The sequence below is a fragment of the Equus caballus genome, chromosome 25 (genome assembly GCF_041296265.1).
Source record: "Equus caballus isolate H_3958 breed thoroughbred chromosome 25, TB-T2T, whole genome shotgun sequence".
NCBI lineage: Eukaryota > Metazoa > Chordata > Mammalia > Perissodactyla > Equidae > Equus > Equus caballus.
Window position 1 is genome coordinate 13,784,929 of NC_091708.1, and position 242,934 is coordinate 14,027,862.

General features: G+C 50.9%; 2 protein-coding genes and 4 long non-coding RNA genes across 9 annotated transcripts; 3 read left to right on the plus strand and 3 right to left on the minus strand.

The window, feature by feature from the left end:
• The first annotated feature begins 403 nt into the window (after nt 1-403).
• On the plus strand, nt 404-36,927 carry GALNT12 (polypeptide N-acetylgalactosaminyltransferase 12). The gene is made up of 10 exons (XM_023629737.2): nt 404-828; nt 11,979-12,148; nt 17,080-17,269; nt 20,284-20,469; nt 24,937-25,054; nt 26,250-26,426; nt 27,422-27,553; nt 31,203-31,316; nt 33,401-33,547; nt 35,412-36,927. Exons 1-10 carry the CDS (start codon nt 461-463, stop codon nt 35,550-35,552), a joined length of 1,743 nt encoding a protein of 580 aa, XP_023485505.1. The 5' UTR covers nt 404-460; the 3' UTR covers nt 35,553-36,927.
• An 8,660-nt stretch (nt 36,928-45,587) lies between these two features.
• LOC138920722 (uncharacterized) lies at nt 45,588-56,178 on the minus strand. Its single transcript, XR_011432421.1, has 3 exons — nt 55,950-56,178; nt 46,415-49,915; nt 45,588-45,909 (listed from the first exon to the last, which is right to left on the minus strand). It is a non-coding gene; the product is annotated as an uncharacterized lncRNA (long non-coding RNA).
• LOC138920723 (uncharacterized) lies at nt 51,709-65,863 on the plus strand. Its single transcript, XR_011432422.1, has 2 exons — nt 51,709-53,869; nt 59,502-65,863. It is a non-coding gene; the product is annotated as an uncharacterized lncRNA (long non-coding RNA).
• A 13,933-nt stretch (nt 65,864-79,796) lies between these two features.
• LOC138920724 (uncharacterized) lies at nt 79,797-91,748 on the minus strand. Of its 2 annotated transcripts, none has more exons than XR_011432423.1 (4): nt 91,219-91,748; nt 90,004-90,320; nt 89,048-89,197; nt 79,797-84,299 (listed from the first exon to the last, which is right to left on the minus strand). It is a non-coding gene; the product is annotated as an uncharacterized lncRNA (long non-coding RNA). The 2 variants fall into 2 exon arrangements; XR_011432424.1 differs by lacking the exon at nt 79,797-84,299 and adding an exon at nt 87,233-88,102 and having other exon boundaries at nt 91,219-91,721.
• A 17,173-nt stretch (nt 91,749-108,921) lies between these two features.
• On the plus strand, nt 108,922-211,128 carry COL15A1 (collagen type XV alpha 1 chain). Of its 3 annotated transcripts, XM_070250832.1 has the most exons (42): nt 108,959-109,120; nt 109,201-109,286; nt 132,677-132,801; nt 143,541-144,088; nt 145,231-145,305; nt 146,845-146,925; nt 151,353-151,542; nt 154,609-154,718; nt 157,157-157,312; nt 158,635-158,787; nt 161,352-161,501; nt 161,988-162,131; nt 167,589-167,648; nt 168,816-168,914; nt 170,089-170,214; nt 170,758-170,820; nt 176,581-176,616; nt 177,012-177,152; nt 177,346-177,414; nt 178,235-178,270; nt 178,376-178,459; nt 179,702-179,767; nt 181,779-181,814; nt 184,007-184,069; nt 186,459-186,527; nt 186,637-186,672; nt 189,283-189,336; nt 189,438-189,497; nt 190,973-191,041; nt 191,154-191,195; nt 193,727-193,772; nt 196,056-196,136; nt 196,571-196,620; nt 196,722-196,823; nt 197,724-197,868; nt 201,250-201,314; nt 202,631-202,759; nt 202,905-202,964; nt 203,698-203,757; nt 207,429-207,614; nt 208,921-209,036; nt 210,037-211,128. In XM_070250832.1, the coding sequence occupies exons 3-42, from the start codon at nt 132,729-132,731 to the stop codon at nt 210,248-210,250; spliced, it is 4,143 nt and encodes a 1,380-aa protein (XP_070106933.1). In that variant the 5' UTR covers nt 108,959-109,120; nt 109,201-109,286; nt 132,677-132,728; the 3' UTR covers nt 210,251-211,128. The 3 variants fall into 3 exon arrangements, with proteins under 3 accessions (XP_023485507.1, XP_070106933.1, XP_005605710.2); XM_023629739.2 differs by lacking the exon at nt 132,677-132,801 and having other exon boundaries at nt 108,922-109,120; XM_005605653.4 differs by lacking the exons at nt 108,959-109,120; nt 109,201-109,286 and adding an exon at nt 131,635-131,751.
• Nucleotides 211,129-218,545: 7,417 nt separating this feature from the next.
• LOC111770690 (uncharacterized) lies at nt 218,546-225,220 on the minus strand. The gene is made up of 5 exons (XR_011432425.1): nt 225,052-225,220; nt 222,949-223,102; nt 220,729-222,547; nt 220,440-220,510; nt 218,546-220,037 (listed from the first exon to the last, which is right to left on the minus strand). It is a non-coding gene; the product is annotated as an uncharacterized lncRNA (long non-coding RNA).
• Between the last annotated feature and the right edge of the window lie 17,714 nt (nt 225,221-242,934).

A 242,934-nucleotide genomic window follows, 5' to 3' on the forward strand; every position in this document is an offset into this window, starting at 1 on the left:
TCTCAGGGGGGCCCGCAGACAGCCTGGCGTCGATTAACCCCCTTGCGCCCCAGTCTCCTTATCTGTGAAGTGGAGTTGACAATCCTAGGACGGCTCCTCCTGGACTGTGTAAGGGTCAGATGAGATAATGCAGGGTGAACTCAGCCAGCGTTTACTGAGCCCTTACGATGTGCCAGGCGCCGAGCTAAGGCTTTTACAGCCGTGACCTGTTTAAGAATGCACACAGCCCGCAGAGAAGGTGCCAGTGGCAGCGACCCCACGTGGGGCCCGGTAAAGATCAGCCGCCCTCGGGGCGTGAGAGCCTTGCTCCTGCAGGCGCTCGGGCCGGCCGGGCGGGCGGGGGGCGGTGCGCAGGGGGGCGGGCCGGGGGCTGGGCGGGGCGGCGCGCGGTTCCGGGATCCGGGTCCCGGGCTGCGCCGCCGCCTCCTGGCGCGCGAGCGCTGGCCACAGCGGCGGGCGCATGTGGGGGCGCGCAGCGCGGCGGCGGTGCCCGCGGGGGCTGCGGCGCGGCCGGGAGGCGCTGCTGGCGTTGCTCGCGCTGCTCGCGCTAGCCGGGCTGGGCTCGGTGCTGCGGGCGCGGCGCGGGGTCGGGGCCGGGGCCGAGCCGGGCACCCCGCGCACCCCGCGCTCCGGGCGGCGCGAGCCGGTCCTGCCGCGGCCGCCGGTGTCCGAGGCGGCTCTGGGCGCGCGGGGCGAGGCGGTGCGGCTGCAGCTGCAGGACAGTGAGCTGCGGCTGCAGGAGGAGAGCGTGCGGCTGCACCAGATCAACATCTACCTCAGCGACCGCATCTCGCTGCACCGCCGCCTGCCCGAGCGCTGGAACCCGCTGTGAGTCCGCGGCTGGCGGGAGGAGCACTGCCCGCCGAGTCCCCGGGCCTCGGTTTCTGCATCTGTGAAGTGGCGGGACGCAACTGGGGTTTCGAAATACCTGGGGATCGCGCGTCGTATTGAGTCTTTCTCGGAAGTGGGCAGTGGAAGTGTTCCTAGGGGGAAGGCGCAAGAAAGTTTTAGAAAACGAAAATAGAAAACTTTCAGCAATTGACGATTCTGTCACTACGTGGTCTCTTGGCTCCCTCTCCCTAGAGAAGGTCTGTCATTCGGCCTTGAAAAGTGTGGGGGTGGGGGCTAAGCAGACAGGTTTAAGTTGAGACCCTCTTTGAGTGCCCCTCCTGGGGCCGCAGCACCCCCGGTCCAGCTCCGCCGCTGCCCCGCTGCCTTGGGGAAGCGAAGGGCTCCGAGGCTTGGAGCCAGGCTCCATTCACCTGCCGGTATGCGCCAGGGCGGCGAAGGAAGTGGAGGGGAGGGCACGCCGCAGGTAAAGTGAAGGGTGGCTGGAAGGCCAAGTCAGAGGCCACAAGCCTCCTTCCCTGTCACTGGGAGTTGGATTCCCAAGCTTTAGGAGGAGGAAGCCAGGAAGGAGCAGCTGGTGGGAAACACTCCTTCTGGCTGTAGTCCAGCTCAACTCACTCCCGTGGATGGTGCGGCCGAGCCTGGGTGGTCAGACGCCTGACCCCTGTTGGAGCAGCTGGCTGGGCGGTTGCCCCGCTGCTTGGGTGAGAGGGGAACAAGGTGGTAGCAAGAGGACACCCTCCTGGCCTCTCCCTCCTTTCCTCCCTTGCTGGGGATCTTCCAGGTCCCCGTTTGAGCCCCCTCCTTTAAGACTGAGGAAAAGAGGGCTCAGAGAGGGGGTCCAGGGAGGAGGCAGGGGGCAGCCTGCCGTGTGCCCTAGGCACCTGCCACCCCACCCACTGTGTGTCATTCCTGCTTTACAGGTGTGGAAATAGGCTCAGAGAGGACAGGTGGCTCGCCAAGGCCCCAAGGCAGGAAGTGGCCTTGGGGGACTGTGACGCTGCTGGCCCCCTTGGCACTGTGCTGATTTTAGGGACCTGCTCAGTGGATCCTTGGCCAGAGAGAGCCTGGGTGCCTGCACGAGAGGCCTCCTCTGCCCCGTCGGCAGTCTGGATGGACTTGCGCTTTGCTGTCCTCTCTGTCTTCCGGATCTGCCCTTGCCTAGCCTCGTGCTTCTGCCTGAGGCATTTTCACTGCTCATCTTTTTGAGTAGAAATTTGTCTGTTGGGGTTGGTGCTCCCTGAGGCAAGGGCTGGGGAAGCTCTCAGGTTAGACCCAGGGTTCAAACCCAGACCAGGGGAGAGAAAACCTGGCTCTTTTGCTCCTGAGCTCTGTGATCTTGGGCAAGCTATCTAGCCTCTCTGAGTCTCAGTTTCCCTAACTGCAAAATAGGGAATGAGCAGAAATAACAGAACCTAGGAGTTAATAAAACACCTAATACCTGGGAACGTACTGTGTACTCAGATCTTATTAGTTTTTCCTCCCTTCTCTGTTGCCAACAATGTACCCAGGAGGTGGCTTTTCAGAGTCATCTGGGGATGGGTCATAAAGTTTTTCTTTTCCGGGTTCCAGCTTCCTTTATTGTCCCAGGTTGTGAAATCTCTTTGAAACACTGTGGATGACCTGTGGGGCTTATGGTGTCCCGTCTCCATGGTGACGCAGCTGCCCTGTGTCCTATCAGGATTTGCGTATAGATCCTGCTGTTGCATTGACCCTGGGAAATTAATCCAAACCCAGCGTGATAAGGAGTGTGAATGCCTCCTGCCTTTCATTCCTGCAGCAATGCCTGTTGGGTTATTCTTGCCCTCTGGAGAGAAAGGTGAGCTTGATCTGTGTCAGTCTCAGCAGGGCCAGGCCTTGAGCCATCACTTCAGTGTGGCCAGTCGGTCAGGGCCTTTCATGGAGGCTCACTCTTATTATGGTTCATACAGGGATGAGGACCTAATCAGGGTCTCGAGGTTTAGCCTGAGAAACCAGAATGGCAATTATGAGTTCACAGTCGGCGTGGGAGGACCCTAACTAATAAGCAGAGGGTGGTTAAGGTCCTTGAATGTCGCAGGAGGCAAGGCCCCAAGGGAGCATCCAGACTACCCAGAGAGGAAAAGCTGTGCCCCCAAGGAGCAGAGGTCATCTAGAGCTCCCGTCTTTTATTCCTTTGCAATATTCCTCCTCCCCTTTGTGATGGAGACAGTTATTTATCTGTTTATTTTACTTATAAAAGCAATACATGTTCACTCTAGAAATTTTAGCATATACAGAGAAGCGAAAAAGTGAAAAACAAAAATCGCCCATAAACTTACCACCCCTGGGAGAATTGCTGTTAACATTTTGCTGTGCTTGTTAACATTTCTAGACTTTTCCAGGTATAGAAATAGATTTTGAAAAATATCCATATGGGTACGTGGGCGAGAACATATTCAGACATGAGTACGTATGTGCATAGGCCCACACAGGTTTTTAACCCGTCTTTACAGTCCCGTGGATAAACCTGTTACCATAGGCAGGGAGTTGGGCACTGCCGAGGGACTGTTGGGCTTGGCTCTTCCTGGGGTCTGCAAGTCTGGCTACTGAGTCTGCCCTTCTGTGAATCTAATAATTCACAGGCCAGTGGATTGGAGCACGACTTGATTTCTTTTAGTTACAGCACTGAATCCAGGAGGAGGAGGATGACAAGGAATCCTTGCATGGCACTATAGTAAGTATAGGGTTTGCGAAACTCACAAATGTCATCTCACTGGAGCCTGGCAAGAAGAGGGGAACTTTCACTCTGAGATGGCCGCAGGCCGTAGTGGGGATCCAGAGAGCTGGGTTTGTGGCCATGGGGAACTTTGAAAACTATCGATGCCGAGGACCTTCCCCAGAACAATTAAATAGCATTTCTGTGGGTAGGGCCCAGGCTGAGGCCGGTGTGCCACTGGGGTTGAAAGCTGCTGGCTTAGAGCCTGTGGCTTTCTCACTCAGAAGATTAAGGGTGTGTGCTTTTGAGGGTGTGGAAGAATACCAGAATTAGACAAAGTAGAAGTTAATAACAGCTCCAGTGCAGTTGAAACTAATGGTGACATCACAGTCAGTTGGAAGATGTGTCACAAGTAAATGGTTGCTGATAATGTTGTACCAGTATTTGCAAAAAGTTGTAGTTTTCATAGGTCAGAGAAGCTTTGAGATAGTCACTATAATGTCATTCTCATTTGCATTCTGACAAAGTCAGTGGCAGAGAAAGGTGGAGTGACGATGCCCTCGGGCTGTGCGTTTCCACCGGCACATGTATGGGGATGCCATGCATGTGGACTTACGCTCTTCTGTGCTGTAGTGGGGCAGTTGTGAACCACTGGTCAGCAAAGTGTGTAAATAATACAGGTGTTTGCATTTCTTGAACACTTGCTCCAGTTTACCCTTACTAGTGCTATAATTGTGGATATGGATCTGAGTTCAGGAATAAGAACTTGGGTGCTGCCGTGGCAGAGTCGCAAAATACTTCTACATAGGAAATTCAGCGAAAGAAAGTGTTTGTGTCCTGCTGCAGCTGGCAGGAGGGAGTTGGTTGGGGTTTCTCTTTTTGCAGAGAGGTGGCCTGCTCGTCTCTTCTCTGATCAGCGTTATCTTTGGAAAAACGTCGCACATGGTGTGGAGATTACACTGATTTTTTTTCTTCCCCAACTAGGTTGTAAACTGTAGGATATTTTATTATTTCTTGTTAGACCCATCTTGCAGTTGTCCGAGTGGCACCCTTTCTTTGAATCAGTCCTCTAAATTTAGTCTACAGAACAGGTTCGGTTTGGGTTAGTATTTTCCTGGTACTTACTTCATTCTTTTCTTTTCCCTCATTCTGTGTGTTTATGTTTTAGGCGTGTCTCTAAATAGCGTGTTGCTCAATTTTGTGTTGTCATTAAAAAAAATCAAGACGGACAGTCTTTGACTTTCACTAGATAATCTTGTCCATTTATATTTGTTGTGCTTCCTGAAACTTTAGGATTTGATTGTGCCCTCTTATTTTATGCTTTCTATTGGTTATGCTTTTTCTGTGTATTTTTTTCGTGCTGCCTTTTGAGTTGAGGAGGTGTCCCCCTTCTCATTCCATTTTTCTGTCTCTGCTAATTTGGCAGTCACAGTCTTTTTTTCTAATCTTTAGTGGTAAATTTGAAAGTACACATCTAACTCTGCAGGGCTAAAGTAACTGTGGACCTTAGAATGCTTTAACCTTGACCGCCTTCCTGCCCAATTTATATGCCATTTTACTCCAGTGTTTGAATTTGGTCTCGCTCTTTAAACCAACACATTAGACACTTTAAAAATGCCCAGTTTGTTTGTTTGCATTTCTCCTCCAGTTTACAATTTTCTCTGCCCGTCATTCTTTCCTGAATGGTGGTCTTTGGATGTCCGAGACCTTTCTGGGTTTCTTTTCCTTCTTCCTGAAACGCATCATGTTTTAATGACTGTAGAAAAGGTTATTGTTGTAAACACTCAGTTTTATTTCTCTGACAGTGTTTTTATTTCGCTCTTGTTCTTTGAAGACAGTTTGGTTGGCTATATAATTCGAGGTTGATAGTTTGGTATTTGAAGGCAGCGTTCGTTGTCCCCCGGCTGGCACCGTTGCTGTGAGATGTCTTTGTTGTGCTGGATTTGGCTGTCATTCTTGTTTCTTTGTCACTCGTTTGAGGTCCTCTCATTTAAGTGTATTAAGCACACTTATTTTATGTTCTGTGTCTGACAACTCTAACATCTGGGTTTGTATTTTCTTGTTGCTCCTGAACTCTGAGGAATTCTTTTAACTTTTTCTGTAAGCTGAGCTGTGCATTTAAAAGATTTTTCTTTTAAGTATTTTATTGAGAAGGTTTTGGGTGTCCTATACCCAAAAACGTCCCTAGACGTTTTTGTCTTCCATATGGCCAGAAGTGGAAGTCCTGTATTCACTTAAAAAAATAAAATGCTTGTTTTCTCCATTAGTCAGAAGTCTTTGGGCTGTGATAGAAGACGCAATGTAAACTGACTTAGATATACTAGAGAATATATTGACATCTGTCACAGAAGAGTCAGGATTAGAACTGGGTTCAGGTTTCCTGGACTCTGGGTTCAGGGACTCAACTGGTGTCCTCAGGAAAGTGTTGATCAGTCTGGCCTGGGGGATGGGACCTTCCCGGCGGGGCATGTGTACGTGTGTGTGCACATGTGCATATATGTGTGTGGGGGGGTGAGTGTGTTTAGCCCTGCAGGAAGCACACAGACTGAGAATTGAGGCAATCCGGTTCTTGAAAGAGAAATCAAAGTGCCCTCAGGTGAAGAGAGGAGATAAGGATCGTGAGGCAGGTGAAGCAGACCGATGCACGTGATGGCCTCCCTGGCCTGTTCTGCAAAGGAGGTGAGTCTTCATTCTTTTACAGACATTTATGTGATAACCTAGATATAAAGGTACAAGAAGCTCAGGAGGCGTTTACTGCACCCAGTCATTCCCGTACGTCTAATACGTAGACCTGCCTGGTGCTCGTGGAGGTGATGGTGGCCCCACCTGCTGTAGGTTAAGTCATGTGTGTAACCTGCTCGGCACACTGCCTGCCCATCAGTAGTGAGCGCTCAGCAAAGGTCCCTGCTGTGACCAGGTGCAGTGTGGGCGTGCCGAAATACAGACAAGCACAAGCAGCCCCCGGCCTCACGAAGCACCTGGGTTATGCCAGAAGCTTAAGGAAAGGACGGCTTACTGTGGCGCAGCAGTGAAGGTAGCTGGGAGCCCCCTGTTGTCCCCCAGGCAAAGGTGGACTGCTGAAGCGGTGCCCTGCGGTCCTTGTCTGCTTGAGGGATGCACAGCCTTTTCTCAGTCAGGAGAAGGGTCAAGTATTTTTCCTGGAAGCAAACTGAGAGACATTCCAGAAGGATGCACTGAACTTCATGAAAGAGGATGCCTTTAAGGGAAGTTTAAAAGAAAGAGAGAGAAACTACGCTAGGCCGAGAAAAAAAGGAGAGGGTAGACTATTAAATTATTGCTCCATGAAGGCTTTTGCTACAGGGAGCAAAGAAGTTTGACCCAGCTTTTAAAAAATAATCTTTCTTTGTGATTATAAAAATGATGCATGTTCATCGTAGAACAATTTTAGAATGCAGAAAAATATGAAGAGCTAAATAACAATCAGTGCTCTCTCCTTGCTCAGAAACAGCCGTTGTTAACATTTTTGGCATATTTCTTTCTATTCTTTATTGTTTATGTGTGAGTGTGTGCGCACACTCGTTTCTGGAATTGGCATAATACTGTCCATAGATTTGTCACGTACTGTCACTTCTGCTGCTTTTTGATTTAACATTAGAGTGTGACCATTCTCCATCATCATTAAAGAGCCTCTGAAAATGTGGTTTCGGATGGCCGTGTAGCATTTCCTTGTGCGGCTGTGCTGCACTTCAGCTGTTTCTTCTTGGACATTGAGATTGTTTGCAGGGGTTTTTTTGCTGTGATAAATAGTGTTACAAGGAAAAATTTTTATAGCAAGCCTCCTTCAGGGTATCTGGTTATTTTCTTAGGTGAGAAATTCTGAGATACATAGATGTGAGATCAAAGAGAGGAGGAAGTTTTTGACACTCCGAGTATGTATTGCCAAACCGGTACCCGGTGTTCTTGTGATTTAAGGCGACACAAACGGCTCACCTAGATGTTCTAGAATGTGGCCTCGGGCTTTTGGTTCTCACAGAGCAGTGAAAACACAAACAAAACACCGAGGAGGGACTGACTGATGATCCTGATGCTACTCGGGCGAGCAGAACTTTCCCCACCCTGCTGCTTATTCTCATCTTGAGAAGAGATAAATTTTAATCCAAAACAGTAGGGGTGTCATTTCAGACGAAAAGACAGTTCTTTAAATTGACTAAACTTCATTTTTGAAAACCTCACTTCACTGTCCTTATTTCCACTCATTTCTCTTTGTACCTGTGAACGTTCAAAACTAAACTTGAGCTTTACGTTTTTTTTAAAGATAAAATCTTTATCTTTAGCCTTCACAAAAACACTTTTTTTCATGTCGTATGAGCAATGAATTCTTTCTGATGCCTCCGTTGGACTGCAATAGCTTTTCTATGCATGCCGTCTAGTGCTCAGAGGCTTGTATTTTCACACGTGTGTATGTGTTTTCCACTCGCTATAACCTGTGTTTAGAGGAGGCAGCTGCTTTGGTGGAAGTGGGAAAGAATGAGGTCGGAGGGGCCTTTGTTGGGGCCACGGAGATCGAGACGCACGTTTACAGGTCAGGATCAGCGTGGTGTGTGAGGGCACCCTTTGCATCATCAACATTTTTTTCTTCTTTTTGTATTAAACTTTTAATTTTGAAAAATTCAAACCTAGGGAATATTTACAAGAAAGCGTAACCAGCTCCTATATATCCATCATCTAGATCAACTCATTATTTTGCCCCATGTACTTAATATTTCTCTTTCTGTGTGCACGCTATAGTATTATACACATTTGACAGTAAGTTACAGATAGTAATCCTTTATCCTGTGTCACTTCAGCGTCTGTTTTCTGAGAATAAGGACGTTCTCTCAGGTACCATGATGTAGTTAGCAAATTCACGAGACTTGTGCAGTGTTGGATTTTCCCACTGTCCCGGCTTTTAGAGCCCTTTTTCCTTCCTGAGCGGGCGTCTGATGGAGAATCAATCTGACTGCCATTGTCCTGCCTCTTCTGTCTCCCTCAGTCTGAGAGGCCCCTCAGCCTTTCGCTGTCTCAGGACGTCGATGTTTTCGAGAGCGCAGCCCTAGTGGATTATAGACCATCTCGCGGTTTGGGCCTGTCTGAGAGTTTCCTTGTGATTTATTTCAGCACATCTATGACTACAAAACTTAGTGACCTAAAACCACAGTCCGCGTTTGTGACCTCCCATGATGGCTGTGGGTGAGGAGTTCGGGAGTGGCTCGCTGGGTGGTTCCGGCTTGGGATCTCTCCTGAGATCTCAGTCAAAGTGCGCCCAGGGCTTTCCTCATCTCACGGCTTGGGGCTGGGGGATCTGCTCTCAAGATGGCTGTCCCCTGCTGGGAAGTTTGTGCGGCTGGCTGGCGAGCCCTCAGTCCCTCCTGACGTAGACTGTGGGATACCTGTGTGTTCTCGCCACGTGGCGTCTGGTTTTCCCAGAATGGACAGTCCACGGGAGGGAACAAAGAGGAACCCTCTCTGTCTCATGACCTGGTCTTGGAAGTCACATACTGTCACGTACCTTTCGCTGTCTCAGGACGTTGATGTTTTCGAGAGTGCAGGCCTAGTGGATTATAGACCGTCTCGCGGTTTGGGCCTGTCTAAGAGTTTCTTCTGTTGCTTTCTGACCTGTGTGTGGTTTAAAAATATACCTGCAAGTTCTTTGATCTCCTTCCCTTCCAAAGATGGAGCCCAATTCTCCTCCCTTGAGTGTGGGCCGAGCACGGTGGTGAGTGTCGAGCACAGTGCTAAGTGACTCCTTCCGCGAATTGGAAGCCCATGGTGTCCAAGGATTCAGGTGCCGTTGGCTGCGGCGGGTGGGTGCCCTGTCGCTTCAGGACGCCAGAGCTGCCATGCTTCCAGCCTCGGCTGACTTTTGCTCCAGTGCTCAGAGCTGGGCCTTCAGACACAGCAGGGGTGAGAATGTAACAGTGGCTGAGGAGAGCCAGCCCCTGTCTGAGAGTCTCAGATAAGCCTGTTCCTGTGGACAAGCCACCCCGGTGACCGCAGAGGCTGGGCCACTGCCAGAGAGCCTCAGAGCTCCCTGCAGAACCTGACCTGGCATTTGGGAAGAAGGCCCTGGAGCTCGCTGGAAGACCCTGAGAGGGAGGAGGGGAGAAATCACCCACGTCATGGTGGAGGGAGGAGCTGGGGAGGTGTGACGTTACCCCAGGCCTCTGAGCCTTGTCTTTCAGATGAGAACAGTAAATAGTAACATGGGAGGTGGTTTTGAGAGTTAAAGGACTACATTTAATCGATTCTAAGGCATGTGTTTTGTTTTACACTTTAAACATTTCTGAAATTAGGATGTGTCGTAAAATGAGTCCATCCTATAGTTATGGCAGTTGTCTTTCTTATTGATTCATGAAAGAATGGTGTGTCTTCTAACCATTGGCTTCTTAACTTTCATGAAATATTGTAGACTGGAGAGATGGTGGCAGTAAGGAATTGCTAATTTTTTAAGGTGTTACAGTGACACTGTGTTTATTATAAAAAAGAATCCTTATCTCTTAGAGAAACATATAAAAATATTTATGGATGCAGCAATATGCTGGATTTTGCTTAAAAATGATGTGGGGTTGGATGGTAACTAGACTTTGGAAGTGATCACTTTGTCGTGTATACAGTTGAAACTTATATACACCTGAAACTTATATAATGTTATATGCCAATTTTCTGTCAATAATATATAAATAAAATAAAGACTTTTATATAAAAGGAAAAAAAATCTGCGATGAGGGGAGTGGGCGAGCACCTAGATGAATCAGGATTGACTGTGCATTGAGAATTTTGAAGTCAGGCAAAAGGTACATAGGAGTTTCTTATGGTATTCTCCCTACTTTTCGTATGTTTGAAACTTTTCATAATAAAATAAAAGGAAAAAAAACACAAAGAAATAAGTTGCGTACACAAAGGGCTCTTCCTTGGCTTTTTGTGGGACTGGGTGCCTCATTATTCAGGTCTCATCCTAAATATCACCTCCTCCGAGAGGCCCTCCCTGATTACCTGTGGTTGTTCCCCTTCCTACTGCCCTCACTAGTTGCTATTTCATGCCCTCCTTTTCTCCATGGCACCCTCACTTTCTGAAATTATTGCTGTGTTTACTTACTTGATCGTTGTCCCCTGAATGTAAGCTCTGTGGGAGCAGAGGCTTTGCCTGTCTGGCACATGGTAGGTGATCAGGAAACGTTTGGTGACTGACTGATGCAGGGCCCGCTGGTACGGTGCCGGGCGCGTGGCAGACAGTCAGCAGACGTTAGTCCCCCTCCTCCTGCCTGTCTCTCACTCTTTGGGCTGCCCTCGACTGTCCGTAAGGCCACCTGGCAGCCCGGCAGCCCTCCAGCATTTGTCCCCTTGTCGCGTTGCCAGCCTGGCATTCAAGCCCTGGTCCTTCTGTGTTACTCTTGGGTTTCTGTTCCTCACCTACCCTGCTGTCAGCTGTTTCCTGCTGATGACGTCCAGGCACTGCCCAGTCCCTGGGATGACACTGGGAGTTTGTCACCCATCACTCTGAGGAGAGGATTTTCTGTCAGCCAGGGAACCCTCCCTGCAAAGTAACAGAAAACCCCCGTAAACAAAGGGGGAGCCTGTTGGTTCCTGTCACTGCCAGTCAAGGCCCAAAGACAGGTGGGCTCAGCCCCGCCCCACGAGGCTGCCACAGAATGGAGCGGGTGGCGTGGTACTGGGAGGCAGCCGGCATCCCCTGCAGAAGACCTGTTCGTACTCCTTCCCGGAACATTCGTGTGTCCTAGCCACGGTCCTAGTCCAGCGTTCAGCCCACCGCCTTTGTGGAGTGTAGGTGCTGCTGGGGTGAAGCGTCGGGAAGATGCTGGGGGAGGGCAGGCGAGACTCGAGTGGCGCGTGAGGAGCGAGTGCTGTGAGGGGCTCGGGCTGCAGTGGAGGCGTGGGCGCGGTGCCAGAGCAGCGTGGGGGGCGAGCAGCTGCCCCGGACGGGGGTCCCAGGGCCTTCCGGCGGGGGGGACGGGCTTGAGTTGTTCTTGAAAGAGAGTCTGCCAAGTAGAGCGGGGAGAAAAGGGCCTTCTGGGAAAGGGCAAGGACACGTCTTTCCTTCTGGGCAAGGGCAAGTCTGAGCAAAGGGCTGGCGGGGGAGAGGCGGGAGTGCACAGGTGGGAGAGCCCTTGGGAGGGAGAAGGCCAGTCTCTCTCTCGTTCTGCTCAGCTTGTCTGTTGCTCAAATCTGGAAATTGCTTTAAAGCTTAAAAACAGTTTCCCACCATTCAGGCTTCTTGGGTGTCGTGGTCAGAACCTTTCTTAGAATCTGCTGGGGCTCCTGGTGGAGCACCGGGGCTCTGGAAGATCGAGGCAGATTATTTCCCATTCCCCAGGGGAGGCCTCGAGACTGTGACCCGTGTCCCCGTCGTCACTCCATCGCCAGCACCAACCTTCGCCTGGTACGCACGGTCAACCGTGGGGTCGCAATTCCTGAACTTGTGTTGTATTTGCAGGTGCAAAAAGAAGACATACGATTATGAACGTTTGCCCACGACGTCTGTCGTCATAGCGTTTTACAATGAAGCCTGGTCAACCCTCCTTCGGACAGTTTACAGCGTCCTCGAGACGTCCCCAGACATCCTGCTAGAAGAAGTTATCCTTGTAGATGACTACAGCGATAGAGGTAAGGCCCCTGGGCACTCTTGGAGGAGCTGACTTCCGTGGCAGCCCCTGGGAGGTGAGACTGAGACATGAGGGATGCAGAATAGGCCCGGTAAGGACAGGCCTCCTGTGCCCCTGAGCCCGGCCCCTGCCCTCGGGGAGCTCAGAGCCTGGACAGGGACACGGGTGTGATGACAGAGGGCTCCACCCATGGTGCTACGGGAGACAGAAGAGAGGGACCCGCTCTGCTGGGGGGCTCAGGGGTGGTGGTTGACCTGAGTCTTGGAGGCTGGTTCGTTTGCAGGCAGCAGAGGTGGAGGGAGGGCCTTTCAAGTGCAGGGCACAGAGTGCGGAAAGGCCTGGGGGGCAGTGCTGTGTGGGGTGTGTAGGATGTGCAAGAGGTTCAGGAAGGATGGAGGGCCAGCTGCTTCCGGGATACAGGAGAGGGGAGGAGAGGCAGGGGACGTGGAGGCTGAGGGCTGGGACCCTGTCCCAAGGGCAGGGAGAGGCAGGGCAGCGTTTTAAGCAGGAGAGCAGTTTTGCCCTTTGGAGGGGGGCGTCCCTTGGCTAGAATGTGGAGAATGGTGTGCCGGGGAGCTGGGTGGGGAGGCCAGGGGGCTTTTGAGGTGGCCCAGGTGAGAGATGGAGGCTTGGAGTTAGGCGGGGCTGAGGGGAGGGGAGGAGTGGTGGGAGGAGCGATGTTCGAGGGGCGGGTCCATGGGACACACTGGCTGAGGCTGGGTAGGACTCGCGGGTTTCTGGCTTGGGTCTGTGGTGGATGGTGGTGCCCATTCCCCAAGCTGGAAAAGCTGCCCAGGGCAGGAGGGACAGGTCTGGGAGAGGAAGGGGGGCATTCACCTTTCACATGTTGACTTGAGATCACAGAGGGGCAGCCCAGGGGCCAGCCCCGTGGCACAGTGGTTGAGTTTCGCATGCTCCACTTTGGCTGTCTGGGTTCGCGGGTTCAGATCCTGGGTGGGGACCTATAGCACTCATCAGCTATGCTGTGGCAGCGACCCACATATAAAGTGGAGGAAGTTGGCACAGATGTTAGCTCAGGGCTAATCTTCCTTGGCAAAAAGAAAAAAAAGGACAGCCCAGATGGGAGAAGAACTGCAGCCAGGAAGTGGTGTTCCACTGAGAGGGTGGTCAGCATCCCTAGAGGCTGACAGTGACCTGGGATCCAGCAATTCATGTGCCCCCCCCAGGCCTGGCCCTTCATGAGTCAGTGAACATTTCTCGAGTTTCTGCTGTGTGTTCCAGGCACTGTTTAGGCACTGAGGGTTCCCTGTGAAACACTGCAGGACAAGCCGTCTCATAAAACTCGTGTTCCAGTGAGGTGGCTGGAGACGGTCAGCAAACAAGCAAAGAATGTGACGTGACGTCACGTAATACAACGCAAGGCAATATAACAGAGCGAAGCATCGTATAATACAGCAAAGGTGGAAAGTGCTATGAAAGGAAATTGGGAGCAGGAGGACGCGTGGACCTTGGGGACAGGGCCTGCTCTAGCTGGTGGGGGTCGGGAAGGCCTCTGAGGAAGTGGCCTTCAGGCTGAAAGCTAGAACGTGGAGGAGGCAGTAGGTGCAGAAGCTGGAAGGAGCGGCGGCTCCCAGGGCAGACCGCGGCGGTGGGAAGGTGAGCTGGAGATGTGGGCCGGAGGGCGGAGGGGCCGGATCAGGCCGCCAGGAGCCACCATGAGGATTTAAGCTTAACTGTGGCCACCCAGAGCCCTCTGGGGGCTGTCAGGGCAGCAGAACATCTGCTGGGTGTTGGGAGCTCTCTGCGCCGCGTGTGGAGCGTGGCTGGTGGCGGGGAGGCAGGGCAAGTGTGGAAGTGGGGTGCAGGGGCACAGGGGACTTGGCTGGCTGAGGGTGGCAGAGTGGCTGGGGTAGAAGTCAGTCAGTAAACCTTAGACAGCTAGCTGAAGCTAGGGCGGCTCCGCTTAACTGAGGGCAAAGGTCAAGGCCGTCCATCACAACGGGTATTGCTGCGGGCTCAGTGGCTAGAGCCTGTTTCAACCCAAATTACCATCCCTGGGCCACCCAGGAGGGGAGCAGCTGCTGCTTAGCAGGCGTCTGCTGCTTCAGGCTCCCAGCCTGATCTGTCTGACTTCAAATCCTGGTGCTCTTGTCCTAATTGGTGGGTATGTTTGGCTGTTCTCACAGATCAGAATAACAGTGATTCCCTCAGGATAGAAATGGCCTTCTCTCACGTCACAGATGTGGTGGGCTGGTCTCGGGCAGGCACGGCGCCAGCTCCTTGGCCTGTCTACACCGCCTCCAGGGTGTCATGCCCCAGGCTGCTGCTTCGCCTCCTGCTCGCTCCTGTCAGCAGAGGAGTGTCCAGGGGCTGGGGAGCCACCCTTGGAAGTTGCCTTCACGTCCCATTGAGCAGAACAGGGTCATCTGGCCACACCTACCTGCAAGGGGGCTGGGAAATGTAGTCCGTGTCGTAGGTGGCCATGTGCTCAGCTGAAAATCCCGGGAGAGTGAGTTTGAGGGGACAGTTAACATTCTCCGTGACAGCGGGCGAGCCAGGCTGGGGTTTGAGGCCGAGTGTAGCCAGCTAGGCCCTGAGTTCTGGGGTGAGGGCACCTGGGTCTGAGGTGAGCTTTACGGTGAACCCTTCATGGCACCCTGGGTGGATCTCTCGTCTCCTCTGAGCCTCCGTGTCTCCCCTGTGAGCGGGTTTGTCCACCGTCTCAGAGTTGTGAGGAATAAATGAGATCTCATACAGGACGGAGCCTCACGTGGCCGCAGCGCGTCCTAGACTCTCATCTCCGTTCCCTTTTGTCCTCCCCTCCCAGGGCACTGTAAGTCTGTGTAGACGCTGGACCCCTGTCACACTGCGGGCTCGAATCCCAGCTCCAACACCTGGAAGCTACACAGCCTTGGGCAGAGCTTGGCCGGTTTCGACCTTGGCTTCAGCCCTGGTCAGATGGGATAGTGATGGTTCCCACCTCATAGGGTCGTTGGGAGGATTAAGTGAGATCGAGGCCACGAAAGCTCGGCAGTGCCTCGTGTTTGTTGAATGACAACTTCCATCTTTATGAAATATCTAAACTGTAAAGTGCGGGAACATTTCAGAAATGTATTTATTCAGAAGCAAGTATCAGATCAGTTCTTTTCTCCTTGTGGGGTTCAGTGGCTCCTCGGCAGGCAGGAATACAGTAGGATCCCTTCCAGCCCGGCTCAATTCTCGAGAATGAGATGCGTGGTGGGGCCAGGCCTCCCCGCATCGTGGTGACTGGTAAAGCGGGCGGGTCCCCATCCCCCTGTGGTGGAGGTGAGTCCTGCGCTGCCCCCTCCTCCCACCCTCTCTGCCGTGTCCCTGAGCTCGTGAAGGGGTCAGCCCCTCCCAGGGGGCGGGAAGAGTCCAGGCAGATGGAAAATTAACACCCAGCAGATCCGGACAAGTGCAGGGGGGGCTCCGTGCTCCCTGGGCGCTGCTGCTGATGAGCTTTGCTTGGGAAGTCGCCTCCTTTAGTCCTGCCATCAGCTTATTTGCAATTATATTTAGGATTGGAAAAAAATCAACCGAGTTTTTTGTGTGTGTGTGTTGAGGATATTTAGGGAAACATTTTCACAAACTGAAGCAACCTAGAACATTTTACAAAATTTCCCCTTTCACTGAAGATGGAGGAATTCGAGACAAAGCCCACATTGATGTGGGGACTCTCTCGTTCTTTATTTTGCCTGAGGGGTTCCCACCCCCCTCCACCTGACCCCTGGAGGCCTCCAGTCCCGGAGCCTATGTGTGGAGTCAGGAGTCCTGGGCCAGCCCTAGCTGTGGGCACGGCCTTTCAACTCTTACGGCCTCATTTCCTCTTCTGCAAAATGGGATAAGCGCGTCCTCCTGGTGGGTTTTGGATTTGTTTAACGAGGATAAGAAGTTGCACAAGCGAGCTCTGGGAGGCAGTGGTAAGCCTGCAGACTCAGCCCGAGTGCCTGGTTCACGTCATGGCCCTCAGCTCCCTTGCTCTGGGACCTTGACCTTGCCAGGTGACTTCGCCTCTCTGGCCTCAGTGTTCTCATCTGTAACGTGGACACATTGGTGGTACCTGCCTCACAGGATTGTTAGGACTCACGTGAGTTGAGTATAAATCACTTGGACAGTAGTGAGCACATTCCCTCTACTGTTAGCTACTGTTATTATTACTACTCTCACTATGTAACTGAAAGGTGCTCCCGAGAGAAGTTACATGAACATAATTATAAATAAAATTTATATTAACATAATTCCATATGAATGGAACATTTATAATCAAGTTTTACATAATTAACATAAATTAAAGAAATTTATATTAACACAATTTTTCCTAAAAAGTGTGATTGAACGGTTCTTGTGCTTTTTATTTTTAAATGTTCACAAGTCAAGGCATAAAGTATGTTTTTGGTAACAGCTTTATTGAGATATATAAAGATGAGGGGCCGGTCCTGTGGCCGAGTGGTTAAGTTTGCGTGCTCCCCTTCAGCGGCCCAGGGTTTCACTGGTTCAGATCCCGGGCGCGGACCTGTTGCTTCTCATCAGGCCATGCTGAGGCGGCGTCCCACATGGCAGAGCTAGAAGGGCCTATGACTAGGATATACAGCTGTGTACTGGCAGGCTTTGGGGAGAAGAAAAAAGAAAAAGAAGATTGGCAACAGGTGTTAGCTCAGATGCCAGTCTTTAAAAAAGAAAGATGAATAGATCTTCACTGAACTTTTGTATATATGCACATGCATACAGTTCACTGTGCGTGCGTTTGGATGGGGAGCATTTGGTGGTTCTGGACGGCCTCCGCCCTGGCCTCCCCCGGCCTTCGAGCAGCATCCAGCCTTGGTTCTGGGTGAGGTGAGGACATCCCGGGTGCAGAGCAAAGGAGGCTCGTGTCTGTTTGGTCTTCTCTTCGGGACAGGGAGGCCCTGGAAGGGATATGTGGCAGTGACCTGGTCCCCCTTGCCTCCCCAGAGCACCTGAAGGAGCGCCTGGCCAGTGAGCTGTCCCGGCTGCCCAAGGTGCGCCTGATCCGCGCCAACAAGAGGGAGGGCCTGGTGCGCGCCCGGCTGCTGGGGGCTTCCGCGGCGAAGGGCGACGTGCTGACCTTCCTGGACTGCCACTGCGAGTGCCACGAGGGGTGGCTGGAGCCGCTGCTGCAGAGGTGAGGGAGCCGAGGGTGTGGGCAGCGTCCCGACATTGCACAGAAGCAGAAGGAAACTGCTCACCCTGGTGTGAGAGGCGCGCGCCTGGGCTCAGCTGCTCCTCCGGCAAGTGCCCTGTCTCCCGCATGGTGACAGTCCCTGCCTCACTGTGGAGGCCGTTAGACGATTCAGGGCACGGACAGTGCGGAGAACACGCCAGCACCTAGGAGGCCCGAGATGAGTGCTTTTGTTATTACTTAGCACACGTTATAGAAAACTTAGAAAGGATGATCAACCAAGGAAGAAAGTGTCAGTCATATGGAATGCCACTCCTAGAGAGTATATGTTTGGTGTATTTCCTTCAAGCAGGGCTGACTCATCCATTCCACCAGCACCTACAACGCCTCGTGCCCATGAAACTTGAAGGGACTCATAAAATGTTATGTTAATTTCTCTTACAATCAGAAGGAAGAAAATGAACTTCATAATAGTAACTATTTAACAATGACTCTGGCCTGGATTGTGTTTGTCTTTGTGCCAGTATAATCAGAAGATATAGTTTCTAATATATATATTTTTTTGTGGAGTCATGAGAAGTCATAATGCAGCCCTCTCTTCGAGGCCACGTCCCCTGCTGTCCCACGGCCTCTCACACCAACCCTCCCAACCTGCCCCAACCACCGACTTCTGTCCTCTTCCCCTCCCTCTCTCTGCTGTTCTCCTGGTTCGGTGTCAAGCCGGCAAGCGCTGGGCTGGCCAGCCTGGAGCTTCTCCGGGTGGGAGGGGAAGGGCTTGCGGGGGGGACGGGTCTCTGTTTGGCTGGGAGATCAGGGTCTCTGCAGCTGGCAGACCACTTCCCCACACCCTCTCGCACTTTGGTTGCCGGGGTCTATCTGGAAGAGCTGGGGACGCACTCACCTCCCTTCCTGGGTGAGGCCAAGCTGTCCCAGGTCCTTGTCCCCTGTCAGTGCCATCGCTGCTTCTTTCTCCTCCTCAGCTCTAACGAGCTTCTCACCAGCAAGTACTCAGAGTTCTGCAGGCTTGTGATGGGGTCTGAGATTATTTAGAACGTGCTCACAGCCCAGTGCTCCCTCTGGAACCTGGACCAGTGGGTTTGCCCTTCATTCCTTCCCCCACTGGGCATGCACATGGCCACCTCTAGGCTAATGCCACCTAGAATTCCACTCCAGCCCACCCTTTGGGGAGAGCAAGGTAGCCCTCCCCTCCCATAGACAAGTCTTTGCTCCATAGACAAGTCCTTGCTCCATGCCTGTAGACAGATGGAGTCTCTGCCCTGGTTGCCCCCAAACATCTGGGGAACTTTTAAACGTACTGACCCCTGGTCCCACAGAAGATCATTTGGATCTGAATCTCTGGGGGTGGGGCCTGGGCTCCTGGAGTTTCAAAAGCTCCCAAGGGACTTAGGTGTGCCCCAGAGTTGGGACACCCTGGAGTCCAGACTGTCCCTTAGGTGGTCCCAACCAGGAGCAGTAACCCCTCACCCCCAGGGCCTTGTGGAAATGGAAGATGCTCTTGATTGCCATGTCACACAGGTCGCACTCCTGGCGTTCTGTGAGCCGGGCCCCAGGGGTACCACAACTCCTGCAGCCAGCCGTTCGGCCCTGCACAGCAAAGAGTGGGGCTGCCCCAGATGCCAGTAGCGCCCCCATGGGGCACGCTGATTCTGAGCCCTGTACTCCTGCGTGAGCTCCTCCCCATTTTCCCTTCCTTGTAAAAATTAGGCTACCCGCGGTTGCAGCCAGCTTGATTGCAAGTCACAAGTTCCTGGGGTCTCTGCCAGCGGCCGTGCAGCATCTGGAAGCTGCCCAGCAGGTGTGCTGTTGGCCCTCTCCACCCTTTTAGTAATGCCCTCAATTCATTGAAAGAATGGGGTGTGGGGGATACCCCGTCTGCAGCTTCCTCAGTTTAGTGACCTCGCAGGTTCAGTCTGTCCTGAGCGGTGCAGTCTCCCCTGGGATTGTCCTTTGACCTCAGCGTGGTGTTGATAATGCCCCTCTCACTTTCTTGTGTTGTTGTAAGGACAGTTGGAGCTCAAGTGTGGTTGACCTCTGTTTCTTCACACCATTATTCTGTGTGACTGTAAGGATTTTTTGGTCTAAAATCACAGATAAAAGCCCCCAAAATGTAACCCAGAGAAATCCATTGTTCATATGTGGTCCAGTTCATCCTTCTTTCCTGGCGTGCTGTCACATGCCAGAAAACATGCTCTGGAAGCGTGCTGAAGGACGATTGGCTTGCGGTCCTGTTTGTGGAGAAAGGAGCTGACGCACACGCACAGGCTGGTGCCTATAGCAGGAAGCAGGAGTGTTGGCACCGTGTGTGGTATTCACCAGAGTAAAGACTCAAAGGAAAGAATGGCAGTAGTTGCAGGTTCTCTGCAGCCGCCTTACAAACATTCCCTCGGGGAGTCCTCAACTTGATCCTGTGAGTAAATGATATTGTTCCAGCGTTACCCGTGAGGCAGCAGGCTCTGAGAGGTTAGGTCACTCAGCTGATGTCACACAGCGAACAAGGGCTGGATTAGAGTTTCTATTCTAACTCCAAAGCTGACCCTTTGGTGCGCGTGCATCTCTGTTCATAGGGAGATCATTACTTCTTGACTTGAAGATGTTTCATCGTGATTAAATGAAGAAACTTCTTGTAATCTTGAGAAAGTGAAAATCTGCTTTCTGTTTTAAAAGTTACCTTTGATTTTTACTTGTCTTGACTTCCATAGAGGGATTCAGGTTTAGCCAGAATATCTAAGGATAGATTCAGAATATTAAAGCTGTGAGACTTCTCATAAAGACCAGAATCCTTCCTCCGCTCTCCCGCCTGCCCCTGAGCATCCGCCATCATGGTCACCTGCCAGGACCTGACATGGCTGCAGACACCTGGAGTAAGAGATGCAGGCCTTTCTCACACGGGCGTCCCTCCTTCCTAGTGGAAAGGTGACGGGAGTTCATCCCCAAATTTCCTAACTGTCCTCTTGCTGCCCGTCCACATAGAGAGATGAGTGTCCTGGTGTTTGCAGGATCCACGAGGAGGAGTCAGCGGTGGTGTGCCCTGTCATCGATGTCATCGACTGGAACACCTTTGAGTACCTGGGGAACTCCGGGGAGCCCCAGATCGGGGGTTTCGACTGGAGGCTGGTGTTCACGTGGCACGTGGTTCCTGAGAGGGAGAGGCTGCGGATGCGGTCCCCCACCGACGTTATCAGGTCAGGGGTTGTTTCTTTGCGTGTGTCTCGTTGTGTCTGGTCAGCACGACAGGGAGGACCCTTGGGAGGGATGTCAGCTGTTGCCCCTCTCCCCCTTTCTTTTCCAGAGCGTTTCTTTATTTTTATTAAAAATCACTGCTACCCACATGGATTTTATGTTGGTGTATATATGTTTATTTACTTTAAAAATTGTGGTACAATATGCATAACATAAAATTTACCATTTTAACCATTTTTTTGTAGATTTTTTAATGAATTCATAATAGTTTACATCATTATGAAATTTCAGTTGTACATTATTTCTTGTCCGTTACCACATAAGTGCTCCCCTTCACCCCCTGTGCCCAGCCCCCACCCCCTTCCCCTGATAACCACTGAACTGTTTTCTCTTTCCATGTGTTTGTTCATATTTCACATATGAGTGAAATCATATGGTGTTGTCTTTCTCAGTCTGGCTTATTTTGCTTAGCATAATTCCCTCCAGGTCCATCCATGTTGTTGCAAATGGGATGATTTTGTCTTTTTTATGGCTGAGTAGTATTTCATTGTATATATAGACCACATCTTCTTTATCCACTCATCGGTCGACTGACACTTGGATTGCTTCCACGTCTTGGCTATTGTGAATAGTGCTGCAATGAACATAGGGGTGCGTAAGTCTCTTTGAATTGTTGATTTCAAGTTGTTTGGGTAGATACCCAGTAGTAGGATAGCTGGGTCATATGGTAGCTCTATTTTTAGTTTTTTGAGGAATCTTCATACTGTTTTCCATAGTGGCTGCACCAGTTTGCGTTCCCACTGGCAGTGTATGAGGGTTCCCTTCTCTCCAAACCCTCTCCAACATTTATTATTTTTTGTGTTGGTGATTATAGCCATGTTAATGGGTGTAAGATGGTATGTTAGTGTAGTTTTGATTTGCATTTCCCTGATGATTAGTGATGTTGATCCTCTTTTCATGTGCCTATTGGCTGTCTGTATATCTTCTTCAGAAAAACATCTGTTCATATCCTCTGCCCTATCCTTTTCTGATCAGGTTGTTCTTTTGTAGTTCAGCTATGTGAGTTCTTTATATATTTTGGAGATTAACCCTTTGTCAGATATATGATTTGCGAATATTTTCTCCCAATTGGTGGATTGTCTTTTTGTTTTGATCCTAGTTTCTTTTGTACTTTTAACCCTTTTTAAGTGTACAATTCAGCGGCATCAAGCGTGGTCACAATATTATGCAACCATCACCTCTACATATTTCCAGAACTTTTCCATGATCCTTTGCAGAAACTCAAACCCATTAAGCAATGACCCCCGCTTCCTCCCCTCCTCCAACTCCTGGCAGCTTCCATTCCACTTTCTGTCGCCATGAATTTCCCTGTTCTCGATACCTTGTGTAAGTGGAGTCACACAATATTTGTCCTTTTTTGTGTCTGGCTTCTTTCACTTAACATGTTTTCAAGGTTCCTCAAGAACCACATTCCTCTTTTGACTGAATAATATTCCATTGTATATACATTCCACATTTTATCTGTTCATCTGTTGATGGATGCTTGGGTTGTTTCCACCAGTTGGTTATTGTAGATAATGCTGCCGTGAATATTGGTGTTTATTATATATAATTATATATATATTATATAATATATTGGTTTATATTATCTGTTCGAGTCCCTGTTTTCAGTTCTTTGGGGTGTGTACCCAGGAATGGGATTGCTGAGGCCTGTGGTAATTCCATGTTTAACATTTTGAGGACCCACGGTCAGGCCCCTGGAACGAGGGAGTAAGTGGACCTGGGGGTGGAGGAGCCGGCTTTGGCCAGTGGGTCTGAGTCGAGTGATCCACAGGAGGTTCAGTAGCTCTCATTCATGAGGTGCTGAAGCAATAGTCTGGCTTCTTCCTCCCCTTCCAAGTTCAGGAGCAAATGGGAGACAGGTGTGGGAGTCAGGCAGGTGGAGGTCAGACTTCCGCTTTATTGCTGCTGTGTTGAAATGGTGTCTTAGATCTGCGCCCACGTTTGGCAGTTGGGTTTCTGAATCCTTCCACCGAGTTCTGACCTGGTGATGACCCACTGCTGGCTGGAGTGGGATGACTGTGGAGACAGTGTTGAGAGATGGGGCTGGAGACATGAGCAGGACCAAGTCATAGCCAGCCTAAAGGCCAACGAAAGGGTTCGGACTTTACCCCGAGAGGGGAGAAGCCACTGAAGGGGTTGAGCTGGAAGTGAGCTTTGCCTGTTGCATTCTTTAAAGAGTGTGCTGGGTGCCATGTGGGGAGGGGCGTGGGGGGGCAGGGCTGGAGGCCAGGGCATCTTAGGAGTCCTTCCAGTCCTCCAGGTCAGAATGATGCTGCAGGGGATGGAGAGAATGTTGCGATGGGAGAATTGGGAGAAATTGAATGGGAATAGGGAAAGGAGGAATTGAGGATGACGTGCAGGCTTCTCTAGGAGCCCTGAGGGAGCATCCTGCCCAACCCCTCACTGCACATGTTTGGAAACTGAGGCACAGAGTAGGAAGGATTTTATCCAGGGTCACATATGCGGCTTGTGATGCTGACATGAGCTCCCATTGCTCCCGCTCCCCAAACACATGCTCAGGGATGTTGTGGGAAGCTATCCTCCCATCCCATAATATCCCTGAGCCTCAGATTCCTCACCCTTGAAATCGGTACCCGCATATCCACCCTGCCTGTTTCCCAGACTTTTAGGATGAGCACAAGGGAGAGCGCTTTGGGGTCTGGAACTTTCTGTTCCACGAGAAATCGTTCTTTTTCTCAGCCGACCTCGAGTTTGCAGTGCAGGGAAAGCCAGCCCGTTGTCGAGGCCCAGAAGTGCTGCTGCAGGATCTTAAGATTTTAAACCGTTGGGCTCTTAATATTATAGATTTCTCATTCCTGAGTTTATTTTTTTGCGTCTGCCTCTCCGTGGTGTGTTGACCTCCCAGCTTTCTGCTGGGCTGGGACGAAAGCCTTGGGCCGTTTCTGAAGCCAGCGCTGGCCTCCAGAGGAACCTGGGAGGGAGGAAGCAGGGCAGGCTGAAGGAGCAGCCAGAGCTGGCCTTGCAGGTCCCAGAGGGAGGGCAGAGGGCCCTTGGGGAGCTTCAAGATGCCAGAGCTGCCATGTGCCGCCTTCTGCTTACCGGCCTCTAGAGGGCGTCTGTGAGTCCTTGTGCTGTGACCGCCTGAACAGGGCCCCACCGTCTGGCGCTCTCTACCCTCTTGGGGAACGGGGTTTCTCTTCTCATAGCTCCTTGTTGTCGATGCTTCTGAAACTACAAGAGTTTCTCTCACCCTAGGGCCTTGCTCATGCTGGTGTCTTCTCCGAGACCCATTCCACTCCTTTTCTGGGCTGACTCCCCCTTGTTCTGCAGACCTCACCTCCTCTGGGAAACTGAGCCCTGCCCCCTGCCCCACGCCCTGTGTGTTCCCCAGGGCCCTGTTTGACCTTGGGTAACACACTGATCACAGACAGAGTTCTGTGCTTGTGCGCTTCCCCAGGACGGGGAGTGTCTTTGCCCCTAGGTCCAGCTGAACTCAGGGGTCGCCTGGAGGTGTCCGGCTGGACCCCAGGGCTTGTGGTGGGAAAGGAGTTCAACTGACTGCGATGCTTCCTGCTGCTTACCTTGCCGTATGGATGTCACTTCCTTCTGATGAGGATTTTTAGGCTGCTTAATTTTAAAATGGTTTATGATGAGGATTTTTAGGCTGGTTACTTTTAAAACTGCAGATGAGAAGCAGGCTCCGAGGACTGGAATTTTGCTTGCCCTTTTGAAAGACATTTGCGTTTGTGAAGGAAGGGGGGATGACCTTGTAGGGACCTGAAATTGGCCACCCCAGGATATGTCTCTTTGGCATCGGGATTGTTTGGGGCTGATTGCTTTCGATAAACTGGGACAGGGAAGGAGGCTCTGGGGAATGGAACTTGCCCTTGTTGGGACACATTTACGTTTGTAAGGTAAATCTCTATCTGTAAAAGGTGCCTCCCTCTCTGTACCAGGAAGAAGAGGAGAGATGACCTTATGCCTAGAAACTCTTAATGGGGAAGGCAAGAACTTAAGTTGGCTGCTGTCTGGCAATCTCCTGTAACTGGTTTAGGGTGGTAACTTCTGACCTTTACTTAATTCGATTTGATTCTTGTCTAAAAGTCATGGGATCACCCAATGACCAGACCCCACCTGCACTGATACCATTTTAACTTTTTTTTCATGTTCTTTCCTTTGTCTTGTAAAGAGATGAATCATATACCTATGCCTTAAATTTAGCCCTAACCCTCAACTCGAGGCAGCAGCAGGAGCTCTGCCTGCCCGTGGGTCCTGTCCCCATGCCAGCGGGGGCAGCAGAAGCGGCAGCAGAAGATCTAACTGCCCATGGGTCCTGTCCCCATGCTACACTATTCTCTAAATAAAAGAGCACTACTGCCAGATCTTAAGAGTCTAAGAAATCTTTCTTTCGACTCCTCGGCTCACCGACCCCGCATCACTTCTAGGTCCCCAACCATGGCTGGCGGGCTGTTTGCCGTGAGTAAGAAATATTTTGAATATCTGGGGTCCTATGACACAGGAATGGAAGTTTGGGGCGGAGAAAACCTCGAATTCTCCTTTAGGGTAAGTGTTCCGCTGTTCTCTCTGGACTCGTTCTTGACCTGTTCTCTCTCTCTCTCTGGGAATGATGGGATCGGCTGTGAGAGCCTGGTGGACTCTCCCTCCTTATTGGCAGTTTATTGTGTGACCCTGAAAGATAATAATGGCATGCACGTTCTATAAACGTGAATTTTTAAAAATATACTTTTAATAGCTTTGGGTCAGGAAAGGGCCTTCAAGTGACCTGGTTCTTTCTCTCGCTACAGCGGCCTCTCACTGAGGCCCAGAGAGGGCAAACTGCCATATATAATAGTTGTTGGGGAAACTGATTAAAAAGGCAGCTTATAGTCACAGTCTCCAGAAAATCAGATTCAATAGATGTATGGCGGGGACCAGGAATTTGCTTTTTGTAACAAGCCCACCTATGGATTTGACTATACGTGACCCATGGATACCCCTTTGAGAATCCCCTAGCATTTCAGTGGATTTTCTGGTTGACTGAACCTTGCATTTTAAGTATCAAAACTTTATGTCAGTTTGTCCTTTTTAATAGAAAATTAAAAATTTTAATAATATTTTACATGGTTTCCTGCTTTGAAAGAATAAATAAACAAGCCTTAGGCCTTCCACCAAGGACTCCCACCCCCACATTATAAATACCAGATGGTATCCTTGGTCATACATCCCGGGGACTGTGGGGTGTTCATGGCTGTTGGCGCTGCAATGAAATGGCCCCGGGTGACTCGCCCGCTGAGTTTCAGGGTGGGCTTCTAATGGTCTTTCTGCCTCTTCCCTAGGTGTCAGGCTGCTCTGCCTGCCTCTAGAAGCTCTTCCTTTCCCCCTTCCAAACCTCTCTTCCTACTTGCTGCTTTCCTATCTTCTGTGGCTAGGAGACCAGGTAACAGCCTGTGTTTTACCTACAGAGTAACTGGGTTCCCAGCGAGGTCGTAACGGGCACTCCTGGGAGCAAGTGCATGAGCCTCAGTGCATGGACTTTGGGGTCTTGGTTCGATGGCTTATTTGTCTTTGGGGCTGCTTTCCTGCTCTTTGACTGCATTCTGTGCTCTGTGTGTGCGAGGGAGGCGGCCTCCTGCCCTGCACAGGGCCATGGCTTGGTGGCGCTCATCTTGACTGTGCCCCGACTCCTCGCTGCAGGCTGTGTAGATCAGCCACCCGTTCCCCGCTCACCCGCACTGGTCTCTCCCCGCTCTGTGTGCAGATTTGGCAATGCGGTGGCACCCTGGAGACGCACCCGTGCTCCCACGTTGGCCACGTCTTCCCCAAGCAAGCTCCCTACTCCCGCAGCAAGGCTCTGGCCAACAGTGTGCGGGCAGCTGAAGTGTGGATGGATGGATATAAAGAGCTCTACTACCATCGCAACCCCCACGCCCGCCTGGTGAGTTCCCCGGCCCACCCGCGCTCCATCCGGCCTCATCTCAACAAAAACAGCTCATTCGGCCTCCCCACCGTCGTAGATCTGCGTCCAAAAATAGAGAGTAAATTGGGTGCTCGTGATATAAGTATGGGGAGACTTCATTCCTTCAGTTATCACAATACTATACAGTGGATTTTTGTTATTCGCAGCAGTTCTGTGTAGTCGCTGCAAACACTGAATTAGAGAATGCTAAACCATTGCTCCCGGCAGAAATACAGGCCTAGGTTCCCGCGCGCCTCTGCGTGTCCCAGGACAGGGCGCCACTTGTCCTGCGTTAGCCTAACTAAGAGGGTCGCTTGGCAAGACAAGAAGGTCGGCTCCAAGACCTCTCTTCCACCAGCCGCCTGGTGAGAATCTCTTCTGAATCTGGAAGAATGAACTTTGGGAAAATGAACAGAAATCTGAAATTTTATTGAAACGTTTTTCGTTAACCTTACATTTTGTTAAATATTTAACTTGTCAGGTTTTCATAGTTCAACGTCACAGTGCAGGGACAGTAATACCTCGGCGCTCAGGATCGCTCTGTGGCTGCACGTTTGCCGTGCTAAATAGATGCTTGCTTTACTTAGACAGTCGGGAGGTCTTAATCATTGGCTTTGTCTGTCAAACTAAACTTCCACAAATATTGGTCACTGCCGCCTTTTGCTCTTACCATCGTAGGTGTGTATTTAGACTTTCGTATGGTGAGCACATAAAGTTTTCGTCCATGATGACATCCAGAATCCTTGCATGTGTTCGAAAGTGAGCGTCAGGTATCAGCAGTGAATCAGAATGTCAAGGCACACCGTCTGGCTGGTGTGTGATCAGGTGCTCATCAGTGGCGCGTGGGTCTGGGGTCCAGCGTGGCCCCAGGATTCGGCTGTCTGATGATGGAGTGAGTGAGCGCCGGTGGAGAGAGGGGCTTTGACAGGAAGAACCGGGACCTGCAGGGCCTCACCATTCCGTTGCTTTCTCAGGAGCCCTTTGGGGACGTGACGGAGAGGAAGCAGCTCCGTGAGAAGCTGCGGTGTAAGGACTTCCGGTGGTTCCTGGAGAACGTGTATCCGGAGCTGCACGTGCCTGAGGACAGGCCTGGCTGCTTCGGGATGGTGAGCGGCGCCCGCTGGGCAGGGGGCTCCTGGCCTCCGGGTCTGATCCACAAAACCCGGGCAAGAAAGGCCCCTTAGTGGGGACCGCCGGCCTCCCCCCTTTGCATCCACTGTCCCTCCTTCTCCTCAGGAGTGTCTGGGGCTCAGGTCCAGAATGTCAGCACTGGAAGACATCTCAAAGTTGGCGAGTCTGAGCCTCCCATTTTACAGACGAGGAAACCAAGGCTCACTCGGTGTTTCTGAGTCCTGTTTTTTACTAGCAGTTTATGACTTTGCTTCAGCTCTCAGTGGCCAGACCACTTAATAGTTCCCAACTCAGGGATCTGCAGAGGCGGTGGTGGGGATAGGAGAGGCCCTGCTGTTATGTCACAAAACCGAAAAGCAGTGTTTCTGGCACAAGGCCAGCTAGAATGTCCGGCGCCCTCGGCCTCTGTCAGGGGCTGCACCATCTTAGGGAGGTCTCCTCTGCTGTGTCAGGTTGATCGGAAGTGCTGGTGTTCCATTCTACAAGTCTCTGATAAAGACAAAGCAGGATATTAATGCATTAAAGTCAGTTTTTCATTATGAAAATGTTCGAACATACAGAAACGCAGAGAGAATGGTACAATGAACCCTGTCCCCGAGATTCTGGAATTACCAGGATTTTATCCCTCTTGCATCCCCTCTCCTCTGCTCCACCCTCCCATGTTTTTCTCTTTTCAAGCAAACCCTGGGCATCATGTCGTTCCACTCCTGTTCGCTTCAGCACGCATCTCAATCAAGTATGCACATCGTCCTTTACATCCAGAGACCTTATCACACCTAAGCAGGTGACAGGAACATCCAACCCTGATTCAGATTCCCCCAGCTTTTCAGATTTCTCTTGGGGTAGTTTAGTTGCTGGTTCCACTCGGGATCCGGACAAGGTCCACATGTTGCGTTTGGCTGCTGCATCTTCCCTCCTAAGTCTCTTTAATCTAAGGCAGTCCTCTGCCCATTTATGTTTCCCTTTGCCCTGTCTTTAACTTGTTGCAAAGACAGCATCAGTTGTCTGGCGAGTGCCTCACCCTTGGAGTTATCCTTGTTTCTCTGTGGTGTCTGTTAAACTGTGCCTCTCTCCCCCGTGTTTCTTTAAAATGGAAGTGAGGTCTGGAGGTTTCCCTGGGGTCGGGATCTACCTTTTTGCAAGAACGCTTCATGGGTGTGTGTTCACATGGCGTCGTGGCGGGAGCGCGTAACCTCTGGTCGTCCTGCTTCTAGTGATGAGATTGATCGTGGGCACCCGGACCCCCTGGACTGTCCATTCGCAGGTGCCCTTCAGCCTTCCAGCTAATGGTTTTCGGAGCCGCTGCTGATCATTGCCTAGGTCCTTTATTTCAAATGGTGTTGCCAAACGATGATTTTTCTAATTCTTTCACTTCTTCCACATTTATTAGCTGAGATTCTTCTGTAAAGAACATTCTCTTGTTAACTAGGACAATTTGGCATCCATGAAATCTAGTGTTCGTTCGAGACAGGCATAGCAAATTCCCAAGTCCTTCTCTTTGTCTATTTTCAGGCTAAGAGTTGGAACTTTCGTTTCCTCCACTTGTATCCAATGGGTTGGTTTTTTATTTATTGGCCCCTTTGCCTTTTGGCTTTTCTTTTCATAAGTATCATTGGAAATCAGTGGGTTTTTATATGGCCAATGTGCTTCAGTCAATTTATTCTGTTTTGTTTTTTACTGTTCAAACTGTCCCGTCTTTGACTAGTGGGGGTCTGTCTCTTTTAGCTTCCGTGCTCTTGACCCTGTTGGAGGGGCTGTGATAGCCTCCTTGGTTCTGGCCGTGCTCGTCTCACACTTCCTGCCATCTTCCCTGATCCTTTTTGTGGGGAGCAGACTGAGAGTCCGCAGTCTGGATGCCAGTGGTGGCCTTTGTTTCTAGACCACGCTGTCCAAGAGGAGAAAATGCTAGCCACTTATGTAATTTTAAATTTTTTAGAAGCCATATTAAAAAAAGAAACAAGTGAAGTTAATAATGTATTTTATTTAACCCAATATATCCCAGATATTATCATTTCCACAGGTAGTTGATATAAAAATTAATTTATTGAGATGTTTTACATTGTTTTTTTTTCATACTGAGTCTTGAAAGCTGGTGTGTATTTTACCCTTACGGCACATCTCAATTTGGACTCGTCACATTTCAGGGGCCCATTGGGACCACGTGGGACAGCGCAGCTCTATGCTCTTTCAGTAGACAGAGAAAGGAAGTCCGTATTTTTGAGAAACAAAACATGAGCTCATTTTGCTATCTCAAATTCAAATGTAATCTTACAGAATTTTTTTCTTCTTTGATATTATACTTATATTTCTTTTTTCTTACACTGAAAATCTTGGTTTCTAAAAATATTAACATAATTACTTATTTTCTTTATCTTAAAATATATTTATAATAGTTCCAAAATAATAATGCAGTCTTACCACGGACAGTGTGCTGCCGAACGAGGTGTACGATTCTTTGCAGCCCCGTGTATCTGTCTATACTTCTCTGAGTAAGTGCCGTCAAACACGCTCATTTAAAATCATTCTTTTCTCCATGTCTGTCACCAGCTTGATATAGTTAGCTAATTCATCTCAGTTTTCATCTTTAGGGGTTTCTCTTTTCTTTTTAGAGTTTCTTCAGTTTTTTGGGGGGACCTTTCTGAACATAGGGAGCTCATCTGGGGTTAAGGTCCCTTGGTGGTCAAGAGCGGGACCCACTTGGCTGGATGACAGTTGAGTCCTTCTGAATCTAAGATGCTCCGATTATTCTAAACATCTCCTGTTCCCAGGCTCCTTCATAAAGCACAGGGACCTCAAGAACCTGAGGTCTGTGCTTTATGAGCTGGGGCAGTGTGGAGTCCTTCTTTCTATATGGAACCAGGCTGGTCATGGGTGGACAAGGGCCAGGGTGGACCGGGCTTCAGGAGGAGGTACGGAGGGTTCTTTGAACTCTCCAGAAGGGATCTGGAAAGTGCTAGAGTCTTTCCCTGGAGGATTCTGGAAGGGAGGAGGGAGCAAGGACCCTCCCATGGTTTTTTGTTCTTAGAATGATTAAAAGGCTTTCGATCCAAAAGGTACCTTAGAGATGACATTAGATTAGAGAATGTTGAGTAATAGAAAGAACACAGGACTTGGAGCCTCAGGTCCTGGCTTCAAGACACAGGTGTCTGCATCCTTTTTGTATGAACTTGGACAAGTCGTTGGCTCTGTGTTATGCCATTCCTATAGTCTAGAATGGTGGACTTATGACCTGGGGAATGACAAGTCTCTTGATTGGGGTGTCCTTTCCAGATGCATAAGAGCAGAAGCTCCATGGTACATATGCAAAATGACAACCCATCTGTGTTTGGACTAGTGCAGCAATAAGGCTGCACTAATGAGAAATGAAGAGGTATGAGCTTTCAGGCCATAAAGAGTTAATCTCTCTGCTTCTCAGGTTTATCATCTTAAAATGGGGGTTGTGCTTCCTGCCTACAGTATAGAATGGAAAAGCAGTTTTAAAACTAGAAATATAAGGGGCTCTTACAATTCAGTCCATTTCTTGAAGCGGGCACTCCTCTCCATTTAACCTCCCTCAGAGCCTTGGCTGGAATCTGTTGTTGTGTATAAATCTGGACCAAAATGCCACCTTTATGTTTTGTTTAGCTCCAGAACAAAGGACTAAAAGATTACTGCTTTGACTATAACCCTCCCAACGAAAACCAGATCACGGGACACCAGGTCACTCTGTACCTCTGCCACGGGATGGGGCAGAACCAGGTGGGTGCTGCTTCTCTGCATCTCAATGTTCTCGCTGGGGGACGGCGGACGAGGAGAGGCCCAGTGCTCAAGGGGACGTTGGCCTGGGACTCTAAAGAGGGGACTGTGGAGAAATCTGTGTTTTTTTAAAAAATTAGGGGCCGGCCTGGTGGTGCAGGGGTTAAGTGTGCACATTCCACTTCAGCAGCCCACGGTTTGCCGGTTCGGATCCTGGGTGCGGACATGGCACCCCTTGACAAGCCATGCTGTGGTAGGCGTCCCACATATAAAGTGGAGGAAGATGGGCATGGATGTTAGCTCAGGGCCAGTCTTCCTCAGCAAAAAGACGAGGATTGGCAGCAGTTAGCTCAGGGCTAAGCTTCCTCAAACAAAAAAAATTTAAATATTTGATTTTTTTGTTATGAAGGCAATGTGTGCTCATCACAGAACAGTTGTAAATACAAAAAGTAGATGCAAGTAGTGAACGACTAGACCCGGAACGGCCGTTCTAATTAAGTCTTGTTTACTTCCCATCTCCTTTTACGCACAGCCTTTGGATTGTGTGTTTTAAATAGTTATCATAATATCTGTGCTTTATAGTCCGTTCTTTCCATTTACTTCACCATCCTTTTCTTGCGTTATTAGTTGTCCTTTGAGAGTTTTGTCTTAGTGGCCTCGATATTCCTCTGTGTGGCTATGTGACTGTTCAGTTAACTCATTTCCCTGCCTCTCTGTTGTTGCGATTATAAATAACCCTGCCGCTAGCATCTTTGGTCAGAAAAAAAGAAAGAAAAAAATGACAGGTCTGCGTTTCAACGACTTCCTTAGAATTAGCTCTTAAATGGAGTCGCGGGTTCTGATGCGCAGTGCCACCCTGCAAAGCGGGTTGAAGGCAGTTGCGTCAGCTGGCGGCCCCGGGTGGATCTGTCTGGGTTAGGAGCTGTGTTTCAGGCTTCACAGAGGAGCAGCTTCTGGAGGCTGTGAGGACGAGCGCAGGACCCCGGCCCAGAGAAGCAGGTGGACCCGCTGGGGTGGGGCCAGTGGAGGCCGCAGGAGATGAGTGAAACAGGGGTCTGAACCTCCAAAGCCTTGTGGTCCTGAGAGGTGTCAGACCCCTAGAAATGAACGGGTAGGCATTCAAGTTTTCTTCCAACCAGGAGACACCCCACTTCCATTTGAGTATTAAACCCCTTTATGGTCAACAGTAAACTTTCGTAATTCCGACCCCTAAAACCTTAAATTATTCAAGTGTTTCAATACTTTTTAGAACAGTGCTTCTCAAAGCTGTTCCCCGACTGCTGCTGTCAGCATCACCTGAGAGCTTTGAAATGCAAATTCTCAGACCCCCCATCCTTCCTGAGCCCCAGTCTCTTGTTTAACCAGCTTTCTGTGAGATTCATTTGAGAAGTGCTACTCCATGTATCTTAAGAACAGCCACCGGTGTCAGAATCTCCTGGAAGGGAGGTGACGGGTGGCTGAGTGTCTTTTTAAAAATGTAGAAAATGTAGCTTTCTAGGCCCCACCTCAGGTGGAAGGAATCCTTATTCTCTCTGTGGGAGTGCAGCCTGCAATGTTCCCTCTCTGGAAGTGTGGCCTGGAATGGGTGTGGCCTAGGCACACTGGAGTAAGAGAACCGTTGCTCTGGAAGAACCAGCCTTCCCACTGCAGTGTTGTCTGCTTGTGCACAGTGCTTTACAGTTTCCAAGGCGCTGATGTGTCCAGTATATTCGGGGGGAGGAGGAGGAAAGGACTAAGAAAAGAAGAGGAAGTGGCTGGTCAAGGTCACGGGGAGCCCCCAAGTGCTGGCCCATTTTCTTTCCCGCCATTCTGCACCAGCAGCTCGGGGTTAGACACAGCGGGCGCGGGGTGACTGGGCACCAGCCCCCCACCCTCACAGCTAACGAGCATGACCAGCACGAGAAAGGGCCCCTGCATTCGCACTTGCTAAGCACTGCACCAGAGGTGCCCCGAGTGCTGGGGGACAGATCAGACGGGCTGGGGTCACTGGCTGAGGCGAGCATGAGGGATGGTAGATCCTCATCTCGCCACTGCCCGGCTTTGCACCTCAGAGGGTAACAGACGCCCGCGGGCTGCTCCCTTTTTAGTTTTTCGAGTACACGTCCCGGAATGAAATCCGCTATAACACCCGCCAGCCGGAGGGGTGCGTGGCTGTGGACGCGGGAACGGATATCCTCACCATGCATCTCTGCAAGGAAGTGGCCCCGGAGAATCAGAAGTTCATCCTGCAGGATGTAAGTGCGCTGTCGCTGCCTGCCCAGCTGTCGTTTGCGGGCTGCAGGGGGCGGTGTGGTCCTGGCGCGTCCCAGGGGCACGGCCGCCTGCAGGAGACCAGGAGCCTCACGGTGCCCCCGGTGGGGCGGTCCGGTCGACTCCCTTTCAGTGTTCCCATCCCCCTGACCCCTTGAGCTTGCTCAGGCCGTAATAGGAAGAGGAGCTGTCTCAGACGCATTCGGAGATGAAATGGTGTTTAAACCAGTGGAACAGCCAGCGTGGAAGGACATGAGGTTAGGCGCAGGTCCAAGTCGCTCCACTTGTCTCTGCCTCATTTTTTCCAACTCTAAAATGGGGACTGCAGCAGCCTTGTCCATCTCCCGTGAGGATTAGATGTGTGGCCAGAAATATTCTTTGGAAACTGTCAGGCATCAAGAGATTAGTTGTTACCTGTGGTATAATAAGCAAGAAAACCTCTCTCTGATGGAGGCGGCTCCCATCAGAAGAGTCGTCCTGGGTTGGCCCTGGGTGTGACTTCAGCCTGAGGGGCCCCACCACGTTTGCAGTACGCCCATGGCGGGACTCATAAATCAGTCATATCCTTTGACTCACTAAAAGGCACTTGAGGGAATAAATCCAGAGAGAGTAATGCAAAAGAAAAAATTAGTTCTCTTTTCTCTCCGTGGGAAGCTGTCATCCCCAGCCTGGCCCCAGGGATGGAAAGATTCGTCTATACTGCCTATAAGTGGGTTAAGTCTAAGTCTGACTAGAAGCTGGAGTACGTCTTCCTGTAGAAAATGTTACGATTAGCAATGAAATTTGCGGCTCCCTGGAAAAGCCAGGCCCCCAGTGCTGTGCAACAGGAGGGGCATCCTGTGCGAAGCCTGGAGCCTGTGGTCCTCTGAAGGGCCCTCCCCTTCCCTCGTTCTCCAGCTGGAAGCTGTTGTAAGCCCTCAAGGAATGGGAATGCAAGATGGAAACCGTAAAATTGGTTTGAAATGTCATTAAAATTTTATCTTCAGTTTCAGTGACCATTTAAGGAAAAGTAAGAATCTTTAGAAGATGGGAGGAGGGGCACTTTGTTACCTTTCACTTACTCTAAAGGCAACTCCAGAGCACTTTCAATGTTTTCAGAGTTGGTATTAGTGAGATTCTTCGGCATCTTAAGTCTTTTTCCGAGGTTTCTCTTTTGCTGGAACAGGTACGTTCTGCCTGCGTGCTGCTCAGCCACGATTAAGCTCCTGGGGCGCCCGGCTCACAACCGAGAGAGGTGGAGGGAAAAGCAAACTCCAGGGCTGGGGCAGACTTGCTGAGTTAACTCAGCGACAGTGGGGATCGTCTGCTGGGGTTCGGCCGTTGGCGCGGTTCCTGGAACCCGCTTCCTCTCGGATGGCTTGCCCCCTCACCCAGCTGCTCTGGCTGAGCGGGGGCTAAAGCCAGGTTTCCTGACGCTCCGTGTAAATGTATAAGAGAAAGACATCGCCAGGCATGGAATTAGTTGACCTAAGAGAAGTGAAAGAGATTAATAAAAGACCTTTGATCCTGATTTCCCTGAAGGAAAGGAACAGAGGTAGAGAGGAGACGCAGGGTAACAGATCCCCAGAGCAGCCAGCAGGGGGCACCATCAGCCCTGGCGGTGGAGTAGGGGATTCCACAGAGAAGCCCCGGGAGAGGCAAGCACGACGGGTGTCTGTACACGCCCGGCCCTCTGTGCACGGACAGACCTGAGTTGCCTTCGCACATGCAGACACTTACCCCTCAGTAAATATTCCTGAGATGAGCAAAATAACCCTGAGCTCTTAGGGACACATTTTAAGGAAAAAGGTACCTTCTGAGGATTGCTTGTAATTCTCGTGCACGTCCTGTGTCTGCTGTCTTTCGTAGGATGGTTCTTTATTTCACATACAGTCCAAGAAGTGTGTGCAGGCCGAAAGGAAGGCCTCGGGCGACAGTTTTGTCCCCCTCTTGAGAGACTGCACTGACTCGGACCATCAGAGGTGGTTCTTCAAGGAACGCATGTCGTGAAGTGTCGCCACCCCAAGGAAGCCATGAGGGAGATTGGGGCCTGGGGACCCAGCCGAGTACGGTGACAGTCCCTCCAGAACCTGGCTGCTCTTCTTTGATAAGGAAATCGTTCTGCAGTTTGTGAAAGTGATGTTGGATTTAATGAGACTGTGAATAAGCTTTGTACTGATTTTGAAACTTTAAAATTGTTCCCAAACACCCTATTTTCAAAGGGCAATCATAAAATGTTAACTCTCGGTTTTCAAAGACTTAAAAACCTTTAAATATTTTTCTATCAAGGTGTATACTGTCGTGCCTTTTTATTCTCCCTAGCAAGAAGGTAAATATTTTATTTTGGTATTTGCAAGAATTCCCAGGTAGGAAGATGTGTGCACGTGTGGAAATCAGACTCATCTAAGGTCCTTTGCATAAACTGATCATACGTCAAACACTGGGTTAGAATCTTCTCAGTGTAGACAGATGGACACTAGGAACATTGTACTGATTCCTTTGAGCCGTTGAGATACTCTTGGTTCATTTAGTTAGGAATGCTTTTTGCTTATGTGTTGCTGCCATAGTCAAAACTCCAGTTCATGTTGATGTTAGCCAAAGAGGACTGACCGAAGCTGAAATCTCCAGAGAACAGCGTGACTTAGTGAGTTAAAACAACCTCCCCCACACGGGGCGTTTCCGCAACGCCCGGCTGTGGCGCGGCTCGCTGCCTGCAGCAATTACCAGAATGACTTTGAAACATGTTTGTATCATTTTTAATTTTTATCGCACATTAGTGTCAGGGAGAAATTTAATGTTCTGTAGGAAATCCAGCTTTCAAATTTGTTCATTAATAATATTTGGTCCTTTAAATCAATGTGACATGCTGTGCTGCGGCCGCTGGAGTCTCTCTCAAGTCACTCTGATTTGTGAGCAATCCCAGGTCCACTTCTGAGGTCTTGTCAACTTGGCGAAGTCGATAAGAACAATTTTGTAAAATGTGAGAACATTGCAGATCTTTGTTTTGCAATTATCAGATATGAGAGATGAAGACACACGTGCAATTAAAAAATATCAACTCAGGTTCTATTTGCACACATTCCCCTCTCTGAGGGATCCAGTTTAACAGTGACCCAGAAAACACTTGCCTGTGCCTGGCTTGGGCCAATCTGATGTATCTTAACCACTTTGAACTTCAGTTTCTTCATCTGTAAAATGGGAATAATGAAGCCAAGGTCACGGGGTCGTTGTTAGGATTAAATAACGTAGAGCAGGTGAGGGCTTAGCTTGGGCCCTGGCATATGTATGGGTTCATTAAATTGCTATTTTCATAAATGCACTTTATAAAATGTGAAACAATAAATATCAATGGGTGTTTATTCAAAAATAAATACTAAATAATTTAGCTCTTTTCTCCTTATGGGGTTCAGCGGCTCCTCTGCAGGCAGGAATACAGTAGGACCCCTTCCAGCCCGGCTCAGTTCTCGAGAATGAGACGCACAGTGGGGCCAGGCCTCCCCCCATCGTGGTGACTGGTAAAGCGGGCGGGTCCCCATCCCCCTGTGGTGGAGGTGAGTCCTGCGCTGCCCCCTCCTCCCACCCTCTCTGCCGTGTCGCTGAGCTTGTGAAGGGGTCAGCCCCTCCCAGGGGGCGGGAAGAGTCCAGGCAGACGGAAAATTAATGCCCAGCAGATCCAGACGAGTGCAGGGGGGCTGCGTGCTCCCTGGGCGCTGCCGCTGATGAGCTTTGCTTGGGAAGTCGCCTCCCTTAGTCCTGCCATCAGCTTACATGTGGTAATTTTTAGGGTGGGAAGACTAATGAAAGTAAAAATAATATTTTTCAGGGCGTCAAGGGAAATATTTTTACAGACTGGGAGGCAATTTACAGTATTTTGAAGACTGTTTCCCTTCCTGATGGGTGAGGAGTCAGCCTGGGCGAGTCCCCTGCAACTCGGTGGAAGGCGTGAGTGGCCTCGGGTCCTGGCAGGTGGGGTCAGGCGTCCTGGGGCTACCCGGCTGTGGCCCGGCTGCGGCAGGCCCTTCCACCTTCCGGGACTCATTTCCTCATCGGCATAAGGGGGATGAGACTGTCCTCTGTTGATCTCTTGCCTATACTTTTATAGAGTTGCCTTCGGGATTACAGTATGCTTCCTGAACAGAACATAGTCTTCTTCAGCTTAGCACTGAGTTAATTCCAGCAAAGTTTAGCAAATTGTCACCAGTATGGCTCCATTTCCCACCCCCTCCTCTGTGCTATTATGGACATAGATATTATATCTGTGTTATAAACTCAGCAATAGAATACTAGGATTATTGCTTCAAACAGAGAAGAAAAGGAAAAATATATATATATGTACATATACATAGATACCCATATGCATTCTCTTGCATTTATACACGTACGTACCATTTCCATGCTCTTCATTACCTCCAGTGACTCTGAGTAACCCTCTGGGGTCATTTTCAGTATAAGGACTTTCTTTAGTATTTTATCTAGAATAGGTCTGTTAGCAAGGAATTCTCTCAGTTTTTGTTTATTTAGGAATGTTTGTATTCTGCCTTCAATTGTCTGGAGGGTAGTTTAGCTGGATACAGAACCCTATTTGACAGGTTTCTTTTCTATCAATGCTGTGAATTGGGGGTCGCGCCACCTTCATGTCACCGCTGTTTTGAAGAGAGGTCACCCGTTAACCACATTGTCCCCTGTGTGTGAGGAGTCCTTTTTCTCTTGCTGCTTTTAGGATTCTCTCTGTCTCTGTCTTTCAGACGTGTCTGAATGTGGTCTGCATTTATCGTACTTGGGAGCTTTTTGGAATGTCATTTATGTTTTTAAAATCAATCTGGGAAGGTTTTAGCCATTATTTCTTTAAATATTTTTTCTACCCCTTTCTCTGTTCTTCAAATTGGATAAGTGCTTTAAGTTCACTGTTTTCTTCTGCCATCTCAAACCTGCTATTGAAATTATTTAGTCATTTTTATTTCGGTGACTGTACTTTTCAACTCTGAACATCCATTTGGTTCTCTTTTGTAGTGTGTCTCTCTCTTGAACTTCCCCATGTATTGACTCATTGTTAGCACGTTTTCCTTAGTTCTTTGAATATAACATCCTTGCATTCTTTGGATATATTTGTAATAGCTGCTTTGAAGCCTTTGTAACTTAGCAGCTTAAAACACTGAATATGCATCCTCCAGTTTCTGTAGGTCGGAAGCTCAGGCATGGCTTGGCTGAGTTCTCTGCTCGGGGTCTCCAAGGCTGCAATCAGGATGCCGCCACCGCTGTGGTCTCCTCTGAGATGCAGGGTCCTTGTCCAAGCTCACCAGTTGTTGGCTGAATTCAGTTCTTTGGGGCCGTAGAACCGAGGACCTCAGCTCTAAAAGGCCACTCGCTCCCCAGCCACGTGGCCCTCTCCAAACATGACAGTGATGCTGCTTCTTGAAGGCCAGTAGGAGAGCATCCATTGTTGATTCTTTCTGTTTTAAGGGCTCACTTGATTAGGTCAGCTCCACGCAGGATAATCTCCCTTCTGTTAGCTTGAAAGTCAACTGATGAGGGACCTTAATTACATCTGCAAAATTCCTGCACTGGATTGATAGCCCATCATACTCACCGGTCCCGGCCACTCTGGTCGGGGAGGGGTTACTCAGGGCACGAACACCAGGAGATAGGAATCTTGGGGGCATCTTAGAATTCTGTCTACCACAGCCTGCCCTCAGGCCTCCGGCAATTCGCATCCCTTCCACGTGCAAAATACATTCCCTCCCTCCCAAGACATGCATGAGTTCAAAGTCCAAAATTTCATCATCTAAATCTAAATCTCATCTGCTGAAAGTCCAGAATCTAAGTCAGGTCCAGGTATAGGTGAGGTTCCTCTCCATCTGTGGACTTGTGAAACCAAAGAGACCTGTGATCTGCCCGACACTCCCAACAACACACAGTGGTGGGCTGACAGAGGATAACGGTCAAAGACTCCAGCTCAAAAAGAGGAAAATGAAGAGCCTAAGGAATCACGGGTCCATAATGGCTTTGAAACCCAGCCGGGCAAATGTCTGGCTCTTCTTGATTTGGTTTCAGGACCTGGGGATAATCCTCAGGAACGCTTGGCTCTGTCTTCTGGGCACTTGGTCCCACCCTCCTGGCGTCCCTCCTTTTTTATGAAAGGCGACACGTTTCCAGCTGAGTAGTTTTATCAGCCTGCTTCCTGCCGGTAGAACTTTGGGTGTCCAACAGCCTCGTTTCATTTTGTACTTTTTCTGTCCCTTTTAGTCCAGGCCAGCCATGTTTGCTGAAGTGATTTTCTCGAGAACTTTGCGGGTCTCGCATGGACTCACAGCTGTTCACTCCACTAGAGAGAGACCACATCCACAGGTCTTTTCAAACCCGTCCCTTTGCTTGGTTGGCCTCCTGTGAAGATGGCTGAGGGATAATGACCTGAAGCTTCCTAGATGCCCCTGGTTCCATTGAGAAGATCTGTGAGGTGCACACACCCTTAGTCTCTTGAAAGGGACCTTTGTGTCACGGAGTGTTCCGACCTTTTGATATTTCTGAGGTTTTAACGAAAGGTTGTACAGTCACATGCTCAGCCTTTTCTTTGTGCTCAGGTTCAGCTGCTGTTTCTGAGTTTAGCACCTTTTGCCATCTGGAGAGGCTAAGAATTTTCTAAATAATTCAGTCCTACTTAACTTTCATGTAACAGTTTTCCCTCTATTTGTCTCTCTCCTCTTGAATTCCACCATAAGCAGCAAGGAGAAATAAGGCAGCGTCTTCAGCACTCCTTGGAGATCTTCGCTGTATAATTGAGTTCATCCGGTATAAACTGTCACTGCAGGGGACGATTTTGCTAAGCTTTCTGCCACTGTAACAAGGATCTCCTTTCCTCAGTTTCCAATAATGTGTTCCTCGCTTCCTTCTAAGCCTTCGCCAGCAGCATCCTCCACATCCGTATTTCTGCTGACAGTCTGTTCAAGGAAATTTGGGCTTCTCTGTCATGTTGGGCCTCATTCCTCCAACTTGCTCCCACTGCCCAATGCCACAGCTGCTCCCACATTTCAGATGTTTGTTACAGCAGCATCTCGCTTCCAGGTAACACAGGCTGTGTTAGTTTTCTATTGCTGTGTAACAAATTGCGACAAACAGTGCTCCTTTCTTATCCCACAGTTCCTGTAGGCCATAAGTCTGGGCATGGCTTAGCTGGGATCTCTGCTCTGGGTCTCACAGGCAGAAGTCAAGGTGTTGGCCAAGGCTGCTGTCTCATCTGTGGCTTAGGGTCTTCCAACCCCGCTGTTTGTTGGCAGAATTCGGATCCTAGTGGTTGAGATGTAGGATGAGATGCTCAACTCCTGGGGGTCACTTGGTGAGAGATTCTCCTGCTGGCTTTGAAGAAGTCAGCTGCTGTGTTGTAAAGGGGCCACGTGGCTGGGACCTGAGGGTGGGCTCTGGGAGCTCAGACTGGCCGAGTTCATGTTGAATTCTGGAAACAAAGACTCACCAGTGTCACTATAACATCAACAACAATGTAGACGGTGCAGGTGCCTTTGAAACTGAGGTTCAGAGATGTCCAGCCCTGTCATCAGATTCCTGCTTACCATCCGAGAAGGTGCCTTCTGAAAACTCATAAAAATTCCCAGGAAACTGAACCTTCATTGCATGGAGAACTCCTTAAATGTCACTTGGGAGGGATTTGTCTTATTTATATGGCTCAATTCTGGATTCCTCTCTGGGTCGAGTGTGTGTGAAGTTTCCTGCCCAAACAAGCTTCCTTTCCTCCCCCTGTCACTGCTGTGCTTTGCACACTTTCCCGTGTTTGGAATCCCCTGGCATCTTGTTGAAAGGCAGATTCTGCTTCAGCAGGTCTGGGATGGGGCCTCAGACTCTGCCTGTGTCAGAAGCTCCCGATGGTGCCTGACGCGGCCGGACTGTGGGCCACATTTTGAGTAGCAAGATGTTCAAGTAAGAATCAGAGGGAGAGAAGAAAGCTCCTGGGGGGCAGGTCACCAGCGTCTTAGTCTCACACACACACCAGATGGTGGTGTCAGCTCAGGAAACATGACAATGCTTTAGTTAAGCCCGAGTCTCTTGGTCTGAAAATTCCTTCAGATCGTGGGTCCACCAGATGCAACCTGGAAGGCACCCAGAGATCATCCTGTGCCCAGTGCAGCTGACGGAGGGACTGAGGTCAGAGAGGGAAAGGGTCTGCCCAAGATCACACAGTGAGCTGGAGCGGCATTTTCTTTGTCAGTACTTATCATTCCGTTTAGTAGTCAGTGTTCTAAGTTTGGCCTGGGTGTGTTGCTTTTCTTAAAGTGTTAAATTGGTACACTTTCTTGTTGTATCTTCAAAAATTGACTTGGCTCTATTATATTAAATTATAAAATAAAATAGTTACCTACCCGGATGCAAAGTTCTAAAGACTTTGCCATATGGTTTCTTGTATCATGGCCAGTGTTTGTTTAACAAGTTGGGGTGGAAATCCTGGCCCCTTACGGTCTCCTGGTGTTTGAGGTTTAATGCACTATGCACCGAGTTTCTCAAACTTATAAGCAACTGGAGAGTTCTGTTTTCAAGGGTTTTGTTTTGTTTGATCCTAAAAGGGCAGCTGGGTGAGGACCACTGTCTCCTGTTTGCAGCTGCTCCTAATGCGGATCCTGATCGTGCCATGAGGTGGGGCTGTCCTGAGCATCTCATATAAATAAGCTACTTTCAGTCTCAGGATACCCAGTGAGGTAGGTGTGAATTCTCCTCCCCCCACCTCCACTCCACCACCCCCTTAACAAGTGAGAATACTGAGGCTCAGAGAGGGTAGGGAACTTGGCTCAGGCCACACAGCTAATCAGTGGCAGCGCTGGAACTTGGACCCAGACAGTCTTACTCCACAGCTCAGCTGTACCTGCTCCATCCCTCTGCCTGCTGGAGGGGAGGGGCGGGGCGGCGACTCGCCCGGTCTCGTAGCTCTAGCTCGTAGCTCGTAGCTCGGCACACTGACCTCAACCCTCCCCTCACTCTTAGTTCAGTTACACCAGACTGCCAGTCATGGCGTGAGAGCTAACGCCAGTCTGTCCTGCTTGGAGAGCACAGGAGGTCACAGTGGAGTCGCCTCTCTGGGCAAGCGCATTTCCTCCAGAAGCGCCGAGTCAGGAAACAGAACCAGGGCCAGGGCTCCGAGGGCAGAGCCGCTTGGGGTCGGGCCTGCTCCTCCACATGCAGTTGTCCAGGTAGAGTTCCATTTTGCCCACACCCACACCCTGCCCTCTTTCTCTTTAAAAAGGGGCAAGAATGGGAGGCAGGATTCCGGAGGCGTTCCCTCAGTTTCCCCTTTGAGATTCTTGCTGCGAAGCCAGGGAGGCCCACAGTCCACGGCCAGATCAGCTGCCATTGCTCCGGCCATTGCTCCTCTGTCTGCAGAGAGCTTCAGACCGTGGGAAGGAGAGTCCTGTCCCATCTGCCGTGTCATGATTCCTCTTGAATCATCTCAAACCTTCTTTTAGAAAGCAAGGGTCAGTGGAACTGATTGCTCATCAGAACACTATTTCTGTATTGTAGAAAGAAGCTTCCAGATGGGTGTGTCTGTTGGGCAGCTCTGGTTACGAACTCAAGAGTGATTGCGAAGCACTGCTGGGCTCCAGTTGCCAACTGTTATAAAAGGAAGCAAATTACTGGGTTATAGGATTTGAAGGGACTTCAGAAGTCGTGTGTTCAACTCCTTCCTCATGAGGAGTCCCTTCTCACCCTCCAGCACGGTCAGCCGACCCCAGCCTGTCCGCTGCCAGTGGGGGCGCGCCTGCCTCTCCAGGACAGCCCGCTCTGGCCTTGGACGGCTCCATAGGAAGCTGGACTCTCACTGCAGCTTCCCTTCCTGCCCCGGACCCCCTCGGAGACCACCCAGGGTGTGTGCTCTCTGCCCCTCAGAGATTCGAGGACAGAGGGTGTGTGTCTGCGTCTTCTCTGCTCCAGGCTGGCCGGACCCCATTCACGCCCTCTGCCCTGGCTGTGGTTTTCAGTGGAGTTCGGGGAGGGTGAGGACAGGCGTTTGCTTGAAGCCTGCCCGTTCACCTCGTTCTCCATTCCTGCAGAGAGATATAGGCTGGCGTAGGTGCACCAGACCTCCGAGGGCAATGAGGCGACGGTGGGCTGTGCGGTGGGGAGGGCTGTGTGTGTGTGTGTGTGTGTGTGTGTGTGTGTGTGTGTGACAGCAAGAGCGAGGGAACTGGTGTAAGAGAACATTTCCCGCCGCAGGGAGTCAGTAGTCAGGGTCTAAAACTGAAAAGTCATGAGAAAGCACGGCTAATACGTAATGAAGTACAGAGGCAGATACTGGAAGAAATAGCTGGAAATGTTGAGTAGACGCTCTCTTGGGAGCCAGATCTGGGTGAGGGTGGGGTGAGGTTGGGTGGGGAGGGGTGGGACAGGCGGCTACTGATTTTATTATAGACCTTGAGTACTATTAGGTTTTTTAAGCTAAGTGCATGTACTTAAGCTAAGTACATTAGGTAAAAATTATCTTGAAATAGCCTCCGCAATGAAGTCTGAGTCCAAACTCTAGTCAGTAGGAGCACACTTAGGGCCTCGGGTTCGCCTCTGTTTGGCAGAATCGATTTAAAGGAGGTCAGGATTTGTAGAAGGACAGACCTGGGTATAAGTTCTGTTTGGTCACTTGCCAACTATGTGGCTGTGGGCAAGTTACCTCCCCGCTCGGAGCCACAGGTCCTCGTGTATGAGAGGCAGTGCTGGTACCTAACTCTGAGGCGGTGGTGACGGATAAATGGGATGCGGTGGGGCACAGAGCACCCCGCAGAATCGGTGTTCAGAGACTGTTTACCAACCAAAGGTTCGGAGTGGCTCCGTCCCAAGAGATCCTGGGACCGGAGCAGCCGTCAGAAGCGAGGAGTCTCTGGGTCGGGCGGAGCGGTGGCCGGTCACAGAAGTCCTGCATTCAGAGAAGTGCTGTTTGCTGCCCGGGGAAGAACAGACCGCAGAGAGGTGCCCGGAGCCTCCTCCGTCCTTCCCTCTCCGCCTGCGGGAGACGGACTTTTCAGCTCTCCCTCTGGGAGAACTTTGAACCCAAGAGCCGCAGGGGGCTTGGGGTCATCTTAGTCCAATCTTCTCACTGTAGGGTGGGAGCTGAGAGGGGCCGGGAAGGGCCCCGGGTGGAGTCGTCCTCTGTGCCTGCAGGCGGGGACAGGAGTACGGGGTGTGGACAGAACCCCAGCCGGCGGCAGGCAGGGAGGGCTCAGGGAGCTTGTCCCGAGGTGGACTGGGCTCAGCTCCTGCCTTTTGGAACCAGAAGCTGAAGGGAAATAAAGCTGCCTTTTCTGGGTAACGTTCTGGAGAGTTCTGGGAACTCATCTGCAGAACAAATTGATTTATGGGGATCCAGCTGTGAGGAACTGTTCAAAACAGGGATCCGGGGAGACACGCTCCAGATGTGGCTTCATTAAAGGCAGGGTGGGACAATGGGGCTCAAAGACTTCTGAGGGCCATCGGGCCACGGAGACTTCCAGAAAGTAGGGCCAAGGGCCTGTGGCTTCCAGATGCTGATTCTGAGCTGGAAAACAGCTTAGGACTCTTTCTGTCCAACCTCGGAAACTGCAGGCAGGGAACTCGAGGCCCAGAGACAGAAGGGGCTGACCTAGCATCACACAGCGAGGGGAGACGGGGCTGGACCAGAACCCTCACTCCTGCCTTTTAGATCTAACTTGAGCCTGTTTTCTTAGAAGTTGGGGGAAGTCTCGATCCTGCCCCACTCCGGCGCCAAGTTGCCCAGAGTCGGAGACCTGGCTGGCCCTGAGGCTGCGGGAAAACTCCCTTCCTACCTCCTGGACCTCTGGGACCCCTGGTGACACCTGCCCTGCTGTTGGAGCCGCTGGTCCCTGCGCTCCGGGAACCGGGCTCAGTGGTGCTCTGCCAGGTGCCCGTTCTCTGTCCTCCGAGGGGGAGGGCGGGTGGCCTCTCTGCTCCCACGTCGTCTCTGTGGGAACGAGCTCAGCTTTTTGAGGCTGGGGATGAGGCTTACATTTGATGGGTCTTCCATTTCTGCTGCAGCATTCCTGACACATCGTCTTGTTTTTCCTCTTTAACATTTTATTTTTTCTAGATTATTAAGAAATACATGATCATCTGAAAATTTAGAAACGACACCAGAATACAAATCCCTTAAGTTCTCAGTACCCAGAGGCAGCACCGTTCGGAAGCATTTCCTTCCAGTCTTTTTTCATTATCACAATTCCTTTTATTTGGCTGAAATTGGCTCAGTATTAGCTTTTGCCAAGTGAATGTGGTTCTGTCCTTTGGGGAAAAGCAGAATTATTCTCTTTCCTCCGCCCGTAATGGAGTTCCGATGCATGAAGACAATGTGCATTCCAATTCTTCCTGCCTCTGCCAGGAAACCTCAACTCTGTTTTAAATGCCAAGGTTTTAAACAGTTATGATCATTGCCACTTACTAAGGGTGCACTACCTACCAGGCACTGTGCTAAGTGATTTCCATACATTTCCTTGCTTAATCTGCACAACAACCTTAGGAAGGAAGTATTTTCAAGCTCTAATTTATAGGGGAAAAAACTGAGGCTCAGAGAGAATGAGTCCCTTTTGGGCTGATGGGAACTGAGTTCAGTGAGGTTATCACCTCCCTTAACCTAGCCTCTATCTTTATTAATGCAGCCAGAGGACACAGCTTCCCTGACAGCCTTCCTAAAACTGTCTCTCGAATGTCATACTTGCAAAGCAAGCCTTTACACTTGTTCCTGACAAATTCGTCGTATTCATTCTGGCCCACAAAGATTTTTTTCCCTCTTGTGATAATCTCCCTGAGGCAACAAGACTCATGTGAAATTCCTGGCAACATGATATTTTTAAAAACCCTCCTAGCACAGTGCCTGGCGCACAGGACCCACCCCGTACCTGGTTGCTGTTTTTATTATGTAAGGTGGGCGACACTGTCATGTGGTTCCCTGGGTTTCCGTCTGTTCCCCACAGAACACAGCAGCGTGACATGCTGCAAGCAGCCTGGTGCTGAGGAGGCCTCCACCGTGGCTGGTCTCCAGGCGGCTTCCAGGAGCATCCTTCCTCTGCAGCTGTTGGCAGAAGAGAAGCTGACAAGATGCTGCCCCGCCCCTGCCGGCCTGCCTGCCCCAGGGCCCCCTCGTCCCTGTACTTGCCGGTGTGGCAGGTCTGTCTGTCTGTCTGCGGAGACAACCTGGGCCCGACGGCCTCCACACCCTGACACACAGCCGCCTTGCTGCTGGTCATCACCCACGTGCTGCGAAGAGACATTCCTTTTAGCGGGGTGGAGCTGTCGAAGTGGATTTTAAAATATGGGTTATATTTTATTTTAATTTTTGGTTGTTTTCTAAATTTGGTCACCGTCACATCTTCTGGTTCTAAAACAAGAGAAAGGAAGCAACTGCCCTCTGGGAAGGTTCCAGAGAGGAGGGAAGAAAGCCTCTGCTGCTCTCCCTTGAAAGCCGGCTCTGTGGGAGGGGAACGGGACAGATGACCTGAAGATGTCCACATGGTCTCCCTGACCTGTGGGCTTTATGTAGGGTGTACTGTCACCAGCCCGTGACAACTCGCCAAGGCTACTGGCCCCAAACATGTGCTGGACAACGCAGACACGGTCCCCAGCCCAGCGAGTGGAACCCCCTCACGCAGACGCTGAGGACTTGCGGGCTCGGGGAGCGCGGTGGGGGGCCCAGAGCAGGACTCATCTCGGACAACTCTCTGCCGTCTGGAAAGGCACAACCGGCTGTGGAGAGGAATGAGAAGGTAGTCCAAGGGGAGGGCCGTGTGGCGGAATGGTGGGCAGGGAGGCTGGGGAGGTGGGCCAGGTCCTGCCGGGGTCCCCCTCCTGAGGTGTTTAGACATCCCAGAGGCCAGGAGGAGGAAGAGGCTTTGCATGGGGACAAGGCCGCAGCTGGCCGAGGAGCGGTCTCCACCCATTGCATCCTCCTTCCTTGAGTGTCCATCCCCAGGGGGAGCTGCAGAGGGCTGGGATTCTATCACTCTGTGTGGTTTGGCTTCTGTCCCCAGCCCTGCTGAGCCTCCCTGCCAAGGTCAAGGACCTCTCGCTGGCTCCGTTCCTTGCAAAGTTCTGTGTTTGGCCGGGTCTGTCCGGTCTCCTGTTGGCATTCTCTCCTCCCCTGGCTCCTGGCCACCACGTTTCTCACTTCTCGATCGTTTCTGCGGGCTCCCCCTCCGACAGTCCCGAGCCACATTCGCCAGGATCCTAGGGTTCCTTCGTGTTCTCCTGGGCGACCCCCAACCCAGGGTGGCTGCAGTGCCGGCAGTCACCTGCGTGTATCGCTAGGAACTCTATTCAGCTCCAAGTATCAGAAACCTGAAACGGCGGCTTCATCAAATTAGAGGCTTTATTTTTCTTACATAAGAGAACGTCCAGAGTTAGGCATTCGGGGGTTGACATGGTGGCTCTGTGGTGCCATCGGGGACAGAGGCTCAGTCCGTCTTTCCACACAGCTGTGCTTAGCACGTTCCCGTCACCCTGCGGTAGTAAGATGGCTGCCCCCTCACCACGCATCGAATTTGTCTTCATTCCAGGCGAAGGAGAAGGGTCAAGGGCAGAAGAACTGCCAGCTGAGTCTGTTCCCTGTCAAAGAGCTTTTCCAGAAGACCCTTCCCGCCTCTGTATTAGTCAGTTATTGCCACGGTAATGCTGCATAACAACCACCCGGAAACTCAGTGTCACAAGCTGACGGGGGCGGCTCAGCGGGCAGCCTGCAGCCTCGCCCAACTGGTCTTGGCCCTAGGTCAGCTCTGAGTGTGCGAGCTCTGGGACCGGGCTGACCAAGCAGCGATTACCCAGGGCAGGCTCTTCTCATGGCCGGTCATCAGAGCAAGAATCGAGCCAACCCGGGCAAGTGAGTGTGAGAGCCCCGCTGATGCCTTCTGCGAACGCTGCACCCTGCGCTGCCGCCGAGCCAGCGTCCGTCCACGCGCCATGGGAGAGGAGGGGATGTGTATTTGTTGAGTAATAATCCACGTTAACACAGTCTCACTGTCTAGTCCTGCGTCACGTTGACCCTTAGCTGGAGGATGCTGAAAGTGTGGTTTTTCTAGCTGGCACATTGCCACCCTAAACAAGCTCTAGGTTTCGATAGCAGGAAGGAGGGGAGAATGGATGTTGGACAGGCTCACTGTGGCAGGACTTTTTTCAACAGTCGTGACCCAGGAGCCATCAGATTAAAAATAATGAAGTTAGAGGCCACGCTGGCTTGCAGTGACACTGGAGAACCACCAGGACGCAGGAACAGGCCGTGCCATCAGACTTATGTGGCCACCGAGTCCCCTTCTCCCGTTGCAGCATTTCACGAACCCCCCTCCCCACATTTGGTGTCCTCCCAGTGCTGTCACAGGTCCCACTGCATGATGGCACTGGGGGACATTACCAGGGGAGGTGGGAGGGGTCATCAGCAGCATCCCCATTTGGAGTTGTGGGTCCTTCTGTCTCCTAGTGAGATGTTGACCTGTGCGGTTCCCAGCACACGCTTGTCAGCCCTGAAGGGCCCTGGCCCTGTCACACGGTGGCCTGGAGCAGAGGCCTGGCAGGGATCTCTCTCCTTGTGGCATCGATGGCTCAGATCGCTATCAAATATATTCAGGTCCTGGTATCAGCTCAGGGAGAGGAGGGTGCAGAGCAAAGTAAGCCAGGAAGAGAGAGGCGGTTCTGTGCGGTGGAGGCTGGGGCGTGCCCACGTCAGGATGGTGGAGCTGCTCCGATGCCTGGCCCCCAAAAGCCAAGGGAGGAAGACTCCGTAGGCTGTTCCTGAGGCGCGGGATCCAGAACGGCTCCCGAAGTCCCTGGCTTTATTTGTGCTTGTCAGCCTCTCTCTCACCAGTGACACATGGGCAGCAACTCCCAGGTCTTTGTCCAGCCTGGTCTCTCCCTACCCTGCTGCCCGCTGAATGTCTCCCTCCGGCTGTCCCGTCGGCCTTGCAAACACAGCACAGTCTGATCTTCACTCGTCTTTTCCTCCCCCGCCTGCTATCCTTCCTTCCATGTGTCCACAAAGCTGGGAAGATGTGCTTTGTCTCCTTGGCATCCGCTTCCCTTTACTCTGGCAAGAGCCGCAGGCTTTCTTTGGGATCCACCCTTCCCCTCTGAGTCTCTGTGGTCTATATGGCTCCATGAAAGCTCGTGGATCAGGTCTAAGTCAATTAGCACAACCACAGTGATTGGTTCAGGGGTGGGCTTGTGACCTAAGCTGGTACAATTGGAGAGAATCTCAGGACTTTCATGGAAATTCTAGGACACAGCTCTTGCTTATTTATATTGGATTTACACTGGAAGGATGTAGCTGAGAGAGATGCTGGCAGCCATCTTGTGACCCTGAGGCTGGTGGCCATCTTGTGACAATGCAGCCATCAAGACCAGATTCAGCAGAGTACCTGAGCCAAGAAATGGAGAGAGAATATACTGATGACGTGGTTTGAGCCCCTGACCCCAGATGTGCCTGGAGTGGGTGAGATCCACCCTCACACTGTCACAGGAACCAGTGCACTGCCCTTTCCCTTTTAGAGGTCAGTTTGCTCAGGTTTTCACCCAGTTGTAACCAAGGTGTTCTGCTACACCTGTCTCATTGAATGGCAGCCCCATTTATTCAGCCAATTAAGCTGGAAACCTGGGGCTCTCCTCTAGGCTCGCTCCCCACATCCAAGGAGTACCGAAAGGCTCTCAGTCCTACAGGGGACTGGCTGTTGCCCCAGGCCGAGCCCACGTCGTCTCCTGCCTGAGCCACAGAATAACCCATAAAGTTGCCTCCTCTCCAGACTTGCCGTCTCCATCTCTCCTTCTTCCCGCTGGGCAGCATGCTCTCTCTAAAAGCGAATCTGACCGTGGCACAGTGTTCAACCCATCTCCAAGCTCCGTTGGTTCACGTAAAGAATCCCTGGCCCCCCCACTGCTACCCATGGTCCAGGAAGAGTGGGGTGAAATCAAGGGGCTGGCAGAGCTTGTCTTTGGGGCTCTTTCCACTTCTTGGTGCTGTCTCCCTGCCCTGCTCCATCAGCTGAGCGAGGCCCGCAGAACCAGAGGGTCTTGCGGGTCTGGGAAAGCAGCCAAGAGGACAGGCCTCCCTCCGCCAGCATCGCAGAACCAGAGAGCCTGCGATGGTGGGAGCCTTGTGCAGCCCCCACGCCCTTCCCTCCCCTGGCACCCACCGCCGTGCTGTAACCAGATCTCTGGAGCCAGCCAAGCTCAGAGGGCAAGAGTGAGGCAGCAGATGCACTAGAAAGAGGACCGGCTGGGGGCTCAGGAGGCCTGAGGCTTCGGCTGAGCTGAGCTTCCGACTTGCTGTGGGACCGTCTCTGACTTGGTTAGGCAGCTTCAGGGGCACCTGTTCACTATAACCCACACTCAGAAGGACCCCACACCTGGTTTAACGCCCTACTGTTACCGTCTCGAAATCATTAATTTCAAGAACAACGGGTCTCTGGATTTTCATTTTGCACTGAGCACCACACAGTACAGGGCCAGTCTTGGTCTCAGTTGCCCCTTCTGCGTAAGAAGGTGCTGGACTAAGGATCAGAGGAGCTCGGAGGTCCCTCCTTCTGGGGCCTGCACATGGTTATTTCCCCTCAGAAGGTCACTACCGGCTGCCAGATGTTGCCACCCCCCATCTCTACCTCCAGCTGAAGCAGATGGGAAAGGAGCTAGACCTGCAACCTGTGCCCAGGACTCAGGGGGCACCAGACTTCCCCTCTTCACTCAGCCATCCAGCTTTACCACCTGTTGTCCCCTTGCTACTCAAAGTGTGGGCCATGGACAGCAGCCCAGGCATCTCCTGGGAACTCATTAGAAATGCACTCTCGGGGCCTCACCCAGATCTAGCGAGCCGTGTGCATTTTAACCAGCTCCCTGGGCGATTCTCAGGGACGTGGAAGCTGAGACGCTCTGATGGAGGCTCATGAGGGCTCCCCAGCTCTTTGCCTTGGCCTCAGGACTGCAGCAACAGGGAGGGGTAGACTGAGGCACGGAGCTGCAGGAATCGTGGCAGAGTCTTTGCTTGGGCCGCCATACAAAGTACCACAAAGGGAGTGCCTTAAACAACAGACATTCTTTCTCCGGGTTCTGGAGGCGACAGCGTGAGCTCGAGGGGTCGGCAGGGCTGGTTGCCTCTGAGACCTCTCTCCTTGGCTGGCAGAGGGCTGCCTTCTCTCTCTTCCCATGGTCGTCCCTCTCTGCTTCTCTGGGTCCTCATCTCTTCGAACAGGGACGCCAGTCACTGGGTTAGGAGCCACCTCAGTGAAAGCACTTAACCTTAGCTGCCTCCTAAATACCCTCTCTCCAAATACAGCCACATTCTGAGGTCTCAGGGCTGAGGACCTCCACATGTGGACTTGAGCGGGACAAAACTGAGCCCATAAGACGGGTGTGCACAGGAGTGACAGAGAACACAGGGACAGGGCACAGAGGGAGCACAGGAGGGACAGGGAGCCACACACGCTGTCGAGATCTTTCTACCTGTCAATGCTGGGCTAGGAATGTTCAACATCATCTCACTGGGTCCCACAGACACCTCTCCTCTCACTCACACACGTGGAAACTGAGGCCGAGGAAGGAGAGGGGACATGCTCATGATCGCTCAGGGCGTGGGTGACGGAGCCAGGACCAGGACTCAGGCGTCTGTTCTCCATTTTCTTCCCTCCTTCTGCCTCCCTGCCCTGCTCCTCGGGAACGACCACTTTACAAGTCACTTTACACTGAATCATATAAATGGGAGGGTTGCTCATTGTGGAAGACAGAAGACATTAAAGAAATCTGCCGGCTGGTGGAGTGTCCCCAAGAAAGGCCGGCACCCATTGCAGGCACCGGGTCTGGAGTGGGACGGATGTGGCATCCCTGGGCCCTTTGCAGTGGGGCGCTGGGACCCTGGGCCTCAGGAAAAGGAGGGGTTCCTGCTCCAGGGTCAGCCTGCCCAGTACACGTGGGGGTGCTCCCAGTGCCGGCTTCTGTCCCAGAGCCTCCACTTGCCTCTGCTGCTGGCTTTGTCCTCCTTGTGCCTCATCACCAGGACATCACTGCCCCTGCACTGGGACCATGGGATGGAGTGGACAGGGCCCCAGAGGTGCCCAGTGGACCAGCACACTGAATCTTGCTTGGGTCACAGACTCCTTCTAGAATCTCAAGGAAGCCATGAATCTTGTCCCTGGGAAAGCAGACAAGTGCCCATGTGTGGCTGCCCCACAGGCAGCCATACCTGACCTGACGGCCCAGGAGGCGGGAGCCTCGGGTAGACACTTCTGCCTGCGAAGAACGCTTTCTGCGGGGTCTCAGCCCTGGGGAGAACCTGGGGCGAGGCCTTGCCACCTGCCACGCCCCGTCAGTGGTCACTCCCGCTACCTCCACTGGCTCGGCCTGCCAGTGACTTCTTCCCACTGGTCCTTGTCCTCCTCAGAGCCACGCTCCTGAGTTCAGTTAGTCCTCGTAGTGACAGAGCTGAGAAGATAAGGAAGTCCATGTCCTAGATTTTTCCCTTCCCCGCTGTGCTGGGCTGTGGCTCTTTCCTCGCAGGACGGGGCGTCCAGGCCGTTCCCCTAGCCTGTCTTGGCCCCGGACAGTCTTCCGTTTCTCAGTGTTCCCATTACGGCCTTGCCCCCAGAACAGAGCATTCCAAGTGCAGCCTGACCAGCCCGGGAAAGCTGACCACTCGCCCACGTGCTCTGGACGTTAGCCTCAATCCGTGCAGCCCTGGGGGCAGACGTAACCGTAGATACTCGGAGCTAGGCTGCGACTCAGCCTTCTGGAGCTCCTCCCTCTGAGCAGCTGCCTGGTCACAGCGTCCCTTCCCTCTTTCTAGTATCTGAGAGGTTTAAACCGAATTGCCAGCTTAGACCCCATATTCAGGATTCTGAACCATTCCTCCACTGCCCATGCTGCCCTTGCCCGAGGGCATCTCCACCCCTGAGCCTCAGTTTCCTCACGGATTTATCGGGATGGTCAAATAGATCATGAAAATGCTGGGGCTTTGAAATATGTCCAAGAAAGTTTCTGTTAGTTTTTATTTTAGAAAAGATTTCAGATTGTTTCCAAAATCCGTTTCCCCTCTCTTACACAGAAATAGAACTTTCACTTTGGCACACAGATGCAAGACCGTAACTCCCAGCCTGCCTGGCTCCAGGTGTGGCCCTGGGAGGTGAGGGGAGCAATGCACTCAAAATCCAGTTGTGCCCTTAAAGGGAGGAGAGTGCCTTCCCTTGCCCTTTGCCCCTTCTGTAGCTGCTAACATGGTGGTGCGCCATCTTGGACCACCTGGATGAGTGCAACACCCTTGGGATGGCAGAGCAACGACATGGAAGGGGCCTGGGTCCTGATGACTTCAAAGAGCAGCCTCTCCACACTTGGTATGACTTACTTGGGTGAGAAATGGATTCCACCTGCTTTAAGCCACTGTTATTTGTGTTGCTCAGCTCAGCTCTATTCCAGCCTAATGGATGAATTTTCTTGAGGCATGTTAATTCTAAGAGGCAGGTGTTGACTCAAATCAATAGGGAAGAGGTAAGGAACTTGCAAATTCCCTGAAGACTAATATGTTTCCCACGTCTTTCCTTCGTTTCTTCCATTTCTCCCTCCCCATCCAATCCTCCAGCATGTATTGGGTTCTTCTGTGCCAGGCCCTCTGCTTGGCACTGTGGATGTGAGATGATTAGGTACAGTGTCTGCAGAAGGCTAGCAGGGGAGACAGAGATCTAACTCTTTGCCCTCCCAGTCCATGTACAAGATCACTGTGAAGGTGTTTACAGGGTGATGGGTGAACCCAGGAGAGAAGCCGCCACTGTGGCTTGGGAAGGTGAAAGGGAGAGAGTCTGAGTTGATCCATGAGGGCTGAGTAGAGGTCTCCAGAAAGAGAAGGTAAGGAAGGGCATTGCAAACAGAGGAACAGCCGTGCAAAGGCTCAGAAGTGTGCAAGAGCACCGATAGTGGGGAGCCCTGGCTCACTGGGCTGGGACCCCGGGGAGCGGGCTGCGGGTGGGGGTCGGGGTGGAAGATGGGGCTTGTCAAGGACTTGTTCTGCTGGCAATGCCCTGCCGGAGGTTAACATCCTTCTGACCATCTTAGCAAGGAAGGAATGCAAATACCTCGTGTATTTATTTCCTCCTTGTCCCCCCTAGATCTCATCTTCCCACTGAATGACATGCCTCCTGGTTTCACTTAATTTCCACAGGAAACTGGAAAGAGCAACATCTGTCTCAATTCCCCCTAACTCACTCCAGATTTCTGAGGTCGGAATGTGGACCTTGGGAGACACGGTCTCTGTGGGGTCAGAGGCGACAGCCCCAGAATTAGTGGACACACCCCAAGCCCCTTGTGACACCCAGGCCCTGGTGCCAGTTCCCTGCACAATACGGATGTTGGGAAGAATTTCACTGGGAGCGTAATCCGCTGCTGAGGTGGCCCCTGGAGAGGGGAGCGCGGGACTGTTCCCATGGGCTCCTGCCCAGTGCTCATTCCTGAGTTTTCTGCTCCTGGGAGAGCGGGCGGCAGCAAGTGCTCCAGCTCCCACCGGCTGCTCCAGCTTCCTCGCGTGGCCCGGGGCTGCTCCCGGCCAGGGGACACGGTTTTGTTCACAGCTGCATGGTAACAGCATTTGTCTAGGGGACACTGTCTCTTCTGCCACCCACAAAGAGGCAGCGTGGTGCAGGGGAAGGAGCAGAGATGGGCCCCTAGGGACAGGGGTTCCAGGCCTTGGGAAGGCTGCCCTCTCCCTGGGTCTCAGTTTCCTCATCTGCAAAACAAAGTGGGCGGTCCAGGTGGCGCCCCAGGCCGATGCGTGGACAAGGTGTGGACTTTGGAGACAGGTAGACGAGGTTTGAGTCCTACTGTGCCACCGGCTGGCCACGTGGGCCCGCCTGGGAGGCCCCTCAGCTCGCCAGCCTCGGTTTTCTCATCTGTCCACTGGGCAGGGAGGACCAGGTCCCCTCCGAGGGCCCCGCGGGCTTCGTGATGACAGGAGCGCCCACCCACCCTCCACAGGGAAGCCTCCCCTGTGCCGAAATATTTCTAGTCTATGTCTGTTGAAGACAGGCAGCGTCCACCCAAGGGAACTGGCCTCCACCAGTGACCCTCTGCCCCCCTGTCTCCATGGGTCAACGGACTATTTTTCCTAAAGCATGCACTGGATGACGCCTTGGGCTGTCCTCCGAGGCCTTGTAGGATCCAGCCCTGCCTGACGTTCCTCACTGCTCTGCTCGCTCACTCTCTCTGGCTCCTTCCAGGCCCTTAAATAGAACAGCTGTGGCCTTCCTTGGACCTGGCCCCAGTGGCGGTGCCAAGGGGCGGCTGGGGGTGGGGGGTAGCTCCTCCAGAGTCTTCGTCTGCTTTGCCAAAGCCACTCCAAAAACCTCAGTTTGGCTAAAACAAGGGTGCTTTTGGTTCATGACAACACCAAGTCCCCGGGTCTCCCTATCAAGATGCTGTCCTCACCAGGCCCTATAGGCGCTGTTTCCTCTGCCTGGGCCTCTCCTGCCCTCTCGATCGCGCCTGCCGGCTCCTTCCCCTTAGACCTTAGTGTCGACATCACTCTCTCCAAGTGGCATTTGCCAAGACCCGTGCGAGCCCCTCATCCTCATCTCTCACGGCACCTGGTGCTTTTCTTCAGAGAACTCAGCTTTGTAGTAATACATATGTCTCGTACTTGCCCATCTAACGCCGGACTCCTCCACTGAACTATGACCGCCCCGAGGGCAGGGTTGTGCTGGTCGTGCTGTGTTCCCATCGCCTGGTAGAGTTGACAGTTCGTTCTCCACAAGTAACTTATGAAGGAGTGCAGGAGCCAATCACCCAGAGAGTCCAGAATTGGGTGATAAAATAATTATAAGAGGAAGGCGAATTTTTGAAAATCACGACATGCGTGGTACCTACAGAATCGAGGCCCAGGCTTCGGCACCAACATTTTGGTTACAAACCCTGGTGTTGACACTTGGGGCTCTGGGAGGGCAAATTATCTTCCCCCTTGCCCCCAGCGGGGAGAGCGTCTCGAGGAAGAGAGGATGGTCGGTCGCCTGTGTTTCCAGAGGTCAAAGGAGAAAGCAGAGGACAGCGGCGTGTATGTTGACTGGGCCGTGGGAGGTCCTGGTGACCTTGACGAGAACAGTTCCAAAGGACAGGCGAGTCAGAAACTAGACAGCAGGGGAGTTAGCAGGAGTTGAGGAAGTGGAGGCTGTGAGTATAAATGGCTATTTCTAGACATTAGAACAGGAATGGGAGGAGAGATGACACTAGCTGTTTCTTACCATGTAGGATCACATCAAAATTAATTTGGAAAAGTTTCTGAGTAATATAAATGATTCATCTACTGGATGCCTAGAAAAATAAGATGCCTCGACTCCTCGTCTTACTCCACACAGAAAAGTAGGATGTCAGAGTTGAAGGGATCCCAAAGGCCAGAGGTTCCAACACAACCCTCTCATTTTGGTAGATGAGGTGCCCGAAGTCCAGAGAGGGGCAGGGACTTGCCCAAGGTCACACAGCAGATGAGGTACAGGGCCGGGTTTTGAAGCCAGGCTTCTGTATGCCCAGCCTGGGGTTCTTTTTTGTAGTCCAGGTCTTTCTTTCCAATGTCCTTTCCAAACAGTCTTTATTGGCTCCAGGAAAAGGGGAGGACGGTTATTTTTAGTTTTTCAAAATGGGTAATGGTTTTTTCCCCATATAGCAGCTCCAAAGTATGTCTTACGTAAGAGCTAACTGGGATGAGAAATGGCTCCACAGCAAGAACAAAGATTCCTTTGAATATTAAAAGCTCCAGAGTGAACCCTAAACGGGCCCAAATGGCTGGGACCAGCTCTGCTCGCCCAGCTGACGGGACAAGGCTGGGCAGGGCTGGGCGTGCGTGTGCATGTGTGTGAGTGCATGTGTGCGTTCATGTGCATGCGTGTGTGTGTGTGTGTAGCACAGGCTCCCTCTGCGGAGTGACTGCCTGAGTACCAGGAAAAGCACTCAAAGCTCCTCGACACCTCTTTATTATTATTATTATTTTTAAAATACTCTATTCTAGAGCAGTTTTAGGTTCACAGCAAAATCGAGCAGAAGGTACAGAGACCTCCCATGCACCCCCCGGCCCTGCACGTGCTCGGCCTCCCGGCAGCGAGAGCCAACACCACAGTGGTGCGTGTGCTGCTAGTGACGAACCTACACGGACACATCGTCACCCGAAGCCCACAGCTCACATTAGGCTTCACTCTCGGTGTTATGCATTCTATGGGTTTCGACAAATTTATAATGAGATGATCCTGAACCTCCTCGATACTTTATTATCATTATGGTAAAATCCACGTGAAATTGACCATCCTGACCCTTTTAAGCATACAGTTCGGTGGCATTAAGAGAGTTCATATTGTTGTGCAACCATCACCCCATCCGTCTCCAGAACTCTTCTCATCTTGCAAAAGGGAAACTCTGTCCCCATTAAGCACGAGCTCCCCACTGTCCCCACCCCCAGCCCTGGCAGCCACCGTTCTACTTTCTGTCTCGGACGTTGACTACTCTAGCTGTCACAGAAGTGGGGTCATATGGTATTCGTCCTTGGGTGACCGGCTTATTTCACTTTCAACACCTCTTTGAGGGTGCTTCCTGGGCCCCAGGTCACCATCGGGCACCCCACCTTTGTCAGAGGACAGGACCCTCTGCTGAGGAGGGGCGAGCACCTCTGGGAGGACAATGCTCTGGGCTGCATCGGCACTTTCTCTTTAAGGCCAATCCGTGTGCGTTTTGATGGGGTTGGGGGACCCTGGTTGAATGCCCTGGTTGAGTAAGAGTGCAGAGAGGGAGTGACATTAACGACAGAGAGAAAAACTTTTCCTGCCTGAAAAAAATGTTATTAGGATGATTACAAGCGAATCTGTGTAATTCGTTTTATAACATAGCCACCTCCTAAATTTATGGCCATGGGTCTGTTCTGTTGATCTCACGTCTTGCTCTGACTTGGTTCCTGGGGGTGTTATGGCTGAGGTGGCCTCTGGGGACTGCCAGTGATAAGCATGGTCATACTCTCATGTTTGGGTTGCATTCTACAATTTAGGATGCATTTTTATTTCTATTTTATTTGATCAAAAGGACAACAGTGTGAAGTACAACAGAACTTATCATCTCCATTTTGCAGATGGGGAAACTGAGGCTCAGTGGGGTGAAGGGACCTGCTCAGGGTTATGGAATCACTTGTCAGTAGAGCTGGATTGTGAACCCGTCTTTAGTTCAGGTCTCTCCCCATGCTCCCCTTTTATTAACTTAAAACACTAGAGGTAACATCTATTTGCAAATGCTAGGGCCTCTCCCCCCAACCTCACACTCGACCTCAGACCTGATCCTCCAAGAATGATGCGTCACCGTCCAGATGCTCAAATTAGAAACCTAACCGCCGTCCTCGACATTTCCCTCTCCCTTGATCCATATCCAATCTTCTATTAAGTCCTGTGGTTTTTAATTCCTAAATGTGTTTTCAGTACACCCACTTCTCTGCAGTTCCGGTGTCTCCCTCCCCACGCCCTTCCTGCCACACTGGCCCTCCAGCTTCCCTGACATGTGTAGGACACACCATCGGTGCCCCACCCGGATCCCCTTCGCCAGGCGCCTGCACCCATCTCCAGCAGTGTGGACCACTGACGCTGACAGCTGCCTCTTCTGGGGAGCCACCTACCAGGGAGGCCACGTCCCCCCACCCTCCAGAAGCATCTCATAACCCCTGTCTGACTTGGTGGGTGGGCTCACAAAAGGGCTCAAGGAGAGAAACTGTGCTGGGCAGTTTATGCTCCGGAGCTGGCTGTGAATCAGGCTCAGTTAGACTTTATGGGGAGAGTGCCTCCTTGTTCCCGTTCCGCTTCCCTCATGCCCTATAGGTTTTTCTGGAGGAGCACGCCCTGGATGCATCCCCTTGTCAGCCTCTGCTCTTCAGGACACTTCCCAAAGACACTTGCTGTGCCCTCAGCCACCAGAGGGGACCTCGCATGCCGTCCCTCACTCCTTTGCTTTGTTCTCTCATAGGGTAGACCCATCTTCCCCACGGGGCTGCCAGTTCTGCGGGATCACGTCTGTTTCTGTCCGCCACCCTAGGCCTGGTGGTAGGTTCTCAACGTTTGCCAGATAAAAAGGTAGAAAGCATCATAAATATCCAGAATGCAAATGAAAAACACTTGTAAAATACAGCAAGCAGCAAGTTAACATCTAGAACATATGAAAAGCTTTTGCACAGAAGAGGAAAACATCTTAAAACAAAAATATCACGAGCAGACAACTGACACACGCCAACGGAGGGGACTGCCACATCTGTGGGAAAGATGTCAACCAGAACGCAGCAAACGAAAACAATGGTTGAAAGAACATTTTTGACTCCTGGGTCACCCAAGGGTTGTTCTTAAAACATCGTCACACTGTGAGGAGGTGAGGAGCCAGGCTTTCTCACACACGGCTGTGGGCGGAGAGGGGCACCATCTCCAGAAGACAGCTCCCCAGGGCAGAAAGTGGGTCTCTTGCTCATCGCGGTGTCTCCAGTGCCCAGAGCCACGCCTGGCATTTGGGTGCGCCATTAATATTTGTTGAACAAATGGAAGGCAATTTGGCAATATAGATGGAGAACCTTAACTTTTTCATACCCTTTGGTTTGGTAATTCTACTTCCTAAAGAAACTCTTTAGACAATAGGACAGGGATAGTTATATAAGGACGTTTTGCACATTTCTTGATGAAATCAGAAGACTGGAGGTGACCCAACTGTCCCCAGGCTGGTGACGAGTTATGTTAATTATGGCACATCCATGCTGAGCAATCTGATATAACTGAGAAAAATGACATATTTGAAGACTATTGGGCATATAGGATTAAGCTACTGATAAATGCTGAATGAAAAAAGAATATTAAGATTCTATATACAGAGTGACCTTAATTTTTGTAAAAAAAAAACCTCACCAGATTTAGGGGGCAGCTTGGTGGTATAGTGGTTAATTTCATGGGCTGTGCTTTGGCAGCCGGGGGTTTTCCAGTTCAGATCCCAAGCATGGACCTACACACTTCTCATCAAGCCAGGCTGTGGTGGCATCCCACACACAAAATAGAGGAAGATGGGCACAGATGTTAGCTCAGGGCCACTCTTCCTCAAGCAAAAAGAGAAGAATTGTCAACAGATGTTGGCTCAGGGTCAATCGTCCTCACCAAAAAAAACAAACAAAAAAACCCCACCAAATTTGTTAATGGTGAGTTGTGGTGATTTTCATCTCTTTGTTTTTCTCTTTATTTTCCAGAATTTCAATAATGAATATGTATTGCTTTTATAGTCAGAAAAAGAAAAGCTTTGAAAAAGAAAGCATGGTTAATAACAAAATTGTGAGCAGCCAGGAAAAGTAGGAATAACTCGTAACAGTATTTTTCCCAACAATACTTCATAACAAATCATTTTATGGTGGGTTAAGGAACACAGCCTTCTAATTGAATTGGCCTGGTTTTATTTAGACAACAATGAGAAACAAATTTCGTGCTGTTGGAGACACTGGGTGTTGTTTTCATGTTCTTAGTGTATATTTTTCCATGACCTGAAGAATCTTAAAATATTGGCTCCACTTTTTAAAAAATTTCACAACTCCTTTGACTGGAATTGATTTCTCCTGTGGCTCCTGGGGTCTGTAAAAGGCATCAGGATGCGACATGGCATTGACCTTTATTCTTTGTCTTGCCCAGAGAATTTCCCTATGGCTGGCTCAAGGTTTCCAAGAGGAAGGCAATTAAATGACCTAGCACAATTGCCTGGATTCTCGGCCCTGGGCTTATCTTGATTAGGAGGAAGTGGATATCTAGTTGTTCCAAATTTAGAAAATAGAAAAGAGCCAGATGTTTGAGACAGTCACATGGAGAAAGCCTTAACCCATTAGGGCTTTTGTCCCAGTTGCCACTGCTTGGATATTTGGTCGTACCCACCTTGTCATGGAGCAAAGGAGTTTTGGTTCCATTTTCCCCCACCCAGGAAGTCTGTCCTGGCTTCGAAGTCCACGGTGAGATTCATTCCCTCACAAGTATTGAAAGGACCCAGGGCACGTTTGTTGGCTTCCGTTCAACCTTCCATCATCTCTAAGATCCAGTCCAAGAGCCTGAGCCTGGTGGCCAAGGCTCTTTACCACCTGACCCCTGCCTCCCTCTCCGCCCAGTCATCCCCACTACAGTGAGAGAGCAGCATTTAAGAGAGCAAACTCCAGGCACTAGAAACAGACTTGGCCCCTAAGGCGGTGGGGAGACAGATGTCAAGCAGCCACAGAGGATACATTCGTCTGGCAGAGATCTGGGTCTGAAGACCAGATAGGCTGTTACAGCTGTTTGATCTTGGACAAGTCATTTCAAGCCCCTGTGCCTTAGTCATCTCCTCTGTTAAAGGGGTCAGTAATAACATTAATAATGATAATATCGAGTTCATGAGGTTTGGTGAGCTTCACACGATTTGATGTACGTGAAGCACTCAGTGCAATGCCTGCCGTGTGGTTAGCGCCTCACACATGTGAGTTCTTCTTTTCACTTATTCGTTCACTTGGAAGAAGTCTGCTGAGTTCTGACTGGTTCTGGGGGCCGTGCCACGTGCTGGGATTCAGGAGTGGATGATGCTCAGGCCCTGGCTTGACCTCAAGATGCCCGTAATTTGGTGATGGAGACAGAGGGAGCAGGCCAGCAGGACACAGCTCCAGGCACCGTGCTCCGGAAGCCCTGGTCTCCTCCCCTTTCCTAAACACACCATGCACCGTCATACTTTGTCCCTTTGGACAAGTTGGGCTCACCTGTTCCTTCTGTCAGAAAAGCTTTCCCCTTCCTCTGCCATTTGAAGACCTTCCACATGCAACTTAAATGTCATCGAAATTGTGAAGGCTTCCCTGACCCCAAACCGGGGTCGTGACCTCACCTGTGTCTTCACGGTGCTCTGGGCAAGTTCTCTGACTCCTCCCTTCCCTTCCATCAGGGCTGCTCACGTCAGGGCGTCTCCAAGAGACTGGGAGCCCCTTGAAGGCGGGTTTATGACTTGACCCACATTTGTGTCCCAGCGTCCGGCCCAGGGCCAGGCGTGTTGTAAATGTTCAGGAAAGTGTTTGTTGGTTGAATGAAAGAAAGGGCATCTGACATCAGAGGAGAAACTGCTGCATTGACAGAGGAGGCGAGCAGGAAAGACGCTCCCTTTCTGCCACAGTATTTTATGAGACTGTAAAACGTGCTCTGCAGAGGGCTGGGTCCCTCCTCATTCCATCTGCAGCCATGAGCAAGGCTAATTTTACTTAGCAGTAGGAAACCTGGAGAAAGTGTCTGCCTGAGGGGCCTGTCCTGTGCATGGCTTTCAAATTGCTACCGTCATCAGGAGCATCCTGAAAGGGTTAAGACCCTTGTCCCGATGCTGGGCTTGTGCCATTCCGTTTGCTTTGCGCTGCATGGGAGGCTATTTTGTTGGAAGTGGAGTTACTAAGGCCACTATTGCAACAGAAATAATTGGCTATCCAGCCACATGTGCTTCGGGCACTGGGACGGAGAACTTTGATTTAGTTCTAGTTTCCTCATTTATTTGTTGGGTGATCTAAGGATGGCTGTTTCTCCCTCTGGACCTCGTCCATTGAACAGCAGTTGTAGGAGGCGGAGTCGGAGCAGCTGAACTGACTAGTCTCTAAGGTTCCTTCCGGCTCTGATAAGTCATGTCTGTGGCTCACACGATATCAGATTGACCGACAAGGAATTGCAGAAAAGTGACGTGGATGCAGTTCTGGGGGAAGAGCCCAGTCCTCGTGAGGTCAAGGCCACGATTTAGAAACCAAAAGCTCAGAAATGCTCTGAAACCACAGATGGCCAAATCCACCCACTGGAGGTTCAGCATATACTTGCTCAAATACGTAAACTAAAAGCAGGCTCTTTTGAGTTGTTTGGAGGATTCATGGCTACATATAACCTGGTAGTGCATGTACTGTGGGGCTCATCCAAATGGGAGAGGCCCTTCGGGGGCCTGCATCAGAGTGAGGAGGCACGTCCCTGGGTAGCTCACCCTGGCCACCGGGATGTGAAGACCCCTGGGGTAAGTCTTCCCCGGCACTGTGCCTTAATGACACCCAAGGGAGCTGTTTTAACTCATTATGTTATAGAAACAGCAACAGGGTCAGTGGAGAAGAACTGAACCCACTCTCAGTAGTGCATTGCAACATATGCTCAAAGAAAAGAGAGAGAGAGAATTCACACACCATAAAATTTGCCCTTTTAGATCTTTTTTTTCAGATTTTTTTTTTTTTCCTTTTTCTCCCCAAAGCCCCCCAGTACGTAGTTGTATATTCTTCGTTGTGGGTCCTTCTAGTTGTGGCATGTCGGACACTACCTCAGCGTGGTTTGATGAGCAGCGCCATGCCCATGCCCGGGATTTGAACCAACGAAACACTGGGCTGCCTGCAGCGGAGTGCTCGAACTTAACCACTTGGCCACAGGGCCAGCCCCAAAATTTGCCTTTTTAAAGTGTACAATTCAATAGTTTTTAGTATATTAACAAAGTTATTTAACCATCACCATTCTCTAATTCCAGAACATTTTCATCACCCCCAAAAGAAACCCTGGAAACATTAGCAGTCACTCCCCATCCCTCTCGCCCCTCAGTTCCCACCAACCACTAACCCACTTTCTGTCTCTATGGCTTTGCTTATTCTAGACTTTCCATTGAAAAGGACTCATATAACATGTGCCTGATCGGGTTTGACTTATTTCATTTAGCGTAGTGTTTTTAAGGTTCATCCATGTTGACCATGTTAAAAATTACATATGTGTGTCAACTTTCAGTTAGCATACAGACAGAACTATAGGGTGAGTGTTACAGAACCAGGTTCGTTTTTGCCTACCGCCTGGAAAGCCAAACACTGAGATGACAAGATTGCAGCAGAGAGAGGGTTTAATCACAAGGCAGCCACTCGGGGAAGTGAGAGCATGAGTCTCAAATTCGCTCCTTCGAAAATAGGGACTCAGGGGTATTTATGGGACGGGGGCAAGGTGGCCTGAAGCGTGGAGAGAGGTGATTGGAGGTGAGGAGAGGTGAGGTAATGATGATCTGCGCAGGCGCACTCAGACCCCACGCCTCTTCATAGGACGCATGCTCACAAGATGGCGGCATTAGCATGATCTGAGGGTGGAGTTTTCAGCCTCTTGATGTCAAAAGATCGCCTATCGGACATCTGTGTGGGCCCAGTTGATCAGTTGGTTTGTCTCAACCAGCCTGGAGTGGACAAGGGGTTCTAATTCCTGAAGAACAGCTCCCACACCCGTGTCCATGGTGACCCAGGCTCCAGGGAGATGTTCTCTGTAGGAGCCTAGTGGGAGTCAGAGAGCATATGGCCTAAACAGCACGGTTAGCAATGGGCGGGTTAAACAGCTAAAAGCTATAATCAGTAACTGCAAAAAGGAAGAAACATTAGTACCTAGCTATTTAATCATCAACGGTTGTTTGCCGGTTTCATGAGTTTGGTACGATCCCCCAACCCCTCTTAGCAGACCTGATGAAGGACGAGGCTAGTCTAGTTAGTTCTGTTCCAGATCCTTTTTACTACATTATTCCAGTTCAATTTTGGCCTTTTTAAAGAATTATACAGACCTTTAAAATTAACATTCAAGTTGATTGATATTTCCGTTTTTTGTCCCATCTCTGCTGGCAGGTTTAAGCCTTTTCCCTACCCAAGATTATTTAAATACATACACATATTTTCTTGTCATAGTTTGATGGTTTCATTTTATATTTATAGCTTTAATTCATCTGGAATTGTGAATGGTGTGAGGTAGTCATCTAATTTTGTTTTTTCCCATATGGTTAGCAAGTTGCGCCACCATACATCTTTTTCTCATTAATCTGGAAACAACAGCATTCGAATTTACTACTTTTTATATATAGTTGAGACTATTTCTGAACTTCCTTTTCTGCTGTGAAAGATGACATGAGTGGAGCCATATTAAAATAGAGCCAGAGCAGCCATTTCAGAGGAATTGCCTTGCACGTTTTGTTTTCTTTATCTTCCAAACTGGACCAAACCACCAACGTTCCAAGAAGTCAATAAGGACAAGAATATCCTGTTTGTAAGGACTGATGAAACTGGACTTTGCTGATGACCAGAGCATTAGCCAATCAATGAAGTTCAAGTCTAGCCTTTTGCCTGACGACAGACTCTCAAGCCGGTCTATCCTACAATCCTACCCTTACCTCATCCGGCACCGATGAACTCTTCTTTAATACGACTTACCTCATCTTCCTCTTTTTCCCATAAAAACCCTGAGCCTCTCTCCCGTAGTTGGGACACCATTTGGGTTTCTACCTGAAACTGTACTCCCTGAATTGCAGTTCTTTGATCCCAAATAAATGATTTGCCTCTCAAACTGGTTTCTGTTCTTGTAGGTTGACGCTGAATTGATCTTTTTTCCAGCTGCAAGCATACTGTTGAATTTCTAGCTCCTTTATGACACAATTTAATGTTTGTTAGGATAAGTTGATATCATTACTCATTAAAAAATCCCTAGTTATTACCACATGTTTATTATTCTAGTTTAGGTATTCTTGTTAAGGTAACGTGTTTGTTTTGTGTAACGTATATTGCTGTATTATTTAAAAATTTAAATTCCACCTTAGAGAACAAGAGAAGCAAGTGGCTGTGTGACATGCTGTAGATAAAGCTAACAGAGCATATGTGGGCTGAAGATAGATGGAAGGACCAAGGACACACTGACTACTCACGAGGTCTGAGACATCAAACATGTGCGACAGCTGGAGCAGAGCTGTAGCATGAGAGCCACCTCTGTGATGACTAAGCAGAGAACCAGAAAGGCCTGGGTCTCTGGAGTCTTAGAAGAGCTGCCATGCCGGCCTCGCCTGCTCCCTCCAACTTAGGCCAGAGTGGGAGACGCCTTTATCTTGTGTAAGCCATGATTACATGAAACTGAACATAACCCTCACTAATATCACCCTAATTTCATTTTTGTGTTTGGTTGTCTGGATTAGGATCTGCAGAACAGTGTCAATGACACCGATGGGAGGGGTCGTCCTTCTGGTTACTGATGTGAACGGCAGTGGCTCCAGTATTTCACCATTAAGCATCCTGCTGGACTTGATTTTACATAGAGTACGTTTGTCACTTTAAGAAAATATTCTTCTCTCTCTTAACGAAGATGATAATGACGGAATGTTGAATTTTCTCAAATGATTTTTGTCATCTACCAAAATAATTTTGTGGTATTTCTGCTTCGCTCTACTGATAGCATAAACTAGACTAAGAAGTTTTTCTAAAGCTGAAGCATACACGCAACTTCATTTTTTCCTCTAGCTCCTCTGTTCTCTTCTGTGTGTAGAAGCTCCTTTATAGCTCTCGGCTCTCTCTTCGACTTTTCGTTCACCGTTTGTTTCTCCTTAGCCATTTCCTTTGAGTTCGGAGAGAACGGCTCCCGTTTGTCTTCTGAGTTCTCGCTCCTCAAGGTGTGGTCCAGGGACCAGCAGGATCAGCGTCACTGAGAGTTTGTTAGAAATGTAAGTTCTTGGGCCCCAGCCCAGGCCCGCTGAGCCAGAATCTGCGTTTTACCCAGAGCCCCAGCTGATTTGTGTGCACATTAAAATTTGAGAAGTGCTGTAAAATTCTAGCCGAAGAAGAAACCCTTTCCAAGTTTCCAGCGGCAATGCAGACTTTCCCCGTTATTATACGAGTTTGATTATTCTAGTGTAAATGTGGGAGGAGAAGTTTAATGTGAGGCTTTTGCTCACCATCTGGGATCAGAACCCACAGGTTCTTTGTGGCAGGATACGGGGAAGGGCAGTCGGCTACCGTGTGTGGTGACATGAAACGAAAACGACAGCCCAAAGGTCATCAAAATCGCCACCAGGCATCATTAGACCAACAAGAAAGAATCCTTCTGTTGCATTTTGAAGGGCAGTGTGCGTTCCCCAGAGGGCTTTGCCCACACTCATTTCTTTGACAAACTTATGAATGCCAGCTGGTACTTACATGAAGGCCTGTTGTCCTGAGCTGATGGAAGGGTAATGAAGGGGTTCCGGCAGAGTGGTTTGATGTCAGGCACACGTTTCCCTCTATTCTTGCTAAGCAGAAGAAAGTTCTGCGCTCACTGAGGAAATAGATGTTCTGGGGGCCCCAGCACTGTGCCTGAGGGCCGCCTTCGCTGGGTGAGATATTCACAGAACTGAGTTATATGAGTGTTATTAGCATGTGGAAAGATAAATTCTTTTAAGGAAAAAAATCAGTTGAATAATACCCAGTTCTCACCAGTCATGGCAGGATTGGCAGGGCACAAAAAGCTATTGAAAAGATTCTAAAGAGAACAAGAATATTTAGGACAAATTGGCTCATTCTTCATTGCTACCAAACCCTTTATTCCCCGGAGACTGTTGAAACAATACCAGCGCATAACTCTGACTGTGGAATTGACAAACATCCTACCTTTCTTAATGGTTTCGTGAAGTTGTTGTCTCAACAGGAAATTCTGGTCATTGTCACACATTCTTCTTGTTTATTATTAGCAATAATATCCCTTTGCATCACAATCGGCTCTAAACCTTACAAGGGTTTTCCACACGAAGGAGCTCATTTGGTCTTTCCTGAGAACCCCGTGAGACAGCAGGGCCAGCAGACGGTAATGTGCCCCATTCGTGGAGGAAGGACCTGAAGGTAGAGGGTTTCAAGGACTTTCTCAAGGGCATGACTTGCTGGCAATGGCAGCCGCAGACTCGTGCTGTGACCGCAGGGGAGATCTCTGACGCACACTTGGCCAAGGGTCTTTGGTCCTCAAGCTTCCCAGCGCCCTCAGCGATTGTGCTTTTCTGCGGGGCCTGTGCAGGTACAACACAGCGAGAAGGCTCACCATCCCCTCGTGAAGACCCCTCTCCACAGTTTTATGCTAAAACACAGAGGGTAACCTCAGAGAGATCACGTCCTTCAGATTAGACGCACACGCTCGGGCTTCTCTGGTTCCCTGTACCTGTCTGTTTCGACTCCCCCACTATAACAGACCTTTGGGAAACTTCTGCCCCAAAGAAGGTGAGATTCATTACAAATCAGCAGGAACTCTTTATAAGTCATTTTTTATTTCCTCATTTTGATTCGTGTCGCTTGATGGAGAGAGCGAAGTCGCCGTATTTCTGCTGCTCTTTGCTTCTACGCCTCATCTTTCTACACCGAACTTCCCGAATTTCCCCTGATGATCTATTTAATTCTCTCTTGCAGAAGTTCTTTTGGCCTAGAATGCCCGTCCCTTCTTCACCTCGCCATCTTCTTCACCTGACAAATAGAAACGGCAAGCAATAGGATATGTTAGAGTATATGAGGAAGCCATTTGGTGTAAACCTAATTCGGCCTGACTTTGTTTTTTCCAAAAGGGCCTGACGTGGTCGTTGAGCACGCGTTGTACCTCCGCTTTAAAACATTTCCTGTGGCAAGAACAAATGGCCTTAAGATAAAGGTACAACTTCCCCCAACACTGGCATTTCCTTAAGGATAGGCATCTTTCCTTAGGCTAGGAACTGACTGCTGTGCTCACCTTTGACCACCCAGCTCACCTGTGACCACCCAGCTTGAGACAACAGACCTGCCACCCTGCTGTATTCACTGAGACAGCAGACCTACCTGCTGTTTCCATCAATCACTGTGCTGACAGAGCAGTCTCGCAACTATTGTAAAAGGGACATTTCAATCCTATGTGAAACATCCTCTCTGGGGGTATATAACCACCCTGTGCACCCCACTTCTTTGGTGCCCTTTCTTCCTTCGGGAAGAAAGGCCCTGGGCCATGGTCCTCAGATTTCAGCTCAGAATAAACTCTCCCAAATTTTCATTTATAGCTTGGTTATGGATTATTTTCGTCGACACACACTTCTTATCCTTAATGGGACCCAGCTCAAAAGCTACTCCTTTGTGAAGCCTTTCAGACCAAGTTGGAAATACCCATGCTCCTAAAAGCACTTTCAATGTATCTCTACGTACTACGGACCTGTCACCGTCTGAAATGTATTGCATTTAACTCCATTTATAGTGGGATTTCAACTAGATGGGGAGCTACTTTGGGGCAGGAATGACGTCCTTTTCCTCTTTATATCCTCTGAGCTTGGAACCTCACAACTAACAGGAATTCACGAGGGTTGATCTAATTTCCTCCACCTGATGGCTTTAGCGCATCAGGAACTGTTTTTGGCCGGACATTACTTTAGTTTCTGCAGCTTAGGTGATAGGAAAGTTTTAAAGAGGGTTACTCAAGCAGAGCAAGAGTGGAATCCCACAGCCAATCATTTTCAAGGGCAGGAGGTACACTAAACTCGTCTCATTGATCTGTCTTGGATTCCAGTCCTTTATGTCTTGCAGGCTACAGCCATTTTGGGGCAGAGCTCCAATCTTATCAACATCCTTCACAACTTTGTCCAGGACCAGTCCACTGTGAGGGCTTCTGCATTTCCTTTGGTAGCAGGGCATTTTTTTCCAGCTCCTTCACAATTAGGGCATTAATGGTCAATGGTTCCCACCTCGACTGTACATTGGAATCACTCAGAGAAGTTTAGAAAATACTGATGTGACGTTTTCGTGGAGTCCCCTTAAGTCTTTCCTGAGTAGGCAGCTATACATGCACAGAGTGAGACTCTGAGACACCTGGTGGGAAACAGCCACTGGAGAGCTGTGGACTCGCAGGGATTTTGGCAGTCTCCCAGTGCTGACAGATACTGGATTTCTGACCAGCCATGTTAGAGACATGTCACAGAATACCCTGGACATTCAGACGAGGCCCCAGAAAGGCTTTGCCTTTCTGTCTTAGAATAAAGCTAACTGTCTTCCAGAAAAAAACCCCAAAGAACTATGACTCTATTTAAAAAGAGATAACAGTCCAAACTCTCAACATAGTATTCACAATGCCCAGCAAACAAACAAAAGTTACTGGAAATATGAAGAAGCAGGGAAATGGGCACCAATCTAGAAGAAAGAATAGCTAGTAAAAACAGGTTCAGAGATGATAAGATAGTGGAATTAGTAGATAAGGACTTTAAAATGGCTATTATCATATGGTCATGGATTTAAAGGAAGAAATGGACATAATGAATGAGCAGATTGGGAAATCTCAACAGAGAAATGGAAACGACTAGAAAAGGAACCAAATAGAAACTCCATAACTAAAAAATATAATATCTTAAACTTAAAAAATTCACTAGTTGGATAATAGCAGATTGGACACTATGGAAGGAATGAAGAGCAGAGGAAAAGGTAAATAAGTATATGGGCAGATTGAAAGATGTTTTTCTCAGTATTTCATCCAGGTGATTGTGGTCATCATCATAGTTATAAGTCATGTTAATAGTATGTACCCTTGATATGATGTGATGTAACCCAAAATGCTTACATCCCTGCAGATTTTATGCTAAAACATGTGGGAAAATCACATAAGGGAAAACCCTGTGGTCTTCCTCCCCAAAATCCATAACCCAAGTCTAATCCTGAGAAAAACATCAGACAAATCCCAACCGAGGACATCCTAGAAAACACCTAGTTCTCAAAACTATCAAGGTCACCCAAAACAAAGAAAGTCTGAGAAACTGTCATAGCTGACAGGAGGCCAAGCAGTCATGATGACCAGATGTAGTGTGGCATCATGGGTGGAATCCTGCAACAGAAAAAGGACATTAGGTAAAAACAAAAGAAATTTGAATAAAGAATGGCCTTCAGTGATAATAATGTATCATTAATAGTTCTTTAATTGTAACAAAGGTACCATACTAATCTAAGTGCTAATAATAAGGGAAACAGAGTGCAGGGTATATAAGAACTCTCTGTACTACCTTTGCAATTATTCTGTAAATCTAAAACTATTCTAAAATAAAAGGTTTACTCAGAAAAAATAAACTAACAATAACAAATGCTGACAAGGATGTGGAGCAACTGGAACTCTCACCTACTGTGGGTAGAAAGGTAAAAATGGTGTAGTTTGAGAAGCAGTTTGGAAGTTTCTTATCATTGTAAACCTATACTTACAACCCAGCAATTTCACTCCTTGGTATTTAACCAAGAGAAACAAAAAAATATGTCCTCCCAAAGACTTATACGTGAATGCTTATAGAGGCTTTCTTCCGAATTACCACAAACTGGAAGTGACCAAAATCAACTGTTGAAAGGAGAAATAAATTGTATACATCCACACAGTGGAATACAATTAAGCAATGAAAAAGGAATGGACTAGTGACACATACACAAGATGGATGAATCTCAAAAGCATTACGCTAAGTCTAAGAAGCCATACGCCAAAGAGTGCATACTGAATCATTCTATTTATATGCAATTCTAGAACAAGCAAAACTCACGTAAGGTGGAAAAAATCAGAACAATGGCTGCTTCTTGAGCTCCGAGTTCTGACGATGGGACTGATTAGGAGGGGGACGATGGAACTTTCTGAGTGATGGAAATGTTCCACATCTTGATAGAAGTGCAGGCTACACTGGTATATGCATTTGTCAAACACATTAGGATGTATAGTTAAGATCTATAAAATCAGAGGTAAGTAAAGTAAATCTCTCTTTTCTTTTTTTTGGTGAGGAATTTTTTCCCTGAGCTAACATCCGTGCCAATCTTCTTCTATTTTTCAGTATGTGGGCTGCCAGCACAGCATGGCTGCTAACAGAGTGGTGTGGGTCTGTGCCCAGGAACTGGACCTGGGCTGCTGAAGTGGAGTGCACCAAACTTAACCACTAGGCCACTGGGGCTGGCCCCCAGTATATCTCGGTTTTGTTTTTTTTTTTAGAAGTAAAAATGCTGATGTCTGTGTCCCACCATCAGAGATTCTGATTTTAATGGTTTCAGATGTAGGCTTTGGGTTTTTAATAGCTCCCATGGCCAAGATTAAAAACCACTGTTTTAGGTATTTGTCTAGTGGTAGGATCTTGCCTCACTCCTGTTTGCCATGTAGATGCTTCTCTGGCTCTGATGTGTGGCTCCTGGAAGCTAGATGCATGGATTTGCATGACTACTCGATGGCTAGATCTCCCTGGGGGTGGCTAATTGGCAGGCACCAGGATGCTAAAAGGCTCAAGAAGAAGACGGGAGAAGGATGGAGCCTGCAAAGAATTCCTCCAGCTCTTCGTTTTCTGCCTCTGCTGAGAACGGCTCTGCTTATTCCGGGAGTGGATTGTTGTGGTGACGGGAGAAGGAAATTGGAGGGGACAGTGGAGGCATTGTTATGGCACAGGGGGGTTCTTATTCCATATGCAGTTTTGGAAAATTGTCTGTTCCTCTTCAGTCAGCTGGTATCGCACAGACAACAAGATCCCATTGGATTCCGCAAGCCTGCTGGTCTTTGTCTCGATTTTGTCCTCTCGGTGGCTTTGGGCAGGCTGTGAGAAGGGAGAGAGCAGGACACGGCCATGTGCTGAGCACATGCCACACACTCTGCTGAGACCTTCCTTCTTTTACTTCTAGGTTAACACTATAATGGCACAATTTTCTTATTAGCAATTTTTCTTCTTTTGAAGCTGACAGGCAAGCCATTAACATTTGTAGGGCGCAAAAGCTTTTCTTAAAACTTTATCCAACATTAATAAAACTCTACAATAAAAACTGCAGTGATAAATCATAGCAGTCTTTCCATGGATGCTCTTGGTCTGACAGTCATTTCAGAACACGTGGTCAGGATTTCTGAGAGGCCTCATTCGTAACCAGATCTTCTACCAGCCACTTCATCTGGGCTGCATCCTTAAGTAAGAGCATGAACGTAGACCCTCCCAGTTGAAAGGAATTTTGCAGGTCCTCTAGTCCGGCCCCCCCATCTAGGGCCTGAAGACCTGCTAAGTGGTACCCAGTCTGCGCTTGCACACCTCCCAAAACAGGGAGCCTTAGAAGGAACCAATACTTCAGTGAGGAGTGCCAGCAGAAAGTGTCTCCTGGTATGAAGCCACCTGCTTATCTTTAACTCTCAGCCACAGAGAACATCGGGTCCCTCTCCCTATTTGCTGCCCATGAGCATTTTCTACAAGTTTAACGTCTCTAATTGCTTACAACCTGCCTCCTGTGAATTGGATCCGTCTGCCTGCACCAGCTGGCGTTCTGTCTCTCTCAGGAGTCCTAGTGCGTTTCTATTCCAGTTCAACACATTCATTTGAATCCGTGTTACTTGAGCACCTTCTCAGTGCTGAGCACTGGGCTAAGTACTGTGGGGAAGACAGGAGCAGGTCAGCCTTGGCAAGTCAGCAAGAGAGAGAAGCCTTCTCCACAAAGGTCCTACAGGTGGGCTGTGATAGGGGACAGGACAGAGGGACAGTGTCCTATTTCCCCCCCAAATTCCCAGGCTCTTAGCTCACCGTGCAGCACATTGGCTGAACTATATGCCGTGCAAGCTCAGGGCGTGATTAGAGGAGGCTGCTCAGCGAATGTGTGATGAATGCACTTCAGTTGGCTAGGTCTCTGCATTGCAGACTCCGGAGAGAGAGTGTGACTGGCCCAGCTTGAGTCAGAGGTCCGCTTGGCTCCACCAGCTGTCTGCAGAAGGGACTGGGTCATCTGGTATAAAAGGCTGCACTTTCTAGACTAAGAGCAAGGAAATTTCTATGAAACATGAGTGGCTGGAGATGAAATGATAGGCATCTTAGAGATACATCATAGATATAATCTCTATAATTTATATAATATCCATAGGTATATATAAACACTACTATGCTAATAGACTAATGCTAATGACCATAAGCATTAATCCTGACAGATGGACACTTTCTCCATTTTGTAGCTGGGGAAACAGGTTCAGAAAGGTGAAGTGACCTTCCCAGGGCTACTACTTGTTAATGGCAAAGTCACGGTTTGAACTCAGGGCTGCCACGTTGCCTCTCTGCGTTTCCTCCACAGTTCTTCCTGGGACTCATTTAGTCATCCACTTAACTATTCATGTATTCATTCAACTAGAATGCCTCCAGCCCTGCCCTTGAATCGGCCATCATGTGAGGCCATGGGATACAGCAATTCGCCACACAGACATGCCGGGGAGGAACCCATCAAGAGCACGAGAGCGGGTTCCTGCCCTGCGCACACACAGTTTCACTGGAGAGATGAGGCACAGGGACACCATGAGTTCAGGCTTTGCTGCATGAAGTGACTCCGGGAGTGACTGATACTGCAAGGACTGCAGGGTGTCAGGGAAGAGGCATCTCTGTGGACTGGAGCAGTTGGGAAGCCTCCTGGAAAATGGGACTCTGATTAGGAGCAGGAGTGTGGAGAGAGGAGAAGGAAGAGATGGTAACGGGGAGAGTCACGCTGATCACACCTTCTGAGCATCGTTCATTTGTACCCACTTCTCTCCAGCCCCACCGAGCCCCCCGTGGTCTGGGTCACCAGTGCCCTACACCCAGACACTGTCGAAGTCTCCTCAGCAGGTCTGCTTCCCTCTTGGTTTGTTGTCCACCAATCTGTTTTAAAATTTAATTGCAAGATACCTCAAACATATCAAAAAGTATAGCAAACGACGTAAGAGCCACCAAGATACCCGCCATTTTGAATGAACGGGTGTTAACATTTCACCATGTTTGCTTCTGTTCTCTCTGTCTTTTACAGAAATCTAACACTATAATGTCAGCTAAATTCTTACCCTACCCCTTAATGCTCCCTCCACAGAGCGAACGTGATCCTAAAGTTGATGTGATTTATTCCCATGTGTTTTTCTGTCTTTTCTGCTGATGATCCACAAACCGTATGATATTTTGTGTATTTTAGTTGGTATCATACATATACACAGGTTCATATCCTTTTGCAAGTTGCCTTTTTTTCCTCACTGCTCATTATGTCTTTCAGATTTGTCTTTGATATATGGAGATCTTGTTAATTCATTTTCTATCACGTGGATGGATCACACTTTACAGAGCTGTTTCCTACAGGTGCCTTGTTACGTTGTTTCTACTTTTTCACTATTAAAATGGTACTGTGATGAATATCCTCACACGTGTCTCCTTGGGTAGAAACCAAGAAACAGAGTTGGGTCAAGAATACACAGTACTTCAACTTTACTAGGATCTTCAACTTTTCTAAGTATTGCCAAGTGGTTCTTTAAAACATGGTGCAGGTTACACATCCACTTCCCAGTGTGTCTGAGTATGGGAGTTCCAGTGGCTCCACATCCTCACCAGATCCTGGTATCATTAAACATTTTTAAATAATTGGATCCTCTCTTCCCATGGCAGACAGATGGATCTTTCTAAAATACACGCTTGACCACGTCCCTTCCCTGCTTGAAGCCCCTCTGATGGTCCCCGCTGCTCTGTGTGTACCACCTAGAGTCTTGCTCTGCATGAGCCTAAGCACACCCACCTCTCCAGGTTCACCTCCCTGTTCTCTCCTGCTCCAGCATGCGTGTGCACACACAGACATATGCGCACAAGCACATACACACCCATGCATGCATGCATGGATGCACACATGCTATAGTCCAGCCAAACCAAAGCATATCCATGTCCCCTAACCTGCCTGCCCCCTCTTGACTCTGGGCCTTGGCACAAGCTGTTCCTTCTGCCTGGAATACTCTTCTCCTGTTCTTCAGAGGGCTGATTGCTACCTCAGCTCTCAGCTTGATGCCCCCTCCTCTGGGAAGCCTTTGCAGCATCCAGAGCCTGAGTCAGATGCCTTTGCTCATGTTGCCCCAGCACCCTTGACTCCTGGTATCAGTTTTCAGGACGCCGTCTTGTAATTGCCTCACTAGCCTGTGGACTCCTTGCTGGCAGGGCCTGTGCAGAGCTTCTCACAGCAGTGTGCTCTGTGCCCAGCCTATGTAGTGAACGAATTTGTTAAACAACCCAAGGTCAGGAGACAGGTCTGGATGGAGCAGAGGTGGTGAGATGGGGAGCAGTTGGAAATCAGTCTGGAGAGAAAGTGCTGTCCATCACCTTCAGAACCCCAATTTCCAGGTAAGGAAACCGAGGCTTAGCCAGGCGATTGACCCTGTCTAGTGTCCCATGTTTGGTAAGTGGCGGAGTCGGGTGTGATTCCTGGTCTCCCGACCCCATGTCTGGGCTTCTCTGCTGCCCGTCAGCTGCAGCCAGTGAGAAGGATCCAGAAGAGAGGGGGAGATGGGACACCAGGGAGGGAAGGGTGTGTGGGAGAGGAGGCCTTGCGATCTAGGACGCAGATGGAGCGCTTGGCCCAGCAGACGTGACCCCGGATTCTTTGAGCCAGCGAGGAAGGAAGAACGTTTGGCCAAGTTTCTAGAACAGACACTTGTCCAGGCTGCCCTGGGAGACTCGGGTGAGCCAGCCCTTCTCTGAGGAGGGCCAGACTTGTGGAAAGTAACTCAGCTTCTCCCTCAGCACCCAGCCCACCCGTGTGGCCTCTTCCTGCTGCATCAGGAGAATGATTTCTCAAGTCCCCTCTGGTTGGAGGGAGATTGGAGCCAAGGGCAGCTGGGGAGAAATAGGGGCCCTGATGCAAACAGTGGGGAGCCGGCCAGGGCCTGGAGCCCTGGTTGAGAGGACATAGTCAGGCTTAGAAGCTCCCAGTCACCGGACGTGTAGAGGAGCCTTTCTGTGGACCAAGGGGACTTCAGTAAAACAAGGACAACAATGCCCATGCCTCATGTGATCATGGTAAGGATTACGCAAGATGAAATACGTGAAAGGGTTAGAATAGCACTTGGCACATAACACCACTCAGTCAACCGTAGTCGTTATTTTCTCACAGGGCTGTTGGAGGAGTGACAGGATGATACGATGGACAGACCCTATAAAACCGTGCCAGTGTTGGTGAGCAGTCTTTTGTTTGTTAGGAAGTCAATAAATGAGCGAGGACGATGATGGGAAATCCGGTGGATGGAGAGGAGGGTGTGGAATCCGGTGACCAGCCCCCCTTCCTTCCTCCTTGAGTTTCTTCACCTGACGTCTGCATCGGAGACTGGAAAGATGCTGAGAGATGGCACCTCCCAATCCTGCAGCTTCACACAGGGGGAAACCGAGGCCTGCAGGGTGAAGGTGACTCGTCCAGGGCCGCATACAAGGCATGGTCAGGGGCAAACTTCCGCGACCCAGATCCATTGCTCCTCCCCCTGTCCCCTCAGTTCAGCCCAGCTCAGGATGCAGCTCCTTCAGCTGGTTCACTGGTTGCCTCCTTGACTCTTCTTCCTGCGGGTGTCTGCTCCCACCCCCAAAGTCAACGGGGCACCCTCCAGCTCTGAGAGCGCCCTGCGTTGGATGCTCGCTTCCTGTTTTCCCATGGAAGGCAGTGAAAAAGCCATTGAAAGCCACTTCCAGCCCTGGTTTCCCCTCAAGACCTTCCTTCCCTGGGCCTCTCTTGGACGGATCGGGTCGGGAGGAGGTCGGCAGCGTGTGCCCCACCTGCTACCTCCCCCAAGCTTTCTTCACATTGGATAGGTGCAAGCGTTTCCTTTCTCCTCCAGCAGAGCGCCCTCCCTCCCTCCCTGCCTCCTTCCTTCCTTTTCTTCTATACCATCCCAACCGCACTCACCTTGCCATTGACTCACTCCTCTGGCTCACACAGAAGCTCGTTGAGTGCGCCTCCTTGTTGCAGGGATTATTCTGCTGAGAAACAGCCGTAGGAGAAAGCTGATATAAGGGCCAGGCCTGCTGAGAGCTCGTGCTTAAGGTACACGTTAACCAACGAACCCAGGAATTATAGGCAAAGCGGGGAAAAATGAAGATGCAGTTTTTTCTCGTAGCTACCCAATCGTTGGATCCGCCCAGGGGAGGGCTTGCTGCCGTGATACACTCTCGCCTGGGCAGGGGTCCCATCCACGGAGCAGGTTCATCTCACGATTTCATCTGAATCCCACAGCTGCCTGTGAGGTGCTGGGTGGAGTTCTTTCTCTGCTTTTCTGACGAGCAAACTGGAGCTCAGAGAGGTCAGCATTGGTTCTAAAGATCAGGAGATGCAAGGCTTCAACCAACCAAGGCCTCTGACCCCACATGCACGCATGCTCCCTTGCTAATTACACTGCTGCAGGAAATCCAGAGTTTTTAACCTAGGACAAGGTTCTGCCTAGCATCTTTAGTTCAGAGGCAAAACTAAGTGAATTGGAAGTGGACAGCCACAAAAGGGACAAATGATGGTAAAGATAGAAGGGACCATTGAATCAATGCAAAATGGACTATCCCACTCTGGTCTCCTCCTGTTCCACCTTTAAGCTCCTGGCTGGACAACCTTTCCTCCCCAAAGCCTTCCCCGACCCCCGCCCACACCTCGGGGAGAGCGGAGGCCTCTCTTCTGGGGCGGCTTTCCCTGCTCCATGCGTCTCTGCGGCAGTTCTCGCACTACCTTGTCGTGTGCTTGTTCATGTAGTTCTCCTGTCCTGTGTGCAGTGGGTCCCTCACAGGTGGGTCCCCGGGGCCACTGTCACCTGAGACAATGAGGCGCTGCTGCTGCAAGTGAACTGGTGTGGCCCAGTCCAGCTGCGCGGCAAAGGGTCCCGCCTGGGGCTGGGCTCAGAGCAAGGGCATCTGGAGGCTCAGGGAGGGGCCTGCAGCAGCTGGAGGGGCGACCAGGAGCTGAGGAGGGGGCAGCATGGGAGGTCCTAGGGCAGTGGGTGGCTTTGGAGGAAGTCTGGGAGCCGTAGGCCGGAGGTTTGGGGTGAAGATTCAAGTCTTTGGGGTTAGGACTTACATGCTCAGGAGGAAACGGGCTGTAAGGCCAGAACTGGTGTCAGGAAGGAGTCGAAAGCCCTTCCCTGGAGGCCCAGCTGCCAGGCCCGCTGGCCGGATCCTCCAGCCACCCTGGGGGAAGGGAGCACCAGGGGTCTGGGGTCACCTCCGCTGTGGGGAGAAGAGGAGGCAGCGAGTGGGGCGTCAGGCAAGGCATTTTAAGAATCTCCATTTCCCTCTCTTCCAAAAGGCAGAAGTAAGAAGTTCTGAGAAGTTAAAATACAAAGAATGAAAAATAATGCTCAGTTTAGAAATAGTCGTAATCCGGATTCTTCGCCGAGAGGGGCCTGACTCTCACACAGAGTTTTGCGTGATTCCTACAGCATGGGAGACGGTCTCTTTCTTCCTGCAGGGTGACCACCATTTCTGCTCCTGCCCCACTGCCCCAGTCTGTCCCTCTGACCCCAAGGACAAGCCGATGTCCAGAAGGCATATTGAGTAATTGAGCTCATAGCTTACCAAACCATCGGGATTTCACTTTCTGGGTAAAAAGTTATCCATCTGCGGCCACCTCAGTTACTTTGAAGACATGGGCCATTCTCATCACCTCTGGAAGGAAAGCCTCCAGCCCCTGCATGCTGTTCCCACAGCAAGGAATGCCAGCCCTCTCACCCGCCCTTCAAGCCAGGGGAGCTGAAAGGCCAGTATATCGTATGCTTGCAGAAATGAAAGAAGGAAACTAATATTTATTGAGAATCTGCTACGTACAGATGTGGTCTTAGACCTTTTACAGGTGTTATTATGTTTGTATGCAGTTGCATACAACGGCCCAGGATGTAAAGCTTTGCCATCCCCGACCCCCGGAGGGAGAGCAGGAGTTGAGCTGGCACAGCAAGAGTAACGGAGGTGGGCTCTGAAGCTCTAGCTGAGGCCTCTCTGAGATCTGTGCATCCTGCCTTTCTGCACAGTGGAGACACCCAGAAAAGGTTGGCGCTGCTTTTCAGAGCTGGGATGTCAACACCAAAGGCCACTGCAGCTGCTCTGGCCACCAGGGGCTTTCTGCTCTCCCAAATGCCCTTCCTTCACTCCAGGCTCCCCGGTTGACGTCAGCTGGAACATCTGGCGGGCTGGCCCAGGCGTCCAGAGGTGACAGCCCCGTCCCGGCCCAGGGACCACTTGTTGGTAGGAGAAGAGCGATGCTGCTAGTTCCCTGCGAGGGGGCTGTGAGCCCAGCAGAGAGGACGCGCTGGCTGCACAGGTTCGCCTGCTAAGGGAGCCAGTGCAGTTGGTTGTAGGGAATTTGATGAAAATAATCAGCTGCAAACTCCTAAAAAACAAACAGACTACGATCCAGAGGTTTGAATAACAACCCCCTCAGCCAGATGGCCACAGGAGCCTTGCCAGGGAGAAAAAATGATCTCCCGCCCTGAATTTCCTCTTTGTTCTGGACCCCGCTCTCTTTGGACGTCATCCGTCCCCCCACCCTTTTCATGCGCCAGCCACCCAGCGTCTTGTGTTCAGGGAGCTTAAGGCAGCTTTCCCCAGATTAGGATTTGGGGACAGGGAATCTAGGCAGAGAAGCGGCCTTCTTGTCCCAGCGTGAGTCACCCTGGGCTGGAGGAAGCACACAGCTGTCTACATCTGGGCCTGGAATGCTGCTTCCTCCTCGGAGGACACTCTCGAGACACCCGGGACCCTGAGGGTACAGAGCAGGAAGTCATAGGCAGGGCCGCCTGCGTGGGGCCAGCCCTCTGGACACCCCGGTTCCCACCAACAGACCTTCATGTCCCAGCTTCAGGGAACTGAATGTTAGCTCATTGCCACGTTAAATCGCAGCCATGCCTGGAACCAATGGTGGCCAGTGTGTCCTGCCAAACTCAGCCTCCCTCTGGCTCCACTAAGAGCATCGATGTAAGAGTGAGGCGAACATGGGTTTGAATCCTCGCTCTGCCACTGTGTGACCTTAGACAAGTTATTTGACCTCTCTGAGCCTCAGTTTCTGTTTCATTGAGTTTTAGTGAGAATAATAAAGAAAGAAATTGTCTCTTTGATGCCTGTAGCACAGTATCTGTCACAGAGCAGGCATTCGATAAACATTGGTTTCCTCCCAAGAGGGAATGGAGGCTTAGGTCCCACGGGCCCCTCTCCCACGGCCGCTCCTATCAGCCAGGGCATCGTGCTCAGTGGACGCCTGCCTTCCGCAGGGATCCCTCTGGTACACTACGCTCCAGGAGCTGGCCGCCAGGGAACGCCTGTTGGTTAGGCATCTGTTCGTGCAGTGAACTTTCCTGAAGAGCTCTCACGACCGCCCGGTGTCATGGCCCTGCCACACTTCCGTCTCAGGCGGGGAGATGCCCATTAGTCTTGGAGGCATGACTGTGAGATGCACGTTCACACGTGACTTGAACTATAAGTGTGTAAACTGTGTTCTGTCTGGGGTCCGTGTTTGTGTAAGCCTTTCTCGATTTGTAGGCTCATCAGACAAAATACAGGATAATTCGTCGTACATCTGAAGTCAAATTTAACTGGGAGCCTTATGTTTTTATTTGCTAAATCTGGCAACTACATCTATACGCATGTCCATCGGTGTAAACGGGTTTGCTTGTTTACATCTCAGGGGCCACCGGAGCCTGTGTGTCTGTGCCTGTGTGTCTCGGTGTGTGAATGGGGGTCTGTGTGCACGTGTACCCCGGCTGAGAAAGAGTCAGCAGGTCGTTGGAACAAATGGCTCCACCCCCCACAGCTCATCTCCTGCCAGGCCAACCCCGCTGGAGCAACAGAGGTCAGGAGCGGCCTTGAATGCCGGGCCAGGGAGCTTGGGCCTTCTCCTAAGGGCAATGAGGAGCCACGGAAGGCTCTAGGCTGAGGAGGGGGCAGATTTAGAGGGTTGCCTCGATGAGAGAGGGTGGGGATCTGGCTTAGCTACTGGCAGTGCAGACAGAGGGCAAGGGGCAAATTGTGGGACTTGTTTAATGTCCTGCAGGTGGGGAGGGAGGGAGGGGTTGAAGGTGGTGCTTAGGTTTCCAGCTTGGACACCTGAGGGTTTGTCGTGCTCCCTTCCCATCCTCAATGTCAGGCACGGTGCCTGGCACGTAACGGACACTCCTTGGGTGGTTATGGCATGAACGCGTGCACGCGGGAATGAGAGATGCGAGGGACACAGGCGGAGGAGGAGGAGGAGGAAGGAGAGGTCTGGGAAGGAAATTGACCTCCGTTATTTGGGGCGACCTTGAGTTTGAGGTGGCAGTGGGGCCACCCAGAGAGATGTCCAGCAGGCATTTGGCCTTACGGCCAGCTCAGGAGAGAGGTCCAGGCTGGAGAAGCAAATTCAGGGGGTGTGAGTGGGTAGTAAAGGGGTGAAACCACCAGCTGGGATGAGATCACTACACGGCACAGTGAGGAGCGAGGAGGCTGTGGCGGAGGAAGGAAGCTTGCGGGGCAGCGACTTTCAAGGAGCTGGTAGGAGGAGTCTGAGGGCGTCAATAGTTCCCCCCTCACAGGGCTGCTGGGATTCAAGTGAGATATCCACTGGCCTGGGAGCTCCAAGGGGCCAGGGAACGGATGACAAGCAGAACATTTAACAGGCACTGGCCAAGCGGGTCAGGCTGGGCCACGGATGGGAGCCAGGTCTTCTGGGCTCAGCTGTGCTGGAGTCAAGCGCTGAGTAGCTGGGTCATTGGGAAGTGGCGGAAGGTTGGGAAGAGGCCCGGGGCAGCTGGGGCAGGGAGGGGGCACTCAGGGGCTTGGGGCAGCTGCTCTGTACCAGCTGGAACAGAAACATACATATTTGAACAAGTGGGACAGTTGCATAGGGACATCCCAGCTGCGTGTCAGGCCTGGGGACTGACAGTGTCATCTACTTCATTCCTGATCATGCCTCATTTTAGAAAACACCAGTAGTGAGTAAATGACAGCTCACAGGAGGTCCCAGCACAGGGCCTGGTGTGTCACGGGCACTCAGTAGACATGCTTTCAAATCTTCTTTTCAGGGAGTAAAGACGCCTCCATAGTTTCAAGGAATTTCCTTTCCTGAGCACAGTTTTCCTGGTTTAGGGAGTCAAATTTCCTTTCGCTTGGGAAGACCTGTCTTTCCTGCTGTTGAGTTCCCGGGAATTTCAAAGGCCCTGGGCCTGCAAGCTCGCTGTGGATCAGGGTGAACAGCAGCCCTAACGCGAGGCACAGCTCCCGTCAGGGTCCCCCTCTCGTGGCCTCCCCTTCCTTCCCACGTAGCCTGTCATCTGTTGGGAGCGGGGGCTTCTCCCGGGCCTGGCACTCTCGGTGCTCTGTCAGTGTTTGCTGTGGTTATTTTTGTTATCACTGTCCCGGGCCTGTTGCTTCCTCAAATTGAATCATTTCTGTGACTCTAAAGTTTAGTTTATTCTACTTTATCCAAGCCTCGGACCAATTTTCGGATCCCCAAAGCAGGCATGTCTTACAAGGACTAATTCCAACACAGTCTCTTTCCGGTGATGTTTAAACACTCACACCGCAGAGGAAGGTAGGCTTCCTTCAAGAGCGCACTTAGTTTAGATAAATATTTGGCCTCGTGGATATACAAATAGTCCGAAACTGTACCCTTTTCTAGGTGTAGAGTCTCAGAAAGAGTTTTCAGGACTCCGTGCCTATTCACTCGGTCCTTGGTTTGTCCACCTAGTAGTTCCCACCAGAAGGTCAACAGTGGCAGAGCTTTTGGCCTGTCCACTGCTGTAAACCCAGAGTGCCCGCCACGTCGCAGGTGCTCAGTGCACAGTGGATGAACGGATGAGGGAGTGAGCACATCTCTGTGCCAACAGGCCTGGCCTTGGAAAGCCAGAATAGGACCCAATGGCTGCTGTCCACGAGCCTGTGGTCTTGTGAACTCCTCACTCCCCGGCAGTCCACCTGGAGTACCAAGCAGTCAGCACCACTGTCCATGAGATGTGGAGATGCCTGCAATGGTCGAGGGCTGCAGAAGCAATGCCGTTGCTGCCGGGAATACCCGAGGAGGTACCCCAGCAGGCGGCATTCAAGCTGGGTTTGACTTCAGCATGAGGAGTGGGCACAAGGGAAACGGAAGGAGCCAAGGTCCAGAGTGGGAAACCTTGGTTCCGTACAGGAAGGTCCGGGAAGGCCACCTGGGTGGTGTAGGTCGCTGGAGCATAGGTTCCAGGAGGGCAGGGGCTGTGTCTGTCCTGCCCGTCGTCATGTGACACAGCGCCTGGCATAGTTAGACTCTCGGTAAACTGCAGCCTAAGAGAAAGAATGGATGACATGAGAATGGAAAGAAAAGATGGGACCTAGAAATCTTTTTTGGAGGTCTTTTTGGCAACCATAATTGGTTTCTTTGTCTCCTTCCGTCCTGGAACTGTAGATGCTTGTGTCTGGAAGGAACCTTAAGTTCAACCCCCATCGCCTCCCAAGTGGTCATGATGTTCAGGCTGGGATGCCCCTCAGCGATGGGATGCTCACTGCCCCCCACGCAGCTGGTCCCTCTTCTGTCGAGATCTGACTGTTAGAATCGCCTTCCTCACACTGAACACACAGGAGCAGAGGGGCAGCAGGGAAAGGGCAGTGAGTCTGCAGTCAGAAGCCCCGACCTCGGCTCCTGGCCCCGCCAGTGACTCGTGTGGTCCCTGGGCAGGGCCGGCCTAGCCAGTGATTCCAAGTGTGGGCTCTGGTGTCCGACAGAACTGAAGTGACTTGCCGTCTCTGTGCTCTCACTTCCTTATCTGTAAAATGGGGAGAGTAATAATGGCACCCTCCCTGTAGGATTCTTGCGAGGATTAAGTGAAAAGATGCGTACAGATTAGTCAGTGCTCAACAACAGTCAGCGAGGAATTGCAGTGTCATCACCTCCCTTCTGGCTCTCAGTGATTTTCCCTCTGTTTGGTGGGAATAAGAATCCCTGTCCTGGATGTCAGGGTTGGTGCGAGGAGCCAGAGAGAGGATGGGGGACGGCATGCGCGGAGGGGAGAGTTGTGCGACATGCCCATCAGCTGTGGCACAAGCTCCAGGAGATCTCACCAGCACAGCTGACCCCCCAGATGGCTCCCACCGCACCCGGCCCCTGAGTTTTCTCTCTATTTTTGGTGGCTAGGTTTCTGCTCCTTGCCATGCTGTATCGTGACCTCTAAGAGATATATTTAGAACAGGCCTGCAAGGAGAGGAAGGGAAATGAAAGAAAGGAAACAGGTCTGGCTGTCTCCTTCAGCAGGTCCTTGGGGGACCCGAGGCTCAGGCTCTCTGACCCAGCCTTTGAAATAGCCACTTCCTTCTCTCCTGGCCTTTTTGGATCAGAGAGGGGGGAGGAGGTGTGCAGACTCAGTTCCCAGATGCGCTGAACAGGAGGCTGCAAGCTTCCCTCTGATGTGCCACACTTCTCCAGGCCGCTGGCCCTGGGGACAGGACTCTGGGCTGCGGCTGCTCCTCCGGGGGTCTGCCTTGGACTCACTGCAGGCCCAGCTGCCACTGACCACACGGATTTCTTTTAAGAGGTTTGGCCAACCTTCAGCATAGCTGAGGTGTTGTCAGAGCTGGAAGAAGCTTTGACTCCCTCAGCCAGTAGTTCCCAGGCTCGGGGCCCTGGGCGCTGGGGGTCCTCAGACGATTTCCAGTTCTTTCATAAACCTGAAAGGAACAGTAGACAGCCCCTGTGTGAGGGCGCACAGTCTCCCCACAGTGTCACAGATCTGCTTTTCCCTGAAGTCAACTCCGGTGGTCCCCCTGCAGCCTGGTGTTGCTGGAGACGGTGACAGCTTCTTACTGGGCTTGTCCTCTGCCGGGAGCTGGGCTCAGCCCTTCACACACATCACCTCCCTAACCTTCCACTCCGGCAGGTGGGTACGTTTATGACCCCTATTTTGCAGGTGGAGAAACTGAGAGTCAAAAGGGTTAAGCGAGTTGCCCAAGGCCACACAGCCAGCTGGGATTCCAATCCAGAGTCCCCCCCAGTCCCGACCCTCAACCATAGGAAGCAGTTTTCTGGACGCTCAGCTGTGGGCCTTTGAATCCGGCAAATGGGCAAACACATGCGTCATTACTCGGGGAAGGGTATCACAGGGTTTGCATGCAAGTACTAGAGCAGGAGGACTACAAAAAGGGTGGTGGAATAGACGAGAACCAGCTACCCTGCCTCATAGGGGGAACCAAGGCCTGGAGAAGTCTTGCTCAGTGAGACACAGGGCAGTGGCGGGTCTCTCCAAGCTGACGGCTCAGGCCTGTGACGGCGTGTGCCTGTGGCTCTGCCTGGCAGGGTCTCTGAGCTCCTCCTGCCTCGGCAGGCCGCTCCCCGACAAGGGTCAGACCACCCACCCTGACTAATTCTCCCCCGGTCCCACCTCCCTCCCGCCAGCTGCACAGCACTGTGGCCTTGCCAGACCTCAGGGCTATTGAGTGTTGGCGGGGGACCGGCGGTCTTTGTCTTCAAACTCATCCTTTACCCCGTCTGTGACTTCTAACTCCACACTTGTGCATGCACTTTACAGTTTGTAAAATGCTTGCACTTCTATCGTTTCCTTTGAGACTAAAGGCTGTTCTGGATGCTGGGCAGGGTAGGGGTAATACCCCATTTTACAGAAGAGGAAAAGGAAGTTCTACGACGCAAGGTGCCTTGTTCAAGGTCATGTGCTCAGCTAAGAACTGTTAGAGCCAGAAGTTGGAGCCGAGTCAGCCTGCGCCACCTCACTACTGCCCGCACCACCTCACCAAACGGCCTCTCCCCTTTCAGAAATGAGGACTCTCAGGGGGCAGTGCTGAGCATGGGGCTAAAGCTGCGTCCTGACAGAACTTTAGACGTAACTGACAGCATCACCATTAACCAGATCTTTCTCCCCGTAGTGGGCAAATACAGGCACCTAAGTTAGAACAGGTGAGCCTGTGTCGACTGAGATCACAGGCTTGTACTCCCTGAACTCGCGATGTGATGAAAGGGCGTCTAAGTCATAAATGGTTCGTGTCTGAGAACCTTGACTTTCTCACTGTGGCCCTGGAGAGACCGTTCACCATCTGGGCCTCGGTTTCTACATGTGGACGATGAAGATGATGATAATACGTACCTTGTTTCTTATAAAAATGAGTGGGGCCATCATACACAAATTTCTCTGAGAAATTTTAAGAAGTGTTATACAACTGTTGCACCTGACAATGAATTTTCATAAATGAGGAAGGCAAGGGAAACTCACATCTATAAACTCATGATTATTAAGTGCTTCTTGAGTAATTTACATGGATCGTTCCATTAATTTGAACAAGAGCCCTTAGGAGGCTGGTACCATTATCACCTCCATTGAGTAGATGAGGAGACTGAGGCCCAGAGATTTTAAGGAACAAGGAGCAAACGGCAGAAGCAGGATGTGAAATCTTGGCAATTCAGCACCAGCAGATAAGCACTTCAACTTCCCAGGGGCATCGGAATCCCCTGAAAGGAGAAAGTGGATGAAACAGGAGTTGCGGGGCCCCACCCAGAGTGTCTGGTTCGGTAGGTCTGGGGAGGGGCCTGAGAATTTGATTCCTAACAAGTCCCCAGGTGATGCCGATGCTGTTGGACCAGGGGCCACACTGTGAGAACTCTGTCCTGCACAGAGTTCTCCTGGTACCTCCCGCCCCACCAGTGGCCAAATGCAGGTCCTCTGAGGCCTGTTTGCACAGACTGGCTGGACACCTGTGCACAGTAGATACCTGCCTTATGTCATGTAGACGTATGTTATGCTAATGGATGAAGAGGCTAGGGCTGCTGGGGAGGCCCTTACTCCTTCAGAAACAAATGAGAGAAGTTGCCCGGTGCCTGATGCTTGATGGCCCTGCAGGTGCCTGAATCCTTGCAGCTATGGCCACTCAGCCCTTCCTCAGAGCCGGCCACGGGGAGGGAAAGCCATTTGCCTACGGAAGGTGCAATAGGTGCTGTTATCATTTTTATTTCACAGATGATGAAACAGAGGATCAGAGAGGTGATGCGACTTGCCCAAGTGATAACAGAACAGATTCACAGGCTGCCTCCTCGGCTCCCATCAATTTTTCCCTTCAAGTTGCTCTCACGTCCAGATTTCAGAAATAGTCTATGAATGGAGAGATACAGCACAGCCTGTGAAAAGAAAGACTGGACCCAGAAGATTTAAATTTAATTGAACTTAATTAAATTTAGAGTTTTGAAAAGAAATAAGAAAAATGACTTCTAGAAGAATAGAAGCCTTTCAGAAAACAGGGGTTGAGCCAAAGGCAGGAGTCATAGGCAGAAGAGAATGAAAATCCAGGGCATGTGAATATCCAATTGTTCCAGGATTCTATTTGCTGAAAAGACTATGCTTTCTCCACTAAACCACCTTTACGTCTTTGTCAAAAACCAGCTGTCCAAACCTAGAATAGCAAAACAATCTTGGAAAAGAAGAATGAAGTTGGAAGACTCACATGTCACAATTTCAAAGTTTACTGCAAATCTACAGCCATCAAGGCTGTGTGGTACCAGCATAAGAACAGACGTACATGCAACGGAAGAGAATTTGAGAGTCAGAAACTTTCACATTTATGATCAATTGATTTTCTGCAATGGTGCCAAAGACCATTCAATGGGGAAAAAGCAGGGTCTTCAACAAATTGTATCGAGATAACTGGATATCTGCATGAAAAAGAAGGAAGGTGGACCCCTGCCTCACACCATATACAAAAACGAACTCAAAATAAACCAAAGATCCGAATGTCAGAGCTAAAACTATGAGACTCTGAGAGGAAAACACAGGGGTAAATCTTTGTGACCTTGGATTAGGACGGGCTCTCTCTCCATTGATTGAGGTCTTGTTTAATTTCTCTCAGCAATGTTTTATAGTTTTCAGTACAGACCTTGCACATCTTTTACCAGATTTAGACCTAAGCAGTTCATATTTTTTATGCTATTGTAAATGGCTTCATTTTTCAATTTCCAATTCCAATTTTTTGTTGCTAGTGTATAGAAATAAAATTGGTTTTTATAGATTGATTTGGTATCCTGCAACCTCTGCCGAACTCACCTCTTAGTTCTAGTAGCTTTACTGTAGATTCCATCAGATCTTCTCCATTGACGATCGTGTCATCTGTGCACAAAGGCAGTTTCACTTCTTCTTTTCCAATCTGGATGCCTTTCATATCTTTTTCTTGCTTCAGTGAGCTAACTGGGACCTCTGGAACAATACAGAGCAGCCGGGAGAGTGAATAGCCTTATCCTGTCTCTGATCCCAGGGGCAGAGAGCCAGTCTGCCACCATGGAGTAATATGTTAGCAGTGGGTTTTGCGGGTGATCTTTGAGGAGAAAGTCCCCTGCTGTTGTTCTTCTCTTCCTAGTTTGCTGAGACTTTTAATCAGGAATGGATGTTGGATTTGTCATATGTTTTTTCGTTATCTACTGATACAGAAAATACAGTGATCACAGATGGGAGAGTCCCAGTTCAAGGGTGGCCTCTGCCTTCTGTCAGAAAGAAGGAGCCCTGCCTAGCGACGGGAGCCTGTCTTGGGGAGGCAGGCGCCCCGCTTCCGCTCTGTGCCTCTCTCCCTGAGTCAGGTGAGGAGGCATTCCCGGGGTTCAGATCCCGAGCTATGGACCCCAAAGCCAGTGCTCTGTCCTCTACACCAAACTGTCCAATTGACGCTGGAACTCTGCCTGGCCAAAGCCCCAAAGATGGATGAAACCTTGGATCCCTTGATAATACAAAATAGGAGCATCCACTTACTGAGCACTTCTGGATACCAAGAACCAGGGCCGGGACTAGAGCGAGGGGAGTGAACCATCCAGGGATGCAGAATTTAAGGAGGGACCTGCAAGACCATGAGCGCCTCACTCACTTTGCCCTCATCCCGGCCCCGCAGGAACAGTCTACACGCTACTCGCATTGGCTCCCTTAATCCTCAAACAGCCCCACAGTGGAGGTGCTATTATCATTTTTATTTTACAGATAAGGAGACAGAGGATCAGAGAGGTGAAGCGACTTACCCAAGCGATAGGTGGCAGAGCTGGCATTTGAAGCAAAGTCTGTTCACGTTCCATCTGAGCTCTTAATCGTGGCTCTTGACTCTAGCAGATGAGAATCTCCTGGAAGGTCAGTTAACACACCGCTGGCTGGGCCCCACCCCAGAATTTCGGATTCAGTCAGTCTGCTGCGTGAGCAAGGGGAGAATCTGCATTTCTAACGCGTTCCCAGGTGACGCTGATGCTGGTGGTCCAGGGACCAGACTTTGAGAACAATCACACAATGTCATACTTCCTTCTCTGTAACCCTCGCTCATCAGATCTCAGGGGGCACGAAGATTCTGAGAGTAAAAGAGAGAAGTCTGAGAAAGCAAGGCCAGACCCCTGCGGCTTGTGAAGGGGAAGAAAGCATCAGTTTCCCAGGACTGGACCCACAGTTTCCGTGTCATCCCCGCATGGCTGGAGCCCCAGTCCCAGTCCAGGACGCCTCACGCAGAATCAGTGAGCAGTTACGAGTCGAACTGGGGGTGAACTGACCAGTCATGATGGGGCCTCTGTGGGGACTTATTCATTTGAAAAGAATGCCCGACATTTATACTGAAAGGCGTCTTTCTATAGACCCTCAATCCTTCTGGTAAAAAAGAGGTGTTTTCTCCTAAATATATTTCGAATGTTTTCTAATTGATTCTTAGACACCTACATCAGAGGGACATAGTACATCAAACTTTTCAAGCTATTGCAAAACTACAGAGACGGGGAGAAAACCAACACAGAACTATTCACCCTGTCAAAGAAGCAAACTTAAACAGGCTTGGCAAAATCTCCAAGCTCTAAACATGTGACAACATTCCAGAGTTGACCCTAGTGTCCAAGGGGTTAAATTGCTCTTTAATCTCCCAAATCTTTGAACCCTGGAACCCCCATCCTGCTGCACTTGACCCTGAAGTGCAATAAGGAAAAAGCTGACCTTATGCGTTCACTTGATCTTTATCCAGAGGATCACAAGCCCCCGAGGCAGGAATTCTCAGCCCCGGATGCACACTCGAGTCACTTGGGGAGCTTCTAAAAATCTCCTTGCCTGTGGCCACACCCCAGACCAAGCACATCAGAATCTCCGGTGTGGGATCAGGTAGGAGCGTTTTTGAAAGCCCCAGATGATGCCAGTGGCAGCCAGGACTGAAAACCCTGCTCTAGAGAGAGAGAAATCTTGGTGAAACCTCACTGCCTTCCCCCACTTACTGATGCTTCTGAATCCAGAATCTCTCCCTCGGAGTGAGCCCCTTGCCTGGAACATGGAGACAGCTGCTGCCCAGCGCTCTGGTTGGAGGGAGATGAATGGGAGGGGAGCTCCTTTTGTTAAAGGTCTTCTCGATGCCAGCCTAGTTCCGTCCGTTTAATAAGACTATGAGACAGCCATGAGTGTCTCCACTCTGGAGAGCACACACTGCCGGTCAGAGAGGTGAAGTGACATGCCCAAGATGGCACAGCTGGAATTTAAAGCCAGCCTTGTCTCCTTCCTCTTGTTACAGCCACTGCTGCTCCTTCCAGTCTCAGGGGTCCCCTCCTTCTCACGGCAGCTCCTCTCTGTCCCCTCCACCTGGCCCCCTGTGCCCAGCCTTGTGCACAGGTCGTGACCGTCTCCAGCTCTGAGGCCCCTGGCCCCTTTAGCTAGAGGTCAGGGACAGGACTTGCCCTTGGGTGGTAGGTGACAAGGGCCCTGCTGGGCTTCTCCCCAGGACTCTGGCTTCTGATGTCCCCTCCCTTTCTGTGCCGTGTCCAGTAATCAGCCACTCTGTCACCAGCAGCTGAGATCACCATGTGTCAACTCACAGACCAGGACAGGCCAGGGCCCTGGGTGACCTGGCCAAGTGTGGGTGGAGCTTGTGCCCTATCGCTGCTCCTAACATATGCACAGCACCCAACGCCTTTCTGCCCAAACAGGCATGTGATACTGTGATTTATAACAAGAATGATCTATTTAGTCTGCATCCCCATTTCTGGCAGGAGCTCCTAAAACTCTTGGAATTTCCTGTGATGAGAGGGGCTAGATGTCTTTTGTTATGTTAATGAGGTGACTTTTGGACCAGTACCTCAGGATGGGGGCTGGTTGCCAGTGGAGCCAATCTCGTGATTACAGGGTTGGAAATTTCAGTCCCACCCACCACCTCTGGGGAGGGGAGAGGGGCTGGAGGTTGAATCAATCGCCAATAGCCAGTGATTGAATCAATCAAGCCTATATAATGAAGCCACCATAAAACCTAAAAGGACGGGGTTCAGAGAGCTTCCGGGTTGGTGAAGACGTAGGGATGGGGAGAGTGGTCTCCTGGAAAGAACATGGAAGCTCCGTGCCCTTTCCCCATATCTTGTCCTCTGTGTCTCTTCCATCTGGCTGTTCCTGAGTTATATCCTTTTACAGTAAACCAGCGATCTAGGAAGTAAAATGTTTCTGTGAGCCACTCTAGCAAATTAATCGAAACCAAGGAGGAGGTCGTTGGAACCGTCTATCTACAGCCATCGCCCAGAAGCACAGATGATACACTGGACTGGCGTCTGAAGTGGGTGAATGGGGGTCCCACTCTTGTAGGACTGAGCCCTTAACCTGTTGTATCTGACATTACCTACCTGGAGATAGTGTCAGAACTGAGTTAAGTTGTAGGACACCCAGCCAGTGTTGGAGAACTGCTAGGTGGTGTGGGCGACACCCACTATCCCCCAACAACCACACAATGCAAATTGGTACCAGAATCCTTAAGATGTCAAACAGCTTCATGGATGCTTCTCAGTGGAGACTTACAACATATGGAAGGTAAGATCATCACCTCTGGTTAATGGCTGAGGAAACAGAGTCTGAGAGGGCACAGGGCTCGAAGCAGCCCACCTGGAACCAGGTCTCCATAAGAACCTGCTCAAGCCTCTAAGACCCCGACTGCTCAGCCAGTTCAGGCCTTCCTCCTCCCTGGGCTCCTCATGGCACCCTTTCCACGCCACCCTCAGAGTCATGGCTCCAAGCTCTGCCTGGCTTGTCCCTTCATTCAACAACCTTAAAGGACATTGGGAAAAGAAAAAACCTTTTTATTATGGAAACTTATAAAATAAATACAGAAGAGAACAGTACGATACCACCACCCCCAACCACCATCTCCTTATCTCCTTTCACCTTTATCCCACCCACTGCTTCTACCCTTCCATAGTTTTTTGAAGCAAATCCCAGATATCATGTCATTTAATCTGTTAATATTTTTGTATTTTTTTTTAAATTAAAGATTGGCACCTGAGCTAACAACTGTTGCCAATCTCCTTTTTTTTCCCCTTCTTTTTCTCCCCAAAGCCCCCCAGGACATAGTTCTGTATTCTAGTTGTGAGTGCCTCTGCTTGTGCTATGTGGGATGCTGCCTCAGCATGGCCTAATGAGCGGTGCCATGTCCATGCCCAGGATCCAAACTGGTGAAATCCTGGGCCACTGAAGCGGAGCATGCAAACTTAACCACTAGGCCACAGGGCCGGCCCCCGTAATCAACATTCTTAATAGCCACTTGCTATTCCAGAGTGATGTTAAGCCTTAATTATTCTCCTATTGTTGAACTTTTAGGTTTTGTCTATTTTTGTTACTCGCACAGATGACGGTAAATCTTTCATGTCTCTGGTATAATCATTTATTTAGGATAGATAGATGCCTAGGAGAGAGATGGGGGGCCAGGGAGGAGCAGACAAAGTGGATGAAAGATTTTATGTATTCTGTGCTATTGACAAGATGATTTCTCAAAGTGTTGTACAATTCACACCATCACCAGCAATGTATGCATGTACTCCATCTCCAAGCCTTTGTCTGCACTGCTTCCTTCATGCAATTTCCCCCCCGCCCCATTTAACGTATGTAAAAAGATGCTGTGCTAGGCCACAGATGACCACAAATTCTTTGCTCTCTGTCCCATTGAGAGGCGAAGTCTAATTCCCCACCCTTGAACCTGGGCTGGCCTTAGTGATGGTTTGACCAATAGTACTATGTGGCAGAAGTGATGATCTGGGATTTCTGAGCTAGGTTGCAAGGAGCCTTCAGCTTTTGTCTAAGTCTCTCTGAACGCTTGCTCTGGCGGATGCTGGCTACCACCTAAGAGCTCCAGCCGTGCCGAGGACACTGCCCTGCTAGGGAGGCCGGTGTGGGAGGCGTGGTCCACAGATCCAGCCAGCCTCCCCAGGCGTGAGGCACCTGAGAGAATCCTTGGTTCGTCTAGACTCATTTGCCAGTTGAGTACCACAGCGTCCTCAGATGCCATGAAGAGCAAAAGCACTCCTCAGCTGAGCCCTGCCTGTATTCCTGACCCATCAAATGGGGAAATAGCATAAAATGGTACTTGTGTTAAGTTGCTAAGTTTTAGGACAGTTTCTTATGCAACAACAGATAACTGGAACGGGTGCCTTTATGTCCCCTTTCTTTTTTAAGTTGTGGTAGGAACTACGATCCTTTGGTTTACATTTCCAACTGCATTTTCCCAAGTATTTGGATCTAGATTTGCGGTTCTTTTCCTTCGTAAATTGGCCTTGTTTTGTGTCCTAGTAGGACTTTGACTCCGATTCACGCTGCTCACGTGGCTGGGACCCTGCACAACCAAGTGCCCATCCACATCGCGGGGACATGTGCTGCTGCCACAGAGATTTCTACCTGAATGGCCTTAATGGCCTTGAGATTCCTTCCAACTCTTCCACGAATCTACGTGTCCTGGATGGTGGAGGGAGAAAATGAGGTTTGTTTTCTAAATCCAACACCCATATCTAGCGGACTATGGCATATTAAGTGCCACAAATGAAACAAGGAATGTGGAGAGACTAAGCACCATTTCAACACTCCTCGACGAGAAGTCCCCTGTGAGTGGATCCATAGCACCTGAAAACACACAAATAAGAGAATCTTTAAACCCTGAATGATTTCTGCAGTAAGTTAATTTGGGTTTTTTGTGCCTTGAACAAAACTGCATTTTAAAATTTATATATGCTTTTTGCATATATTTTATATTTGTTTCATAAAACATGAAAGCATTCTGAAGACACAATAATTTGATGGACAGTTTCTCATTTTAACTTAACTTTACCTCAGCTAATGATATTTCTTCCTGGTTAGAGCATTAAAAGCATCTATTGCCATTTCTTTTTTAGGGATTGAACTTTTTTAAAAAGTAGAGAAATAGTAACATTAGAGAAATTTGAAAACAAGGTAAAGATCCATAAGCCTACCACTTTGATATAGTGACAACTATATTTTTATGCTCCCTTCTTGTTTTTATAAACCATCTATGTGCAAATATTTTTCCAAACTTTTTTCACCTAGTACTTTATCATGAGTATTTTCTGTGATCCTTCATAACCTCCATACCCATCATTTTTAATGGTTATAGAATATTTCTTCAAGGCTTATACCATAATTTATTTTACCATCCGCCCTCCCGCTTTTGAATATTTGGGCTGCTTCCAGTTTTTCACTGAGCGACTCTTTGATGAATATTTTTCTGCATATGGCTTTTTCCATATTTCAGGGTATTTTCTTAGGCTAGCTTCCCAGAAGGGGATTATTGAGTCAAAGTGTATGAACACTTTTATGGCTTCAAAGTATCTTTTGAAGAAAGTAGGTGTTCTATTTCATGAGGTTCACAAACATGAAAGGGGAAATTTGGCTTTAAAAAATGCCTTGTAACACATATATGTAAAAATGTGGGCAAAGAGCTGTTCTGATAATTTTCTAAGTCATTAAAGCTTGCCCTTTTAAATTAAAAAATATAAAAAGTAACTTCTGATTTTGATGAGAGTCTTTCCTGAGATGTTTTACACGTCTGAGCTTTTCTAAAAAGAACCCACAAAGCGCACTTGAACCTTTTCTTGATGGCTCACGTGACCAGCATGACCATCAGCTGCTTCCCTGGGCTTGATACCCGCTGGCCCTCAGGAATTTCTAGGGCGCAGAGGCTGCTCGCTCCTTCATAAGACAGCCCCAGACCGGGGCTCTTACGGGGGTGTCCCCTTCTCCAGGTTCGCAGCTCTGCATCCGCGTGGCTGGCGACTCTGGCCTGCTGCTGCCTTCTGGGACCCGGTCTTGTCTGGCTGAAGATGCCAACGCCAGCTCTGACCTTTCCTCTTTATTCACAGACCACAGGCAGCTATTGGAATTGGGGGTCTGGAGGGCCGGCCCCGACCTCACGGCAGGGCACCCATGTCAGTAATAGTCCCTCAGCCCGAGGTCTTGGCCAGTGTCATCTGTGAAGCTCAAATGTGGAGGTGGCAGAAAATGCGGCCGGGGTTTCCCTGGCCTCTCCCTGCTGTCAGAACCTTGCGTGTCCCACAGAATCCCAGAGGCTCCCGCGAAGGTGAAAAACCCGCAGGGGTCTTGTCATGCACCACCTGGACGGTGAAGTAGGTGACCGGCGTCCTGAACAAAGCCCGGCGCCTCCCGGAGGCGGTGGAGGGAAGTGGGCTGTGAGTGGAGAGAGAATGTGGGGGCGGAAGGCCCACGTTCAAGTTCCAGCTCTGCCCTCGGTTAACCTGCCCACCTTGGGAGAGTTAGCCGCTTACCCGCTCTGGGTTCCAGTATTCTCGTCTCTGAGGTGGGGACAGTAAGATGTGCCCAACATGTCCAGGGACGCCGTGATGATCACAGGAGGTGGGTGGTGATCTCCATAAAGGCCCCTACATACTGGTTCTTGGTTAGACCGTAAGGACACAGACCGCTCAGGCCAGTGCAAGCCAGTGTTTCATTTTGTCAGCTCTTTGGTTGGGGAACATGGGAACTCTCACGTGTCATCAGGAAGGGGAGCCCTGATGGGGCTGGCCTCCCGGGGGCCTGGAGTGCGGTGGGGAGGATTGGAGGGGGCTTCTGAGTCCTTGCTGGCCCTAGGGTCCTGCAGAAGGAGTGAGGCCCTTTATGCAAGGGCTCTGCATGTGAGAACGCCGAGTCACCAGATCCAGGGAGCAGGAACAGCATAGACCAAGACTGGGAGGGAGTGTCCGTGTAGAGGCAGGGGAGGGCCACAGTTTCTGAAAGTGGTGTCTGTTCAACCATTTAAAGTAATCTGTTGGTATGACGGTTGTCAAGAGTGTGGTAAAAATATTAGAGGAAGCAGTTGGAGGAAGGGATCAGATTACTGTTTGTGACAGACTTAGTGGTCAGGAGGTGGTCAAAACGTGGCTGGTTGTCCCACCAACTAGTGTCACAAGTGCCCCCCTCGAGTGTGGCCCTGTCCTCGGCCTCTTGAGCGGCATCTGTTCTCGCACTTCTTTTGCCATATTATGACCGGGTCTGCTTGCACACGGCCACAGGGAAGTTGGGGATGGGTTTGGAGAACCAGGCTGCGGTTCAGAGAAGGTGAGAAACAGTCTCTTAAGGACTTGAGCTCAATTCGAGGTCCTCAGCCCCACCCCCACCCCACTCCCACTGTGTCGACTTCCACTGTCCACTGTGGTGCAGGAGGCTTTGAATGGGTCGCATCCATCCGCCCGCGCTGTGCAGAAATGCGAAACACACGGCCGCCTGCCTCGGAGCAGGGCCCCGTGCAACCCTTGGGCCTCAGCGTTCAACAGCTGTTTGTCTCTCTTCGGGCATCTGGTTTCTGGAGACAGAAAGACGAGTTTAGCTAATCAGAAGTCACTGTGGCCCTGAGACGTTTAAGTCCAGCAGTGTGCGCGAGAGCAGACAAACGCTTCTTACCGTTTGTGAGAGTCACTCCATACTCCCACCCACTGGCGCTAATGAAGAGTTTTGAAATGATCACACCCTGATTTGGGGTGTGGCCCATTTGTAGATCATGAAATCTATTTAATAGGTTTGATCCTCTGTCTTTTTTTCCCCTTTTATTTAACCCAACGTAACAGAAGAGAATAGAGTAGAAAACACCTGAGTTTATTACACTCAGTAAGTAAGGGCAGGCTTTGCTACATGAAACTGTTTCAGAGTGTATGTTTATGGGATTGTGAGAATAAGGGTCTTGGTCGAAAAAGTTTGAAAACCACAATCCACTGATATTTCTTGGTGGGACACAACTGGAGCTTCGGTGGATGGTCCTGTTTTGGGCGGACCGTTTCTCGCACTGCAGAAGAGTACGTCACTGGCCCCCGCCTGCCAAACTCCAGGAGCATCCTCATTCATTGCGACAGGAGAAACGCCCCTCCCTGGACGTTCCCACACACCTCCGAGGGCTGCCACTGACCAGACCCTCGAAGCTACAGGGTCGAGAAAAGAGGGATCTGCCGCCTGTTGCTGATCCAGGCCACTCCTGCGGCTTTGCAGACAAGCCCAGCAGAGCCGGATGGGAGGCGTGCGGCCCAGGCGCAGGCAGAGAGAGACAGGCTGTACTTTTCCTAAGCTGTGCCACTGGTCACTCTCAAAGCAAGGTGTGGCCCTTCCATTTGGAGATGTCAGTCCTTCAGCAGTGGTAAAGCTCCTATCGCTTTGGACAGGTTTCACGTCGGCCCTCTCTGGTTTATCGCAAGGACACGTTTGTCAACTCTCATCCTCCAGACAAAAATAGCCGTTAAATGGAGTGCTTCCACTTTCCGCAGGCTCTTCTTCGCAGACACGGGGAAGTGGCAGCTATTACTGACAGGGTGGGGGTAGGACAGAGGCAGACACCGCACAGGTGTGGGGTTTGCCCACATCCTCGTGGACAGGCCCCCTTCTCTGGCCTGGTGCTATCCAGGGGACCCCAGTTGTCTTATTTCTTTAAATTTGCACGCAGACTCTGGTTGCACTGGGTTTGGGATCAGATGCGAGGGCCCGTCTAGTGCTGAGCTGCTTTCTCGCCCAAACCTTGGATCTTGAAGGCTTTCACTCAGGAGAACACAGGGTCTCCTGCTCTTTCAAGGGTGTGGTGAAATCCAGGAGAAGTCCTGGCAGTCTGTCTGAGCTAAAACTGCAAATGCGTCATGTGGGAGGTTACCCCCAAGCGGGAAAGCGTCCTGATGCTAGAAACGCCGAGCTAGAGCTCGGGAACTGGGCACCGTGGGAAACAGAGGCGTGGACCTTCAGGCCGATGGCAGTGAAACCTTGCTGCGTGTCAGATGGACCAGAGGAGCCTCTTAAAACTCCAAGAAGTCCAGGCTCTGCCCGCAGACGGTCCGATTTGGTGAGCGTGGCCTGGAGACTCAGAATCTGCACTTCGGACATCCTCCCCAAACACGAGTCTGATGCATGCAGTCACAGGGTGAAAACACCGCTCTGGACCGAGGCTGACCAACGCCGACTGGCAGTGAAACCCTTGAGGGCAGCACGTAGCAAAGTGCGCAGGGACCCTGGGACAGTGTCAGAATGAAGCATTCGTTCCCGACGATCTTTCTGGTTTGTGATGGTCTCGATTCTGGAGTGCGGGGGACTGGGCAGGAGCCGGAAAGGTGGAGAAAAGAGCGCTGACAGGTGGCAGGACACCGGGCTCCGGCTTCGCCCTGGATACCTGTGGTTCTGAGTAAGCCCCTGCTCTCTCCGGGCATGAGTGGAGGTTGGCTTGAAGATCTCTGAGCACAATTCTAGATCTGATATTCTACGACTATAAGTCTGGGGCTTTTATTTATATTAGACACACCAAAGCACTACATAATACAAGATAGAAGACTGCTCAGTGAATGCTATGCACTTGAGTCATTTAATTTGATGCATTCCACAACTCTGCATTATTATAACTGTTTCTCAACTCATGACACTAGAAGCACAGAGAGGTTAAGTAACTTTCCTAAGGTCACACAGCCAGTAAGGGGCAGTCCAAGAATTTAAACCTACAGTCTTATTTTGGACACTCTATACTGCTCGTATGTCAAACCTTGGATGGAGTCCTCTCTGTCCCTCGGAAATGACCTTTGCCTCCCGTCATTCTATGACTTTTGGAAACCCAAAGTCCCTCAATATGTAAGCAAATCTCAGAAAGCTCAAGTTCTCGTGCTTGCTTCTGATGATGAGCTCTTGTTTCTGTGAAGTTCTGGTTACAGCTCATCACAGCATCCCACGTGAGCAGACTTTGTTCTGTTCTGTTGACCAAGACATGGAAGTAATCTCTTGGTTGACAGCCGAAAACCCCATTTTCACAAAGCTTTTGTGTGTCTGGTAAACCTGATGGAAGGCTTCTGCTGTTTTGCTGGGGGACGGGACTTCCAGAGGGATGCCCACTGCTGGAACGCAAACAGCTCCACGCAGACCGTTAGATGTCTGACTTCTCAAACGTTCTGGGGCTACCCCCATGCGGGAGAGGTTTCCACAGCTGCTTCGTCATACAGAGCTTCTGCCATCTATCTTGATGGTGCCTATAAGTTCGTATTTCTCTGTCTCAGCCTGGGTCTCAGAAAGCAGAGCCTGAGGCAAAGACTTCTGGGCTAGTTTCTTAAGGAGCACAATCCCAGGAATGAGGGCGGGGGAACGAGGCGGGGAAGGAGGAAGAGCAAATACGAGGAATCACACGTAAATGATTTCTCGTCCTTGCGGGATTTTCTTTTGAGAAGCTGGTTTTCAGGGTGGTTCATCTGGGAGAGGAAGGGAGAAGTATCTATTCACTAGTTTCCATCTCCCGTGGTTCAAAAGTTTGCCACATAGTATTTCCTCTGCATTTCCAAGCTGCTTATGTGCGGGCGCTGAATGAACCCTGCAGCATCTCGTGTCTCAGGATGAATGGAGAAGTCTAGAAGCAGGAGGAGACAGCTCCACAGCACGGGTGTACGTTGAGGCACGCCAGGCTGTGCCCATGGTTGGCTGGAGTCTGTACTGAGTTGACCTCTGCAGCAGTGGCTGTGGCAGGAACAAACACCCGCCTGGAGGCAGGTAACGCTGAGAGGATTTGAAGCAGTGCATTAGACACTACACAGTCCACCCCTTGGACCGCTGTGGTTTGCTCATAATCTCCCCATAGATCCAGCTCCTATACTACGATAGAAGGCCTTCAATTTTGTGAGGACAACATGTTCTCACCTGTTTTCTAAGAAGGGAGGTGCGAGTCCAATCAATCCGAGCCCCTTTCAAGATCCCAGCCAACGGAAATCTCTGAAAGATTTTAGGCGAGAGAGTCCGTGAAACACGCTGCAGTCTCCCGGTGGTGGCCAGTCCCCTTTCCCGCCTCCACGGCCCATTCCAGGCTTCCTTTATTTTGGGCCCACACCTAGGATGGTCCGGGCTGCTCACCTAGTGAGGTGACCTGGACCTTTACCCTTTAAGGGTCTGATTGCTTAGTTGCTTTGATTGTTTCATTTGCCCATTTATCATCATTATGGAATATGGAGGCACCAAGAAACTGCCTGAGTGCCTCTCTACCCCCATAAGGTAGTTGCTGTTACACCTCTCGGAGTAATCAGGTCCCTAACCCCCACCAATACAGCCACTCTGCTCCTTGTCTGCTGGCTCACTGGCGTGAGCAGCTCAAAGTGACCAGGTGGTAGTCTCAACTTCAAGTTCCATGGCCTTGCTGGAAGAATCCTCCCCTGGAAATCAGCACCTCCGCCCCAGAAGAGCCTAGGGGTTCAGTGGATCACTGGGACAGAGGCTGCAATGGCTCAGTCCTACGACTGTCCCCCGGCTGCCAGACCCAAGTGTTCGAGCTCCTGGAGACACAGCACCATTCACTGACCACAGATCCCACTTCTAGAGGAGAGTGCCACACCCCTGCACTGTGTTGTCCCTAAGCTGGTGCCTTAGCTGAGCCTCTAACAGGCCCTTCCACCATCATGTTAAGCTAGCTGTTTCTGGGTGACCTGGTGTATGCTAAAACTATTGGGTTCCTGGGACATTTACCCATCATCATACCTCTTTTGCCGTAAAATGGGTCCTTTCATCTCAAGCAGTGTTGTATGGGACATCATACTGGCAAATCAAGCATTCTGCAAGTCTTTGGCTGGTGGTACTGGCAAAGGCACTTGGTCAGGGAAGGTAAACCTGTATCCAGATAGGTCTCGATGCTGCTGAGGAAGAAGTGCTCAGGAAGTAGTCTGAAGAAATCCGCTTGTCACCAAGTGAGTGACTCATCTCTTTGAGCTATGGTGCCATACTGAGGGGTCAGTGTCAGTTTCCACAGCTGGCAGGTTGGGCATGCCACAGTGTCAGCAGCCAGATCTGCTGTAGAGGGATGGGGCCCGTGCTCTTGGGCCTTTGATAGTATTTACCCCTGCCATCATTGTCGCTCGTTTAAGGCTCCACCATGTTAGCCCTGGGGTAGCCAAGGAGAGAGGCTGGCTGACATCCACAGGATGAGACATTCTGTTGCCTGGTTGTTGAACGTCCCCTCTGTGTGGATGTTGTCTGGTGAGCACTGTGAGTTACAAAGACCAGTACATTTTGTGCCCATTTCCCTAAGTCAATACACATAACACTTCCTTAGATCGCTTTGTCCCATCCGATCTTCTCTTTCAGGCCCCTGGCCAACATCCGAGACATTTGTCCACTGCTTAGGCATCTACATATGTCTGTGACTCAGACCACTGCTCCCTCCATCAAAGTGGCTGCCCAAGTCTACTGCTCATAGTTCTACCCACTGGAAGGAATTCTCTTCATGATTGTCCCTTGGGGCCATCCTTGAAATGGCTGCAGTGCAGCGACAGTCCCTTTCAACTAGCACCAGCACATCACGCTGACTCACCTGTCACACAGCCCAAGCTTTTTCCTTCTCTGTTTGTCCGTTGTAGGAAACCACCCATGAAGCCAGAAGTGTGAGCTGCAGAAGGGGTGTTGGTGCAAAGTGGGAGGTGACGCGGATGTCTGGGCCACCTGCTCACAAAATTTACTTGAGCCTTCTAGATCTATTTCGGGCTTTTCTCAAATATATTATTGGGACAGATAAAGTTAGCTTCTGGCAGAATACTTGACTTGTGGAGTCTGGGAGGGAAGGTCAAGTGGAAGTCCTTGAAACTACCTCCCTTTCTGTATCTCCAGGAGTAAATCAGAAGCCATGCCATCTCCCAGGAAGTATTGCAGAGATTAGAACCACTATTAAGACTTAAATGGTGCAGGGGTGGCGGGTTCCATTACTTCTCCACTAGTTCTCTGTTATGGCCCTTGCAAAAGCCACACGGCTTGTGGTGGATAACAGTGGATTGTCATAACCTTGGCCAGACGGCAGCCTCAACTGCAGCTGCCATGCCAGATATGGTATCTTCACTAGAATAGATCAACACAACCCTTGAACTTGGGCTGCCACATGATCTGGCAAATGCAGTCACAGTCTCTGTCACTGGGGAAAATTGAAAGCAATTTGCTTTCATATGGCAAGGAGAGTAATGCATATCCATGTTTTTGCCCCAGGGCTATGTTAACTCTCCTGTCTCTTTTATAATATAGTCCATGGGGACCTTGTCATCCTGACATGCCGCAGATCATACTGCTGGTCCCCCATATTGGTGTCATCATGCTAATTGGACATGGTAAAATGGAAGTGGCAAGGACCCTAGATACCCTGCTAAGATCCGTGAGTGGGAGAGTGTGAGAGATAACTCCAGCACCCCTCTCATTCTGGGTCGCTCAGTCCTAGGTGTCTCTATGGAAGTCCATCCTAGGGTGCAGAAGTGAAGAAAAGGAGAGTGAGGCTGGAAGGAGGGAGAGCCAAGAAGAGGCATCAAATAACTGATTACTCAGTCTTGTGAGCCCGTCTTCTGAGCTGCCTTATACATGACTTTCCCAGGACAGCACACCTGGGAGACGAAGGGAGAAAAACGTATTTGCAGGCTTCCATGGGCTAAAACCGCTTCACGGCGTGTCATTTCCGCTGCACTTCTAGGCTGCTCACGCTGAGTGGATCATGCAGCATGTGAGACCTCAGCATCACAGGGAGGCCCTGGGGCAGGAAGCGAGAGGTGCTCCATGTGACCACGGGGCAAGGGGCTGTGAGGGGGACACGGGTGCCCAGGGGTTCACGGGTGCCCAGGGGTTCACACCAACTGGGGAAGTAGCTCCTGTCAGTCAATGGTTGATTGCTGCTGTGAGGGCGGGGGGCTCAGTGTTAATTCCCCAGCACTTCCAATCCGCTGTGCTGTGGGCAGAGCAGGCTCCAGGAGCCAGAGACAGTGCTCAGGTGAAGGGAAGCAGGTGCTGGCATGAATGATAAAGGTGGAGGGGATGGGACAGGGCACTGACGGTGGCACCTAAGAGGTGACTGACACACTCTCCCTCCTTTTCTTCTTGTCCTCTTCCCACTAGGATGGCCAGATTTCCCAATTCATCTTTCTCTCTTATGTGGAAAAATGGGCTCTTGTCCGCCCGCGGTTCCCCTTTGCCTATGCAAACACATCAATGTGCTCATCAGACAAAACGGTCCTCGGAGAACGCAGCTGGGGGTCTATATTGTCATCATTTTCAGTTGATTACCCAAAAGGCAGCCCTCTTCTCTGATTGTTCGAGTAAATTCTTTCCTAGTCAGCTAGTGAAGTCTATTCTGCTTTTCCTGCTCGTGAAGTCCGATGAGGATGCCAGCTCTGAGTGCCTCCTGTGAACTTTCTCACCACGACCTCACGTCCGCATCCCAGAGAAGCAGGTTCAGAAAGACGTGCCTATGTGCTTGGTCACTTCTTCCCCAGACAAAATTTGGGATGCAGCTTACTGATCTTTGGGCCCCTTCCAGCTGCTCGAGACAGTTTGGAGAATGCTTTTGGAGGCTGAGTTTTCTGGGACACTTGGGCGGATTATAGGAAAATGGAACAGCCCATTAATTTAGCTGAGTTCTGGAAGAGCCAGGACATCAGATCCCCACGTCTCTACACGGCCCGATCTCTCAGACCGTGCAGAAGCCGTGGTAAACAATTTAGACCAGCTCGGGTATGACACGAAGCTTCCTCTTGGCTATTTCTACTACTTCACGTTGAATGGAAGGAAATCGCTTAAATCCTCAAAACACAGTCTGGCAGGAGGCGAAACGCCTTGCCTGGCATCCTGCCCCCACCCCTCCCACTCCTGCAGCTGGGGCCATTTGGTCCGCCTCCAGCTCCCAGGCCGGACACCCTCCCTGTCCTCCGTCAGTCTGGGCTCACAGCTCCCACCTCCAGGCCCACCTCCAAAATGAGAGCCTGTTGGCTGTGAACGTGGTCTGGCTTCCCAGGTGAAATCGAGACAAAATTAATAATATTAATGCATATCTATTTCCAGTCATTCGTAGGGGAAAAATGTGCTTTGGGGACTTTCATCTTTAGATTCCAGGAAATTGGACGTTATCAGATACTTATACAGAACCAACAACATATGATATGTGCACACAAGACTTCCCTGCCAGAGTGTAGAGGAAACTGCTGCCTTCCGCATACATATCTTAGACAGATAAACTGGACCACAATCAAGCCCACCAATCAAAATGCAGCTATTCCTTCATCCTTCAGGTATCACACATAACTGCGGGCATCAGGTTTGTTTCACAATGGCATCTTGGTTTTTATTTTTTTCAATGTAGATACACTTTATGCGTATGTTAAACACATAGAAACATGTTCTTTCACATCTTTCTTGAAACATGGCTCCCCTTTTCTCTCTCTATCTATATATCTCATTTTTTACCCATTTTTAACAGAGACATGAACATTCAATCTATTCCACTTTTCTTTCTTATAAGAAAAGGCAGAGTGCACGTGTGATGATAAATGGCCTTGGTGTTGGAGAACAATAGGGAGTGCTGGGGACTGTGGCAAGCTAGAGAACATTGCCTTAACTGAAGGCGGCAGCCCCTTCTCAGTGCCAGTCAGTCGTCGGCACAGGGAATGCAAGCGCCATGTTGCCAGGTTTTCCAAAGTTTTAAAAACAAGCCAGAAATCTGGATTTTAATATAAACTCACCAAATTATCAACGATTGCTAATTTAACTTGGAGATTGACACCAGGCAGACAGGCTGAATAAAACATATCTGTGGGCCAAACTGAGGTCATGGCCACCAGTTTATAGCCTCTGGTTTTAACTGTCAAACAGAACCAAAGAATTATTATATAATCACAGTTGATGCTGTTCTTTCTAAGCAATATAGAAATATAGTTCTAAGAAAGTCAGTTATATCCCTAGCTGATACAGTACTTTGTAAGCAATAGAGAAATATAGAACTAACAAGGCAAATTCCATGGGGCCGGCCCAGTGGCGCAGCGGTTAAGTTCGCACGTTCCGCTTTGGCGGTCTGGGGTTCGCTGGTTTGGATCCCGGGTGCAGACATGGCACTGCTTGGCAAGCCATGCTGTGGTAGGTGTCCTATATATAAAGTAGAGGAAGATGGGCATTATGTTAGCTCAGGGCCAGTCTTCCTCAGCAAAAAGAGGAGGATTGGCAGCAGTTAGCTCAGGGCTAATCTTCTGAAAAAAAAAAGCAAGCAAATTCCATACGGTTCATAATTCATAATAAAATAGGGTATGTCCAGCACAGAATGGCTGCAAGTGGGAGAGAATTCATATTCGCAGAGAACAGGAACAGAAACAGAATAAGAAAGGAGCCTGAAGCGGACAGTTTTCTTAGGATGTACTTTGTTATGTGTGTGCTAGTTCCATGTGGGCCATCCCAGCTCTGGAGCTGCTTTGGCTGCTGGTGCCTCAGCCCCTTGAGGATGGGGCTGGGGGTCTTGCCTCCCTCTTGCCAGAATACCACCACCAGCAATGACAGAGGCTGCCATCCAGGGAGCATTGTCCTGTACCAGACCCTCTGACCAATGCTTTCTATCTCAGTGACGCCTTGAATCTTCCCAACAACGTAGGAGGAAGGAACCTGTGTCATCTCCATCTTAGAGATCCGCCCACATTTCATATAGCTCGTAACAGAGCCAAGATTCACCCAGAGCCCAAGCTCATCTTCCTACCTTCTCTGCCACCTCTTGTTTGTTAATGGATCTGTCTCTCCAGTGACAGAGAATTCACCACCTGTGAGGATCTCCTGACCCGGTATGAACTCTGCAACATTCGAAGACCTCGCCCAATCCCTTCTTCTCTATCGTGTCTCTTCCTTGGCTCTGGGACTTGCCAGTCTGTCACTTACCAGACTGGTGGCTTGGTAAATTGTATGTCCTCTCTTGGCCTCAGTTTCTCCATCAATAAAATGGGGCTGGGAGGAGATGGCTGGACTGTGCTTCTCAGGGCTCTGTCCATTGCAAATGTTCTGGGATTCCAAAATACTCTGGGAATACCAATGATGTCCAAGGCCTTCAAGGCCACGTGTGCACCCATCCATCGGCCTGCCACTGAAGGTCGTCGCACTCCAGCACCTCCCTGCCCACTGGTTTCCTCTCCAGCCCAGGGTGGGCTGATCCATTTACTGCTTGGGTGTGCTTGCCTCTGAGTATTGCCTTCCCCTCCCTCCTATTTTCCCCCAAACCCTCCGCAGACCCCAGAGCCTGGGTTAACCTCACACCCATCAGGAAACCTCTCCTGGCTTCTCCAGGCCATGCTGATGTCTTCCTTTTCTGCAGACTGCATTACCCCCAGACCCAATCCCTCACATCTCTTCTAGCACCTTACAGGGGACAGAGCACCGTGGTGTGCAAGCCATCTCCTCGAGACCCACAGCCACCTGCCCATGTCAGAATCATTACGTTCATTATATAGACGAAGAAATAAAAAATCAGACAACGGCAGGATTTTCCCAGCTTCACTCTGCAGCCAGGGCCAGAACGGGACTGGAACCCAGGCTCCTGACCCCGAGGCCCAAGCTCCCCCCGGAGCCTTCCCCGCCAGCGCTGACATGAGCCCTTTCATGCCTGACTGCTCCCACTCTGCAGTTTTGCTCTTGGGGGTAGGGAGTGGGTCTAGACCTCTCGTTCACGGACAGGTAATATGACCGAGAGGTGCAGAGCACGGGGTGGCACCTGTCATGCAGCAGCTTGGGCGCATCTTAAACCTTGGCTTCCCCGGCTGTGAAACGAGCATGGCTGCAGCACTGCCTCTCCAGCGGTGGTGTGGGGATTAAACGAGGGGACACAGGTGAGGCATTTAGCACGGGGCCTGGGACATAATCAGCCCTCAACTAATGTTAGTTTTCACGTCCACCCCCATCCCATCTCTGAGGGTCTGACTCAGATCACCTTGTCACTTGGCAGGTGGGGACTTGCCCCCTGGAAATGAAAACCAGGAATGGCCAGAGCTACGGCCCGTGGTTCCTCAGGGCATCAGGAAGAGAGGCCCCTGGGGCCCGCCCTGCTTCAGAACTGTCTAGGTCTCAGTGGGTGACCAAAGATCTTACACTGGTGAGCTGGTGATCATCACCATCATAAAAAGACACCATTTGAGGGCTTAGCCAGTGCCAGGCTCTGTGCTAGGCTCTGTACAGGGGGGCAGTCTACCATGTTCCCCAGCTCCCACGGGTGTTTTTCCGACTGGTTCACCTCCCCCATGTCCCAGGGCCTGGAGTGGCGTCTCACCTAAGACTCCTTCATTCACCCAGTTTGTTGGCAAATTGGCAAATCCTATTACCAGGTACTATCTGAGGCAGAAAACAAAACAGATGTAAACTCTTGCCCTCCTGGGGCTTCCATTCCAGTGGGGGCGGGGGGTGCAAGCAAGGTATAGCGAGGCAAACCTTGGAATAGTGGGTATATTTAAAATTTTTATTAGGATTATCTTTGCTGCATTTATTTATATGTACTATCACTTATACCCCCCAGCCCGGGCCACTCCTTGGCCTTCCGTGGGTTCCCGGGCCAGGCGTGCAGGGCGGGGCACAGGGGTCAGGAGCTCAGTCCAGCTGTGTGACCTTGAGACACGCGCCCCATCTCTCTGAGCCTCAGTTTCCCCGTCTGTCATTAGGGAGGTCACCGGGATGCCAGCCTCCCTGGGCCGTTGAGAGGCTTCCATTGGCCGGTGAAAGGAGAGCGCTTGCTCCGCGGGGCAGCCCCGACGGGACAGAGGAGCGGGCGGGACGCGACGGCGGCCCGCTGCCCCAGGCGCGCGGACGCGGGGCTGTCTCGAGGGTTACATAAGGCCGCGCGGGGTGGACGCGGCAGCGGGAGCGCGCGCCCGTCGAGGGCGAGAGGGGCGTGGGGCGTGGGGCGGCCGCCGGCCGGGAGGGCGCGCGGGGAGCGCGGGGCGCGGCGGAGTCGGGTTTCAGCGCGGCTGAGTCAGGGCGCGGGCCGAGCCTCCCGCGGGCCGCCGCCGCCCGGCTCCGCCTTTGTTCCTGCAGCCCCGCGAGCGGCCACCAGCGCCCCTCCGCCTCCGCGCGCCCGGCGCCCCGGCAGACCCGCGGGATGGCGCCCAGGTAGGACCCTCTCCCCGCGCCCCGGCCCGCGCCGCGGCCGCCCGCCCGCCTCACCTCTCCCCCTCGGCCGCTTCTTGCAGGAGGAACGGGCCGTGCTGGCGCCCGCTGCTGCTGCTCGCGGTCTCCGCGCTCCTCCCCGCTGTCACCCGGACCCGCTCCGCGACAGGTAAGCGACCCGGCCTGAGGGTGGCACCGGCCGCCTCCGCACCCTGGGAGGTTGGTTTTGGCGGCGGGCGCGGCTGCGGTGCGCGCCTCATTCCTGGACATAAAAGGGAGTCCTCGCCGCCGGGCGCCCGGGTCCTGCGCGCTTCCCCGGCCGCGGCCGGAGCCCCGGGCACGGGCGGGCGCGGCGCTGTGTGGGCGCCCGCGAGGTCGCAGCCAGGCGCGGCCTCTCCGGCTTGGGCAGAGAGGGGTTTGGAAGCAGTGACGGCGCGAGCGGCTGCGGGGCAGTTACTTCCAGCCGCCCCGGCGCCCGCGCTCGGGTCGTGCGCGCCGCTGGCTCCCGGTGCGGGCAGGTCTGCTGCCCTCTCTGTGCACAGGTGCGGATGCACGACCGCCGGCAGAGACACCTGGCGCTTTCGCGGCGCAGGAAATAACGGGACTGAATTGCCCCAGGCCTGACTTAGCGCTGAGTTACCTGGGGAGTCACATCCATCGTGGGCGGTGGCGCCAAGGGTGATGGGAAGAGCTGAGGGCTGGTAGCCAGGGGATCTGGTCCCTTCTGTTGCCTGCGTCTCACTTTCCCCTCCAGGACCCAAAGGTGGTTGGATGAAAAGTGGGATCTGAGTTAAAACAGATTTTGCTTAAGGTGTGTCAGGCTGCCTGGGTTTGAATTGTCGCAGGGTTAGATGACGTTGACTAATGAATTTCACCCCTCTGAGTCTCAGTTTCCTAATCCGAAAAAGAGGAATAATTAGATCATCTTACCTCCTAGGGATACTATGAAGAATAAAAGAGAGATTAGAAGTAATATGCTTTCCACACCCTGGCACATGCTAGGCACTAAGTAAGTGATGGAAGCTAGGGTTTGGTGCTTGCAATAGCTGTGTTAGAAAACGGTGCAGGCGTTTGAACAGAACAGCACACTGAGGGTGAGAGAGGCTTAGGATGTGGGCAGTCCAAAAGGCAGGACTTGAACCCAGACTGTGGGCTCGGTCGGGTCCTTCCTCGCTCGGCCCATTTCTCATGCAGTTTTGCAGGAGAGCCACACTCTCCAAGTGGTCGCCTCTGACCCCTTCTGGATTAGGAGTTGGGTACACAGCCTCGGTGGAAGAAGTGTGTGGGGAGAAGGCGGAGGAAACTGTTTCCCCTGAAGGAAATGGGGGTTGAGTGGGTGGCCTCACTGTGTGCCTGAGGAAGCCTGGGACAGCCCAGACCATTGTCTCTTTGGGAGCAAGAGGCAAAGGCGATGACAGCTTTTCCTGCCAGAGCATACAGCCTGGCATTTCTTTCAGATCAAAGGGCAGCTGGAGCACAGTTTTGGCCCCTGCCAGAACATTGCAATTTTGCATGTGATATAGGGTACTGCCAACTCAGCCGCAGAGGGCCGCTGCAGATTCTGTGGTCTTCTGTGAACTTGGCTGCAACCCCCAGCCCCAAAAGAAAGAGGGGTCTGGGGAAAGGAACTTTTGTGTTTCTTCCCTTGCCGCGTTTTTAGGCTGGATTCCTTGATGTCAGGTCAGGGCTGTTGTTTCTAACACAGAGGAAGTCCTGTTCCCATACCTCGTGTTAAAAGGGAGTGGCAGGGAACGCTCAGGAGCTGAGCAGGGCCCGGGGATGGCCATGCCAACGGATGGGTACTCAGTGTCTCTTTGGGACTCTGAAGCCTCTCTTCTTAGATGCATGAACTGTCCTCCTGCAAACCGGGTTTTGCATGCGGTTTAATAAGGCCAACACTTGTAAACCACGTCGTATGTTCAGGCAGAGGTGTGAGCGAGTTCATATTTCATTCATCCAGTTCTCACCATCGCTCCGGGAGGAGGGGACTGGGGCTGTTATTATCTCTGTGCTCCAGACGAGGAAACTGAGGCCCAAGGTCCCAAGGCTTCTCATCTCCTGAGGGTTTCCTGGCCCACCCTGTTTAAAGAGACCTTGTCAATGGGGCCCTTGTCTCCCGCATCCACCCTTGTGCCCCTAATGGGTCAGGGCTGAACTCGTAAAGTTACAGTGTCATTGGAATACTTGCAATTTTAGAGGACAAGGAGGTTGTTTTAGGGGCAGGGGCAGTGGTATGCCAGTAACTTGTACCTGATAATAAAGTGCTGATATGTGCAAATTATTTACTTGTCTTTAAACTGTTTTATCGTGAAATACAACATCCATTCAGAGAAGTGCACGCAAAAAGTACAGTGCAATGATTTATCACGGAACAAACATCCACAAAGCCCAGGTCAAGAAATAGCATAGCCCCCCACCAGCTCCCTTGTGCCCCTTGGCTATGGTTATTCCCTCCCTCCCATAACCTTGACTTTTACAGTGATTGCTTCCTTTTTAAAAATAGCTTTACTACCTAAGCACGTATCCCCAAATCCTAACGTCCCACTTTACTTGATTTTGAACATTATGCATTCAGGATGTATTCTTTGGTGTCTGGCTTCTTTCACTAAATACTAAGTTTTGAGATTCATTTCTGCTGTTGCCTGTGGCTGTAGTTAATTTATCTCCATTGCTATATAATATTCCACTGTCTTAATGTGCCATACATTATTTACCCATTTTCTCCAACTACGTTTGGGTTCTTTCCACTTGGGGCTAATACAGTAGCGTGGCTCTGAACGTTCTTGTACATTTCTCTCGGTGCACACGTGCTCGCATTTCTCTTGATCCTATATCTAGGAGTAGAGTGCTGGGTGACAGGATGTTCAGATCCTCTAGCTGAACAGACAATGGCAGCATGCCTTCTGCTGTGTTTGTACCAAGGCATGCGGCCACCAAGCTGGTTGAAAGTCCCCATTTCTTTGCATCCTCACCAGCACTGGGTCTTATCGCTGGGCTTAATGTCAGCCTTTCATATGCATTAGAATCTCACTGTAGTTTCAATTTTTCCTGATTATTAAGTTGATTACCTTTTCATATGTTTACTGGACATTTGGATATGCTGATTGAATTTTTGTATTGAGGTGAAATTGACTTAACATAAAACCAGCCGTTTCCATGTGTACCATTCAGGGGCACTGAGTACATTCACCACACTGTGCAGCCATCATTTCTGTCTAGATCCAAAACATTTTCATCACTCCAAGGAAAACCTTATTTCCATTAAGCAGCACTCCTTTTTCCCCAAGCCGCAGCCTAGCAGCCCCTGGAAACTGCTTAACTGCTTTCTGTCTCTATAGATTTGCCTATTCTGAATATTTTATATAAATGGAATCATATAATATGTGACCTTGTGTGCCTGGCTTCTTTCACTGAGCATAAGGTTTTCAAGGTTCATCCATGTTGTAGCATGTGTCAGAACCTCATCCTTTTTATGCCTGAATAATATTCCATTGTATGGGTATACCACAATTTGTTTATCCATTCTTCCATTGATGTGTCCATGTGGATTGTTTCTTCCTTTTGGCCATTACGAATAGTGCTACTATGAACATTTGTGTACAAAGATTTGAGTACTTTTTTTCAATTATTTTGGGTATATACCCCGCAGTGGAATTGCTAGGTCATGTGGTAATTCCATACTTATGTCTTTGGGGAACTCCCAAATGATTTTCCATGGTGCTGCATCATTTTACGTTCCCACCAGCAGTGTGCGAGGGTTCTTATGTTTCAACATCCTTATCGACACTTGTAATTTTCCATTTTTTTATTATGGCCATCTCAGTGGGCATGAAGTGGTATCCCATTGTGGTTTTGATTTGCATTTCCCTAATGTCTAATGACCTCGAGCGTCTTTTCTTATGCTCATTGGCCATTTGTGGATCTTCTCTGGAGAACTTCTGGATCCTGATCAGAGCAGGTTCAGGTTTTCCCTCTGAGCATCTCACCCTTGCCCCCCGGCAGTCTGACGTGCTTTCCTGAGTGAGAGAGAACTGGGTAAACGTCCCACCTGAGATTTCGCATCACTAGTCACCTGCCTGACCTGTGCCCTGGCCTGCAGTGAGCTGCTCTTGCTCATACACCTTTAGAAGTTGTGATGAATAAAATGACTGTAGTGTTTTAATGACTGGCTAAATGTTTTGGTTTTGTTTAAAATTGGGATGCCTGTGATAGCATCCTGTCCCACTGGTGTGTTTTACAGCAAACTGATGGCACGCTGAACCGCTCACAGCTCCCCAAGGATGTTTGGGATTTTGCATCTCCTTGACTTGGCACGAGGTGTGAACTAATCTCCCCGTCTAGACTACACTCTCACTGTTTCTCTTTAAGGCCTAATCCTACCTTCCACCTTAAATGGCACCTCTTCCATGGTGCCTTCCCTGATTTCCCCAGCTGAACTTTCTCATCACTAAACCCCCACAGCCCTTCATCTGTCTTTCCAGGCACCAGCCACGGTCCCCTTCGTACTATCAATATGTTTATTCCTCTCTCTTTCCCATGGGAGCACCTTGGGGGTGTGGATCATGCCTCATTTGTCCAGAGCTGGTCACTTGGCCTTTGGCCATTTTGTCATTATGATAAACAGTGCTCCTGGGAGCATCGTCAGACAAGTGGCCTTTGTTTTCTTTTTGGATTATTTCCTTTGACTAGATTCCCCCAAACGGACTCGCCCATCAAAGAACAGAACTAGTTGGATATATATTCAGATGGATCTTTCTGAGGTACAAATTTAATCATGCCACTCCGTGGTTTAACTGCCTTCGCTGGGTTCGCATTGTACCTAGGATGGAGTCGTGCTCCTTCCCCCAGAGGGCCCTTCGTGGTCTGGCCCCTGTCTGCCTCTGGGTCTCTGCTCACACAGAGCCCCTCCTGACTTGGGCTCCCACCGAACCACCGGCAGGTTTCAGAACGAGCTGTGCAATGTCCCACCTCTGTGTCTTTGCACAGGCCAGTCCCTCTTTGCGAGTGCCTTTCCCCCCATCCACCTGCCACTGCCCCGTTCATCCTTTAAGATTCCTCCCTGGGAAGCCCTCCTGCTCTGCCAGGCATGTTGGGTGTCTCTCCTCTGGTCCAGCACTGTCTGTCCCCTGTCTGTCAGTCACAGGGCTTCTTAGACTGGTTTGATTACTCGTCTGCCTCCCCCACTACATGGGAAGCCTCGAGAGGCGGTGGCTGGGCCTTCTCCAGCCCTGAGTCCCAGAACCGGGCACAGGGCCTGGCACAGAGTGGGGGCCTGGCACAGAGTGGGGGCTCCGCAGACTGTTTGAATGAATCAAAGAGGGATGAAGGGGTGGGTCCAGCCTGTGGCCTAGCGAGAATGCGCCAACTGACCATGTCCTCTGCGGTGTGTAAGTCATCCCCATTCTCCCGTGGCTCTGCCAACTGTGGGTGGGGCTTTTAGTTTTCTTTCCTTTCATAACTAGTTAGGCTGGAATTTACACTAATGTTACTTTACTCTTCATCTTTTTTTTTAATTCCATCTAATCTTACAAATAATTCTTCTAGCTAATCCCCACGTGTCTTATTCCCGATAGCCTCCATTTTGTCAAAAGTTGTACATTTATGTTTTCTCTCCTAACTAAATAGATGAGCTGATTTCCCAGTTGTCTTTTAATGTCTACAGCTCAATCCATTTAAAACGGACCACAGATCAGGTGAATTGCACAGACTACATAGGCAGTAATCTGCAGTCAGTTCTTTTCCAAAGTGGTACCCAGGATTCTCCAAAACGCTAATTGAAATGAGAACTGTTCCCCTCTCATTTTGTTGCTTCTGGTTATCATATAAAGTTTTTTCTTTTATGAAGATTGGCTCCTGAGCTAACAACTGTTGCCAATCTTTTTTTCCCCCTGCTTTCTCTCCCCAAATCCCCCCAGCACATAGTTGTATATTTTAGTTGTGGGTCCTTCTAGTTGTGGCTAAAATTTTTTCTTTTAAAGATAGAAAATTTTTTCTAGAATCTCTATACTATTGGTCACTTTCTTGTGCATATGTGTTTTTTAAAAATTTCATGTGTGCTTGATGATCATTGCTTTGCAATTGTTTTATTTTCAGGTGTACCTCGTAATATATTTTGAATTCTGTGTAGATAACATCATATTCACCACCCAAAGACTAATTACAACCCATGCAGTTATGTTTTAAAATCTGGCCACTCCTGCCTTCTTCATTAAGCCATAAATTCTTTGGTATAGATTGATTTATCACATAATTTCCTTGTGCTCTGATTGGATGCTGGGAGTGTCGTCGCGGTGGTGGGCAGGTGAGGGTTATAAAAAGGGAGGCAGTCTTACAATAAGTGTCAGTTGAAGACATCAATGTGCGGTAAGGAGAACAGATGAGCAAAGGCTTCAAAGCCAGAGCAGCAGATCGTGGGGCCTGAACTACTGCTGTCCACTCAGAGTCCAGGGGAGCTGAGATGGGTCAGACGTGTTGGGAGGAGCCAGGTTTGCTGACCAACCACCTTCCTCTGCTCCACCCCAACTCAAGAGAGAAAAAGTCTAGGGTTAGAACAGAACCTGAGAGAAGGTCCCGATCCTTCCCAGGCAAGATCTAGCGAGGGAGACATGAAGTCTAGGCCACCTAATGCGTGCAACCCACCCCTTATCCCTCAACCCAACCCAACCCAACCCAACCCAGCCCAACCCAGTCCAACCCAACCCAGTCCAACCCAACCCAACCCAATCCAGTCCAGTCCAACCCAACCCAACTTGATCCAGTTCAGCCCATTTCACACTTGTTGCATGCCATGGATGACTTCAGGGACTGGACAGGGCAGAAAACTGTTTTGAGGACCCTAGTATCTCTCTCAAGTGAGCAGGGCCCCCTGACTTCAGGTGTTGGGGGAGACCTTTCCTGGGTTTGAGCAGCTTGACTAGAGTCTGGCTTGTAGAGAGCAGCCCTGCCTTAAGTCTCTCCAGGAGTCACCCTCCTATCGCTGAGGGACTCAAATGGGGCTAAGCTTAAAAGCTCTCCCCCCAACCCCCAGGAGGTCTTTTACAATTAGCCTCCTCCCAAAGTGAACATCTCTTGAAGTCGTCAAAGCTGTTTGCCCTGTTCTGGCTGCTGTTGTATTTCTCTGTCTTCCCCCCCATCTCCTGATTGCCTGCTCTCTTGAGGCCCTCGGGGTGCGTGGCAGGGTGACTGAAGAGCTGCATTGGCCCCGGGCCCATCCTGGAGGGACCCACAGTCCAGTGGGAGAGAGCAGTGTGCAGCAGCTGGCCCAAATGCTGGGGAGATCGTCCTGAGCGTCCTGCTGCAGGGGCAGGCAGGCCCTCACGCTGCCGACGAGGGAGGAGCATGCCACCAGGAGGCGGGAGAGGCGGAGGGAGTTGAGCACACTTTGCGGGAGGAAATTCGTTTTCCTCTTTCATTAACATGAAAAATAACATTACACTTTTTGTTAATAAAAATAATAGTAATCATAGGTGGGGAAAAAGGGAGGAGTTTACAAAGGTCATATATTATCTTGTGACTCGGAGATAAACCCTGCATGCATTTGGTGGGCCATCTTTCGAGTTTATTTTCCATGCATAAATACGCACTTATAGTACGAATGGATCGTTCTGTACGTTGTATTTTGTTGCTTGGCGTTTTTTTCCTTGATCATCTAGACACTTCCTCTGGAACACTAAATATTCTTCCTAACATCCTTTGTAATTGAAAATTGAAATAGTACTTCGTTCTCTGGCTGTCTCGTAATTAAGCTAGGCCCCTTTAGGCCTTTAGGTGGTTTCCAGTTGTTCACTATTATAAACACTATGGTGATGACTCTAGTCTTGTAGCTCTGTATTTGACCTTTTCTGCAATTATTTCCCAGCACAAACGCCTAAACAAATTGTTGGGTCCAGGGCCTGCCCGTTTTGAAGGCTTTCCTTGCGTTCGTTGGAAAGCGGTAGGAATTTACACTCCCTGCGACAGCATGTGAGAATACCCAGCTGGCTCCACCTCTGTCCGCTGCTGCTGGGTTATTTCTCTAATCCGAAAGGAGAGCTGACAACAGCTAAAGGGACAGCACCAGCATCACTGCTCCAAATTGTCCTTAGTTGAATGGGGTTGGGGAACCCTTCCCCTCTTCTCCCCCGCCCCCATTCCTTCATCCATTTTGCATGCGCCTTGTGGTAAGGGCTAGACGAGAAGAGGGTTCTTCGGGAAGTTGGAGTGAGAGAGCTCAGGTCCCAGGGACCTGCGTGGTTCTCAACCCTGACTGCCCCTTAGAGTCGCCTCAAGGATTCCGAAGGAGGCTGATGCCCAGTCCTTCCCGCCTTCCAGGATTCTTAATTCATGGGAACTGAAGGCCGGTCATTGGCAGGTTTTCAAAGCTCCCGGTGTGATTCTAAGGTGCAGCCAGGGTTGAGAATAACCAGTGCAGGCCAGTGGCCTCCACTCATGGTAGCGATCCTGAGTCCAGAGAGGAAGGTGCCTGTCTGTGTCGCAGCACAGGTGACTGTGTGGCAGAGCTGGCACAGGGCCCCAGAGGGAGCCTCGGGGAGTAGCTCGTGCCCCTGAGCTCTGAGACCCCAGGTCCTGGGTTCAGATCTCTGCTCTGCGGCCTCCTGTTGAGTGACCCGGGGCCAGTTGGCTCTCTTCCTTATCTGTAAAGTGGGACAGTTCCTGCTGCGAGGAGCAATGAGATAAGCACGGGCCTGTGATTGGTGACCCGTCCAGTACCGCCTTCCTTCCCTGCTGCCACATCGCCGTGGGTTCCTTGAGGGCTGGAACTCCTATTTGTCCAGCATCTGACACAGCACCACACGGACACAGTGAGCATTTGAATGCACTAATGAATGAATCTTTCAAAGCCTGCGTCTGTGGAGATCTTAGTGAAAACCCAGCATTATGAACCCTTGACCATAGCAACGTCTGTGTGGGCCTCCACCCCTGCTGGAAGACCACCCACAGCCATCTGCCATGGCAGATGGTGGAGGGGCTGGAGTGGGGGTGGGAGCAGAGCCCAGGTAGGACAGATACATAGGGGATAGAATATGTGTCGTGAAAGAGAAATGAAGGTATGCTTTTCAGGTGCTGGAAAGTTGTAACCCTTCCATCCTGTAGAACAGACGTGCAAAAGTGGATGACGCGCTGACCCTGAGTTCATGCAGTGTCAGCAATGTCACACAGAACTCCGACTGAAGTTGGGTCAGCTGCTTTGCCCCTTCCAGCCACGCAGTCTTAGCGACTGGCTAGTTCTGTCTTTATTTTCAGCATACAGGTCTGTCTCCTGGCCTCCATTCTCTCCACCCTGCAATCCATCCCCCATATTACAGCTATGGTTGTCTTCTAGCTTCTGGTCCCTCAGATGTGGTCCAGGGACCAGCAGCATCAGCATCGCCTGGGAACTTAGTAGAAATGCAGCGTCTCCAGTCCCACCCACAGACCCAGGTTTGAGCCGCACTGTAAAACCTGCTCTGATTATGTCACCCCTACCTTAACACCGCTTGTCGTCTTTCCATGCTAACCACCAGTGGTAGGCAGAGTAGTGGCCCTCCAAAGGTGTCTACCTCCTAATCCCCGCACCTGTGAATATGTTAGGTTATATGGCAAAGGGGAATTAGGGTGTCAGATGGAATTAATATTGATAATCAGCTGACCTTAAAAGAGGGTGAGGACCCTGCATTACCCAGGTGGGTCCAGTGTAATTGCAAGGGTCTTTAAAAGTAGGACAGGGAGGCAGGACGGGTCAGAGAGGTGCAATATGAGAAGGGCTTGATCAGCTCTCTTTGCGGCTGTTGCAAATGGAGGAAGGGGCCATGAGCGGAGGAATGTGGGTGGCCTCTAGAAGGTGGAAAAGGCAAGAAAATGGATTTTCCCTTAAAGCTTCCAGAAAGGAGCATATTCTGTTCATACCCTATTTTTTAATCTGAATAAGACCTGTGTTGGGCTTCTAACCTACAGAACAGTAAGATATAAATTTGTGTTGATGTATTTCACTAAATGTGTGGTCATTTGCCACAGCAGCCATGGAAACCGATTATAACTCCTTAGCGTGGCATTTGGCACCCTCTGAAGTCCCACGAGTGTGCTGTTCTGGCCTCGTCTCCCAGAGTAACCCTCCTCACAGCCTGACCTCAAACCATGCAGCCCCCAGAGTGGCTGGAAGGTGGGGAGGGCCACCCTGACGGTCCACACTAGGGTTATTCTCTCCTGTACCTCCAGCAGCTAGCACCATGCCTGTCCCTGGGCCAGTGCCCGGGCAATGCTTGTTGAATGAATGACCCAGTGGAAGCCAGCTACATCCGGGTCACTACCAGCCACCAAAGGGCCCCAGTATGCCAGAGCAAATGTGGCAACAGGGGGACATGGTGGAGACTTGTCCAGAGGCTCAGCTTTGATGTTCCCCTATTCCGTCTTTTGTCTTGGGCAAATCTCTATCTCCCTTTGGGCCTCACTTTCCTCATCTGGGAAATGAAGGGGTTGGACCACGTAGTCCCTAACGGCACCATTAGCATGAACCTTCCAGGATGCCTGAGCTCAGATTGGCCAAGCTTTGAGGCAGTTTGGGGCAGTGATTGAACTCAGCAGTGCTCGGCTCTGTTCACATCCCTCACTGCGTCCCGTTCCACCAGTCAGGATCCACAGCTGTGCCCAACAACTGTGTGTGTCACACGCAGACACCATGAGAAACCATGAGAAACCATGGCTGCTCTCTCCCCGTCTGGTTAAAATGCCGCATTACTCACTCTCCCGCAGAACGAAAAAGGGGGAAAAAGGAAACCATTCCTCACTGCAGTTTTTCCATGTGACACATTTTCTAATTTTATTTCAGGTTTCACTGTCTAGAGTAGATGGCTCCATTTCAGGGTCATATCCCTCCCCTCTTAGAATATGAGCTTCCAGTTTAAGAAATGAAGTGGTTTTTGCTTATTTAATATTTACAAGTGTGGGCTGATATCAAATTACTGCTGAATGTCTTCCTTTTTTCTGCTGGGATCGTCCTCTGAGCTGCAGGGCGTGGCTGTAGCAGTAGGATTCCTCGGAGCTGGGCTCAGCCATAAGAGTTTGACCAAGTCACTTCCACCCTTGGACTCAGATACTTAGTCTGCAGGGAGAGGAAAAGGCTGGCTTGCCGCGGAGACTGTGTGGCTGGATTGGGAGAAGTGGTTGGTGGGTCCCATTTCTAAGAGTAGCTCTCTTTGGGACTTTGTTGGACATGTAGCGCCTAAATTTCTCTCTGCCATCGGCTTTTGTAATCTCTGCACCTTTGCTCCAGTGCATAGCGTGCCTGAGACATTTTTAGCACCTGGAATGAGTCCTGTAGCTTTGTTTCAAAGAAATTGACTCTGCCACTGGATGTCTGTTGCATCCAGTCTGTCCCTGGCATCTGTGTGCCCCTCCTGGTTCAGGCGTGTGTCAGGCTGTCTAATGGTTGTTCAGCGGCTCCCTTGCCAACAGGACCTCCCATCTCTCTACCCTCTGGTGCATGGTCTCGCTGCCCTCAGAGTGGCTCGTCAAAACACAGGTCCCATCATGTCGTGCCTCCTCCTAAAACTGTGCTTTCCATTACAGCACCTTAAATTTAACACCCCAGGGTTGGAGCTCAAGGCTTCTTCTCCCCTCGCCATGCCGTTGCTCCAGCCACAAGGAACTACTTGCTGGTTTCTGAATTTCGTGAGTGTGTTCCCTTCTCCCAGCTTTTGGCCAGTGCCATCCTGCGGAATGGAGTTCTCTCCCTGCCCTACTGCGATCCTCTTTCGTCTTTTCTCCTTTATAGACTTGCTCTGCAAAGTGTGATCTGTACCAGCAGCAGCAGCATCACTGGGAGCTTGTTAGAAAGGCATGGTCCCAGGTCCTGCTGCAGACCTGTTGCATCGAATCTGCACCTTACCCAGGCCCCAGGTGGCAAGTGTGCACGAGGAAGCATGAGCCGCAGGCCTTTGCGGCAGGATGCTGAGGTGCTGGGGCTGTGGGGTCAGACAGAGCTGGTTCAGTTCTAAGGTTTGCACAACTAGCTGGTGACCTTGGACGATCCTTGGCTCTTCGAGCCTCAGTTTCCTTATCTGTAGAGTTGAGATAATAGGACCTATCCCAGAGTTCTTGTGATGACTTCATGAAATCATGTCCTAAAGCTCTTAACACAGGGCCTGGCACATGCTAAACCCTCAGTAATGGCCACGGTAATGAGGTTCAGCCTCAGTGCCAGCTGACGTGGTCCCTAAACCCTCCTGGGCCTCTCTCAGCGTTGCTTGTACCTGTTTCCTTCCATCAGGGGTCAGAATTCATTTGCAATCCAACTCACCAAGGACGGGGAGGGCCGGGACAGTATCATTCATCTTTGGAATCATTGACCTTCTGCTGGAGGGACGTAAGCAACCATACTCCGAAGTGGGAAAAGTGAAAGATAGCTACGCAAGGACTTTGCAAGGGGGCTTGGTGGGCTAGAATTAATCCTAAAGTTTCTGGCCTTGGGAGATGTCGCCATCCTGCCTGTCATAGCCTAGTAGGTTTTCACTGATTCATTTGCTCACTCACTTTTACTGCATAAATATTTATTGACTGCCTCCTCTGTACAGGGCCGTGGGCATGTGCTGGACACAAAATGATGGACAAGATGGCCATGGTTCCCACCCTCGGGAGCCTACAGTCTACTGGGGGACATAGACACTAAATAAAGGATTGTACAAAAAACTCAATATTTTTAACTGGTGAAAATGTTGTGAAGAAGTACAGGGAGCCATGAGCACAGCCCCGGGCCCTCTCATCTGTCCTGGGGTGTCAGGACAGTCTCCCCAAGGAGTGACATTGAAGATGAGATGTGAGGGTGAATAGATTTAGCCAAGAAGGGGGGTGGGGCTGGTGGATTAGAAGAGGAATAGATTGTTCCAGATGGAACAGAATGAGAAGAGTGTGGAAGCAGCAGCCTGTGTGTGGCCTGAGCTTGGCGAGGGAGGGGAGGCTGTGGGGGGAGGCTCCAGGATGAGAGCAGAACCTCCATCCAGTAGCTGCTTTCTGAGTCTGGCCCTGGGCGGGCATCATGGCTCATAGCCCAGGGGTCCTCAGGCTGAGGGCCTCTGGGTCCTCCTTCCTGTTCCGCTCTTGCCTCGACTTATTATTGGAGAGGTCATTGCTTCGGGGGGGCACAGAGTCGCCAGCTTTGTGGTGCCCAAGAGAAGTGTATTTAAGAGACTTGCAGGAAAATGATAGGGAACAGGGCTGGAGTGAGAGCCCTCAGCCAACTCGAAGTCTCTGGTCCTGCCTCGGCCACCCAGAGCCTCGCAGACTGTCACAGCTGCCTGGCCGAGAGGTCGTGAAGGTCATGTGGGGAAAGGATTCTAAGAATTACCCTCTGTAGTTAGACTCCTGTTAGTCTTGGCTTTGAGAAGCTTCTTCCTGTCTGTGAAACGAAGGGGTTGGACCAGCTCTGATATTATCTCTTTAGATTTTTGTCTCTCTCTGGATCTCTGTATTCAGAATGTGCGTCCATAAACGGAATGCAGAATTCTCTCACCAGGGAACGGAAACCAGGTCTTGGAGGGAATAGCAGGTGGGAAGTTTTTGGGTGTTTTCACATAGGGGAGCAATTCCTTTAGAAATGGGGGGATGCGGATGGTGCATTACCCCCTCCTGTCCGAGCTGTTCCTTGAGAACTGCTTCTCCAACTGGGTGTGCTCGCAGTCCTTGGCTGTGTGACAGTGGATGCAAAGCCGCGTTGTTTATTCCCCGCATCCATTTTACTCAGTGGTTGGTAAGTTGGGGTGGGGGGGGGGATGGGGAGTCCAGTAACAACTGGGGAATAATTTAGAACATTTTTGTATTAATTAAAAAGAACCAGCACACATATAGTATAGAGTGGAATGCAAAACTTAAGTGCTTTTAAAGATAGAGCAAGAGATTTAAGTTAAATTTCCCAGCTCTGGGGGGCTCTTTGGCTTGACCCAGGCCCTCAGGCAGAGGGTCCCTTCTCTCTGATGGTAGGGTGCTTTAGTGGAGATGACGTTCTGTATAGATTTGAGGTCTCCAACTTGTGGACGAGGCTCAGAATTGTTGTAGCAGGTGCCAGGACCCATTCTTGTGTAAACGTTTTGTCCATCCACAGACAGCTAACACACTTGTTTGTGGAAGGCTCCATTAACACTTTCTTGCTATTGACAAGATGCAAATCACTGCTCTCCAAAACTCTTGCACTAGAACTGTGAACTCCCCAAGGGAAGGACCTTGTCTCTGTCACTGCTGGGTCCCCAGCACCTAGAACAGTCCCTGTCTTACAGCAGGTGCTCAATAAATGCTGGTTGAATGAATAGAAGTGTATGTGTTGATGGCTACCAGAAGCTTTCCTCTCCCGATCTGTGTTACCTTTCCAGGAATAAGAGTCGGCCTGCGTTAGCATGGGAAGATTGGGCGGAATGTGAAAAATGCTGCTCATGCATATGCATGTGGGAGACTGGCCAGGCCCACTCAAGTTCAAGGTTTCTAAGAATCGCCCTTTGGAGGCAGCCTCCTACCCTTGTGGTCCATGTGCATAGTGGCTCCTTGTGGAGAAGGCACAGTTCACCCATTCACGCCCGTTGGATAGCTGGGGCTCCAAGGGCTCCCTTCTGACAGGGCCTGCAGTCCCCAAACACCTCGCTTCTGTCAAAACCCACTGGGAACCTTGAGGACCCAGAAAATGTTGGACTTCTGGAATCATCTATTCTGGCTCTCTTAAATTACAGCTGGGAAGATGGAGGCTCCGAGAAGCCAAGAACATGATAAGAATCACACAGCTAAAATGTAGAACCGAGTCTAGAACTGGGTCTTCTGATGTCCAGGTAGGGCTCACACCACCTGGAAGTTCCTGAGTGCTGCTGGACTGTAGCTGCGTTGTCAGTCTGTCCCATCCTCAGGGATGCGGGAGGAAAGATGGGGCTCGGGAAGTCACGTATGCTGAGGTCTCTTATGTGCCTGGCAGCGCACGGTTAGAGCTGAGCTCTGGAAACATCAGATGGACTTCAGATCCCGCTTCCTCCGTTTTCTGGCTATGTGACTTGGGCAAATTGCTCAGAAAGAGCTCTGGTTTCCTCATCTGGACGTGGGTAGTAGCCGCCCTTCCTCCAGAGGCTGGGGGAGGCGTTCTGCAAGTAACGCTGAGGAGTGCTCAGGGTGGAGCTTAAGACAGCAGGTGTTCAGGGGATGAGGGCTCTCCCCTGGACCATGGACCTCCCCCTGCTGCACAACAGCACCCCCGGGAGCTTTTAAAAGATACTGAGGTCTGGGCCCATCCCCAGAGAATCCAATTGGGGTGGGAGTCAGGCACGAGTCTTCTAAAGCCCTCAGGCGATCCTCCTGCCCCCCGAGGGATGAGGAGCTCAGTCCTAGACCATACATGCCACGAAGGCAGGGGACGCATCTGTCCTGTTCACCCTGAATCTCCAGCACTAGTGGCCCCGACATTGCGCTGCACCAGCACCCTGAGAGCTAGCCATCGTCAGCTCTGTGTCCAGATCAGCAAACTGAGGCTCAGGGAACTTAACTGGCCCAAGGTCACCAGCTAGTAGTTGGTGGCGCAAGGACTTGCATGCAGGTCTCTCTGGCTTGTGTGTCCTTTCCCCTGCACTTGCTGGGTGAGGCTCGTCCTCCTCGGGTCCTCCTGAGGTCACCCTCAGTTTCTGGTCTCCAGCTGGGGGCATCTCCTGGGTGCTCGTCTTGGCAGATGCGGGTCCCCCGCCCATCCTGTGGTGGTGCGCAGGCTCTTCCTGCAGCAAGCGTTTGGAGACCGCCAAGCTGTACTTTCATCTCGATTAAACAAGAGTCAGCCTGTTTCACAATACGACTTCAGGGTCACCATCTGTTCTGACTGTTCCCTTAAACTCAAATCCCATTTCGGAGCCAGATGGGGCTCCAGCATCCCGCAGGGAGCAGGTCTCTGCACAGTGGAGCAGAAAGGTCTGTGGAAAGCAGCAGTGTGTTTGATAACAGCTGTGGGACAAAGTTCTTATGGCACTTGTTCCCCGCTACTCAGCAGCATCCAAGTCATTGTATGTGTGGACCCCAGGCTCCCTCTACAGACTTGAATGCATCCATTCCCATATTAGGCACCTACTGTGTACCAGCACTATATGAGGCACTTTCCATGCCTCGCCTTCTTTAGGGTACGAGCGAGAGTGGCCTGGATAGCTGTGGGAACGTGACATGCCGTGGGTGCTTGGGCGAGTCATGTCATCAGTCTGGGCCTCAGTTTTCTCACCTTGGGGACATTGCGCTGGGTCTTTCCTGAGGTCCTGCTGAGCTCTGAAGCTCCCCCAGCTCGCCAGGCCCCCCTCGGCCTCGGGTGGTGCAGCAGGGGTTTCACGGCGCCTGCTGAAGCCATGTGCTCCTTCTGCTGGCCGCTGCTCTGCCCTGGCTGTGCTCACACCGGCCCGTGGGGGACGCCCGGGCCGTTCCCAGGGCAGCTTGGTTTTGCCCGGGGCGTAACATGCCAAGTGCTGAGAGGCTGCAGGAAAGTATGTCTCCAGCTGTTGCCAAATGACCGCCTTCGCTCCACATTCCAGATCGCCCAGTTCCACCCTCTCCTTGGCAGGGGAGACGAAGGGGGCCCGAGGGCCGGGGCGGCAGCTTAGGGTGCAGTGGGAAAGGCTCCTAAAATGGTCAGCTGCAGCCTTCCTCAGAAACTGCTGAGGCGCCCTGTGGCCTGTGGGATAAACATTAGTCTCTTTGGCTTGACATTCAAGGCTCTCCATAGCCTGGCTCCAGTCCCCTAGATGACAAAGTGATTAGGAGCAGAAGGAGCTGGGAAGGACCTCAGATGACCCACCTGTGAGTCCCAACCACCTCAGTTAGCAGCTCTGTGGCCTTGATCGCCTTCAGCCTCAGTCCTCTCATCTGCCAAATGGGAGAGCAACAGTCCCCACCTATCAGATTGTCCGGAGATCAGATGAGGTGATGCATGTCGGTTTAACATATCTGAATCTGTATTTGTCTGGATTCGTATTCTCTCCTTTCTGCTCTAATGCTGGAGGTTATTTAAGGGTCCCATTGCTCCTGTCCCCCAGAACCACTCACACACTCATGTACACTCGCATGGGGTTTCCTGACTCTGCGGGTGAGCTTGTGCTCTGCTCCCTCCACCGTGCTCACCCGTGCGAAGCTTGCAGGCCCATCCCAGTTGCCTTGTCCTTCAGCTCAGGCCACTGTATCAGGGCTCCATGTGTTGGTGTCCTGCCCCCTCTACTAGGTTGAGAGCTACTTGGGGACCAGAGTCTGGGTCCTCACAATCTCCAGAGTCCAGCTCAGGGCCAAGTCCAGATGAGGTCGGCCACTGGACGCTGGTGGTGGGCAAGGCCAGAACCCTCTAGGGTACCAGGATAGAGGGAAAGACTGGGAGGCCCACCCCGCCCTCCCCTTCAGGGATCCATTCTCCCTTGTGGCTGGGATAATGCATGTTATGACTGAATTGAGGCATGTGGAGAGCAATTCTTTAAGAGATTTGATTGCCCACATGGTGTCAGCCATGCCAGAGAACTCAAGAAACACCAAGGACATGCCTCACTTAGGGAGAGACTTGGAAAGCACCCGAATTACAATATTCTTTCAAGCTGCTCTCACCATTTGATGCCCCCCCCACCCCACCCCCTATGCCTCACATCCCTGGGGCTGGGGCTGGGGGATGCAGCGAGAAGCAGGAATCTTGTCACTCTTCCCCGGGACCTCGAGGGCTGGCCCGTCCCATCCTGTCTTGTCCAGTGGCCCCAGCTCTAACACCTAGCTCCTCCGTGAGGCCTCCAGCCAAACCTCAAACCCTAACAGCATAGGATGGAGGAGGGCACATCTGTTGTTCACGTCCCCACCCAGACCTTCGTTTCTGGGAGGGGAAGGTGGAGGCAGTGGAATTTAGTCTGAAGTCTAAGAGGCCAGTGTGTTTAAGACAGGCGCTCCCACCGTGTTCGGCGGGTGAGAGCCAAGGGCGGGCGTTTGCAGAAGCTGGTCGTTCAAGGCCCTCCTGCTGAGGGGTCAGTGAAAAGGATGGAAGATTGCAGCCCTCAGGAAAGGTAACAGCAAGGTCTGTGTGGCTATTAATGTTATATTATACCTCAACAGTGGGGTCGGCTGAGAGCTCAGGTCTTAAGTGCCTGTTGAGCTAAATGGTGCTGGTGGGATTACCCTGACAGCGGCTGGCATTCGTTAGAATTCTCTGTGGTTGATGACAGTAGGTAGGATATGCTAAGACCAGCATGCAGGAACCCTTCTCCAGAGTCTGTTAAGCTCATGCATTCACCCACGTGTGCATTATTTGTTCATTCATTCATCATTCCTCTGTCAATGCTCAGTTTTTGCTCACCCCACCCAAGGCCTTGTGCTAGAGGGGCAGGGGTGAAGTTGGGAAACACGGGGATGAAACTGGAACAGGATGTCTGCTCCCCGCAGGCTCTCAGGCCAGCAGGAGACACAGGCAAGTCAGCAGATAATGACAGAGTGGCAGGAAATTGGAGCTTCCTGGGAAACTCACCCAGGGAGGGTCTTTTGGCAAGATGGGGTGACTCATTTGTAGGCATCTAGGAAGAGTCAACCCTGAGGCCCAGCTTCCCAGTGCAGCCGTCCCTAGATGTCTTCAGGCTCCTTTTGCCCCATGCAGGGCCCGGGGAGGCAAGGGAAGGAGCTGTGGCCAGCCCTCCGGGAAGGCCTGGGTCCTGCTGCTGGGACAGGCTTTCCCTGGGGAACAGTTCCTGGGAGGCCACAAGCTTCCTCCCAGCTGCAGAACCCTCGCCCGACATGCCCAGGCTTGCGGGCTGGGGCTCCTGAGCCCCTCTGCATCCTGCTTATCCCCAGCCTGGGCCCACTTGGCCACCTCGCCCCAGGCCCTAGGCCCTTCTGATGTCAGCCAGTGGCTGCATCTCTCAGGGGCTTCAGCCTCCCATCAGCCTGGCTGGGAAGCTGCTCATTTGCTGTGCTGTGGTCAGAGGCAAGCCCCATCTCGCCCGGGCCCTGCCTGGGTCTGCCCCTAGCAGCAGTGGCTGGAGTCCCGCTCAGCCCTGGGCCAGGTCTCAGCCCGGCAGCAGACTTCACCTCTGCTGGCCCCCTGCTCATCTCTCCTGCTCCGTGATCCCCACGGCTGGCCCCCCATCCAGTCTCAGGCCACCGCCTTAGCCTCTGCAGATCGGTGTGGGGGCAGGGAGTCTCAGGCTTGAGTGTGCATCGTCCCCTGGAGGGCTGGTTCAACACAGGGCGTGGCCCTCGCCGCAGGGTGTCTGGTTCAGTAGGTCTGGAGCAGAGCCAGAGAATTTGTAGCACTAGTAAGTTCCTGGGTGACGCCGAAGCTGCTGGTCCAGGGACCACACTTCGAGAACCACCCGTTAAACAGATGGCTGTGGAGCTCGAACCCAGGCTGTCTGGGTCCACGTCTCGTCTCTGCCACTCCCTTGCTGTGTGACCTAATCCCGCTGCCCCTCAGTCTGCTCTTTTGTGAAACAGAGATGATAATAAGCCCCTCCTCGCTGGCTTATTGCATTAAACAACCCAGTCCAGGTCAGACTGGCATACAGGGAATGTATTGGGTTTTTTGGCTGCTGTAACAAATTACCACAATCCAGGGGTAAACAACAGAAATGTATTCTTGTAAAGGTCTGGAGGCCAGAAGTCCAACATCAAGGTGCTGGCAGGGCCGCCCCCCTCTGGAGACCCTGGGGCGAATCCTTCTTTGCCTCCTCCTGCCTCTGGTGGCTGTCAGCATTCCCTCACTCGTGGCTGCATCACTTCAGTCTCTGCCCCTGTGGGCACAGTGCCCTCCCCCTTCTGTCGCCTCTCCCCTGTGTCTCTTATGAGGACACTTGTCGTTGGATTTAAGGCCGACCTGGATAATCCGGAGTGACCTCTTCTTCTCAAGAGCCTTAATTCAGTTATATCTACAACAGACCCTTCTTCCAAATAAGGTCGGCTTCACAGTGTCCAGGAATTGGGACGTGGACATAACTTTTTGAAGGCCATGATTCAACCCACCACAGTGAACATGGGCCGTTATTATTACTGTGTAGTTGTTTCCTCCCGCAGCTGCGTTAGGCCTGACCCTGGCTTCCTGCCCTGGGGTGGGGGAAGGAGTCGGGGGCTAAACCAGTTTCCAGCTTTCAGCTCCTCTCCAGTGGCCCCATTTTACTCAAGCCGTTCCCAGGCTGGGGCAGGAAATTCTGCTTATGAAGTGACACTGGCCACGTTACAGCATTTGAGCATGTTCAAGTTTCACTGATCTGAGAAAAACAGCAGTCCTGGTCCATGATAACTGTTCCTGTTTTCACATTCAGAGCCACTTGACCCTCACTGCAACCTAGTGAAGGAGGTCGTGTCACCCCGTTTTGCAGGTAGGAAAACTGAGACCCAGAAGGAAAATTGCCCAGAGCTCCCTTTCATGGCGGTTATAGAGAATAGCTCAGGGGAGAGAGAAGAAGGCTTATGTCGTTGATGGGAATGACAGTAACCACAACCACTCTACTTTATTAAATGTCTGCTTTTGCTGAGCCTGCTGCTCAGTATTTTATGTCTCTTATCTCAGGTCATTCTCAAAACTCTCTCCTGAAGTCGGTGGCATTCTTCTTATGTTACAGATGTAGAAACTGAGGCTCAGAGAGGTGAAGTGTCTTGTCTGAAGTTGCACAGCTTTTAAATGCAGAGCTGGTATTTGAAGGCAGAGCTGGTTGTCATCTTCCCCAACACCATACTGCTTGGAGATCTGTCTCCCAGCTCTGAAAATTTGTCAGGTCAGCTACAAGCAGAGCAGTGGCTGCACTGTGGCCAGGAGGACCAGAGCCTCCCGCCCTCCCAGATCTGCTCAGCAGATGAAGCCCATGAGAGACTGGCTGGCTGGCAGCAGAGCCCTGCTCCCGGTAGCTGGTAGGGTGTGTGAGTGTGTGAGGGTGCTGAGGGTGATGCTAAGAGCGATGGGGCAGGCAGGAGGTTGTGGGAAGAGAGAGGCAGACAGGCCCAAGGCCACTGAGGGCTGGAACAGTCAGGGTGTGCTCCCTGGAGGGGGTCAGCCTTGGACTGAAGTGACATTCCTGGAAAGGAGCAGACGGAGGCTCAACTTCTATCCTCGGACAGATGAGAGTTTAACATCGCCAGTTCTGGGGCCTGATGGCTGTGTGCCCTTGGGCAAGGTGTTTAGCCTCTCTGTGCCTCTGTTCCCTCATCTGTAGATTGGGAACAATAAGAGTTGTGAAGGACTCAGGGGCTGTGACTTGGCATCCCTTAGGGAGCGTGTGCAAACTGCCATGCGCAGGCCACAGCTGGACCGACCGGATCCCCCTCTCTGGGAGGGGGCCCGGGCGTCAGGATTTTACCAAATCTCCCCCCTGATTCCGCTGTGCAGCCAGGGTTGGGAGCCGCCGCTGTGCACATGAAACGCTTGGTGCCAGGACACAGTCAGGGCTCCGTCTGCCTGAGCCGCCGTTTGCGTTCACGCACACTCGTGAGACCAGTGTGGGGCCCCAACCTGTGCCGGGCCCTGTGGCAATCGCCGGTGTCAGCTGTGCAGGTCAGTGCTCGTATTTATTGATCAGCCATTTCTAGTATTGCTTCCGAGAGAGCGAGGTCATCGGGTTCAACGCTTTGTGAAGACAGGACCCCAAGCTGATGCTCTGAGAAAAAGGCTCTGCGGACAAGGGGGAACGTAGGGAAAGTGGGCCGCCAGCAGGGGACCCGTGTGGGGAGCTGCGGGAGAGCTCTCCAGGCCTGCGGAGAGGCGGCGAGGAGAGCGGGCCGCGTGGCTCCCCGGGGCCCTGCGTGGAGACCCCCCGCCACCCCCCAGCTCCGGCGGCGCCCACGAGCGAGGCCTGCAGGCGGGGTTTTTGTTGGTTGGCTGGATTTCAGCTGCAGAAGCTTTTCTTCAAATGAGGCTGTAACCGGAACCCAACATAGTAAACAAATTGAGGCTGAGTTGCTTTGGTGTGCGCGTGTGTGTGAGGGTGGGTGAGCATGTGTGACCGTGTGAGAGAGAATCCGTGAATGTGAGTGTGTGAGGCGGTGCGTGTGTCTGTGACTGTGTGTGAATGTGCGAGTGTGTATGGGTGAGTGTGGGTGAAGGTGTGTGAGTGTATGAATGTCTGTATCAGGGTGTGTGTTGTGAATAGGCGAGGGTATGAGTGTGAGTGTGAGTGTGAGTGTGAGTGTACATGTATGTTATGGGTTGACAGCAGGCCTTCTCTGCCCCTCCCTCCGTCCCCCGCCCCATCCCTGGCCCCATCCCCTGCAGTTGGGAAGCGTCTGGTCCCCCTGTCTGCTCTGACCCTTCCAGCCCTGGGTCTGTGCTGAGCCCGGCGGTCTTCAGGAGCTGTGGGCTGGAGGGCGCCCGCTTCCAGCAGGTCCCCACGTGTTCCCACCCGGTGCCCCTCACGTGCCCCCGACAGGCCCCTTCTCCTCCACGCCCGTTTTCCGTGAGTCTTCCTCGCAGAGCCCGGGCTGAGTGCTCCCCAGCTGCCTGCTGGCAGTGGTGACTCATTGCAGTTGAGGTCATCCTCAGGATTCAGAGAGCCTTTGTTCCCCAAATGGAGAAGGCAGGTCCATAAAGCGAGAGGAGTTGACTGCAAGACTCTTCCCAGATGCCCGCAGCCGCTTGCGCCTGCCCCACCTGCCGGCCTTCTCCGGGCCGCCGGCTGCACGTGGTCCCTGGGCGGCGATGGGCCGAGGGTCCCGGAACAGAGGTTTGGGGAAGGGCTGAGGAGGGGTCTGAAGGCCCTTACTGCGGCTTCCCAAGGCTCGCATGTGGCTCTTGCTCTGCCCAGCCCGAGGGGCGTGTGGGTGTGTCTGTGTGTGTGAGTGTGTGACTGAGTGAGCGTGTAGGGGGTGGTGGTGAGCAGACCCGGGTCACAGCCTGAGGGAGTCGTACCACATTCTCCAGACGAAACTCCTCCGTTCCTCAGTTGCTGGGCCAACTTATCCAACTATATTATTAATTCGTTAATGGCTAACAGTTGGAGGGGGCTGTGAGGGGAACCCATGGGGTGTGAGTCCCTGGTCCCGAGTTGGCCCAGGCAAGTTGGCTAGGACGCACGCTGAGTCCTCACTGTGTTGTCCACTTTCACGCTGACTCTGGGAGCCAGTCTCTTGTGCTGCCCTGTGCTACAGAGTAGGTCTGCAGCTCAGAGGAGCCATGTGGCCTGCCCAAGCTCACACATGTTAGTGGAGACCCAGGGCTCAAGTGCAACTCTGATACCAAAGCCCAGGGGCCTAACCCTCACCTGTGGCTGCCAACTGGGAGAGGGCGGCAGGCTGGAAGACTGAGTCCGTGGGGCCCAGGAGGGTGCACCTCTGCCTTTTCCAGCTCCCTGCTGACTCTGAAGTCTGGCTGGGCTGGACCCTTCCCACCGTGCTATACCACCTACTCAGGTTTCAGTCCTGACTCTAGTCACTTATCCTCATGGCCTTGGGGCGGTAATTAACTTCTCCAAGCCTCAGTTTTCTAACCTGTAAAGTGGGCGCAGTAATATTATCTGCCTCACCGAGAATCAAGTGTGAAGATGAAACAGTTCATGGAAAGAAAGCTGGTTGAACAGTGCCTGTCACGCAGCAAGCCCACAGTAAATCTTAGCTGCCGATGGGATTGCATCTTGTTCATTTCCTTCGTAGGCCACCCTTGCTGGGCTCTGTGCTGGCGCTGGGGACCAAGAGATGAGTCCACATGGTCCACACCCAGGAGCCCGTGTCTACTCATGTCAAGGGAGGAAGGGAACTAACCACCAGAACGCAGAGAGGTGAGGGTACGGGTGGAGGAATGGATGGGGGCTGTGGGGACACACAGGGGTGTGCCTGGGAGAGCCACAGGCGAAGCTCGGAAGGCAGTGGGCTGTCATGGCCAGAGCCCAGCAACGGGTCTTCCATGCTGGCTCCTGCACTGGGGCCTCCAGTAAGTGACTTCCCCTCCCTGGGGCTTGATTCCCCTGCGGAATGAGCGAGGCACCCCTGCCTTGCTTCCTTCCTGGTGGAGGGAACAGGTGAGAGAGGCTTTGGAGACCGGAGAGGCTCCTGGGTGGGTGAGGATGTCTCCTTTCTGCTGGGGGTCTCGGCTGGGCCCAGCTCCTTCCAGCTGCCACGCTGTGCCAGTCTCTGCCCACCTCCAGGCCCCTTCAAAACCATCCTTTCCTCAGTTTAGGCCAGAGGTCTGAGAGCGAGAGAGGGAAAAAGAGGGAGGAGCGCCCACACAGTAACTTCATTGAGCTGGGAAATTCCTATGCTATATATGAAAACCGGAAAAGGGACGGAGGCGTTCTAAGTTTACATGTAGAAAATGCTCTTCTGTGATTCAGAAAAATGAAGTCTTTGATTGTTGGCGAGCCCAGGTCCCCCTTCTAAGTTGAGCCAGGATTTTTCCCCTGGCAGGGGAACAGTCCTTTTTCTAAGAAATGCACTGGCGGCAGGTTTTTCTAAGAACCTCTTGCATCTTTGCTGTGTGCAGACGGGTCCCATGCAGCATGAATTCTGTTGTGTCCATTTTCCCCGGGAAGGGAGGCGGTGGAGCAGGGCCCCTGGGGACGCCAGCCTGGGTGGGGTGATGTTTCCTCACAGGCAGGGCTGTGACACTTTCCTGGGCACAGCACCCCCTGCCTCCGGCCAGGTCGTGCTGTCCAAGGACGAGGAAATCTGTTGGGAGGGCTGGGTTTGTCCTGGTCCCTGTCGGAGTCATTCCTTCCAGGCCTAAAGGCTGTGGACGGAAGGAACTGGCAGTTAAGGGTAGTTCGAGAAACTGGAAAACAGACGGGAGACGAGGAGGATGCAGAACTGGAGACACTTGGACCTGGCAGGGGCCTTTGGAAATCGTCTGGTCCAAGCCTCCCATGTGAGGAGCCTGAGGCTCAGAGAGGAGAAGGGCCTGCTCAAGATCGTGGCAGAATCTGTCTCCCCGGCCAGGCCTTTCCACTACCCTGTGCAGCATCTGAGGGGCCGGGATGGGGAGGTCGAGGCTGACTTGTGTGTGGTCCCAGAGAGGTCAGAGTTAGGCCCAGCCAGGCCGGTGGGAGCCATAGGGCGACTGCCTCAGCTCAGCAGGAGAAAGAGCTCTGAAGACTAGACTTGCCCAGCAGTGGTCAGGGTTGCTGGGGGGCGGGGGGTTAGCTCCCAAATAGAGATGTGTAAGCAGAGCCCAGATGGCCTTTCGGTGGGTGTGCGGTGGAGGAACCTCCTTCCCCAGACGGTGAGCTGTACTCTCTGCGCATTCTGTGGCTTGCTCAACTCCCAGCTTCCTGTCTCTCCAGGGAGGTGAGAGGAAGGGAAGCCACAGGCCAGGAGGTCTGATTTCCATACACCCAGAGTCCACAGGGGCCAGCTCCCTGGAGGGGTATCCAAAGGGCAGGGAAAGAACAGTCCTGAGAAGATGCAGGGATGTCCCCTCCCAGGCAGATGGCCGGAGAAGCAGCAAGGAGGAGGGAGGTGTTGGGGACCTCCTCTCTCCCCAGGGTCTGGGTGCAGGGAAATCCAGGCAGAGGGCCCCTGCTGGGGTCCCCAGGGCAGTCACCCCACTTTACCAATCACCTTTAGCCTGCTGGCTTCAGCCCCAGGCCTCAGCAACACGGGATCATGTGGACCGCCTGAGCACTGCCCCCGGTGGGGAGACGCCGACCAGCTTGGAGGAGGCAGCTGAGTCCCGGGTTAAGCTGGCTGAAGTGGTCCGTGGGTCTGCACAGCCACAGGTGGAGGTGAGGGAGGCGGGGGCACCTTTTGCTTTCCCAGGCAGCCTGTGTAGGACCAGGGCAGAGGATGGGAGGTCAGCATCTGGGCCACCGCTCACTGTGTGACCTCAGACCTGCTCTCAGGTGCCTTCCAGACCTCTGCCTCTGATTCTGTTGTTGGCATCCCCGCTCTCCCACTTTCTCTAGGCACAGACAGTGTCCCTGGCAGTCGCAGCCCGGGAAGCCTTCCTTGGGTGGAGGCGCCATTCTCTATGTGGCCACCAGGGGCCGCTGCCTCGCACGATCCTGGGGTGTCCTCAGCCTCCGGTCAGGCCTGGGTCTGGCTTCTCCGCAGCCCTTGTTGACCTGGAGCCAGAGGAATGCTCCTCAGCCGCTTCGGGCCTTAAATGCTAACAAGCGCGAGCACTGGGCTCAGGTCCCAGATGATCATCTGTGAGACGGAGCTTTGCAAAGCCAGATACATTTCCCTAGGGAGGCAAGGGTCTGAAGCCCAGGCTAGCCCAGGGCACTGCTTTAGGACCCCACAGATGGAAGGGCTGGGCTAGCCCATTGCACAGAAGGGGAAACTGAGGCTGACTGGGGAGGAGAGGGGCCGGATGTCCTGGAGCCTGTGGCTGAGAGGAGGAGCCGGAAGGGTTCCTGTTCTTTGCTGCCTCTGGCCAGGTCGCTGTCCTCTCTGTGGAAGGAAACCTGAGCTTGCCGTGTTTGTTTCTTCATCCCTAGGATTCTGCCTTGGTTTCCATGGAAACTGGCTTTGGACCCCTGCGAGGAAAGTTGCACCCTGTGGTGATATTCAGATTTTCCTTTGCCCCGTCCATCTCTGAAGCCGTCTGATTCCTCCTCCCTGTGCCCTGGGGAGGGGCCACCCCAGGGTCGTGCTCAGGAGCCTGAACCAAAGACTCCAGGGGAATGAGGCCCAGTGGCGTCTGTCTGTCCCCTTTCCTCGGGCCACCTCGCTGAGTGCCTGCTCTGGGCCATGTCTTGATGTGGGTGTTCAGAGGGGGTGCTGATGCCTGCAGCCCTGTGTATAGGGTGGGGGTGGGGCTCTGGTGTCTTGGGGTGCAGCTGAGCAAGCTTAGAAAGATGGGGCTATGAAAGATGAGGAAGGGTGTTACCAGTAGAAGGAACAGCATGAGCAAAGACAGAGACCAGGAAAGGGGGAGAATGAGGAGATGAAGCAGAGAGTGTCTTGAGTGGAATTTTGACTTGATCCTGAAGGCACTAGGGAGCCACTGAAGGCTTTGGAGCTTGTGAATAGCATCAACAGGGACTGCTAACTGAGACCTAGATCACGTGCTTCTTGAGAGCCTGCATCCAGGTTCAGCCCTGTATCCCCAGCAGCATACAAGGCATGATGCAGGGGCTTTATAAATGTTATAAACTCATGAACTGGAAAAGTGGGTTGGAAACCCCCATTATAAATGAAGTCGTCCCTATGCATTGATGAAATGAGAGATTAAGGCTGAGGTCACATTCGGCCCCAGGAGGTATTTTGAAGGCAGTGAAGATGCACAGAATGTGTCAGAGGGGACGTGGCTCTGAGAGTTCATCTTGTCTAACTCCTTCATGTACAGATGGGGAAGCTGAGGTCAGGGAGGGGAGGCAGCTTGCCAGAGAGCACAGAGTCAATGAAGAACTGGGATCAACTCAAGAGGCCCGCCCTCCCACCTGGGCTTCTCATTGCCCCATGGCTGTGTGCAGCCCTGGGGGACTCCCTGGGCCCATGCACCCCGCCTTGTGGAGATGGGAGGGAGCCAGGATCTGCAGGTGATGAGTGAGCATGCAGTAGGACCCTTGTTGGTTGCGGGACCCCAGCCTGACCCCACTAACCTTCATCAGGGCCTCGGACTCTGGGCCAGGCGCTCCCTGTGTGCCAAGCATCGTGGGGATATTATTTTACTCAAGTTACGTAACTGTCCTGTGAAATAGGTATTATCTGTGGAGAGGTATGGCCCCTCCCACAATGGGCCCTGAGGTTCCTGAGGCCAGAGAGTTCCATGATGAGCCCCACCTCAGCACTGCCCCCTCCAATCCTGCCCCTCCAGGACAGTGGGATGTCTTCCCACCAGCTGTGCTCTCCACCTCCGCCCCCGCCCCCCGCCCAGCACAGAGCCATCCCAGGACAAGCCTGTGGACCAAGCTGCTGGGCCTGTTTGTCTTGGCTCCCTGGCTTCTCTCTCCTCCCTGGTGGCTGCCTGAGCAGGTGGCCCTCCTGCTAGAGGCCAAGGGGAAATGGGCCAGCAGGCTCAGGCGCGGCCCTGAGCTGGGGTCACTCCAGGCCGGGGGGCGCTCCCCACCACGCTTGGGACGATGCGCGAGGGGGTTGCTGAGAGCAGGGCTGGGCTGACGTGGACTTCCTGTAGGTTGTGGCTTGGCCCTCTCTGTGGCCGACCCAGAGGAAACAAAGCCTGCTGCCCACGCCTGCACGCATGTCCTCTGTCACACGCCCGAGGCCTGGGCAACGGGGGCCGGTTGGAGGGGATCTCTTTGCAGTCTTTGATTTTGGCTGAGCTTACACCTTTGAATTGAAGAGAAGAGCAATTGCTGCCATTTGTCGAGTGCTTGCACCCCATCATCTCATTTGATCCCCACATGTGAGATGGGCGGGACGTCCCCACGTTGCCCAAAGGCTGTGCACTTGCTAAATGGCAAAGGCTGGGTCTGAGCCCAGCGCTGTCCAACCCCGAGAACGTTCTCCGCCGCATTCTGCCTCCTTTGCCCACTCTCCTGCTGGCCGACTGATGGCCAGTGCCTGGAGGGGCTGGGCTGCCGGGGGTCGTGGGAGGGCCGCCAGCTCTGGGTCACCTATGATTCCAAGTCACCCCAAGGCAGAACCACACCTCCCCCCGTCCATCCTGGCTCCGCGGCTCCCTCTGCCGCTTCCCAGCTGTGTCTTCCTGGTCCTGCCTGGAACTCTCTGCCTGACCGTCAATTTCCCTGTCTACAGAACAAGCAGGTTGATAGATTTGTGATTTTTCTTTAAGCAGAATTTTTCTGGGACTGAGAATTCCCAAGATTGCCACATGGAAGCCCGGGCTGTGCCAACCTTGGCAGTGCAGAGCTGGTTTACGCAGGCTTCGGGGGCAAGCTCTCAGCCCCTCCCTGGAACCCGCTGGACACCACTTGGAAACCAGCCACCAGATGGGGCTCTGGCCCATTTGCCCCCCGTGGAACCACACCCCCAAACCTGGAGCGTCCCACCAGAAGGGGCGTCCCTCCCGTCCTCAGCAGGAGAGCGAGGAGCTGGAGGAAGAGCTTCCCTGGATCGGGAAGGCGGGACGGCGCGGCTCGCCTCAGGCCGCTACTGGTCTCGTTCTGCTCTTATCTTGAAATCATGGAGGGAAGAAAAGAAATCTCAGTGAGATGTTTGCGTTTATTTCTATTTCTTTTCTTTTCACTTGTTTTCTTTCTTGCTATACAAAGACGGGCTATATCTGAATCAGGAGAAGCAAGACGAAAAGGTGTTATAATTTCTAAAAGGGGTTGGAAGGAGTTAATGTCTTCAAAAATATGTAAATGTCGTTATTTTTCACACCATGTACGCGGTGTAGAATTCAAAACATACAAAAGAGTATCCAGTGAGAAGAGTCCCCTGTTTTTCCCCAGCCATCAGCTCCCTTCCCTGGAGACGAGCTCTGCTCCCATTGTCTTGTATATTTTTCTAGAGGTAGTTTAATATATATTTTAAAATATATTTTATGTTATTATGTATTTAGTATGTATTAGTGTATGTATTTCCAACTGATGGAGATTCTCTGCTGCACCCTGTTTTTTAATCTGTCTGTTTTTACTCAGTCCATCTTGTTGTTTTATGTCAATATCCGAGGAATCACACCTTTTTCAAGGCTGCGTTGTATTTCATTGTATGGAGACTTCAAAATTTGATATTTATTTAACCATTCCCAAAGATGGACATTTAGATACTTTCAAACAATGCTGCAATGAGTATCCTTGTACATGCTTTGTGTTTCACATGTGTGACTTGATCTGTTAAAAAATTCATAGAAGTATAACTGCTGGGTCATAGAGTACGTGTGCACGTGCAGTTTTGTTACATATTGTCAAGGTGCCTCCCCAGATGTTACACCGGTTGATGCTCCCACTAGCCATGCCTGACGTGGCCTCTTTCCTCAAACCTTTGCCAGCACAGCACATTACCCAACGTTCTGGTCTTTGCCAGTCTGATAGGGAAAGTGGTAACTTTTTGTAGTCTTAACTTGTATTTCTCTCATTATGAGTGAAGTTAAGTGTCTTTTCATTTGTTCAAGAGCCATTTTTATTTCTTTCACTGTGGAAAAAATTTCCTAGTCTTCCTCCATTTTTCTGTTGAGTTCTCGCCTTCCTGCTTATTCATTTGTTTTGTGTATTAGGGTAATTCGCTTGTTGTCTGTGATACATGTAGCAAATATGTTTGTCTAGTTTGGGATTTTATTTGGCACTGTGGGGATTTTTTTGTTGTTGTCATGCAGAACTTAAAAAACTTCTATGTAGTTAAATTTAACCAAATTTATCAATATTTTTATTTATGCCTTCTGGGCTTGGTCATACTTAAAATTAATTTCTGTTATAATGCAAGTTGCAACCTGGAGAGAAAAAGCATTGGATTGAGAATCAGATCTGAGTTTGTAGCCAGCAAACCCCTTCCTTCTTTTAACTTCAAGTTCACCTTCTGTGAAATGGGGGGTTGGCCTTCATTCATTTCTTCGTTCATTCCTTCGTTCATCAGCACTGGGTTGGGTACTGGGAACACAGAGGTGAATGGCGCGGTCCTTGCCCTCAGGGTCCAATGGGAAGAGACGATGACCCAGCAGTGACATGCAGTGTGCTGAAGGCTGTGACGGAGGACCCCAGTGTACGGAGGGCGCATCTAATGTAGCCCCCCGGAGCGAGAGGAGGTGGGTGTGGGTACAGGAGGTGAAACATGGACTGCAAGGCAGGCGGGCCGGGGCTGAATCTTGAAGGATGAGAAGGGGTTATTTTGGCAAAGTCACTGGGTGAGGTGAGGTGGGCTGGGTGGCCGAGGGGCAAGCATTCGATGTAGCGGGGGAGGACCTGCGACAGGCTGGGGCCCTCCAGGGACTGTTTCTGGGCCGATGTCAGACCACAGAGGCTTCTCAGGCCAGGTGGCGGCAGCCTGACGCTGAGCTGAGGGCCATGGTCGGCCGTGGAAGACTGCTCGGCAGGGCAGCAACACAATCAGATTTGTTCTTTTGTTGAAGACGGGTAATTGTTTTCATTAAAATGTTGTGACACACTTTCCATGACATTTTTGGTAAAGAATAGTACAATGAATACTTCTTTTGAATATCGCCTAGTTTAAGGAATAAACATTATCACTAGAGTTGAAAAGCCCCGTGGACCGCTCCCAAATTGCATCTCCCTGCCTCCGCAAATGTTGGCGAGAATACGCTGCTGGTGGGCGTGGAAAACGGCACAATTGCCTCTTCAATGTTCTCAACACAAAAAAGAAATGATGGCTGTGTGACGTGGGGAGGTGTTAGCCAAGCTACGACAGCCATCACGCTGCAATAGGTAAACGGATCACGTCAACATGTAGAGCACCTTAAATTTACACAAGGTTGTGTGTCAAATATGTCTCAATGAAAAATAGCACGACTGCCTCAGAGAACGTTTTGGCAGCATTTGGTGAAATTGCAGGTGTACATCCCCCTATTATGCAATAATCCCACCCCTAGGTGGTGGAGTTACCTGCACAGGTAAGCACGAGGAGACGTGCATAAGAAAGTCCGTGGCAGTCGTGTTTTTGATAGTGAAGGAAACCTCACTTTCCATCAGCAGAAAACCCATTGTGACTTATTTACACCATTGAGCACTGTTGTGAAAATATAAGACCCAGAGCCACATGTATTGACAAAGATAAAGCTCCAGAATACAATGTTGAGTGGAAAAAAAAGTGCCAGGAGAATACGTGCAGGAGCCGACGTTTACATGAGGCTTAGAGACATGCACGAGGTTCTGCATTCTGTTAGAGACGCATACGCTTGTAGTAAACATACGAACACGTGCATGGGGGTGCTAACCTCTGAATCCCCCAGAGAGTCTGCCTCTGGGCATGGGCAGAGGAGTAGGATTGGAGAATTCGTGAGAGCCTCGGCTGAATTGATATTTTCTTTCTCAAGCAGAGTGGCGGGCACGTGCCTATTCCTCATATTCCTCTTTAAAAAAATTTTTAATAATATTTCTATTTAACCCAATATTTCCAATTATTGTGTCAACATGTAATCAATATAAACGTTATTAATGAGGTATTTTACTTTCCTTTTTCCAAACGAGGTCTTCAAAATCCAGTTTGTGTTTTACACTTATGGCACATCTCAACTCGGACAACCCACATTTCACGTGCTCAGTGGGTGGCCACACTTGGCTAGTGGCCACCATACTGGACAGTGCAGGCTTAACCCATTTCAGGTAGAGGCTGTGTCACGTGACCTCTGAGCTTCCTTTCTGAACCTGAAAGTCTGTGTGATGAGGAGGATGATTATGCCAATGATGTTAGTAATATCCACCATTTACTGAGCATTTGCCGTATGCCAGTATCTTGTATCGTTTCATTTAATCCTCTCATGTAAGTACTCTTTAAAATTATGGTAAAATATAAATGCATAACATTCACCATTTTAACCATTTTTATGTGTGTCATGTTATTTATACTTTTTTCTATGTCCTAAATATTTCATAATAGTTTTATGACACACATGCACATGCAGAGGCTGGTGCTGACTGCGGGCAGCCTTCTCTGTGGTGCTCTGGGAGACGCACAGGGGTCAGGGTGGCTCTCTCCCATCCTCCAGGGAAGTCTAGTGCCTGGGCCGCCCAGAGTTTCGACTGCATCCTCCTTGCCACTGAAGGGTCCTTGGCATGGCAGGCAGACTGGGTGGAGCTCCACTCAGAACTCCAGGAAGAGAGCCCCCTTCTCGGTGAGACTGAAGCAGTCAACTGACCTGAGGTCAGACCAACCGGGTCTCGAAAACATCCTCCACTTACTAGCTGTGTAACCTTGGGCCAGACACTTCATTTCCCAAGCCTTCGTTCTTAATCCGTAAAATGGGGTAACAGCAATAATTCCCAAGGCTGCTGTGAGGACTAAGTAAAATCGTGTATGAGAAACCTGGTCATTATTACTCTTTATGGGGAGGTCAGGGGCACAGAGGTCCACCCCCATCTCGGGCTCCCTTTCCTCATCAGCACAGCAGGGCAGCAGCCCTGCCCATCAACCTCTTAGGCTTGTTGAGTGGATGTAATAAAAGGAAAGAGTTGTGAATGTTTATTGTGTTACTGGGGTTACACGGATGGTCTCATTTACTCATTCTCGTGGAGCCCATGTCATAGAGGAAGACACAGCCTTGGAGTGGTTGACCCCACTCGAAGTCACGTGGCTAGTCAGCTGTCTGGTAGGACAGGGGCAAGTTGGTAAGCTGGATGCAGGCTGATTCATCAGGTGGGACTTTACTCGAGGTGCCCTCAAGTGGCTTGGGTCTTCTCTGAAGGCCAAACCACCAAGTCCCCTGAGGTCATTCAGGTTCTCAGGGTCCTCTGGCCTTCAGCTGTAGCCCAGGCTGTCACCAGGTGAGCCTCCAGCGGGGGACCCTACTGGATTCTGACCCTCACTCAGCCCAGGACTCCTTATCTGGCTGAATCCTCAGGATCTGGCCTTACTTCTGAGGCCAAAGGGCCCTGCTTGCCCGTGGTCCTGCCTGAGGGGTCCTGTCCACCTCTCCCTGGGGCCTGCCTTCCTGTCTCACTGCTGGCACCTTGGGCATTATCTCGGGAGTGGGTGCCCATCACACAAGCCAGCCCCCAGCTTTCTCCCTGCGGAGGATGGTTGGGTGGACCAAGGCTCCCAAGCCTGGGGTCCTTTCCAGGCCACCACAGTGGAGCTCTGTTGTTACTACCCCCAGATGTGGTAGTTAAGAACAGCTGGGGTCAGATGCTCTGGCTTTGAACTCTGGGTGGAACCTGCCTAGGGAAATATTCCTAACTTCTCTACATTTTCCCCCAAAATAAAATGGGGATAATAGTACCTAACCTCGTGGAGTTGTTGTAAGGAATAAATGAGCTTATGTATGTGACGAGTTTAGAGCAGAGCCTGGTATAAAGTGAGAGCCTCGGGAGTGTCAATGGAGATGAAGATGATGATGGACATGACGATGATGGTGATGACAGTGACAGCGGGCCATGACATTTGCATGGAGTGATGCAAATTTCACTTGTCCTGAGGTTGGGGAACACTTCACAAGGTCCCTGATTTTTCCCTGCACCCTAAAGGCATTTAAACAGTAGACCTCATTCAAAACAAAACAAACCTACCCAGTTTTTTAGAAGGAAATGGGGGAAAAAATCCCCAAGTTGATGGGAACATTATATATTTTAGGAATATTCTAGGAAATATTTTTCAATGTTTTGCAAACTGCAGGTCATGACCTGTTAGTGGGTAATGAAATCATTTTAGTGGATCGTTTCCAGCATATTTTTAATAAAAGAAAAATAATTATTAAATAGAAAGGAAAATGTCAGAATACTTCGTGAGTATTAAAAGTAGATATGTTTTATGAAACATTTGTTTCTGTGTTACAGATTTATATTTACCTAAATGTGCATACTGGATTGCAGTGTAAATGCCTTTCTTATTGTGGGTCTTTGTCAAAAAAGTTTGAAAAACAGTAAATAGGAAACTACAGTGGGGTTGCTGAGGGATCCCATCTCGTTTGAGCCCTTTTTTTTAGTTTCTTCCTCATTTCCAAGCAGAGTAGAATATACACGTGAAGCATCTCTGTTCCTCTCTGCAGAATCGGCTTCCCAGGGCCACCTGGACCTCACGGAGCTCATTGGCGTCCCACTGCCCTCGTCCGTGTCCTTTGTCACCGGCTATGGTGGCTTCCCAGCCTACAGCTTTGGGCCTGGCGCCAACGTCGGCCGCCCAGCCAGGACCCTCATCCCGCCCACCTTCTTCAGGGACTTTGCCATCAGCGTCACGGTGAAACCCAACAGTGCCCGAGGCGGTGTGCTCTTTGCTATCACCGATGCCTTCCAGAAGGTCATCTACCTGGGCCTGCGGCTCTCGGGCGCTGAGGATGGCCACCAGCGGGTCATCCTATACTACACGGAGCCTGGCTCCCAAGTGTCCCACGAGGCTGCTGCCTTCCTGGTGCCCGTGATGACCCACAGGTGGAACCGCTTTGCCGTGATCGTCCGAGGCGAAGAAGTGAGCCTCCTCGTGGACTGCGAGGAGCACAGCCCCGTCCCCTTCCAGCGGTCTTCGCAGCCCTTGGCTTTTGAGCCCAGTGCGGGAATCTTCGTGGGCAACGCGGGAGCCACGGGGCTGGAGAGATTCACGGTGAGTCCGAATCCTGCCGTCAGGGAGGCCGCTGGACACCGTGCAACAAACCCAAGCAACTGTTCTTGTTACTGTTTTGTTCTGTGTCCTCAAAGAGGCGTGTGTGTGTGGTGGGAAGAAAGCGAGCCTCGGAACGCAAAACTTAGATCCAGCCTTAAGTTTTCTGTGTAGCCTGATGATTTTAGACACCACCCAGTTCTCCGATCCTCTCTGAGTGTCTGTAAGCGGGGAGAAGACCTACGCCACGGGGTCATAGAGTCAAGTGAGACAGCCCGTGTGAGAGCACCGTGTGCACTTGAAGGCACTGTAGGGAGAGTAACGACTGTTAACAACCTTCAGTGATTTTATCTTTGGCGATGGCTGGCAGTTGCTCTTGGTAATTTCTGCCAAGGTAGAATAAGCTAGAATGCCTGAGTGAGAGGTAGTTTCTCTCTGTCCTTCTGGACAGTGTGCCCTGAAAAAAATATCAGAAAACTGACTTTGCTGTCAAAATGCGCTCTTATGAATAAGCCATTCGAAAGAAAATCCATATGTTCTTGTAGTTGCTCGTGTAGTGAGCACACGTCCTTGTTGGCGCTTTACCTCACTGACACGAGGCAGTACCGTGGGGCAGAGTTTGGTTTATTTCTAGTACAGTTGAAGACAGTGAATTTTAAGAAGTTAAAATCTGATTAACCATTTTTCAACACTCACTTTGGGAGAGTGGTGGAGAATGAACTGATGAATGGGAGGCGAGGAGGTGAGAGTGGAGGGAGGGAGGCCGGCTGGCAGCTCTTCTTGGGATGTGGCCTTCCTGCACAGAAGCTTCGAGCTGCAGGGGAAACCCTTTCTGGGAGAGGGAGATGGGCCTGCCGCTGACAGCTGGGGGTCTGGGGACCCGTGAGGAGGCTGTTGTGTTAGTCTGTGCTTCGAACACAGTACTCTCCCAGGGCCTTGCTCGTTCTAGGACTCATGTTACATTGGCCCAAGGAGAGCCGCCTAAGTGAGAGCAGGCCAAGAGGTGGCTTGGTCTCCTTGTCACAGCCACAGGCAGCACGTTCTCACACCCTGTTGTCTCTGCTACAAAAACAATCGTGTTTCCCACTGGTGGTCGTGCTGTAGACATGCAAGTGGTGGCTTCTGACCCCTCTGCTTTTCCCCAGGGCTCCATACAGCAGCTCACTGTCCACCCGGACCCCGGGACTCCTGAGGAGCTGTGTGAAGCTGAAGAATCCTCGGTGAGCCCCCATCTCCGCCAGCCCCCCACCCTGACGGTGGGCCCTGTAGCCCCAGCAGCCAGTCGACTGACCGGAAGGGCTGGGAGCCAGGCAATTCTTTATCCCCAACGTCATGGAGCCTCTGAAATCGCTCATCTTGGCAAGCGCTGCCTCAAGTCCTATTTTGGGCTTTTTGGCTTTACTTTATTTTTTTTAAGAGCTTCAGCCATCTCTGTGGTGTGAGGGGTTGTGTTTCTCCTAAGGTGTTAGGTTCTTCCGTGGCTGTGCCAGTCAATGGCCTGGTTTCCAGACTTCCTGCCAAGAGAGGGTGTCAGGATTCTAAAATCAAAGTTAAAACTCGAAGACATTCTGGGTGGTATGAATTCCTATAAAAACAGACCTAAATTTAGCTTTTATGCCTGGCAAATGAATCAGTTCCTAAGTTGGGGATGGGGTGGTGGGCAGGGAAGAAAGATGGGTCTTTTTCCCCTCCCTCCCTCCCTCCCTCTCTTCCTCCTGACCCCCCTTGGGATTTACTAAGCACCTTCGATGCGACAGCCCTGTGGGGATGCTGGGGATAAAGGGATAAGCTGGGAACTGTCCCATCCTCAGGCTGCTCACACACACTTGCACACCCAAATGCAGTGACAGAGCTAGCTGGGTGTGATGGAACTCGGGGGAGCTCCTCAAACCCAGACTCTGTGGGCCGGGTGGGGCAAGAAGGTGAAAGAGGAGGGACCAGGAGCAGGTCGGGGGCAGCTGATGCCTGCCCAGTGACGAGCGAGCGTTAGCCAGGGGAGGAGGAAAGGCACTCCAGACAGAGGCCGTGGTGCAGAGTCAGAGGCAAGCAGAGCGTGGCATCTTCCCAGAGCTGCTGGGGCTCTTTGGGGGGTGTCAGCCCCCAAACAAAACATACGTCGATTTCATTCATTTAGTAAAAAATGCCGCCGATTTCGTTGGAAAGCCCTTCAGAGGTGGACTGTGGCTCTGTAACAATGCTCAGGCTCCTTGAGGCTGTGACCCCGGCCTGGCGTTCACATGAAGCCGAGAGAAGGGAAACCTCCTGTATCCATCCCTTCATCTCTGCCTTGCTGTAAATATTGAAAAAGCAGAAACAACCCGAGTCCACGAGTAAGGGATCGTTCACAAAATCACGGCACCCAGGCTCCTGGGCTGCCACTGGAAGCTGAATTATGAGGATTAGGCAGCACGAGGAAGCCATACTTCAAATGTAATGGCTCCCGATGTCAGACTCCAGTGGCAGCCATGCAAGGATTGGGAGAGCCTTCTGACAGAGACTGAGGGAACCTGGACAAAATGAAAGTAGGTCTGTTAGAGAGCCTGTAAACTGACTGTAGTTTTTTGTTTACTTGAGCATTACAATGTGGAAGGAACAGAAGAGTAGCTCGGCATGCGCACCGTTCACACGCTGGCCCGTCGGTCCGCTGTCTCTGTCGTCTCTCTCTCACACGCACACGATCCTCCAGTGTGAGTTTCTGTGACTCCTCTCCCAGTTGTAAACTGCTCCCTCTCTGCCCCGCCTGCTTTGTCCCCACACAGGCGTCGGGAGAGACCAGCGGGCTCCAGGAGACAGACGGAGTGGCTGAGATCTTGGAGGCCGTCACCTACACCCAAGCCCCGGTGAGTGCTGGCAGCTGCGCCGGTCGTCTGGACCGGCTTTTGGGGGAATGAGAGTTAGGGAAGAGTACCCAGAGCCCCAGCTCTGACGTCTCTGTTCTCAGATCCAGGACTTCGATCGTCGGCTCCTCTGGGAGGTCAGGAAAGTGCTGGCCGGTGGGCATTTTGCAAAATCCCCAGTGTGCTGGGATGCCGGTTACCTCTGTGCCACCCTGTGCTGAGGCCACGAGAAGCATATGTTGTGCTTTCTTGTCTCCCAGCTCTGTGAGCTTAGGTGACTTACTCAGCCTCTCTGAGCCTCAGCTCCTTTTCCATCAGTGATAATCAGAGTCCTATCTCATGGGGTTGTTGCAAGGGTCCGGTGAGGCAGTGCAGGGTCAGGTGTCAGCTTGGTGCCTGATGAGGGAAGTGGCCCTGAACAGTGGCTGTTGTCACATTTGCTCAAGGCTCTGGCTCTGAGCAGGAAGTCGGCCCCCACTCCTGCGAGATGCAGAGTCTTCCCAGGAGCTCCCTTCTGGCCCCATGGGAAAGGCAGCCGTCCTCCCAGGGCGCCGGCCTCCTCCCTCCTGGGAATGTGCCCGGTCGCCGAGACAAGGAAGTGCTTTCGAAAGCACTGAGTCAGACCCGTGGAGACACCAGGAGCCCATTTCTAAAGAAACAGCCAGCAGTGTGTGAGTCATTGAACACAAAAACCCCAGCAATTTCTTCAACTTGTCTCACGCTATAAACTCGTCTCTGGTAGAAGAGAGAGAGGTGCAAATAAGGCAGAGGCTAGGAGTTAGAGCCCTCTGGGACAGCGGTGTGGTGGGGCAGGAGTGGACCGTGGTCTGTTAGTGCTGGAGGGACTTAAGGGTCACCTCTTTCTGTACAGAGGTGCACGGAGACCCGCCCTTTGTACAGGTGGGCGGACAGGCCCAGAGAAGGGAGGAGAGTGACCTAGGGCACTGGGGCAGAGCTGAGGCTAGAACACAGGTGGCTGGCTGCCCCCTCCAGGATTTAGGCCATGACCTTGTGCTCCTGGTGTGGGCAGTGTTGCAGAGGACCAGCCCCAGGACCACAGCCAATTCTTGGGCAGCTGGGATGGAGGAGTCAAGGGTCCAGGGTGGCCGCCTAGGCATTGACTGGGGAGGGTTGCTGCTCTGGCACTGTTGCAATCTGCATGCCGGTCAGCTCTTGGCCACCCGCTCGGCATGTCCAGGGTGCAGGGCATTAGGGCACAGAGCAGTGATTCCTTGGGCCTTCTAGCCTGATGCTGCCCCTGGAGCACCAGTTCACAGCTGGGAGCCAGACCAACTCAGGCAGAGGCCTGTAACCCCAGAGGGAAGGACTCTGAGAGAGGGACAGGAAAGGGGAGCAGGGTCTGAGAGCATGAGATGATCATGGGGGCACGGGTTGATCAGGGAGGGCTTTCTGGCAGAGGGGGCATTGGAGCCGGACAGCTTTGGACAGGGGTAGAGCAATGGGAGAGGAAGGAAGAGGACTGGCATTTCTAGATGCCCACCGTGCGCCTGGTGCTGACTTTAATCCTTGCAACAGCCTTGCAAGGGAGATGGCAGCCGAGGCTCAGGGGGAGGGTAGCTTTGCCGGCTCCCAGGGTGACTGGCGGAGTCAGGAGCCGAGCCTGGGCCTCCCCTCCTGGGCCACAGTAGTGCAGATGCAAGCCAGATGTGGGAGGGCACTGCGGCTGGGAGGGGCTGAGGAATAAGTTCCCGAAGCGTCTGGGGAAGTGAAAAGTGATCTGATGGACCTGGCAGCCTCGGGGCACCCCAGCCACCTTCCTGGATCCCCCAGCCTGCTCTCCTCAGTAGTTTTGAGAGAATGGTGCAGATCCGAGTCCCACCAAGTGTGTCTTCACCTTGGCCACTTACTGGTTGTTGCCCTTGAGTCAGTAACTTAACCCCTCCAGTCTCAGTTTCCTCGTCTGTTCGGATGGAGCGTGTCTGGATCCTCAGGTCCATTTGAGAGTCAGGTGAATTGACTCGTGTGAAACATGTGGATGGTGCCTGGCGTGCGGCAGCTCTCCATGAACGTTTGCTATTGTTACTGTTGACTGACAGGCTCATTGTGAGGATTGGAGAGGTGGTGTGTTAGAATGCCCCGTTCCTCTTGGAGTCCCCTCCCTGCCACCTGCTTCCTGGTTAGCACCCCTGTGGCTGCCCTCAGTTCTTGAGAGAATTCCCCTTGGGCTTTGGCTGTGGGCCTGGAGGCCCTGTGGGAAGGCTGTGGGGCTGTGGGTCCTGACGCTGCTTGTCTGTTCCTGAGGTCAGAATCCCTTCCTGGTGTTCGCGGCATTGCCCTGCAGAGCTCTCGGTCCCCTGGCCTCGTTTGCGGGGCGGTGTTTTCCCATTCATTCCCCAGAGCACGCACTGAGGCATGGAGTGAAGGGCTTTGTCCCCAAGGCTGCCCAGCCTGGAGGTGGCAGAGCCAGGGCCGGGTCCAGGGCGCTGTCAGTTGTGTCACCCCCGAGCTGGGGACTTCTCCCTCAGCATCTCCTGGAAGGGCTCCGTGGTTCCCTGCACGGCCATCCCTCCACGACAGGGGAATTACCCTCTGCTCCCAGACGCTCTCCTCCCCTCTCTGTCTGGCTTCTCTCTTGGAGTGATCCTCACTTCCCTGTCCTCATCCTTTCCAACCTGCCACTGGCCAAGACACAAGCCATGAGCAGCCGAACTGAATCATGGGCTGCCTGCGCTGGCAAGGACTTAAAAAGCCAGCCTTCCTCACCTCCTTCCCCATTTAGGGTAGGAGTCTCTGCTACTCCATTCTTCCTGCTGCTAAGTCAGCTTCTGCTGACACACCTTTCCATTTCTGGAAAGTTCTATCTTATGCTGAGTTAGAATTAACATTCCTGTGGTTCTCAGCCCTGTCTGTGCATCAGAGTCACGTGTGTGCGTGGATGGGGGCGGGGACAGTGGTGGGGAGTCTTCAGAAAGACTTCTGCCTGGGCCACATACCTGGACATTCGGATTCGGTGGGTCTGGAGTGAGGTCCTAGACTCGGTGCTTACAGGAGCCGTGCACAGAGCCACAGCTGGGACCTGTCTTCCAACCACACCCAGATGCTGTTTCCCAAACACATTAAGCATCTCTCCATGCCTGGGTTCCCGCAGTTCTGTCTGTCTGAGGGCCCTTCCCCACCCCTCTGTCTGCCTGGCCAATTCCGTCTTCGGAACCCAGCGCACAGCCCCAGGTCGGAGGCCACAGCTCCTCTCCCCCCACTTGGCTCTCACTTCTGCTCTCATGGGTCACGTTCAGTCACAGTTGTGTCTGAGTCTGGGTCTGGGTCCGTGTCTCCCGACAGTCTCACAGTTTGAGGGCAGACACCATGTCTTATTTATTCATTTCTGTATCCCCAGGGATCAGCCAAGGACCTGGCACACAGTAGGCCCTCAGGAAATATGTGTTGAATGAGTAAAGCTGATTGTGTGAATGCGAGTTGGGGCTCAGCAAATCAGGACACTTTTAATAGAAAGTCTGAGGACTCAACGTTGCTGTTTGGTCACAGGCCACACTGTTCCCCATCCACACTCATTCCTGAAAACCGACAGCCACCGGCTGGAGGCAGGACACAGGCCCTGCCCACCGAGGGTCAGCTCGCCAGATCCGTGCTCTGCCCTGAAGGGGCGCTTGTGGCTGCCTCCCGGGAATTTGCCAAGAGGTCTCAGTCACTTCCAGTGAATACTGCAGATCCAACACTGGTCAGCAGGAGCCTTCCATCCACCCCAGTCCTTGAGCTCAGACAGAGATGAGACTGTCCGAACACCGACACTGTGTTCTCTGGGCTCAGGAGGTACTTCCTGGTCCTGCGTCTCAGGGTGACGTCATGGCCTTGGTGGCCCCCGGTCAAGATTTTTCCCTAGATCTCTGAACTATTCTGTGTTTTCAACTCTTGGGGTTTTTTGTTTGTTTCTTCGTTTTTCTCTAGTTGGTAAAGTTGGTTAAGACATTGACTGGCTTTGGAAAAGCTGTACGGATCCTGAAGTTTCCTTGGAAGCATTCAGACACACCTTTCATTTCATAGGCATCCAGCGCACATCCAGGACTGGGTTTATACAGCGTTTACTGAGTGCAGCCTGCTTCATTCGTTTGTTCATTCATTGACCCCCTCATCTAACAGATCTTTATTGAGCATCTCCTCTGTGCTGGCCCGGGATGCAGGGATCACAGAGATGGGGTCCCTGTGCTCAGAGAGCTTCAGCCAACATTAGCAGAGTCGCTACAAACTGAACAGAACTTACTGACGCCAAGCGTGCGCCTTTGTCAGGCCCTGGGAGGCTCAGTGATTGCCCAGGGGCACGGGGGGCAGGGCCGGGCTTTCTTCCGGGTATATTCAGCGCTCTGTGGAAATGATTTTCTCCAATTGATATGCACTGCCATTTTTCTGTTTTCCTGCTAAGTAAATCCTTTCGGTTTCATTTTTCCTCCCTTCAGTCTAAAGAAGCACAAGTTGAACCCATAAGCACACCTCCAACTCTATCCCCTCCGTCTGAGGATGCAGAGCTTTCCGGTGAGCCTGTACCTGAGGGGACCCTGGAAACCACCAAGTTGAGTGAGCCTGTACCTGAGGGGACCCCGGAAACCACTAATTTGAGCGTCATCCCGCACAGCAGCCCTGAGCAAGGCAAGTCCCAGCGCACCTTTGTACGCAGTGTATTGAGTGACAACTGTATGCCCAGCCCAAGTGATGCGTGGAATATAGAGCATCTCATTCAACCTTTGGCTTGGGCTTTTGCCAGGGCTCCTCTGCACGGCTGAGAAAGGAATGATCCCATCCTCATTTTACAGACCAGATGGGGAGATCGAGTCACAGAGCTGTTACGTTACCTAACCGAGGCTCTGCGGCTTGTAAATGCAGAACTGCTTTTGATCTCAGACCCCTGAAGTTTTAATCCCCGGACTCCGCCCCTCCAGAAGGGGCTGAGCTTCAACAGAAAAGCTTCTAATAATTGTTGCTGCATATTAAATACCTCCTTGTCAGGTGTTTACATACTTCACCTCCAATGCTGATGATACATCTCCTAGTTGCTATTATTAGCCAGTATTTTACAGATGGAAAAGGGGACGCTTGTGAAGGTCACTGCGGTGCCCATAGTCACACAGCCAGTGAGTGGTGGCCTGACCCGGTGCCCACCCTTCCCAGCCTCGGCCACAACACCCTGACTCTCAGGATGGATCAGGTCATCTAAACTCCTGGGGGCACACATGGGAAACTGGTGGCCAGAGAGGGGCAGGCACCCAGCAGGTCAGCCACAGGCTCTGGGGGGTGCTGGCTCCCCATCCGGGGCTCTCATCTCTGCCCATTGTCCCTCCAGCCGTGCAGAGGAGCCCTGGCAAAAGCCAGTGTCCCATATCATCCCTCAGGCCACAGGGGGACGTGCCCCTTTATCAGAGGGGCAGCCCTTCAGACGGAAGTCATAGCCAACATGAGAGCACTGAGATTTAGGTACAAGGTCAGGAAACCACCCACCACCCAGGAAAGATTGGTTGGTCAAACTGCATGTCATTCATATGTACATCCCGGAAACTGGTGGTGCAGAGGATTCAGTGACCCAGGGCCTCGCTCAGGGTGCACTCCCGAGAAAAAGCATATTTCAAAGTGGTGTGTATGCTCTGATCTAATTTTGAATACGTGTTATCCGTCCCTGTTTATCTATAGCCGTGTAGAGCAACGTGTGTGTGTGTGTTAGAATAATATACCACAAAATGCTCTGAGTAGTCATCTCTGGGCGGTTGGATTTTGGGTGGTTTTTCTTTTCTTTTTTGTACTTCTGTATTTTATAAGTCTTCTGCTTTATCGTTATTCTTTTTACTTCTGCCATCAGTAAACAAATGTTATCTTAACAGCTAAACTTGGGAAGTCTGTGGGTGATAGAAAGTATACAGGACTGAATAGAAAAATTGTGTAATAGTTTATTAAAGTCATAATGAAACCAGGAGTCAGGGTGTTGCTGTGGAAAGACTGCAGGGAACACAGACAGCTTGGCTGGAAGCCCTGCTCAGCCACCTAGGTGCTGTCGGTGGCAAGTTGCTTAACATTTCCAAGCTTTAGATTCTTCCACTGTGCCCTGTGAGTGTCCCCGCCCCCCGGGGATGGGAGGACCGAAGGCAGCCACGGCCCGCGCGGATGTGAAAGTGGTTTATGAAGCGTGAATGCCGTCCTCCTGGGTGGACCTGGCATCTCTGAAGGGGGCGAGGAGCGGGCAGAGGCTGCAGGGCGGGGCGGGGGCCTCTCCTAGGCTGAGGGCTGAGAGCAGAGGAGGTGGGAGCCAAGTGCAGACTGGGACCCAGATCCAAGCACAGCTTGCCTGTTCCCTGGGATCAGCCACCCTCCTTCCCTGGCATACAAAAGACCAACCGGAAATGACAGAGCTGGCTGAAACGTTCCTGCTCTTACTGGGTCAACAGCTCAGACGATGAGGAGAAGGGGCCTGAGCCGGAGCCCCGTCCCCGGCTAGGGAAAGGCCCCAGAAAGTTTTATTCCAAGCTTCACTGACACCATCTCGGCCCAGGGCACACGCCACCCCCCCCACCTTCCCCCACTGGGTGGGAACTTGGAGGCCTGGGGTCCTGCTGGCTGCTTGCACAGCAGCCCCTGGTGGTCAGGACAGGGAGGACGAGAGGGAGTGGCCGTGAGGGGCTGACCTCTCCTGGGCGTGAAGTCCTTCAGATGCGTGTGGGTTCTCTTGTATGGTTCAGCGCCTCCTCCCGACGCTGTCCTTACCGTGCGACGTGCGTGACACAGCCTGGGTGGAAAGGGCCCCTCCAGCTGCTTACTCTCTGTGGGACCTTGTTCCTCTTCTGCAAAATGAGGTTAAAAATAATAAGGTGCTAATATGTGATCAGAGCAGGACACGCACTCCATGGGGTGACGGAGGGAGACTGAACACACGGGGTTTCCGTCCTGGCTCTGCCCCCTGGCTGCGAGCTGATGCCAAGGGCCTGGTAGGTGGGACAGCCGGCTGCAGGAGGAGGAAATGAGGGGTGCAGGGCCGTGCTTCGCCTAGGCCCCCCTGGAACATGCAAGCCTTCGTGTTAGTATAATTTCTTCTTTGCTTTAGGATGGCATTTGTTTTTTAAATTGCAAAAGAAATATTTGCTTGTGATAACAATTCAATCAATGCGGAGTTGTGTGAACCAAAAATATAGTTTTTTCCTCTCCTATCCTCTGGAGGAAACCAATCTTAAGCATTGTGGTTTAGCCAAGCATATACATACACACACGTATATACATATATATGTATATATTATATATGTTATATAGTAGTAATTGTTGCGTAACACATACGGCTATATAATTGTATATATAATGATAAAATATGTATATTCATATATAGGTTCTTTCCCTTTTACAAATTTGGAACCGCACTGCCAGGGAACATTCCTGGACAGCTGACTGTACGCCTGGGGCCGTCCTCGATGCTTTTCTTGCATTGATTTATTTGATCCTTATGACACATAATCCTCAAAACAACCTGATAAGGTAGGAATTATTAGCCCCAATTTACAGGTGAGGAACCCGAGACACAGGCTAAGCGACCTGCCTCTCCACGTCTCTTTTTCTGCAGCTTTTTTTCCCTCTTAATCCTGTGTTATGGACATCTTTTCAAGTCAATAGGCGAAGAGATACCTCATTCTTTTCAAGACTGCAAAATGCAGTTATTAATTACAGAACGCCCGCTTCCCTCAGGCTCTGGTGAGATCATGAATGACACGCTGGAAGGAGCTCAGACAGTGGATGGTGCCCCCATCACAGACGTCGGCTCAGGAGACGGAGCCATCCTTCATGTCATCGAAGAGGTGAGTCAGTGCTCATGTCATCTGACTGGTCAGTAGTAGATTTGTTTGCTGGATGGGGACTTGTATTGGGCACTGAGAGGACCCCCAGGGTTTTAGCTGAACATCATGGAGACTGCCTCTCTCCTGCTGGCAAAGAGGAGGCAGGGGTCCCAGGGCCCCACTGGCTCTCCAGGGATGCTCCAGGATAGGGGGAGGAGAGGCAGCAGAAGCTGGTCCTCACGCCTGCCTGGGGATGAACGTCTGTCCTCAGCACAGCATCACCTCCCTCCCGCTTGCCTCTGAAGATGCACAGCCTCTCTGCCCTGAGAGCCCCTTCCACACAGAGCAGATTAACTGCAGGTGTGTCTCCTCTGTTGCTCGGTAATTGGCTTTTCATCGGCAAAGCCAATTTTTTTAAATGGTGGACACAGTAGGGTGCCACATTAAAGCAAGTGCATTTTTCCTACCAGGGCCTCTGCTAAACACCCATAGTGTCAGCTCATTCTTTCTACTCTCCTGAGATGAAAACTCAGGCACTTATACTCTCCCCATCACTCTCTGGTAACAGGCTGTTTTCACAAGTATTTTCAAAGTCCAGTCCTGCATAATATCAATCAATAAAAATACAAGTGCAACCCAGCCAGGGACGGGAGGCACGGTTAAGGATTCCCTCTCTATTTTTTTTTTCCTGAGGAAGAGTTGCTCTGAGCTAACATCTGTGCCAATCCTGCTCTGTTATTTTGTATGTGGGACCCCTCCACAGTGTGGCTGGTGAGTGGAGCAGGTCCGTGCCCGGGGTTCCGAAGCTGCGAACTCCGGCAGCCGAAGCAGAATGCATAGAACTTTAACCACTTGGCCACAGGACCAGGCCCCTCTCTATTCTCTTACTGCTTTTTCCTCCCTTTCATGACCTTCCCAGCCCCCTCCTGCTGGAACTCTCTCTCGTGGGGGCTTTTGTGATTCTTCAGAGGTCGTCCTGCAGGGGACCTGGGACCCAAGTTCCGTTGTTGGCTTTTAGCTTCTGCCTGGGTGTCCGCCCCACTGGTCACCCTTGTCCTCTAGGTGGCCCCTTGAGTAGACTCCATTTCCAGATGGCCTTAGCTGGCTCCCTTTGGAGGTGTCATGTCTGGTCTAACTCCAGGAAGACGCAGCAGGACTGACCTGTCTCTTTCTCTGTCTCTGTCTCTGTCTCCACTCTGGGTCTAGATGGCTCCTGCTTTCACCTTTTGTATTTCCATGGAGAGAATCAGGTACCAGTCCCTTTGTGTCCCAAATTCCCAGGACTGCATATCCAGCTCACCAAATGGTTTGTAGTGGGGAGAGGGGAGAGGAGAAGCCACAGCTCACAGAAAAGTCTCTCCAAAGGAATTCATCCTCTCATCATTCAAGCTCAGAGTGAACCTCACCCTTTCTTACATGGCCTGGAGACAGGTGATGGGCTGATGCTGGTGAAACCGATTCTGTTTCACATCTCAGCAAGTCCCACCCAGGTGGTCTGGCTCCTTCTTTAGAATCTGGAGGTTACCTGATGCCTGTGGGGTTGTTCTTGCCTTTGGGGCTTTAGTTGACATTGAGTTAGAAAGAGTCTCATTTTAAAATCCTGTGATATCATCGTTTCTCTATTTTAGGGGGATAATTCTGCAAGGACTTAATAGGTTATATGAAAAAAGGGTTCTGTGGTCAAATAAGTTTGGGAAAAGTTCCAGTCCATATTCCTCTTATTATAGGCTCTGAGAAGTCCTGCAGCAAGGAAATCTGTCTCCAACTTTGATCACCCTAGCGTTTTTAGTATCAAAAAGAATTACTTTTTGGAAAAAAAAAAAGGAAAAACCCAAAATTAAGAAAAAAAAACTTTGGAAAACTGAAATAAAGTATAGTCAGCTAGGTGACACCAGCAGCCAAAGGCTGCTCTCTGTTGCCATTTCCCACATCTGCTGTGTAACCTTCAGAGAATCTGCCTGTGCATTTCCCGAGGAAACTGAGTCACAGGGAAGGTGAAGATGCAGGGGTGTCCCGTCTGGAGAAGGCTGAGAGGACGGGTTGCTCCCTCTTCATCTCCAAAGCCCCGTCCTGGGCAGATGCATTCGACTTGTTCTTATGGCTTCTGGATGGGCACCTAGGGGAGGTTGCGGGGAGGCAGACGTGTCTGGATACAAGTGTCTGGAGCTGGAGCAGACTGACTCAGGGGACAGTGATCTGGTCACTGGCGTGTGCAGACGGGCCCTTGGAATCTTACAGGAGACAGGTGCCTTGCAGTCTCTCCTGCCCCTGGGATTCTGTGATTCTGGGACTGTCGTGGAGCTGGGGTGATGTCACAGATAAGGAAGTGCTTTGAGGGAAAGAAGTTACGGAAATGCAAGTTGATGGAGGGGCACACAGCCTGTCTTCTCCAGCCACAGGCACGTTGAGCAGGGCCATGGGCCCATTGACATGGTCCCCTGTGATGCCCTTGTTTCCAGGGTCCCCATCCTGAAGAAGGTTTGGCAACGACGGCAGCAGCTGGGGAGGCCGAGGTGCCCGTCAGCACTGCCGAGGAAGCAGAGGCCAGCGGTGTGCCCACTGGGGGACCCACCCTCTCCACGTTCACTGAGGACCCTGGGGAAAGGGTCACTCCGGTAAGTAGCTCAGAGCGCATGCTCCGTATCACCTGCTTCCGGGAGATGGTGAGCGTCTTGGGTGGGAGCTGTCACTGGCCTTCCTCATCTGTCTGCAAAATTCAGCATGACATCCTGGGGCCGTGTCCAAGCAGACACTGATTTGGAGGCTGAGGCACGTGTTGACTCATCCAGCAGGTGTTCGTGGAGCGCTGTGCTGTGCCAGGCACTGGGGAACTAGGGTAGACCCGCTGCCTGGGGACAGAGCGGTAAGAGGTGCGATAGGAGAAGCACAGGATGCTCTGGGAGCACAGAAAAGGGGCCCAGAACTGGCCTCAGCGGTCCAGGAAGCCCTCCTGGGGAAAGGATGCTGGGGCGAGACGGAGGGGGCAACTGGAAGGAGCCTAGCAGGGGGAAGTGAGGCAGGCGTTCCGGGAGGTGGGCCGGCAGGCGCAAAGGCCTGGAGGCATCAGTGGGAACATACAAAGCCCAGAGAAGTGCAGCAGACCTGCGGGGTCAGGGGTGAGCAGAGGGTCGGGCAGACCTGGCCTGAGAGGCCTCTGAGAGCGCGGAAGCCATGAGGAGCTTGAGCATATTCAGCAGAAATGGGGAGTCACTGAAGAGTGGTAGACAAGAAGTGACATAGTCAGAGTAGGATTTTAGAAAGATCGCCTGGCCTCCTGAGTGGAGAAAGGATGGGAGAGGCAAGCCTGGAAGCAGGGGGTGGGTTTGGAGGCTGTGTTGGCGTCCGGGCGAGGACTGGTGTTGGCTCCCTCTGGGTGTGCTCAGCAATGTCAGATCCTGTCAAGAGTTCCAGTGAGTAAAGGCCTGAAAAGCATCCATTGGATCTGTCACGATGACCACTAGTGACCTTGGGGAGGGCAGTTTTAGGGATGTGGGGGGTGGAAGCCAGAGAGCACTGAGCTGGGCGAGTGAGGCCAGGAAGTGGTTCGTGAGGCAAGCCACCCCCTCAACAAGACAGCTGTGCATTCCGAGGCCCCGGGTTCTGTCCCAGCACCACGCCTCAGACACCCAGTGCAGGCTCCGCCTTCGGGAGTTGTGGATGTAGGATGACAGGGACTGCTGGTGAGCACCACGTCACTGAGGTCGGCAGGGAGCAGCCGGGTGAACTGCGCATGCGGCATGGTGACAAGGGGCTTGCACCCTGGGGGGTGTGTAAGGTCCATGTTTCTGTGTGGGTGCCACACTGGGGACAGCGGAGTGAGGGGAGGTCTTGGATGCACAAGCGCTTTGAGGATGAGGGAGCGACAGGACGCAGGAGCAGGAGGGGCCCCACTGCCTGCTGCCTCCAGCCACAACATCTTGCAACATCTTCCATTCAGGGTCTGGACACCGAGGAAGGTTCGGCAGCAACAGCAGCCGAGGAGGCCGAGGTGCCCATCGGCACTGCCGGGGAAGTAGAGGCCGACACTGTGCGCACCGGGGGACCGACCCTCTCCACGTCCACCCAGGACCCCGGGGAAGGGGTCACGCTGGTGAGGACTGTATAGAGCTGGAAGGTTGAGGTCGTGGCGGGAGCAGATCCTGGCCTGCTCAGAGGCCAGTCTTCCTTCTGTCCAGCAAATCCAGAGGAGCCTGGATGGGGAGGGGGCACCTCTCTGACCGACTACTCCCTCAGAGGTCGCGTTTGCCAAGACCCCGGCAAGCGCGTGGTGAAGCCTCTGGAGGCTTGGGGGCTGCGCAGGCTGATGGGGAGCTGGCCCAGGGCAGGTGCGTGCAGCATCGGCAGGTGGGAGTGAGTCCCAGGGCTGATGCGGGAGGCGGGAGCCAGCGTGGAGGAGAGGGGATGGAGGGCACAGCCTCGGCCTGTTTCTGGGAGCGAGCAGAGGCTGTTAGAGGGAAGTGGAGGGTCAGGTCAGGGTGCAAGCAGGCTCCAGCAGTTCCAGGGGCACAGCCAGCCCTTCTCAGCCCTCTCCTTAGGCAGCGTGAGGACACTGTTCCCAGCTCCTGAAGACAGTACGAAAGTATTCCAGGACACTTGGCAAGTCTGTCCCTGTAATGTCATTGTAATGGATGTCCTGCAAGTTCTTCAGACTCGACTGATTCAAACCGACACTCGTTTCCACTCCTGCGTTCCCACCTCAAATGAATGGAACCATCACCCTCAGCTGTCTAATCCAGAACTCTCTTCCCTCTTCCTTACTTCCCACATCCCATCAAGCGCTGAGTCTTTCTGATTTTTCTGCCTAAACACATACGGGCCGGCCCACTTCTATCCTTCTTGAGTGCTGGCCCCCTGGACTGAGCCACTGCATCCCCAGCCCAGAAGGTGGCGAAGGGCCCCGCCTGGCTGCCTCCGTCCTCTCCCCTGACTCCTCCTGGTGGGAGCAGCCCTGTGTGTGGAAGATCCTGCTCCCCAACCTGGCCCGCAGGGCCTTGCAGGGTCTCGCCTGGCCAGCCTTGCTGACCGCATCTTGGGCCACTGTCTCCACGGCTCTCAGCGTTCCAGCTCACTGCCCTTCTTTCAGTTTCTTTTTTTTTTTTTTTTAAGATTGGCAACCTGAGCTAATGTCTGTTGCCAATCTTCTTCTTGTTTTTTTTTTCTTCTTCTCCCCAAAGCCCCTCCGGTACATAGTTGTATATTTTAGTTGTGAGTGCCTCTAGTTGTGGCGTGTGGGACACCGCCTCAGCATGGCCTGATGAGTGGTGCGATGTCCGCGCCCAGGATCCGAACGGGTGAAACCCTGGGCCGCTGCAGTGGAGCACGTGAACTTAGCCACTCGCCACGGGGCCGGCCCCTCTTTCAGTTTCTTGAATGTGCCTCTTTCCTCCTGCCTCAGCGTCTTCCTATCCCCTCTGCTCTCTGCCTTGAACCCATTCTTCCTGCCTGCCCCCTCTAGTTCCCGCTCGTGCTTCAGAGTCCAGCTCAGACACCACTTCATCAAGGAGGTGTCGTCCCGGACTGTGAAGTCTCCCCACAGACATTCACGCTTCCTCGAACTTCTCCTTGGCAGCCCTCCTCATAGTTGTAATTAATGATAAACTTGGTAAATAGTCACCTCCGGCTCCCTGCCAGCCTGTGAGCTCTGTGAGGACAGCGACTGTGTCCAGCTTATTCACCGCTCTGTCTTCATCCCTGCGAGTGGTGGGCACTCAGTGGACAGTGGCTGAATGGACGAAGGGCGGGGGTTGTCCGGCCATCACGTGTCAACAGCACTGGCCTCGGAGGTCTTCCCACACACCTGCTCCCAGCCTTTCACCTCCGGGCTGACGTCCGTCCAGGGAAACCTCACAGTGGGGAGGGGATGCCCTGACCAGCTGACAGCTCTCCAGGCCCCCTGGCAGTTACATGGATTCTTGTGTTTTATTTGGGGAGGAAGCTTGTTGCTGAGCTAACATCTGTGCCAGTCTTCCTTTATTTTATGTGGGATGGCACCACAGCGTGGCTTGACAAGCGGTGCTAGGTCCACACCGGGGATCTGAACTGTGAATCTCCGGCCACCGAAGCAGAGCGCACAAACTTAACCACTGCACCACTGGGCCAGCCTCTACATAGGTGATTTTAATTAACAAAGTGGCCGTCACCACGTTCTCAGCCTCCTTCTCCTTCATCTCTCATCCTTCATCCTTGTCCTTCATTCCCACCCCAACACACACACACACACACACACACACACTTTAAAGGCAAAGAACTTGTCACAGGGTGAGAAAACTAGGCACCAGCTCCCAGTTCTACCAAGTCGTGACTCAGTAGAAACTAGAACTTAACCAGCAGAGCTGTCTGGAAATAGAAAGGCTGCCTGTGAAGGTGGTGAGCTCCCCGTTACTGAAGGTGTGCAAGCTGAGGCCAAAGCACTTAGCAGAGATGTGCTGGAGGGGACTCTCGGGCAAGGAGGGTGCATTCTAACCTGAGAGGTGCCTTCTGACCTGGAGGTCCAGAGTCTGCGGGCTGAGGCGTGGGCTTCAAAGAACAAGGGGAGGGGGGCTTTCGCAACGCCAGTCATCTGATAGCCGCGCAGTTTCTACCCCGCAGCCACGGGCCCCCTGAACCAGGGTTGTGGACAAGGCGGCACCAGCCCTCATCCCAGCTTTGTTTCAGGGTCCAATCAGTGAAGAAAGTTTGACAACAGCAGTAGCTGCAACAGAAGTGGCCCTCAGCACCTTCGAGGAAGAGGAGGCCAGCGGGGTCCCCACAGATGGCCTGGTTCCCCTCACACCCACGGTGCCCTCTGAGCAAGTGGTCCCTTCCGTAAGTGTCTCCGAGCGTCTTCTTCGGCTCACAGCGGGGAGTGAGGTCAGGGTCATGACAGGAGCAGTTACAGGCCTTCCCAGAGGCAAATGCACACTCAGCTTGGTTAGAGCGCATGTCTGGGTAGGCCCCGACTGGAGGGACGCAGGGTGCAAAGGGAGGAGCGTGACAGGGCCCAGGGAATCAGGTTTCTGTCCTGAACCAGCTACCTCCCAGCTTTGTCCAGGAAGAGCTGTCTCAGAGAGTTGTCCAAAGTCAGAAGGTGTTGCTGGGGGAGGGGGGTATCAAGGAGATTCGTGTTTCAGAAGGGGATGCGCGAGTCTGTGCTTCCCTGAATGTCTTGGGGGCAATGACAGTTGTGGGTGAGAAAGTGGTTTGAAATTGGCTGGCGCCACGGAACTGACCATTGCCAAAGCTCACTGGCAGCCGTGTGCACATCGTGTCGTGGGTGAGGGGACCTGATTCCTCTTGCTGGTTTGCTTTCAGGGTCCTGGTGATGAAGAAGACTTGGCAGCAGCCACGACGGAGGAGCCCCTGACAGCGGCGGGGGCGGAGGAGACGGGCGGCGCCCTGCCGGAGGGGCCTCCGCTCCCCATACCCACAGTGGCTCCTGAAAGAGGGGTCACTCCGGTAAGTGGCGTCGAGGCGTGAAGATGGACTTGGCCTGTCTCACAGACCAGGGAAAGAAAGGCCGGAGTCCTGGGAGGGGCCTGCCCTGGCCTTCTCAGAGGTGGGTTTTCATTTTTGGTTCGCAAAATGCCCACTTTGGGCTTTTGAGGGGCCTCCAACCTGGGAACACACAAAGAAGCTGCAGTTTGTAGAGGAAAAAGCAGGAAGTGAAAATCTGGGGCACCTAGATCTTGGCTTTGTGTCCCAAATGGCCCTGGAACTGAAAAGAGAACTTTCTAACAGGCAGAACTGTCCAAAGATACAGATCCTCAAATGTCAGGACGCCCGTCCTGGAGGGGACCTTGGCAGACTTGGCAGGGACCACAGAGGGAACGGAAGCATCAAGGGGGGTGGGGGTGACCTTCACGTCACTTCTACATGAGTTTCTGTGATTCTGGGCTGCACCTATGCCACCTCATGCAAATCCCTTCATTTCTTTGGGCCTTAGTTTCCCTGTCTGGAGGAGGGTGAGAGCGTGCAGGTCAGGGAGGGTTTGGAGAGCTCTGTACATGGTGACGGGGCCGTCACCACTTAAGGGCTATAGCTTTGTCTTTTAGCAATAGGAAACCCAGAGCTGATCCTTAGCATGGGCTTGTGTGAACCAGAGAATGAAATTGCTCTTCAGATATCAGTATTTTTAAAGGGAAATATTCCATTGGTACCAGCTTGGGCACGTCGGTTCCCCTAGTAACATTTGGTTGTGTGCACTTTCAAAGCCTTCACTCAAGCTACAGGCGTGCGGTCCCTCAGCCACAGCGCTCCAGGGCTGGCCCGTGAGGGGAGGGGCTGCAGACGGGACACGGAGAGCCCCCTGGGAGCCCTGAATGCCCGTTGCTCACCGCCTCTTCCGGGGGCCCAGCGGTCACCCAGCATGGCTTCCTGTCCCTTTAGTAGAGCTGTCATTCATTCACTGACTTGCTCATTGACTTGATGCATAGCAGCTCAGGGCCTCCGTCCAGACACGTGGAGGTAGAGATGAATATGACCTCGCTCCTGTCCCCCAAGGAATTCACAGTCAAGGGGCAGCAAATAAGCTGTTTGCACTGACATTTATTAAGCACCGTGTTGCAAGTTTACCTGATTCTATTCACACCACCACTCTCAGTACCAGGCGAATGATCTCCCTTTGACAGGCGAGGGAAGTGAGACTTGGAGAGGTAAAGAAAGCTGCCCGCCGGGGCCCGCCTCCAAGAGGCAGAGCCGGGAGTGGGACCCAGGCATGCTGGCCTGCAGGGCTAATGTTCTCGAGCTTCCCTGAGAGTGTGATTTGGTGGAAAGGCCCCAGCCTGGGAGCCGGGCGGCCGAGGTCCCCCTTGTGGGGGTGCCACTGACTTGTGGTGTCCTGAGTCCCGGTGTTACCATCTATCAAAGGAGGGAGGTGAGCGGGAGCTCTGGTTCTTAACGCTGTCTGCATCTTAGAGACACCTAGAAAGCTCCTAACACTGCAGGTGGCCGAGGCCACTGCCAGACCAACCAGGGAGCCCCTAGTGCGAGGGCTCAGCTGCCCAAGAGTCTCTACTGGGCAATAACACAGAATCCACCCGGCGGGCCGTGATGCCTGGGCACTGCCTCACACGCTGTGACTTCCGAAACTGACTCCCTGCTCTTCTGCTCCTCATCCCGATGGATGTGCAAAACCCCCAGACCACGTCTCCCCACGCTGACGCCATGTCTCGGGCAGCAGTACTGGCTGGCCACGCATCTTTACATAAAGCCAGTTCTCCTCTTTCTTCTCCAAGAACTTTTTGTTATGGAAATACTAAAAATTCACAAAAGGACTTAGAATAGTATAATAAACCCCCTACATACCCATCACTCAATTTGAACAATTATCAACATTATGCCCATCATGCTTTATCTGTTCTATCTGCTACCGCCATCTTTTTGGAGCAGAGGGGAGGGGTAGGCTGGAGTATTTTAAAACTAATCCCAAACATCAGATCGTGTAACTCATAAATACTTTCATGTGTATTGCTGAAAGGGTGATCTGGGACCTTTTTTTATCCTTAGCCACAAGGTCATCCATCACTGCTAATGATGGATGTCATTATCCCTCTAACAAAGTTCACAGCAGTTCCACCATGTTATCTAATGCCCTAGTTGTTAAAAAAAACAAACAAAAAAAACCACCACGCCTTTTTTACAGTTGGTTTGAACCCACTGCGTTGGGTTGATGTGTCTCTTTCAGTCTCTGACTGTCTCCCCCCGTCTTTCTCTTTCTGCCGTTGATCTGTTGGAGAAACTGGGTCAGTGTCCCTGGATCCTTTGCGTTTTCTGCTTTGAGAAGTTGGCGCCTGCTGAGACCAGCTGTGCTGGGTTCTGTGCCGATGGGCTTCCTACTTCTGAGAAGTTCTTTGTCGACACATATTAACAACCACCCAACTGCATATTGTTGACCCAGAAACTTCTGTTCTAAGAATCGAACCTAAAGGAGATGCTCTGATATGTAGGAAGGCTTTGTGTACAAGAGTGCTAATCTCAGTATTGTCCATAAGAGAAAAGACTGGACGTGGTTTAACTAGCCAACAATAGGGGTTTAACTGAATTACAGTATATTCAATAATGGAACCTTCTGTAGCTATGAAAATTATACTTATTAGGAGTATTTCATGATGGGGGGAAGAAGCATATAATGTTAAGTGAAAAAAAGCTGGTTTTAAAGTTGAGTATATTGTGTCCTAAATAGTCCTTAGCTATTTAAAAATAGACACATACAAAAACGGTGGAAGGAAAGGCCCTCCCTAAATGTTAGCAGTGTGTCCTCACAGTGGTAGAACTGTGGGGGTTGGTGGGCTCCTAATGCATTTTGGTGTCCCCACTATGGGGGCTCATCACTTTTACAGTGGGATTTTCAATGTTCTAAGGTGGGGGATGCCATGGGGAGTGAGAGATGGAGAGAGAGGAAGGAGAAGGGAGAGACAGACGCACGGTATTTCATCCTGGCACAGAACTGAGGACCACAGATCTCCCAAGTGCCAGTGTCAGGGATCTGCGATGAGCTGAAATGGACGCCCTGTCCTGAGCAGATGGTTTAAAAGCACAGCAGGGACAGTCAAGAGAGCACCCACTCTGGAGTATCTTCAGGGTCATTTTGAATCTCAGAGTCACCCAAGGCAGTGGGTGAGAGGGGCGTCCAGGCCTGGCTCTGCCACACACCTGTGGCGAGTTTCTTCACCTCTCTCTCTCAGTTTACTCATGCATAAAATGAAGATCATAGTACCTACCTCTTGCTTGTGAGGATGAAATGACTTAATACATGGAACACTTTAGCTAGCATATAGTACACACTCAACCAATTAAGTATATAGAATTATTTTGTACATGAGGCACAGAGAGGGTTAGGAGTTTAGTCAAGGTCACACAGCATTCAGGAGTCAACTAGGGGTCAGTGCCTTGGTGTCTGGACTTTCTCCCTTTGTTTTCTGCACTATCCACAACCACCCATCTTCAGACATGAGCCAGAAGTTGGTCAGCAAAGCCCACGTGGTCCAAATGAGCTCATGCCATTTCTAAGGTCTTCCCACTAGTCATTTGGCAAATACTTAGCAAGAGCCTATATCTGCTGGGTGCAGGCGGCTAGCAGCAACTAGATAGCCACATCGTTCTCTTCATGGGGCTCGCTGTATCCAGCCCAGAGCGAGCCCCCTCATGCCCAGCTCACTTACCAGGACCAGGGACCTCATCAGAGCAGAGCAGCTCCATGTCCCAAAGCCATGGGCCAGGTTTTAACCACATCTTCTTGTTTTAGGCTCAGGACGTATGGGGATGAAACGACAGGTTAGGCCCAAATGAGAAAAGATTGGCACTGTGACCATTCTGGAGAACACACTGGCTCTGATAAAGTGCCCTGGGCATGTTGTTTGGGGTTAATTGAATCAATTCTGATCAAGGGAATAGCAGAAGCAGTAAGAGGACGGAGCTCAGAAGAGATGGAATGGAGAGTCTGGGAGAATCGCAAAAACAGCACGGGGCTCAGTTCCGGTCAAGACTCTTATGGACTGGTGACCTTGATCAAGTCCCTTGACCTCCGCAGGCCTCAGTTTCCTATCTGTAATCAGAGGGTCCTTCCACGTCTGGCGTTCTGTGTCTAGGCTCCTGGCTCTGCCCCTGGTTTTCTCCCTGGGAAAGCAGTGGGCAGGCAGGAGCTTCAGGGGACCGCAGACCGGGGTTTGCTTCTTAGTAGCTGTAGGAGTCCAGAAAGGTCTTTACCACTTCTTTGCTCCAGTTTCTCCACTTGTAAAATGGGGGTGGCGATGACGACCCCACGAGGGAGTAGCCGGAATGAAATGAGGTGATGTTTGTGGACATCCTTTGTCTGGTGTCTGTCACTGCAGAAAAATAACAAATTCCTCTACTGAAGCAACTGGTGACATGAAACTATTGCCGAGGGGATGTGCCCCCAGCCACTTGGGCCACGGCCCCCAGGAGCCCCACATCCTGGGCAGTGCGCCCCGGAGCCTGCTCTGGCCATAGGGGACCCTTCCCATCTCCACTCTGGCCCTGGTCCCCTGCCCTCCTCACCCCCCCCCCCCAGGGCTGCACTGAGGCTGTCCCGGGGACAGAGGGTGCTCCAGCCCTGGGGCTTCACCAGGCTGCCGTGGGGTAGAGGGAGGGGAGGCCTGGGTCTGGGGAGGGGGGTCTCTCCACTCTGGCCGCCTCTGTGGCCTTCAGATGCCAGCAGGGTTCTGGGGACAGAAGGGGTGTCTGAGAGAGGGCATCACACCACACAGTTTTTATGGGGTTTCACTGTCCATGTTTCCATTCCTTTTAGTGGCTCGGGCCATTCTGTCACCTTATTTGTCAGGACTGCCATTTCTCTGGACCCTTTTTGACAGCCAGAGTTCCCCAGGATGCCACCTTTCTCATTTTCGTCTCCTTCTCCTTTCCAAATGGCTGGTCCTGTCACTCTGGAAGGTCTTTCCTGAGCACCAGCCGCGGGCCAGGCGCTGGGACCTGGAGCTGACTCATGCACCGAGCCTGTCCTCCAGGGGCCACGGTCCCAGGAGGCACATTCTGAGCAATAAAGGCCCCGGAAAGGCTACAGGGCTGGTGGGAGGGGTGGGGTGGCCAGGGCGGGCTTCCATGGAGACCATCTTGGGCGTGGACATCAGTGCTCCAGCAGGACCCAGACCCGGGGGGAGTCCCCGGTGACAAGAGGGGTGTGTGTGCAACAACTGTTCATGCTGCTCCGTTCCTTCCACCATACCCGTCCACCCCACCAGTGTGATGTGGAACCACTCAGTGGGGTTCCTGAGTCCCAAGTGGGACATGGTACCCCCTGGGCTGGCTCATAAAGAACAGTGCCCTCTTTACCTCTGCATAAGCCTGATCTTAGAGATGAGCACGGTTTCTACAGAGAGGAGAAGGGACAGTGGGAGGCGGTGCCCAGTGCTCCACTGACCGTCTTGTTCTCTTTAGGGTGGAGCTGAGGAGGTACTTTCTGGCCCCCCTGGAACTGCTGAGCCTGCCGGACCCACGGTGAGATTCCCACCCAGACTCATCACACGCACAGTGAGCAGGGGCCGGGGATGCGGGAAAACAGCCACAGGCGGATTCTTCCTGACGGCCCAGAGTGCCTTCCAGTCAGCTCAGGGCTCTCGCCTCCTCAGAGCCCTCAGGGAGCTCAGGAGCAGGATCTGTTTACGTCCTGTTTATATCCTGCGCTCTCAATGGCCCATGGGTCCCTCAAACTCAACTTGTCCCAAACTGGACTCATCGCCACGCCCCAGCCCTCTCCTCCTGCAGGTTGCCATCTCTGAAACGGCACTCCATCTACCTGGCCGGCCACCGAGAGAGAACCAGGAAACGTCTTCGGGTGGCCCTCCCCCCATCCAGTCAGTCCCCGAGTCCCCAGTCTGGTTGTGTAATGCTTCCTTGTCCCCCAGACAATGGCAACAGCCTCCCGACTGGTCTCCCCGCCTCCCTTCTCCCACCTAGACGCGCTGCCACCATCCTAAGCCAGCTCTAGCCCTAACCCAGCTCCGCCGCGGAGCCTCTCAGCTCGTGCTCCCCACACACCTTCCGTGACCGACTAGGCCTCGCCTGGTTCCTGTCTTCAGGAATTCACGACCAGAAAGGGCTTTTGGAAAGTCCATTTTGTTCTTTGGAGGAGGTGATGACCTTCACCGAATACGCACTGAGTGCCTCTCAGTGCCAGATCTTGTGGGGGACACGGAGTACCCAGGGGTGTCGCAGGATTGGCCAGACCCCTAGGAGTCCTAGTCCAGAGGGGCTGACAGGCACACATCTACTAAGCGTCAAGTCAGGTGGTCCTGGGACCAAATCGAGACCTCAGCAGAAGGAGAGAGGAATTCTGCCTGAAAGTGGGACAGGGAGGGCTTCATGGAGGCGGTGGCCATGGAACTGGGCCCTGAAGGATGACTAGGGATTTGAAAGGCGGGAAAGGAGGCTGAAGAGAAGATGGGGAAGAGTGTCGTATGTTTGAGGACTGGCTGCATGTTGGCTGCACAGCTGGAAGGTGGCGGGGGAGGAGGGTAGCTGTAGAGGAGAGTGGGAGAAAAGGCTGGAAGGAAAGTTGGCAGCAGCAATCAAGGGGCTGCAGAAAATGGGAAAGCTTTTGGTGACATGACTGTCCTTGGAGAGCGGCAACTGAAACCAGGGTGTGAGAATTTCTTCTCTCTGCAGGTGAGAGCGGAGGCTGAGGGCTCCGGCCTGGCCTGGGGCTTGGACCTCGGCTCTGGCTCTGGCTCTGACGACCTGGTGCGCAGCGAGGAGCTGTTGAGGGTGAGTGTGAAGGATGCACAGCCTGGGGCCTGGGGCTGCCTTCATAATAGTCCCCGAGGGAGGGCTGTGGGGCAGAAGCCAGGGGAAACCGGAGTGGCTACTACTGAGGATTGTTGAGGCTGGCGCGGGCTCCTGGGAGTTCATTATGCCTTTCACTCTACGTTTGTGTATGTTTGGCATTTCCCCCTTTGGTCAGTTCTGCTTTGTTTTGAGTGAGTATGACCGTTAGTTTATATTCAGGACCTTCATTTTCCACTTGCCTCACTTCCCTGGCAGCCTTCTCCAGCAGGCTGCTCCACGGCAAGTATGCCCGTGCCCTTCACCTCTACAACGTGGCTTATGCCCCACCCCCCTCCACCCCTTAACCGTTGCAGAGACCTGCTGGCCCCTTCTCTAGGTGCCATTTCACACTTTGGCTTCCAGAACCTTCTTGAAATCCTCCCTACCCTGAGGCAACCCCCCTCCCAACCTTCTAAGACCACTCCTTCTCCCTCTGTGTTCTTGCTGCTCACCTTCCTGCCCAAGCTGGGCCCCCCAGTCCCTGGCCCCCGATGAGCGCCTCCCTTCTCCAGCTGCAGCTGGTGCCTCTGTCCCTGGGTCCCCAACCTCCTCTGCAGCCCCTCCTCTGAGCCCCTCTGCTGGATCCCCAACCAGCAGGCTCCCCTCGGCTGCCCCTCTGCCCACTCGGCATGACAGGGCTGGAGGGTTCTGGGCCCACTCGATGAGTGGAACGGAGCCAGGTGGGTCTTCTAGGCTGCTGAGATCAGCCACACGCGCCAGGCTGAGAAGGCTAGACCACTGCAGGAAGATTTTTAACAAGGGTCAAAAACAGGTGGTTTTTGATGGACCTCTTCATTAATCAGAAAACTAAATTAGCCAGAGCTCCTCTGAAAATTCCAACGAATTGGATTTTTATTGGGAGAAAACAGGTTATAATGAGTCAGAAAGACCTGGATTCAAATTCCTGCTCTTCTAATAATTAGCTGTGAGCGTGTGAGCCCTAGAGCAAGTCACGTCATCTCACTGAGGCTCAGTTTCCCCATCTGCTAAGTGGGAACACCAGTCTCTACTTGGAGGGTTGTTGGAAGGAATGGAGAGAATGGGTGGAACATACATGCTCAGTGTACATTTATCCCCTCCCCCACTATTTCTTAACAGAGTGTCTGTTTTTTAGGGTCCCCCAGGCCCCCCAGGCCCACCTGGCTCACCTGGGATTCCAGGAAAACCAGGAACTGATATTTTCATGGGCCCCCCTGGATCTCCTGGAGAGGATGGAGCTGCTGGTGAACCTGGGCCTCCGGTGAGCTACTGAAGTCATCTGCCCCTCTCTGTGGCCACAGGGGGAGGCACACAGACTGCAGACTCCAGCGCTAAGGCTTGAGACGGGGAGCGAGCAGCCAGCTAACGTTTGTAAATAAATCTCCTCCTCAGCCCAGTCATTGCTAAGACTCATAAGAAGCAGCAGCCAAGAAAAAGATCTTCCCACACAGTGTTTTGCTGCTTTGTCTTAGTCAGGACAGGAAATACAGACTCATGTAGAATCTTGGAATCACAGGACATCAGTGCTGGGCTGGGGCGGGGGACCCTGAAACCATCTCATCCAGCCCTGCCGCTGACTCCCCCCCCAGAGGAGAAAACGCAGTCCAGGGAGTGAAGGACACTTGTCCCCAGGTGCATGGCCAGCAGTGGCCGAGCTGGGGCCAGGGACTGGCATTCTGCCATGGACCTGGCGCAAGGCCCTGGACCCATTGGCCTCTCCCGTCAGGTCCTTCTTGACCAGGAAGGGTTTGTATTTAATTCATATCAGGGATGTTGTGAGCTGATTGTCACCAATGTTCCCCAGGGCCCTGAGGGACAGCCTGGACTCGATGGAGCCTCTGGCCTTCCTGGGATGAAAGGGGAGAAGGTACGGGGAAGGCGGGAGGGTTTCAACACACGGGAGCCAGCGGCCCACGCTGCCTCTCTCTGACCTCTAAGCCTGACCTTGCCTTTTATGTGAATGGCCTTCTCTAATCCCCTCCTGGCCCTCCCTGCTGGATGTCCCCGTCCTGGGGCTCTTTGTACCTAATCCTGTGCTCAGCATCTTCCCAGCGGCAGGGGATGGCGCTGCCATCTGCCCAGTCACCTGACTCAAAAACAGGGTCTTCTCTAACTCCTCCCTCCTCTCCCTTTCCTGCCATGATGCGCCCGTTGCCAAGACTGGCCGATCTGACGTCCACCTCTCACCTCTCTCTCACTCTGATCTGACAGTCATCGCTCCTCGCCGGCAGTGTGGTGTCAGGCTCTTTGCCGGTGCCCCCTTCTCCCCACCCACAGTCCAGCCTCCACCCACCTGCCCCCTCCATCTTCCTCCAGCAGGCTCCCACCAGTCACTGCGCACTCCCCTCTGCCTGCAGGACAGAACCCTTCAAGGCCCTTCCTGACCACCCTTTCTAGCTCCATCTCCCACTGCTCCCTCCCATGGCCTCCGGGCCAGCCCACCCTACTGACGTGCTCTGAGCTGCTCTTCCTCCGCGGCCTCCTGTTCTTTGCACACGCTTTTCTCTCTGTCTTGGCTGTCCTTTCCCTCTTCTCATTCTCCAAGGCCCAGTTCAGATGTATCCTCTAGGAAGCTCTCCCAACTCTTTCTGAGCAGAAAGCCCCCCTCCTGCCTCCATTTCCCATTAGCACACTGTTTGTTCTGCTGGGACCCCTCTTAGCCAATGACACTAAAGCTGTCAGCCCCCCGTCTGCCCCCACCCCACCCTGACAAACACAGAGCCTGGCATTCTCCAAGTATCCTTAGAACCTAGCGGGGCCTCTGTGAGCCTTTGATGAATGAATGAAACGTCTTCAGGCGCCTTTTTAATCTTCCATTTCCCTCTCTTCGTTCTCTGAAGCCTGTCTCCTCTCCTGGCTGTAAGCCCCCGGTGGTGCTGTGGGGGTGGGGTTCCTGCCCCTACGTGTTCCCAGCCTGGGTGATGAGATAAGCTGTGTCCCCAAAGGGCTCCGATAAAAATAAGGTGTAAAGATAAGGCGAGACTCAGGCTAGTGATGTGGGGTGGGTTTTGCTGGGGTTCAGAGGAGGCAGGTCCCTCCCAGCTGGGATGGGGAGCAGGCTGGGGGGCTTTCTGTTTACCCCACCTGGATGAAGTCGTGGAAAATGCCTGCTCCCTAGACAACACCGTCTTAGCTGAACTGAATTTCCAGTTTCCATCAGCTCTCAAGTGTGCTTATTTTAATTGAAACAGTAACTCAATTTTCGTGGAAAGCTCATTTCTCAGAAAAAGGACAAAAGCAATTGTCAAGCTTTATAGAACTCATTTTACATGTACCAACTATTTCATGAGAAATTAAATTTTGCAGGAAACATCACAGACCTACACTCATCTTCCTGGTTGCTCTTACCAGCTTCCCTCCGCGCGCCACCCCCCCTGCCCCCCATGCTCCTCCCTTACTTACCAATACCCACGCCCACGTCAGCGCAGGGACACCCGCGCAGGCGCACTCCGCAAGTGCTGAGAAAGGCGCACGCAGATCGGCAGGCTTGCCCAGGGTAATTGTTGGAGAAAAGTCACATTTTTTTCCTCCTGAAATTTGCTATGCTTTGTGGTCAAGTGAAAGCAGACTCCAGAAGGACTTGGAAATTTGTATCTGCAGAGCTCGAGGGAAATCTTGCACTTGACATTTACCTAAAAAATAAAAAGGTAAACCAAGGAGCATGGTCTAGATGTAAAATAACAAAAAAAGTGCTAAAGAAAAGATCGAGCAATCGCAGGGATGTAACAGCACATGAGATCCAAGGATACAGTTGATCCTTGACTCCCTTCCACAGTCTCTCTTCCTCAGCTTGCACACCTCCAGTGACAAGGGGCTCATTCCCTGCCTAGGCCGTGCCTCCCATGGGTGCGTGGACACCTCAGGCTGCAGGGAAATCAGCCTGTCTTCTCACTTGCAAGACACATTGACCAGTCAGGGCAGTTGTCTGAAGTGGGGTTTTCCCTAAGGAATGAGGTCCAGTTTATTTGACTGGAAGAAAATATTATGTGTAATCATTATTTTCAAAGGTGGGATTGTCATCAAAATGTGAGTGGTCATTAGGCATTTGTCAAATAAGTTATTCTATGTTCGGTTTGATGATAGAAGTATTCCTCAATTTATTTTCACCAAATTAAGAGGAGCAGCTACTCTGAGATCTTTAGCCATGAAGGAACAGGCGAGGTGTCTCCTGCTTGCTCATCTCCAGGATGCTTCTGGAAAGGATGCTGAAGAATGTGCTGGGGACGGACCTCTGCAGAATTCCTTTCTGCTCTTGCCATTGCGGACTATGCCGTCCAGTTCTTCAGCACTTACCTAAGATTAACAGCCGTCGTTCTTTTCCTTCCTTTACAATCTGAATCGTTCACTGTATTCTTCAGTCTCAAAAGGTGCCAGGACACCCAGGGAGAAGAGAGTTCATGCTTTGACATTTTCTTCAGTTCCCAGAATTGCTGAGGAACACTGAGTTCCCAGTAACCGGTTTGAGTAATCTCACCCGGCTGCCGAAATGTCATTGTTTGACATCAGAAAACCAGCTTCTGTCTTTACTCTGAGATGTAAGAGAAATACAAGTAAATTATCATCTTCTTCCTTTTCTCCACATAATCTCAATTTGGCTTTGAGCAATTCTCTAAATCTTGCATGATAAAGAACAGGGTACCCCTTAAGAATCTGAGCTGGGAGCTGCTCTTAAGTAAGATCCAGTCATGGGTTGAGAGCTTGTGACTACTTGTTTCAATTACATGTTCTAATATTGGCCTGGTTTCCTATTTTATATCTTCTTTCATCATCATCAGATGTATTTCGTACAAAATCTGCATTATAGACCTCAATAAACCGAATAGACCATAGTCTGTTGTAATGGTAACAAATTGAAGTTATCAGTGTAACAAGCATCACGAGCAAAACCAACAGACATCCACAAGGCGATAAGTTGCGCCATCTCAGATACCGCAACAGAAAAAAAAATCCGTGTATTTATTAGGTTTTTTGATGTTCCTGCATTATGAAGTCTAATGATGGTCTTAGCAAATCCAGTTACCGTAACGAGTAGAAATTTCTAATGAATTCTCAACCATGATTTTACAGCAGGCAGCTCTCCTACAACTCGTTCTTTCACAGCATTTTCATTGTAAAACTGATCTCTCCAGACTTCATCACCGCCAGACTAGCAGCTCTGCTGGTTGGAACTCCAGGATGGTATGTAGTCCCACTGCACCGCGATTCTGTCACTGAGGCATGAAGTATACCTCTACCATCACCACTTCGGGAGTCCGAGATCTTTGCTGACCCTTTTAATTGGAGCTCCCACTTTTCACTCTGCCTGTTCACGTAAATTCCAATAAGATGAGCTCTTCCATCCCCAAGCTGATCTGCTCCTGTTGCAATATGATGGCCACCAAATCTGTGAGCCAGCGGAATGGGTCCCAATACTATGTCTTCACACGTACAAGCTGAATAAAATCATCTGCTCTGAAACAGATGACTCAAGGTCCAAAACATCTAGAACTTCCTTTGAAACTGCTGCAAGACCTGCTCTTGATTTGAAAGGAGTCAGGAAGTTAATTGAAAAAACAGAGTTTTTCATTTTATGAACGTGATTTTCTTTAACAGGGTCAAATGGCAACACAACATAAAATTTTCAGAGGGGAGAGTCCAGAAGTCAAGAGACGAGGCTAATTTAACTTCTGTTTTACAATAACTGTGACTGCGGTTTGACTTCTTACTGGAAAGAAGCATAAGGTTGGCACTTCCTCCGAGGTCAGATTGCGACAGGCAGCAGACGACGGCGTGGCTGGCTCACTCAAGAGAAGCAGACACAGAAACTGTAGCCTCCGGATTAGGCAGCAAAGTTGGAACCCGATTTTTTTGTCTCTGCTCTGGGTGGAAGGTCACGCTTAGTTTCTTCCAGGTCAAGCGGGCAGGCGGGGAAGTGATGGCCCAGCCACCAACCGCTTCCTTCTGCCAGCATCCCTTCTCCTCCTGCCGCCCCATAATGTCCAGGGCGTCTGTAGCCTGATTCTTTCTGTAATTCTCTCTTCAGGTGAGAGAGAATTTCTTCTGTTAGTCAGCCCTTCTGCAGAATTCTTCCTTTCAAATGGTTATATATTTTTATTTCTAAGATCTCTAATTGATTCTTTTCCATAAGCGCTGTTCCTATTTCATAGGAGTTTGTCCTTGTTTCTTGGCTGTAGGATCCTCCTTTTCTCTCTGAGCCTATATCCTGCGTACTTAGGACGCCTGCTTAACTCTGTTCCCTCAGGCGTCCAGTCCGTGTTGCTGTTGTTACTGCCGTGCCTGCCCGCAGATGTGTCGTATTTCTTGCTTGTGTGTTTGCTTTTGTTGGAATCCCTCTTCAGTCTGTCTTCTGCCTCTGTTTGTACAGATTGCTGGGGAGTTGCAGGTTTCAGGAGGGGAGTGGGAGGAGTGGGCTGTGCCATCAGGCAGGGCACCTCGTCAGCTGATCTTATGAGCTTGGGGTAGCCCTGGACCTCCCAGGATCCCCTAGCCCCCCGTGGCTCCACCCTTTCCCTTTGCGCCAACAAACTCTTGTTCTTGTGCTAGGAGTGGGAGTGGGAGGTGAGGGCAGATGGGCAGGACCCGAGGGCTGTCCTGCTCCAGAACGGTCCGCCTGTCTCCCTGTCAGAGCCATGCCCTGCTCCTGGCTGCCACCACCCTCTGCAGGATGCTTTCTCCCTGTGGCTGCTCTCCACCACCGAAGCCTCGGGTTTCAGCTTCCCACGTTTTTCCTTTGGCATTCCTCTCTATCTCAGGTTCAGGGTCGCTCACCATCTTGTTTTTGAGCATGACTATTTTGGAATTATCTGCTCTGTCATTTCTGTGCGTTTGATACATAATAACCGGTTGTCAGGGCCTTCTCTGTGGCCGTGCAATGCTGGCCTCTTCTCTTGCAGGTGCTTTTGTGGTGTCTTCAGATTCCCCAGCTGGGGGTCCCCAACCACAGTCCCTGGATGTGGGGCAGTGTCTCCTGGGGCTGACCACGCCTGACCATCAGCCCTCATTGGTCCTGCCCTCTGCTCAGAGCTCACAGCTGGCTTCTTCCTGTGGGATCCACGTTGAATCCCCTAGGAAACCTGTACCGTGGCCCATAGTAACCTGCTTTAGAGCAGCACCCACCGCCCCCCCCCCCCATTCTGAGGCCACTCCAGCCAGCTTTTGGTCTTTAGAATTTTTCCAGAGGCGTCAGTCATCTTTCTAGATATCTCTAAAAGCCAAGGGAACACATATCAAGTTCTCGAAGCCCCCTCCCTTGGCTGGAGTAGGGGAAGCAGCCCTTTACTTCTGTCGTGGGAGGGCGGGGCAGGGACCACCCGGGACGCTGACAGCTCTCCAGGGCGTTCTTCCTCCACAGTCTCTCCTTGGTTAATCTTCAGCTTCTCCTTTTTACTCTTGAGCTGGGTAATGAGCTAACAGTTGACAAATGGCTTTGACAAGCCTTCAGCGTGGCCTGCCGAGTAAACTGGAAACTCCTGTAATGTCCTCAGCTTTGAGACACCAGCCGAAGCTGGGACGGGGAGTCCCATCTTAATATCCTGTCACTTAAGAGTCTGTAATTCTGCGCTTTCTTCTGAACATACCTCATGAGATATATATTAATTGGCTCTTGTTTTTTGTTTTTTGTTTTCAGGGAGCAAGAGGGCCTAATGGCTCAGTTGGTGAAAAGGTAAAAAAAAACCAAAAAAAACCAGAAAGAGCTTTCTCCTCTTTCCTCCCCTTTCCCTGGGTTTACTGTAATTGGACTGTTGGGCTGGAGGATTGAACGAATCTCAGAGGAGCCGCTCAGGGAAGGCAGAGCCGCTGAGGTGGAGGGGAGCGAGTAGCCTGCGATGCGTCCTCCCCCTCCCGCTCCTCACAGACGCGCTCAGCTGGGTGCGTCAGCATCTCTCCGAGTGAGACGTCAGTCAGCCAGACAGCTGTTTCAGTCCCATTAGCAGTACCCATCAGAGAATCCATCAATCTAATTAAGTTCTGAGAACGATTTTCTGACTCAGGCGTGTATGTTGTTCCTTCCATGAGTGAACCCAGGCCCGGATAGTCAGCCTGTCCCCTTCCTTACAGGGTGACCCTGGCAGCAGAGGCTTACCAGGACCCCCCGGGAAGAATGGACAAGTGGGCACTCCTGGGGTCATGGGACCCCCAGGGCCTCCCGGACCCCCTGGGCCCCCAGGCCCTGGATGTGCAACGGGACTTGGATTCGAGGTACGTTGCCCCCTTTCTGTGGTTTAAGAACCGTGTGCATGAAGAACTTCTGGGCGGACCGGCTAACTGCCCGCCGGGCCGAGGGCAGAGGCCGCGCCCACTTCCCTCTGAGCCCTGGCCCCCTGCACCATACCCGGCTCAAGGAGGTACTCAGGAATTGGACCTGAAATTCCTGTTCTTCTTCCTTCCCTAGGATACCGAAGGCTCTGGGAGCATCAGGCTGTTGCATGAACCCAGAATCTCTGGACCAACAGCTTCAAGTGTGGGTTGACTTTTGAAATCTTTGTTTTGAGGGTTGTCCTGCTGTCACGCTGGAGTCAGGAGGCTGTGGGGTGCCCTCCTGGCTCTGCTCCTTTCAGAATTCACCCTCTCTGTGCCTTCTGCTTCCAGCTGTGCAATGGGGAGTCCAGATGCTCTTCACAGCTGGTTTCTTTGCAGCAGCACACAAGTTTTTCACAAAACATCATGTGGGAGAACTTGAAAATCATCTTTATCTCTCCCTCTCCAGTCCCTTACCATTAAGCATCTCTGCTTCCTTGCCTCCTTCCTGCTGCCCCATTCAATACTCATACTTTGCCCGTTTCCAAACCCCGTGCTCCTGACAGGTGCCTGTCCCCCTTGGCGTCGAGTCCCGGGGAGGCGTTGTCCATCTTCTGCTGTAATACCTGCTCTCAAGAGGACCAGCCCCCGGGATCTCATGATCTTTGTCTCGTGGGATCCAGAGCTGAGCACTTCAGTTTAGGCCAGGCAGAGTCTCGCGGTGGGACCCAGCACAGCCCCATCCATGATCGGATAGGAGGACCCTCCCCCATCCCGCAGATGCAGAAGGCTCTGAGATGCAGGGTCAAGAGGACACTCACCCTGTGCTGGGAGAGGGCCTCTGGTCCTCTGGCTCTCGGTGAAGCGTTCCTTCCTTCCTAGTCTGGAAGAGGAATTTTCCCCTCATCTTTTGCTCCCATTGGCTGGGACAAAACCCATGAAAGAGCTTAGGGAGAGATGGGAAGATGGGAGGATAGATGGAGAGTGAGCAAAGTGAATAGAAGAAAACCAAAGAATATTGATTTGTTTGTTTGCTTTGCCAGGGTCCCAAAGGAGAGAAGGGAGACCAGGGACCCAAGGTGAGGTCACGGATCAGAGGTGGGGGTGGGAGATATTTCCAGTCTGGCTCTAGGAGCATTATCCATATACAATGAACTTTTTTCTGCTCTCATTGCTGTATCCAGGGTGACAGAGGGATGGATGGAGCCAGCATCGTGGGACCCCCTGGGCCCCGGGGGCCACCGGGGCGCATCGAGGTCTTGCCTAGTGTGAGTATCATCCATGTCAGAGTGTGACTGTGTGTTTTCTGCCTTTGCTAAAGGAGAGAGAAGGTTGTCCACAACTTCAGGGCATTCAGGGCTGCTGGTTATTCAGGGGGTACATAGCCGGCATCTGGCATTGGAGGGCCTACCTGTCAGCATGCCCCACTTGTCTGTTCCTACCCCAGTACCACTATTCTCTCACATAGTGCTTCTGGAACACTCTCTTCTGATTGGCAGCTGTTACAGTCAGAGGAATGGCTGTAACAGAGCTGTAACCAAGAGGCAAAGGAATATATGTGGGGGAAACAAGATAGGAAAGACAGTTTGGGATATGAGAAATCAAGGAAGACTTTCTGGAGGAAGTGTCTTTGAGCAGGGACTTGAAAGCTGAGAAGGACTTTACCAGGTAAGCATGGAGGACAGGACTTCTGGACTTCAGGTGGCAGGACACTCTGAGCCAAAGCACAGAGTAGAAAAACATGGTGTGTCTAGGGCACAGGGAGCTGATGGCCATGGGCGGGCGGGGGGGAGGGGAGTGCGCATGGAGAATAATGGAAATTTGTAGAGAAGAGTGGGATGTAGGCTGGGACCAGATCACGGTCCATTTAATATTAGGACATCACATTTGGAAAAATCAGGGCCCTTCTGAGAGAAATGATGTCATACTGGTAGATGACAGACAGGCTCACATAACTGGAGAAAGGATGACTAGTAAAAAATTCTGATTAAAAAGTACCAAGGGTGGGTCAGGGCTGAGGGAAAAAGGTCATCTCAGGTGCTTCTGGAGGAGGGGTCATGGCCCTTTTGGACAGCTCTGTTAAAATTAAAAACATCCAAACCCAAAAATTCCACATGGAAAGATCGCCACGCTACATGGTTAAGTGAAAAAAGCAAGTTGAAGGATGATACATATAGCCTGGGATGCCACGTGTGTGAAATAACCCCGTGGACAGACACACACATACCAACAACACAACGTGCTTTCTAAATTTTTTTTAAAAATTTAAGAGAGAGAAGGCATTCACATATTGCACAACTTTAAGATTAATTAAAAGAGGAAAGTGACGAGGCAGCTCAGAGCTGTTCCGTGAGAAGTGGGAGGGCGGGACGTGTTGGCAGTGGGTCCAGGGTGTTATCCGTGTCTGCCCGAATTCTGCATGCTGGGTGACTTCACTGACAGCCTTGCTGCCAGGAACAAGGTGGAGCACGTGCCAGCCTCTGTCTCACTGTCTGCTTTTTCTCTTTCAGTCTTTGATCAACATCACCCACGGATTCAAGAATCTCTCGGACATTCCTGAGCTCATGGGGCCTCCGGTGTGTGTCCCCAGCTGCCCGGCCCACGTGCCCCTGTTCAAACTCAGTTGGGTTGGTTTGGAATCCTTGTAGCTCCTGAAGCATGGAGTTGGAACATGTCAAAGTAGCAAGGAAAGAGAACTTTGCATTTCTGAGAAGTCGCTATCACATTAGTTTGATCATGTGGGGAGTTTTGGCCAATGCTTGGAAGCTTCCAGTCCCATGCCTCGGAAATATGTGTCATGGAGATCAGAGAATCTTAAGTAACAAACCAGTTGACGTCTGTGCACCGCTTTTTGCCTGCTTCTATCTACATGATCTCATTTCACAGAACGGGAAGAGCCTAGAAAGACCCCTCCTTGCGCTGACAGGAAAACGGGTGCAGGAGGAGGAGGTGTGGCTTGCTCCAGTCTTTCTGGCCCCGTTTTAGAGATCTGGGACTCGCAAAGAAGCTACGTTATTTTTGCAAGTTCGCAGAGTCGGTCCATGGCACCACAGGACCTGAGAGGAAGGCAGCTTCCTCTTGCAGCCTGTGCATAAATCCCCGTTGCGTCTTCCAGCATCTGCTGGCGGCAGCTGAGGACAGGGGAAGGAGCTCTGCTCTTCGGAGCCTTGGGCTCCAGCCCCGTCTGCACTGCACACCACTCTGAGCGTCTTCCCCGATAACACCTCGCTAGCTTTAGGGGCGGCTTGTAGGACATGACGGATGCCCACTGTGGCACTCTGTATAGGCCAACATGGAGACTGAGGCTTACGTTTCCACAGCTGTGCTATCCAGATGTCCTGGGGGCCACCTACCCCTGCCGTGCCCAGGGAGGTTGGCCTGAACCCCCACCTTCGTCCTGGGAAAATTCAGTGCCCTCCCCAAGCCTTCTGCAAATATCTGGGAGGCTCCTCTGGCGCCGGTTTCTCCTGTTGAGAGAGCTCTGTTGGTGGATTGACCCGCCCTCTCTTCTGTACTACATCCAATGGGGCTCCCTCTTCTTGATTTCGGCCAGAATCATCCCAAACACCCCAATATTCACACCCTAACGGGAGCCAGCTAAGGAGCAAAAGTCATTTCAGAGGGTATTGGTTTTCCCCAAACTTTTCCCCTAACATTTTTGGTGTTAGGTAGGATGATACTAGAGCAAAACGGTGATAGCCTAAAATAGAGGATTCAGCGTCTTTGTTCTGAGTCCCTGAGCCTCGTCCACCTGCGTTGCTGTGCTCCCCACCTTCTCTCTCTTCCCCACCCCTAGAGTCCTCTTTCCTTCCAAATTGTTGGCCTCCCCTTGGGAGAATCCAGGCCAAGGGTCCCCTTCATCCCTAATGGAGGATCAGTCGTTTTGCTCCTCAGAGGCCGTCCCCTTCCTGAGAGGGCTCGAGTCCGGCGCACACCCTTGTGCTTTTCCACCCTGCTGTGCGTGCAGGACATGGAGAAACTCGTTGCCGCCCAGCCATCTCCCTCTCTGTGTATGTTCTGCCAAACTCATACGCCTTTCATGGGTCTGTGGGTGTCTGGGCTGGCAGGAGGAAGAGCCCTGGCCCCGTGTGGAGTGAACCACAGACCCTGTGTGTCCCAGGGCCTTTGTAATGGCTGATTCTTAACAATTCTTGCTCCTACTGCGGGAAAAGAACTGAGTCTCACCAGCGCGCCTGCACTTCACCCCCAAATGCTCGCTTGGAGTTTAGGGACGTGTTTCCGAGAGCATTCATCCAGTGCTGCATTCGTTCCTTGCCCCAGCGCTTTTAGATGCTGAGTGATTTCACAGAGAAGGAGGCTGCCACTTAAACTGCAGAGAGTTCTGGCTCAGGGGCGGGACTCTGGGCTCCCATGCTCAGTTTCTGGCTCTGTCACTAACTAGCTGTGTGACTCTGCACGGTTCCTTCCCCTCCGGGGCCTCAGCACCTCTTCGGTAAAATGGATTATGAGCCCCACAGTGTGGGGACGTGCTTGCGCCCTTGGGAGGTGCTGGGAGGGAGCGGGCCCCTGGGGCGCAGTGTTCCTGCTGGCTCCTAACTCGCCTGCTTTGTCTTTGGTGTGTCACAGGGCCCGGAGGGCATGCCTGGGCTGCCAGGATTTCCAGTAAGTACCACAGTAACCGTCTTCTGTCTGTGCCCCGTGGCTCTGCTCATTCTGTTCCTTCCACCTGGAAATGCTGTCTTCCTCCATCTGCTTGACCAGGCTCTAGCGCCATCTTGTTCACATGACCTTTCCTCCTTGCCCCCCACCTGGAGTGATCCTTCCCGCCTTTGAGTCCCCCAGAGCTTTATTCTCGCCTCTGCTGTGGTTCTTTTCCGCCTTGAATAACAGTTACTTGTGTTCTGGTCCTTTTTTCCTCACCTGTACTGTGACTGTGAACAGCTTGTGGGGGTTGGGTCTTACTCATCTCTCTCTACCTCGGGGCCGGCCGGAGCTGGCTGGCTTCCTATGAATGTGAGTGGATGAGTCAAGCATTTCAAGTAGATACAGTCCAAGTAGATCAAAGACTAGATCAAAGGATGGTGGTGATGGAGGATGGGGGAGGGGAACCATAGAGTAGAAGTCCAGTAACGAATCGTCTGTGGGCACCACACTATGGGCCTTCCATGTGGAAGGTGAAAATGCATTTCTCTGGAGACAGCGATCAGTCTTGTCTGAAAGTTGGAGCCTGTGCTGAAGCCCAGGGCCTCACTCCAGAGGGAAATGTGCACGATTTCTCCAAGACGCTGCAGCTGTGGAAGGCCTCGTGCTCATGGGTGGCATGTGCTGCCTCCAGGGTACATGAAGGGAATTTATCAAAAATGCAGTGGACATTTGTTCTTTTTTTATTTTATTTTATTTTTTTATTTTTCCTTGTTTTCCTCAAAGCCCCCCAGTACATGGTTGTGTATTTTAGTTGTGAGTCCTTCTAGTTCTGCTATGAGGGACGCCACCTCACCGTGGCTTGATGAGCAGTGCTGGGTCCGCGCCCAGGATCCGAACCAGCGAAACCCTGGGCTGCTGAAGCAAAGCGCATGAACTCAACCACTCAGCCATGGAGCCGGCCCCTATAGACGTTTATTCTTGATGGCGGAATTATAAGTGATTTCTTTTCTTATTTCTTTATACTTTTCTGAACTTTTACATTTTCTAAAAGGAGCATATCTTATGTTGACACTAAAAATACATGTGAACTAGACCTTAAAAAACAGAAGTGAGAGTGGCAGCCGCAGAGACCTCTGAGTTAGGAGGAGAAGAAGCCAGACCTCTGAGCTCCAGCCCCAGCTTGGCTGCTGCAAACCGGTGGCATGTTCCAGAACGCATTTTCCTCTAAATGAGTGGTTCTGTGTCCTGAGGGAGCCTCCAGGGCCACTTCAGGGAGTGAGGAGGGGGCCAGAGGGCAGGATCTGGGCCACCAACCTCCCATCAGGGATGCTCCATTTGACGTATTTTATATATTGGGCTTTTGTTTAAGATTTTATTTGAAAAAAAGGAATGAAAAGAGTTTCACTGCTAAAAAATAAGAATAACAAATATTTGAAGGCCACTGCTTTAACCCAGAAGACGGGACAGGGACTTGTGAAAAGCTAAATAGCAATCAAGTGTTGAAACGCTTTTTGGGGGCAGACGTCTGGCTGTGTGAGTCATTGTCACAGGTATTAAAAGTCTGGTGGAGTTGAGAAGAGGTCACCTCTGACTGGGTGTGCAGGATTCCGCTCTGCAGAAGGGGTGGGTGGGTATTCCTGCATGGGGAATGGCGTGAGCAGGAGCAGGAGTGCAGAGGCAGCAGACAGCATGGAGCGGGGAAGGGGAAAGGCTCGCCCACGTGATGTGCCGGGCGGTGGGAGAGGTGGTGCTGAGGCTGGCTGGGATGGGTGTGGGTGTCAGGCTGGGATGTTTGCATCCTACCCCAGAGGTAGTGGGGAGCCACAGGAGGGGTGGGAGTCGTGGACGGTGAGTGGTGGGTGGAGGCAGGCTGTAGGAGGTGGAGGCTGGAGGTGCAGGTGGTTGGAGGTTGGCCCGGACGACCCAGAGGCAGAGGCAGAGGCAGCAGGCCAGTAAAGCCCCTTGGAGGAACCCAAGTCCAAAGAGGCGTGGGGGCCTCCAGGCTTCCGGACACTCAGTGCTGTCTTCTTTCCACCAGACCTCCATTTCTGGACCCCTTAACGTTAGGCAATATTGTGGCTAATTGTGACTTCCACCACTGGAGGGATGGCACTCTCTACTTTTCTACTTTTTGAAAAAAATATTTCCCTTTGGTTAAAGCATTTTAATCTTAACAAACAAAAAAAATACCCTCCAATGATTCTCTCCAGGGCCCTAGAGGACCAAAAGGTGACACTGGCGTGCCTGGATTTCCAGGACTAAAAGGAGAACAGGTGAGCGGGACCCTGGTATTTGGTGAACTCGTGCTCTGGAATTTACCTAATATTTCAGATTGACTAAAAGTAGCTGTTCCCTTTTTAAAAAAATTTCAGATATAATTCACATACCATAAAACCCACCCCTTTATATTGTAAAATTCAGTGATTTTTAGGATATTCACAAGATTATGCAACCATCACCACTGCCTGGTTCTAGAGTATTTTCTTCATGCCCCAAAGCAACTCCCTAGGAGCAGTCACTCCCCAGCTGTCAACTTTTATAATCTCAGGTTTCCTCCAGGGCGAAGGTGGGTTGTGAGAGAGAAATTGATTTTCATCATAGTTTGAAAAAAACTCAACCCAACTGAATGCTGTGCTATGCTTTATCTGCTGCCTTGGGGCACCCCCATGAGAGTGCATGAGGGTGCACGCTCCCTGGGGCGGCTGCTTCCCAGTTTCTTTTCTCTTCCTCCATTACTTAGCACTGGGCCTGGTACACAAATGGCACTGAAGACATTTATGGGATGAAAGAATGTATAATTAGTGAATCCAATGAATGCTAATATTTAGAACTTATGAGTTGAGACATCTGCAGTTGGATGGCAGTCTTGGCCCAAAATCTTTGGAGTCAATGTTTAGCATGGAGAGCACTTCGTAAGAGCTCCCAGGCCACTGAACTGACCTTGTTCCCTCCCATATTTGCCTCTTGGAATTAACTTCCCAGTGGGTTTTATAGATGCGGGGGAGAGTGACATCCAGAAACAGACTGCAGAGGCTCTGGATTGGACTCCTGTATTCTACCATCCCTTTATGTACTCATTCATCTTATATCCATTCCCTGAGGTGTGCCAGCCAGTTTCCTGTACTAGGCACCAGGGGTATAGAAATAAGATAGGAGGAACAGTCACACAGAGAGCCAACAGAGAGCATAGTCATTGCGATAATGGAGGTGTGTGCAAAGCCAGTGAGCGCAACCCCTGCACATGCCTTGGGGAGTTGGAGGGTGGGTGTGTCTCCAAGAGGAGGAAGTGTTAGGCTGCTTTCTTTCTCCCTCCCCACACCATTCCACACTGGCTCCCAAGGAAGAGGAGAGAGGCTCCAGTGTCTGTCGGACCACAATTCCAGAGGGTGGGGGGGTTCAGTGTGCTGGGCGAAGGGGTCTAAGTTTGGCGCCACAAGAGGCAACATCTTGGGATGCTTTTTGCTGCCATGGGCCTATGGCAAGCAGCACCTTTGGTTTTGGGGGAGGCCTGCTGAAGCAAGAGTGGCTCTTGCTTTAAACGCTCTGTTCCTGTGTGGCAAGTTCAGATGGATCTAGTGGGACATGCATGCCGTCCCTGCGTGCCATCCCCGCCCCTCATCCCTTGCCACCTTGAAAACTGGGGTGGCGCCCAGGCGGCTCTGCTCCAGCCCTCGCGGCAAACATGCTTTCTCTTTCTGCCTCTAATGCTTTTGTGCTTGCTTCTCCTTGCTGCTGGCGTGCTCGGGACTGCCTTTCCTCACCAGCGGAGTGGTAAGATCCACATATCAGGGGTGGGCTTAGGGGATGAGGAGAAGAGGCTGCTCTGCTTGCTCTGACACCACCGCCCTGGCTGCTTCTGGCCCCTCATTGAAGGGAGACTTGAGGGTGCTCCAGCCCAGCGCCCCAGGCGCCAGCCCTGGAGGGTGGGGCCAAACCTCTGAGTGATACAGAAGGCTCCTCTGCCTGACCTTTTCTCTGGACACATGTCTTCTATCCTGGAATAGTAGATGGCTCTGCTGAGGACAGGATTTGGGCTGGATCCTGTGTCCTTGCTACCAGTCTACCCATCTCTCTATTCCCAACAACTGAGATAACTTTCCCTGATGAAGTAGGTGTTCGCACAGGAGCCTGGAGTTTGGAGGCGAATTTCCATATGGAGACATGGCCCCTGTGTCGAGAGAGGCCCATAGAGTTGATATTCTCATCTCTTTCCTAATTCCAGATGCTTTAACAAGAATAAGGCTTCTTGGTGGGAACGGAAGTCAAGTCGAGTTGTTAGGAAAGCAAGCCACCAGATATGTCAGGAGCCAGAGGCTCCCGGAGGGTGCTGCGGAGCGGGAGGTGGGGAGGGCCCTGTAGGGGCTGGTTCCTGGAGGGCTGAGAGTGAGGATGTCCATCTGCTGGCACTCGGAGCCCTGGAGGCACTTGCAGGCCTATTCTTTCGGAGAGCTGCTTGATGGTGCATGGAAGGAACAGCCCAGAGGACCTCCAGGCACTTAGGAAGCTGCTGGAGCATCCAGCCGGACGTCATGGAGAACCGTGGGGTGGAAGGTGGGATGAAGGCAGGAGCAATCCTCGTGGTAGGACCGAGAGGCCCTAGTGAGCCTCTGGGTGAGGGTGAGGAGGAGGCCCCACCTGACTGAAAGGTTCTCTGAATTGCAGGGCGAGAAGGGCGAGCCGGGCACCATCCTGACGGGGGACGTTCCTCTGGAAAGGCTGAGGGGGATGAAGGTAATTATGTCACCAGACTCTGAAAGCATACATCCCCTTCGGTGTCCCATCTTTGTTTCTGCCACAAACTGTGTTCCTCTGAGTGACAAGTCCATATCTCCTGTTTCAGGGTGAACCTGGAGCGCATGGAGCCCCGGGACCAATGGTAAGCCCAGCTGGGACTGGGCTGGGGTTTGAAGCGTTTGTTGTACTTTGACTCAAAAGGATGTGGCAAAATGTAAGCATGTTAGGGGTAGGCTAACTGCAATTAAGGAAACATCTCAGTGATTTCGCCAATAGCACCTGAGTTCTCGCTCTTGCAGAGTCCACTGTGATTGTTTGGGTGTCTCCCCTCCAAGCAATGCCTCGGGGACCCAGGATGCCTGCATCCTGTGACTCGGCCATCTGGGGGACTCCAGGCCACGCTGGCATCTTCCAGCTAGCAGGCTGAGGTTGGGGAGTGAGGGGAGACCAACGAGGATGATGACCATCACTTTAGCACATTCTGCTGGCCAGAACTCACATGTCTAGGGGTGGTGCTCAGAAACGTGGCTTAGCTGCATGTCCAGGAAGGAGAGGAGAGCCGGCTGGTGGTGAGCACCCACGATGACACCGCAGGTCCTGCCTGCTGCAGATTGCCGCTGCCCAGGGAACCCCTCTAAAGGAACCCCAGAGAGTTTCTCTGGGCTTTTCGGATTCTGGCCCTGGGTCTGCTGCTCAGTGGCTGTGAGTTCCTGAGCAGGTTCTCTCCTCTCTCTGGGCTCTGTCTTCCCATCTGTACATGAGGGTGTTGAATTAGTGCTTGATGATATGATAGGGCCGTCCTGCCTCCTGCTCTGTCTATAACCCATTGGGGCTGCTGAACAGTTTTTAAGCCGGTTCTCTCCGGGATGAACCCTGAACTTCCCCGTCATCTATTCCTCCCCGAAGAACAAAGGGGACTCAGGCGTAGGACATCCCCTGTGGGTCAGACGCCGTACTGATGCTTCACCCAGATCGTCTCCTTTCATCCTCTCTGCCCTAAGAGGTGGATCTCAGAACCCCCATTTTATAGACGAGCAAACTGAGGTCAAAGAGGTTAAGTAACTTGGCCAGTGTCACACAGCTTGTGAGTGGCACAGGGGGATTTGAACCCAGCCTGTCAGGTTTTTCCCACCTTGCCCCACTGACTCCAATAAACAATGTCATTCTTCTGGAACGTTTTGGGCTGGAGAAACAGGGGGTTTTTTGGGTGAAGCTGGATCTCAGGCCTGGGAGAAAAGACGTCACATTTCTCTAAAAGACACGACCCTTGATGAGTGGACCATAACCTCCAAGGTGCATCCTTCAAAGGACCTTCTGAGGCCTTTGGTCCCTTCAGTCAGGCAGACTGGATGCCCTGGAGAGGGGGAGCTGAGGGCTAAGGCAGAGGGGGAGAGTCTTGAATTAACACTGGGTAACCACTTACTAACATCCAATGCCGTGGGTAACACCAAGAGTTGTTAGTAGTGGCCAGCGGGCTGCTGCACATGGCCATGGTGGGTGTTCCCACTGACGCTCGGCTGTGCACAGCTTGCCAAGCACAGACAGTAAGGGGGCACCTCCTTCTAATTTTCATAAAGATGCCATATGGGCTAGCTGTGGCCCTCATGACTAGTATGACTAATATAGCTAATAAACTCCATACAAACTCACTAGAGCCTTGTGACTCACGGCCGGTGGATCAGCATTGTCAGCATCACCTAGGAGCTTGTTAGAAATGCAGAGGCTTAGGCCCTACCCCAGACCTACTTGATCTGCATCTCGACAAGGTCCCCGATGATGCCTGTGCACGTTGCCGTTTGAGAAGCTCTGCACTAGACCATACCACCAAGTGGCCTGTGCCCTGTTACCTTTTCTCGCTTTTCTTTCCCTAAGAGTAACATGGGCTGGGTAATTTACATCCAGAGCCTGTATCAACTCAGTCTTTATTTGCCGTTCTCCAGGGCATGGCTGTATATGTCAATGACAGCAAGAAGAAGGGACTTGGAGGGCCCAGGCTTAAGCCATCATTCCCCACCCTCAGCCCCACGCCACCAGGAGACAGGGCAGACCCAGCCACAGGAGTGGGAAGGTGTAGACTGAGGGTGGACCTTGTTCTGGGAAGAGCTAGTGCATTGTATGCATCCCGGATGCCAGAAGGCATGAGGGTTCCTGTAGGAGGTTGGAACAGGTCGGTGGCCCTGGAAGCACGTGGACACGGAAAGCCAGCCCTGGAATGAATAGGGCCCAGTGGTCAGGGAATCCTCTGGAGGACTGGGGTGCCAGACCAAGATCCTGGTCTTAGGCTCTAGGAACCAAATCCTGGAGCAGGTCATTAGGCTGGGCTGGCATGAGGGCAGAGGCAGGGCTGCATTATTCCAGTGGGGGGTGTGCAGAGCCCTGGGACATGAGATGTAGAGCAAAGGTCCATATTCTGAGCTGGCCCAGCACCCCCTGCCTGGGAGCTGAGGCCCTGAACTGCTGACCTCTTCTCCTTTGTTAGCCCTGTCTGGCTGGGAGAGTTGGATCCAGAGTCTGGGATGGGCTGGAGCCTGCAGGAGGTGTGGGGTGGTAAGGCATTGAGCAGGTGCTTCCAGCTGAGAGCTGAGAGGCCAGGAGACAAGGAGCCAGCAGGTGGATTCTTCGTAATGGCTCCTTGCACTCCTTCCTCCTGTCAGTATTTCGTTGTCACCACGACCCACAAAGGCTGGGGCCCCCATCTCACTGACCTCTGAGTTTCTGTTCTTTTCCAATCTGGTATTTGTTTTGCCTCCAGGGACCCAAAGGACCGCCAGGACACAAAGGGGAATTTGGCCTTCCCGGACGACCCGTAGGTGTTGGCGTTCCTCAGATTGCATGTGAGGGGAGGACAGGTGGGCCAGGCAGGCCGGCGGGCAGTGGGTTTACTAAGGCGTCTCCTGTGGGTTTCAGGGTCGCCCGGGACTGAACGGCCTCAAGGGCGCCAAAGGCGATCGAGGGCTCATGATGCCGGTGAGTGCCACGCCCTCTCCCCAACCCCGCACCACCTGCGGCCGGTGTCCAGAGGACCGCGAGAGTGCCGGGTCCAGGGAGCAGGGCTGGGGGATGGAATGTTCAGGAATGTTCCTCCTCTTTCTCCACTGCCACTTCCAAAGATCCTCCAGCCCGGCCCTGTCCTCCGGCTGGCTCTCTGGAGGGTCCCTGCCACCAGAGGCACCTTGGTGGGGCATAAGCTTCCCCCTCCCGACCCTGGGGGGCGGGGGGTGAGGGGGGCAAGGCAATCGGGGCGTATGCAGGAATACTGGCTTCAAACCCCACGTCTTCAGACTGCAGGATAACATCCCGTCTTCCCTCGTCACGTGTCCCAGCGATTTCGCACATCACTGGGGTCTCAGCAGATGTTTGGGAGTGCGTGTCCAAGCCAGACCAGCTGCTTAGGGAGGGCTTCCCAAGGTGGCAGATGCCGGGGCATCAGCAGGGTCCAGGGTTGAAGAAAAGGAAGCCAGTGTTTATTGAGCACCTGCTGTTTGCCAGACACTCTACGAAGTGCCTTGAAGAACAGGATTTCCGTCTCCATGATAGCTATCCTGAGTGGCACTCTGTGGGATCCTTGTTTTGTGCAAGAGGAAACTGGGGCCTGTAGAAGTTAAGTGACCACCAAAGGTCACCCGGTCAATAGGCCCCAAGCTAAGATACAAATGCAGCTCTAAGTCTGGCCGCTTCTGTCTGCACCACACCACCTCCACTTTGTATAACCAGAGACCCAGAAAGGCGGTTTGACGGAGGCAGGGGCGCTGGCTCACACTCGGGGTGCCCGCTGGAGCTGCTCGCGGGGCAGCCCCCAATGCCTACCCTTAGTTCGGTCAGCGCGGCTTCCACGTGGCTGCACTCCTCATTCCTGCGCTTGGAGCCTCAGCCCTCCTGCTGCAAGGTCCTGTGAGGGCTCTGGGCTTGGGGGAGAAAACTGCACAGGGTTAGGCCAGACTGCCGGGCCTCGAAAAGCACTCTGCTATCTGGCAAGAGTTTGCTTTTATGTTTGCATTTATGAGGCACTCTCCCAGGTCCTGTCACATGAAGGACTCCCCTCCCTGCCCCTCCACACCAGGGGTGCGCTGATAGAGAGGTGGTAGGCTCAGTACCGGCTGAGCACTGCTCTGGGAGTCAGAGTCTGGGTTCCAATGTCTGCTGCAAATTGCTGTGTGACCTTGAGCAGGTCCCTCCGCCTCTCTGGGCCTCATTATCTCTGTTTGTAAACCAGGGGTAGTACTTGCTTTGCTGTCTCCCACATGGGTCACTGTGAAGATGCAGCCTGGTCACGGATGTAGACGTGTTCTGTGGAAGGGACTGGCCACCCATGGGAGAAGCTAATTGGCTCTAGAGGACCCTCGTTTCCTCATGGTGTCCCCAGACCCAGGGGGACGTATCCTGTAGCCGTTCCATGCTCACAACAGTGGGAACTCAGGAATGGCCCTCTTTTCTCCCTTCAGGGCCCACCTGGCTTACCTGGTCCTCCGGGTCCTCCTGGCCCCCCTGGAGCTGTGATTAACATCAAAGGAGTGAGTTGGGCTGTTGGGGGAACCTTCGTGGGGAGCGGGGAATGGGCCCCAGACTGGCCTCAGCTGGAGTCAGGTGTCCTGATGGCCTCTCATCTCTTGTCATTTCCCACAGGCTGTCTTCCCAATACCAATCCGGCCACACTGCAAAACGCCAGTAAGTAGCATATAGTCACCACCTTAAAGAGCAGGTTTGGCACAAAAGGCAACTCAGAGAAGACGATCAGTGCTTGTCTTGAGCCCCTTCTGTCTGTCAGTGTCCTCTTGGTGTCTTCTATCACCTACACATAGACCCTTCCGTGACTAGAAGCTTCTGGATAACACACCATGGCAGTGAAACATGCTGGATCTTCTAAGGGTGCACATGCTGACAGAGTGTTTCTTTTAACACAATCCAAAAAGCAGTGTCTTTTGTTATCATAACCACATTAGCTTCGTGCTTGGAGCAGTATAATAAGGGGGGAATAGACCCCTTAAAAATATAGATGGGGAAGAACCAGCAATTCCAGCCAGTGCTCTTTGCATTGGGAAATTTGGGCTAAAACCCAAAACTGACTATGTGCTGTCCTTCCCCAGTTGTCGTATTCCTGCCCAGCACACGACCCCGAGAGGCAGGGGTTCTCTCCCTCTTCATACCGAGAAAGCAAGCTGTGACTCAGACAGGTTTGCTGTTCCAAGGTCACGCAACTGGTGGAGCTGAGACCATCCTTCAAGTCCCCTGACCTCCGGGCAGCAGGGAGGGGCTCTGTGACCTCCAGGGGTCAAGCACGTGCCGGGTGGCCCAGCGAGTCAGTAACACTGTCCCTGAGGTCTCCTCTGTATCAGAAGTGTCCTCTTTCTGTGGGGAAACCCGGGGAGGATGGCCCTCTCCCTGTGCTCGGGCATTAGTCACAGAATTGTGCATAATCATTGTCTCATTCATTCAACAAATATTTGTTGAGTACTTACCAAGTGCCAAGTACTCTGCTGGGCCCTGGGGACACAGGGCGAACTAGACAGGCGTGGCCTCTGTTCTCAGGAGCTTGCAAATTACAGTTTAGAAAGATTCCTTGAAGTGGGTTCATAATTGATGCCTCTGGGGGAGTGGGGGATGAGGCTTGGGTCAGAGGCTTTAAAGTGACGCAGTTTGGCTGAGCATGTGCCTAGACATCTGTCACGTCTGAACTTTGAGGCACCCTGCGGCCCAGGGCCTCCAGGCCCTGGAAGGCAGAGGACAGGACCCACCTGTGTGACGGGACCACGGGCCTGCTGGCTCCCAGATCTACGTGAGGACAACAGCAACCTGGGTCATGCTGATGTCGATGGCCCGAAGGGAAACAGAAAATAGTGCCGGAGGACCCCTCTGCGAGATGGCTGCATCCCCCTCCTTATCGTACAGAAGGAGATACTGCAGCCCCGAGAGGCACAGGGCCCCTCTAGGTCCCACCGTGAGTCAGTGCCGGAAGCTCCCAGCTAACACGATTTTAGGCATCAGGGGACAGCTCTTGACAAACTTGAGAGGGTCCTGAAAGTGCTGCTGCACTTACCATGAGCTCTGCTAGGACCCTCTGCAGTAGCCATGGCCTTTAGGGCTCATGAGTTTACTTAAAAGAAGCCAAAGATGAGCTCAGAGCATTTTTGGTGGGTTTTTGATTTCACGTTGCCTAGCTGGACACCACAGGGACCGGGGCATGGACATGTCTTGGCTGGCTCTCAAAATGGACACTTGAAAAACAAATGCTTCCTCTTACATCCAGCATTTCATAAGCCCCTTCTTATTTCAGCCCCTTTCTAGCACTGTAACAATTTACAGCTCATGCCTGGAGTGGAGGGACCTTAGCAGCATAGCTGCAAAAGACCAGCTTGGCGCTGCAGCCTTCATCCTTAACTTAGAAATGTTTCTCCTGGACCATTCCCATCCCCATCTCCCATCTTCTCTTGCTGACCCCTTGAGCGTCTTGAGGCCCTCCACCCAAAAGCATAGGAAGATCCTGGCCCCAGAGGGTTCATTTGGATCCCACATATCATCTGGGAAAAGGTGAAGACGCATTATTAAAAGCAGAGTCACTGGTGGCTCTGTTTTAATAGATAAAGAAATGCAGGAATCTGGGAATGAACTGGGAAGGAATATTATCTTGAACAGCTTGGACTCCAGACCCCTGGCACTTAATGGGGAGTCCAGAATAGTGCCCCAATCTAATGATACCCCCCTTATTAATTACCACTACCACCAGCTCCTGTTGATTATGCTCATCCTTGATTATATACAGTAGCAAAGCTAACAGTTGACTCAGCCTCATGGCTGGATATGTTACTGGCTCAGATGCTTGACTTTTCACCTGAATCAGTCTTAATTGATAAGAAAGGAGGTGAGGATGCTCATGGTTGGCCAAGCCAACACTGCTGCGATTGGTTGTCTTAAAGCTTTGGGCTTCCCCTTTGCAGAGCTGTTCAGCTAAGAGGCCTCGGTCTGTCCACCCTGCCCAGCTACAGACAGGCTCCCCAATTGAGGGCCTGGAATGCTTGTGTGCTGAGGGCTGCTGGGGAGCTCAGGGCTTTTGGGGACTCCAGAACTAAAGGAAGACTTGACTCCATGACATTGCCCCTCCTGCCACAAGCTCCCCCCCACTCCCCCCGGACAGGGGATAGTGGCTACGTGCACACCTGAACATGTTTGCAATGTGTGACCTTGCCTTTCTCTCTCTCCAGGTTGGTACCACTCATCCTGGGAATTCAGAACTCATCACCTTTCATGGTACACACTCCCTTCTTCACCTGCTGTTTCTCTGGGACGTTTCCTGAGCCTCGTGACTCTGCAGAAAGTGGTTTCTGTTTGCCCATTGCTGGGCGTACCATAGACTAGGTGGTCAAGAAGGTCTGGCTCTGTGTGGCGGGAGCGATGGAAGCTGAGCCAAGGCTGTGAGACTAGGCACCTCTGTAGATCTTTGAATTCCTGTTTCCCAAGAGGTGTGAGAGATCCAGTGCTCGCAAGCCTGGAGATGGCGGCGCACAGTGTAGACGAGGTGGAGGGGCTCAGGCTCAGTGCCCCCACTGCTTGATGTTAGCCGAACCTCCTAGCTAGCAGATCTTGGCTCATCCTTGTAGGCAGCAGGAAGAACTGCCTTTGTCTGTTCATTTGTCAGTTTTTTCATGAAGCATCCTCTGGTTCCTTCACCTTGCTTAGTGCTGTCCTGTGCGCTGGGCTGAGAAAGATGAATCCTACTCTGTTCCTGCCACCCAGGTCCTTACACTCTGTTACGTGGAACTATTTAAAAAATCGTTATGATGTAATGAGCTAATGCAGGGGAGGGCCATGGGAGCTCAGAAGACTTCTGCGTAAGAGCGTTCCTGGGCCAGCGGCATCAGCATCTCCCGGAAGCTTGTTAGAAATGCGGAATCTCAGACCCAGTGCAGACCTGAATCAGGAGCTGCTTTTTAACGAGCTCCCGGCTGAAGTGTGTGCACAGAAAGTGTGAGAGGCATTGGCTTTGGGTTTTTGATTAGTGAGTTTGCTCAGCACATTCTGCAGGAGCCTATCTTCCACACGTCAGAGGGGCATAGGCCGGGAGACAGGAGCCTGCTCTGGTCCCCCGCCCCCACTCACCCTGTCACGCCATTTTTCCCCTTTAGATTGAAGAGTCTGAACACTTGTAGTTTCCACAGGGGAGGGTCTTCTTTTTTCCAATACTGACTCCTGGCTTGGCTCTGTCACCCCCGGCCGGCTAAGGGGTGGTTCTCCCTCATGATATCTGGCCCCATGAGTGGGTTTTCTCATCGCTTTTGGTTACAAAGTCCAGGCTGTTCTCACACTGCATGCTCAGATCCAGTTCAAGGCTCTCCCTTCCCCTGGTGCAAGGTGGACCTTTGGGAGAGGGGGCACAGCTGGATTTGCTTTCTCACATCCCCAGCGGTTCCTTCCCTATGGGCCTCTCTGGGGGAAAGCAGAGGGAACAGATTCTTCTGGATGAGACAACCTCTGTGAGCCTTTGTCCTCCCACTTACTTGTGGGTGATTACTCCTGCTCCAGGCGAGCAGCCACGTGAGCTCAGTGTCCCCTTCTCTGGGCATGGTCTATGGTCTCCCTGTGGGTGAGTGGAGGCCCCTTGACCCCCCGTCCAAGACCTGGCTCCACATGCTCCCCAGCGACGGTGAGGCCTTGCCAGGTACGATTGCATCTCTCAATCTCTCAGCATCATGCCTCCAATATGCCCATTCCTTCTCCCACATTGCAGAAGCCTGAACCCCCAACCTCGTCTGCAGTGAGTGCCCCCATCTCCAGGCTCGAGCGCTGGTCGCTGGTCTCTTGTCTCTTGTACCTCTTGGGAACCAGGAATTCAAAGATCTAGTGTCCACCCCACCCATCGAGGTGGGGAAAGGGGGTCACTTCCCTTCCCAAACACTGGACTCCCAGAAGGCTCCCTCCCTCCGTGCCCCTTTCCCATATAAAGAGCTAGGAGAACAGATGTGCCGTAATGCCGTTTCTGCCGAAAGTGCTCCTCACAAGTCCTGTGGGGAGGTGGGGGTGCTGCACAATGGGGTTCTTCCAGCTTTGTAAGTGAACACTTAGCCCCCTTATTTGCTGTCTGCGGGCACTCCTGGCAGGTTCCTCTCCGCGCCTTGCACACTGTGCTGCACAGGCGTAGTTGAGATGGGACCAGAAGCTTGACTTGGTGTTGAGCCTCAGGCTACGTGCATGAAGCCGGCCAAGAGAGAGTAACCGGAGCCTCCGCTGGGCTCCCACCACACACTGCTGGCATCTCAGAGGCTTACTCCATCCTGCCTCTCATTGCCCTTCGCTGGGTCTGTCTCCCCAATGAGACTGAGCTTTTCAAGGTCAGGACTTGTCTGCGCATCTGCCTCTGCCCTCGCCACCGTTTAGCAGGGATTTTCCACCCTGTGACTTCCTGATAGCCCTTTGTTTGTCGAGTGCACTTTGCTAAAGGGGCTCAGTTTGAAAACATGTCTCAGAAATATTTTATATGGAATGAAGGTGATTTTCTACTAACTTTTTTTTAAATGTGTGTGTGTTTGGTGGCAGGTGTTAAAGGAGAGAAAGGATCCTGGGGTCTTCCTGGCTCAAAAGGAGAAAAAGGCGACCAGGGGGCCCAGGGACCACCAGGTATTCCAACTCCTGTTCTGGGTCTTGCCTTTGATTTTTGTTCCCGAGAAATCCAACAGAGCCAGAAAGTAAGACCGGTTACATTACGACCTCGACTGCGAACTCCGTGGAGCTCTAGAGAGACCCAGCCACGGGCAATGCGTGCCCAGGATGCAGCATCGTCAGGAGAGCCCGGAAGTTCCAATTGTTCATGCTTCACATCCAAAACGAGGCCCACAGAGGGCCGGGGACGTGCCCAGGATCCACAGTGTCTGGGTTTCGGGGCCTGGACCAGGAGTGGGTTCTGCCTCCAAGCCCAGGGCCCTTTCTGCTAGCTAAACCAAAGCAGGGGCACTTCCGCTAGGAAATAATGATGGTTGCTGACTTGGTTGCCAACTTTTATTTTAAATTTCTGAGGTTATGACTGTGAATTTTACAAAGTGTTTCTTTTTCAGGCCCTCCAGTGGATCCAGCCTACCTGAGACATTTTCTGAACAGCTTGAAGGTGAGTATTTCTCTACTAAACATCTGGCCTGTGTTTCAGGTTCTTGGGCTGATGTCAGAGACTGGTTCATCCTGGGTTCCCTGAATGTTCTGTGCTTTCAGGGGGAGAATGGAGACAGGGGGCTCAAAGGAGAAAAAGGAGACTCTAACGGTGACTTCTTGGTGTCAGGCCCTCCTGGCCTGCCGGGAAATCCAGGCCTGGTTGTGAGTAGTGATGCGTCCACGTCGTCTTCCTCAATGAGTCACGGCTTTCCCTGGTGCCCCCTGAGGTGCCTAGGCAGATGGGGAGCAGGGTTCAGTCACAGCACCATAGCTGGAGGCAGGCCTGGGCTTCGGCCTCCCTACCCCATACTTGTTTACTGATGGGGAGCTTGGCTGGAGCCCACGGAGGAAAGGAGCTGGCCAAGACCATATCCATTCAGGTGACTACCAGGTCACTAACCACACTGCCTTACTCATGTCAATGGTGGACAGTTCCCTTAACACGAGGAGTTATTAATGGTGAGCACATCAGATCATGGAGGCAGAAGGGAAGGTGTGGGAGATATTTTTAGAGGGGCTATTTGATTCTTCTGCAGTGTCATCAGAGAAGGAGTCCCTAGATAGGCTCCGTCTTCTAAGGATGCGAAGTTTCTCCAGGTCACCAAAGATAAATGCAAGTGATGCCTCCAACAAGCTTATGACGGGATCTTTGACCCTCAGGCATCACGAGCAAACTCTAATCCCAGAGCTCACCCTGCGGGTAGACCCAGCAAAGCCAGCAGACCAGGGTTCCACTTCTGCTTCTGCTGCTAATTTGCATTGAGACCTTGGGCGAGCGTTTTCTCCTCTCTAGGCCTCAGTTTCTTCATCTGTGAAGTGCAAAGGCTAAACTAGGTGATCTCTAGGGCCCTTCTGAGTCCAGGGTTCTCTGGGGTTCTCTGGAGTGTCATTCAACATAATGACTGAGCTGCTGCTCACCTGAATTGTGCCCAGGATTGAGGATAATGATAACAATAGCTGGTGTTTATTGACTTCTTACAAATGTCCTCATAAAGAATGGACAGGACTTGTGGTGGTTAATGCTGTTTTCTCTCTTCTGCTACTGTGCACTTGCCTTGACAGGGCCAGAAAGGGGAGACCGTCATCGGGCCCCAGGGACCCCCGGGTGCTCCTGGCCTGCCTGGGCCACCTGGATTTGGAAGACCTGGTTCCCCTGGGCCACCGGGACCCCCAGGGCCACCAGGACCTCCGGCTATCCTGGGAGCAGGTTAGTACTGTGGGTGGTGCCCTCCTTTATGCAGCCCCTGCTGTTCTGCTCAGGGTCACCACATCTGGGTGGCATGTCAGAGCCACAGTGACAGAGGGCTGTTTCCTGGTTGGAGGCTTCTTCCTCTGCTTTTTTAAAATTGAGATATAATTCATAGACCAGAAAATTCACCCATTGAAAGTGTACCATTCAGTGATTTTTAATATACTTACAAGGTTGTGCAACCATCACCACTATCTAATTCCGGAACATTTTCATCACTTCAAAAGAAACCCTATTCCAATGAGCCATCACTCCTCTTTTCCTCCTCCCCCCAGCCTCTGTAAACCACGAATCTACTTTCTATCTCTATGGATTTGTCTCTTCTGGACATTTCTTGTAAATGGAATAATGCAACGTGTGGCCTTTTGTGTCTGGTTTCTGTCACTTAGCGTGATGTTTTCAAGGTTCATCCATGTTGTAGTGTGTCAATACTTCATTCCTTTTTATATACCTTATGGACATTCCAGTAATGTACAAGTTTTTGTGTGGACATGTATTTTCAGTTCTCTTGGTTATAGACGTAGGAGTGGAATTGTCGGTCAGACATATAATTATTCTATGTTTAACTTTCTGAGCAACCACCAGACTGTTTTCCAAAGTGACTGCAACATTTTGTATTCCCCCTGGCAGTATATGCAACTTCCCATTTCTCCTCATCTTCGCCAACACTTGTTGTTATTATATTTTTTTTATTCTAGCCATCTAGTCATGCAAAGTGATATCTCATTGTGTTTTGATTTGCATCTCCCTAATGACTAATGATGTTGAGCATCTTTTCACATGTGGATGGAAACTTCTTGGCTGCTTTGTTGATGCCTGGCCTTATGGACTTGAGGATCAGCACTGAGTCTGGCTCTCTATGTAAAAATCTCTTCACTCTTTGGTGCCACAGTCCCTCAAATGAGAAATGGGTGAAATAGAAGAAAAATCTCCATTTATTGAATATTTACCAACTGCCAGGCACTCTACTAGTCACTTCACTGCATTATTTTATTGAATTCTCACAAAGCCCTTCAAGGAAAGTGTTAGTATCCCCATTTTACAGATGAGGCAAGTGAGACCCAGAGACGTTTAGGAACCTTTCCACAGTCGCACAACTAATAAGTGGCACCAACAGGATTAGGACCCAGATCAGTGTAGCTCCAAAGCCTGTATTCTTTCCGCTATGCCAGTGGTGGGATATAATAATAGCAGCAATAATAGCATGAATGCATCATTTCCTGTTGTTTGGGTTGGCATGAGCCAGATGTGGTGGAAGCACACCTGGGAGGAGACCTCCAGTGTCTGGGGCATCGGGAGAACTTTACACAGGAGGTGACGTTGGGGTTGGGGCTTTAACTTAGTCTTGGATCTTTTGGCTGCAAGTGACAGAAATGTCGCTCAAACTAGCTCAAGCAAAAGGGAAATTTCTTGGATGTGAAGCAGAGGATCAATTTGTGGGAGGGGCAGACCTGCAGCGGGACCTCAGCTTCAGCCAGAACCAGAGATTCATCCCCTGCGAGGATTCTCTGGCCGTCTCTCGTCTCCGCTTCTCTCTGTATGCTAGCTTCATGCTGCTTCGCCACAGACCACATCCTCTGCACGGCGGGAAGGAAGCTTACCAACAAGGTACAGCTCCCACTGTCAGCGAGAAATTCCGGCCTTCTTTCTCAGCGTTAGTTTGAAAAGTCTCGGGGTGGGGCAGGTGCTGGGGCAGGATTCTGATTGGCCTGTCCTGGGCCAGATGCCCAACCTTGGACCGGTCACCTGTGGCCGGGAGGTAGGGTCACATGAGAATATGGCAGCTCCTTTTGGAACCAAATGGCTGTCGAGGTGAAGGGGAGGATCCCAAGAGATGATGAGGGGCTGGTCCTGCAAAGAGAGAAGGTGCTGGATGGATTAAAACCAGAGGTGCCCACGTGGCCTTGAGGGATGAGTGGGAACTGCAGGAGGTGGAGGGACGTTCCAGGGCGAGTACAGGATGCAGGGAATCTGTTGCCCACGGTAACCCTACGCTGGGGGCCCAGGACTCCTTGCTCCACTGAAAAGGATTGCCTCTCACATGATGTATGTAGCAGTTCATAGTGTACAAAACACTCTCATATCCATTATCCTATTCAATCTTCACAGCAACCCTGGGAGGGGGGTGAAATGGGTACCACTCTAAACTCATTTCACGGATGAAGACACTGAAGCTCAGAGAGGTTAAGAGGCTCGCTCAAGGTCACGGTGCTAGTAGGACACATGGCAAGAGTCCCAATCTAAGTCCTCTGACCCTCTATGCCCTAGACATTCACCACCTACCTATGGGTTTTCAAGCCCTGTGCTGGAACTGCAAACTTGCTTGCATTGACCTGAAAATTTTCATATCCTAATTTTACTGGGACTTGGAAAAACCCTGAACTCTGCCAAGAGCTTTGCAGCTTTTGGAGGGACGGGGGATGGGAGAGGAAGGAGGAGAGCAAAGGAAAGGTGTAGTGATACTTCTTCGCGTTGGCCTTAGGGAGGGCCTTTCGTTGGGGATCTACGGACTCCTGGAGAACTCAAGGACGTGCCTCAGGGATCTCTCAATCCACTGACACTTTTTGTAGACGTGTGTGTGTGTGCACATGTGCACGTGCACACTGGGGAGAGGGCAGTAGCGTTGACCTGCTTTTTAAGCTAAACTCTTTAAGCTGTGACTCTTCAAAAGCTCAGAACCCTGGGTGAACGCCCTGCAATTTGCCAAGCACTTTCCTAGTTGTTATTTTACTCGGTTCTCAGTGAAGAAGAAAAGCCTGCTTACATTCACAGAGGAGGAAACCGGGATTCAGAGAGCTTGCTCTTTCCCCAGGATCACACAGCTGGAAACTGACGAACTGGGGACTTGAGTCCATGTCTCCAGGCCCCTGGGCCAGGCTCCTGTCCCTGCACTCCCTGCCCTCCTCCTGCAGCCGCCCCTTTACCTTCCGAGGCCCTTCCTAAGCCTGCTGGTGCTCACCTCTCTGCAGTGGTTACTTCACCTGGGCTCTTGGGTGAAAGAGGTTGTAGGATTCAGGACATTTTTGGATGCAATTGACAGAAAACTCAGCTCAAACTGGCTTATACGAACACTGAAGCAACACGAATTTATTCACTTGTAAAACTGGAGAGTCCTAGGCATGGCTTGATCCAAGGCCACAAGCAGGAATCCCAGCTCCTCCCCGAACCAGCCAATGTGACTGAGTCCTGCTGGGCCCAGAGCTCCCGAGACGTGGCCGCAAGGTGTGAGCTTTGCGGCACTGCACTGGGGTTGCGCCCGCCCCCCTCAGGGGACCGCTGACACCTGAGGCATGTGTCAGAGCGTGCTTTTTGTAACTTCCCTTTTCTGCTTTGTTTTAGCCGTGGCACTTCCAGGCCCGCCTGGCCCTCCAGGACAGCCAGGACTTCCCGGATCCAGAAACCTGGTCAGTATTACTGTCAATGTGTGTTCATCCTTCTGCTTTGGATGGGTTTCCTTAGAACTTCAGCTACAGTGTTTAGGGGCTGGCACATCTTTTCTGTTGGAGTTAGATCTCCATGACAATATAATTGGTCCAGTTCCACAAACAGAGAGTATTTATTATCTTTTTGGATGACTTATTAAGTAAAAAGATACAGAATACAAAATTATTTGTGATTCCTTAATTGACTAAACCGTAACAAGAACCAATCATCTTACATCATAAAACATAAGCCAAGGAGGGTGAAAAATAGCACCCCGGGCCGTGTGCTGTTCAGATCTACCCTGGGTGGTTCAGCCGTCTCCATTCTGCCGAAGGATGTCTCTTGTACGTTCATCACCCTGCAGATCGTTCGAACAGGGTGTAGCGTGCAGAGATTTTTATGACGCACAGAAAGAGGGACAGATGCCTCACGAGGATGTCAGGAGTCCTCGGAACGCTCCTTGGTCTTGGCTGGATATCCGGCTGCCAAATGAAGAACCATGCAGTGGTTGATGAATTCTGATGGTTGGTGCCTTTGGGGAATTTGAAAGCCATGTTGATACACAAAGTCATTATCTTCAAGGCTAAGTGAAAATTAATTTTTTATAATTTTTCTCAGTTGAAATGAAAAATCAAAGCTCTCTTGGCTGGTATTTCTTTGAGACTTGATGCTTTTCGATAGACTTTTGCAGCTTTCATGTCTGCTCCTGGATAGGCCAAGATGGCTGTCTAATCTTTGGTGGTTTTCTAGACAGAAAAATTAAAGACCCTCACTTTCGTTGCGTATTTAATATTGGGACGACCCAGCTAGGCAAAAAGATTCAAGACCCCAGTAGACTTGCTCATTTGCTTGTATTTCTCATTCCAAATGAAAGCAAATGTGAAACTCTTTCAGAAGCAGCGTGAGAGAACCCATTTAACAATGTCACTGCCACCGAGCTGCTCACAAAAACGGCAGTGGCACAACTTACCGGTGATTTTGCCAAATCCAACACCCAACAGAGCAAACTCTGTTTACGGGTTTGAAATGGCCTTGAACTCGCAGAATATTATCGTCTTTGTTTTAATTCATTTATTATAATTTAGATTTGTGTTTCAAGATAATTCATGCTTTTGTTCCGTCAAAGAGAATGGCTTTGGGCATTAATGAAATGGTATATCTCTGTATGGCACAGTGAGCCTTTTCATCGACTATGAAGGCATGGCTCGTATTTGACTTTACAAAGAGACCAGTTTTTCAAATGGTGCCACTTCTCTAAGGATGCCTGCAGTATTTGGAATTTACAATTGTCTGGCAGGTTACAGCATTTAGCAGCATGGATGACATGCTGCAGAACGCGCATTTGGTGATAGAAGGGACATTCATCTACCTGAAGGACAGCGCTGAGTTTTTCATTCGTGTCAGAGATGGTTGGAAAAAATTACAGGTAATTTTTAAACTTCCTTTAAGAAACTGCCTCCAGATGCCCTCTAAAAATAACACTCTGCTCCTGTAAATGCCATTTTTCTGTTGAAACTAGGCAAACAGTTTCTAGCTGATGTCTCATTTTCAATGTACTTTTTTCCTTAAAGCTGGGAGAACTGATCCCCATTCCAGCCGACAGCCTTCCGCCCCCTGCGCTTTCCAGCAACGTGAGTGGTTTCCCTGCCTTGCTTCTCGCTCCTTCGTCAGCATGTCCTGAGTCCCCTTGGTATCCAGCACCCAGCTCCCCAGTCTCTGGACAGCCAGCTCTGCAGAGTTCAGTATCCGGTGGGAGCCCAGAAATTACCAAGTGCCAACAGAACGTTCTCACAACAGAGTAGAGGGCGAACTGGACCCCAAGGCTGGAGACATAGTGTTCCCATGTTGTAGCTGAGTTCTCTTGGGCAAGGGGCGTCCTCTTTTTTGGCCTCAGTTTATTCATCTGTGAAATCCTTGGTCGGCATAAGCCATCTCGAAGAACCCTTTAATTTTTGACACTCTAGGAGTTCTTTGCCTGAGAAGAACATTGATAACTTACAATGTCCATTTTTTAACCCTATGGCAACCCCTTGAGGCTGGTACTGTCATCCCCATTTTGCAGATGAGGAAACTGAGGCTCTGGAGAGTTGACTCGTTCTATTAAGTGAATGAGTTGGCTATAAAACAAGGGTCTTCTGCTTCCTTGCTTCAGTGCCCTTTCTAAAAGACTTGAGAATATCCCCTCCCTTTCTGAGGATCATGTTTTCATTTGAGCATGAAACTCTTCAATTAAGAGTGGCCCAAGGACGAGGGCAAACTATTTAAAGTAGCTTCTCAAGAAACCTGTGCTTGCAGCTCCCTGTGCCCTGAAGAACAGCTGGAATGCGTGTTCAGAACTGTTTGTTTTCCTCTTTTACCCAACAGCCGCATCAGCCTCAGGTTCCACTGACGTCTGTTTCCAGTGTCACTTATGAGAGGCCTGCAGTAAGTACAGTTCAGGCATTTATTCTGCAAAGGCTGATGTGTGTCTACGGCGTGCCGGGCCCCGTGCTTGTACACAGTTCCTACCCTCAAGATGCATGCAGACTAGCAAAAAAGCAGGCAGAAAGTAGACAGTTCCAATACAGCGTGCCAAGTTTAGGAGAGACAGACAGCGGATGCTGGGGTGTGAGGAATGTCAAGGACATCTGCCTTCTAGGGGAGGTGACCCTTAAACTAAGACCTAAAGGACAGTGGAGAGCCGGTGTGAGCCAGGAGGGAGGAAGAGAGTAGGAATTCCAGGCAGAGGGAGCATGGAACAGAGGTGTGGGGAGGCAAGGGGAAGTGCTGCCCAGGTCTGTAGTTGCAGGTATTGTAGTCTGGCTGAAGGAGACGTGTTGAAGGCAGAGAAGGGAGAAGTGTAGTCTGCAGAGGTCGAAGCCTAGTCATCAAGGGCCTATAAGCTAAGCTGAGAACCTAGACCTTTTCCACTGGGCAGTGGGGAGTAATGAAGGGTCTTAAGCAAGAAAAGGATGTATAAGATTGGCATTTCGGAAATTGCTTTGGTTACAGTGCACAAATGGATGGGGGGGGACAGGACCAGGGGCCCAAAGACTGGTTAGGTGGCTCCCGTACTGTGTGACCTAGGATTATACAGCAGTGAACATGTAGAGACCGGCAGATGCGAGAGAGTTAAGGAGGCAGGGGTGACAGCTTTGGTCGTTGATTGCATGTGGGGCAGTGAGGGTGAGGGAGATAGGAAGGATGCTCAGGTTTCTGCCGGGGTGGTCGAGTGGTGATGGTTTCCTTTGCAGAGATCGTTCTGTTGCTGGGATTAGAAACTCTCCCTCTGTTCCTTCGCTAGCTTAAGTGAAGATCTTGTTCAAATAATTGCAGGAAGCTCATGGAACTCAATTGCAGAAAGTACAACAGGACCTGTGGACTCTGTCCTCCCCTCCACCCCGACCCCGTCACCCAGACATAGGTTACATCTACAGAGCTTGCACACGCCTTTGGGTGGCCATGGCACGCATCCTGGCCCCGGCCTTATGGGGCCTTCCAGCTGCAGAGCCCAATACCGCCTGACTCAGTTCAGAGTCTCGGGAGAGAGAGTCTATGTGGGTCGGCTTGGGACAGCTGCCCGCTCCCAACCAAATCAAAAGTGGCCAAGAGAATGAGATGCAATGGCCTAAGGCCACTCTTTTTAGCAAGTGTTGTAGGGGCACTTTCAAGAACAAGGCATGGGCTTGGCAGACACCAGAAACACATTTCCTGTAGGGCTGCCATTCACCAAGCAGGAACTCACTTGGGGCGGAGTGAGTCAGAGGTGCCTGTGGGGCATCTGAGTGGAGACTGCCAGGAGAGAGTGGGATATGGAGGCGTGAAGCCTCGCAGTGGGTCTGGTCTTGGGATCTAGACTTAGGAGTCTACAGCAGAGCTGTGGCAATTGTGCTGGGTGGTCAGGTTCCCTAAAGAGAATCTGCACGTGAGAGGAGATTGGACCGTGAGAAGCAAAAACAAAAGGGAACTGAAGGAAGAAATATGAGAAGAAAACTGAGAGGCCAGAGCCAGAGAGGAAGAATGAAGGTCAAGCAAGGTGGAAGCCAGCAGGGTCAAATGCGGCCACGAGGTCCACTGAAAGAACTAGAAGGTGTCCTTCAAATTTAGAATGTAGAGACAGGCATTCCTATAGTGTAGGGGGCCGCCAACCAGCCTCTAGTTGTCGAGGAGTGGGTGGGAGGTAAGGAAAAAGAAGCAAGTGTAGGTAACTCTTCAAAAAGTTTAGCTATGAAGGGGAGACATGAGGGCAGTAGCTAAAGGATTTTTACAATAGTATTTCATAGATTCTAAAGTAATATATATTCATTGTAGAAAATTTGGACAATGAATAAAAAGAATGGAGAAGAAAATAGTAAATCTCCTCTAATTTCACCAAAACCACAGCCATCCACAAAATAACCATTTTAACATTTGGTTGTTGAAAAGTTATCATCTTTATAAAAATGATACTTATTCATTCTAAAAATGTTCCAGCAGTGAGAGACATACAACCACGAATGCGCGAACGCTCTTGAGCCCACCCTTGAGAAAGGGCCATCATTCCAGCCGTTTCTCTATCTCCTTAAAGGAGAGGTGGGCATGGTGGACCTGCAGGCAGGGCAGCCGTGCCCTCCCGCTGCGCCTTTCCCAGGCGTCCCCTGCTGTCGGGGAAGCTGCGTTCCATCAAGGCTCCTTGTGACGGCCCTTGGGTGGGGCCCTCGGAAGCACACTGGTTGGAGGGTGATGAGACCTTAGGGCCTCTCCCCTTGGGTACTGCAGTCTGTAGATACGATGCAGAGCAGTATAGCCAGGCGGCAAGGGCATCAGAGGGCCAGGGTTGTCTGTGGGGCTCAAAGTCTGGTGGCTTGGAAGTGGTCGTGATGAGTGAGCAGTGTGCTGACGCCCCAGGCCCTCGCTAAGGGCTGGGAATGTAGGTGCATATAGTGCTGCTGCTGGGGGGGCCACAGGGGAAGCCTCGTCTCAGTGGGTGGGGGGGTGCTGGACCTCTGTCTAGCACAGTGATAAAGGCAGAGCCAGGGATGAATAAAAAAGGAACTGGGGGAGGTAGCAGGCTTGGAGTCTGTCCTCTTCAGAATGGGAAGGAAAGGGGTGGTGAAATGGAGAAAAATGTGCAGAGAAGTGCACGGACTGCACCGGGCAGTCTGGACATTGTGGTTCACGGCCAGCTGTGGCCCACTGGCTGGAGATATACACAGACTTTGTTTGGACATGAAGGCCGTGCGGAAATGGGGAGAGAAGCACGACCACCTCCTGCCCACCACGTGGGGCTCCTTTCATGTCCTGTGGTTCAAAATGCTCTCTTTTCTGGAGACTCCGGCCCAGGTCCTGCACCAGCCCTGCCAGCCCCACGCTGACGAGATAAAAGTTCTGCTGAGATGAGGCTGAGGAGGAGGGCCACTGCTCCTTGATCCGACGTGTGTTCCAGAGGGTGCAGCAGACGGGGCCGGGAGAGGAGGCTGTAGGGAGGGCTGAGTTTGGGGAGGGAAAGTGTGGGAGAAAACAGACTAGACAACGGCTTTGATTTGGGCTGCTGACCAGGGTGGCAGAATTACGGCAGGACCCCTAGTTTCCCGGAGGGTCTCTCCCAGCAGTCTGAGTACTAAACATCACCACCTTTTGCTTCTATGCCTGTTCCCTCTGGGCCCTCGCCATCAGCCCAGGCCCCTTCGGGAGGTGGAAGAAAAGGCAGCTGGCAGATAGCTGGGCATAGCTCTGGGGTCCGGGGCCAAAGCCAGCTAAAACTGTACTGGAAACGGAACTGGGGGCAGACCCAGAAGTCTCCAACAGATGAGCTGCCTGCAGGCTGCATTCAGATCTCTGTAATGCTTTATTTGGTCCAGTGTTTTGTTTTGTTTTCTCCTGTGTGGAGGAAATTTCTACCACTCTGCTCGGAGAGCGGAAACAGGCTGCTTTGGGAATTCTGAGCTCTCCTTCCTTGGAGATGGGCAGGCAGGGACTGGCACTCCAGCAGCAGGTAGAGGTTGAACAGGGTGTCGTCTAGTGTGCTTCCGTCCCAAGGAGTCTGGGGTCTTGTTGGGAGCGTGAGATGGTTGTGGGGTTGGACTTACTTTTACCTCCTTAGCTGCTCTGTCTTTTCTCTCATTTGCTTTTTCCAGCTGCACTTGGTTGCTCTGAACACGCCATTTTCTGGGGACCTTCGAGCTGATTTCCAGTGCTTCCAGCAGGCCAGGGCTGCGGGCCTGTTGTCCACCTACCGAGCGTTCTTATCCTCCCATTTGCAAGATCTCTCCACAGTCGTGAGAAAAGCGGAGAGATACAGCCTTCCGATAGTGAACCTCAAGGTACCAATAAATATTGTTCCCAGTGCTTCCGCATACATTGATCTCCACAGGGACTGTAGGCAGGTGCCATGTCCTGACATCATTAGAAGTGTGCTGGTGCGAGACCCAGCCTGGCCCTGATTCGCCGTGTGACTTTGGGTGGGTCACTTTCCCTCTCTGTGGCCCAGTTCCCTTGTATTTACCATAGCCCTTCCTGCTCGGATGGCTTATGACTCTTAGAGCAGACAAGAGGAGCCATAATAACCTCTTTCATTTACATAGCTTTTTAATTTGTTTACAAAGCACTTTACATCCATTATCTTAAAAAATACTTTCAATAGAAAAGGGAGTTATTTTTGTCTCAGTTTGTCAGATGAGGAAACTGAGGCCCACAGGGAGAAAGCACTTTGCTCGAAGTCACTACAAACTAGAATTAGTTTCCTTGACTCCCGCGTTGGGGCTCTTGGTTCCACCCCAGGATGCCTTCTACAGGGCATGGACTGAGTGGCACCAGAGAACAGCTGGTGAGCTCTGGTCCCAGAGCAGACCACCTGGCTCTGCACCCTGGTTTGCTGCTCTCTGCGCATCTGAGCTGCCAACGGCTGGCAGACGTTTTGCTGCCCTCGTTTACCTGCAAGGCAGGGTCTCATAGGATTCCTCAGTTATGCCAGGTCCCTACAGAGGGACAGTGCTGTTACTGCTCACATGCATCCTGGGTTCTGACCTCTAGCTGGCTCTCAAAGGTACTGTGAGACCCTTTGGTCTCTGTGAGGCCAGCACTCGAATTTGGAGCCTTGAGGCTAGCAAGTTCCATCCTGACCCCACACCCAGCATTTCCATCTCCTCTCCCAAGGTTCTCTTCCACCACATTCACCCACTCAAATTATTTGTATTCTTAGAATACAGATAACTGAAAGAAACTGGGCTCCTTCAGGGAAAGGAGTAAGAGATTCATTTCCATATCGCCCACAATGTAGTTTGGCACAAGGCCTGGCACAAATTTAAAGCTCGGTATATATGTATAAAATTTTAAAAATAACAATAATAAAATAAAGACCTAAAACACACTTTTGATGAGGAGGAAGCTTTATACACATGTAATAAGAGAAATTACCTCAAGAAATAAGACATGAAACCACACGGGTTCAAGCATGGGTTATAAATCAACCGCAGACATCTCCTGAGTCCCCACTCCGTCCAGGCTCTGGGATCAGGACCGGGGGCTTCGGTGTGAGGTTGCCTTTGGGCTTTGAAGAATGAATAAATAGCTGGTCCATTTGCAGGCCGATGCTGTAATGATTCTAACATGGCATTTTTGTCTCCACAGGGCCAAGTGCTTTTTAATAATTGGGACTCAGTTTTTTCTGGCCATGGAGGTCAGTTCAATACCCATGTTCCGATATATTCCTTTGATGGCCGAGACGTAATGACAGATCCTTCTTGGTAAGTCGGGGTGGAAGCCCTCGAAGTGTATGGCACGAGGGACGGTTTTAGGAGACATTCTAACGGTGGATTGCTTTTATCAGCTGCCCCCCTGGGATGCTGCCAGCATAAAGCCTCAGTGAGGCAGCCGAGGGCCATGGAGAGACCCCTGGCCTTGGAGCCAGGAGACCTGAGTCCAGTACCTTAATTTGGGCCCTTGGGCAGGGCGCTCCCACTCTCTGAGCTTCAGCTGCCTCACCTGTCACATGGGAAAGATAATTGTATCTATACCATAGAATTGCTGTGAGCATCAAATGATAAATATGAGAACATCTAGCATGCAGTAGGCACTTAGTAAGTGATAAGTGATGCTATTCTTGGTGATCCTTTAACCCTATGCTGTGAGCTGCAGTCTAATTCTTTGAAAACTATATATGCTCCTCAGAATGGAAGAACTCAGCAAACTTTCCTCAGTGTCCACTCGGTGGCAGGCCTGGCAAGCACAGTAATAAACCTATGCAGCCCCTACTCTTACAAGCTCACGGTTTACAGGGGAAGACAGACACAGGCTAGCTGTTATTCTAGACAGAATATTGTCATTGTAAAATGGAGAAACATATAAGATGCTAGGAGCACAGAGGAAATATTCATCGTTACTTGGGGGTGAGAATCAAGAAGGCTTTCTTTGCGAGGAGGCATTTAATGGACGTTGAAGGATGGGAAGGAATCGCTGGTCTGAAAATGAAAGAGAGGCCACTCCAGATTAAGGGGCCTCGGGGGCAAAGGTTCAGATTCAGGAAAGCGGGGAGGATGATGTGAGAACACGTGCAAGCTGAGTGTGGTTGAATATAGCACGTTCAGCTGGTTGGAAAGAGCCAAGAGGATGGAGAGTTGCTGTGGGTCAGACCGTGGAGGGTTCGGGAGTTTGACTGGATTCGCTAGACTTATGCCGATTTGCTCACTGAGATACGCCGCAAAGAAGTGTCCTTCCCAAAAGTAATGTCGCAAAATTCCCTTTTAGGCCCCAGAAGGCCGTTTGGCACGGCTCCAGCCCCCGTGGCGTGCGTCTTGTGGATAAGTACTGTGAAGCCTGGCGAACCGCCGACACGGCGGTCACGGGGCTGGCCTCCCCGCTGAGCACGGGGAAGATCCTGGACCAGAAAACGTACAGCTGCGCTAATAGGCTCATCGTTCTGTGTATCGAAAACAGTTTCATGACAGACGCTAGGAAGTAATGACCTTCCGACGATTCCTAAAGAGTTTCCCAATTTTTCTGACGTGAAAAGTTGACACTGAAATCTAAAATGTTTAAATGTTGTAAATATTAGTTTTTTATTACACATTCGTCACAACAGCAACCAAAGGAAACATACCTCAGTACACTCAAAACTGAAGACGTAAAGGACTCAGATAAAGGATAAAATCTGATCCATATATTGGTGCTAGATTCTGCAGGAAACCCCGGGCAGTGTGAACACATCCCACACAGTTCAGAGCGATTTGGAAACAAAGGCCTTGGCATTCCACCCACTGCATCCTTCAGAAAGTAACTTCCTCCTTTTAACCATCGTTGTTGAGTGTAAGACATCCTTCATGTTTTCAGGCAAAGTCTCGGTTTAGAAACGTTCCCCCTTGCTAAGTTATGTGCAGACTGCTTTATTCTTTGATACACATCTATCATTTGCAACTGCTGTTCATGCAGAGAAACAGAACTGCTCAAATGATCCTATTTGTATTTTCTGATACTACCAGACTTTGATGTTTTTTTTTCCTAAACTATTATTGCCATCATGCTTTAGGAGTTTTACATTTTTACACAATCATATTTTAGTATGGCATCTGTTTATATAACTTTGACTTGCTGGAAAAGTTTAAACTCCAAATTATCTGAAACTAGAAAAGAAGTAGCGCATAATTCCCACCTGTCCCTTGGCGACCCTTCCCGCCGCCCCCACCCCGGATTTTGTGACTTCCATTTGGCAACTCTTGAATTATCACTGCGATTGGACAAGCAGGTTCATGAGCACGAATTTTCTGAGACACATATATCTTCAGGCTGTATACTTTGATTTTTTTTTTCCATGTAAGTGAACATAAAAACATCTTTTCCAGGCGCTTTCTTCTGTCTGACTTTTTCCCCCTAGTTCCTTTGTCCTCCACCGCTGATGTGGAAGTGGCCCTGGGGCGGGTTTGCTGACCCTGTCACCGCTACTTGTATAGCCCGCAGGAGATGATCAGAGAACAGGAAGATTTTCCCATCATGCTCATCTGCTCCTGCCTGTTGTCTCCCACTTGGTGGGGGCAGCCTGGGGAGGGCAGAAGAACCCAGAGTGGGAGACAGGATGAACTCTGACAGTCTCAGTGCATGATTTTGGACAAGTCTGCCTTTTTCTCTCGGGGAGGTTGGGATAAAATAAGCCTAATATCAGCTGCCAGTTACTAACATCACTATATGTCCTATTTACCTTTCCCCATAACCTGCAAGGTAGGTATTTTTATCTCCACTTGACAAATGAACAACAAAAAAAGTTGAGGCTCAGGAAGTCACTTGTTCCAGGTCACACGGCTGGGGAGTGTGGGGCTGGTTTCAGACCCAGGGTCAGTCTTGCTGCAATGCCCAGAATCTTTTCAAGGAACCACTGCGTGAAGCTGCCTATCTGCTCCCTGCCAGCTCCTCGTGTGTGACTCTCTGGCTCTTGGCTTGACCCTCCAGGAGAAACAGAATCACCAGGCAAGGGGCATGCTGGGATACTTCCTCCCATTCAGCTGGCCGGGCCCAGAAACTTGGCAAGTGAGTCCACCCTGAGAGTCCCTGAGGTAGGAAGGAAATTGAGGAGAAAAAAAAGCAGGCAGCCAGAAGCTCCACTTAGGGGCTTCCTAAATGGAAGAGCAGAGAGAATCTTTCTAATGAGTCGTGGAATGAAGACCGTTATAGGGCGGAAAGCCCCAGAGGTGGATTGTTGAGAGCCAGCCCACCCACTGAGTGACTGGGGGAGGGGCTGCCTGGCATGGACCGGAACTGAGGGAAGGGGTTCCCCCTTCTCTGGTCCTGAGGTCGTGAAGTGAAGCTGCTGTCCATTTTAGTCAGAGCCTACCACGGCTCTGGTCACAGAAGGGGCAGGTAGAGGGGGTGGTTCAGGGAGAGACCCCTTTGCTACCTGCAGGCGGGGGGTTGAGGTTCACGCCCAGGCTTCTCAGTCCTCTTTGTGCAGCGGAGGAGGCCATAACCAACCGGCTCTCCCAGAAGGGGCCCTGAGTCAGCCACAGCCCGTTCAGACTGAGAGTGACAGTGAAACCTTGAGCCTGGCATTCAAGACCTTTCACTGAACATCGGCTTTCCTGTCACTTGCCAAGGTCACCAGCCTGATGTCCTCATGGTTACTTAAGTGAGCCACCCAGGCCCCTCTGCCAGGCTGTCGTCCATGCCCTGCCCCATCTTGGGAAAGCCTTAACCACTCTAGGTCCACCCGCGCCCTCTTGCCAACAGCCAATGCTGACTCTGCTTCCTCTGGGATATCCCCCGTTCCCCTGAACCTGCCTACTTTTTTGTCATGCTTCCTCCTCTGAACATCTGGTGTGTTTAACACCTGGATCTTGTCACACAGTTGGAACACGATGCCGGAAAGGTCTCCAGGCCTCCATTGCACCCCTCTTTGGAAGTCCTGAATGTACCTTAAGGCTGTAACGATGACTAATGGTGTCAGGGAACATTAATAAGTGAGGGAAGATATTCCACATGTGGTTAATCCTTACAGTGTTAGAGGTCTTTAGGTACTTGCTCTGAGTCCATATTGAAGACCCTCAAGTTCTGAAGCCTGAAGCAGCCAAGATCCGCCATCCAGAAGCAGAACAAGGAGGACAGGAGCAGCTGTCCCATATCAGCTCATATCAAGGGGCCAGGCCCCACGAGGAGGTGGACTTTGAAAGGCACAAAGGAGCAAAGGGACTGAGAAGGTATGGGAGGTGGGGGAGACAGAGCATGAAGGCAGAGGTCCAGGGGATGCTCTCTGCCAACCTGGACGTGGCCGCATGGTGATGCCTAAAGAAGAACCAAGAAAACAAGGAGAATGGATCACAAGAGCCACCCTGAGAATCCCCGCACACTCTGGACTCTATATGGCTTGAACTATGTTGCTTAGACCTGTAGGAAGTGCAAGTAGGAGACAATATGGAATTCAGGGAAGTGTCAGCAATCCAGAGCAGCTAAGTACCAGTCAATAAGGGAAACACAAGTTAAATTCATAAGCTAAAAAAAAAAAAAAAAAGAATATATTGGCTCATGAAACTAGGAAGGGCAAGGAATGCAAGAGACTCAAGCTGCATGGTCGCTCAGTCTGTTCTCTCTCCCTCTCTCTATCTCTCTCTTACTTCTGCTTTTGTCTGTATATGACTTGCTTGCCTCCAACCAAGGAGTTATTTGCAGACAACTCCAGGCTTCCATCGCTCCGCCACCCCAGAGAGTGGCCACAGAGGAAATAGAAGACTTCCGCTCCCCTTTGGGATTATATTAATTCTGAAAGGGATTCTAATTGGTCCCACTTGTGTGCCCATGGCTGTGATCGGCAGCCCTACCTGAGATGAGATATATGGAAGGAACAATTACTCCACCCAAATGTGAGGGGGTTTGCAATGACCAGAAAATGGGAGCTCAGGAGGTTAAGAACACCAGAAAAATAGAATCTGCCACACACAGCAGCAGGGAAGGGCTGAGTGTGGGGGATGTAGTGGTGGATGATAGACAGAGGAGAGATCACACCAGCCTTGAATTCTAGGATAAGGCTTTTGGACTTTATCCTGCAACTGGTGGGCCGCCTTAGGAAGGTTTTAAAAGGTGAGAGATGTAATCAGGGCCATGTTTGAGAAAGAGCAAGCAGATCTTTTGTTTTTTGATTCATCCACTCAGAAATATTTCTTGAATAATGACTTCGTACACAAGACTATGTTTGGATTTGGAGATACAGAGGTAAATGATGTTCCCACTTTTCGAATCCACCAAGTCCATTCTAATGCCACGGACTGTTTCAAATCTCGTGTATATCTTCTCCCCCAACTCCTCGGAGACCTTACCAGTTGGGGCAAGTATATGTGAGTAATCCCTGCCTACTTAGCAGCTGAAGTACCTTTCTGTGTAACTCCTTGAGCTCCTGGGTCACCAAGACACCACTGAGACTCCTCAAATCTCTTTGATCGGCCCTGACTGATCTCCCCCTTTGCCTTCCACCTTGACTCCCAACTTACAGGGAAGTCAAGTGTAGACAGCTCTTTGTCTGGGTTTGAATTTTGGCTCTGCCACGTACTAGCCGTGTAATCCTAGGCAAGTTACTGAAAATCTCCAGGTTACCAAAAATTGTCCCCTACATTGAACCCTTCCCTGCAGCTCAGTTTCTTTATCTGTAAAATAGATAGTAATGGAAACTGTTCTCCACTGAGCTGATTTGTTGGAAGCCTTAGGAATGGGGTTCTGACCCTGAGTAAGCATCCAGAAAGTGCTCACTATCCTTGGCCTGCACAGTCGTCTCTTGGGAGGAGCTGGGGGTCCTTTCTCCACCCTTGCCGGATGGTGTCTTCCAGTCTGCCTGGTTTCTCTGCCTGTCTCCAAGCCGGGGCTCTGGCTCAGTCTGTACACACTGGTGCAGCTGAACCTATTGTTGGTGAATATCCACTGTCCCAAGACCCTGGCTGCCCTGCCCCTCTGCTCATCCTCCTCGTAATCCAACAGCTAAGATGTTATCATCTGGCTCCATAGGGGCTCCAGGATTCAGCTCTGGCACTGGGGCTGGATTCCTTCTGATTGACAGGAGCACATGCCACAATGACTGTGAAATGGTCTGATTGTCCCCCTGCCTAAGCCTGCCCTGCACCCTGAGTTCCAAGCAGGCTCTGAAGTGCCCTGTTATCTGGTATGTTCCTAGAGGAGACTGCCCACCCTACCTCTCCTTCCGGACTCGCTCCTTTTCCTCTGGTCCTTCTCTCAGTGAATGGCACCACCAGCCAACCAGAAGCCTAGGAGTCGTTTATTTATTCATTCATTCAACAAATATTGATTGAGCGCTTCCTTGGTAATAGTAACAACAGCAACAATAAAAACAAATAATAAAATAAATAAAGGAAGTGCTAGGAAGTTCAGCAAAGTCTGGATATTTCCATCATGGTCACTTCTACTCTTGTAAATGTCAAAATACTTAAAAAATATCTCAGCACGCTCTTGCTTGGCTGCATGTGCTGGTCTTCCTTTGAGACAAAGGGGAGCTGGCTCCTCTCTGACCTTCTGTGGGCCTGCTGCTCACACCTCCGTGCTGATCCCCTGGCCTCCAGCTTCTCCCTTCCAGTTCCCTCTCCACACCAGAAGGAAGAACTTTCTAACAAGCCTGCCACACTCTGTCAATGTTTTGATTTGGGTTCCCCTTAGATGAGGATTCATTTGCAAGTAGTTTATGTGGGACGTGATCCCAGGACAAACCAGGAGGGGTAGTGAGGTGGGGAAGGGAGACAGAGAAGGGAGGGCAGGCTTTAAAGGGGGCATCTGGCCACCACTGATGTCGGTGAGCAGATCACACTCTCTTCTCGGGAACTCTGGGAGCCGGTGCGGAGCGAGCACCTCAGAGTTTCCCATCCAGGAGCCTGGGGAGCCGTGATATTTATACACCAACTCCCACCAGTCGCTGAAAGGCAGGAGTGCATTAAATTCTGGTACTTCTGACCCGCCATGCCCAGGCAGAGTGGGCTCAGGCTGCCAGGAAAAGCTCTCAGGCCAAGAGGTGTAGACTCTAGCAATGGGAAGTTGGAGGTCTATGGGCCGGTGCTGCAGAACCCACATATCTGACTCAATCTAATGGGAAGTCACGAAGGCTTCATTTCAAGTTAACCATCTGAGCTTACAATAACTTCCCAAATCTTACTGAAATTATGAAAACAATAAAAATAAGGGGGAAAAAAGCCCTGAAACACTACTGTTAAAAGGAATAACATCAACTAGACAGAAACCTCAAGAACTTTCTGGAAGATGTGAACCCAGTATGACTGGATATCTGACAACCACAGCAAAAGCAGGGCCTGCCTGTGCGTCTGTCCTGATGCTGATGCCCACGTGACTGCCAGCAGGGGCTGGAGGCAAAGATGGGCTGGGAGCAGCAAGGAGAGCTCCTAGTGACCTGTGCATCTGCTGCCAGCGCTCAGAAGAGCTCTCAATCCCTTTCGATATAGGCTGTCGTATTTATAAATATCAGTGAATAACAACAAGCACCAGTTAGTCATCTGAAGAGATTAAGCAGCCTCAAAACGAGAACCAGCAGACCGATCAGAGCCAATTAAAAAGAAATATTATAGAAAGCAGGAGCTAACGTTTTTTGGGTTTTTTTTGTTTTTGTTTTTTTTTTTTGAGGAAGATTAGCCCTCAGCTAACTACTGCCAGTCCTCCTCTTTTTGCTGAGGAAGCCTGGCTCTGAGCTAACATCCGTGCCCATCTTCCTCTAGTTTATACGTGGGACGCCTACCACAGCATGGCTGCCAAGCAGTGCCATGTCCGCACCCGGGATCTGAACCAGCGAACGCCGGGCTGCCGAGAAGCGGAACGTGCAAACTTAACCGCTGCGCCACCGGGCCGGCCCCAGCAGGAGCTAACTTTTAAAAAGTTCGCGTTGATGCGGGGTTGGTGAGCCGAGGAGTCGAAAGAAAGATTTCCTGGACTCTCAAGATCTGGCAGTAGTGCTCTTTTATTTAGAGAATAGTGTGGAATAGCATGGGGACAGGGCCCATGGGCAGGCAGAGCCGCTGCTGCTGCCCCGAGTTGAGGGTTAGGGCTAATTTTATAAGGCATGGGTATGTGAGTCATCTCTTTACAAGACAAAGGAAAGAACATGAACAAAAGTTACAATGGTATCAGTGCAGGTGGGGTCTGGTCATTGGGTGATCCCATGACTTTTAGACAAGAATGAAATCGGATTAAGTAAAGGTTAGAAAGGTTAGAAGCCACCACCCTAAATCAGTTACATGAGATTACCAGACAGCAATCAACTTAAGTTCTTGCCTTCCCCATTAAGAGTTTCTAGGGACAAGGTCATCTCTCTTCTTCTTCCTGGTACAGAGAGGGAGGCACCTTTTACAGATAGAGATTTACCTTACAAACGTAAATGTGTCCCAAGAAGGGCAAGTTCCATTCCCCAGAGCCTCCTTCCCTGTCCCAGTTTATCGAAAGCAATCAACCCAAAACAATCCCGATGCCAAAGAGACACATCCTGGCGTGGCCAATTTCAGGTCCCTACAAGGTCATCCCCCCTTCCTTCACAAATGCAAATGTCTTTCAAAGAGCAAGCAAATTCCAGTCCTCGGAGCCTGCTTCTCATCTGCAGTTTTTTAAAATTACCCAGCCTAAAATCCTCATCAGCATTTGTATCTCAGTGAATTGTTAGAGGAGAAGAAAAGCATGAAATGGAGAACAAGAAACAGTCCTTGAAAATAAAATACATGATTGTATGTGCCCAAAAATAAAACAGAAATGCATATATACTATGGAAAACTGACGGAGTGCGTTATCAGATAAACTCACAAGAATTAATACAATCCTCTCAGAACAAAGACAAATTCATGAGATAAAAAATAAGAGAGAGGTGGGGCCAGCCGGGTGATATAGCAGTTAAGTTTGCACGTTCTGCTTCAGAGGCCTGGGGTTCATCTGTTCACATCCCCGGTGTGGACCTAAGCACCACCTGACAGGCCAGGCTGTAGTGGGGTTCCCACATATGAGGTAGAGGAAGATGGGCACGGATATCAGCTCAGGGCCAGTCTTCCTCGGCAAAAAAGAGGAGGATTGGCAGCAGATGTTAGCTCAGGGCTAATCTTCAAAAAAAAAAAGAGAGAGAGAGAGATGGATATAATGTTCCAATATTCATATAACAGGAGTCTTAGAATAAGTAAGAAGGATGGGTAGAAGTGAAGTGTCAATTAACAAAATAACTAAAGAAAATTTCCTGAGCTGAAGAATGTTTTATCTATGGATTGAAGTGGTTCACTGAGTCCTGGGCAGAATTGCTGCAAAAATTCCACCCAAGGACATAGCTGGTAAAATTTCTGAATTTCAAGGATAATGTAAAAATCCTATAAACTTTCCTACAGAAAGAGATTCAGACTGGCGTTGGAGTTCTCATTTGCAGTGTTAAAAATTAGAAGACAATGGGGCAATATGTAAATAATCCTGTAGATTGAGAATTATTAAAATTTTGCGGTAGGCAAACTGAGAACAAAAGAGAGATACTTTCAGGAATGTCAAGTATCGAAAGTACTCTTTCTGAGAAACAACCTTTGCGGAACAATTATGACCAAAGGAAAATTCACGGAGAATTAAGATCTCAGAAAGCAAAAACCATTGTAATACCTTAGCAATCTAATGAGAAACAAAGTCAGGACAATTTATAGTCATGGCTAATCGATGTTGCCCAATGTGAAATACGCATACCACATATAAATTGAGGTGATTTTTCTAATAGTTATGTGCTTATTTTCATATGTGTTAGAAAAACATAAGTAGCACCAGATCCATAATTCCACATTTATTTTCATTCAATATGAAGCTTAAGTGGATATTTAAGTTTGAAAAAGTGTTTTGGTTTAAAGAAAAATATTAAGTAACGAATAGTACAGATAGTAAATTGTTAGATACTAGGCAAATGAATGAGTTTTGGGAAATGTTTGACTAAATGTTGATAAAGTGGTTGTAAAGTACATTCCTGACTTTACCAACTTGTGATGATAAAGTGCGTTCGTGTTTCTTTTTAAGCCTCAATTACAGCTCTGATCTGCTAGGTGTGAAATTAGCACAAAGTTCAATCCTTTTCTTCGTCAAATATTTTTCAATAATTCTACCTTCAAATATTCCAGGGTTGCTTACATTTGCCCAGGAATCAGTCCTACTCAGTGTTGCTCTGTGGACACCTGCTGGGGGAGGGGACCTTAGGGATGTCCCTGCAGCCAGATTCACTTGCCAGGTGTTGGTCGGCGCTCCATTGGCTGTTAGTGGAGAGCTGGTGCTGCTGAGAGCTGTGCTGAAGGCATGGCAGTCCTGAAGAGAGGGGCTCTGACAGGATCACCCTGTTCTGGTAGTCCTGTCACCCACACCGCCCCAGCTTTCGCTGACACAGGTCTCAGTCGGTCCAAGCAGGGGTGCTTTCTCAGAGCTCGAGGAAGGGCGCTGCTTCTCATAGTGTCCTCGGTGGTTATGGGGCCTGCAGCAGAACCGCCTGGTCTCCGGTGTCCCAGCTGTTAGATGGTATAGCGTTTCCTTTTCATCTACGCTGCAGCTTTCTTCAAGGCATCCCACATGCAGGAGGGAGGCTAACTTAGAAGTTCCACCATTAGTCCTGCTTCTGTCCACATCAAACATTTCCCAGACTGTAGTGTCCCCCAAAGCAGAGCCTGAGACAAGACTTGGTACAGGTGATCCCAGGAAGCAGGAGTGAAGGGACAGGGGGAGTGAGACAGAGAAGGGGAGAGTTCATCTATGGATGCATTGTTGAGGTCACTACTGTCAGCGGTGGGAGTTCAATTCCACCAGGACCTCTGAGAAGCGTGCAGAATATCTCCCGAAAGTCTCCACCTGTTGGACTGGAGGCTGGAGCATTTGTCCATCAGCCACCGTTCTGTGTTGGTTGAGGGTTGCCTATAGGGTATTAACTCCTCTGCATTTCTGAGCTGGGCTTGCAAGCCAGCCCAGAAAGCTTCCGGGCATTGGGAGAAGGTCTGAGCGTGGAATGGAGAAAGACAGGTGGCATGAGTCTGCAGGTGGAATACCAGCAGCAAAAGCAGAGTGGAACTGCCTACCACAGCCGTGGCTGAAGCCAGAGATGGGCTAGAGGGCTGCTAAAGGTGCAGACGCAGAGGCAGCTCCTACACCCCCACTCAGCAGTCCAGGCTCACCCCTCCTTAGAGGCAGGTCCAAGTCAGGGCCCACCCTCCGCACGGTTCTGTGCTGCTTTTCGGCTTCGGTCATGGCAGCAACAGTAAATGTGACATCTTAATATCTTTGATCCTCTATCAGAAGGAGAAAAAATTAATGAAGATAAAAAGTTAAAATGAATTAATCAAAGTTTACAAAACATGGTAAAACTGATAAATAAAACAAAGAGCTGGGTATTTGAAAACAAGCAAAACTAAGCAGACCTCTAGCAAGTCTGGCAAGCTGACCTCCAGCAAAAGAAAGAAAAACACATAGGTACAAAATTATAATGCGAAAGGCCATAAACCACCGACACAGGAGTCGTTTTAAAAATGAAAAGATTCTGTATACAATTTACTAGTGTGAATTTTTAAATATATGTATAGTAGATGATGTTCTGTGGAAATGTAGTGATCTAAACAGACGCCAAAATAAACAGAAAATCTGAAGAGTCTAACCACAAATGAAATTTAAAAGATTATAAAAAATCTGCTCACCTCCACAAATTCTGCATTCTTAGCTATTTTTATGGGTGGGATAGGAGCAATTCCTCAAAAAAAGGAGGATGCTACAGAAGGAAAAAATGGTAAATTGGCAAGTGAAAATAAAACCTGCCCATTACATTCCCCCTTGTGGGTATTAGACGCTGTCTCTCTCTGTGTCTCTCTCTCTCTTGTATCTCTTTTCCTCTCTCTCTCTCCCATGTATACAATTCCAAGAATGCTTTAACTTACATACAATAAAAACGCTCTCACCCCCTCAAGATTTGACAACCAAGAGACGTACAACTATCACATCCCGCTGCTGCTGGTGGAGCGTCTCAGGATGGCGCACACTCCATTTCACCAGGTCCTGATGCTGGCCGGTCAGTTATTAATTATTGAGCGCATAGGGATACAGCAAGAGTTACTGGCCTCAAGGATCTTATCTTCCAGTGGGAGGGGAGGGAGATAATACACATGGACACAAATAAATAGATAAGATGAATTCAGGTACTGAAAACGGCTTTAAAAAACACAAAATAAGGTAATGGGATGCCACTGGGGTGAGGGATGCTGAGATACCCTTCTGAAGAGATGACATTTGAGTTGGGGTGTTTGTAACTAGTCTATTGAGATGTCTTGATGAAGATATTAATATAAAACTATTTGATTTCTTACAAATGCTATCCCCGACCCTGCGATATTTATAGCAGCGTCCTTTACAGCATAGACCCTTATAAACCTCTGGGGAAAAAGATGAGTTAAGGTCCGCTCAAAAGACAAAAAGCACTTTAAGTATTTGAAACAGAGGGAATTTGATGCAGATGATAAGTTACACAAGTGATGGAAAAGCTGAGAAGCTGAACAGGGCACAGTAAGACTATCCAGATATTATCAACAGAGGGGCAAATGGAGGAAGACGTGTTCCCACAGCCCGGAGGCGAGGCTCAAACAGCAAAAGCTGGACCGCGCTGAGCCTGGAGGCAGAAGAGAAGAAGAGCCGGCAGCCAGCAACTGCACTGGAGGCAGAGAGGATGGAAGGAAAATGCCTGACTCCTCCCTTCCTCCTGCTTGCCAGTCCCTCACCTACCAAAGGAGCCAGAAGCCAGGTACTCAGGCCTGTGGGCCTGGGCAGCACAGCCTGCGGGGATCTGGCCCCACCCCACTGCAGGGCAGAGTTGGGGGTGGGAAATGCTCCCTGGGGGCAGACAGGGCCGGCCAGACACAGGAAGACTCCCCTTCCTGGTTCTTAAAGGTCCAGTCTACTTTTAGACTTCAATCTCAAATGATTAAAATCTCTTCTCCCTTTTCCCCTGCCCTCACATGGAGCGGTCTTGAACTGGAATCCTGACTGCTAGCAATGAAGCTGGGGAAGGAGCGTGATCAGGTTCTGAGCTATCCCTCCCTCCCTTCTTCAAGGCCCCGCTCCATAGGGAACCTCTTAGTCTCCAGTTCACACACCCACGCGCAGTAGGTCAGTCGCTGAGCCATCCCTGCGTGGAGACGGAGAAAGGTTTATTTGAATTCACCGAAACAAGAAGGCGGGAGGAGAGGTTCTCTTAAATCTGCCTTAACCAGAGAAGAAAGCAGGGCGTTTTACAGAGCCAAGGGGCTTGGCAGGAGGAGTTTTGGAGAAACGAAGGGTAAGTCCGTATTTCTTTCACTGTAGAGAAGCTCCTGGGCAATCTGACTTCTGGGCGTCAACAGCCACTGGGGGGCTGATCGTCCTGTCATCACAACATCCCTGAAGGCGTTCTCTCTTCAGCAAAACAGGCTCACAGGTCCTCATGACCCCTGAGTCACCCCTCAGCTCAAACAAGAAAATAGCAAATTGTGAAAGGCAATCATGTTCATATTGAATATCTACAGTAACCCTCAGAAACCTGACTTCAGTCCCCACTGTCTTCATCCACATTTCTATGGTAACCCTCGGGTATCTGGCTTCAAAGCTCACTGGTGTGTTTGGGCTGGGCAGAAGGAGAGGAAACTGGACGAGAGCATCTTTACCCACCTGGCCACAGCTGCCGTCCTTTCTAGGCCCGCTGTTACTGTGTTTTGGGCTCACAGTGACTGACTCCCCCTCTGAGGCAGATATTCAAATGCTGGTGAGTCCTCTGGAGGACCTGTGGGCCAAGCCCAGCTACCGTCCACGATGTCCACTTAGCCCGAATGGAAATTCTTCCCTTCTTGTCAGGGCAACAGTAGGAGTGCAGGGAGCTCTCCCTTTGCCCCATTCCCATCCTGAAACAGTGCCCATTCTCCTCCACCTTCCTTCGGTAAGTCCAAGGGCACATTAGAAAATAATAGCCAACCAGGGAACAGCAGGCCAGTCTCCCCTTCCCTCAGGGCCCCCTCTCTGGGCAGAACCCCCAGAGTGTCCCAGTATTTGGCTTAGGGGGAGGTCACCTCTCACCACAAACACTGCCCTCCCCGCAGGACAGATGATTCTGCCTCCGTCTCCCCTTTTTCTCCTTCCCAGTCATCTCGTACAGATTAGGAAGGAGCGATGGGGACAGCAGGTCACCTTTTGGTGAGCCCGGGTAGGCAGCGTGTGCCATGGTGGGCAGCTCGCTTCAGCAGGTGGTGTGCTTCTTGGCTTAGAGCCTCTTTGTCCTCGCCTCTGGGCTTTAGCTGGAATTCCCGGACAACAGGAACAGTCCCATCGCACATCCTGTTACCTGGGAAGGGTGGAAAGGAGGCAGGCTTGTAAAGACCTGGGGGCAGTGTCCCAACAAGGAGGAACCGAAAACGGAAAGGCCTCGCTCGAGATGCAAACTTGGTTGGCGTGGCTAAGGGGAGGAAAGAGGCTGGTAGGAGCTGGAGCGAGAGCAAAGGGGAGAGAAGACAGAGAGAAGGCAGCTGCAGGCCACCTGGCTCTTGAGGACTAAGGTAGGGGGTTTGGAGTTTATGTCTAGTTGCTCTGAGAAGCTACTGGATGATTTTAAGCAGGAGAGGGGTATGAACTAGTTTTTTTCTTTTTCTTTTTTTTTTGAGGCGGAAAATTATATAATTGGACTTATTACGACATTTTCCACTGTTGGAAAACATGAAACCAGCATTGACTCTATATCCACAAAAAGAGTCTCAAATACTCACCTCCTGTGGCTAGCATCCTTTTATTATTGAGATAGGTACAACTATCTAGATTTTTGCTCTCAAAAGATCTATCAAGTTTAAAAGGATGTGAACTGATTTTTGATTTGGAAGGACCACTGTGACCTCTGTGTGCTGAATGGACTGTGGGGGCGGCATTGGAGGCGAATGGACCGGTTAATGAACTGTGGCAGCGATGTTGCTGAGAGGTGACGGTGTCCCGAGCTGCGGCTGGAGCAGTGGAGATGGTGAGAAGTGGGCAGCTTTGGGGGAATTTAGGAGGAACCGTGCTAAAAGGTCCCGGGAATGAGAGCGTGATTCCTGGGCTTTGGGGCTGGCCAGTTGCCCAGATGGCGGTACTATTCCCGGTATGGAATGACTCTGTAAGGGCGAGATTTCTTTCTAATTACTTGTTTTCTTCGTTATCCCATCCCCAGGGTCTAGAAGAGTATCTGCCACTTAGTAGGTGCTCAATAAATGTGTTGCATAAATGGAAAAATAGTACTTTGCTCAGGTTATAGTTGAGAAGCCTGCTCGTCACACTCGTGCTCTCACCACCTGTAATTAAATGATACCTTTAACCACTCCATGTATGTTTGCAAAATTTTACTTAAAAAAGAGAGAGAGGAAGCAAATTCCAGCGAGTCGTCATCTGCCAAATCCCTATGTCCCATCCTTCCGGACAAGGACAGCAAAGACTCACTGCTCTGGCAGAGGAGCAGATTCTTTCTGTCCTCGGATTGGTCCTATTTCTTGGGGGACTCGAGAAAATTCCACCGAGCAGCCGCAACCTGGACCCCATAGTGGAGGGATTCCTGCACTTCCCCACAGGTCTTAGGAAGGTCCATTTTCTGGGGACTCAGCTTCCTGGCCTGAGCTGGCTTGAAGCTCCGAGGGTTGGGGAAGCCCGCACAGGCCCTGGGCTGTTTCCAGTCAATGTTGCTTCAGGATGAGATGCTCCCTCTTTACTCCAGCTCCCCCAGGGTATACCCCTTCCCAATCACAGAGTTCTGCTTTCACAATTCTTTAAGGAAAAAGATCATCAAACTCTCGGCACCCTTGGAATCTTGCTGTGCGGGGAGGGAGCCTCTCCTTTCTCTGCCTGTGGTTCCCTGCTGCTGTCAAACAGCCCAGCTTCCTTGGAGCATCCTTTTTGGTAGTTCATAGCCAACCCATAACATCCTGACATCTTTTGACCCAGACCTCTTGTAATGGCTGGCGAAGATTTGCCCGGCTGCTTGCCAGCACGTGGGCTGGAATGCTAGCTTCTCCCCTCAGAAAAGAGGAATCCTCGTGGCTTCTCATCACCTTGCCTGAGCCAGTTCCACATTTTAGGGTCTCTTACCTTATTGCTTACAAGTCCCCGTTTGCAGGTACCAATTTCTTGATTATTCAGGCTTCTTTGGCTATGGGACAGAAATCCATGTAAACCTAGCTTAACTAAAAAAGGAGAGTTATCGGCTCTTGTAACAAGGGTGGGCCTGGCATTGGGACCACTGCATCCAGATAAATGAATAATGCTGTCAAGTCTCACCTTCCTACTCCCATCCCTTTGCCTCCGTCATTCGTCTTGACTTTTCTCTGTGCTCAGGCCTCATTTTCTCTTACTGGGGATGACTTCATCCTTGCGAGGACAGGCACAGGAGGCATGGCCACCAGAAGCTCCTGGCTTATATTATTCAGCTCAGCTGTGCCCAGGCAATGAGAAGGCTTCTCTCCCCTCCCCTGCTTTCCTGTGTAGAAGTCCCAGCTGATTGGCCCAGCTTTGATCAGTCCCCTCATTCAGGCTCCAGGCTGGGGGTGGGGCTCTATGACGGCTCAGGCTTAGGTTGCATCATCCTCTTGTGGCCAGGGCTCAGGAATCTGTGGTTGGCAGCCCCACTGGAATCAACCCCAGGGCCTTTAGGGGGAGGAACAGATCTCTAAGGGAAGGTGGTGAGACGGCTGTCCCTGTAGAGAAAGGTGGAAAGAGGGACTGATCAGGCAAACACGACAGATCCCTCTTACGGAAAGTCAGATTTGATGCCAGGAACCAAAGTAAGAGTGTGCATTCAAGGCTGTTTTTGTTTTGTTTCTATCTTAAACAAGAAATGAACTTTGTTGGCAGGAATCGTAATGAGGAAGTGAGCACAACGTCTTGCTCTGTGGAGAAGTGAACTGAGGGGGAAGTCGTGAGAGTTAGCTGTTAGCCGCCAGGCCTGCAGGAGGCTCCCGGCGATGAGAACCATGTCAGGTGATGACTCAGTGCCGTGTATCTCGCCTTCCTCAGCTCTGCCCTGTCCAATTCTCCAAAGCCAAATAAATAGGAAGCGTGGCAGACGGGCTTCTTTTTAGCAGCAGTACACTTGGGTTTGTTTTTACGGGCATGAGTCCACTGGAAAGCAATAATTTTTGTCTTGCCTCTTTGCTGCATCAGAGCAATGGAGCAATTTTAAAGAGAGATTGCAAAGAAACGATTTCATAGCTTACAAAATGGAATCACATAGTGACTGCCAAGTTGGCTGTGCTAATAAGTCATGACTGGTTCTTTTTTTTAAAATAAAAATTGTACATATTTAAGGTGTACGTGTTTGGTATACGCATACATAGTGAAATGATTACTAAAATCAAGCTAGTTAACATACCCATCTCTCTACATAGTAATCATCTTTGAGTGAGTGTATGTGTCTGCATGTGTGTGGTGAGAGCACCCGAAATCTACTCTCTTAGCAAATTTCCAGTATACAATACAGTATTATTGACTATAGTCACTAAGTTGTACTTTAGATCCTCAGAACTTGTTCTTGCTACATAACTGCGACTTTGTACCCCTTGACCAACATCTCTCCATTTCTCCCACCTCCCTGCCCCTGGTCATCACCGTTCTACTCTCTGCTTCTATGAATTCCACATATGGGTGAGATCATGCAGTATTTTTTTTTCTTTCTTGCGTCTGGCTTATTTCACTCAGCATAATGTCCTCCAGTTTCATCCATGTTGTCGCAAATGGTAGGATCTCCCTTTTTAAGACTGAATAATATTCCATTGTATATGTGTGTGTGTATATATATATATATATATATCTCATAATTTCTTTATCCACTCATCCATTGACAGACACTTAGACTGTTTCCATATCTTGGCTACTGTGAATGGTGCTGCAATGAACACAGGAGTGCAGACATACCTTCGAGGTACAGATTTCATTTCCTTTGGATAATACCCATAAGAGGGATTGCTGGATCATATGATAGTTTTATTTTTAATTTTTTGAGGAACCACCATACTGTTTCCATAATGACTATACCAATTTGCATTCCTACCAACAGTGCACAAGACTTCCCTTTTCTTTATGTCCTCTCTAATGCTAGCTTATCTTTTGTCTTTTTGGTAATAGCGATTCTAACAGGAGCGAGATGATATCTCATTGTGGTTTCGAGTTGCATTTCCCTGATGATTAGTGATGTTGAGCATCTTTTCATGTATCTGTTGGCCATTTGTATGTCTTTTTTGGAAAAGTGTCTACTCAGTTCCTTTGCCCACTTCTAAAATTGGTGTTTTCCCTCGTTTTTGCTATTGAGCTGTATGAATTTCTTATATATTGTGGATATTAACCCCTTATCAGATATATGGTTTGCAAATATTTTCTCCTATTTCAAAGCTTTGTCCTGTTCGTTTTCATTTTGTTGATTGTTTCCTTTGCTGTGCAGAAGCTTTCTAGTTTGATCTAATCCCACTTGTTTATTTTTACTCTTGTTTCCTGAGCTTCTGGTTTCCTATCTAAAAAAATCATTGCCAAGACCAATGTGTCTGATCGTATAGTTTCTATTAAAATCTTAGCGTGGCAGAATCAGAAAGGATCTTAGAGATCACAACCAACCTTCTCATACTACAGAGAAGGAAAGTGAGGGCCAGAGAAGGGAAAGGAGTGGTTTAAAGGACCAATGAGTCTAATACAGGTCTTCTGAATTGTTGTGCAAAGATCTTCCCATTAAGTCACTCAGGGATGCTTAACAAAGTAAACAGTGGAGTGTGCTACAAATTTGTTTCTAAATGTCCTTGAAAGCAGTTGATGGGAAATTTCACTGCTGCTGCAAGTGAAATTGCTAAATGAATTCGACTCTTGAATGCCAAAAATATCTCTGCAAAGATGTGACTTCGTCCTGGTTTAAACACAGGACACTTGAATTCAGCCGTCAAGGACGTGTCCTCACCTCCCACTGGCCTTTTCTATCTCTGAATTCCTGTTGTCTGAGGTGGTCTTCCTGAATCGACTGCTGGACTATGTTTTGTGTCTCTGGTCACTCTGGGTTTCCCCATCTTGACTCTTGGTCTGCTCTGCTCAAGACTGGCCCCCATTGACCTACCCTTCACTTTCAAAGCGTGGCTGTGTGGGCCGGTTGCTCCTCCAGACCCACTTGGCTCTGTGCCCTGCAAGAGGGTCCCTCTGGAATACAGCAATGGATTCCCTTGCCCTTTGGCTCCCAGTTAGATTAGGCCACTGGCTGGAGCTGAGAGGGAGGGAGGAGAGTGAGGGCGGGGTCCTTATTGCCAGGCTCCCTGTCTATAGCATCTCCGAGGTCTGGCTGCATCTGTCCCTTGGAAAGCTCAGCTCCTGTCAAGCGGCTCCCTTCACAGGACTCTCTCCAGGCACCAGTAGCTCCTCCTCCACTCGCCTACTCAGGCCTGGGCGGTAACAGCACCTGCCGCTCCTAGTGCCTCCACAAGCCTTTGGGGTTCTGCATTCTCTCTTGTGGTTTCTCCATACCCTGCCATCCTTTTGAAAATAATCCTTTTACTAAACTCTCCTCGAATTACCCCATTTGAGTGGGTCCCCTGTCCAGCTGGAACTCTGGCTGGTGAACCACCTGACTCCAACTTGAGGCCTCAGTCTCCCCCATCTCTGAGACACGTTCTATCCCAAAGGAATCTTCAGAGCCTCGGTTCAGGAGTCAGTTTGTCTGCAGGGTCCTTGACCCTGGACTCCTAAGTCTTAATGACGAACTCTCACCTTATCAAGCCTGAGATCAAGCCTCTGAGACCTTACGGTGGAACTCCTCACGTGGAGATGGCAAGGACCAGAAATCGGGACCTTGAACAAGCAGCCTGCAGAGCAGTGCGGGCTGTCTGGACTGGCGTCGGGTGTCTCCTATAACAGAGGGCGGGAACAGGGTCTGGAGTCCTGAACGAGAGCTTACTCTGGCAGCATCGGAAGCCCTAGAGTGTTCCTGTGCTTTCTCAGGCTGACGAGGGCTGGGGAAAGGGACCTGCGTCCACGATCAGGCCTGGGTACTGGGGAGGAGCAGCCCTGCCAGGCCCAGTGTGATGACACAGCGGGCTCTGCTGCCTGGACTGAGAAAGCCCCCGGGAAGGGGAAGCAAGTACCCTCCTCTCAGCATCAGCCCTCTGGACAGACCTCAGTCCAGAGGCCTGGTGCCCTTAGTCTGGCCATCCCATGGGTCTCGTCAGCTCCGAGACCACATGCTATTCCGGAGTAGCTGGTGTCGTCTTTATTTCTACCCCTCATTGTGCTAGACACAAAATATGTTAGATTGAGAATAACTTACAGTCACTTCCAACCTGCTTCCTCAGACTGCCACTTGAGAACAAAACCGCGTGGGACAGCAGTTTCACAGAAGAAATAGACAGTTGCAAGATGCCCAAAGTGATAATATTATCTCACATTTGTTCCAGTGTTTCACAGTTTCTCAGACATTTTCTCATGCATTACATATCAATTGATTCTCACAATAAACCTCTTATATATGTGTATATGTATGTCATCTATTATCTATCATGTCTATCTATCAATCTATCATCTATAAAATGTATCTGAAGAGCCTGAGGCTTCAAGAGATAAAATGACCTACCCAAGGTCATATAACCAGCCAGATGAATTGCTTCCTTGTATTTCTGATGATCTCATTGTGTAATATATTAGTTGTGATTATGTCTGTCTTCCACATGAATCTGTGAGCTCATGAGGCATAGAGTCCATGACGTACTATTTTGGGTCATACATACCAATAGGTGTAGGTATGTGTATATGTGGGCCTACATTGCTTCTTTAATGCTTCATAAATAATAAAGCAACCAGCTATGTATCCACCACTTAGATTAGGAAACAAAATGTTGCCATAACTGGTAAAGGCCCCTCCGTGTCCCTTCCTTGTATCTTTCTTTCTCTCAATCCCTAATCACTATTCTAAATGTTGTCTTTATTATATGAATGCATTCTTAAAAGTATATGATTTGCTTATGTATGTCATTAACTTTACATAAATGGGTACTTGGCCTATTTATCTTCATTCTCCGGCAACATGCTCCACTTATACAGACACTGCCCCGCACACAGTAGGTGCTTCGGCCAGCCTGGCCCTACCACGACCAAAAAGCATCTGTCTGCTCACTGTGCTCTCTAAGAGGTTGAAGAAGTCTGGTCAGAGATTGGAGTTGGGTTCTAGGTAACAAAAGTCACAGAACAAAACATCTCAGGGCCCCCAGCTGGCCTGCGTGCACAGACTGCCGCTCCAGTGGAGTCCTTTGTAGCCACAAAGCTAATGCATTCAGGGGGCAGGTCCTGGCGGACTGCCTTACCACCTGAAGCTGCAGTCCCACTTTGGAGCTCAAAAATCTCTTCTTTCTAAGTCACAAGTGGCAAGCAGCACCTCTATGTGCTTAATGACCTTGTTCTCTCCATTAACCCAACTTCCACTTCCTCACACACTTCCCTCTTAAATTCCTGGAGAATTTATGACACATTTTTACAACCATTTAAACAATGCAGCAGTTTATGCAAACCTTAAGGGTGGCACTTTTTAAACTGTGGGCTGTGACCCGTTAGTGAGTTGTGAAGTCAATCGAGTGAGTTCAGACCAAGATTTAAAAATACTGAAATAGAGCTGGGCATTACCTGGTCAAGAAGCAAAGATTACAAGATATCAGCATGTGTTCCGAGTAGCAAAAGGTAAATATTATTTTGTCAAAGTTTTGTTCCAGTTGTGTGTGTGTGTGTGTGTGTATGTGTGTCGTGGGTCACAATGTAAAATGTATTTCTTACTGTGGATTATGTTCAAAAGAATGTTTGCAAGCCACTGCTCGAGAGGGGCTCTGCGGGGACACTGGTTGCTTATTCACCCGCTGTCTATTCTCTCTCCCCACAGTGGGACAGCCTCGTGGTTTGGTTGGGCTCTAGGAATGTCCGTGACTGACCTAAACCATTGCCATAAACCCAACCAGTTGCCACCATGATTGGTTGAGGGATGGGCAGCAATCTTAGGCCTAGACCAATTAGGACATGTTGCTCCCTGGCCACAGGGGATGACATATGACCCAATTAATCTAGAGATCTGTCTCTTGGAGAATCCAAACCTTTGATGGACCTGGAAATGTTACAAATAAATGCTTTGGAGATGCCCAATCAAGTTTGAAACATAGAAAGGCTGTTCACTGTGCACCCCACCCCCAGCCCAGTCCAGAACTTGCTGGGGAGGGAGGAGAGACCAAAAAACAAACAAATAAGACACGGGGTAATTTCCAAGTTACATCATCAGTAACCTACTTATAAAAGTCATGGTTTTGCTGCCTTAAAGGGAGCTTTGTAGGCAGCCACAGCTCCCTCTCCAGCTCTGGGTTCTTCCCTGGAGTAGTTTACATATTGGGAGAACCTGGGCACTTAGGAGGCCGAATTCCTGGGGAAACAGGAATTTGGGAGCCATCAGCCTGTCCATGCCAGAGGAGGCCAGGGGAGCATGTGAGGCCGGCCAGGAAGAGTGTAAACGGAGTCCAAGTGAGGAGACCTGGGAGAGATCCCGGGGAGAAACAACTTTTGGGGATGGACAGAGGAAAGAGTGGTAAGAGAGAAGGCTGCCACCATCGCACATGTCCTGTTGCTTTGTGGTGGACACAAACAGGAACGCTTGTCCCGCTGGCCCTCTCTGGCAGCTTGCCAACACCTGGGCCAGCCTCCCAGGACTTTTGTGATGGGGATCTGGGTAGCAGGAGAAATGGAAGGAGAAGGCTAACTGGACATATGTTAGAATGGAAAGAAGGAGAAGGATCGGGTGACACAGGCCACATTTGAGGGATTTAAATGTAATCCTTCTGGCACCATTAACGTATTTCTTTTCAATAAAAACTTATGTAACTATTTTAGGAAGTCAAACCGTTGTTTCTTTTGATGGAACCTCATGATGAGGGGGCTAGGAGGTGGTCCAGCTGTATTGGGGTTACAACACCACAATGGGCAATTAATTGCATGAAGTCGTCTCCCTCACTAAACTGTGAGCTCCTAGAGGAAAAGAGAGCTGGAGGAGAGGAGGTGACCTGCCCATGCTGGAGGGAGGAAGGGAGAACAGTTGTGTAGAAAGATCTCAGGCTGTAGTCTTGCCCCTCCAAGGGCACCTGCTCTCCCCAGTCAACGCTGCCCGTGAGGGCTCAGAAAAAGAAAGCAGAGCATCTAGGGAGACTGACTCACACTGGTTGTGTTGGACTTGGGAGGAAGGAACACACCTCAGAATAATATGGAGTCGTGCATAAGTGAACTCTCACACAGAGTGTGGAGCAGAACCTTCCAGAAGCTGAGCTGCACAGTTTCTATAAGCTTGGTGGACTTATGGGATTTTCCTCTTTCATTTCTCTTAGCTTCATAGATAAATTCCTTTGGAAGACTCTGAATGGTCTCAACTATCTGACTGGAAATGAAACAGGAGTTTGGGGCACATTTCTGAGCCTGCAGGAGGAGTAGAGACTATCCTCCGGGGGGCTGGGTGTGACGATTCAGGGGGCAGAGCTGACGACGCTGGCAAGGTCTGCCCCTAACTGAGCAGTACTCTCTCAGGGCTCAGGCTCTCTGAAATCTCTCCTGAAAATGTGTCCTCACCTTTGCTTTTGACTCGCGTGAGGTGCTTCCCAGGACCTGGCTCCTGCAGCCTTGTGCCTCATCAGCTCAGCCCAGCGCAGCTCAGCCCAGCGCAGCTGTGGAGCCATGAAGACAGTAGGACTCTTCAAGAAACAGCCCTGCCTGCTCTTTTTCTCAGAACTCAGAAGATGGCTGGGGCCCTGGGCCTCTCTGCTCTTTCCTGGAAACGCCATGTGACCTCGTTCTGATGGGCTCATGCGTGGGAAACGGCACTTGCCCCGGGTGTGATTGGCCCATGGAACCTCCCTTCCAGCTCCTGTTGGGACCAGCAAGTTTGGTCCAGCTGACTGTTGGTGTTGGCTGGGGATAGGGAGCCTCAACCCTCTTGGAAGTCAAAGTCCAGGGAGCATGTGGAGGTGTCAAAAACACAAGGGATCAGGAGCACCTCTATGCCGGGTGAAGGGGGATCGGTTTTGAGCTCGAGTCCTGAGATGTAGGATGCTGAGCGGCTGAGGCCTGGGGGTCTGTTGGTGGGAAGAGGGTGATGATCTTTCCCTTGGGAGCACTCACTGTTCCCCTCAGGGATGAGGGCAGAGGCCTGCGATCAACAGCTGTTGGTCTTCGTCTGCGCAGCATCCCTTCTGGTTACAGGAACCTGGTGATACTTCCTTTGAGAAATGACTCCTCCCCAGCCATGGCTGCCGCATAGGTTGGAGGGGTTGCCAAATGCCGTGCCCTGCCCGTCCTGATCTCCACCACAGGAGTGGGCGGATGGCTGAGAGCTGGCCAGCCACAGTGCCCCAGGACCCTGGGTCAGGGACTGAGACAGTAGACATTCTCCACATAGGTGGTACTGCACCCCAACCCCCGGCCTTGGAAAGGGGGGCACGCCTTTTGTTGTTGTCGTCACAGTGCTCGAGGAGCCCTTCTGGCATTTAGTGGCCAGGGGCGCAACATCAGCAACACCCTGGACAGTGCCCATAACAAAGACCTGTCCTCCTCAAAGCCCAGTAGCTTCTCTGCTGAGAAACCCTGACCCGGAGGACCCTCGTGGGGCCAGTAGAAATCTGTCCCTGGGTCTTTGTTTGAGAACGTCTGGCACGAGAAGGTCTTGGCTGTCCCTCCACCCTCTGATACGTGGGAGAAGATGTCTGAAGGAGAGAACGAGGCCTGCACAGAGAGACGGCTGAGATGGCAATGGAGAGAGAGAGACGCAAGAGAGCTAACGATGTCATTTGTCCTTGCCCTTTCTGTTATGACAGCCAACTTCTTTTTTATTTTTTTCACTTAAGCTCTTTTGAGTCGGGTTTCTTTCTCCTGTAATCCGAAGAATCCTAACCACCCTGAGGCTTCAGGAGGCAATGTTCCCCCTCCCTGGCCACTGATACAGGGATGCAGATTTTAGAAATCAGCTTTAACTCTCTCCTGTTCTTCCCAAAAATCGCTTTATACTTTCTACAAATAAGGAAACAGGTCCAGAGAAGGGTCACACAGAAAATTAGTGACAGAGATAAGACTAGAAGACAAGCCTCCTGCCTCAGAGCTCGGAACGAATGGCCTACTCCTGTGTCATGAAGTCAAATGTAAGCGCCTCTCACGGGAGGGCGTGCGTGATGTCCTGAGTCTGCCATTTGGCGCTCCGGCCGTGCTGAGATACACAAAGGGGAGGTTCAGGTCCTCTGGGGACCCGCAAGCTGGTTGGGGCCACCATGGCTTCCCAGAACCTGTCGGTTTGGCTTAAAAAGTGGGATATTCAGAAGAACTGGGAACACAGGGCACCCAAACTAAAGGGAGGAGGATTTGGAGTCTGCTCAGGCTCGTCCTCCCCACCTCTTCCAGTTTGGGTAACGTAACGGCTGTCTAGGATCTCCCATGTCCTCCGCAAAAGACCATCAGGACACAGTTGGCATCTCTCTCTGGCCCTGAGAATTTTAGAGCCTCCTTGTGGCCCGGACACCATAATTAGATGAAGACGGGGTCCTTTGCCTTTCCCCTGTAGGTAGGAAGGACTCACACAAGGCTGGTGCTGGTCTGACTTGAGCGGGTGGACGCTGCACTGGGGGCGGTGAGGAATCCGCTTGCCTCTGTATCCTTGATGGGAGACCTGATCCTCTGGAACGCCCACCATCCACCCTGCCCCCTCCCTTCCCGTTCTCCACCTCCCCGCCCCTGATACAGACAAGCTTCAAAGTCACTGGCAGTCTTTTCTCACAGTAAAGTACAGTTTTAATTGTTAACAGGTATCGAAGGGAATTCAAACAAAAGCTATTGGCAGGACGGCACACGAGAGATTCAACTTCTGGTGTTATCTCCACTTCTCCAACTGTGCGAACATGCTCACAGGCTGTCTCTCCTCTTCCCTCTCTCAAGCTGATTTCTCCAAATGCTTAGGTTACTTTAGAAAAATTTTTTTAGTATTTTCAAATGTTTTGTTTTGTTTTGTTTTCACCTCAACTTTTGTTAGGAATGTCCAACTTTAAACACGCCAGGGACACACGATTTATCCTCTACTGTTTTTGCTTGGGAGGGATTTCTTGAGGTTTCTAAATTTATGATCAATTTTGCAAATGTCTCGTGGATACTGGAAAACAGAGGTGGACTCTGCTTTTCACGCATGTGAATCTGTGTGTGAGAGTGTGTGCGTGCATCCTTAATCTTGGTAGTTCTCCTTGCTTGCTTTTCGACTGCTTGATCTGCCAAGTAGAGCTGGATCGAGCGCTCCCCAGGGCTGCCGTGTTTCTGTTGAATTCTCTCACCAGACGTGGATGCTGTCGTTTTAGATGGAGAGCTCTAAACGTGCATGTGAATTTGTGCGTGGAAGATTAAACTTGTGCAGGTCTCCTACAAACAGGCCACATGGGCATGCGCTCCATGTCTCCTGGCCTTTTTTTTTTTCCTTTGTGCTTTTCCAGAACATGTGATTAAAGGGAAATTTGAGCCAAGGAGAAGGGGGAGTGGGCGAGTGGCAACCTATTGAAAACTCTCAATTTGTCTCGACCACAAGAGGATCTTCCTGGCTGCCCAGGGGACAAGCTAGGCTCTCCCTGAGACAGCGTGACTGGGGAGGGCAGGCCAGCCCAGGGGAAGGGAACCCTGGCGAGGCACTGAGTCTAGTCGGCGGGTGGCAACCAAGGGAAGAGTGACAGATGACACTAAGGCAGTCAGCTCCAGAGAGTCTAACGAGGAGCAAGATGTTTCAACAGACAAAGAGAGAGCAGCGATGTGTACTTGAAAAGCAGAGACAGCCACACGCGGGGAGGGCAGTCTGTGCGGAGCAAATACTCCCCACAGGGCTGACTGGGCCAGAGGGTCCAACCTTGGAAGGGGGAATGATAAAAAGGAGTGGGGGTCAGGCGGAGGAACTGTGGACAACACAGGGGACCAGCGCAGCAGCCTAGACGCGGGAACAAGGTAGAACCTAGTTGTCACCCCACTGAAGGCTGAGTCCCAGAGAGGGAGGCTGGGACTGCTTGACATCCCGCGGTCTGAGGGCAGGACCGTGCAGACAGAGCTCCAGTCTGCAGCTGGCGGACTTCTGCTCAGGGTCAGAGGAAGAGTCTGCTGGTGCGTGCTAGCCCTCAGCCCTAACACGGGCCCGGAAGTCAGCCTTGCTTGTTAGTTCTGTAAGGAGGTAGGAGGGTGGTGAAGGCCGGAGGCTGTGTCTTCTGGGAAACGGCGAAAGCGTGGGGAGAGCTTAATCACCTCTGTCTTTGCAGATCAGTCAAAAATGAGCAAAGATGAACTAGCAGGGTTACACACACACACAGAAACACTCACAAATTCACATGTACCAAAGAGCCCACTTCTGTTTTCTAGTGTCTAAGGGACATTTACAAAACTAATGAAAAATTAATAAATAAAATAATTCCCCAAAGCAGAGAAAGCATGTATTCTTAGGACAAATTCTTTATCCATAGTATGTTGAAAATCAGACATTCATAACAAAAGTCCAAGCAGAAACAAAACAATACAAAACACAAAACAAAAGATTTTCTTAAAGTAATCTAAGCATTTGGGGAAACCAGCTTGACAGAGGCGAGTGGGGATAGACAGCCTGTGAGCATATTTTTAATGGTTGAAAAGCAGCAGAGACAATGCCAGGAGCTGAATTTCTCTGGTACTGTGTTGGCAGAACAGCTTTTGCTCGAATCCCCTTTATACCTATAACGGTTATGACTGTATTCTGCTGAAACAGAAAACCTGATGATGGTTTTCAAGATGTCTGTGTAACGGAGGAGATGAGGTTGCAGGAGTTTCATTCCTGATGACTGGTGGATACGCCCTCCCATGGAAAAGACCCAAACGCAGGAGAAATATGTCTTCCTAAGTGCATTTATGAGTTGGCAAGAAACTAAGAGATCCTCAGACCAAAATACTATGTGAATGGAGGAGCTCAGTGGGGCCCCCGGAGCACTGCAGCTGGCTGTTGCTCTGAGGGCATATATTGAACCACACACACTTGGGCTTCTGTTGTCTGGCCTTACAGAGTACAGGGAATCACAGAGTACAAAGATCAGGGGCCATCCACGGGCCGTGGACACCCCCCCCCCCTTAAAGATGAGACCCCCAGGTCCGCACCCTCAATCAAAGAGGGAAGCACAAATAACTGCTAACCCTATCTAACACCAGGGGGTTGCAAGAACCTAGGTGCTGAGCCAGAAAGGAAAAGTAACATCATCACCAAGAATCAGGAACCACAAGCTGTCCCTCATGTACTCTGAAGCCCAAATTCATATTTCCTGTGTGTTTCTAAACAGTAAATAAGGAATAAAAAACCCAACAAAACTCAAGCCAATAATTTAAGTTAGAGTAATCTGAGGTTGGTAGAGGTGCAGATAGCAAGGACAAATGCAATTCTTCGATAGAAACCTGCCTTCATCTCAGAGCTCAAAGAATTTCCACCACTAAAAGCTCAAGGAAAATACACAGTTTTCAATAAAAAGTAACCGTACTCACACAGAGGCTCCATAAACGAGAAACAACAGACAGCAGAAATAGACCCGCAAGAATTCAGATGCTGGAATTATCATATGCAAACATGACTATGAAATAGCTATGATTGCCGTGCCATTGTTTTAAAAAGACCAAATGAAAAACATACGTTGGAAACAAGGAACTGTAAAGGAAGACCAGGCAGATTTGGAAAAGATCCAAATACCACTTCTGCAAATGAAAAAGAAAATAACTGAAATTAAAACTTAAGGAAACAAGAAACAATTAGAAAATGAAATTTAATAATTAATTCCATTTCCAATAACATAAAAATTTACCTAGAAATAAATTTAATAAATGTTATGAAAGACTCCTACCAATAAAAACTACAAAACATTGTTGGGAGAAATTAAAGACGTGAAGAGAAAGAGAAATATACCATGTTTATGGATTGGAATAATTACTGTTGTAAAGATGTTAGTTCTCCCAGAATAGATTTATAGATTTAATGCAATTCCAATAAAAATTCTAGCAGGTGTTCTTGTAGATACTGACAAACTATCACTAAAACTTACTTGGAACAATAAAAGTCTTAGAAGAGACAAAACAATGTTGAAGAAGAAGAACATAGTCTGAGGGCTAACTCTGCATGATTTTAAGACTTAGCATAAAGTACCGTAATCATGACAGCGATATTGGCATTAAGATAGACAAATAGACCAAAGCAGAAGAGCAGAGAATCCAGAAGGAAACCCACAAATATACAGCCAAATGATTTTTGACAAAGGTACCAATGTAGTCTAATGGGAAAAGAAAAGTTTTTTCCACAAATCATGTGGATCGACTGAGTGTCAGTACAGAAAATGAGCCTTGATTCATACCTCATATCTTACATGAGAGTTCATTTCAGGTGGCTTATATAAATGTAAAAGCTAAAACTATAAATCCACTAGAAGAACATGTAGGAGAATATTTTTGTGATTGAAGGTAGGCAAATATTTTCTAGACAGAACACTAAAAGAACCAATTATTAAATAAAAAAATTTAAAACTACTGCTCTTTGAAAATAACACTAAGAAACTAACAATCAGAGCAAAAATATTTACCAAATACACAGCTGACAAAGGACCCATATCCAGATTATACAAATAACGCCTATAAATCATTAATAAAAGACTTGGGCAGAAGACTTAGACACTTCACAAAAAATGACATGTCAATGAAAAAGCAAACACAGACACTCAAGCTTTCTTCTGAGTGGAGGAGTCAGAGAGCAGTGCTCAGTGAGCCCGCGGCGGCTGGGACTTGCAAGGCAGGGTTCGGAGAGGAAGGAGCTGTGTGGAGTTGGAAATCTGTACAGGGGCCCCTTGGAGTCTAGCTGGCTACTCATAGGTGCCCGCCTAGAGTGGAACCCTACAGGCCTGCAGGAACAACTTTGGAGGACAGAAAAATGACTGAGAAGCTCTTCTTATTTATAATTTTTATTTTATTTATAAAAACTAAAGTCTATTGAAAAAAGGAAGCAGAGAGAAAAGAGATTAGGTACAAAGGAGAAATAGACTAATTATCTGATTTCACATGATTTCACATGAACAGTGGAAGCCAGAGACCGTGGAACCATATCTCCAATTGTCGAGAGAAAACAGTGATCAACTAGGGTTCTATATCCAGTGAAAAGGCTGCCCCAAAATATGGATTAAACATATACACTTCAGTCAGCAAAAACACAAATTGTTCGCCACTGGTTGAGTCTCACTAAAGAGAATTCAAAAGGATATACTTCAGGCAGAATGAACATGATTTCAGATGGAAAGTTTCAAGGTAAAAAGAAACGAAGATCAGAAAAAGTGGTAAAAAGTGTCTGCGAAAATGGCCACGCGTGTTCCTCTCTTGGTATCCACGCCCCTTTGCAATGTGATTTTGCAGCTCTTTTTACTAAGAGATGGAGTCTATTTCCCCACCCTTTGAATTTGGGTTTGGCCCAATTCATGCCCAAACTAATGGGATGTGGCGAAATGATTTTGCGCCAACTGTGAACTTCCATTCGTTATCTCGGACCTCTAACTGTGATGATAAGAAGTCCAGGCTAGCCTGCTACAGGGTGAAAAACCACATGGAGGAGCTGATCCAGACCATTACAGATCTGTCCAACTCCCGGTTGACCTGCCACCTGACAGCAGAGTCATATGCGAGCTCAGCAGAGATCAGCTTAAGTTGGCCTAGACCACAAACACTGCCCAGCCTACCCACAGTCTCATGAGAAATGATACATGATTATTATTCTGACCACTAAGTTTTGAGCAGCGCCAAGAGGTAGCAATAGATAATAATGGTATAAATCAGTAACATCTTGTGGGTTAAAAAAATAAAATAGAAATAAAATATACAACAATTGATAGCATTTGATTAGAATTGAAATGATCTAAGGCTAAAAAAGAAAAGATGTTTATTTTTCTCATATAATAAGAACTCCAAGGTAGGCATTTTAGAGCTGTGCAGTTGCTGAAGGAATTTATCAAGGATCCAGACTTTCCATTTTTCTCTCTACTATTCCTAGTTATAGCCGTCATCCTTATGTTCACAGGATGGCTGCTGCACCTCCAGGCATTGCAACTGTGTTCCAGGCAGAAAGAAGGTGAGAATGGGATGAGTCTGTCTTTTCTTTATGGGGAAAATAATATCTTTCCCACAAGCTCTACCTGGCAGACTTCTGCTTATATTTCACTGGCCAGAACTCTGTCACATGGCCATATGTAGGTACCAAGAGCCTGGGAAATTGAGATTTTTAGCTAGGTGAACTGTTTCCTAAAGGAAACAAGGACTGTGTTATAAAGTGAATATAGGAATGGATATAGATTAGGCAACCAGCAGTCTCTGCTCTCTGGGAGGAAACATCTTACTTAAGGGCATAATCCATAGGAAAAGCAGACAATGTATTCAGTGTAAAGACTAAGCAATGGTGCTGTGAAGGGGACAAGGCACTGGAGTGAGTCTCCTGGTCCTGGCTCCGCTGCTGACTTGATGGGGGACTGCTCCTCAGTTTCTTCCCTTTCATCCAAAAGGTTGCGGTAACCCACCTGGAAGCCTTTTGGAGGGCCTGGAGGGCCTGGAGAGCCTGTGACCGACCCTCCACGTGCTACAGCTCACTGAGACCTTACGGCAGATGCGTGAGTCAGTGTCAGTCTCCCATTTACACCGGGCATGTGAAATCTCAGACAGGTCAAGCGGTATGTACAGACCCCACATCCCGTGGGGTGGAGTCGGAATGCCAACTAGGGCCTGCGGGCCTCCAAAGCCAGAGTCTGCTTCCCATCGCCACTGTTTCTCAAAAGGCGAAGTAAGCGCATGCATTTTTGGTTATTGCAATTTAAGGTCACACTTTCTAAACCAGTGTCTTTCAAATGTGGCCTGGGGACACCTGCAACAGAATCACCTGGGGTGTTTATTCCGAATGCAGACCCCTGGACCTCCTTCAGAGGAACTGAAGCAGACCGTAGGGCTGGCACCCCAGAATTTGTACTTTGAAAAGCTCCCCAGGTGACCCGGAGACATTTTAAAGTCAAGGAACCATGATTTTAAACTTCTAATTTATTATTCCTTTCTAATGTAGTTTATTCATGGATCCATGGCTCGTGGGAATTTCCTCTTAATATTAGGAAAATAAAATTTAAAAATAGCCTGTTTCTCCTTCCTGTTCCTCAGTGTGCTAATGAACACACTCCATTGCAGGGAAAATGTTAAGGAACTGGAAGCGTGTCACAGCAGATATCCTAACACTGATTAACCGAGGCTCTGCACGGCCAAGGCGTGGATTAACGTGGATGTGCATGCTGTTTAGAATCACATGGAGCCGGAAGGGGATGGGCAGAGGAAGTGGCATTAACTAAATATTTACTATGTTCCAGACACATTACATCATTTAAGGGGCCAAGACGTGTGATTCAATCCCTTTCCTTTATAAATGGGGTAGGTTCTATTGTACTTCCATTTTAGAGATGAGGAACTCATAATGAGAGGAACAATGAATCATTCGTTCATTCACACGATTAATATCTCAAGCTCTTATGCGAGACACTGAGAACAGAGCAGCAACAGAGCGGTCTCAAGACGTCAGGCGTCACAAGGCGCTGACTTACCCACCAAGTCACCACTGAGGAAACTGGAACTGTGAGAACGGATTGGGCCTGGAGCCGGCCAGAAACAGCCTCTCCTGGTTTGGTCAGCCTGCTGCAAGAGGAGAGCTTGCTGCTGGTCGTCTCCAGCAGCCCCAGACAGCAGGCTGTGACCTTGGTTTTAGCAGTAGCTTCATCCTCGCTGAGATGGTTCAGTGTACACCAGGTCCTCACCTGTCCAGAGGTGAGGAGCAGGTGAAGGGCCTGGAGGAAGGGCCTAGAAGTAGAACTTGAAAGGGGGTATGGGGAACCCCCAAACCTTATCATATCCTCTCACCAACCTTAGGAGATAGCTATTATTTCCATTTTATAGATGAAAGAATGGAGGCTCGGAAAGGCTGCCTTGCTTAAGCAAGCGTCCTGGCCTGGAGGGGAACAGGGCGGGTGTCAGATGCCATCTCCGCCGGCAGCCTGCCCCTTCACAGCTCGAAAGGGGGTCTTCACAGGCAGGGACCAGGCTCACCGAGTCACGCTGCAGAAATTGACAAATCGATCCTAGAGGCTGTTTCTGATTCCTGCTCCCAAGGTTTATTTCATTCCAAGTTCAAATCACACAGAAAATAAAATTTTCTCCTTAAAAGGTTCTGTGGAAAAACGTTCTCTGTAACAGCCTCCTTGGCTGTGTTTGTGTCTGAAGAGAGGACTAGTCTGACAGGAAGAATTACAAATCTGGAGCTCATTTTGGCGTCCCGGAGGGAAGGTGGGTGGAGCGTCTCGCAGTAAATTAGGAATTCAGAATGAAAACGTAGCCGAGGTTACGTGGGTTTCCAGAGGCACCGCGGAATTATTGTGCAGGCGTGTCGGAGGCAGCTCAGAGTAATGACTGCTCCCCGTCCCCCCAGGGTGCTGCGAGCCGAGCGGGGGAATCCCCTCCCTTGGGCGGGACGTGGGGGGTGGTGGTGCGAGGGCTTCCCTTTCCCACCTGGATCCGGGAGGGGTGAGAGGGAGGGCGTGTGGTTTGGAGCCCCGTTCTGGGTCCGCTCCTAGTTCCGCAGGGAGGCAGGAGGCTATTCGGGGGTGTGTCTGAGCTTAGGATCTGAGGTGTGAGGCTGGGACCTGAGGCCGGGATTTGAGGACTTTCTGAGCCTGCAATTTGTGGGGTGGAGGGCTTAGGTTGGGGGTAGACTCTGACAGCGGGAGGAAACAGGAGACCGCGAGTCATGCATGAAGGGCAACGAGGAGGGATCTTGGGGGGATGTTGAAAGTTGAGGCGTGGATCTGGGAGGGGAAGTTGAAGCCTGCCTGACGGTACTGCGGATCTGGGCGATTTGGGGACTGGTGGTCCAGGGCTGTGAACCGGGGTCAGGGCGGGTTGGGGTCAGTCCCAGCTCTTGGGTGCCTAGAGGAGGCTGCAAGAAAAGAGCGCCGAGCAGCCACGGCCTTTTCCCGAAAGCGACTCCCACACGCCCAGACACACCCACCGTCCAGCCCTAGTCCTCCGGGACTGGAGGCTCCCCAGGACAGGAGCTTCCGA

Bases quoted from the DNA above. Each gene is read 5' to 3' on its own strand.
- GALNT12 (XM_023629737.2), top strand. From the start codon at position 461: ATGTGGGGGCGCGCAGCGCGGCGGCGGTGCCCGCGGGGGCTGCGGCGC. The intron at 25,055-26,249 runs GTAAGTGTTCCG...CTCTGTGTGCAG, and splicing joins ACCTCGAATTCTCCTTTAGG to ATTTGGCAATGCGGTGGCAC. The intron at 33,548-35,411 runs GTAAGTGCGCTG...TGTCTTTCGTAG, and splicing joins AGAAGTTCATCCTGCAGGAT to GATGGTTCTTTATTTCACAT.
- COL15A1 (XM_023629739.2), top strand. The intron at 181,815-184,006 runs GTAAGTACCACA...GATTCTCTCCAG, and splicing joins CTGGGCTGCCAGGATTTCCA to GGCCCTAGAGGACCAAAAGG. The intron at 196,621-196,721 runs GTGAGTATTTCT...CTGTGCTTTCAG, and splicing joins ATTTTCTGAACAGCTTGAAG to GGGGAGAATGGAGACAGGGG.